This window comes from Indicator indicator, chromosome 16, assembly GCF_027791375.1.
Source record: "Indicator indicator isolate 239-I01 chromosome 16, UM_Iind_1.1, whole genome shotgun sequence".
In the NCBI taxonomy this organism is placed as follows: domain Eukaryota; kingdom Metazoa; phylum Chordata; class Aves; order Piciformes; family Indicatoridae; genus Indicator; species Indicator indicator.
Window position 1 is genome coordinate 8,576,076 of NC_072025.1, and position 285,811 is coordinate 8,861,886.

Here is a 285,811-nt window from a genome sequence, read left to right on the forward strand (position 1 = left end):
TTCTATTTTAAATACTAAATTTACTGTGGTGTATATTTGCTTTCAGAGGAGGATGTGGGTTATTTGATGAAATTTAATAATGCTACCCTCAGTATTATGACATTGTACTAGCATTATAGAGCTCCACACAGATACATATTGAGATCAACCAATGCTTTACAACTGAAGTAGACAAAGACGTAATCGTACACACATACACACACACACAAAACCCCCCAAATAAAACCAAACCCAACCAAAACAAAAAACCCATATAAAAAAAAACCCCAATCCAGAATGTGCTATTATGAAACCTAAAATATATATCATGGCAAGATAATGCAGAAACTTAAGATTGGTTATCCAAAGATTACATCCTGGAGACAAAATATATTCTGTCTCAGAAACATGTATTTTAAAATTTGGTTTACTTTTATTTAAGTAGCTTTTTTTACAACATGTATCAAAGCTTATCTTGGTTTAGGGTGTGCAGGTAATTTAACACGTCTAGCATACCAAGCAAGACAGCACATAAGAAGGAAATTAATATTTTTGTATTTTAAAATTTACTGTTAACTAGAAATACAGAAGGACAAAGTTTTGGTGTGTTGGCCAGTGTATTTTCACGTGTAGTTGTGCAATAGCACCATCTGGTGTCTACAGTCATTTTAACCGTTCTGCAAACATCTGAGTAGCTTGGGGAAAGAAAAGATAAAGACCAAGAAAAGGGATTATCTTTAACATTTTTAAGATTATTTTTATCTCTACCCATTTTTCTTAATCAGGTGAGGGTAGTAGAATTTAAATAGTTTTGTGAAACAATATTTCAGGAAAGTATAAATGTTTCAATAATGTCCCATGTAAGAAACTGTAAGGATCAGCTTACAATGATACTGATGCTTCTGTTTTAAAGGTGAATTACTCCTGATTCACCTTAAGTATCTTGACTATTTCATTACAAACAAATTAACTCAGGAAAACTAGTTCATCCTGGCCTTTACCATGGTTTATTCCTTGGTTTCTTTTGAAAATAACAAATGCTGTCCTGTATGGACTTCTATTTCAGATCCCACAACCATCCATTGTCTGAAGAGAAGTTGTTTACAGCCTAATTATGAGTCAGCCCAGAGTACTTTATATCCTCAAATACGGAGGCTTCAGCGATGAACTAGGTTCTTCTATCTTCAGCACTCATTTAAAGTCTTCTCATCTTTACTGGGGCTTAAAGTACTCACAGAGGTATGTTCGTATATATTTGACACTATACAGATGAACTAAACTTCAGTTTTCAGTTAGTACTATTTTCTTTAGGTAGAAGAGATTTTCCTGGTTAGATAGCATTTTGTGACTGTAGAGGGTGCTCTTAAAATACTGGTGATGGTAATAAAATTTGGCCATCAGTTTCTCTTTCTGTAAAGCCTATCAATGTTAAGATGTTTATATTTAGCAAAGAAACTTGTTGTACAGCTAGTGTGTTTTATTTTAGATATGGGCAAGAGTCATTATCCACATTTGTATCTAAATACATCCCTGGAAATTTCTGGATTCAGTTTATTTTTGCAAGTATGTTTCTCTCAAACAGTGATAGTGTCTTCTGAGAAATATAGTGATGATGTGTAAAAAAGGTTGAAAGAAATACTAGATAGAGTGTATTTCTAGTTTCAAGGCCATTCAGAGTTGGAAAAGAACTTACTGTTTCAAAGAAGCAATTTAAATATTCACAAATATTCTTTAGTTATATGAAGTTAACGCTTCCACATTGTGCTATCTGAAATTCTGTTGCGAAGGATTTAACTTTATTATAACTTTGGTTCATTTGTAGTTTGGTTAATTGCTCCACCATACCCCCAAGCTATCTGTTTTCTATACTTCCCTAACTGAATTAGCAAGGGTAAAAAAATCCTAGATACAACAGACTAAATAAAACTTTGTCTTGCTATATTTTCCCCTCAACCATACAATCTTCGTTTTTTTCAGTATAAAATTATGCGTTCCCCTCAATACAGCCAAGAAATGATTGAGTTAATTCTACATGCCTGAGAAACTGTACCTCTTTCCAGAGAGGGTAGATTCTATAAATCTCACCTCAGAAAGATAAGAATTTTATTTTAGTAATCAGAGCTGCAATAAACCCACGAGGAGAGTTCACATCTCTGAGGTCAGGACCTTTCTTGTGAAATTACAGCTAGGCTATGGGCTTCTGCAAGCACTGCTCTGTTAGTTCTGGATGTGATGAGGTGTGATTTTTGATACAACTGTGTCAAAAAAAGCCTATATTGTAACACACACTTTGTAAAACTACACATACGCTGCAGAAGCAGAGTTTTCTGGTTCTAAACTTTTCCTAATGGTAAATACTCTGTTTCTTATACTGAATTTATGTGCTTATCCGGAGAAGATACTCTTGGACACGAACTCAGATGGTAGGACTTTCATCAGTGGTCACTCATTTGAGATTCAGACATCACATAAGACTAATTCTATTTTAGACCAGGTGTGCAGAGGATATTTATTATATATTAGAGTGTCACAAAGACTGTGACTCTTTGCTTCGCTTTTGTAACAGCTCTGGTGTAGGCTCAGTTTTGAGCATAGAAGTCAGTATGGCCTGTTTTGTCTGGGGAAGCCCTCTGAGCTTTTGTTGGCAAACTTCAGCATCATCTATTCTAGGGAGACTTTGCCAAGAACACTGCATTAGGAAATGTTTCAAGCACAGACCAAGCTTAACAGATGTTTGCTGGCTTCTGATGAGATGAACTTGGCCTCTTCCAATCTCCAGTTTCCACTGCAAATTCACTACCCTATCAACTTGCAGGTTAGGACATGTTGCTTAACGTGACTTTACACTATGTCGTGCAAAGGGGACTTTACCTAGGACTGTGACTGCAGGCTTGCCGCATGAACAGCCAAAAGAAATGCTATCTTTGTGAGAGCTGGCAAAATTATCCCCATGAATTAGGCAAGTCTTCTCAATAGAAGAAATGATAAATGTCTGATTTCCAATGGTGGTAAATAATTCTGATGTGAGTCATGTAACAGGGGAACACAATGACAGGCTGAAGATACGGAGTTTGTGTCATAGGCTTTCCTTCCTCAGGATTTAGTAATTTGAACAAACAGAAATCTAGGCTTCCCCAAACCTTCATGAGTACACTAACTATTAAGATAAAGTCATGATTAATTCTCTTTCTACCACAGTATTTCTGATAGGCAGTGTTTTCAGTTCCACAGGAAAAAGTAGAAGTATCTCACCTAAACATCACCCTTTCTTCAGTCTTTGACAATGGTCAATCTGGGTGTAACCTATCAACTCTGATCATTTCTGTGGTGGACCATCTTTCTCTCAGGTGTGGAAAGAGGCACTGCACTGAGTCTGTGTTGGAGATTCCACTGCACATCAAAGCACCACAGTACCAAAGCCTCTGTGCTGTAGCCACTTAGAAAAATTGCCCAACACATTCCAAATTGAATCCGCCTTTACTGGTTCACTATTTAAGACATACTCTACAAATGCATTGTACACTACTTGCATATTTCAAGGAGTGAAAGCTCTAAATGATGCACATGTTGGAATGACAATAAGACAAATGGAAGCTTTCATTGGGAAAATGCAAACCAGAAGATAGATAGCTTGTTTGGCTTTAGGCAAAGCATGAATGCAAACATTTAAACTGGAGAAACTCCCCTTTCCTTCTGTGGTTCCCCTGAGCCATTCTATTAATTACTTGGAACTATTTACCTACTTCCCTTCATTTAGGCCCCAGGTGCAGACACTCTGGAAATCACAAATTTTAATTCTTTTCACTGGAGTGAAAAAACAATATATGGAAACACTCATATTTTCCATTCTGAAATCCAGGAATGTGAGGAGACGTGGCATCCTAATATACATTTTGTGCTTGCCTGTTTTTTGATATCCCATACCAAAATGTGAGAGTCAGTGATGTTTCTTTTTCAGAGTACAATGAAAATATTTATTTGAAAATATTCTGTTACAATAGCAGGGGCAGCTGACAGTGTTTGCACTTCTGTGTCTTCTAACACCTCACTGAAGAGATACCCCTAATGTTTGAAGACAAATATCTCATTTTGCAAATGTGCAGACCTGTGCTTATGCAGTAGCTCTGACAGCCTTCTTTTGTGGTGAAACATGTCCTTAAAGTATGACCAGCCGGATCCAAACCCATTTTTTATCTTATGTGCAGCTAGAGAACTAATGGAGGCATTAAATTACTAGAAAATAAACAATCACATTAGAAAAGTTTTTAAAAACCAACAAACAAACCCAAATCACAGCAGAGGTACAAAACTCAGTTTTAAAATAACAACAAAGAGGATCAGTCTCAATCTTTTTGGCAAGATAGCCATTTCTCAAAGCTCTCTTAGAGTTTAATTTCAAACTTCCCTCTAGGGGAAAAATGAATTAAAACTTTTCTTGTGCTCTTATTGAGAGATTCTTCTGCTCTTGATTACTTTGGAATACAACAACAGACTGTAGGACACTTGTGGTATAGATAACTTTAAATAATGATTAACAAATCTATGGCTGCTTGCACAAAGTGTATTCAACTTCTCACTTCCTAATAAAGAATGTCAGTTCCAGGGTAACCCAGGTCATCAAGGGATGGCTACTGAGTCTGCCTGCCTCTGTCACAGATGCCTGGCAGCAGGCCTACCCTCAGGAACAGCCAGCTGGCTCTACTGTGCGTTTCAGCTTCCTCCAAGTTTGTATGTGGACCTGTGAAGCAGCTGAGTTTATTTTGCCCAATCAGTTTATTTGTTGTTAATCCATAGAGTTTTCCCATTGCCATGACTGATGATGATACAGTCAGTTTGCACTTGGAGTTTTCAGCATAGCCTCTCTGCTCTGTCATTTCTGCTGGTCTGCTCTGGCCTTTCAAGAGATCTGATCTGTTTCACAGATTTTGTTCATTTTCAATCAGTTCAGCACTTCTCTGTTCTGATCCTGTTGCTTGTCCAGATGCACAGGTTTCTTTCTCAACCTGCTAGCTCTGGCTCCTATCAAACTCAGACTATGAGAAAGACAAATTCTTTCTCTACTTTCTCTGTATTCCAACTGCATACCTATTAAACTATACAAGCTATGGGGGTGATGCATTTAGGTCTTGTTAGAGCATAGACATCTATGCTCATCATTAATGAGAGGTATCAAATTTTAGTCAGAAATATAACTCCCTTGCAGAACTGTGACCAGTAACAATGCCAACAAAATGAACCCATTCATCTTCAGATGTCAAAAGAAGGGTACAAGTAGTGTCTGCCATAGAAAAAACCCTTTGAATTCTAGGGTGTAAATCCATGCATTCAAGGATTTTGAAGGGCAATCTTAGGTGTAATTTGTTGTTAAAAGGAGGAGAGTATGCTCAGAATAAAAATATTTTTCCCACATGTCTTTCTTTCAATTAAAAAATGTGATATATGTCCAAAGCATGAAGAAACTTTCTTTCTAATCTAACCAAGTATTTTTTCTGGAGAAGACAGTTATTTGGCCTAGTGAATTTAATAAGAAGATACTGTAATTCATTTAACTATTTGGTCATATTTTTAATCTCATTAAGTTAATTACTTTCCTGTTGCATTTAGTTATCTAGATGAGGGAGATAATTTTGTAAACCCCTATTTTATTATTTGATCTTTTTTATTGTATGCTGTCTTCTTATTCAGTAGCACAGCATTAAATAAATTTACAGCGATACTCATCGCTTTACCTAACCTCATTATCTTAGTTACTTACCGTCTCAGCTCAGTAGCACAAGTTTTCACAAATCTGCCACATGGAATTCTCTCCAAATTCTTTTTATTCACTCTCAACTTCTGGACTTTTTCCTTTAATTGCAGTAGACTTATTGACATGTGAATTTGAATGAGAAAAATAGCCCATTCCCCTATTTCCATATCCAGGGGAGATGAATTTAAGAGCTTGTTGGAGTCAGTGGGTTACTGATAAGTGCAAGAGAAATCATTACGCCAGTTTCAACTGTGCCCCTCAGATTTAAACAATGATATACACAGGCATAGGGAGAGACATTCAACTGTTTAAATAGCTGTTTCTGTTCAGAGTGTCAAATCAGGTGCAGTTATACCTGCTGGGTACATGGTATGGGAACCCCTTAGTCTAAGGGCACTAACAAATTTCATTTCAATGCTCTTCCAAACCACTCTAATTAATACTCTTATTCCATAGGAATTACTTTGTATTCAGCTGGACTCAAATTCGTCTGCTCTCATAAGGTTCCTCATAACCTTCCCAAATTCTGTTGCAGCTTGTCAGGAATTTTGCCATGTCAGCGGTTAGTACACTGAAATCATCTGGCAAGTAAATTTATTATGACTGAAACCTAGTTAGGATGGCATCTTAGCTCATGTCCAACTTAGGTGGGCAGTATTACTCAGACAGTTGAAACTACTGATTCTATTCCTGCATAAGTACCTTCCTCAAATGGGGCCTCTCTCGCCTGTAAAGATGAACAGCTGCTGAGTTGAAAACAATTTAAATCCTCAGGCATAGAAAGCTGTTTTACATTCTCTACTCAATGCCTAATACTCACCTAATTCTAATTCTACTGCATTCACACATTCTGATTCTAATTCCTGTTAAATAAGGTATTTAAATACTTGTTCAGAATGACTATGGAAGTGTATAAAGTAAATATATCTGAGAAAGAATTAATTTTAAATTGCAAGGTTGTACTTGAGAGTTAGCAATTATACTAAGCATGAAATCTGTGCAATTCATGATTATTCGTGCTATTTTGATTTTTGTGTAGATGGAATTGCGCTGATTGTGAATAATGTAACTGAATTCCTCTGTTTGTTTAACAAGGAAGTTGGAATTTTTGTGTGATGGAGTGTTATCACTGTCATAGTATTTGCAAGTGGGGAGCTAAAGAGACTAAGAGATGCTTTCCCATAAATATAGTGTTCTTCAGGCACAAAGACTTGAGAAGGAAACAATTCCTTCTAATTAGGAAAGTAATTTTAAGCAGAAAAAGATGTAAAAGCTTAAGGATTGTTCTTGTCAAAGGGAGATGTTTCTGAGAAGAATTAGGGCAATAGAGGATTATTGTTTTTTAAGCCTTTGATTGAGATCTCAGACTTTCATCAGTTCCATAGCAATGCAAACAAGAAAACTAAGGCTCAAATACATCTCCAGAAAAGAGGTCTTTGGGAAATAAAATAAAATAAACCATCCAAGACTAGGATTTAGCTTTTGGGTATTTATAACTCCCAGTTGAGAGCCAATGGGAAGTTTTTCTGTCATCACCCTGTCACTTTTGAAAACAGAGGGGAAAATTTTTAGCTTTTGATTTCTCAAAAAATAATATTAGTTATTTGAAAAAATTCTGGACCAGAGCATGAAAGATCCTTTAGAGAAATACTCCAGAGTTGTTTAGAGGCTGCCCTGAGTATAATCAAGATTAAAGCCTTTAATGAAGGCAAAGCTTACTTATCTGATCAAATCCTAGCATAATGGCCTAGCATGTGATATTATTCCGTATAAGTTACATAACTTTTTAAGAGCATGCTTTACCTTCTGCAGCACAAACTCTTCTTAACTTGTTCAGATCCTTGAGAAATGTAAACAGGTCTGAAAAAAAAAAGTGTATTTTGTCAACAAAAGAAAATCAGACCTTTTTGTGAGTTGGTTAAGACGAAAGCAAGACAGGAAATTAATAAAGAGGATCAAAGAATCTGGAAATAAATGTTGACAGGCTTCTGCACTGGCAGTTTAAAATCACGTACTATTAAGCATTAGCTTTCTGCTTAAGTGTTTACCCACAAGATTGCCTTTCCCTAATAAAGGCTAGAGATTACCCACAACTCATTTGTGTTTGCGGGTCAACTGTGCATATGTGTGGGTACATCCTACCATTTATCAGCCACAATGCACTGAGGTCACAAGTCCCCAGCCTCATTAAAAGACAGTGAGCCAATTGTAAAACAACTCCCTTCTCCCTTGGCACATCTGAACATATGGTGTAGGAGTAGTATGCTTAATTTTGAAACAGTTAGATCTGGGAAGGAGCTAAGCAGTTAGGCAAAAAGTAAGTAATGTAACTTTGGATATACAGAGTCGTATAGTTTTCCTGTTTTGACAATAGGATCGATGGACTACAGCTTCAAGCTTTATTTTTTTTTTTCACACAATGAGAAATAAAGACTAAAAGTTACAGTATTGCAAGCTGTAGTTCAACAATAAAACAAAAGCATGATGCTACTCCAGTGTCATAATGTCTCAGAGCTTCACAAAATCATTGACTGAAAATAAAGTACTGTTGTACTCAGCATACTATGATGTAGGAGCATTGTATCATCAGGGTGTTTGTTACTGTCAGAAAACATAGTGACAGAACAGAAGGTGGTTGGTTGACTCCTTATCTGTTTAATATAATGTGTCTAATACATCACATTAAAGAATTGTTTAGAAGTCGGACAATACAGGCTTGTAACAATTGTCATTACACAACTTACATCTGTAGTCCAAGTATGGGTGGCAATGGTTGGTGTTATGCCCTCAGTCTCATCTTTTGCATTGGCAGGAAAATATGGTGCAAATCCTGCAGTTCAGACTTCTTTTTGCTAAGATAGATTTACTGATTTTTTAACTGTTTATCTGTAAGCATTAAATTTCTCATTAACCTGTTTATCCTTTTGCACAAGGATATCTTGAGAAAACAGCCTTTGCCAGGTTAAGGAACTGCTATACATTCATTCATTTAAAAAGAAAATACTCACTAAAAATTATATACTTAAATGCAGATCTTAGGAGTCGTGTTCAAAGTGGTCCTCCAGAGAACACAGTGAAAACACCATCTCTTGAGAAGCAATGCAGAAGCTTTCATTGTCATTGAGAACAGAAATATTCATTGCTTCTTCAGTCAAGTAAATGCTCACTATTTTGTGGTTCCATATATTCAATCAAAATAAAATTACTTTTGTTTTTCTGTATTATTCCCTCTCCTAAGATGCCACATTCCCTGATGAATGTTAGATATATTCTGGTTATGATACTGTACTAATTTAGGAACATGCAGTCCTCACAGAACGTATCTATTGTGTAAATTAAGAATCATTAACTGTGTAAATAATAAGAAATTGCAACTGTGGACTTGAGAAAGAAGAAATGAAGAAGACCAAACTGGTTTAGATTGTCTCTGCAGTCAGTCTGTCTCATCAAATGTGTCAGACAGCCTAGAGAGCATGTGCAAAAAAGTTCAGCTAAAGGCCATAAGGAGGAATAGGATGGACACCCCAAACGACCCCGACAGTATATAATGAGCATGCATGCATGAGATTTACATATGTAATGAATTCCATGAGCTAACATTAATATGATAATCACTTCTTAGAAAAATGATGGTTATGTATGAGATGTAAGCAGATAGTTTCTGAATTTGACTGGCTTTGGTACACTTAGGTGGAGCAATCCCCCGTGTATCCATCACCGGAATAAAGAAATGCCTGCTTCTGAACACCTCCTTGGTCTTAGGGAGTTTTCTTGCCATATTCGGCAACAGTTAACTGGAAAACAGCGAAGTTAGCTAGCTTGGAACCCAACTTCATTGCCGAATAAAAGGGCTCTTTTCTACTGCATCATGACGTTGTTTCATACAATGTAAATAACATAGTAGAACAGGTAGCATTTTTCTGTCTGTTTAATGCTACAGGATCAAACTTTTGCATGAGGAAAAGACCAAAAGAGAATGTTTAAGCAGCAGTCCTTAAAACTAACTTTTGTTTTTATGTTAGATATGTAAACTAATTACCTTTTTGTTATATCCTTAACTAACAAGCTAGAATGAGGCTTTGGAGAGCTCTTTACTGAATTTACACAATGAAAGCGTAATACATAACAAGGAAGTGTTTCTGCAGCTGGAAAAAAAGGGGTGAAGGGATGGAAAGGAGAAAAAAGAGATAACAGTGGGGTAAAATAAATGGAAGAGACCTTTTCCACCCCTTTCACCAGCTGTATGGAGTGCCAGGTTGGAAAAAGGATGCCACATTCATTTACTTCCTTCCATAACACAGTAAGCAGCAGAACTGCCAATTTTGTTGTCTGGCTCCATAAACAGATGTTGTTTGAATTCAGACATGGGCATGAGTACATACACAGATATAGATATATACCTGCTTATTTCCACATGCTCATACTCGATTGAGAAGGCCTACTTGCAACTTTTTCAATTACCCAGAGTCTGTAAGCAGTTCAAACACAGGTCTGTCACCAGGAGAAGGGCTGTGATAATGCACAATTAGTCCAAATCCCTGAGAAAAAGCAAGACAGCTGTGACTACTAAGCCTGGCATCACTGGATTGTAGTGATCAAGTCCTGCAATGGAGTAGGGAGACACCTGGAAGCCATTTCCTGCTTGTGGAGTGATCTCCCTCCCCCTTCTCTCAAAGATAAGTATATGCAATGTGGCTTTTGTCCACAGTGAGGGTTTGTTTTTTGTTTGGTTTTTTTTTTTTTTTTGTTTTGTTTTGTTTTTTTTTTAATTATTATTTGTAATGTCAGGAAGGTTTGCTTGAAAGGCACAAATCCAGGTCTTTCCTTACATATAAAACTTCAAAAGACCAATTTTTTTCCCTCTGATGCTTTTTTTTCCCCCTCCAGTCTCTGACTTCAGATTTTTACAGCTCTGAAAACATCTTCACAATTTCATTTTGAAACTTGCAAATAATACTTTAACAGACTAGAGATTGCTTAGGTACTGGCCTGAGCTTTCACACTGCCAATGCCAAAACCACTGATTGTTGCTTTCTAGCTATACTTCACTAACATACAACAGGTTAAGATTTCCACACCCTCCCATTCTTAAATACTTAAAAGGTTCCTTGGCTGTGCAAAGTAAGTACATACTTTGTCCACGAGAATGCCTTTGAGCAGTATCTCTTTTGTCAGTTAGGTTTCTCTTATGTATTGTAATTCTTGCCAGGAGACATCACCTGACTGGTTGGGGTTTTTTGTCTCTGGAAAAATTTCATTTGGCAGAATAGTCTCTCTGTTTCAGCTGTTTGGTAAGGTGTTTTGCCCCTTGAAATCAACAGAATCCCCCAAATTCTAAGATGCCAGAATTTTTCATTTCCTGTTTTTACAACAACTTAGAGCTAGAAGCATGCAATGCTTTGTCAATCTAAATATGCTCCAGCCTTCTGTTGATGTGTTCTATATAACTGTTAGTCTTAGAAAAACTAATAGCAGAGATGGAACACTCCTCTGTTTCTGACCCAAGCTTATAAACAACCTCCAAATAATTAATTTTCTTTTCACTAGAAGAAATCTCAGTTGAAGTCTAGACATTTTTGAAAACAAATTTACAAAAAGAGATAGGTAAATGTTAGGATGCCAATAAAAATGGGTTTGTGAAGTCTTAGAGCAAATATCACTCACAAAATGTTCTCCAAGGTTTTGAGAAGGTTACTTTTTACCTAAAGACATCTGTTTGCATGTATAATTCATTAGTATTATGTTATCATTCTGTTGCAGTAGTTACGAAATTTTTATAATTTATTTCCTCTCTTAACCAGTGATTTATAACCACAAACTCTGAATGGAGGCTTAGACTTGCTGAGGAAGGTATGACTTTATAGGAAAGTCAAATTCTTTAGAAATACAAATGGTGACAGAAAAGTGTAAGTGGTCAGAGTGCATCAAGGACTGTCTCCTGCTGAAGGAGCCAAACACAATACTACACAGCCAGCAAGGCAGAAGCCTCACCAGGCAGTGTCCTATCCCATAGCACCAGAGCAAGAGAGCAGGGAAGGTTTAGGGGAGACAGTAGAGGTTAAGAAAATGTCCAAATACCAGGAAGCTTGCAGTGGCAAGGCAGAGCCAACATCAAGGCAGGCAGTCAGTTTGCAGGTGACGGACAGTCCATGAATCATCAGAACCATAGCAACAGGCAGAGCCCAGATGAAGCTGTGAAGTCAGATCAGCAGATTCCATAACCAAGCACAGGCACACCTGAACCGTAGCTTGGACAGGGACTGAAGCCCCAGGACCCATGTTCAGAGGCCCCAGGTGAGGCTGGTCAGGGCCATGAAATCCTATTGGTGCACGGGGGCACACAAAATAAGTTAGTTGAACATCTGATCTCTTATTTTCATGCATAGGTGAGAAATGGAGAGAATTATGATTGTGTCTTGACTCGTGCTGTTTTCTGACCCGAGTGCCTGATTTCTCAATAATAACAGCAATAATGCTGTGTCTACTCGTAGTTTATATAAACATGAAGTATGTTAAACAACTGAATTATGATGTGATACTTTTGCTTCCACTGAATCCTGGACCATCTGTGTACTGATAAATTTCTGGAGTTAGAAAGAAGATCTTTCACTATGTAATTCAGATACTCCTGGAATATTATTCTGTATGTACTTCGACATTTATAATTCTTTTTCTTTTTTTTTTTTTCATTGCAATTAAGTTTCTGTTGGATCCCAAGTTTTGGTTGATATTTCTGTACTTTTGAAAAGTCTTCTTTGCTCATCTTAAACATGTAAAATTCTCAACTTCTGTGCTGTTCAAATTATGAAAATTGATGCAAGCTTTGTTTCCAAAGGCTTAGAGTGTCTATAGCAGAGTTTCAGGTCATCTGATTTCTGAGAAACAGTTTGGTTCATGTGTATTGATAAGCAATGTTTTCTTTTTTCATCTTTCCTAGATGAGGTAATACCTACTGCTGTCTCGCATTCCGAGACACAGAGCAGGATGTCAGCAGCTTTGCAAGATACAATTGTAACAAGCACTTCGTACTTCTGGACTAACACCTGATCAGCGTGTAAAGTGTCCAGTTGGCTAACTCTGTCCTCTGCTTTATAATTAACAAAATGCATGATTCTCCTGTGGCAGAGAGAAAATTCAAAACCTATCAAGTTCTAACTGGGAGAATTTGGGCAGAAAGGATCCATTTCAGTGCCTCACATAAAGAGGCACAAATAATTGTTTCAGTAGTTGCTGCAGCACTATCATTTGCTTCCCCAAGTTCTGTCTGGCCAGGACTAGATGTAGAAGAAAACCAATAGATTTTGTTGAGATAAGACTCAATATGTAAGAACCTAAGAGCACCTGTGCTGGGTCAGACCAAAACCCATATAGCTCAATATCCTACTGAATTGAGGTAGATGCCTTGCAAGAATGAAATTCTTTTTAACTTGCAAAAATTTCCTCCACACCTTTTCTTCAGAGAATCATAGTGGGCAGGAAAACTCAAAAAGTAGCTATTCATGTTTCATATAAGATAAAAGGGATCCATATCTTGCTGCTATAAAAGGCATTGTTGGCTTCAGTTATCTCTGCTGAGGATACCACCTAAAAAATGTACACATAAAGAATAGTCTAAATTTAGATGTTACTCCAGTAGCCATATCAGACTTCATCATCTTTCTATTTTTGATGTCTTGTAGCAGATCATAGCTCTATGAAATAGAGCAGTGCTCTATTTCTAGTCTGACATTTTGATTTTAATAACCTAATACGAAATAAAATAGCAGGTGCATAGCAACACCGGTTTAGAATGAGTGTTTGATGCTAATAAGCAATTTTAGACAAGATTCTACTCACCCAAGGCTTTCATCTCAGCCCATACAATACATATATAATCGTAACAATTAACCTCTTAGCTTCTGGCTAAAGGATTGTGGAAATAATCTATAAGATATAAACAAAAGAATTGTAAGTCAGTGGCATTATGTGAGATCATTAGGAAAGATCCAATGTAGTCACTTGAATAATATCACTGCACTCTGTATTTTTAATAATTATGCTATCAACATTGCAAAAGCTGGTCATGGTCTGATAAAAGACTGATGCATCAAAAACTGACCAAACACTACAGAGAAGGATTCCTGTCCAACGTAAACATGAAAGGGAAATGTGGGCATGGCCATAAGCAAACTAGGGTTTGCGTCTGGTGGAAAACTGAGAGCTCATTGAATGAAAGGGTTAATTAAGGGATTACAAAAATGAACTCCAGGCAGACAGTGAAAATTCAATTCCCCTAGATTGTTAGGACAAAGAAAAAGATGAGTATCTTTGTCTCTTGTGTTGTTCATCACCCTCCTAAATCCCCCAAACAAATAACAAACAAGCCAAGCCCTTCTGTCACACAGACATGGTCTTGCTATTACAAAGGTTCCGCTTGTAAAAAACACTCTTGTCTATTTCTCTGCTTTTCAACATTTTATCCTCTTACCAGGTTGAAGGTCAACAGAACTCACAAAGAAAATACAGTTATTTGTTCCACCAGCAATCTAATACTTGACTGGAGATACACATTGTATCAGACTGTGAAAGTGCAGGCTTCGTAGTTAACCTGAGTCCAGTTTAGAAGGCTGAAAAGGTATCTCAGTTGCACTCAATGATCTTAAGAGTCTTTTCCAATCTAAATGATCCCACAATTCTGTTACAGGTTTCTGCTACAATAGATTCAATGTATCATTTAGTTTCTCTTCCAGCTTCTGGGGCAAATCCATTTGTGTACTCCAAATTTCTGTCACATAGCACAGTTATCAAATGGCACAGATCTTTTGAATTCCTCTTCTGCTTCCTCCAGGCCTGCTGTGTAATTTTTTTCCCTACTCCAAAGCCAGTCATTTACCAGTCTCCATCCTCATCAAACTGTGGCTTCAGCTGAGGGCAAGTCAATAGGTTGGGTATCACCTAAGGCCTGATAAGCTGCCTCTCCCCACATCTTTTCCTCATTCTGTTCATTGCTTGAAATACAGCCACCTACCAGCACCAGCTACTGGGCATTTCAGAAAGTCAAGTTCCTAATTCGTTCTTCAGTTTGTTCTGTTCTGCAGCCCTAAGGATTCTCTGTCAGAACCTTTACAGCTAGCCAAGTAAAAGAGACTGATGATCAGGACATGAAGTGGAGAACAAAAGAAAAACTTTGTGTGGGTATTGGTCACAGGGACCTTATTTCTGGAGTCCAGCGTGAGAATTTGTGCTGTGTAGATTTGGTCCAGCAGTGCTGACACCTTGCATATAGTGACAAAACGGCAAACAGCAAATTATTGAACTACTGCCTCAGAAGTTTCCCAGGTTCTTAATGATGGAGAATTTTTCTGGAGATTAGTCAGATGACTGTTAATTTTCATCTCTCTCAGAATACCATCTCAATAAAGGAAGGAATTATTTAATGTCTAGGAATGGAGCAGGAAAGAGTGTTAATTATACTTGATAAAGTGCAGTCCTACCACAAGAAGAAGATGTAGAAGTAGTTTTATTACTATTTTAAATAAAACGACCTGCAACATAATTTCTTTGCATCACTGAAGTTTCTAATCTCTTCATAGTTTCAGTACTTGATCATTTCATGTCTCTATTTTGAATCATCAGACTGCACTTTCTGATAGGAAACACCAGCAAAATGGCAGAACTTAAAGAGACATCCAACGCACATGACAAAATGACAGGGATTTCTAGAAGCTGCATATTGAATTCTATTTTTTTTAAATATTGTTGGTCTCACATATGACTTAGTGCTAGAGGTATAATTGCATTCATTCTCAGCAAGGAAAAATAGTTGCTTAAGAGAACACTTTCCCCAGAGTTTTCTTCTTTGGCAGTAAGATGTCCTCATTTAGTTTCAGTTTGAAGCTGTTAATAGGCTGCATTCTGCAGAAATGTCTATTAATCTAGTAAATGCAAATGCACTGAATGCATATTTTGCAGGGGTAAACCTATGTATTTGAAGTCAATGAGCTTAAACTGTGCAGTATAATTAGAGGAATGACCCTCAGTTTGCTTTGACAAAACATTCTATAATTGCTGGATTTTAGGATTATTGGATTAGATGGAATGCCTGGAAGTCTTAAATTGGAGCATCTAGAAAAGTCAAGCTTCTCATGAACCAAAGTTACAATCTATAAACCTCACAGTTTGTGTAAGTTGATGTAGTAATTTATCAAATATACTTTCATGCTAGAAGAACAGCCTCTTTGTCTGACCTTCCTTCTTTTCTAACTTTTGTTTTAATGTTAAGAAACTTTTCTCAATGAGAGAGGACAACATTTGTAGTGCTGTAGTAATTCTTAGCATGGTCTGTGAATGATTAAGCTTCCTTACCCGTATGTTACTAAAAGAATCCGAATACTGACTGGACATTGCATAGCATTCATCTTGCAGAGTTTATTACTTAACTACATCATGGTCCATAAGCACAGCTACATATTTTATGGCATTCTTACAAGATATACTCTGTTGTCAAAGCACTCTGCTTTGATTACATAGTGTTTCTGAGTTCCAAAGAACATGGTAGATTACAGGCTTTTATCTTTTTTTTTTTTTTTTCTCAGTGCAATAGCAGATTCACTAGCAAGTACAGAGTTTTCACAAGTGGTACACAGAAAGTAACTGTCATTTTGGCTTATCTCTCTTCCAGGGGAGACTTAGTATTTCATTCCTAAAAGTTTTTATGACAAAGATTTCTCCAGCTGCTGGTGCTCTCCCTGCTTGGTCCAATGTATAGCATACCACACATATAGCTGTGAAAACCATAAGAGAGACTGGCTATATGCTGTGTATCTGTGTGTATAGAGAAGTAACACCACAATGATAAATAGATTAACAAATAGTAGGGAAACTCTGGGCTCTGGTTCAAATCTCTCACAAGAAAAATGCTATGAAGTTGGTCATGTCAATAATGAGGAGAAATGTCCAGTGTATTCTAGTGGTGTTCTGAGCCTACAGGTTTACAGTATCACAGTACATTAGAGGTTGGAAGGGACCTCCAGAGATCTTCGGGTCCAACCCCCCTGCCAAAGCAGGATCACCTGACCTGCTGGACACACTTTTCTTGATGCACCCCGGGATATTACTGGCTCTTTTGGCCACAAGAGCACATTGTTGTTCCATGGAGAACTTGCTGTCCACCAGCACTCCAAGGTCTTTCTCTGTGGAGCTGCTTTCCAGCAGGGCAGCCCCTGCTGATATTCCTCCCCAGATGCAGGACCCTGCACTTGTCCTTATTGAACTTCATGAGATTTGCCTGCACCCAGTTCTCCAGCCTGTCCAGGTCACGTTGGATGGCTGCACAGCCTAACAGGGTGTCAGCCAACCCCCCCAGTTTTGTATCTTCAGTGAACTTGCTGAGGGTACTCTCAATCCCCTCATCCAGGTCGTTGTTAAAGATATTGAACAAAACTGGACCCAGTACTGATCCCTGAGGAACCCCACTGACTACAGGCCTCCAAGTTGACTCTGTGCCACTGATGACAACCCTCTGAACTCTGTTGTTCAGCCAGTTTTCAATCCACCTCACTGACCAGCCATCTGTGCTGCATTTCTTGAGCTTTTCTATGGGGATATTATATGAGACAGTATCAAAAGCCTTACTGAAGTCAAGGTATATAACATCCACTGCTCATCCTCATCTACCCATTTGGTCATGGTTTCATAGAAGGCTACCAAATTAGTCAGGCAGGATCTCCCCTTAATAAATCCAAGTTGGCTACTCCTGATAACCTTCTTGTCTTCTATGTCATTAGAGATGACCTCCAGGATGAGCTGCTCCATCGTCTTTCCGGGGATGGAGGTGAGGCTAACTGGTCTGTAGTTGCCTGGGTCCTCCTTCTTGCCTTTTGCCTGCTCTTCCTTTTTGTATTTTATGTATTTGAAAAAACTCTTCTTGTTCTCTTTCACCCCCCTGGCAAGTCTCAGTTCCAAGAGGGCCTTGGCCTTCCTTGTTGCATCTCTACAACAGGTTTACAATCCAAGTGTTTCAAATGGAACAGTTAATCTAAGCATACTATGTTGCTCTTTTCTGTGATGGTTTCTTAAGTATTAGGAAGATTACTTTCAATTAGTGTACTGAAGAGTTTTGAAAGTTATTACTAATATGCTGTCAGCAAGTTTTGTGAAACAAACAGAAGAGGAATTGTGTTTACAAGCAATATGGAGACAGCTGTGCTAGTCATATTCCCAAGCCATTAACAGACTAGTCGTCAGCACTTCAAAGCACCATATTCCCATGTCACTTAGTATTTGCACTATTAAAATGACAGCAGCCAGAATAAAAACCAAAACTTTGAAGTGTCCCAGTATGATGAAGATTATGACTTTCTGAACAGAAGGATCAATATGGAAAAGTGTAAATCATATTCTTATTTTCTGGGGTTAAAAAAAAAAAAGACAAAAAAAATCAATTTTGGCATCTATTAAAATCAACTGATATTTTAGCCACTGATTTCCACAAGGCCAGAACTGTGCTTTTTAGGTTGGCAGTCTTGTCTGGATTTAACATACCTGAATTAGCAGAATTACATGTAGTGATAACTTATGTATTTTCTAATTTAAACTATACAAATAAAAAAGACAACAGTTTATCACTTCCTTCTTTGGTGATAGAGCTCTATCAAAAATAAATGTTTTCACTAAATTCACAGTATTTCAAAAATTTCTGTCTGAGATAGCACGTAACTCTCCAACTTCCTTTCAAATAGTGATCTGTGTTTCTGTTTAAGCCAGGGACTGATACAAATTTGCTATACTATTGGGTACAATAAAATAAGGAAATAAATATATTAACAGATGTTCAGTGGGACACATTTTTTCCTGTTTTACTACTGTTGAACAGAAAATGAAGTACCTGCAAAAGCCCCTTGCATACCTAAACTGAAAAGGCAGTCTGACTAAGTGTCTAAGAGTCAGGAGCCAGGGAGTCCCTGTCAGTGACAAGAAAGGGAGCTGTAATGTACAGCAGGCTTTTTCCCAGCATGGGCTCTCAATCTGCAATCTTCAGGTTCTACTTTCCCACATTTTACATCAATGTAACTATACTGTCCTCAAAGGATATTCCTCACATCCACCAATTTAAGTCTGATCGGAGTGAAGCCTTTCTTTAACCACAGGTTCTCCTGCAGCACTGATTTCTGCCAGACATTGAAGCAAAAATCATACAAAAGGCTAGAATATACACCCTGTAAATAGAGAAAAAATGGATATTAATTACTTCTTACTCCCATGCCTAATCCATGCCCTTAAGTATAACTATAAACTGGAGGCCTTGAAATCAGAAGAAATTGCTGGCCTGTTCAGATTTGCTGTCACAGGTAATATTATCCCCAAAGAGCATGATACCAACCACGCATGATTTGGGGCTCAGTAAAAACACTGCTAAATTTATATCAGTTAATAATTTTTGTGCACCACTGGCCTCTTTGGCTTCTTTTCCTCTTAAAAGATACAAGACATAGTTCTAAAGGGTTTTCTATTCTCAGAGATTTACAGAAAGAGAGAACAGATTAGAAGATTACAGTAAGTATGAGAATCCTTCCATTTAGATTCAAGAAATATTTTTGTAATAAAAAATATCCTTGCCAGAAACAGTTTCAGGTTTCTTTGGTATTTAGAAATCCTTTGCTAAACAAAGTAAAAATTAATGATAAACAAAATCAAGTTTCCTTTGAGCCTGATGTTCTTGCAGCTGCACTCCACTTTTAAGAGTAACCCATGAGCAATTAATTTAGAATGACACTGGCAAGCAGTCCCCACACTTTAATGAATATCTTTTTGACAAGCTCTTAATCTTTCTAGTTGATAAAGTCTCTCTAAAATTAGTTTAACTCTGATTTCACCATTACAAGCAATTGGTATCAAATCTAAGGTACTTTGCAGTATTTTCTCATTTAAATGGTTCTAAAAAGAGAATTTACAGTTACATTTTATAAAGTAGAAATGGCATTTGATGAAGGTCACCCTCAATCCAGTGGCAGAGCTGGAAAGAAAATCTTGGTTCCTGAATGCCCTTCTATTGTTCAATTGATTCAGCAATGGTGTGGTCTCCCATCTTAGCATCTTGCAAGGAAAGGATTAAATTCTGATTCCAAGTTATCTAATTTATTCTTTTCCTTTAGGCCAATATCAAGATCTTAGAAAGCTGAAGTATTGTATTACAGCTATAATGTAATGAATTATTGTAAAAGTTACTTAAATATTAAGTATCAGTATAAGACCATGTAGTGGTCAGCTTTTCATTTAAATTTGTGCTTTCAATGTATGTCTGCTTTTGAAAATGTTGCCCTTCAGATTCTGTGCCAGTTTTACCTATAGGTCTCAAATACAGAAACTATCTACATGAGGGTGTTATGCCACATCATTGTGTCCTGTGAAACAGGAGATAAAACTGTGAATGGGAAATGATGCTGAGATAAAATCTCATTTGAACTCTTGGGAAGTCAATAACTAAATGTTCTGAAATGTGCTAAACGTGTGCCTGTTGCGTATGCGTATTATGAGGAAAAAAAAATTCTGTATTTGCTTGAACCCATTTTCCTATGTAGGTGTTTTAATGAGGTAATTTTTGATCTGTAAGATCACCTCAACCTTTTTAATTTGCCTACAAAATAAACTAAGAGGTGCACTAGTTACTGTCAGGCTTTGAGTCTGGTAGTAATTTTCAGAATTTAGAAAACTCCAATTATCAGAGTGTAAAGCCTTAAATAAAGGAGAATTTTTTGTTTTAAATCTAATTAAGCATTGGATAATGCTAGTGGAGGCTGAGGCAGGATCATTTTGTAAGGTAATTTTTTCAAAGTAAGGATATAATAGTTTTAATTTAGTGATTCACAGGGATGGCTTGTTTTAACTCCTACTTTTCATGTAAGATGAAGAATGAGGTGAAAATGGAGTAAGAAAAAAAAATATATTTGCTTACTAGCCCACTCCATCTTAAAAAAACATGAAAGCTTATTTAAAAAAAAAAATTGTTGTATTAATAAGAACTAAGATAATCAAGATGGCTGAGAAAGGTCAGTGATGCTAAACAATGTAATTAGAGTCCTGCGACCAGAAGACATCTCACTATCTCTAGAAGTCATGAGCAGTCTGACTGTGCACTCCAAAAGTATTTCTGTAGAACATGTAAAACTGAAAATAACATATCCCAGGCACCCTGTAGAACAGTTTTAGTAGCAACAGGCGTCAGTTTGTACCATGACCTTAGAATACTAACCTTTCACAAAGGATTTGTTTTAGGTTGCTTCTTTGTTCTTTGTTTTTTCCTCTTCTTAAGTCAACACTGGAAAAAAAAAAGACAAAGGACAAGTCAGATATTAGCCAGTGTGGAAAACTGCAAAAAATGTTTTCAGTCAGTAGGATATTCCTCAGCTGAATTTGTGCAATTTTTCTTTAAGAGCTTGATTCGTATGTCAGTATCAGCTGAACTGGAAGCCTTATTGCTATGACAATTCCTATGTTTCTGTGGCAATGATAATTCCATTCCAGAAGCCACAAATTAGCAAATGGTTTCTTAGAATGAAACACCAAATGGAACACAACATGATCTTCCTCCTTTCTCATGCGTGTTAACTGTAAAAAGTTTCTTTGTCCGGAATGTGGCTCTGATTACATTTCTCTATCCAAAAATAAACATAGTGTAAAAGAAAAGGATATGGGGAGGGGGAAAGCCTGTCACTGGGCCACCCTCAGGAAAACCTCACAAGATCTACTGTGCAAGCCATTGAAGAGCTAAAGAAGTGATCCCAGCCCGGTGGTCTTATTTTTAATTAAAACAAATGAGGTTCTTTCAGCTGCTGCAGATAAATATTTGATGAAAAGAGACAAGGACAGATGTTTTAAAAAAGTGTAGTAAATAAAGAATAAGACCAGAGTTCTGTACTCAACAGAATTTTATATTTAAATATTTTTTTTTAATTTAAAGAAGTCTTTATGAATTTCTGTCAAATGTCTAATTTTACTAACATCATATATGCAAAATATAATATATATGCATAATATAATATATATGCAACATCCTTATTGCACTTAATCTGTCATAGCATTTGTAATTCATGTCCTTTTTGAATGTTTAATTTTAAAAGGTGAATGTTGTACCATTCAGTCTTTTCCTGTAGTCACAGTTGTGTTTACCAGTATGCTTGGATCTAACTTCAAACTTCACCTTTCTCTCAGTGAGGATTTACACCTCCTGACCTCCAAAGGTCCCTTCCCACTTCAGTTACCCTATGACTTGATAGCCATTGGGTCTTGATTTAATTTACTTCTTAGGAAATTAATTTGTAACATTCTATGAAAAAAAATGGTCTAATAGAATTAATTTTTAAATGGGCCATAAAAGAAACCAGAGTCATGAAACAGAGGAAAAAATCTCAGTAGCTGGCACTTTAATGTCTTCAGTGTTAGCATTATATTAGCAATGCCTGCTGGCTCAAGGTCTGATCTTGCTGTTCCTGGGTAAAAATGGATATTTTCACGGGAGTTTCAGTGGTATTATTTAATGTGACACCAACATTTGAAAATAGCATGGTAATTCAGGTCACCGGAAGGTGGATAAATATGAAGACTAGAGTTATGAATGAATGGAGTTCTGAAATATATACCTGACTCTGAAGATGGTTGAGAAGAAAAAGTAAAAAGTTGATTGACTACAAGGGGATACTAAAGAGCTATAGATCCCCACGGTAGGCGTAGGTGAAAGCAGAGCAACATCTGGTAAGATAAAGCAAAAGTTAAACAAGTTCAGATGGGAGATGAGGAACAAATTTTAACCACTGAGGAAAAGTAACCTTAGATTGCAATGAACTTCTCATAACTGGAGGTAATAAAATCAACCTAGAATTGCTTATACTATGTATTGGTTAAATTGAGAATATGGACCTCTATAAAAACTAAAAAAGGTACTTCATAGCTTGCAGAAGGTCAACATAAATTATCATAATTGCCTCTTCTGATCACAGCACCTATGAATTTGTGGTGTCCAGAGTAACAATGTACCCCAAGCCTCTTGAGGTTTTCTGAAGCTGACACAAAACTCTTAATCTATGGTCCATGGAAAATACCTGCCCTTTCCACTGTTGCAGATTTCAGGCAAGAAGAGTGATAGTCTCAAGTGCAAAACAATCAGGCAAATTTTAATTCAAAGATCAGACATAAAGAACTCAATGGCAACCTTGCTTGGCACGAATTTACTTGTGATCTGAGCCCAACAAGCTCCCAGAGATAACAGTTAGTCAATTTCTCATTTCAAAGGCAGCATGATAATTAAAAGCTTCCAGGTATACCATATGGAAATCAACCTGCAGCAAGCAGTAAACTTTCTGATAAAGGCCTAAGCCTAATTCCACTGAAGTCAATGACAACCCGTAGGAGCTTTCAGTAGAAGTTGAGTGTGGCTCAAGGTGAAAAACAGCTCTCAGAACAATCAATTGAATCCCCAGTTAGGACAGTAAAAATGTGAGAGGATTCTTTCTGAGTGGAGCCTGGTTTGAGAACTTGTGAAGCGTGAGTTGCAAGGATCTCTGACAGTGAGCACTTAAAGGGACCCTTGCAGAAGCTGATAGCATTTGGCAAGGTCAGCATGTCACCAGTTAGCACGGCATTACCTTCCCCAGCTGAGAACTTACATGGAAACTGACAGTAGTTACTCTCTTTATTTAACCTCAAGCTATCTATGGGCTGTCAACACGAGCTGTAGCCAAAGTGTTGTACTGGAGTATAAACACACAGGGTGTGGCTGATGAAGCAATAAATTAAATGAGTAGGCCTCTGTTTTCTAAACTACTGTAATGATGGGGCAAATCTATGGCATGTCCAGTGCAAGGGAGAGAAATAAGGAACTGATGTATATGCTGCCTCTGTTGTGTCTTGGAAGCTGGCTACAGCTGGAATGGGATTCAGCCTCAGAGCAACATAGTTACAGGTAAACAAACTGCAGGTACACCAGTTCCATGCTACTGAAGCTATGTCCAAGCATCATTGTCATCGTTTACATAGGTAGAAACTGAGCAGCTTTTCTAAGGAACTTGCCTTCCATTTTTTCAGAGTGCAAAGGAAATGGGAGACATGTTCAATGTCCCTAATCATCAGTGATGTGTTTTATAGAGATCCACTTCTGTAAAGACTTCTATGCTGGCTGAAATACAAGCAAAGAAGGGGAAAAAAAATAGGCCCCAGAATAATAATTACTCCTTTCTCTCCTTTACAGACAAGGTTAAGGCAGACAGAAATGAGAGGACTTACCAAGGTTACACCGTACAGTCAGGATTTAAACTCAGGACTTCTGAATCTAACACCAGTGCCTGAACCACACATTCATTTTCTACTCTGTATCCACCCCCCAGTCTTGGGCCATGTGGCCACTATTGGTGAAATGAAAAACAGGTGCAGATCCATGAACAGATGGGAGACCAGCCCTGGCTGATCTCTGGAGGATAATACAGGGCTGTTTTCCACAAAGAGGATTCCAAAGAAGCGCTATTCCTGCCCTAAAACTGAAGCTGCTCTGCCTCACACTAAATGTTATCTCCACTAGCCCAGCAAGTTTTGAGGCATGGTCTGTTGTCTGTCAGCAAAGTACATTGCCTTATTGACCTCTCAGACTTGCAATATTGGCATCTCTTGTTTTTCAGGCATGCCTATAAAGATCACAGAAGGTGAACTGTAATTCCGTTCTTTGCAGTAACTGCAGCCAATGTTTCGTGGTTGCTGAAACATGAAATTTCTTCCCTTGAGTAGACAATTTGTGAATGTCTAACCCTTAAAAAATGCCATTAGTCATATGCAGATTCTTTCTCTGGGAAAATCACTAGTGGTATGGGACAAATCAGCCAGGTAAGACAAATAATACATTTGTTCCGGATCCATAAGAACAGAGCTACTTTTGATTTCCAGCTCATGGGGAGCTGATGGCTTACTCCACACAATATGTGGTTAAACAAAGAACTTGGACTTCTCGGTGAGAGAGTCATATTTGATTACTAACAGGCTGATTGCCTGGTTCTGAGCACAGAACGGAGTGCTAGGATGCGGAGTATTTCCCTGCCTTGTGCGACCCACAGTTACAGTCCCTGCATGGTACAAGACACATTTTACCTCCACGTGTCACTCACCTGACACCTCAGTATTAGAGAAGGCATGGTAATTCTTCTTTTCCACAGTTCACACATCAAACCCAAGAGGACAGCATCTGTAAGAGGACAGAGTATGTTTCACAGAATCATATAATCATATGCAATGAGTGGAGACATCTTCACCCCATCCAGCCCATCCAGCTAGTGTTTCCAGGAGTGGACCATCTACCAGTTTTCTGAGCAACCTTGTCCTGTGTTTTACCACCTCATTGTAAAAAATTTCTTCCTTTAGTTTAAAAGCATTGCCCCTTGTACCATCACAACAGGCCCTAATAATAGTTCTTCTTAGATACTACTAGCTTCTCAGGGGTTTCTTCTGCTTCTTGCAAAAGCACTCGTGTCGTGTCAGAGAGAGATTTGTTGTACCTGCTAAAGCTTCCTTTACAGCAAAAAATGCATGTCCACTTGTGCCAACAAAGTCAAATAAATCCCAACTGTTACCTTAGATTGTATTTAAATTGAGGGCACAAACCTGATTTGCAACAGCAGGCCAAAACCACACTGCTAAGACACATGTATTCTGCTCATTGTAAACTGTAAATCAAATTGGTTAGAAAAATCTGTCTTATCCCACTTTTAGTCAGCTTTTGAAGGAAAACATTCTCCACAGATGACACTAATAGAATTTACCAGCAAAGACCACCCAGGACACTGGGAATCTGAAACTGCTTGGCCTCAGTTACTCAGATTTGTTCTCAGCTTCATGTGTCTCTTTGAGAGACAAAAAAACCAAAAAAACCAAACAACAAAAACCCAGAGCATTTCCTTCATTTTGAACTTGGATTTCTCTTCCAACTGAACATTCATGAAAGCAGCTGGTCCCAGAAGTGGAACGTTCCAAAACTCTATTTGGAGCCAAGTATGTATGTTATGGAGTCAGCCATGATACCACTTTATAGAGAACAGACAATGGATTTTGGATCTCATAAGTACCTTTCTTCCCTGCAAATAAGTTTCCTTCCCCTATTCTTTTGGAAACGTCTCGGTCTGTATTGGAAACAGAGGATGTAATTTATTTTTATCGCCTTCCCTGTAAAACTGGCCAGCTGCCACAGGGTTCTGCTTTCAGATACAGCAAGAGGCAGGAGAATCATAATGAAGAACCATTCGTTTTAGTGGCTCCTGCTCTGTTTTCTTATCTTATTTGGAGGCTACCTACTGTGCTATCTTATCACTCTTTCTAATCCTGCAAAACTTCTCTGTAACTTGAACCCCTCCAGAGAAAAAGCTGACCTTCCTAGACCTCCCTGCTCCTCCAATTCCTGCTCCCTTCCTCGCAGAGCAAGTCACTCCTTCCTTTGTTTCTTTCAGGACTCCTTTCTCACTGCCTGTCTTAGTGCCTCACTCTTCCTTTTCCCAGCTCATTACATCGCATTTCCTAGCTGAATGTACATAATACAGCTGTGTGGCCTCCTTGGGGTATGCTTACTTTCTCACTGTCCAGCCTGCCCTTTGATGTCTGATGAAGAAGGATACATCTTTTCCATTTCTTCACGTGTGCTATTAATTGCTCACTTCAGAGATACTGTTTACTGACTATGACTATGTTTACAGTTGAACACAGCTGAACATTTGGTCTTCACAGTTCACCCTCTTCTACACCAGCCACCCAGTTTCTTTTCAATTGTTGCAAAATAGATGTCTCCAAATAATTTCACAAAGTCACAGATGCAATGTACTTATGTTCCCACATCCAGACTCCTGCTCTCAAACGCTGGTTTTGCTTCATTTATAGAGAAGTAAAGAAAGACTTTATATTGGTATTTTTGTCTCCAGTTTTCTAATAAAAAAAGCAGTGAGGCTTAACAATTTGACCTTTCTGTTGCACATATTCCTACTATAGAAAACCCAGACAAATAGGTGAGCATCATACTTCTGACCTATAAAGAAAAGATAGGAACTCATGAGGAAGCATGGAAGTATGGCCAGTGAAATGAGAAGGGCTCTCTTACATATAAACTGTGCACGTCTTCATGGGATCAAGGGCCCTTGGGCAGAGGGAATTTTAGTAGGCTGAGTTGGGGGATAAAAATTACTTTAGCAAATGTACAGAAGAGAAGAATTATGCAGTTATAATGCAGCAATTCAGATCTAAGATGAAAATTCCTTCAGATGTCCTTCTCGTTCCATATGGATCTTAAAATATTACAAAATAATATGAAATAAATGTAAAACAAATGTGGGATATTTTTTTGTTCTTTTTTAGTGAACAGAATATTGTAATTATTTTGCCTTAAGATAGTATTTTGGATAAAAAGAAGGAAGCAGCTAGGTCAAAGAGTTTAAGAGCTGATTTATGACAAGGTGTATGAAATCACTGAGTGTAAGCATTAGTAGGAAAGAGAGGAAGGCACTTGCACAATTCAACAGCAGAATAACCCAAATACCCCAAACCATTTAATTTGTGTTTTGTCAAGGCATCCTTGTCTGTGCAGTTAGAGATGCTTACGTTTCCTGTGGGTCAAGTTGCCTGCTACTTTACAGTTTCAGTTCCTATTTTATCACTTATTACTTTACAGATTTTTAACCATGGGAATAAGTTTTCCATCCTGAGAATTTGGGCTGAAATATTTAAAGACTTTTAGCAAAAATAATCCAGCCTTTCCAACAATTTGATTAAGAAGGACTGCTGTTTTGTGCATATTTTTTTAAATTGCTATTATTGAGGAATTTTACTGCCCATAAATGTAGTGCTCACAAATTAGAATGATAAGAGAGTCTGATATATGTTTGTAGGTCCTTGTATCAGGAATGCTCCTTGTTATTGAAAACTGCCTTAAATAGCTACTGGCTAAATAAGCATATGTTCAGTATGGGCTTATTAGATTTGCACTGAATGAGGCTTCCCATGTAATTACTCCTTCCAGCCCTCAAGGTGACTGTAATGCTGCATGCTAGAACTGAGAACTCACTCTCAATTCTCTTGTTCCCACTGCTGTCTTCTCCATGCTGAGGAGGAACAGTCAGCTGCTGCATTACATTAATGAAGCAGTCCCAACACGGCCTGGAAGGAATGGAAGCCAGCATGCATCAGGACGGAAGGGAAGAGAGGACCTAAGGAGCCTAAAGGGACAGAACCTCAAAAACGGGCAAGGGGCCAGGCAAGAAGTGGCATAGGTAAGGGAGGTACTATTCTGTGGATGTTGGAAGGGACTGACTGTTGTTGAATCTCACCATTGCTCTTCAGAGTAGTAAACCTGCACCACATGAATCATTCTATCAGTTAATTAGCAGAGGCACATACCTAGAAAAGAAAAGTTTTAAGCCAGTTTATCATGGATACAATCTGGAGACCATATCCCATGGCAACAGAAAGTGGGGGTGAGGTGGGGCCAGGGAGGGACACAGGAGAAGGAAAGTTCAGGAAGACCTGCAAAAGCAGATATGGACGGCTCAGTTCATATGTAGCCTTCCAGTTGAAAAGGCAACAGTTCTAGGAGCAGCAAAGTAAACCAGTGTGTGGTTCTGGTTATTTTTCATCAGTTATCCTGGATATGGAAAATAGCCACAACAGAAAGATGGTGAGGCTCAACAGACACATGTCATTTTTGGTTTCACTCACACGCTTCCCAGATACCCCTGATACTCCTGTAAATGCAGAATCTGTATTTATATCCAAAAAACTTCATAATGAGAGCTTTATTGACACATTTGTTATACTTCTAACAGGATAATGATGACCAGCTGGCTACAGATAATGACAGGCACTAATTTATATTGAGTTGCTACCTTCCTATTCTATAGGCTTTTAGCACTTTTTAGTATTCTTGCCCTCTTATGATGCTCACATTTAGTATTCTTGCATGCTAGGAAAGGGATGAGCATCTAAAGAGCTTTATGTTTAATTACAGTTTCAGCTATTAATTAGTCATGTAAACAAATTAAATGGACATTTAATTAAATGTTACCCTTTTAAAAGGGCCCCTCAACTTACAAGCAACATTGTGTGCATTTAGCTTAATTAGTCAGGTAGTGCTAGGAATTAATGTACTTCTGCTGATATATTCATAATCAGATACATTAGCATTTATGCCTTTGTAGCATACAGCTCTCTTCTGCTGGGTACTGTACAAACAGAACTGGAAGCGTATCTGCAAGACTTCCTTTTCTTTGTCACCTTTAAAAGAAAATACTGATACCCTCTTCAGCTTTTGTAGGGGTCAGCTGACCGCTCTGCTGTCAATTCAAAACATGATCCAAAAATTTCCCCAATCTTATCATTTTATATTTATATATAGGTTTATCTCTTACAGAGCAAGTTTTCTGTATTCAGAGATGGGGATTTTTTGTTCCAGAGCATCAGGTTGTAGTTTGAGTGAATGAGGCTGATGCAGTAAATATCAAGCCCATAAATGTCCACAAGAACTCATCTGATTTTGAAAGGTTGTTTCAGCAGTTGGAGAAAATAATTTGGGAGCAGTCTGGAGCACCTAATCTGGCTGTGCAGTAAACAACTGGCTATTTGGTGTCTTTCCAACAAACACACAAACTAGGGCTAGCGATTAATTCTGCTTCTGTAATAAGCTAATGCTTCTGATACTGTTCATCTCTGTTCATTTGTGGGTGCTGGGAAATAAAGTAATACCCCACTTCTCAGACAGCTCATTCTACAGATGAGTTGAGAGTCTCATGTTTTGAAAATGTGGCCAGCAGGTCAAGGGATGTTATCCTCTCCTTATACTCTGCCCTGGTGAGGCTACACCTGGAGTATTGTTGTCCAGTTCTGGGCTCCCCCATTCAAGAGGGACAGGGAACTATGCCCTGGACACTGCACACTTCCATTTTCTTTTGTCTGCACTCAAGAAGGAAAAACTGTAGAAAATGTGGAAGTATTAATTTCAAGCTCTTAAGCTACAGGGTGGGTTTTTTTTTTCTCTTTTTCGTAAAACCTACATAGATGCATCAAATCAATTCAGAAGTAACTCAGGACTGAACTTCAGTGCACAGAATGGACCTATCTTAAGGACAAAGTAAGGGAACAAAGATGTAACAGATGGCTTATGCCTATGGCATCAGCTTCTGCTTCAAGGTTTGCCATTTGCCTGTTCAATCCACCTTCCTGTGCAGCAGCAAGCTAGGTACCTCAGCTCGCTGGGAATTTCTGTATTGGCTTCACAGGGAGTAGCAAGGACACTTCTTGTGCCTGAGACTTATGGTGTGTACCTTGAGAAGGAGTTTAGGCTTTATTCAGACAGAGGTGAAAGCTGTTTTTGCTGGTGTTATTCAAGGGACACGTTACCTATGGGGAGAGAAATTTTAAAAACTCACTAATTTACCATGTTAAAAAAAGATGGCACATTTATTGCTACATAAATGTTATATACATAGTGTTTTCTGTTACATTGACAGAAATTTCTTTGAACTTCTTGCTGCTGGTTGGAAAGGTTTATCAGCAATACCTTGAAATTTGACACAGGGTACAAATCTGCAATAAACCAACAATGGAAACTGGAGAACAAGATGAGAAGCAATTCATCTCGGACAATTAGCTCTTACAATACTCCATAGGTACTACACGGTATGCTAGAACCCTACTATGGTCTTACAATGCTATTGTAAATTTCTGATATTAATGAACAGGTTATGGTAAATAACCCTACATTTTTACTACCTAATATAGTAAAATAAAGTAAGAAACTTTTTACTGAAAACTTTTTCGATTTCAAAAATCTAGAAAGAGTAATATTTAGAATTCAAGAAATTTTCTTACAAGATTATTGTATAAAAGACTAGCTACAGTGAAAAATAAGCCAAATGTTTTTTTCTTTCTATTTTATGAAGGAAAGCTTCTGGGCATACTGCAAAGTCTAATATAGCCAAAAAGACAACAAGCTTAGAAGGAAATAGGCCAGGCAGTGGCACGTGATCACTTTCACACGTCATAAGCAACAAATTCGTTTAGCTGATAAACACTGAAATGAAGAACAAGGCCACAGATATAATCAGGTGTTATTTGATGATATATGCAAATTAAAGTAATAGAAATGAGTCCACTAATTCCACAAACTGTTTTGTTAGGAACCATCCAAAACATCAGCTTAAATTCATTAGTTTATTTTAACAATCCATTCTTTGTTCTTTCAAATCAAATGACTTCATAGAAACTATTGTTTTGTCCTGTTTTCTGTGTGAACCAATTGCCAGTGATGAAAGATGCACTACATAAACAATAGCTCAGACAACCTTGGCTTAGAAAATGTTCTCCCATGGTCATTGCAGTGGAAGACAGTTTCCATGGAAGTTCAAAGGGATTTAACCATTTCAACACATCTGTGACAAAAGGAATACTTATGGACACTGTTCTGATGGAGAAACATTTAAAGGTTTAATGCTAATATGGCTTGGGATGGGGTAATTTGTTTCCATTTGATTCACACTATTTTATTTTCTCCACTGACAAGCCACACAAAAGTGACAAGATAGATAATGTATACAGTAAGGAAAAATTGGCGACCATTGCTCTTATATTCCATTAAGTAAGCCCACCTTCCTGGTGGCTTTATCACCACACTACCTGCCATGGTGAATTTGGGATTTTGCTATTCACCAAAATTACAGCCTGGAAAAAAAAAAAATCTCCTTTGTATTATAATGCATTTTGTGCTTACGTACAGCTAACACTTTACATGTACTATATGTAGTACTTACTGCTCGGAAAACAAAGCAACTCTAACAAAGTAGATTCTCCCCACCCAATTTACACTTCACGTTACAAGCTTTACTATGAAGCCTAGAAGCCTAAAAAGGTTTTGTTTATAATTAGAAAAAAAAAAAAAGAAGAAAAAAAATAGAGGAAAGTCTGAGGGAAAATAAAAATCACTTTTTAAATCCAAGAAATGTTACGGTCACAGTATTGCTCCTGCCTGTGACCTTCATGAGGCCTCTTACTGGCTTGATGCATGGAGCTCAGTATGGAAGGGTAACTATGACCATAACCACAGATTACCAGAGACCAAAAATAACATAAAAAAGCTATACCAAGGAATAGTTCCCTATTGCATGGAAAACACTAGTCATATGGCAAAAGGAGAGGAAAGGACAACAAAAGACTTTTCCCTTCCTTTTTTAAGACACTAATAGGTATGCTGGGAATGCTACGGGTCTATGGTTGTCACTGCTTTGTTCTCTGAATGTGAACAGCTTTACTAAATGCTGGCATTCAGCTGAAATTTTATCAGCTTTTAACATGTTAACTTTTCCCTTTATATGCAGACCTTTACAGTTCCATAACAATAAATAAAATTTGTAGTTACAATGCATTTGTCAATTCAGTTTAGGCACAAGGCAACTTCCACAACGAGTGGAGAGATCACAACAGTCTCTGATTGTGCAGAAGCGACACACTGCTTGCAACAGAATGATATGTTCAGAGTACTTCAAGGGCTGAAATTCTATCTGAAGATCTTGTATTTTCACTCCTGATGCAGGTGTTGACCAGTAGCTTTGATCATGAGATTGCATTTGGGTTTCTTGCTTCAAGTGTTTTCTCCTGTCAGGTTTGTGTCTTCATATAATGTTAGTTGTCTGTGTCCTTGTGAAGAAAGGTCACCTTCTGTGTATCCTACCAATAATTCTGGAATTCTAGAAAGAAATTTGGGAGAAGAAAGTAGTATTAGGAAAAGAATCAGTAAGTACTATAATATCAACACTAGAGAACTATTTTGAACTGTATCTAACAGTATTTTCAGTCAAAATTAGTTAAGTGCAAAAGAAAATCACATTGAGAGGCCTTGAAATACTCCTTCCCAAAAATATTGAGTATGATACATGAGAAACAGTTTACCCTCAGGAACATTCTGTTTGGACTCTTTGGATATAGGAGAAAGAATTTGACTTTGTTTGCTGAAGTAAGAAGGAGACAGCCCCTAATTTAATCACAACTGTTGCAGGTACACATTGCCATAAACCACATGAAACTGCACTGCCTTTTCAGATCATCTTACAAAGGTGCTGCTAGTAAAAAAGCAAAGGCATACTAAGCTTCAGAAAGCATTGTATTAATAGAACAAGAACAGCCTACAAAGTCTGCTCTAAATCAAAAACGATCTGGCAGTTCAGAATTAGCCTACTGCTCTGACAGGAAACAAACTAAAGAAACGCAAACAAACAAAACCCCCAGCATTTCATTAACAGAGGCAGAAGGTGCCTATAAGGTATGAGGAACATTACTGACTCAAGTAAGACTTGGTTTAAGTGCTGTTTTGCTGCTTTCTAAGGAACACCAGAGAATAATAAACTTCCACAGGCCTTTACTGTAAGCTAAAACAGAAGCAAAACTGTTTCGGTGCACAACTACTAAAACCCTCTCAAACCAGAAAATTTACTAAAGCTACATAATAAAATAAGGGCATTGAACCTAATTCCTTAAGTCTTCTGAAAGTGGTAATAGTTCTACCATTTTAAAAGACACAGAATACTCAGAATTTTTTCTTCTCCAAATCAAGTTTTCCCCAATTATTTAAAAAACCCGACCCAACGAAAACCATGCAATAAACTCAAAAGAACAATACTTCTGTAAGGCCTCACCATCAGCACGTTCTAAATGAAATACTGTATTTTGGACTGCATGGAGCTCTTGGAAATTCTGATTTATTTTGCAAAGCTGAAAACATGATTTCTAAAATCTTAACTATCTTCACTAATACAGATTGTGACTTAAGATAGTTCGCAATCTTTGTTGGCAAGTGACTCAAGTTAGAATGCCTGGCCTTAAGCCAGACAGCGAAACTCCAAAGAGATAAGAAGTCTCTTCAAGTGTTTGTATCAGCATCGGGAAACAATACATGGATTTTCAAACAAACCAGTGTGATATTTAGATCATTTAAAGAGGTATAATTAATCTCTATTATGCTTGGCTTATCTAGCAAGCTGCTGTCTATTCCTCTGATGCCATGCCAAGAAGGCCACCTGAGCCAAGAGATATAGCCACAGGCAACAACACACAGAAATGAAGAGACTTTAATGACAATTTCTTAATTTATTTTTTTTAATTGTCAAACTACACAATTCTGCATGCTTCTGCTTATGCTCAAAGATAGGAAAGTACTTAGCAGCAGAAAGAAGTATAGTGCTCGTGGCAGCTCAGTAGCTAAGAAAAAATGTATCTAGATCTCCCAAATTTGAGCCAGTAAGAAGAAACAAGAGACATACCTGGCTGGTGTTCACATATGACCCATAGGGTTGGTAGTTTCACTCAGGCCAGGGTGGCTTCCTGGGTGTGGTGTTGGCGGCTCTGCCGATACGGCAGAAACTTTTTCTTCTTCCCTTCTCTTAAGGCAGGCTGCTTTAGGGTTTAGGTTTCGTTCTGTAAGAGAAAAATGTTTCTTTAGACCCCATATGCTGATACTGATATATAAAGCTGATATTGATATATAAAGCATCATAGTAAAAACCAGCTAGGCAGCCTTCCTCTTCTAGCTGCTTCTGTTCCTGTGTTAAAATGCAGGTGCCTACATCTGCAGAGAAGCACTACTGTAAATCCTGCCAAGCATCTCCTGGTCATTTTAAACAATGCCCAGAAACATTACTAACTGCCTACATACACCTTCAAAAAAACTTCTAGAAAGTGCCTTCCTTGTCAGCAGAAGTTGCTAAAGTGTGAAATGAGAACTGCCTGTAGTTTACAATGTAATAGGAGAGATTTCTTTGGTGTGTTGGCATCTTGAAGTCATATCAGCCTTACAGACATCACACTATTATCAGTAACATTACTGCTGCTTTCTTCTTCTGAAGTTATTAGCCTGCTATTAGAACAGAGGAGGTGGAATGTTCTATGTCTCTTCATACCCCCAAGTCTGTGAAATCATCTTGTGCCCACCACACTTAAATTGAAGGAAGCCACACAGAGCAGAAGGATTTTTCAAAACATATTTCCTCTCACACTGAAGTCAGTACTTCATAACAGGCAGTTGTGGACTAGCTATCACGGTATTTCCATCAGTATTTTTCCATTTCCCCAGTTAGCTTCAATAGATGTAGATTCTGATCGAGTTTTCAAATGACAACAGCTTTTAAAGTCAGCTTTTCTGATCTTCAAAATGGCTTTTCATGAATCAAGATATAAAAGATGTAAATTGCAACAGCCAAAAAGACACACGAAAAGCGTGTAATATATTGTACCAGCACGTTGAACTTAATCAACATTTCAAGATACTTTCCTAACTGTCAGAGAATTCTGCTTTGCAGTTTGAGATCAGAAATACAACTTTAGCTGTTGTTAGAGACTGCCAAAACTGAACAGACAGCACAAGCCCTTCTCTTGGACTGCACAGGCACCCCTGTAGAAATTCCAGTTTGCTGACCCCTGTGCATTTTACAAGAAGTAGAATCAAGCTCATCTGATAGGCAATTTTGGACAGACTTACTAATTCTGCTTTCTCTCAAGTCATTATCAACAGCCTCCTACTCCATTTCCTAAGGATAAGCACTCCCAGAGAGACTACTGGGGAAAAAAAACTGCTAACTTTTCTTAATCACAGTTTTCTTTGTTTAAATGTGGCTTGCCTTGAAGTTTTAAAGAAGATTTAATTATGTGGAAACTTTGAAAGGAAGTTAATTTACAGTGATTTAGGAAACGGAGATAAAAATGCTAGCCTACAGTTAGAGCTTAAAATCTGAAATGTTCCCTTTTGAATAGCACCAATCACAAAATTAGAAGCTTCATTACCAGCAAAGAGGAAATTGTTTATGCAATTATATAATGCAGCGGGTGCCACACAAGGCTCCAGTCAGTCACTTTCAGGAACAGGTGCAAAGAAAGGCAGGTGAGAGAAAAAGGGGAACACAGCCTCTCACAGGAGGCAGTGGTGTCCTTGTGATAGGCTTCCTCAACTGCACAGAGCATAAAGGTGAGATGTAAATGTGAGGAATAAAAAGCTCTCAATTTACACTGCCCATAGAATAGGTCCAGTTTAAGTACAGATTTCTACCTGAGATATAAGGTCTGGAAGCAACAAAAAAAAAGTCATTTTATTAATTTTCACAAACTGATTTCAGTGGATTACACAGAACCTGTGAGAGCAAGTAGGTGGATTTAACAGCTTTTAAACTTAAAAAAAAAAAAGTTTGATTAATGTTGTTCTCACTTCTTCATAGTATTCACTCCTCCACACTATGGCAAACATTTTCAGACCAAACCAACTTTCAAGATCCAAGTCTCAGACATGGTAAAGTAAGATTTACCATGGCAGCGGCTGGTGCCTGATTTGCAGAGGAGCTAGTTGCTCTATACGCCTTGGAAGACTTCTGACTAGGACAGCGTGGTTTTTGTTAAGAACTGGGTCAGGAAAACTCTGCCTGAGAACCCAGCACCTCATCCTTACTACAGAGTACGTGAGCTTGTGTTAAGTTATCCACTTTGCCACTTTCAATGTCACAAACATATTCAAACCTAGTCCTGATTCAGTTGAAGCAGAAGTATGGCTTCTCTCTTCACCTCAGCACAAACAAAAGTAAATCCAGTTAAATTCACTGTGGGGTTCACCTTCATAGAATTATCCTCTTTTTGCTAAAGCTTCTGTACTACTAAATAAGTGCTTTTTACAAATGTAATCAAGATGTATCAATATTTGGACTACAAATTTATCTTGAAAATACAAGAGAAGAGATGACTAATTAACATAAGGGAAAAAGAAAAAAGAAATAAAGGCAGATCAAAGGCACCTACTCCCACCCCCTTGTTTAAGAAAAGTTATTTCTTTGCTTTTCCTAAGAACTTCGACATGATTACAGAACAGCAAACATTATTCTAGTAACTTGTGTTTCTAGTTGTGCAGATGTCAAGAGGAGCCTGACACGACTCTCTGAACAAAGCTACCATGCAGACTGCCACAGCACGGCGATGAGCTACTGACCTCTCACTTGCTGCTCTAGACTGAGGATGACGGCTACAGCCTGGTGAAGAATAAGCAGTTTCGTCTGTGGTTTTTCGCTCTTCAGATGAAGCTGACACATACGGCCAAGTTCTTTAAATGCCTCATTAATATCTCGTACACGCAAACGTTCTCTAGCATTATTTGCCATTCTCCTCTCCTTTTCTCTTTCTATTTTCTGCTCTGGGTTTAAATCCTCATCTTCATTAGTACTGCTGCAAGAAAGTATATAAAAAAAAAATAGTGTACTGAAATATCACTGGTGTTTCAAACAAGTGATCCTGCTGCTGGTTGAAAACTGAGCTGATGAAATTAAAACTTCCCACTTCATCTACTTCATATTCAAGTACAATTAGTTAAATAAGAAAGTGTTAATACCATTGCTTACTTATTCAAGGTAATTCTTGCTATTTTTGCCTTTTCTAAAAATAAATCTTAAATTGTTTCTGCCTGAAGAATATTCACAGAATTTTATTTGCAGATATCTACAGGTAAAGGTATAGATAATTTCCTCTAGGTAAAAGGATGGTATCTTGCAGCTCCTTAAAGTAGAAGATGTACCCAAACCACCACCTCAGTCAAGTACTGACAGCTGTTCAAATAGCCAACAGATAATTCTGCCATCTTGTTAGGTGAACAGCAAATAATTTGCAAAAGTAACTTTATATATTTTTCAATGTATCACCTTATATAAAAAGTGTTCAATAAATTTCCAATTTAATGTGCTTATTAAAAAAGTTTTGTTTTTGTTAAAAACCTTGCTGCACAATTTTAGAACTATTTTTCTCTAATACCCAGGGTAGAGCTAAACAGTTCCATTTAGAATTCTTGTATCACTTCTAATTATGACATTAAATTGCACAGCCTTTTGTTCAATATGGGACTGTCCAATTCAGTCTAAATCTGTGTGAGCCCTCTGCTTTATTGCACACACTAAAATGCTCCTAGACACCTGTGAAGGTATTGCCTCCCCTGCCTGTGCTTGCAAAGTTCTAGCTGTTTTCTGTTATCTCAGATTTCAGCACTTGGGTCATGCCTGTCATGCAGCTCCAGAAGCATTATATCCAGTGCTGCCTCCAGTTTTTCTGTCTGTGGATTGAGAGGGGAGGGCATGTTTAAAAAGAATGTTTTTCTGCCGTATTCACCCCAGCCTGTGAGTTACCAGGCTGCTGCTCTGTATCACTACTGGCGCACACTGAGCAGCTCAACCTCGGCTCAGGCACAAAGCACTGCAAATTTATAATATTGTTCCATCCTCTATGCTGGGGGGCAAGGCCCTCTCCATCTTTCAGTACTTCATATGTACCAGCAGACACTAGGCAAAGAACTGACTTAAGGGAGTGAAGACTTTTCAGGTGGTTTTCCCATAAAAATTTATCTTCTATTTGAAATGAAACAAAAATGTAAACTATTCATCTATCTTGGCTGCCTACAAATATAGGCACTGAGGTAATGCAGAAGCCTAGAAATAAAGTTACCAAACTTCAGGACAACCTGCTACAGAGCAGGAATGAAGCACAAATTCCCTAGGCCACATCAGCAACCCACCTGGTTCGACCTCTAGATGAGACCTTGATATCCTTCTGGGAGGACTCATCATCTGATTTCATGTCATCTGATGAGGGGGGTTCATGTATATTTTCATCCTTCTCCTTATGTTCAGACTTGATTTCTGTTGGACCTATAGCCACAGACTGGCCCTGTAAGCCACCTGACAATGCTGTAAGCAACCAAAGATCAGTATGAGTATCACAGGAGCAAAACATTTAAGAGAATCTCAAGCGAATATTGTTGATAGGAGGCCAGGGCCACGCAGAAGCCTGGGAACACAACATAAAGAACTACACTCTGGCAACAGAAACAAGAGAAATCCTGGTAACTGTGCTCTACTTGGACACATGTCATGTGTTTTAAAGGGATGGTAACTCATTGAGCAGCTTGATCAGTAACAGCTTAATCTAAGAAAAACACTGTTCAAGACAAAAGGACATTTAGTGAAGGAAGAAAATTTGCACTTCATGTCTGGGCTACAAATTTTAAGTGCAGAACTGCACTGACATCAAGGTTCGGGTTTAGGCCAAATGTGCAATGTATGCCTCCCTAAATGCTGCAGGTATGCTAACGAATAAACCAACTTCTGTTTTCTATAGCTTACTCTTTTAGGCTAAATACTGAGGGAACTGCAAACACCTGTGTGGAACGACTTTATTAGCTAAATTGAAATCTGGCCTCAGCCCTCCTGGCTGATACAGAAACAGCTGCAGCACTGCAAACAGTGTTATGGCTCCTTAAAGTAGAAGACTGCGGCAGCAATGCAGAGTCTGCTGCTGAAGATAGACTGGAACAAGTCTGACACAGAGATGCCCTCAAAACTGTTGCAGGAATCCCCAACAGTGGTGGTTTATAGGATTTATAATTAATTTTTATTTCTCAGCATTATCTATGTCTCTATGCCCCATGCTGATGTGAGTTTACCAAGATCTACAGCCTCACTGACTTCAGATTATTGTAGACCCTGTTCAGTATTTAGCATTGCAGTATTACCTCGGTAGCTTTCTTGTGTTTTGTGGTTTAAGTCTGTGGTCTGAGCAGAAACTGTACTGGGAAGAACTGAATGGTTGTTGTTGAGGCTGACACTTTCTTCCCGGTGAGTCCCAACCTAAAGCAAAGCAAAGACTTCCATTAAAGATGCTATTCAAAGAAATAGTCCCAAAGTAGAAATTTAAAAGACAAAGTATTTGCTGGATTAGAGACATGAGTTACAAGTTCTGGCTCAGTAATGGAAAGATTTTGCTAAAAGATGCTGTTACACTGACCTCTTGGTTACACACTATATAAAACAGTGACCAACACCTGTTTGCAATAACACAGCAACCACTAGATAATGTCTTTCGACGGTAGGGTCCACAGTTATACGTGAGTGTCGGCTTGTGGTGGTCAGGAGGGGTAGTTGATTGGTGTTTACAGTGTATGATGGTATCGTGGTTTGACTTGCGAGTTTGCGTGGTGGTGCTTATGGGGCGATCCTGTTTTTGGGTTTTTGCATGCGTTCATAAGTTTGGTTGGACTATAGGGGAAGTACTAGAAATCCACCACTCTACACAAACGCGTGTGTGTTTTGTGTGATGTGAGATAGGCGTGGGAGGTTTGTCGTCGTTGTTAGGGGTGGGGGGGTGATTTTGTGAGGGGGGGGGAGTTTTTATTGGCGAGCGACTCGGGCAAGAAGGGACTTGGAGTGTATGGAGTGGACCATGGTCCCGTTGATGGCTAGTACTTTTTCTGATGTTGACAGGCTGATGGGTTTTCGTGGAGGAATCCCGTGACTAGTGGGGCTATCCTGCAGCCGTTGGTTGTACTCTCTTGATTTGATTTTTGCACAGCATAGTTTGGTGATGTTGTGAAGTGATTATAATACCTATGGGACAATTATCAGGGTGTAGTTGTATTATGTTTAGATTGTGGTTTGTGGGCTTTCAGTGCTTGTAGTAGTTGGTTATTTAGCGGCGGATCTGTACTGTACAATCTGGGGCGCTCGGCATATACCTCTGGTCAGTTTGGTCGTTGGTGGGTTAGAGGTTGTGGGGTAGTCTGGGCGTGCGTTGGTATATTGCCACATTGGCTCTCATTGGTTTGGTTGGGAGGCAGTTTGGGTACTAATTTGGCAATGGTTAGTGGGTGTTGTATTACCTTCTTTTGATCTTCCTGTTTCTGGGTATTTTTCGGTATTAAATAGTATCGTGGGATTCTACTATCTTTTGTTTGGTTATCTAATTTTGGCTACCAGTTGATATGTTTCTTTTTGGATTCAAGTAGCAATCTTGTTCTTCTAGTGTTGTTATGGCCGTGTATTGGGTTAGAGGGGTTAGTGCATTGTGGGACACATCGGAGTACCTCTGTGTGTTCCTTTATATTCATTCTTTGACGTGTTTAACGGATGTGCGTGGTTTCCGCGTGTGGTTGCCTTATGCTGCACTTGCGTCTTGCTGGGCGGAGCGTGGGGGTTGTTCCATGTGTGAGTGATTTGTTCCACTGTTGCTTGTTGTTTCCGTGGGGTTATTTTTCACGATTTCAGGTAAGCTTGCTCATGGATTGGGTTTGGGGGGCTTACAGAACGGTATTTAAATATTCGTTTATGATGGGATGGGGGCCGGAGTGCGATGTGGGAAGGATATGTTTTGAGAAGAGGGGATACTGTGGACTATCTGTTGCTATTTAAAGTATATTTTTATTTCCTTTGTGTACCATTGACTTTGTGAGAAGTCCTGCTATGGATACAGTTGCCTTGGCTTTTGAAACGGCTTGTGAATTCACTGTAAGTTAAGGAGCAGAGCCTGAGTTTTTTAAAAGCCCACAAGACAAAAAACTCTCTACAACAGTGACATGAAACTGAACTTCCAAAAATGAGTCTTTATCTAATTCTGCCCTGCAGGTTGTGTGTTTTGTTTTATTCTTCTGGTCATGCTTAGTCTGAACGCAGGAGGGTGCTTTTATTCAGGCTACAGACTATTAATCACATCAGGGCCAGGTTTGTTCCAAAATCTACTTCAAAAGGGCAAAAATTTCTTAAAGCTGTGTACAAACATAGCAGCTGCCAGAACCCTGGCAACTTTCAAATCTAGAGCTAATCTTAACTCGATAGATTAGAAACTCAGTTCTGAGAAAGGCAGAAAATAGATTAGAAATAAAAACTGAATTCAAGTCCATGTTCTAGTCCTTTGAAATAGGCTTACATATCCAAAGCCTACAATTTAGATTAACAGGATTTATACTGAAATCTTAACAACAGAAGTGTTACAAAACTGACTGCAAGATCTCTCATATACTTGACAATCCAAGCAGGCAAATGCCCAAACCAAAAGATTACTGTATCCTATATTAAGGCCAAGAGCTTCATTTCCTATAAGCACAACTTATCAGTGACTACTTCAAGGTACCAAATTGGACCTTTAGTACCTTAAACACCAAGTTAAAAAACGTTTGCTTTTCTTTCCCTCGACTCCCACTTTTCTGAAAAGGAGGCTCTCACCAGCTGCATCTCAGTGGGGCACAACCTTGTGCTTCCTTTAAGGCTTCTGAAAGGCACTTTTGTACCCCAGCTCCAGTGCCTCCGGAGCAAACAAGCCTGCGACATGTTTTGTTACTGTCATTCGTAAGCGATTCTCAGTCAAATCACTTCCTAGAACGAAGGGTGGCTGGGGGGGTGCGTGTTTAGCTCCAGGGCCTGGGACCTGCCTGTGTCTCCACAGCTCCTGGAGCTCTCTTAAGGCTCCAGGCCACCTCCAAGCAACGGGGCCTGGGCCACAGCAAGCTGGTAGATGCAATACGGCAAGAGCCAGGGGCTGGCAGCCGCGGCCTGGCCTGTTTCAGCGTAACTACGTTCGCACAAGTTCCTTTGTAATTCGGTTCCTCCCCCAGGCAAACGCTCCTCGGGCGCTGCCGGCGAGCCGGGCCCGGATATTAGCATACAGCTGGGCCCGCCCCGCCGCATCCCTCGGGCGGCCCCGCAGCGCCTCTAACAACCGGGCCCGCTCCGACTGACTGGCAGCATTTCATTTTGTAAGCAAACAAACGTGCGGTTAATTCATTCTTTCATGAGCTAATTTCGCCTTATTTTCATCATCCCTCTCAAGTAAACCCTAACCACTCCTCGGGCACACGAAATGGAAGACAAATGGAAAGGCTGGATGCACATCACACAGCAAAACCCCCAGCTTCTCAGTTGCACAGGCCAAGTATTTTAGAGAAGTCTGAGAAGCAAATCAGCACCGACACTCTATCTGTTAAATTAAAACATTTAAATTGCTCACCTTTGTGTATTTTCTTTATACAATAACAATCTAATCCAGATTCAGGATTCTCAGCAAATGAAATACCTTACAGCTCAGTCAAGTCACAACTTGAGAAAAACAGTAGTATGGTATATAAGGCAAAGTTGCTGTCATTTCCCAGGTGAACTGTATTTATTTTTACTCATTTAAAGAACGACTTGCACATAGGGACAACTGCCTGCAGACACCCTAAGTTTTGAAGGAAAAAGTAGGTGCAGAACATACTTAATTGCAGCTGATAACGTTTGGGATCTGAAATCAGAAGACTAGAGGTTTTTTCCAACTGAGTAAAAAATAGAAAGATCATGGCAACTAATGACACATGGCTGCATGTAGGGGGAACAGTGAACGTGGGGGAAGGACAACCTTTGTCTTGTTAGCTTGGTTCTGCATCTCATGATTCACTTTGATTATTGATTCTGAACTCAGCTATAAAAGCTTGTGAGAACTGGGGGAAAAAAAAGTCTGTCTTTTCTTGTATTTGCTACAGGACTTACCTAAGCATATTTTAAAATATATGCAATTTTCAAGTATACCAGCTGGTCAGTTTGGCTATGGTCATTAATATAATTTTAACTAAGATGAGCATAATTAAGACACAGAAAAGGGCTTTGAAACCAAGTTTTTTACACTTCAGACAGCTCAAAACTGTACTTTGGGAGCATAATCTCAGTGTAGAAATTCTGACAAAGTGCTTTGAGCAAGGGCAGAGGTTGGTGTTGGCAAAGCAGCTTAAACTGCCCTTTTGTGCTTTTGTAACTAAAGCAGACACAGGGTAGAAAGAACAAGATCACTCATTTTCTTAAATTCCTGTTGTACCTGGAAAAAAAAAAAGCTCTGTGACTTAAAGATTCAGTTTCATCCTCAAATGAGCTTCCAGGCCTTTTATTTATTTATTTTTAATCAGTTCCGGCTGTTCTTTCTCCATCATATTACAACGACAAATAAAAAGCAGCTTGAATAAGAACAAAAAGAGTATTACTTCTTCACTTTTCAATAATACATGAAATAAAGTACAAATCAACTTCAAAGGGTGCTTAGCAAATATTTGATGAGTTTGAGATATTAAAAATCTATTTGAGTAAGTCTAATGGTCAGCCCAGCTAAAAAGAAAAACAAAACCATTCAGAGCAAGCAGGAAATGAAGTCAACTAGAGTTTTAAAATAAATCTGGCTCAAAAATTAAGCAAATGTTAAAATAAAACCATGTCTGGTTACACTAATTACATAACAAGGAGTTAAATTACTCATTTCCTAGCTCCTTCTGCCAAGATCATCATCTTCAAGGGAAATTACATTTTTTTTCCTAAAGAAATAAAAAAGTTTTCTATAAAGATCTACATCCCCCTCCCTTGACAAGGAAGTTTCATTTAGTGCTGAATCCCCATGGAGAAACTTAACCAAATAACTCTATAAGCACATGAAACAAAAATAAGTAAACACCTTTATCAATGCTGACACTTCTCACTATCTCAGCCAATACACACGACTTTTTTGAAGTCCACTAAAGCAGTATGCAATTTCTGAACAAAGTCTAGACCTTATAGTTTGGGTTGTCTGTCAAATTCTTCACTCTCCAACATTTACTATTTCAAGAAAAAAAATAGTAAGGAAGTCTAGTTTGAAATTAATTGGTTATTGAATACCATAATAACGCTACCTCACACATAGGGGCACTACCAAAATGGGCGTCATCACTAATAAACCCTTCAGTTTTGACTTGCCAAGTGCTGCCCTGTACCTATTTCAAGACTCCATCCTATATCATGCTGAGTAACTGCAAATGATGTCAAGGGCACTCCTTGGGGACTGGGCAAGGCCACTGATTTACACACATGTTTGAATAGAAGGATGCCTTCTGTTGGAGCCAGCTACTCTGATGTATAAAAAGTAAGGTTAATCCAAGAAATTCTTCAGCTGACTCTTCAAGCCAAAACTGACCTACTACAAGCTTGTTTCACCCAGTGAGGATTAAATATAAAAGAAAGTGTTTTCTTAATTTTCCTAATCAATGTTGACTTCTAATGAGCAGCAGGCATCCTTCAATCAAAACTGCAGATCAATCATTAGATGATAAATCTGTACTACATAAGTTGCACAACTACATTAAACTACAGTAGAGCAAGGAATCTTTATTTATTTTGGGGAGTAATTTTCCACTATCACCTGTATTAATCAAAACCAAGTTGATAAAATATACTTATCATAACTTAGGTTGAAGGAGAAGGAGAGATTTTTATATACACTTTGACACTAACTGCACTTGACTGTATCTTAGCAGTATCAGAAGGTTCCATCATTTCAGTCACTCACTTAAGCTCATATATTTAGACCAGGGGAAAAAATGTTTTCTTTTGCATGACTCAATTTCAGTCTAACCCAGAAAACTGTACAATTTTCCCTGTAATAGCATTCTTTGAAATACTGAACACGAGGCAGTATTAAGAAAAAAAAAAGGTACTTATGCTCCACTTCATTACTAGAAGTAACTGTGAACGTGTACAGAAACCTGAAGTTGGATGTGTGTTTGGAAAGTACCCCTCCCCAAAAGCCTCCAACACAGACATCTTATAGCAAGTTACCATTCTTTTTGATGTTTACTGCAGTGGTTCTGAAATTAATATAAATGGATGTGTGACGTGCAAGCAGGAGAGCCTGGAACTAATTCTGTTTTATAGAATACAAACCCTTCAGCAATTGGGGTACCTAATTATTTTGATGATAGGTGAAATTCTGCCTTGATCACACAGTATCCAGCTGTGAATCTGTTTTATAACAGAGAAATTCACAGCATGTAACTGGTCTCTAAAATTATGCTGTAAACATGCAAACACATGGCACCACTAAACTAAGCATGTTTTAAAAAGCTCTTTTTCCTTTAAGCATTTCTGAGAAGGGAGGAATGAAAAGGAAGAAAAAGGTAAGTGAGCAATGCCACAAATTGATTTTGTTTACTGTGTAATGCTTTTAACATATTTTTGACCTATGAAAAGTCTGACCCCATTTTTTTCAGAACAGTTCAGATTTTTAAAGAAACTAGAAGAGATGGATTTAATTATTTTACTCTTCTTAGGGATTAATCTAAAAGTATTTTCCTCTTCACTGTTAGTTATTCTACAGCTGTGCTCAAACTCCCTTTAATTTAGAAAAAAACAGTTTAAATTTTGAGCCTGCACACACTATGGTTCCACATTCCAACAGCTTCCTCCCAGTCCTCTGCCAGCATCTGCTATTGAAGACTAGTTCCAATTTACAATAAACAGCTTTTCCAGACCAGAACACTTGAAATTCAGTCCTTCTTGACTGCTTTTCCCATTCAATCTCTCTATTCACCGTTTCAAGGAGAAAACTGTTCTGCCAATTATTACACATCTGGAAAAAATGCATGTATAAGCTGAAATGCTCTCAGCAGAAAGTTTCAGCTTTCTGCATATGGTCACAGCAGGATTTTATGGGCCACTGACCAGGCCAAAGTCTAAATTTTCCCATCTTTCTCCTCCCCCTCATTTCTGCCCACCCCTGCCCCAGCCCTCTAATTGGAAACCCATAACAGGTGCAAGTTGTCTGCCATATTTTCCCCCACAGGAATCTCCAGTAGTTTCTTCCTGATAAACACTAGCCTTACAGTGCATTTTTAACTCACTAGACTCTATGATCATTTCAACGCATCAGCTGTAATTGCTTTGCATAAAGAGATACACATTTAAAAACAGCGTTACCATTGACGCTTGTCTGCTGGTTGTTACAAGGCTAGATGCTCCGTAAGTCGAGTTCAGGCTTCCAATTGGCCCATTGTGGGATGGTCCCAATAAACTGTGTATATCTCCATGGCCACCTGATAGGCTTGTCGAAGGCCCCACAGCATGATTCCGTAGTACATGAATGGCATCGTCAAGTCTGTCCAAGCGATCCTCCATTCGAGACTGCTGTTGGGATGTAAGAGGGCCATTAGCAGCCATTACTGAGTAAATCTGCAGACCCAAACCTTAACAGTCCCTACCTCAAAGATACTAAAGGTTGAAGATGGAATGCAGTATCAAAAGACTTTGAAAGCACCTACCAGCACTAGAAACAAACAGGAAAAAGAACAGATATCTACAGATTTTGCTTGAGATAGCATTCATTCCACAAATAGGTGACAGCTTTTAAAGTGAAGCTTATTACAAGGTTAATGTTACTCATCTTCTATTTCATGGCATGAACGAGAAAAAACGGAATTGCTACAAAATAAACTAATACAGGATGGGAGGGTCATAAAATCAGCCCCACCACATTAGTAACAATTAAAGAGAGGCAGAGGCTTTTTGAGAACCCAAATTAAAAATAAAGGACAAAACTTTAAGTTAGAATTTTCTAAAATGGATCTTTAAGCAGATTACATATTTCAGAAATAAAAGCAAATTCAGTATGTTACTGCACAAAAGTCTGTCTTAAAATAATTTTCCTTTAAAAAAAGACAAAAAGAACCAAAACAAACAAAAAAGCCCAAAGCAGAACCAGTTCTGACGTTGCAGCTCTCTAGAAAATGAAATAGCAGAATTTTGGTGTCAAAAGACTATTCATAGCTACACTAATTTTTTAATGGAGAATCCAAAGGAAGCATTAATTGAAACACGAAAGGCACCATCTAAAGTGAAATAGTACCTCACAGACATCCTTTAAGAAGGACATTGCATCTTGCAAATGCTCGTGAAGTTGCTGTTCAACTCGATTTTTCTGGCAAAGTCAAGACAGAACAGGAAGCAAAGCACAGGTTAAGATTAATTCAAAAAAGAGGTGAGGAAACAGCTGATGTGCATGTCAGCAATAAATTGTTAGTCAAGTTAATGCAACAGAGATTTGATTATATCAAGGTAAGAAAAGGCTAATATTTAACACTGCAGTTATGTTAGGACTTTAAGATATTCACATCGATTACATTTAATTGCAAAAATACTGAAGAAAAGAAAACCGGTTTAGCTTAAATTTATTCTTGTTAGACAGAGAAAAAGAAATTACATCCGTGGAAACTAGAAATATTAACTGGTAACCAAAACCTTCATTCAGAATTGTCCCCTTTCTTTCCTGATGCTGCATCAGAAATTTAAGAAGTCAGTAACTTAAATGCTCTGATGAATCTTCAAAATAAGAAAATTTACAATGATGTAGAGATTAGTTCACATGTGTTTTTTCTCTGTAAAACGTTTCATTAATTAGTAAGTGAACATTCCCCAATAATAAATAATAATTACAAATGTAATGCCAAAGTAATGAAAACAAGCCCAAGAGACTACCATTTAAGGGAGAGAGGGGAAAAGGACAAGTAAATGCAAAAGCATGAAATCTTTATCTTTTCTCCAGACTGAACTTTAGATAAGAATTAGCTATGGATTTGTGAAAAGGTACCAAAATCTCATAACAGCGCTTTAGCACCAGCTGTCCTCAAGCACAGAAGCCTGATGCCCAAGGAACAGATGGTGAAAGACACACCCTGCACGTCTTATATTGTTCAACTGAACAGGCCATTTGTTAGCAAAGAATTCATTTGTAATGCTATCCTACTGTTGCCTTTAATGATATGCAGGATTCAGACAAAACCAAGCCTTCAGCTCTTACGTAAAAAGTACTATGTTGCTTTCAACAATTCTTACCAAGGAGTGTAGAGAGTTTTCATAGTTTGGAGACGAGGGGGCTTGTCCTCCAGTCCTAGACCACTGACTGGCACCTGTCAAAATCGTCTGGGTTAACATACTGATTTACGCAGCGTGTGGGAAGCAGAGACACAGTGTTTCTCAACATAATTAAAATCAACATATTCTACATTAAGGTAAGGTAACACATGGGTATACAAAAGAGGACAAATTCCTTCTTCTCCCATTTTGAGGGCTTTTAAATTTTTTTTTTTTAATATCCTGGCACCTGTAAGGTTAGACATGTTGTTGATGACAAAGCAGTGAAATCTTCCAAGTGCTTCAATACTTAAAAATGTGGACTACATGCACGCATTTCCACTGTATCTGAAATACCTGCCTTCTGCCAACGCCACCATAAAATGACTGCCAAATAGTTTCTTCAGATTATGTTCAGTACACACAGGCATATCTTTAACAATGTTAAAATACACAGCAAAAATATAAAAAAAACCCCATGAACACTCAATTAAGGATAACTGGAGAATTATTTTTAAGACATCTCGCTACAAAATCAGAAAACTTAAAACCAGATCTAAAAGCCTTGTTTAGTTCTACACTCTACCATTTTAGATAATAATGCATTCCAAGTTTAGAAGAGTCAAAATACACCTAAACTACTGCCATTTGTTATTTCAAATGTATTTAAGGTAAAGTGGCAGCTAAAGAATCAATGACTGAGCAACAAATTGGCAATTGTATCCGTATTACTTATATACTGCACATTCAAACATATATCCATTCTAGTCTAACAAATATACCTAATTAGCATGTAAAATGTAAAAATAATTAGATGTGAAATGCAGTAACTAAGAAAGCAGTACTTTTAAAACAAAGCCTGAAGTAGTATAACATGTATTTTTCTCACCAACTAATAATGCATCTTTTATAAAGATGCTACAAGAAATTCTGTGGCCATTAGAGACAGCTTCCTTTCAGCCATACAAATGTAATAATAAAGCAATTACATTAATAAATTATGGACATACAATCCAAAGCAGCTCATTAAAGGAAGAGCCTGTGGGCTTGTTCTCTCAATAACAGCCAGAGCTGTACGTCTGGAAAACTGGGAAAAGGTTTAATGACATTACAGTTCCTTTGCTCAGAGAGCTGCAAGTAGTTACCTTTTCCAGAAAAAGGTTTATTTAACAAAAACAATACAGCTTGCACAGCTATACCTAAATATAAATACCTAAATATTTCCCTTCTAATTAAAAAACAACAACCAACCAAACAAAAACAAACCCACCAAACCAACCAACCAACCAAAAAAACCCCAAACAACAACCATCTCCAATTTCATAAAAGCCCAGAGCTGCCATAACTGTGCTGGAATTCTTTTAAAATATAACAGTATCATTGAGTAAGTCTATTATTAACAATTTTCACCTCACACAGCTACTCTAGGTCTGGATCTGTAGTCTCCCTTCACCTCGCTGTCACTCTTGGCCCTTAGGAATACTGCTTTGAGTCCCACTTATTTTTGCAATGCATTAATGAAACAGCTTTAGAATATTTTGGCTCAGTGCAACATTCAAATTTTTATCTGGTCATTTTTAGAGACGAGACTACAGTCAAGGCTTTAATGAAAGCTCACTACTAAGAGAACTGAGCCTTCTATCTCCCATACTAAAGCACCAGTGGGATATTAAGCAGAAAGACAACTGGTTAAGAAAAGAAAGCAAACAGACTCAAGGCCTGGGTGTTGATGAGTTAGGATTCTTTTTTCTTAATGGAAACTGGTACTATTTCCTTAACGTAAGATCAGAACAAAAGTCTGAGTGGGACTTCTCACAAAGAAAACAAAAAAAGAAAAGAGAGGAGGGAATACTCAACTCCTTCTCCCCAACAACCCAACTGCAAGCTGCAGTTTTTAACCACCCCTCTAGTAACGCCAGTGCTCTTTCTGAGCAGTGCCACGCTCTATCCCCATGTCTGTGCAGGCTGCCAGATGGCACTGATTTCCTGCCTTCCCCATTCCGCTCCCCCTCTTAAGAGTTTGCGCATGAAACTCACCAATTATGTTAAAAAGCATCCTGGCACCACAAGCCCTGCAATTAACAACTGCAGCTTTTAGTGCAGCACCAACATAGCAGCATGAAAAAAACAAATAAGCCAGGCAAGTGCTGGGATTTACAGGGGTCATTGATGGTAATCACTGTTCCTACTCTCAGAGTCTCCCCAACACTAATCCTCTGGCTCCCCTTTCAAGCATACAGTGGAGTCAGCAGAGGGCTAGCTTTGCATCCTCAGAACTGACTGAACCCTCCTGAATACCTCAGATCCTGAGAGGATTTCAAAATACCAAGGATCCAAACATTCAGATCCATATATACATGTCCCATACATATACATCATCATTAAAGCTATGCAAGAAGCTAAGCTCTGGGCATGTTTACAAAAACCAGAACCTAAATAAAAGATCACACACAGACTATTGTCTCGTAATACTTGGGAGTTTTCATCATCTTGTTTTCAAAGCTTTTACTTAAATTATGAAACATGCTCAAACATGAGCTTGTATACTTGAAGTATCTCCTGAAGTTATTATCTCTCAATGCTTTAACTGGAAAACAGTGCTCCTACTGTAATTCACAATTAAAGGATGGGTAAATCATGACTTAGTTAAATCTGGAATAGTAAGAATGCTAAATAAACAAAGAACTCACTGCAAAAGATGAAAATCATGAGGAAGACGAAAATGCTCCAAAATATATTATTTTAGTATACATAAAACATTTGTTTTATCTGCAATAACTTCTTGGGTCAGGACAGAAAATGGCTACCATGTGTATAAATAGCAATAAATATAGTAGTAATTACTTTACATTGTGCTTCACTGTGTTTGTAGTGACTCATCTGGGAATAAAGATAAAAGTCCAGATTCATAAATGAAGGTAATTAACTACTGGAGCAATTTAGCAAAGGCTTGATAAATTCTCTATCACTGGAATTAAAGGGGTGGGCTAGGAGGGTACAATTGTAAAGCAGATGCTAAATTTGTGCCTGAGAAGAATATTATAGTTGCTTATATGGACTACTGTCTTAGCCATTTGAATCCAGAGTAACAAACACAAATCAAAGTGCAAATGTTGGAAAGGTTTCTGAGTTGATAGAGGTTCAAACAGACAAAAACATGACAGCAAAGGGAAACTCCAAACTTTCAGGACCTCAAATTTGAATTCTAACCCCTGAAATTAGCTAGCTCTTTTGTGCTTACACAGTTAGGTGTAGTATCTAACCACGGAAGTCCAATTGGGAATCTTAAAAATTTTAAATACTTTGAAATGTCAGAACATCTTTCTTCCAGCCACAAAGTAATTTCACTATTTGCTTTGATGTTAAAAAGGAAATAGCAATAATTTTCTGGTCTGATCTGCCTTTTTCAGTACAATGAGGAAACAAAACATTTTTTTGTCAGCTATAATCACTAAATCAAAAAAATCCCATTAATCCCATCATTACTCAATTCAGCATGGATTTTTCAGTTACAGAAAAATAATGCCCAAAGCAGCTGCTCAGGTATTCCATTTCAGATATTCATTAATCCATTAAGTCCACAGAAAATTAGAGCAGTGTCCACTAAACATGAGTGAAGTATGAATAATGAAAGTTTTCTGAGTGACAGTGCATATACAGATATGCATATTCACATACATGTGTATATGCTTGCATTTTGCTTGCAATAACTTCAGTAATTTATTCATCTAGATTAGTAAAGTGTCCAGCCTAACTGAGAGTGATGGGTGTAGAGAATGAGTTAATTATTTTATATATGGGGGTCTTTTTGGTTTTGTTTTTTTAAATAGCAAAATACTCTTGCAAAAAAAAAAAGTTATCAATGAATGGCCAGGAGCCTGAAGAAATATATTAACCAACAGAGAATGGGAAAGTAGACTTGTATAAATGTTAAATAATTTAACAAATTGCACTGCAGGAAAGAACAGGGTTAAAGTTACATCATCTTGCCTGTAATTCTAGTTCTTTGTTAAACAACAAATTTAAGTCAATGGAGCTTTCACAGTCCTCTGTATGGAGAACAGCTGTTCAACTTTTACTAGACAGCTGAGGCCACAGTGTCTGTGAAAGCTGCACTACCCACTAATAGCTGTAGGCAGCTGCCCACAGTTCATCTCCACACTGGAATGCTTCTTCCCACATTGACACTACAAACACACAAAGCACAGGTGACAGAGATGGCTGCAATATAGAGCATTTATTTTGAAAAACGCCAGAAATCCTTCTCCCGTAGAATGAAAGCATTCATGAAAGATACAAATGAAAAGCTATCCTATGTAAAAACTGGAGAGACTCATAGCCTACTGTATTTCCATGAGAGGGAACACATCTGCTGTGTTTGTCACTGAAAGCTGCCAGAGTTTTTTAACATGCAACTTCAAAAAGAAACCCAACCAAATCACTCTTATTCCTCTCTGATGGCATGGTTCAGCACACAAATCTTTACAGCTGTAACAGTTATGGTCATTCAATGCTTTCCAATATTATTTTAATAAGCTAGTTTTCAAAGCCAGTCACCAGGATTTAAGTAAATACTCACACCAAAATACTTAGGAATCTGGATTTATGTATCTGGGGTTAGTAAAATGGAAAAATAAACAAAATACATAAGTAATTAAACAAGCAAGCTACTGCTGATTTCACTAATGTTTGCAAAACAACAAACAAGTTACCAACAAATGGCTAGTCTCTACCTGTAAGAGGCGATGGTGATCCAACTGGTGTTGATGGATTTGATGGAAAACTACTGCTGGTATGATCAGGAGAATAAATCTAACAACAGACAAAAGAGATCATATATCAATACATGTCAAAACCCAGCTATTATAGTTCCATTTCACACTTTTAATTGTCACTCAGTGTTGGATTGATTACAAAACCAACTTGATCCTTCAATCACAGCTCTGCTTTCTTACAGTCAAGGCTCTAAAAATGTCCAGAGAAGTTTCATTTTCAAGGTGCTGTCAAAATGAGCACAACCTGTATTTGATAACTGATCTTCCTTCTACTTGAACAACAGCAGAAAATATAGCCTTTTTATCACCAAAGGGGAATGATATACATAGAGTTAAGAGTACAGAGATACTGAAAACAAACAAAACTTCAGGAAAATGCAGAGGAGTAATCATTTCCCAAACTTTACAGAGAGAAAACATTTTAGCAGTCAACACACGTGATCTTCCAAAAAGTAACCCAAGAGAAACCACCAAAAAAGCATTCAGCTCTAGCTATTGTTAGTACCTACCAAATGAAACATATCTGAAATTTTGTTGCTCTTGCTATGTATTGTAGCACAAACATTCTTTCTCTCTTATCACTGACTCCCTTGAGATACTACACCTCAACTTGCTACAATTGGTTCCCTGCTATTAACATAATTAAAAGGTCTTAAAAAACCCAGAACACATAATGCTTAAAGCTTTAATTAAAATTTCAAGATTCTTGGAAAACTCATTTTTGTGAAGGGAATTCAATAGGTTTAAACGCTGACTATGGCCTTTAGAATGTATTTTTATCGGTCTTCAGTCAAACCTGTTTTACTTGAGCAGAGACCAGGACTTGTTAGTTATCAGATGGCAGGTAAAAATCTTCACTGGCGGGGTGGTTGATGTCTCTTCACACAGACAATATGACATTTCAGCATTTAGCTGACAATAAACTGGGACTTGGTTAAGTTGCATGTTGTATTTTTTTAACTGGCAAAACCAGGACCTGATAGACCACATGGTCATTCTTCATCTAGTGTATTTTCATTAGAGAAGACCATCCCTAATGGAAATATCTCCTTTTTTTCATACATGCTACAAAGAAGATACACTTAATAAAACAAACTGCCTCCAAACATTGTATGAAATTCTTGCATTGTACATTTGTATAAAAAAAAAATATTGAGCATCAATGTGGGAACTGCAGAGACTTCCAGACAGATAACACACGGAAAATTAAAATTATGTCAGAACCAAGGCCATCAAGTGTCTTTTGAAAGCAGTCATTTTCCACTGCTCCACCTGCAGATTTAATTTTGCTATCTTTTATTAGAGGAAAAAAAAAATCTACATTGTGCTGAAGACAGAACCAAAACACAGGGTCTGAATTTATTCTGCATGCAGTCCCTGGTCACTGTGCTGTTAAATGACCAATGATGAACAACCCTGACACCTTCTGCCAGGCTTAAACGGTAACATGACTCATTTTACTGCAACAAATGAGACTCCTCCTCCTATCAGTCATGGTTCATTCCAATCAGCAGGGTGCCAATATGCCAAGGTCTAATGAAAAGGCTCTTAGACAAAAGCTGCACAATTGAGAGCCTGCAGAGCCAAACCTTGGAGCTGTTAGTCCAATTTTTTAAACACTACAGTGTACATTTCAGTTAGGCTTTGTTATGTTAATGTTATAGAGTCTAAAGCAACAAAGAAACTTAATTCATGAATTACTTTTAGAAGTCAACTTCCCTACATTTTCTTTCCTTTTGTACGGAGACCAGTGGCTATTTAACTACGGAGACCATACAGAGACCATACAAAGGCCTTTACACTAGTTCGGAGGTAGGAATCAAAACATAAGTTATCACAAAGAGGTCTGATATAATCAACAAAGTTAAACAGTCGTCCTGTTTGATCTCCTCTAAATTAAAGACCAAGTGTTTTGATTTGGCATTAGGCAATGAAATAAACCAGATGTTTCTCCTGCCATATAACCCTCCATGGGCACAGTCTTAAAGGGTTATTGTTTGGCAAATGTTCAGGGAAACACATTAGAAATGGCACGAATACCCAGATTTTCTTTTCTTTCTATCTATACTAGTTCATTATCCAAACTAATGCATAATCCACAGGGCTTTGGGAACTTTGTGTAAATACTTTCATGTACAATTCTCTTTCTTGCCTACCCTGAGATTAAGACCACAATTATCCAGGCTTAAACCTAAAATAAAAGAACCTTTGCAAATGTATTATCTGGCCTTACATGTTTAATCACATACTATTCTGTACAGTCTTTAATACCTAAACTGAAGCACAAATGTCGTATCCTCTGATGTTTCACACATGAAAGGCCTATTGTGAGATGTACATCAACAGAATTTTACAACTAGAAATTCCTCTCAATAGTTGCAGCATTTAAAACCTAACGGAAAGGCACATTGCACTGTCTTAGAGGAAAAAAAAAGTCAATACAATTGCAGTATTTAAATACAACTTTCCTCAAAACAGAAGAACATTCTGGGTTTACTAGCCATCAAAATTCATGTGTGCTAGCTTCACCTGCAGGAGAGACCACCTCCCCCCCACTCTGCACAGCCGAGAACAGCGCTCCCCACCAAACCAGCGCAGGAAATGTGCTGGGTGCGCACGGAGTGCGGGGGAAGCAGATGGATGAGGCAAGGGATTTGAAGTGTGCAGACTATGGCATGCACTGATAGAGCAGATGGAATGCATCACCATCAGCTATGACAGAAATGATTTATGGAATGACCTGGGTGCTCCTGCCAAGCAACAACATGGGATGACAGAAACAAGTTTCTATGACAACCAGAGCCCACCCACCAGTTAGATTAAACATTCCTGCCCTGACTTCCACTTGCAATATATTTAGAGTTTTTCCTCAAAACATCAGTCTGGTTTTCACAGCTAGTGGCTTGGGCAAAACTACCTGAAAGGACAAGAAAATAATTTACAAAAGGAGAGCAGTAGAAAACATCATAAAGGGCCACAGGTCTAACTGGCCAGTGTGTCAGACTTGCAACAGAAATTTTGGTCAGGCTGCAGAACAGCAGAAATCCTAATGCATCCGCAGAGCAATGGGCAGCCTGGAGTAGGTATGTAAGCATTGCCATTTCTGGGAGTTGTAACGACCCCAGTTCTTTCTTCATGGGTCTCACACAAAAAGAGAGTGTTAACTGTCCTCTGGACTCAGGAATTGTTATTTACTTGTGGAAATGCCAAAAGCAAATGGGACAAAGTTTCTCCTCAAAACCAGTAGGTCAACGTTCTATCCAATATGGACATCACAGGCATTATCAGATCTGGTGATCTTTTAACATATGACCCTCTGAGGGAGGCAAGGCTAACAGGTTCTGCAGGAACACGTCCATCTACATTCACCAGTGTGAGGTGAAGGATTCAGAATCCTACCCAGGAGTGGTCTTTTGGGGCTTCTAAATAAGACTCAGCCTCCCTGCAACATACAAGAAACGCAAAGCGCTCCCCCAGTCATCATTCCCAGCTCTGAAATTTCTGCTATTGCTATACTGCATCAGTTACTGTTTCATATAGAGTACTTCCAATTGTACTAACGCAAAAATCATGCATACACAGAAATGATCCTTGCAGTGTTTTACATTACCAGCATTATCCCAACAAGTGTTATGTTTAAGCTTTATGCAAGCGCAGAATTTTAAAGGTTGTTCCATAAATTGCAGCTACAGAACACAGCATTCAAAACCTCTCAGTTTTGAAAGGCCACTGAACAAACATTTCAAACCTTGAGGCAGGATCTGCTGTAATGTTAAAGGTATTTGCCTAACTACAACATTACAGAAAAGTCAGAATGAGTCTTCTACAAATAAAAGCATTCTCCCCTTGCCTCTTTTTATAGACATTTGTCTAGTATATGACATTCTATCACAGTATGTTACTGCAACATGAAAACTCCTGATTTGGTATTATAAAATGAATGAACACATGGAATAATGGATGCAATATCAAAATACATCTTTTGCATCTGAATATTCTGTTACTTACAGATGCCAATGCCTTCCCAAGGGCATCACCTGTCTGTGAGCTTCCAGCACCATTTCCTCTGTTTCCTGTAATGGGGAAAGCAAACCCAATACTTATTTTTTAAAGCTGAAATTTTATTTGCTTTTATTCATCACGTACAGTTGAGCAACCACTTTTGAAACGGATATTCTGAGGAAGTCAGTGTCAACAGAATCAGTTCTCATTATACTTAAAAATTTAATTAAAACAATTAGATTTAAATTTAGATGCTCTCCTCTTTAAAGTCAAATACAGTAATCACTGTGATAACTTAAGGATGAACAAGTGAAAGCAGTTATAAAAAAGACTGAAACTATTTTCCAGGATCACAGGCTAATTTTAATAAAACATAGTAACAAAATAAAAATCAGAAAACTAGTGCAGCTTATTTCTAAACTGTTATCACCTACATGCTGAACGTTCCATCAATTTTTAAAGATAAAGTCACTCAACAGTCTCTTGTTTGTCTCCCTGCTCCCCCTGCTCTAATTCCCTGTGTTACACTCTCATCTTTATTTTAGCAAATCCCTGAAAAGCTCTTATCCACCAAGCTTTCTGTCACCCCTGGTCTTAGATGCATGTCAGCAGCTTTGTGTGCCCTCTTGCTCCACACAACATCGAGCCAAAAGGAGCTCTGAAGCCCTGCCAATTGGAAGCACAGAAAGGATCTGAAATCTCTGAAATACCTGCTTTCTTTAAAAGAGACCCTTCCTCCATCAACCTCTAATGCTAAACCCCCCATATTTAACATGAATGTAAGCCATTCACATCAGAAATCCAAATCATGCAACACTTGCTGTTTCAAGTTTATCATAAATTTGCATTTTCCAGCCTGACTTTCCCATGCAGATTCATTAACTGGGCTCTGTTTAAAGATCCAAGTGTTAAACACGTTTCCTAATCCAAGCGAAGATAGTCAGAAATTCTAACTAAATTCTGCTTACTTAAAACGAAGCTAAACATAGATCGTGTCAAAAGGAGAAGGGATGTCTACAAGCCTTTAATTTCTATGATCTATCTTAAATACGTACAAAGAACAGACGAGCATCTTATTTCATGCTTTCTATTTAAGCACAGAAGAGACTACACCAGCCACCATACCAACTACTCAAACGACCTCTAAATCAGTTAAGACAGGAATTTACGATGCAGTTTATCATCCTCCCCAAAGAAACAGCCTTCCTGCCTTTCTCCAGTATAGCATCTTGGTGACAGAGCAGCTCTGAAAACTGCAATGCCTGAGCAACCTATAGGAACATGTACATATATGTGTGTGCATAAGCTATGTACAAACTATGTAAGGATAATTGCTGTTAAGTTAGACAGATGCTATCTCCTAAGCATAGACTTGGCTGTGAAAGCAAACAAACCAGTAAATCCTAAACTGACTGCAAAACAATTTGCCTCATCTCAGCCCTACTGAGAAAAGAAACATCATAGTGGTGTGGTATCCCTCACCTACATAAGCATCCCACAAATTAAATCTTGCTAATTTTGTAGGCCATGCAGTCCAAAATGTAATTTTCTTGGTTTTCATTAAAAAAGAAAAAAAAAGGTAGAAAGAACTTTTTACCAAGAATATTATCCGATCCATTGACAGGTGGAGTGTGTGAGGCAGCTACATACGGTGAACTGCTGGTACTGCCACGATGGAAGCTGGACATTGGAGGGAGACTGGCATTTATATCTGTAGGCGAGACTGAATGAGGGGGATAGCTCTAGAGAGGAGAAAGACATAAGACATTAAGTAGTCTTTAAATAAATGTTATTATTTTAAATACCAAATATGCAACACCCAGCTCTTTTATTAAAGGGACTCATCCATCCTCTGAACAGATCACTACACAGCCACAGATTTTTATTTATACAACAGACATAGAAGAACATCAATCTAATACAGTAAGTTTCTGATTTCCGACAACCGAGTTTTCGAACGATACACGAGTAACAAACAAGACATGGATTCTTGCGAGCCAGATCTCCACACAGAAGCACCAACGCATTCGTCTGGGCTGCGCATCTTACCAAACGGTCATGTGCATGCAGGCCGCCGTAACTGCCGGACTGGGACATGTGGGAAGAGGAGCTTCCCAGCATCCCACCATAGCCAGGCTGGCTCATGCCATTGGATGAACTCCAGAGGTCAGAAGAATTGTGGGTCCCATCTGTTTTTATTAATAAATAAAAGGAAGCAAGAAAAATACATTCATTGAAGTACTGAAATTGACTTTTCTTTACAAAATTATTTTAAAAGAATACATAATTCAGCACATTATGGTGACCAGTTTATATTCCGTCTTCTATTTTCATGCCACTGCATTGCTGTATTTCTAAAAACAAAACAAAACCAAACAAACCCCCAAAAACCAACACAGGCTTTATAGTTGAAATACAATCCAACCACAGCTGAGAAAATACCAAGTACTTCTGCTAGCTACACAGACCTTCAGTATGACTGGATTTATATCAAGAGTTGATAAAAATTCCAGACTGAAAGAAATAATAAAGGAGTGGTGGGGAAAGAAGGCTGGCAGAGCAGAGCTCATCATAAACATGCAGTGCAAAACATCCATTAAGTTAAAATCAGCTATTTATAGTCTGAAATACCTTAGCACCGTAAAAAAACCAAACCAAAACAAAACTTTTCGCAGCAGATTCAAGTAACTGAAATTACATTATATAAGCCTTAACCCATGTGTAAATGCTGTATTCCTTCTGCAGCACAACCTAAAGAGCTCTGTGAACTCCTGCACTACGAGACTATGCTTTCAACATGCTCCAAAACCTCCTTAGACTACAATACTAGCTAATTGTATGACATGAGGCTGAGGACATTAACTCTGCTCTCGTTTTGTTTAATGCAACCTTTTTTTTTTTGGCATGCTGGACACACAAGCATTTGAGAACTTAAGACTGTTAGCTGATATTGTACAGTCAAATTCCAGAACAGTCAAGAAGCCTTCACCTCATTTTTCTCTATCACTCCAGCGTGCTGCTCTGAAGCCCCTACAAATCAAAGGACAGGGGATTCTGCCCATCTGGTCTGGTGTATAATCCCCTTAAATTTCAGTCAGCAATTAACGTCACAAGAAAAACTTTAAATCAGCAGACAGCTCCCTTCATCTAACTGTTTCAGAAGTACATAAAACTTAATCATAGGCTCTAGCACAGTATGTTACCTTACGCTTCCTCACCCACTCACTACAACAATGGCTGACTCCAGATTTCTAGAGCTAAAGGACAAGTGACATATATATGCTTATATTTGAAGTCATTTTACCCACCTTGCATAAAGAAAGTGCTAGCAAACATACTGCTTGGTGGCTTAGGAGACGGGTAGCTTGGAGATTCTCGGTTGAAATCATCAGAACTTGGGGATGGTGCATACACCTAAATATTGGAGAGCGATAAAAGCAGGTTAGTAATGTTTGGGTATCGTGCACTAAAAACACCCATAACAGCACACAGGCAGGGATAGAAAGCACAAATAAAAAAAGAACAGTGTAGCAAGCTGCAGCATTTGTTGCCCTTGTTTTATTTGCTTTTTAGCAAGTTGCCACAGTACAGAGGAACTACAGTAGAATGATCCTAACAACACACTTTCTGGTGTGCCAACTCAGCCAGGTGGCCTGATAAAAGCTTGAATGCTGATTTTGCTTTCTAAGTGCACGACTCGCACAGACTTGTTGCTTAAGATAAAAAAAGCAAGATAAAACAACTGGGCCCCAAACAAATTTTATTTTAAAACAACTGTATGCCTTTTTGAATATTTAATTAGCTGGCATTTCAACAATCAGAAAGAAAAAGAACATCCAGTGACAAATGGAAAGACTTTATTGCAACCGTTGTATCACCCATTCAGAACTTTGCCCACCTTTGTATAGTCACCAAAAATCTATGTGATGCAAGTCCTGAGGAATAACTGTACAAAACTGCAATATCAAGTCAATTATTTTCATGCTGGTCCAACATTAAAACAAAATGATCAACCTGAACTTCCAAATAACAAATTTTCTTAAGAAGTTAAAAACTGCTACATGACAGATAAGCACAATGATTACGTGTCTTTCACTGCAGTAACTCTAAGAAGAAACATCAAGCATATCCACAAGTATGTCAGACCAAAGAGGCCAGTATTGACAAGACTCAAGGACACTGCCCATAATGTGAGCTGTTCAAAGCGATGCTATTTCTTCATAACCAATGTTTTGGACAACATACTGGATATTTTAATATGGTCAGTGTATTACTGTTGAAATAAAAATCTTAAAACAGAAAAGCAAATTGGCAAGTAAGTCAGTAATAAATATAATAAAGTAATACTGAAACAAAAGCATCTCTTTGCTATGAAGCAAAAAAAAAAAATGCACTTTTATTTCTATTCACCTCACTTGTGAATATGTAAGGCTTCCAAAACTATGCATATATTAAGAATGATTTAAAAACTTCAGAGTTTACATAATGTGACGTACAAAGTGTCCTAAAATTCCAAAAGTGAGAATTTTTATCTCCTCCTATGCAAACACAGACACACGCATGTTTGTTTCTACACCATCCACATCTCTACCTTCTCTTTCTGGGAGGTTGTTTACCAAGCAAGAGAAAGGCCAGGAAAACTAAGCCGGCCAAGAAAAAACCTGTCAGCTCCCTAAAAGAGACCCATTGTTCTCTCGGAGGGGGAACGCTCCGATACAGATACTTAGAGAGTGAAGTGGGCAAATCCCGCTGCTATTTGCATACCAATACCCGCACCCCCACCCCTCCCCCCCGACTCCCAAATGCTTTTCTAGCCTGCTGTTGTCAGACCAAATGGCTGGGCATGTGCCTGCAGACAGCACTTTTCTAGCAGAGGGACTGAATTACCACTCTCTTCGACTCGCTTTACATCCGCAGAATTTCAACACAATCTATCAAAGTACAGCGCGATGGAATCAGGGCACAAGGAATTAGGCCGGGGCATAGCTGTCGATAAGAGGCCGTGTAAGGAAAACGGCAGCAGGTACAAAGACACCTGGGTAAAAAGGAGTCAAGTGGAAAAATTATAACTTTTGGATGGATGCTTGTTTTAACGCTTCATTTTTATCAAACGAAACACTTATAGGAAAGAAGGCCTTTCAGGAAGCCTTTGTTCAATCTTTTACGTGCACACTGTCAGTCTAGGGAATACCATAAAAGAGATGCTCACCAAACCTGAGTGACAGAGTGACAATATGTTGTAAGCAGTATTAACAGTACATATGTATTTCCCACGTATGATGAATGCACGTATATTCCATGCCTCAGACATATTTTAACAAAAATGTCACTCTGTCAAATTGTAAATACTTGCACTCATAAGACTGCAAACGTATTAGGCAAAACTGGGCTTAATTTGCAAGTTCTCTGTTGTGCAGAATAACGCAGCATATGCTATAGCTGATGGATAATCTATCACTGTCACAGGACAGCAGTGGAAACAAAGCTTTATGACATTTAGCACTGCCATGGAGATGTACACTGATTAATGCAAAATCACCTACAATGATGAATTATTCTTAAACAGTAATGTTTTCAGTGAAATTTGTAAATACAAGTTTCAGACTGAAATTTTAACATTTTACATAACTGGGTGATTTATAAAAAATGATTCAACACCTCTGAAGGAAAATCAAACTGAAAAACTCCCCACAAGTGTATCATTTATAGGTATGTATGTACAAGCCCTTAACATAATAAAAATGTTATGAATTATATTAATGTAAAAGAGGCCCTTCCAAACAGCTACATGAAAGTCCTAGCACAGACATATAACTTTATATAGTTTCTGCCTGTTTTGGTATCTTAACTGTAGCTTGCAAAAATATAGCTGCAACATTATGAAGCTGCACTTGTGCCAGCCTAGCTTTTTCAGATCAAAGGGTTCTTGCGGCAAAACACAACTGATGTGGTCTCAAAGACTTCATTAACTCCAGATGTGGGGAAACAGCCAGCCAGTTCCACAAAAGGAGCAAGTCTCTTTTAGTTACAATCAGAACTACCCACAAATTAAACCCAGGCCTCTGATGTCATCTGATCACCTGCAGATGAGCACCAGGTTTTTTTCTGGTTAATGACCTAATCATAATTTTTATGTTGTGTTGCTACAAACAAAATCTAAAAGGAAAGGAGAAAATTTACAAAAATTAACCTGAAGTCCATGAGATGCAAAATATAAAGACTTTAAATAAGTAAGTTGATTAAAAAAAGGATGACATTTTACTTTTAACTTGGGAGCCCATGTACCAGGGTGACTGTTCACTCTGAAAGCCTCACATGCACTAGGACCTTCTCTAGCAAAACACTGCCTCTGCGTCTGCTGGCCCACAGGAGGCTTATGCGGCTGTATGGCAGCTCCCTGGTCTATGTCCTAGTTGAAAGGCTTTTTCTTCTGCAACAGCTGAAAGCAAGGGAGTTATAAATATGATGTGGCTGCTGAAGACGACCTCTTTTTAGCTATTAAGCTGATAACAGTGACATCCAGGAGACATTAAACCAGTTTTTCCTGGCTGACATTCCCACTATGAGAAGGAATACTGTTAAAAGGTCAGTCTGTCTGCAGAGCCTCCTTGAAGAGGGTTGTCTCCAGCAGGTAGAAGTGGAGCCCATCTTCTAATCCTCTTAAGTGCAGTAAGCCCAGGATGCATCTCCATATTGACAAGCCAAAAGCACTTCAATTACAAATGGGAAATTCCCTTCCAATAAATATAGGCCAAAACCAGTTTCTGTACACCAAGTGTACATGCAAGTTACCAAGTGGAGTTCTTGACTTTTTTGGAGCCGCACCAGACTATACATCAATCCTAACACTGCAGTGCTTCTGAAAGTTAGACAGCATCCTTGGAAGGAAGTAGGACAAATGAGCTACTAAGGACATCGAGTCAAGAAAGATCCATGTTGGTCTCTTCCGCTCCCTGAGCTGGTCTAGGTTTCTCCAGTGCAAAACGCAAGATAACAAGTAAGGTGGGTTTTTTTGAGGGTAGTGGTGAGAGCTGACTTCAGAACAGAGCTGGAAAGACATATTCTGTACAGCACCAGCTTTAAGCAAAACAAACACACCATCCAGTTCTGAAATCTGCCCTGGTGATTAACATATGTAATCAGCACTACCATGAAAGTTACACCAATGTCTAGAACACATTCAAGGATTACACAGTGTGCCTGTTTAAAAGTGCCAGTAACGCGAACATGAATTTTACCAAATTTTATGCTAAGCAAAACTTCCAAGTCTCATTCTATAAATGCATTTAATAAACGTAACACTTAAGAGTCCTCCTGTTGGCGTACTTCCTCTCAGGCAATTTTCCCGTAATCTGTTTAAAATTCTTAAATATTTATCAATGTTTAATATTAGTGTTAAAAGCAGATTAAAAAAATAGCAACCAAACCTTCCTTCCGATGAGCTCATGCTATCTCAAGACCAAGTCTCCCATCACACAGACTGTTTATGGAATTACGAATTATGTTAATTACTTAAGCCTAGCTATTAACAACTCTTGGAAGTTCAGGAAAATATTTATCAAGCTGCTGGAGACAGAATTTTTGGAAAACAGTGGAGATGGATAACCTATTCTGTACCTTGTAAACTCTGCTAAATAGACCTATCTACGTTCCATCAGCCTCAGTCACTCACTGAACAAGTGTGCACTGATGCATGATTTGTACATGTGGCAAAATTTTACAGTGTATTTTCTGCAGGTTTTGTAGCAAAAGCGACTTCTGCTGTAACGCAGCTCTGGGAAGAGGAAACTTGTATTCATGTTCATTGTATTTCTGACAAAATCACACACTAAAACTTCAGGAATGTAGAATAGTAACTATAGTTACTACAGAAGCTGCCAAAAAAACACTCCCACCCAAATACTTGTTTAGTTGACATTTAAATAAGACATTAAATGAAGAGCCTTAATATTCAAGATCAGGGTACCATACCCTCAAATCATATTTGTTTCCAATACCAGGTGTCAAGCTTCACACATTTAAAAAAACACTCCTTTCACCATCCAGTGTGAAAAGACCACACTCATTTAAGAGCACACAGCATGAGTCTTGTCTGCAAAATAATTTTTAAGAACAGTACAAAATTCAAACTCCTTTAAGTAGCTAAAGTGAATTCTGTCTTAAATAAACGTTTATGCAGTTTAGGCATGCTATACATGCCTGCATGGGTATTTTTGAAATGTAGAATCCCCCCGTAGCGGTGCATAGTACAAATATTTCCTAGCTTCTTCCCCAGTAAACAGCAATTTTAAAGGCATATTAAAAAGCGATAGGCAAACTTACCAAATATCCAAATTCATTGTAAGGAAACTTTTTGGTCTGTTTGTTTTATTTTACTTTTTAAATTTTAGCACGAGGCAGGGAGAGGAGGAAAAAAAGAGAAGGCAGCAGGAACACCACCAGAAATAAATATCCACATATATACTGCCTGAAGATTTTTTTCATATTAAGAAAAACCCTTCTCCACAGTCAAACTGTGATGTTACTGAATGATTCATACATCTAAGTCCTCAAAATTTCCTTATTAAATTCAGATTTTAAGGGAACAAAAAATGGAAACATTGAAACTAATCGGTCTGATTCTTAACCTGTTCCCTGTATTTCAAAAGGCAGGAATCCCCATCACCAGTACTGACCACAGGAGGATGCAGTAGTAGATACTAGCTATCTTTTGCATTTGCTTGCCTCTCCTCTGAGCTCATCAGTACTGTTTCTGTACCTCTGACACACACTATTAGATTTCTACACACGGACTTCGACATGCAGATGACTATGAAAGCACACACGCTGAGCAAACAGGGCGTGTTACTCTTTGCTGCTCGCATTTTGAGAAATATAGATCTGTCCAATACAGCACCTGATCCCATCCCTAGCTGCTTTCATTTGCCCAAGAAAATGGACATAACCTTCACTTTAAAGCATCAATAAAGCTTGTTGCAGAGAAGACACCCTTCTGGCAGAGGACCACTGCTCTGCAGATTGGCAGTTCAACCCAATGGAGTGGAGCAGGGAAAACTCTTGGGCTGATGCATTGTAATTCTGTTTTTTAGTGGGACAGGGAGGGGAAAGAGAGAGACAAGCTAAAAAAAAAAAACACCCACAAAGCACCCAGCCAACCAATGTTTACTACCTCTCTTTTACTCAGTGTCCACAGCTGTGCACCCCTAGAGATTTTCCAGCTGATCTTCTATTTGTCCTGACTTAGAAATGTTAGCTTTGACCTTGTCTAAGTTGCTGTGGGCAGCATATGGTACCGGATAACACTAATTGTACTTTTCTCCCTTTATACTAACTGGCCCAATACTAATAAAATCCAAACGGAATCATTCTTCTTTTGCACCTGGTTGCTCCAAAATTTACAAACTGATAACACCTCATTTTGATGTTAAAAGACTCAGTACATTATTTATTGCATAACAGCTACAGAAAGACATGCTGTTGTGTTATTTAAGCATCAGGCACTGTTATTAACATGTTTCTCTCTGCTATAACTCCAAGAGCAATGGCTGCAAGGCAGGCAATTTCTCAACTGAAAAAAATACCCAAATATACAACATGTATACTCACATCTGTGAGTACTTATTCATCTGTACACATGTGCCCATATGTATGCATATATGCATGCACGCACAGGGACACATTTATAAATAGCCTTTTACACTGTCAAAATTCTCTAAAAAATCCCAATACAAGCTAGTTAAAAAAACCACAGAGATCTACATATATGCAAAATATGTATATATGTGCTCATTTCCACCCCTCCATTTTTAAGTAAGGATTGTAGAAACATATTGTGAAGGATGCAGTAACTCCACTTTCGAAAGAAGATCAATAAAATCTCAGCCTATACTGAGGAAAACAAATATTTACTCAATAATAAACCCCACCTATACATAGACTGGTATGTCAAATTAACACGTATAATCTTCATAACACTATAGTAATGTGTAACTCATTCACGTATTTATTGTCATATGAAATAGTAGTGAGAGATGATATAAAATATAACCAATATTGCTCCCAAAATTGACTTAATTGTGGTGATGACACTAGTCCGTTACAATTGGTATAAAAATAACTCTACAACACACTTGGAAAATAATCAATATTTTGGTAAACATATAGGAGAAATTTAAAAAGTGTAAATCTTTCAAGTCTATATTTTATTCTTCATGCACAAAGAAGATAAAAAAAACTCTCATTACTTTTAAATATTTTTGGTGCCACTGCATTTTATAAAATTTAACTGAAAAGGCTCCAGTGAAAGGAGAAGTTTGCTTAGTTATTTCTTAGTTTAAAAAAAAAACCAACACAAAAAAAAAAAACCCAAACAAAGCAGAATATTTTAAAAGTGTAATTTAAATCTGTGCTATTATTTCTATTCATAGATTTCTGAATCTTCTCTTTTTAATGAGGGTTTAAGTGTCTGGATTTTTTTTTTTTGGTTCTGTAGCACAGCTCTTGAATGAAAAAGACAAAACTTTAAAAATATATATAATTTTAACTATTTTCCCCAGAAAGCTCTGTGTTAAATTTTTGTAAGCTTTCCATAAACTCAGAGTATTTTCTATATATCACCAGAAAATGATGAGGAAAAAAACAAAACAAACCAACCAACCCCCCCCCCAACACAAAAAACCCAACCACCACAGAACACCACCATAACAGGAGGAATCTTCTAGTTCAGTGCGAGTGTTTTATTTTCTTTACAATACTAAGCTCTTCATTCTTTTTTAATTTGGTAAGGATTCTTCAACTTTTTTTTTTGATAACTATTGCACATAATGGTAAAAGGTTACTCCTCAGAACAGGATTTGCATTAAAACATTACTTTTCATGGGTCCCTCCTAACATACACAGGAAACAAACAAAAATCAAACCTTTCCTACTAGTAGAACTCCCAGCTTAATTTTTAAACTTATGTGCCTGTGCATACATAACCAACTACTGGATTGCTCATATACTTTTTTAGCTTAATATTAAGTTTTCTTTTGACTTACAAATTTAGTAAGTTGAAAAGAACAAAACATACTGAAAAGTCCGAATCGCACATTTCTACATGTCATTTCCCACTCGTTTTATGTGTAAATAAATCAGATTTGATTACATCATCAGGTATCAAGGAATGACAATATAAAGAAAATATAATACAATAATCGAAATAAAAACCTCAAACTCAACAAGATACATACTAGCAACTTCCAACTGAGCAAACAACACGAATAAAAGCAGTAAAACATCACGATTAGGGTGTGTTCTGTTCTCTCATTATAGAAAGGTTCTTACAAAGGTTTGGCAAACATGCCAAAAACTGCAACACAAAAACTAACCTCCCCAACTTGATAAATCATACCTAAATTAGTAATTTAGTCAAATTTGCAAATACTCCTAGGAGAGAAAACGCTAAAAGCTAGTGAGACCTTTTTTTTTTTTTTTTTTTAAATTAAATAAAACCCCGGGCAACATGATATAGGATCGTCATATGATTTGTCATCTATTTACTAACTCTTCAAGCTCATAAAGGTCACCTCTGACCCATAACAGGCACATGCTATCAATTTTCAAGCCATGCTCTCCTACAATACAGCACTTCCATTTACTATATGCCTGGAAATACTTAATAAGATCAAAGCCTATTTTCCTGCTACAAGAACAAAGAGAAATGTTGTAATAGAGTGATCTGTGCTCTACAAAGAATAAAATCAAAACTCCATGCAAGTTACATTCCCTTTGCTTCAGGGGTATTGTATAGTTAATTTTACTTAAGTCTTATATATATCTTCATATAAAACTTCAAACAGATTGTTCTAGCTTAGGAGCAGACATGAAAGAAAAATAATTTCATATTTGAAAGACAGCTGGCATTTATACCAAAGGAAATGAAATAGAGACCAAGTGGTTTTACTTGTTCCTCTAACCACTCCTCCAGTATCTTTTCTGTTACTCAAGCAGCTCAGACACAATGTCTTTAATGAACGCTTTAATTATCATTGAACAAAATTCTTGGCAGAAAAGTTTACTAATGAAGGCAAAGCTGACACAGGCCCATGAGAGGAGAAATAGCAGTAAAAATACAAAAATTACAAAAACCACAGAAAAGATCAGTATCAGCATCTGCGTTTTTCCTGCGTTTTTATCACAGAATAAAGCCACAACCACGGACAACATAGAGTAGAAAATTTTTAATTTACCACTCTATGTCAGTTCTTACGCACACACAACTCCCCTCTTCCCCCCCAAACAAACAAAAAACCCCTAGAGGTTTCACTTTTTTCGGGATCTGCAGGTTTTTTACGGCTTTCCCCCCCGCCGCCCCCAGCTTCCAGTGGCTGTAGTGGTCTCGCAAGTGAGACGACCAGCCTGACAAGCCAGCGCTAATGGCTGGCTGCAGTGCTCCCTGTGGCCGGCAGCACGGCCCTTACCGGCGCGGTTCTCCCGGTGCCCGGCAGCAGGGTGGTGCGGGCTTGGGACCCGGCCATTAGTCAGCCGTTACTGGAGTGCGCTGGGGAACGCTGTTCCGCGGAAAGGTAAAACCAAAACCAACTCAAACACCAAGGAAAGTCGCAGGCGCGCAGGAACCCGAACTTCACCACGCTCCGCTGCACCCCGGTGAGCGGGCCCGGGGACGGGCAGGGCGAGAGCGGCCCCGTCCGGGAGCGCCGCCTGGCTGCGGTCCCTCGAGCCCCTGCGGAGCTGGACCTGGCGTTTTCGTACAGAAGCGAACAGACTTTCCGCCACGCAACCCCGCCGTAGTTTCTCTCAGAGGCCGCTCGTCCCCCGTTCGCTCCAGCAAGACCCCCACACCAGCCCTCTGACGCTCAGCGCCGCGGCACCCCCGGCGCTCTGAACTCGCAATTGTCCGAGAGCGGCCGCGGCTGGCCGGCGCTCCGCAGCTCCCGAACAAAGGCTGCCGCCCTTACCGTCTTCCCGTTGTAGTAGTACATGAGGGAGTTGCTGCCCACGCCGGGGACGGGGTACGCACAGTACATGGCGAGGCTGGCGGCGGGCCGGGCTGCAGCGCGCCGCCTCCCTCCACCACATCCACCCGCCCGGCCGCCCGCGCCGCTCCGCGCCGCCCGCGCACATGGAGCGCCTCAGAGGCGACTTATGCAAAGCAGGACTGAACCATCTCCGGCCGGGCGCGGGGGTAGGGCGGGTAGGGGCCCCACCGGCCCGGGCTGGGCCAAGCGGCGGAGGGAGGGGGCACTGCGGCGCACCAGCCGGCACCCCCGGGTCCGCACCTGCCCGGAGACCAGCGTACGCGTCCCAGTGAACTGCCAGCCACTAGGTACCTGCTAATGGGACACGTCCTGAGCGGGTTAATCCTCTGCTTTTTGTTTTAATTAAATTAGAGCACTTGGGGCAGTGGAGACGCTGCTTGACGCAGCCACACGGCCATCTGGCTCTGCCTGAAGTTGCTTCCAACTTTGGCAAAGCCTTCCAGAGCTGTAGTGAGCTGCAGGGAGCGGGTCCCATGGGAGAGCTAGAGCACCCAGGCAGCGCTTCCAGGCGCCCTGCCCTCGCCCCCCAGCCGCCCCCAGCGCAGTCACTGTGCCACAGGCTAACAAACAGGGAAGTCTGTGCAGAGTTTGACAGATACTTCCCTTTAAAATAACTTAAAAATCACATAAATATTTGTGTTTTACAGGTTCATTCCCAATGCATCTTTAAGATGAGGTGTATGGTTCTTTGGAAGCATGAGTCCAGACTCCCTCTATATTGTGTAACATGTTTTTGTAGGAAAAAAAAGCAATTCTGTGCCCCTGTAAGAAAGGAAAGAAAAGCGAGGGACCTAGACAACTTTGGCAGATCACAAAAATGTTAATTATACAATACAGCAAACAGACTGCAACTCCAGCATGAAAATCCCTCAACAGTCGCACTCTGTTAAATCTTTTTGCCTTCTTCACTGAACAGTGGCATTAACTAACGTTAACTCTTAACGAGGCATACATTTCTTTATTTTCCGCACATGAATGCACTCGGTTATTAACTGAGCTCCTGGCAAGTCAGATACAGATTTCAATCCAGGAAAAAAAAAAAAAAAAAGGTTAAAGCAAAACCACATTTCCCCACCTCTAACTGTGTCAACTGCCAATGCTGTGAATTCTCCCTGCCTCCCTCCTGACAAAAGCAGGAAAATACTTCAGGATATGGGGGGGAGGGGGGAGGGATAGGCAAAGTTCAATTTAGCAATTTGCAGGGAAAGAAAGCAAGCTGCAGAAATTTTTTTTCATTCTGTCAAGCACCTTGTGGGTCTGAAACGTTCTGCAAGGGTGACAAATTCACTACAGTAGAATGCTATGGTGAGATAAAAATCTTAGTGGGTTTTCTGTATAATGTCCATGATCTCAGGATATAACTATTGCTGTGTCTGGAAATACAGAGAATATACAGCAGACACTGATGAAAAATATTCACAACTCCAGCTTCCAAACCTTTTTCAGAGAACTCTATCAGTTAGGAGACTTGTGTTCAGAGCACATTGGCAAACACATCCTGCAGTTTACATCAGCTGAAGAATGCTTTCATTTTTACTGTAAGACAAAACTACACAACCAGAACACTTTAACCCTGGAGTAACCCTAATGATAACTGAACTCTTCTTCAATACAAAAGGCATACCAGCAGCTGCTGCAAAAAAGAACATCACTACACTTCAGACTATTAAATAGTCAGGCCCGCAGAGTGACTTGTGGTTTCCTCCTTCCCCTAAAGACCCATTCCAGGTCCCAGAGAGTTCTTAAGGAGCTTTGATTTGCACCTAACTGCCATTTCTTAAAGCTTCTCACTAACTTCAGGACTCTACAGATAAGATATGCTAAAAGATCTTCATGTAGCATGTGCTACTTCTGATAGTGTGCTACATCAGAATTATTAATTTAGACTAACATACAACTTCAAAAAAACCCCTAAACACTAGAGAAGGCACTTTCAGCTTGCAAGAACTGAAGAAGAGAAGTCTATTTTTCTGAAATAATTCAAGTGCACAAAGTTGTAAATCACTAAAAATACTACCAGACTAACTGAAGACAGTTCTTGCCATCGCTATTGCACCTCCATGCACACATGCTCGATTTTCAGAATAGTTGTATTTGAGATGAAGAGCACAATCAAGCCCCCCTCTCAAGTAATGAGCATTATCCATCCATACTACAAGGACTTGGAAAAACATTAAAAGATAAATCAGAAAAAACTAACTGTACTGCACAGCATCAGGAGGGAGGCTTCACGTTACAATTGACCTATGTTTGTGCAGAGCAATTGTAACCAAAAATATAGGCAGTATTAACTGGTAAAATTTACTAACACAACATTTATCAGTACATCAAAATCACTGATATTGTTCACCATCACATGGGTTAAGACAACAGCAACAGTATAATCAATAAAACTGAGTAACACCACTGCAAACGTTGTTTGTAGACAAACTCATTTCAAGACTGGTACCTCCACAGAGTCAATAAAAGAATTTGCTCCTGAATTATTTCCCCATATATCAGAAGAGTAACAGTTTTATTTCACCAAAAAGGGAATTAGCTGTCCTACTCTCAGTTACATTGGTGGGAATAAAACTTTGTGAACAATACTTGAAATTTAACATTGTATCTGCTCTACATCTACTGTATGAAAACATTGTTTCCCACAGGACATTTGCTACATGAATTCAACTTACAGGATCAGACCATAATTCCAAATACAGCAAACTTCAACTCACAGAAGTTTACCTTCACCAGAAGAGATGAAAAATAAACCCAAAATGAAGAATTTGAAAAATTGCTCAAAAAATGGCAATGTTGTTACAAATAATTCTATTTGCAGGAACTACTACCAGATAACTATTCCAGAAGCTCCTGAAATCCAAAGTTAAGTTTTTGTTTTGTGGTTGCATTTTTTATAATCCCCATTTAAGCCAAGCAACAGCTGCTCTGAAATTTGTTTTCTTAAGAGAATCATGTTACAGTGAAATGAATCATAGCTGGATTAGCAATACTGTACTGGGTACAGTTGTTTACTCCATTTTTCCTTGGTGACAAGTCAAGGGTTAATCTTATGACTCAGTCTGACAAAACAAGTCAGCTGGAGACAGGGCCAATTTTTTAAACTTGATTTCAGACAGACATGCCGTCAGCAGAGGAGCACTGAACTGACATGCACTTTGTAGCCTGAATTGTTTCCACTCATGACTCTTTACTGTGTGTCAAAAACAATAAACTGCTTGTTTTCTAAAGTATGTAAAGAGATTATGAAATCTGATGCAGAGCAAAATACTGGCCTAATAATAAAACAAGCTACCTGCAGGAAAATATTTTCAAAGACTTTTGATACTAAGAAATTTTGTGAATGAACTGCGTGTTCTTCCTGAAAACAAACTGTTCTGTGAAATGCATTTTTGTTTCACTTGTCAGAGCCACAAAGCAAACACATAATAAGCACATGTAACCCATCATTTGAATTTATGAAAAATAAACATCATTTCCCCAGATCTCTGGAAGTCATACCATATGAAAGATAATTATGTAACTGTCTCAACAGATGAGAGCCATGCCCTGGTCAAACATGTTCCATAACAAAACGGAAATATCAGGATACTTTTAAAAGATTACTGCTTTTTATCGCAGTGTTATTATTTTAAATGGCTCTACTCAAACAGAACAAGCAGCAAAACCTTTTACAAGAATTATGTGCAACTAGAAATTCAAGTTCCTTTTTCACCAACAAAAGCAATCGTGAACTGTAAACCAAAGCATCCTTGAGTTTCCTCACAGAGACTTGGCTTCAATCCTGCTGAAAACATGGTACCCCGTTAAGAGCCCAAGCATGCTTTTGAAGGGAATGCCAGTTCTATTGTTCTCAGAAATTTCCATTTAATTTCTTAGGGTTGAGGTTGTTAACCTGATATCTTTGGAAATACAGCAATGGAACTGCTCTAGAAGTCTCTTGTTTTAACGCCATTCCACCATAAGGCTGGAACTTATCAGTTTCAACCACATTTGACAGAGGAACAGAAGTTTCACAAGTGATAAATTCTTACCGGTTCTAAGAAAACTGGAAAACAGGAGAGACATACCCCAATGGATGGCCCACTGAAGTAATGGCAAGGAATGGAGAATAAAAAATAAATTCATAGAAAATTGGTCTGATACAAAACAACCTCTTGGCTAATTAAAATCTACATTGCAACTTTGAACTGCTTCTCTTGCACAATACAGAAAATCAATTTCTATGCATCTTAGGACTCCCAACATTTATTTTAAAATCAAGCATTTATGATGATTAACTATGGCAAGGCCAGATCCAGTTAGGATCATTGCTAAAGGATGTGTTCAATATCATGCATAACGTATCTGTTAGAACAGACAAGATTTTACGTCTTAAGAAGCAAACCTGGCCGTTTTAAGGGGAAAGCATATTGCTCATTATCCTGTCCTCTATTTCATTAATCAGTTAAGTAAATGTTAATTTATTTTAAAAGCCTTCTGTTGTTAACCAACCACAAAGTATGCTGTTCAGCAGGGACAGAGCAGATTAATTGTAAGGAAGACAATTTAACCCAGTGGACTGCATTTGATAGGCGACTCCCCCTCACCTCTCAATATCTAAAGGAAGATGTTTTAAGCAAATTAATTCACTCATTTATGCAAGACCTTAAAAAAAACCTTTATGGTTTGTTTTCCTTTTCAAAAAGTTTGTCTTTAACTGTGGTAGCTCTTTAATTGTGGTTGTTGGTTAGCATTTTTTTTCTTGTTTGTTTTTGTAAAGAAATTGGGTTACCTAAGACAGTATATGGGTAAAAATATGGGTTGACTTTTTCTTTTTTCCTTAAACACATTTGAAACTACAGATAGGAAATTTCTCTTTCAGTACTTTTCCAAGTACTATTGAGTTACAGATGTTTTTTACCCAGATATTTTTACTAGAATGGAAAGAATGAGGGGGGAAAAGTGCTCTATGTCACATTCTTTGGTATCTAACATAAAACAATTTATCTCAGGTGGTTTTAAAACTTTTTTCAAAATCTTTCAAATGTAATTTTGATATTGCTTAAACGCAGCAAATTTTATTATTTTGCTGAAAATATTAAGTACCTAAGGGTTAAAAGCCTCTATATGAACATTTTCACTTAAACCTACATTAAAAAGTAAATAACGATGTTCATTATCCTGAGGCAATAAATGACTATATGATGGCTTCTGATGGAATAATCATCCCCAAATGTGCTAAAAACTACCAAATCTAAGAATGTGTATAGACATTAAAAGAATTTTAAAACCTAAAATGAAGGAGCAGGAGTGTGACTGAAACTTGCCAGAAGACTACTTGAATTACAAATTTTTTCACATCAACTCAAAAAGTACAACAAAATTTATTTGAAGAATTAAGAAGTGATTAAAGGGTCCCTCTGCTGGTCCAAACTTAGCATCATTCCACTCTTAGATTACTGAATTAGTCTCTCCCCCCCACAAAACCCTGCACCACACCTGCATTTGTGTGAGCTCCCTGTAGGTGGCTCCAAAGTCAAAACCTGAGCCCAGCCCAATACATAAAAACATACACTTTTGGAATTTATATTAAATAATTCCGTGTCAGAGAAGCTTTAGAAGATTGCTTGTTAAAATGCAGAAGGCTAGTTGTGCCTCACCATGTATTTCCCTGCATCTCTTCCCTTCTTCTGTACTCCAGCTTGCTGCTTAGAAAAAAATTAGTTTACAAATTAAGCCAGGCAAGCTATCAAAAGCCAAACCATGAATCCTTCTGTCATGCAGTTAGGAATCTGCCTACGACTTCCCTACAGGCAGAAAATAATGCTAACAACTAATCCTAGCTATCGGTGCAAACGGTATGAAATCCCATAACTTTATCTCTGAGCCTGGTCAACTTCCTTTCTTTAAATGCCTTGACATCACAAGAAACTCTGTGGGACTAAACCAAGAGGAAATTCAATTCAGTTTCTTTGCTTCCATGTGTGAACACACATCTTTGTCTGAAATTTCATTTAAAGATTAGGCATGGCTTTCAGTTCAGTACCATTCTTTTGAAAAAGAAATCATTTTTCTATCACCCACTTCCGACGAACGGCCCAGTCACAGGCAAAACAACCTGCACAACATTTGGGCTGAGCAAGCAATTGAAAAGAAACATCTCAGTTCAACAGCACATGAAAAGTCTAACAACACAGTGTTGCTCACCACTTTTCCAGATGACTTCAGGGATTAGAGAAGTCTTCCCAACAAAACCACAAGTACTGTCAAAGGACATTTAAGAAATAGTCCTCAAAAAAGCTTTTATCCTTATCTATTATTATAAACCACCACACTAATTTATGGCATTGGAGACATTAATCTTCTAGGTAAAGCAGAGTGGTAGCCATTCCAGGAAACTTCTGCCTAAATTACACAAGCTGCAATTCAGTCATGTTATGTTTTGCAGATAACAGTTTTAGAACTATGCACAGATTTAAAATGCTTTTATGCAGATCTACACTTTGAGAGTACCTAATATGCTGATTCTAATATGTTGTGAAAACTTCAGAACTAAAGCATCTCTAGTAAATCCAAACATTGAAAAATTATTTAGCATCATTATACATCCTTCACATAGGTAAATGCAGGATTTCCACAGGGAAGGTATCTCAATTTAACACCCTCACAACAGTTCATCACAGAGAACAGGATAGTTAGTTGGAAAAAATGAACCATTTGCAATTAAAAACCCAAAACTACCAACAACAAAAAAAGCAAACCACCAAACAAGCAAAAACCTAAACCAAACAAACCCCAAAAAACTATTAGGAGAGGGTTAGTTAAGTCACCCTAATTGAGTAGGAACCCAATCTGAACCCTCACAACAGGACTTCGCAATGGACTGCTTAATGACAGCTAAATGTCCTCATGTAGCAGAGAGTGAGCGAAATGATACAATCTGAGGCACTGTTGTTTTCATATACATTTCAAATAAAGGCCATGTTGGAAACTATTACAATAATCTAATCAGAAAAGCAGGTCTTTTACTTATAAAATCTCAAAGAAACACTTCTACTTGGGTTGGCAGCAATTTAAGGGTTGGAGGTTTTATACATTCCCTTTTTGTTCAAGCCCACAGATGCACATGGTGACACTTGATTCAAGTGACCAAAGAACAAGCAAAACGCATAAGGGAAGACCGAAGACTCAGTCAAGAGGAAATTACAAGTTCTGTGTTGCATTATCCATAAGGATTTATTTGCCCAGTGTTGTTACTTAAAATTACCTACTAAAACACACAGCATCAGAGGCAAGGGTCAGGCAATTTACTGCTGCCTTTGAAAGTGTTGGATAGTAAAGACAAGTGACAGCTGAATGTATCATTTGGTTGTGCAAGGCAATTCAGAACAGCTCTGAACAAGCTAAATGCTGCCTTTTTTTTTTTTTTTCTCCATTTTTGTTTTGACACCGTTTCTGGCCAGTGGGAACAATCCTTACCAATGAAAAAAAAAAGTCCCACTAGAAGGCCAGTTAAACAACATTACAGACACTTAAACATCACAGAAAGTAGCTACCCAGGACACTCCAAAGTTGTTATTCAGAGCCACAGACCTCATTAAAGGCTGTTGCTTTACACCAGGCTACTTCAATACACATTGAGGATAATTCTCTAAAGAAAGTCCACTCAGATGTTATTATTTTAATACAATCTAAACATTAAAGGCTCAAAACTCTGGTTTCAGATAAATAATCAGAAGACTGAATCATTTTCCACTCCACCATTTCCACTCACCTGCAGGAAGGATGGAGGAAGGAGGGAGCACAGAAGAGAGTAGGATCTATTATTTTTCTTCCGGTACCACTGGTATCTTTATGAGACCTCTCGAAATGTATTTCTCAAGCTCAGTCTTTTAAGACTAGCATGACACCAAAAAGAGAAGTTTCTTAAATGTAAATCAAGTTTTCTCTAGCTTTGCTTCATAAAGAATTCTTGTGATAACTTAGCACCCATGGACTATATGCATACTATATAGGGTGAACCCCTAAAAATCTAGATATCAATTGCCTTAAAACAAGAGTTTGAATTTACAAGACCTCTGGTGTTAGAAAAATACATAGTAACAACTTGCCAAATGAGTAAATGGGAGCCTAAAGTTTAATATTAACTGATAATCTCAGGTACTGTGTAAAGTCTAAAATACCAAAAATCACTAGAAATGACACTACACAGAAAATAATCAGACGTTTGTGCCTGTGTGTCACAGCTGATTTACTGTAACAAAAAAAATCAAAACACTAATGTATTTCAGGCTATTTCTCTGGCATGAGACGAACTAAATGGCAAAAGTATGATGATCCGTATTCACACTTTTCCTTAGAATTATGGCCTCACAGTAGCTACCAATTATGGTATTAATCAGGAATACCAGTTTGAAATATTTTCTGGCCACATACGTAAATAGTATGTTTCTGCTCATAGCCCGTCCAAAATTAGATGGCAATCTCCCAGGGCGTTTCCAAGTAAGCCTGACTTTTCTTTCTTCTCCCTCTGCAGACTGAGCAGCTCTTTGAAAACCTTGACACTCTGCTCTTCCTATCTTAGCCCAGTCAATTAGTGACATGTTATTAGTTTCTTGGCTGAGTTACAGTTAACTCGTACAATCAGGAGCATTCTCAGAATTACAGCAGTTTTGAATCTCTGAGGATAACATAACATAACAGTATTTCCCCCCCTCCCTGCTACAATACAAACAGCACATCATAATCTTTGTCTTCACTCAAGCCTGGCTTGAGCTAACTGTGAGAAAAAATAAACTACTGATTTTTCAGTCTCTATCCTCCCAATAAGGCTTTAAATTTAGTAGTTGTAGTTTAACATAAATGCTTGCATTCAAAACGTTTTGGGCAATGACTCACCACCTAGCAACTTATAAGAAGAAAACTTAAAAATGGATTTGCCTGGTGCATTTCATTTTCACAGTAAAAGGACAAGTTCAGATTGAGTTCCATTTCAGAAAGTAACTAAACAACCAATTAGCACTTTTCTCTGGATCTATATTTACTTTCAGTCCAAATAAGAACATATGAAATAGCATAAAACTTAAAGCTAGTAACTTAAAAAAAATACCTTACAAATTCAAGAAATAAAGATAAAAAAATACTGTTATTAAATTACGGTTAACTAGGAAATTAAATTACTGTTGAGCATCTGCGGACATGGTAGCCCTACACTAACAAAAAAACATTGCAGAAAATATTTTAGAAACACAATTTAAAAACCAAACAAGTCTTCCCCCCAAACATATGTAACATCAAGTATCCTTGTCACTTTCTGTATTATAATTAAACTTCTCTTTACTACCTATTAGCTAAATCAATTTTTATCTTTCCCACAATACATTCTGACTTCTTTAAGGCAACTTACATCATTATCTACTCAAATTTCTTATGATGCTTAGTGAAATTTACTTTTGTGTCATCTCCCACATCATATCTCATGTCACTTTTTTTTCCCCCCTTTAAAATGTGTCAGTTTACTTTAAGGCTCTATTCAGCACTGAAATACAGAGAAACAGCACTAGAAACCTGCAGCATCACAATCACTGATTATTCACAGTAATTGCACTTTATTGTGCAGATCAGTACAATGTTGATATGAATAAAATTTATCATCATTTTTTTGTTGTCTCCACCTTTCTCTCAAAACAAGAATAAAATAAAAACCATTTGAAAAATACTGCTGCTTAAAATCAAAGCCCGGTAAGAGAAGTGAGAGAAATTTTTCGTTTGCAAAAATGATCTCTACCTGGCTGACTCTTCTAAATACTAAGCATGTAATGTAAGGTTTCTTACTCGCCTTGAATTACAGTAATAAATTACAGGAAAATTGCACTGCTATGTGTTTTAGCTTCTCTGACATTTTAAATATATTTTTGTTAATCTAGCAGAAATCATCTGCTAGACTGTAAAGCCACCCTACATAACAAGCAACTGTTAAAATGTAAATTGCCAAACTATTTTTAGCTGCTGCTGCAGGGAGGGGAGGGGAAGGAAAGAAAAAAAAAAAACAAAAAACAAAAAACAAACCAACAAAAAACTGGGGGGGGGGAGGGAAGGAAGAAGAATATTCCTGGCCTCGGGAATAATGATTTGAGGCATTGTGTTCATTTTGTTTATCAAGCAGCTATTCAGCCTCTAGTGGGGCCCAAATGCTTATGCAAGCAAAAGCTCGTAAGAGTGCCTGCAGCTGCAATCCTGGCTTCCAGGTAGGCTGCAGGTTCAGAGCACAGCTGCCCCAGGCTGTCTATACTATCGCGGCTCCATCTGGAAGTATGGTTAAAATAAGATTTCAGATCCCAGTTTCTGTATGTATCACCGCAAGCAGGGGGAGGGAGAAAGGAAAGAGAGGGAGGAGAGAACGGGAGAAGCAAGGACTAGAAGACACCATCCGTCCTTCAGACTCAATACAAAATAGAAAGCTCAGACCCATTTTGCTCCCACTGTACCGCTGCTGCCTGTGCAGCATGTTCCATTCAGCCCATCCGGCTCTGAGTTATGACTCAGCCAAGTGCACCTGCGCCCATGTGTTAAGCACTGCCAAATAAAAGCCCAACAGCCATTTCCACAACAAAGAGATGTACCCGGCAAGGCAGCAGGGCTTCCCCCTCCCCTCCTGCCTGTTCTGAAACGAAAAAAAAAAAAATTCTGTCCTTCACTTCATTGGGGATTTTTCACTTCACGTGGATTTTTAAATGCAGATTCATTTATAAACAATTTTCTTCCTTTTAAGAATAAAGCATATTTAATACCACCAAACACCCCTATAGCAGTAGATTATCACAGCCATTAATGATTTTTCCACCAAAACCCTTCCAACCTTTTTCATCAAAGCCCTTTATTCTCGAAGGATAAATTTTCAAGCAAAGCGGGATCAACAAACTAGTTGCTTGAAAGCATTCCTGATGCTAGGCTGAAGTTAGGAAAGGCTTAATGAAGGCTTTAAAATCCACCAGGGTTTCACAATGAACATCTGACTCAGTGATTTATGCATATTAATAACCTCAGTCCTACTGAGGCAAGCTGAGCTGTACATGTCCTCCGAATCTTAATGTCTTCAGCTCCACTGGGATTATTACAAATGTAAATTTCTAAGATTCTCAGCTATTAATCTCTGTCTGTCCTCCTGTTCAGCAACATAATGACTAATTAAACATCAAAAGACCTGTACAGGAGATCTTCTTTGACAGCTCCTGGCCCAGCTCTCTTCCCAAGAGAGGAATTCAAATGACAGGGACAAGTGGGTAGGAGCATATGAGCAAGCTACGAATCACTGCTATGAAATCTAAAAATTCCACATAAAATATGTACTTAGTCCTCCAGAACCACTCCCAATTACCTAGCCTAGCTGTTCATGTCCAGCAGATAAGCCTTCCTGGTGCTAAAGTTAGGTCATTTGTATGTATGTCAGGTAAACAGAGTGCAATTTAACCCAATTTGTTTACTACAAATAAAAAAATGTAGTACTTACAGAAGAAGGCAAACCAGGGGGCACCTTTCTTACTTTCTTTGTCTGTAGAGGATCTGTACATAGAAAAACAGTATTTCATCAAATATCTACAGGAATAAAGGAAGAAACAGCTGGGCTATACGGCTTTTTTCTTTCCACAATGGATTTATTATTTCTCCATGTCATGCATTTTTTCTCATGTGCCAATGAAACTCGTCTTTAACATCAATACAAGAATATAACATACTGATGTTGTTCTCTAAAATAAAGCTTTGCTAAATGATTACTTCCAGTTCTTTCCATGAGGAAAACAGTTATTCCTAGGAACACTAACACTGACAGGGTGCACTGATGCCCTTACACACTAAGAAACAGATTTTGAGACGTCTAAAGGAAGAAAACAGGACTGATTAGTGGGAGAAAAGGTTTTCCTTCCTGCACTTCAGAGTAAAGATAGAACTATAAAAAGAAGAATTTATGACATGTTAAAGTATGATTTATACTCTAAAAATACTCATGTGATCTAAATTTCTACAGCAATTACTCTTAAGCAATATAGGCAATACAGCTCAAATTTACATGTAATAGTAAAGTTGGAAGTAGGATACCTGTCACCTCCATCCGCTAACTGTCACATCACAAAAGTACCCAGCAATTTTACTAACTAAATCAAGAATCTGAAGCAGTTTAGTCAGCCACTAATACAATTAATATGAATAGTATAAATGAAAACTAGAAGTTAAGTGATGTTACAAAGACAAGTATCTGGCTGGATTTCCAGTTCTACAGCTGACCAACTGAGTCTCCGATTAAAATACAAAATTCCTGTGTTTTTTTTTTCATTTAGAACATTTAACCACTGTTTTACTATAGGACAAGAAAAAGGTGAGATATGGTGAGAATATCTGCTGAATATCTTTACTATGATCATTCCCATTGGGCATGTTCAAAAGAAAATAAAAGTACTTCCGGAAAAGATATTTAACACTGCACTTAAAAGTGTCACCTGTAAGGAAACACTGCTTGGTTTCAATGCACTTTAATATCCAATTTTTTAAGTTTGTTAAAGACCTGGTCAGGCTACTCCTTCTTGGAGATTAAATGTCCATAATTTGACTTGGCTTTAACTTCTCAGGCAGCAGCTTTGCAACATTTAATTAGTCCATGAAAACAACAACAAACAAAACAAACAAAAAACCACCAAGAAACACCACCACCAAAATTTCACATACTTTTTTCTTGTCATTGGAAACAAGACTTGATACAAGAGTGCACTCCCTTATCCTGGTTTCTGAAAAAATATTTCCATAAATTTGTAACTACCACCCACTAACATGTCCCAGGTTATGGTCCCCCAGATTTGGCAATGACAGAAAGAGGAATATCACGTTGTTACCAATTTGAATGGGTTTATGTCAACTGAGCTTTACTTGAAAGGAAAAAGAAATAGGAGTCCTACTCTGGAAACATCATACTTCACTTAACTTTGTTTAATTTAACAATATGTGGAACTTATCAAATTATGCAGTTTTCAAAAGAAATTAACTTCATGATATATTCATGTACATAGCAAAAATCAGTCTTGCTTAGGGTTCTCCCTCAATGATTGCTTCATACCTTTCTGCCCACGTCAGTGTCACTCTCTGTCCAGCAACCAATTTCGCTCTCTAACAGCCCCCCTGTTACTCAAACCCAGAGCAGGTTACTGTTACTAGTATTAATGCTTTCTCACTATAACCAATTCAATGGGACTAAAACTTAAAATAATAAACCCCAACTCTTTTCTATCAAATTTCAAACATGCTTCTAAGTGGCAGACAATTCCACTGAACTTTCATGAGACTGTTCCTTTTCTGAAACAGATCTGAGGAACCGTTGGTTGATTCTCATTCTGAGGAACATGAATACTTACAAATCTATTTTTAAATAAAGACAACTCCAGATTAAATGGTGGTTGTCTTGACAACAGGTTGAAAAATTATACAAAACCCGTGTTTTAAAACACCTACAAACATAAAAACACACATCTAAAGGCACAGTTCCAAAGTCACGTTTTTATAATTAAAGATGTGAAAAAACAATTTTGAGCATGTTCAGGACTATTTTAATTCCTGTTTGCAGTTCTAGTTCATACTCAAGTTACTTCAAGAAACAATTTGCATTTGCTGAAATGTTATTTTGGGTAAAATACTGTTTCAGTTATATGGTTTCAACAACTAAGATTTTATTATGGAATGGAAGTACTATAGACAATGAGAGGCATTAAAAACCCAAGCATATAACTAGAGTAATGCTAATGACATAACATGCTAACATTGAAATATGGTAGCTTTTAAACCAGAGTATCAGATTATAGACTCTTTTCAAACCAAAAAGAATTTTTTTATACTTGCACACCCAATTATTTGTGATCGTCTTGTAGCAAAAATGACAGAAGAGCTGGCTCACTTAAGACTCCTTAATTCAACAAAAAAATCTTTAGAGCTATGAAATATTACCAATATGACCAAATACAGAATTTCCATTTAGCTCTAAGTGTATGCAGAAGAAAATATTAGTACTGTCATACAATTGTAACAATTTTAAAGCAAGTTTCTGCCTGCATATTGTGCAAGATAGTTGGATTTTAGAACAAACTACTACCTCCAATTACTACAAACTTTAAAGGCATGTTGAACCATTTACAATGAACTATATATTGCCCTGAATAAAGTTACTTTTAGCATATAAAAGGATAATTGTTTCCCTTTTGTGTCTTTCCCCTGCTAAATAATAGTAATGACCTCAAGGTCAGGCATTTCCAGGAGTTAATGACAGCATGGGTTAGGGGCACTCAGCTGGTCATCAGCTCCTACCCATCTGTCATTATTGCTTTTCCAATTATGGGTTTTATTGGAGTGAGTTTGTTTTGTAAGTGTTTGACCAGTGTTCAAACTAGCATCTCAAAGAAAACCTACATAATTCCAGTTTATCTCTTGTATAGCAGTTTGCTGTAGCTTGAATTGCTCACAGAGCAAACTCCAGCATATATAAAACGAGCTGTCAAAGAAAAGGTCAGCAGAAATGCATCATGAACAAAAGTTTTAAAAACTGCCCGTATTACTCACCAAGAGCTGGTGAGTCATGAAGTGGTCTTCTGCGTTGATTTGTACCAGAAAATGGATAGTAGGATGTTCCAGGTTTTCCAGAGGATGACAGCTGACCTGGACTTCCAAGCCCCATATCAGACCGAAGCAGACTAGACTGCAAAACAGAGAAAAGTAAAATTAACCGCTGTAATAACTTGGCTATTAATATACCAGGCTAAGAAACTATTAACCAAACATACTGCTCTCGGCATTTTTAAGAATTTACTGGGCTTTTATTGAAAGTCTTCAAGGTAAAATAGAAAAGCTGACTTAAAAAAATAGTATTCAGAAAATATATATCAACATAATTCAGAAACAGAACAAGTTTGGCTGTGAGCCTCTAAACAAACATGACCATTTCAGTTTAAAACATCTGAAAGAATCATTCATGCTTAAACTTTAAATAAAGTCATAATACTTTGTTTAGTTTGCAACATCACACCTCTTCTATTACACAACATAAACAAAATTGATAAAAAACTATGAGTTTATAACATGATGTAGGTTTTAGCACATACTTAGAAATCCAGACTTATTACATTCATAAAGACATGGAATAACTGTCAAAAATCAAACACAAAGGAGATAACATGAAATTAATGCACAGAACATAAGAGATCATGACATCTAAAAAACTTCCAACCAACAATGAAGTTGAGCCCTATCTTTTTTGTTCCCTTTCCATGTAGTAAGTATGAGAACATTCTAAACACTTAACAAGTAAATTATACATTGTATGGCCTCACACTACACGGATTTCTTCTGTGAAACTGAAACAAACGTCGGTGATTTATGAGAACGTAATTTTCCATGGTCGATGCTACACTGAGCCTTCTTTTAGTCTGAAAATCCCCCGACTTTCAGTGAAGCCCACAGAAGTCTGTACAGAAAACATGATACTACCAGGCAGTAAAACTGCAAACACTGCTGCTTCACTCCTGGCATTTGCATACATCTATCCTCATACAGCAGCATCCATTCTGCGTTACACACCATGCTTTGCTTTTAGTATCTGCAAAACTCAGAGAGTGTTTTAAGGTCACCATGGTATCAGCAGCCTTCAGAAAACAGTGATTTGATTTCTTCATACTTGGTCATTGTATACTGCAGTCTTCTCAGGGGGTAAAGGAGGTGAGGCACAGCTGTTGGATGGCAGGGCAAGAGTTATGTTTTGCCTACATTCAAATGGCACTAACATTTCAGTTGTCTGATGATGCCAAGACAGAATCTGCTGGTTGAATTAACTTTTATACCAAAACAAACTTGAAGTTCACCTAGTTAAAGTTTTTCCTTTAGTCCCCCTGCTCCCAAGCCAGCTTTCCTCCTCACCTCAAACTGCTCTCAATGACAAAGTCCCACATGCACATGTGGATTCCAAAGGCTGTTAAACAAGCAGGCCTGCAGACTGCATCATGGTAGAACCTGCTCTAGTGCTGTTGCCTTCTAGGCCTACAGCAGCCCACCGGAACTCAGAGCGCAACGTTTCTGGCCCTCCACACATTTCCTTCTGAGGCCTGAACACCCTCATTCATAAGTAAATATGGGGTTTGGATTACATGATATCATTTAAGCTGGTTCTTTTGGTGTGATGCCTTGTGAAAGGTGAAGTTAACTCACAGGGCTCTCAGTAAGATACCAAATCCCTCCTAACTTGCGATGCACTGGAATTAGCAGAAAATCCAGAATTCATATAAAATTATAGACCATATAAAAAATAAATAACCTTGAATGTATTTTTCTAGATAAATGGGCTTGTATCAAATCTCTACTGAAATCATAGAATCAGTCAGGGTTGGAATGTCTGTCTTTTACTTGTCTGATGACTAATTTCAGCATGAAAATATTCTATTTTAATTGAAGAGTGGGATGTGAAAAAATCATCCTGTTACAAACTACAAGATGGTCCAGAAGTGTTAACTATTTCCTACAAGTCTATCATAGTCTGAAGAACGAACTCGATGATTTAAAATGTTAAAGCATTAAAAAAAAGTTTTCCTGTAGCTTCATTTCTTCATTCTTGTTCTTACAATAAACTCAGCTTTAAATCAGAATTGTTAACATAAAACTCAAAATGAGATCCCTTATAAGGAGCAAGGAGATCTTTAAAGGATACAGAAGAAATGCAGAGGGGGGATTCTGCATGTAGACTGTTGCAGTTTCTGGCTTTGACAAACAAGAGTTTGTTTTGCAGAAAAGATGATTATCAGAATAGCTGGCTTACATAGTGCAAGTCTGAATTTAGTAGAGATTCTCATCTAAACATTTATTAGACTTTGTGGTGAACACGGTGCAGGAAACCCGGACAACATTTTGTGAAAAGCAGTTCCTCCAAACACCACCCAAACGAAGAAATGAGACCAGTTCTGCACTTCGCTGAAGACTTGACCCTCACCCCAACAGCAGCCAGGACTGAAGGAAAACTTCTTTACACAGTCCGTGGGGAAGGGGAGGAAATACTGTGATAGCTGTCATTTCAAGTAGCCAAAGCAAGGTCCCAGTCACAAAATCCCAGAACCACTGGGGCTAGCAGAGGGCTCTGGAGGTCGTCTAGTCCATCCCCCACCTGCTCAAAGCAGCTATGAAACACAATTAGGAACTACGTTCCATTCACATTGAAGACAACCCTCCTTACTCCCTGCCAGCATCTCCTTCTGATCTCTGGCACTGATTTTGTAAATGCAAGGGGATCCGTAAAGACACCCCAAAACAAAGGGGTGGGAGGATTCTTAGTCTGTTTTTCTATTCATTAAGGGAGAGGGAAAGGGAGACAACAAAAAAATAACCAAAAAAACAGAAAACACTCCAATTAATTTCTGCCAAGTCATTCCAAAAGGCATGTGTCTATGTCTTTTCCAGACTTAACCTTCAACCTTCACCTCATGACATTTGCTACTCTTGCTTTTTTGTCCTAAGTACTGCAGTTCTTGTAATTTTCACCGGACTCTGAATTTCAAAGCAGCATGGCTACTGCAACAACATAAAGTGTACAGGTTATAGTATACATATTCAGTAAATCTCAAGCTATACAACACACTCAAAAGAAGTTTCCTGATGTATATTGTGCGTTTTGGGTTTTTTTGTTTCGTTGGTTTGGTGGATTTGTTCCTTCTTTTTTTTTTTGTTTTGGTTTTTAAAGGGGGGAAAACCCATAACCCTATTTTACCATACCCACAACCAAATGAAGCACCTGCTTCATTTTTATAATTGTTCCTCAGTCTTGCAAAATAAAATAAAAATAGATGTCGTCAGTTCAGCTTATTGATTTTTCTGCCTTCTGAACCAATTGAGAAGCAATATTGATTAGGACTGATCCTTTCCTAAGGGCATCTGATAAAGAAAGGAATACAAAAATACCACTGAGGATAGCAAAACAGCTTTGTATTATTAGCACCAAGCTTCTCCTGACTAAGTGCCCAAGGTCCCTGCACAGAGGCAGATCGCTTACATCATAGTGTGCGGCATTCTCCAGAGAGAATGTTCACGCTCCCGCCGAACCTCATCTGCCAAGCACGGATCCAATTACTAAAGAATAATCAATGACTGGTTATTCTCCTGAACACTGCCAAGTCCTGTCTGCATTACTTTTATAAATAAACAGGCATCACCCTTAAAAATTTGCCTTGTTGGATTTTATAAGGCATATTCAAGCCCCAAGACAAACAAGCATGTATTTAAAGCAATATATTCCCTAAGGAACATGTGTTCCACAATCAACCTCAAAAAAAGAATATAAAAAAGAATTAAGAAAAAAAAAAGGAAAAGGGTTTTTATCATGATCAACTAAGAACACAGCAAGCCTAATTTCAAAGAGAACAGGGAAAAAGAGGTAAACATGACTGCTTTTCGAATTTAGCCTTTTTAGGACAAAACAAGAAACAGTTTTGACAGCCTCAGGGCACATGGCACGGTCTGACCCAAAAACCCAAGGCTTTTAGAAGGGCCACTATGCAGACAAATGCTTTAAAGGGGTTCTTTTTAAAAAAAATTATTCTTATAAAAATTAAATGCAAGGGAGCCATCTATTCAAACACTGCAAGCATGAGGTGGGAGGAAAAGAATCTTATCTACATACGGTGGGATGAGGGGGTGCATTTATGCACCCTTGTCACAGAAAACAAGTAACTCTGTATTGCAGCTGCATTTATATGCACAAAAGTTAGCCTCCATTCAAACTAACAAAATAATATGCTTATATCAAAATGGTATGCCTGAGATTTAAAAAAAACCCTCCTTACTCAACATATTTTTAAATGTTTTTTCAATTGATTCTTTGAAAGAACTCGAGCATAAAAGGAAGAAAGAGTTTGACTACTTCAGAAATTTTCTTTTTTCCACTCCAACTCTATAAATCTGTAGAACCCCAAAGATACAATTTGATGCCAAAATACTGCTCTGCCTTCAGTGAACTTCTAGGACATTGGCCAGCAGAATGCTAATATGTTGGTTAACAGTTATTTGATTTTCTTACTTTGATATAAAATGTGGACAGTAAAGGCCTTACAGATGTCCTTACACAATACAGATAGATAGGAAAGCCAAGCTATCCTGCAGAACACACAAACACTTTTAATAAACACACTCCATACAATACACTATCACATAAGGCTTTAACTTTTAAAAAATTTGTTGTAGACTGTTTCTGGGTCTAAACCTTGTTCATACTTTTTAAAAATGAACATGTATTAGCACACACTTTCAAGAACTCAGATTTTTCTAGTGCAGCCATAGCCAAACTATGCAGTATTTTCATCCAAATAAAACTGTGTGCCTTTACATTATTCATTATTTCCTATCAAAAGAATAATATGGTTGCGAATAAAAGCATTAGCCCATTATATGCAACTGATTATGACAGGGCCATTGTGGTGGCATAATAAAGCAGGCTGCTTTGGCAGTGAAATGAGAGCTGCAACTTACCAACTGCAAACTATAGATTTTGAAACCACAACAGCTCCCCTACCCCTCCCCCCCAGTAAACTTATCAACTAGATTTTCTTTTTTCTGCATTAGCTTACTTTTAAAGTTTATGCTTGGAATTCCAGCAGTCAGCTGTCCCTATTTAAGGCAGGAAAATAAAAGTGTTAAAAACGCCGTGTTAAAAGCACTTCCTTTGCCTTGCTGTAAACCTGAAATGCTGCACTGGGTAGACAGAAGTTTTGCATGCATGTGCTTTTATTCAATGAGCCATTTGGAGGACTTAAAAGCATGTATAGAATGTCTCAATATTTCACATCTTGCCTTATAGATAAACCTGACAATTTGCATGAGCTATTTAAAAGAATGTAACAAAATGGAGAAAGCAAAACTCTGCTAAACTTGCAAAATCCCCCAGCTAAGTTGTGTATGTTGCTACTGTGATTCCAAAAGAAAGCAGAGCACAACATTAAAAAAATAATTGTTCTGTGAGATACTAGTTCAGTAAAGATGTTTGGGCTGCAAAAAGATCATTCACCTGGGTTTCACATTATGCCATTTAAGCAAAAACATAAAATGACCAAGTTATAGAGTGTTGAATTTTACTTTACTGAAGTCTCTACTCTTTGGAAATTGTAATGAATATGCACCCCAAAATAGGAACTGAAATTTGAAAAAAAAACATTGACATATGACGTAAATTCATTTTAAATTTAAATTCCAGAGATATGTTTGCAATTATCAGCATGTTGTTAAAGAATCTCATCCTGAGAATGTCATCAAATAGTAATGTGAAATACAGTGTTACCATTTTCAGAACAAAGGAGTCCTGAATGAGTAATCAATAGCAACTGGCGGAAAATGAGGCATTAATTATGATCCTCTCTAGTGTTTTGTCTCAAACAAGGTTTCATTAAATATATTGTGCTAACCTGTACATCTTCAAGCCATTACCAATAGATTTGATCAGATACATTTTTGGTTTGTTTCAGGAGAAGGAAAATATCAAGAATTAAAAACAAAAACAACATCTAAAGTGTTATATGGTAACTTGAACGTTTTTTTCTTGATCAGTTTAAAAGAAATCAGGGCTTGCTAATAGAACATCTCGGGAGAGGATCCTCTAACAACATGCTGATAATTGCAAGCATATTCCTCATTTTAAAAAAATACTCAGATCTTATAATCTCAGTGTAGTCTCTTGAAAATTTAATTATCATCTCCTATACCTAAAGTATCACGCAGGTTTGAGAAGATAATGACAGTCATCCATCAACTGCATCCTGCCAGTATAATCAGGCTAATCTAGCTCACTGGAGTAAAAACCAGCTACCTAGGGTACTAAATACTGAAGTGATGCAGCATCGTAAACAAAATAACAGACATTTCATTTTACTGGCTTCCCAATTAATGTTAACATTGAAGAATATCAAAGTATAAATATATTCTCTTTTTCACCAAAGCTTTACCAGATCACCATGAGCTGCTTATTCAACATGTGTACTGAAGCAGAATCTTCTACCATGGATAATTCTGTTTATGTATAAATATATTTGAGACTGAGCGTAGGGAGAGAGGTGGGAGAAAGAAGAAGTTCAGTCAGAATTCCATACTTTTTTTTTTTCCCAGTAATGGGAGGATTAAAGATTAAATGAGAATGGAAGGAAATGGTTTTAAAGTAACTTGATTAGTGCAAGTATTTTGAGTGAGTCCCTTCCTTCTCTCTTGCAATAATGGCTTCCATACACTAATACTGCATACTGGCAAGACTACAAATCCTGTCTGCTTCTAAAAGCAGCACCCTGCTGATATTGGTGTCCAGTCCCCAAGGTTATGCTGGCTCAGCTTGTCTTTGCTCATCCCCCCAGGCAAGGTATTCTAGGAAGGCATTACTAAGCATTGTGATTACAGTTCAGGCTCCCCTCCCTTTGCCTTTGAATGTTTTTGCTACATCATGAAAACAGTAATTTGAACAGCTTCCTTACTACGATTATAACAAAAGCATAAGGTTTGTGGAGAACTACAAAATGTCGGAAGAGAAGCAGCTGAGGAATTATTCATCTACTTCTTAATTTTCTTGGTACAAGAAACCAGTGTGAGAAGTTAACATTATAATAAAAGATTTTATGCTGAATCTTATTTACAGAAGTTAGACTATGAAGGATATTATAAAGCTCAAACTATCCTTGCATCTGTTTCTCTCTCTGCATCTTCAGCAAAATTATTTTAAAAGATTTCAGACCATTAGGAGAATGTTTCATGTACACAGCATGGGGAAGCTGTGCAATTCCTCTCCCATATAACCAAAGGAAAAAAATCTCTTGCTGTAAGAGCAATTACTTGCTGTAAGCATCAAGTCAGAAAATGTGTAACATAATGAAGGTATCAAAACTATCACTAATAGAGCAACCAGATACTGGCTAAACTTAACATGGAGGACCCATATGACTGAATGCTAAGTCCAATACAAAGGTACTAATAAATGGATAGACAAGCCTAGTAAATATCTTAAGATACAATCCCCTTCCCATAATAAACATCATACTTCTCTCTGCTCTTTTACAGATTGGTTCCATCAGGAGCACAGACTGAAAAGCCACACAACACAACTGAAACTAATGCAAGTTGGATGGCTTAGCTCCATGTAAGAGGAATCTAAATGGTAAATTTGTCTTGTGCTTCTTCCAGTCCACACACTATCTGCTCGAGCTGCAGTCTCTCCTAGCCCATCTAAGGCAGCAAATGCTAAGTAACAGGCTGCTTACACCACTTCTATCTCCCTCTTCCCAAATCTATTCAAGGTCTGTATTCATCTTGAGATCAGTAACATGTGCAGATGCAAAATCAGGAAAAGGCCTTCATCTCCCTGAAGTCAGAAAGGAAGGTAACTGGGGCTCAACATACTATAGTAGTTATAGGCAAAAGGAATAAACACTTCAAGAAAATCCAAAGGACAATCTGACTCATTCAAACAGACAGGTATGGCTAGGAGAATTAAACTCATCTTTCCCCCCCATCCTTCACTATTACAATGAATTTGCAATTGAGAAGCATCCAGTTCTGAGGCAGTAAGATTAGTTAGAGACAAACAGTAACTGGTGAAGAAATTCTGTCTGCACTTCATGATGTAACATGCTTTTTACTTCCTTATGCATAAGATCTTTTACATATATATATTCATTCATTTACAGGATATTAATTACCTTAAGTATAATCAAACAATCAAGAACTGAAAGGAGAGGCAAAAAAACTTGCCAGTCCTAAACAGTGTGAGAAAAGTGCAAAGACAAGTAACAGTTTGTTTACTTAAGATACTCAAACTGATTTCTTGTGGAACTGTTTCCCTTGCAGAAATAACATCCCTCCCTGAACTCTTAATTCCTAGCAACTACTACCTTCTTCATTTCAGGGGATATCTTCTCCACTTAACTTCAGGTGGTCACCTCCACTCTGGAAAAAGCCATCTAGCCTATGCCCCGTATGTATACCTTCTAAAAAAGGTCTGCAGGCTCCTTGCCTGCTGAGAGACAGGAGACGTTTTCCCTAATAACACAGTAAGCAATTCACTTGTAACAAATCATAACCAAGAGAAAGTTAGTATTGCTTGATTTCACCTGAAAAGTAAAATGAAGCAAAATACAAAGTTGAACATGCCATGTGCCCTTAAACGAGACATCTCTCTTCCCACCACAGCCTTTTAAGACAGTATCAGCTGGCAGAATCCGTCATTGCTGCTTCAGTTAACATTGTGTCAGCCTTTCCTTCAGAAGTCATGTTTCTTAGAGATAGATAGCTCAGCTGTAAAAATCTGCTTTTTATCAAAGGTGTCAGAAGAGATTAAAAAGAAAAAGAAAATTTACAAAATAAAACCAGTTTGTCAGCTTTAAACTTACATTGGTATTAGAAGCCCCACACTTGTACAAGCTTTTTTTTTTTTTTTTTTTTAATATTTCCACAACTCAGTATTACTTAAGATTTAAATAGACATTATGTTCTCTATGCTATTTCTAAACCTATGTGAGGAAGCAAGGTGCCACTGTTTGTAGTTTTTATTCTAAGGCCTCACAGATAAGAAGTGTCCAGAATATCATGTGTTTTTCTGCTTCACTGTGAAGATGTCTAAAGCATCACTGATTCAAGTGTGCATTGGGTTGGAAGGGACCCTCAAAGGTCATCTTGTCCAACGGCCTTGCAGTGGCAGGGACACCTCCAACTATATCAGGATGCCTGGGGGCACAAATACAAAGCCAGCAACAAGCAGGAAGAGTTTCCTTTTTGCTTTTTAACTGATACTTTTTTTTTTTTTTAAAAGGGAAAAAGAAATAAAATGCCCAACCTTGTGGGCCCCTAACTGATGCAATCTGACATCCTTCATTAGTATTTAAATAAAGTCTAGCATTTATTTTAAAACTACAAAATGGTAGCCCTTTGGTAGCAGCTATGCTTTTCTATAATTAGCACATTTAAAGTGAATCTTTTGCTTTCTTGTACACAATTACACTGAAATGTAAATTTTATATATATGGATTATTATAAAGATCTAATTTCAAAGCATTTTATTTTTTTGTTTTTTTTAAAGCCTGAAGGGATGCAAGATACATTAGCTGCAAGGCTTAATCTAACATTCTCCAGCATCCAATTCACCACAATACTACTACTTCTACTGTCCCCATAGGTGTGGTCTAAATAAGTTTATTTCAAGTCATTCCTCAGGTAAATTAATTATATTTTTCTATTAGAACCATAGAAGCAGTCAGGGTTGGAAGGGACCACAAGGATCATGTAGTTCTAACCCCCCTGCCATGGGCAGGAACACCTCACACTAGATCAGGCTGGGCAGAGTCTCATCCAGCCTGGCCTTAAACACCTCCAGGGATGGGGCCTCAACCACTTCCCTGGACAACCCATTCCAGGCTCTCACCACCCTCATGGTGAAGAACTTCTTCCTCACATCCAGTGTGACTCTTCCCACTTCCAGCTTTATTCCATTCCCCCTAGTCCTATCACTACCTGATAATCTAAAAAGTCCCTCCCCAGCTTTCTTGTAGCCCCCTTAAGATACTGAAAGGCCACGATAAGGTCACCTCAGAGCCTTCTCTTCTCCAGACTGAATAGCCCCAACTCTTTCAGTCTCTCCTCATAGGAGAGGTGCTCCAGCCCTCTGATCATCTTCATGGCCCTTCTCTGGAGATGTTCCAGCATGTCCATATCCCTCGTGTAATAGGGGCTCCAGAACTGGATGCAGTACTCCAGGTGGGGTCTCACCAGAGCAGAATAGAGGGGGAGAATCACCTTCCTCAGCCTACCTGCCACACTTTTCCTGATGCAGCCCAGGATCTGGTTGGCTTCCGGGCTGCAAGTGCATGCTGAATGATAGCAAAAGAAGATGATGAATGAGTTTGTTCCACTTACTTAATCGGTAAGAAGTCAGCTTATTTTTTTCTCCAAGATAGTACCCAAGGAACAGCATACGTTTAAAGTAACTGAAGAAACACAAATCATGCTCTAAAGATGCACAAAGGCCACTGTATCTGTCTTAATATTCCAGTGAAGCTTGTGGGTTGTTTTTCTGATAAAGAAGAAATCAGTAAATCCTGAAAAGTTGCCTGAAATTATGTCTTAATATGTTTACTTGAAGTTTATTCCCATATGGAGCACTAAGTATGGTGCTAATGTACATTAAATGTTACTGTCGTACTGCAAAATTCAGGCTAATTTAATAATAATGCCTGATGTGCCTTACATCATGTAGCAATGATGCAGTAATATGCTGCTAAATGAGTCACCTCACATTAGCTTCACAGGAATAGCAGAGCTGATGGCTACTGAAGGGAAAAAGCTGTAGCAGTATTACTGGAAATGTTGACAGACTAGCTTTCTAATTTTTTTTCGGTTTTGTTTGTTGATTTTTTTCTTCATCTTAAAAATAACGAAACAGCCTTATGTATTGCCAATATGCATAAAAGTTATATAATAGCAACAGAAATGAGTTAAAAATTCATCTGCCACTACTAAATATAACACACAGCACAGTATGATAGAAATTCTTCATATGATATATAGCACTATACATTTCATACATACAACATGTAGTAGCATATATATATACACCCTGTACTATATAGAGCTGTATGTATTTTCTGCACTTGTATGTATTTTATATAACTTTACATAGACTAAGTGAAACGTATTTAGTAAATACAATCAAAGAATCATAGAATGGTCTCGGTTGGAAGGGACCTCCAAAGGTCATCTAGTCCAACCCTCTCTCAACAGTAAATAGGGGCACCCAAACAGGGGTACCCTCAACTAGAACAGGCTGACCAGAGCCCCTTCCTTAGTTCCTTCTTTCGTTCATGTAGTTAACAGATTTATCATCATACAGGACATACATATACTAGAGAGTTAGAAAAATTATGATATGTCTCTTTATAGAAAGTTTACACTTCAAACAAAACCTGGTGAATGCCTCTTTAGTCTTTGCCTAACATCCATTACACTTATTACTCAATTTTATCTCCTTTCTGGAAGATGGAAAACATGCACACTTCAAATTGTTATGAGGGGAGGGTAAACATGTTATCTCTATATGTTAAAAAAAATCTATAATATTTATTTTTTCATGCATAATTGTTTAAAATTAATACAGAACATTAAGGGGATAGTCACAAATAACTTACTATCTTCAGCTTAGTGATGGATGCCCGTGTGGGAGACACATGAGAACAGGCACTGTTAGGCCAAAGCAAGATTCTCCTCTTTGCCAATTATCCAGGACACTTAGAGACTCATGGGGATAAAGCTACCTTCTGTGAAGACCCACAGAAACAATTAGTCTAACCGCTACACATGCATTGCACATTTATCTCAATTTCACCTTGAAAATAGCACAGATTCCTGGCTTTCCTAGAGCTCAAACCTGTCAAAGCAATGTGCAGTGACAGCTGGGGACCTTTTCAATGATACTGGAAATGGGAGTCACATTCAATATCAGAAGTCTAATCTTGTTTCTTTTACTTAAGCTACAGTCTCAGTATTACATTACAGAAATGTAAAGAAAACCCTCTTTATTACAAAAAGCTTTCTGAAGACTTAATCTATACCAAATTTATCATTTGTGAAAAACATGCCCCTCCCAAACCTGCAATTACACAGACAAGAGGAATGGTGGGATTCCCCAAAAATCACAAACACTCCCCCTCACCTCCAATTTGAAGACACAGAGACATTGTATCTATCCACTCAGCACTGCATTTCATTGAAAGCAAAACAGTTTTTAAATTTCTTCTAAAAGCTGTCAATTCCTTGTCCAAGTAACTTTTGTTTTTTTAAATTCATCTAAACCATAAGCCTTGATATCTCATCTTACCCACCCACTTGGAGTCTATACATTCTATGAATCATCAGAGAAAAGAAAAAGTCAGTTGGAAAGGTGACGACCTGTCAGAAAGAGAAAGATCGTGCAGTAAAAATAAAGCCAAAAAAAGGAAGGCAATTCAGAATTTGATGGCAAAACACTAGACAAACACAAGTTTTAAGGTAACACACAAAAATACACTGTTGACCTAACTGTTCACCTCATGAACACTAAACCACACAAAACCCCACAGATCAAGAAAAATGTAACTGCCTTATCAAGGTTGTTACTTGCATGAACAGGCCCAGTGCAAGTGCTATACGCTAGGATGTTCCTTTTTGGCTTTCTTAAAACACCTGATGGAAATAAAACCTGAAAGTACTCACTTGCTGTTTGATAAAATATTCCTGAATTAGCCATATGTACACTCCTGTGACTAAATGCCATAGCCAAATCACATTTCTTTATTTAAGTCTCTTAGGTTTTCAAGCTACAATGAGAAATCAATCACACAAACTCCAGCACTCTAACTGTAAAGTCAACAGTAGCTAACAGTCCATACAAACCACTGTTTATTTTCAGTGAAGGGTGAGAAGCAAAAGTCTTAAACCTCAGTTTACAACAGCCTTGCAAATTTTCATTCCAGTCCTCTGTAAACTTAACAGGAGGTAAAAATTAAAACTCATCACAAATCCACACTAGGTTATTAATATCATTTATACCAATGAGATATGGAAAGAGCTTTGGTAAGAGACGAGCAGTATTAGGAACAGTTAGAAGACTCAGAAGACTTACTTTTGAAACCATAGTCACTGCCTTGGAACACTCATGGTTTAGAGGGAACGTAGAGATTGAGAAATAATGGGGTTGGTTTGTTTCAGGGAGCAACAAAAGCAGTGACTTGTAATTCCTCAGCAATTTACATTTCATTTTTTGGAATATTGGAAGAAATAGATTGCAAATGTCTGGAAGCTGGAATCAACTATGCAAAACTAATCTTACTTTCTTCTTAGACAGTTTAAGAGATGTTTTAATAAAGCTTTTATTACTTTCACATCTCACAGGTGAACGAAGGAACCAAGGACAACTGAAAGTACTGCTGAATATAGAGTGCAGATGTTTTAAGAAATGGTAGCTAGGAGTTCATGATCAATATGGGATGAACGTATTAACTGAGCCTTTGCAGGCATCTGTTTTGGACATCATTCCACTTCTTAACTAGTGATTTGGATGAAAAACAACAGCATTTACTAAATTTACAAAGCAAATAACCCAGAAGGATTTAGAAATGCAGTGCAAATCTGGAATTCAAAATTGTACTCACAAATTTAGAAAAGGTAAAATCAGCGTGTTAAAAAATAAATAATTTGTGCATATGAAACCTGCAAACTAAAAAATACAGGCTAAGAGATGATAAGCTGGCCAGCATTGCCATAAGAAGGTACTGGGACATTACAGAGCATCATCAAACAATTATCAAAGATTGGATACATGTTATGAAAAGTTAAACAGCACACAGAAAAAAAACAACAGTACCCTCACAAAGATCCAGGAGATGTCTTTTTGCCATAATAGTAAGGCCTTTGATGAGGTAATTTACCTGTTAAAGCACTAGAATTCTCCAGGGTTATGAACCTACTGGATAACATCTAAGGCAGAATATAAGCCTCTCTACCAATATTTCAGTCAGAAATAACACCTGTTACATATTCTGCATTATATTCTGCACACCAAATGCAAAAATTAACTCCATTTATGTTTTGTCTTTTCTAAGGACTCTTTATCATCTTAATAATTTACTGTATTTCCAGCCTCTACAGACTTAAAAAGAGTATAGATTTTTCTCCAAATCCACTGTCTCTAAGAGGAGACACTGTCTCCAAGAGTTGGATGCTTTAATTGCAAGGGTATTTAGATACGGCATCAAGAAAACTTTTTAAGAGTAAGAATGTTCAAGTATTGGAAAACAAAGTCCAGTGTGGTCATGCAGTCTCCTCCATCTCTGGAGGTTTATAAAGACTGACTATATGAGCATCTGTCAGGGACAATGAAGCTGATTCTTCATTTGGATTCTCAAAATGATCTCTCAGGATCAGTTCTGACCTTTTCTTTGATAGCTTTTAAATTCTAAGGCCAAATTAAAGTACAAACTCTTAACTATCCATATTAATTTAAACTGAATTAAAACTTAATTGAAAGTTGACTCTTATGATAATTTTCTTAACAGAACAATTTAGGTAAACCAGGATTACCTAAAATACCATTTTTCCTGTATACTAAGAATGTATGTCTAAGAAGGAAGAAACGATGTGAGAGCAATCAAATCTAAGGAGTAAATACGTATTTAATACAGCTACATGTAAAAAATATTAAATAGTACTAGATATAAAAAATGAGGAAATGTAAAAGCATTTTCCTCAACGAGAAGTAAAACAACAGAAATTACACTTATTACCACAAACAAAACAGAATCTTATGCAAAGTTAACATAAACCCATTTTCCAATGCACAATATTAACTGAAAGAGAAACATGGAAATTAATTTGCTAACAAACTAATGTAAAATTATATTTAAATACAACACATACGGAGTTATTTGAACAACAGTAATAACATTAATATAGTATTTTACTGTCTCGACTGGCAATAACACAAAGCCCATAACCTCAACTTACAGAGGTACCTTGCTTTTTGTGAGAATGTTACTGAAAGCTCACCCATACAGTTACAAATAGGTCTTTGTCCTTCACATCTGTGTTGCAGAGTAGTAAAGGCTGTAAGAATGAGCCTTTCTTAATAGGGGAAGCAATGTTAGAACTGCATTGCCACATGGTGCTGCCTGTTCACGTTTCCCAAACTAATAGTTAAAAGACGCAAAGCCAAGATGTCAAACTGCTATGCTATGTTTTATCCTCCAGAAGAAAAATGCTCCTGAAAACATCAGTTAAAGGCAAAAAGTCTACTTGCAGTGAAATTTGAATTTATTTGTCTGAGGAAACAACACAGCAAATACATTTCTTGGAATTAAAACCATAGTATATTAGTTATTAAATCTGTCAACAAATACTGAGCATAATAAAATGAAAATTACACTTTTAAACATTCAAACTTCCTGAACATTCAAAATAGACTTTTAAACTATAAATCAATAGAGTATTCTTCATGTGGCTTATTAGCAAAAAAAACCAAACCAAAACAAAAAAGAAATCTTCATTCTGAAACAAAGATTTAGAGATAAAGTTTTCTTTAATTAAAGAACACAACATCAAAACCCTAAAATAATACATCATTAAACTGGATAACCTAATTGTTAAAAACTGAAAGCCTAGTAACTGTTTTCCTTTAAAAGTGTACAAAATCTTCACTTGCAGTAACAGTTGACTAATGAACTGTATGCAGCAATTACTGGTTGTTTTGGTTTGTTTTGGTTTGGTTTGTTTTTACAAATTATGTGAAAAAATCTTATTATCACAGACTAATCATGATGTGCAGTAAGTATTAGTCTGCAATTCTGTCTGCAGCCTTGGAGAGAGGAACAAGCAACTGCAAAGGATAAGAAAATTCATCTCATGATTATCTGTAGAAAGATGCAATAGACACATCTAAAGCACATCATTCAATGTTCAGACTAGTAACAATTGCCCTTTTACTGAAAAGAGGAATTCATACTCGTGGAATACTCTTGCAGAAGTATCTCCTGTAAGTGGATGCAACGCAATTTGACCACATATAATCCAGAAAATATATTCTACAAATTGTAGAACCCATTTTTCTTTTTACTATGCTTGGTAGCCTAACACATTCAAGTAACTTAAACTAAATTTTAGTTCGAATTATTCCATTTGCTTTCCATCGCTGCTATACTTACTTGACAGCCTGGCAAGCCCGTATCTCTACCATACAATGGAAATGGACCTCTATCTGATGTTTTTCCTATAAAAGAAAGACATTTGAAATTAGGTTCTTTTAGAAACCTGCAACATATTTACATCAGTTGTCCTTATATATGCAATTCAGAAAATCAGTTCGGACCACAGTAAATTAACAAAAATTAAGTTGCATCATAAAATTAGGCTTTTATACATCTGCATTTAATGCACTCACACAGCACTACTGTATTAGATGACACACTTACCTAACTCCATTTTTTACATAACCCATCACAATTTTTTATTGTTACAAAAGAGCCTCATCAGTACATTTAATTAAGAAGAGCAAAGGTCCAGCTTCACTTGCATTATCAATGAGCAAAGATAGAGACATTCTTAGACATTTTTCATTCCTACATCAAAATAACACATAGCTGGTATTACGTGAGGTGATGAATACATTAAACAGTAAAATAAAACAAATAAAGCCAGCTGAAAAGTTAGTAAAAACTTCAATTCAGAACAACAAGAAAGCCCACACCAGACTCTAATCATGGCTGAATTCTTCAGCTCTTGACACTCATAGAGCCTTAAAACCCTTTCATTTCATGTACATTCCAGTCGGGTGCAGAAGTCAAGCGATACAACTGGTCAAGACAGCAAACAAGACTCTTCCGCCACACACACAGTATCTCCATGTAGGTAGCACATACCAAACATGGGCCTTGTGTAGAGCGGCTGCCCTTGGACACTGCTATCTGAGGGCAGAAGGCAGGAACAATATGGTTGACAATTCCAGGAGAACTACTTATTGCTGCATTTGTTGGTTATGCCACCAAACCGGTACGTTTATATATTAAAACTTGGTGTAAAAGATACCCACCAGGGTACAGAAGTTTATCAATCAACATTTTTTTAAAAAATCTGGAACAGAACTCTTTGCTGAACAATGCCAAGAATCAGACAGTCATCAAGTATGTGCATAGCAGGAAACAACAAGTGCATATACCTGCCCTAATTATGACAGAGAACTAAGAAACACTCTATACCACTATTCAGTCTTATCCAAAGGCAAGCATCCACAAATACCTATTTGAAAATCAATGCCATCTAAACCAGATAGGCATTTCCTTTTCTAAACAATGTATGTCACCCAGGCCTCATACGAAGAAAAAGCAGCCTGTCTTACACATTCCCATTTAAGTGACAAATAGTTCCATGGTATTGCAATTGTGCTTCTAGAACTGGACTTGGGCTACTTTTTCTGATTTTTCTCTCTTAACAACAATAAAAAAAATCCCTAAATATCATTGCATAAAACTATAATGTTAATTTTTAAAAGTGCATCTTGTGTAAGCCAAGTGCGTAAGACAAAGTTTGAATCTCTTGGCACAAGATCTCTGCAAGATTATCATCTTAACTACAGGGAGTCTGGTCAATAGTTTGCTTGAAAAATGGCAGCTCTGCTCTAACAAAGGGAGGGAAAAAAGTTAACATTTTTCTGCTGAAGCAATTTGCTTCTAACACCTACCAAGCAAATGAAATACCTAGCATGCAGAATAAGATGAAGTAGGATGAATCATGCTGTTCATGTTAAACCAGAGTCAGCATTTTCTTTCCAGAAAATGAGAATCTTATACCACATGATAAACAACTCCAACTGTAGTATGCAATATTCTAGGCAGGCTTTAAAAACAAATATTTGTACAAGTCAATTACAGAAGCTAGAAAAATTATGATTTAAAATTGCAGTTTGCGTAGTAAGCAGGAAATTGTTAGATAAGAATGCATAAAATCATGTTATTTAAATGTTATCACTTCAAAAGCCTAGGAGGTTCATACTAAAGGAAAAAAGCTGATGTGAATAGCCCTGTCTATACTAAATTTGCTTCTAAGAAATTATCAAGAAAAGTCAAGGCTGCCTGATGCTGCACTGCCTAAACATTTGTGAAGAACTAGAGCTGGAGCAAATTAAAATTTAACCTGTGGTCCAGTGGCTAAGCTCTTCAAGCAAGTACAAGACAGTGCCTTTTACACAGAGTCTCCCAAACACATTTGTGTCAGAAGTACTTAGATACAACTCTAAAACCTGCAATGGTGTCACCATGTTAAAGGTGTGACTTTTTAAACAATCACACAATACAGAAACACATGTTGAGGCCACACTCAAGGCCTGTCCCTGGTTCTCTTGTACTGTACAACTGCATCCTGTTGTCCCTTTTGCTGGACTGGAGCACTGTGCTAGCAGCATGATCTTCACACTTGCATAGCAGAAGGATGGGAGAGAGAAGGTGACATGAGCACCACCAGAGCACATCTGCTTCATTGTTCATAAGAGAATAGGACAGACTCCATTAACAGTCTGTGAAGCTTCACTGATACTACACAGGAAAGGTTTCCCAGCATTGTGCTGTCCGCCAGTATCACAGGATGGTTCCACTATCAACACAATGTGAGTGTATTGACTGCAAATTGTCTGTTGTCACTTCAGCTGCTCCTTTCCAGGCACAATACTATTATCACCATTTAAAGCATTGCAAGTAAATGTTACAGGTAATGTTTACTTATCAACAGAAAGAGAAAACACTTAGCAACTACTCCATGTAGTAAGTCAAGTATTTGAAAGGTATGTAATGCCAACTTTGAGAAAATGGCACTTCCTCACTCCTTTAACAAACTGGTAGGTCTCATACATACTGTCTGATCAATGCATGGGCAGTCTTGGGCATCTAATAAAGCTCAAACACAAAGCCAAATATATCAAAGCTGAATCCCTTGGGTGTTTTTTTTTAGCTTATCAGATAGCTTCCTACATTATCCAGATTCTCTACATATGACAGAAGAGCATAAAAATGTAGTGCTTACTGTAACAAATCAGATTTACTGGAGTACCAGTGTTTATGAGCACACAAACTTTAAAAACATAGCCAAAGCAGACCCCGAAATGTTTGGCAGGTCTACCCCACAAGATTTGCTGCTGAATATCTTATACCCTCTGTCTGATCATACCTCTCTACATTCTCTCATGAGGGTCTTGTCACAGTCAGTGCTCACTACACAGATGCCAATAGTATCTTTTTTTACGATAGCTGGAAATACAGAAACATTAATGCTTGACATTAAGGGGACATGAGGAAACATCAGTTGGAAGAAGAAGGGTATGCAAAAACACTCTTGGATGACAAAATCCTCACTGAATGTTTTCATTTGCACAGGTTTGTGTAAGCACAGCTGTAAAGACATGAGTAGACATACCAGCTTCAAAGGTAAAGCAATGCTCAAATGAATTTTATTCCTTCTTCAGCTCCCACTTTATTTTCACAAAATATTAATGAGAACTACAGCAGCTTTGGCCAATTTTCTGAGCTCCAATACATCCCATCAGATCTTCTTTAGTACCTTTCAGTACTTCCCATCAGTAGGGCTTTTTGCACACAGCTATTGTGAATCATCAGCTCTTTGATCACCATCATGTACCTTCTATCTCAATATTTCAAAAATTATCTGCTGTCATTTTAGAAGTACATTCTACACATTGCTTCCAAAGAACCATCATGGTAAACTTATCTTCAGGTTACATACCACAGTGACTCTATATCCTACTATTTTGTCTTCCAACCAGATCTGAATTAAAGCAACAGACATTTAGAAATAATTGAGTTGATTATACAAAGAAAGATGAAATCTGCACAAATCTACTCACAGGTTTGGTGGGTTGGTTTGTTCGTGGTTTTGTGGGTTTTCAGAAGGTTTTTTTGTGTGTCTGTGTTTTGGTTTGGGGTGTTGGTTGTTTGGTTTTGGGGATTTTGTTTGTTTGTTTGGATTGCTTTGGGTTTTTTTTAGTAAGTTTCATGTGTTTTCATCAATAAAAAAACTCAATGACCTAATCACTACTTAAGAGGCCCAAGGACTATGTAGTTAAAAGAAACTGAGCCAAGAAAATCCCACTCAGCATTTTGAACAAGTACCTCCTAACTTCATAAACTTAAAACCTTGACACATTCTGTACCAATTCAAACATTAATAGGCATTTAGTAAACTATTCTTTTTCTCTTGCAATCACTTGTCTAAGTGTGATATTCTCACAACTTAATATAGCTTTTGAATACTGCACAAGGAATTGTATTCCATAATAAATCTATCAGCTGTATAACAGCTGTGCAGCCTTCTTAACACAGAATGAACTGAAACAGCAAGATGCAAAGTGATAGTGAGCTGAAAACAGCACTGCATTAACTCAGCTGAGGACTACTTCAGTGAATGCACTATAAACGCCTGTCAGTAGTAAAACAGCCTTTACCCACTGCTTCTAGATAATGCCTACTTTATGAGAGGACGACAGGATGTGTAACTCCGCAAAAAATTACTTCAGTTCCCACAGAAGTAACCCTTTACAGACTAAAGATTTTTCTATGCATTGCTACGAATTTATATTTGGGTGACAATATGGAAAGCACCAACAGTTTTAAATGAATCGATGTTTATCATCCAGTATGAATAGCACAGTGACCACAGCTGGCAGCTGCTCTCTTTGTCAGACATGAAATACATTTACCCTACTTGTACAGAGAATCATCCTTCAGTGAATCTTGAAACATGTTTCAGAGTTTCTAATCATAATTTCACCCCTGATAACACTGTTAACCAGTCATAATAGAGAGCTTACCTAAAAGTCAGTTTATAACAAAACATAGTTGACTTAAGAGGATTTTCTTTTTGAAGTTATTAAACTCGTGTTGGTACATTTGGCCAGAAAATTTTTATATTGCTTTCTCCTCCTTCACATCCAGTAACAAAATACCCACCAACAAACTATGTGTCTCTGTAACCAGAGAACAAATGCATTCAACTAGGTTTTCAATATAATGAGGAACAAACCGCAAAAGCTATACTAACTGGTGCATACAGATGACACCAGAAAAATATTCAAAGTAAAGAGTTTTCTAATGCCATTTTCTAACTTATCACAAAGCAGAAAGGAAGTATGCAAAGTTTATAGAATAATATCCTTGCTACTTCCAGTATAGGTCCATTCTTCTTAGTTATTTTTTATTTTCAACATTTTCTGGTGTTAAAAATTTGTATTCAACAATCACTGTGTTGTGGGGGGGAAAAAAAATTACATTAGACTAAAACACAAAAAATGAGCCCTGCTCCTGCAGTCTGGTGTGCTGCCTTCTTAGAGACAAGACTGACCGAACACATGCAGCCATAAAATCTTTCCTACATGTCTTGACATTTCCCATGGCACCAGAGAAAACACTCTTACCCCTCTACTGCCATATATGGCTACTCATTAATAGAGCCTTTCACAGTTTTAATCTGTCTTATACCCACAATCTTATCTCTAATATTTTAACAGTAGATAATACACATATGTATGTATATTGGGAATACATATAAAAATATCACACACATTTTTCCTTATATTTTTGATCAAAACTTATGGAAATGAAATTGATCTGAAGCAACAGAGTTTGAAGAAAGTGCTTAAAATCCAGGACCTCCTTGTCTCTTCACAATTTAAGCATTATTGGCTAATGTGTGCCAAGCTGGCTACACTGAGGATGTTTAAGAAGTCAGTGCCAACAAGTGCAGCTGCTGGACTTGCAGCACCCTCCTCCCGTTCATGCCAAGCCAAATTACTCACTCAGCTATGAACAATAAAGCAGCAACTCAAGAAAATAGAGTGCAAGCAAGACTAGTAGTAAACTACAGGATCCCTACAGAGGTCAGTTATGAGCAAGTCCCTAGTTGTAATCACTTTTCTAACCTAGCCTTTATCTCACCACATGCTCCATCTTGGCTCAGTCCTCTTCTGACTGCAAGTAGCTTCCCAATCAATGACCCCTGAAGTCCTGCAAATACATCCACATTCCCTTACCTAAAAAAAGAAGTGTCTGCAAACTCCCAATTCAAATTTTTAAAGTTAAGGTTAGCAAATAATTCATACATAAGATCATGTTACTCAAACACATTGTAATAAAGTAACAGAAGAGAAGGAAAGAAAAAATAACCCTATTTAACCAGGAATGCTGTGCCAAAGAGATGATCAGCAATAGTCCATATAGGTAATCTTAAGAATGATGACCCATGTGTTCTTGAAGATAAAGAAATGGTAGGTACAGAATATGACTAGCGGGGGGAATTATTTCTATGCCCCTCTCCATGACATGTCCAAAATGCAATTTTCCCAGATCGAAGAGGATAAGGCTAAGTAAAGCTTGGTTCTTATACTACAAATTTGCTCCCTACTCATTTCTTCAGTTAAAATTTTGAAAGACCACAATCCTACAGAACAATCTGCAAGATGTAAAAGCTCATGATTTTGAATGAGATTTATGGGACTTAGCTGTCCAATCTCAGATCAGTCTCCAGTCTCCTAGGATTCTCCATGCCATAAATTCTCATTTGTAAGATAGCATTATACTTCTGCTATTTAGTCCTATTACTTGTCTTTTCTGGAGCAAGAACTGTCTTTCATATCTAAATGGTCCAAAATATGGAAATTTCAAAACCAGAATTACCTGGAATTAGCTTCCCACTGTAACTGTTGCAATTTTAAGAACAATGTTTTAGACAGCAAATACTAATTTACTGCTTTTGTTGACATTTCGACAGGATCATCTGGAGGAGCTGGGGAGGAGTCCCCCTTTTTTCACTGTGCTTTACAAAAATTAGTGAAGTTGCAAATTTCTTTTATACTTTTGAGTTCTGTGGGTATTTGCGTAAGTCTTCCACTAAAAATGCTACTGATTGAACTGACCTGGCAATGATCTCAAGCTACATTTATTAAAACATTAAACACAGCAGTCAAGGGATTTCTTACAACTTCTTTAACACAACATTTTAAAAAGAAACTGTTTCCCACACTTTTACCCCATTGATTTGTAAGTACTTCTAAGAAAAGTATTCTGTCAGTTTGTAGAGTACTGCACAGACCCTATGCTACGAAAACAATTTATTAATACTCTTATACACTTCAAGTACAAAGGACGTAAGGTTGGACTAAATTCCACATTATATTTGGACTGACCCTATGAACCTGTAATTTATATGCTCATGTCAAACTGAGAACATTTCTGTTCCATCAGTGGCTGATTCACAAAGGTTCCTTCCTCAGTACTATTCCTGTCTCTGTAAGTTACCAGGCTTATACTGTGCTAAATATGTGGAAGGCTGCAAGGAACTGAAGCTTCTAGCAGAAAACGCACATGAATAACTTAAGGCAAGGGGAAAAGAGGGACTACAAACCTCTCAAACAAAGAGCGAGCTTTATTCTCCTCCCCAAGCATATGTGGGCAAGCATCTGCAAACTAAATAATTCTTGAATAGCTGTTTAGTATATTTAGTTTAATTTTCCCACTATGTCTACCCTAGGCTAGCCTTACCATAAATAATGTTACTACTTTATTAACCCATTAATATGTGCTATGCATAGACAGAATATCCAGTGGTAGAAATACACTAAAAATCACTACACTAAAACCATACTAAAAAATAAGGGAAATCAGGGATACAATAACAGTAACACAATAACCAAATTAAGTATGCCTGTGAATACGCATACATTCCACACTGGTGGCAAGAAGGCATTTTATCACACAATTTTATCCACCTCTTCATCCCATGTATTTCTAGAGTATTCCAAGTCTTTACTTTGTCTGTTAAAACGTCTCCTTTTGCTATCTTTCTTATCTCATCCCCAAGGGATTTACTTGCAATTTTCAAGCCACTAACAAAGCTGCTACTTAAAACTAACTTGAAAAACATTCTTTGCTCTCCTGGTGTGGAATTTGTCCCAGATCTAAGGACAACCATTACTCAGCGTCTACCAGCGACTTTAACATCAAGCACATTCTTAAGTCTAAAGTCAAGAGGATTTTATAATTGGAAATGAAAAGAGAACCCACACTTTACAACAAAATACTACACCTGTTTCTGATTAAAAGATTATTTTGCTGATACTACTTACTAAAAATTACTAAATTACTTATACATATAAATATAAAAAATTCAAAGAACAGTTTCTTATATAGGCATCCCACAGCTGTTCTCACCATCTAAGGTCTATTAATTCTCATTAAACTTGAAAAGCCAGCTTTGTCAACAACAAAGGATTCTCCCCCCACCCATTCTCTATACAAGCAGTGGTTCAAACAGGGCAAGTATTTATAACCACCTTCCATAAGGCAACTGGCAAACACACACAATAGTACTCTGTCAAAAACTTTTTGACAGCTCTTATTTGGATGATTTGCATAACATAATCAAGCTTCACCCTTCACACTCCACAGAGCCATCCCAAATGCACAGCGACAGAAGTCTGTAAATAGAGTATTCCCAAACTGTGGTCTTCAAACTAGCAGTAGCTCCTAGAGTGCAAAACAGCCCATGAACACACACACACATACCACCCTAAAAAAAAAAAAAAAAAAAAAAAAAAAGCACAGCACCACCACAAAAAAAAATTGAAAATAAACCTCAAACATTAGAAGCTAAAACAAAATTCAGAAGAAAAACAAGACAACATGTTAAGTGTTGTCCCAGTATTACTGCTTCAAGAGAAGAATTTCTGCAGGCACTGCAGAGTAACCAAGTTATCTGTCAGAATTAGGACGGGAAAGCCTCACAAGGCAGTGCGTGAAAGCAGCCATCTCATGTTTGAGGGCTGAAAACTCCTAGCTATTCACATGCAGTATATGCAAGCACATTGAGCCAAGAGAGATGAAGCAAAACCCCCATAAAGAATAGTTAATTTAAATTAATACAAAGCACTTGAAGTGCTAAGAGCTTCAAATAGGTGGTCTTATTTCAGTACAAAGCCAGTATTTACAGGAAGGGACTTTAGACTGTGCAGAAATTTAAAGCAATCCTACCAAGCCCTGAAATACTCAAGCTAACTGCACAAGAGAACATCACTGTGTTGCAAAAACGCAAACTGACATTGGAGAGAACTTTATCCAGGAGAGGGGGAGGAGGGACCACAAACAAACCAAAAAAACCCCAACCCACTCTCTAAACCATCATCTCATCTGTAGACATATCATGTCTCCATACATGTATGAAAACACTGAACACTGATACTGTACTGCCAAAGCACTCTCAAGATGAATACTGTTTTAAGTCATATCCAAAAAAAACTCCAAAAAAACTAAGAGTTGCAAAACAAAACACACTTGCTGTTTATTTTGGGAGTTGAGACAAGTGGCATTTTTCAAAGAAAAAAAAAAAAAGTCTTTATAAGAGATCATAACAGTCATGGGAATGTGACTGAAGAAATGTTAACAAGAATATGCCAAGTCCAGACACACAGTGAAGGTGAACTTAAATCTTAAATTTAAACCCCCAAGGAACATGGTGTGTTGTTCAGTGAACTAAAGAATAGAACTTCATATATCAATAAACACCCTCCTCTGCTTGGCTAAGCTGGGCTTTCCAGAGATATCACCATGCTGCTTTAAATGACAAAGCAGATCACAAAGACACCTTTCCTAAGCATGTTAAGAACAAAAGGAAAACTTACGTCAATATGAGTAATTATTTTATAGAAACCATAACATGAATAAGAATGATGAAATATTTTTTATTTCAACAGGAAGGCAGGCATAAAAGTAATTGTTAACATTCTGCATTTTTCTATTAGCAGGTCTAGATAGTCTGACTCAGAAAAGAATTTTTAAAGAAACATTTAATGTGTATCAACAAAGGAGTTCTCTTAAATATTAACACCGGTTTTACTTTGGTCTTTACTCAGGAAGTACAAGATGTCTGGAAAAAAGTTCATTTTGTTCAACACTTAAAATAACAAATAGGATTACCTAAATAATTTTTCCTCTGATAGCAAGTTAGAAATAATGAAATTGCAAAAATGGAATTTTATTAATAAAAGGTAGGTTAATGATAACCTGAATTTGTGGGAAATCTGTCTTTTTTACACTGTAAGCTTGGCAGAGTACAATATCAATGTAGCTGGTTTTTGTAAGGTACATGCCTTGATGCAATAATATATTGGGAATAGGGGGGTGGTGAAGAAAAAAGTTAACCCTTAAAAGAGTAAGAATGCATTAAGGGAGTACAAGCCAGGCATCACACATGGTTTTAAAATGCAACTGCAAACAAAGAATCATCAACATGACTCAAATCTTGTCCCTAGATTTAGTGATTTTTTCCTTTTTACGAATCAATTTGACAATCTGAACGTGTTACTGGAAATGCAGAGCTTCCTGACAGACTGAAACAACTGAAGACAGGTCACGGATATGGAGTGCTCTGAACTGCATGTAAGGAAGCAAGCTGCCTTTTTTTATTCAGTCAAGTGCAAAAGATGCCTGCAGGACTGAGACAAGGCCCTACAGCCTCCTCCTCTTTAACAAAAGGCGGGTGGCAGCTATGAAAACTTTCTGTGATCCACCATTATCTTCATCTTTCTTACCAGCCAGCCTCAGCAGCTGCGCAAGAGGCACACCGGCCTTTGTGAATCCCACAGGTATTCTCCCCAGGCACTGAACAGGAAAGCTGAAATGCCTACCTTGGGGTTAGGTTATGGTACCTGAAAGTGTTACAAAGTGAAAATCTTCCTTCTAAGCCTAAATAGTATTAAAGAGTGAAAGTAAAAATCATGCAGGCGTTGTAACTTTTTATCTATTTTACCTGCTTGTACTTCAATTCCCTGCACTACACAATGGGAACTAAGGAGATTGCATATCATTACAGAAGGCTTTTATACACAAACTAGGATTAATTTCAAAGACACTTCCTTATTCCGTATCTATTCTTCATCTCTGCTGTAAGCTCTCAACTACACATCACTCCTTGATATTAAACAGTCATAAACACTGATAGAAAATACTTGTCTTGATCCTGCTCTCTCTCGAGTACTCATCTAAGTCTCAGCATCTCAAGCACCTATTTTACTTCTCAATGGAGTGGCTTTTCAACCTAAATCTGTATTTTTATCAATCTCCATGCACCTATAATTTTGCCATTATCAACTATACACCATATATGGAACCATATATGGAACCTGTCATACTTAATGTCTTTATCAGTAGCCTGGAGGAGACAGCAATGTGCATGCTAAGAAAAGTTTGCAAAACAATCCCAATTTAGAAGACACCATTAGTACATGTGAAGGCAGGACCACCATTGAGAGTAATGTAGTCCATTTAGAGAACAGGGCAAACAGGAAGCTCATAAGATGCAACCATTACATTGCTAAAACCTACGCCTCAGACAGACTAAGCATATCTGAAATACATATTCAATTTTTGATCCCTCAAAAACAAGAAAAAAAAATAAACAAAACAAACCCAGCACACCCCAAATATCACAAACAGAACCAACCAAGCAAAACCAGGGCTACAGAGCAATACAGTCAACAAGTTCTTATTGGACATTGAAGAAGGCCTCACAACAGCGCAGCTCTTCATTTAATTAGTTTCACATATATTCCAGAATCCTGGATTCTGAAATCCTGCAATTGGCAATCTTCCCTTTAACTTCCTATCACTCAGGTCAAATCTCTTCTGCTCCTCCAATTTCTTTTCTCAGTTTCCTGTTTCTTTTTCCACAGCAGGGCAATGACCTTAGGTATCTATTTCTGTATTGGTTTCTCTTTACAACTTACACTCATATCTTATACTTATTTTCCCCTCCAACTTCAAAATTTAAGTGAAACAAATTTAGGCTTTCCAATTCAACTTAATTAACTCCCTTAGTTAAATATTCTTCATGCACTGGCTCTGCAAAAATGTTCATGTGTTTAAAAATTCCACACACTATGTATCCTTATCATCTTTCCTTCTCTGCCTGAGAACATTCTTGGTTAGCTGGTTTCTGCAGTGAGCTTTAAACTGCTACAATGTTGTATGAAACAGTAAATGATACTTAATGATAGCCAAAATTATTCTGAGCAAACCATTTGAAGAAAGGTAATAAAAAGTACTATGACTGCTACTGAAATGTCCAAACTTCTCCATTTTAGATCAAAAATTGTACAGTCAAGTAGAACATTGAATTATTGTAGGAGTTCCATGCTATAGCTGTTATCTTGAAACTCTCACTATGCCTATGTTAATTTAATTCACATCTTCTAATAGAAAAACAAAGTAGTATTGATGTGATTTAAATTGTTGCACTCTTACTTTTACTGTTATATTCACAAAAATCTATTTTAAGAACTGCTTTGGAAGCAACTGATGTTTTATGCAGTGGACTGCTATTTTCCCAGATGAATAGAATATCCATTCTTTGGCTCACAGTTTCCATGACACTAAAAACAAAACATTCATCGGCACCAAATCAGTGTTTGACGGTAAATGCAGCTGCAGCTCACAGCATACCTCAGCCTGCCTCAGCTGAACAGAGGCACCGTATTTTCCCAACGCAATTTCATTGTTTTACAGAGCAGCTCTTTTTTGCCAAACTCAAATATTTCAAGTTCTGCTTGAAATGAAGTTATTAATTTCTGCAAGTAATGATACTAATCTGAAGTCATGCAAATTATCAAGCACAGTACATAACCAGAAGCAAGACTTCAGTAACAGCAGCATTTGCACCCACAGTTAAAAGGAAATTTTTGGCCAAAGAATTTTAAGCTTTGCTCCCTGTTACAATTCCAGTGAACTTCCTTCAAGCAAGTTGAACAAAAATATTATGGGGACCATTTAAGAACTATTAAATGGAGAAAGTCACGTGGCATTCCAGCAACAAGGAGCAGTACTCAGCTTTCAGTACTATTTCTCTCCCCTAAAGAGGCACTTCAGCAAACTTAAGACATCATGAGAGACGGTCTTCTGCTTTAGGGGAAGATCCAAGACTCCTATTAGCCTGCCCTGAATTAGCTAGCCTTTCATCTGTTTGATATTCACTTTAGGTGTGTAGTCACTCCCATTTTCACACTGGTCTGCACACTGCTGTTGCACACACCTTGACTTAAATCAACTGGTCTGATTCTAAAAACCACTCTTGCTGTAGTTTAAGAAATAGTCAAAATTTCTGAAAATATTGAAAAACTAACACATCAGTAATAACCAATTCACAATTTAATGGAAGTACTGTTGTAATCTAGAAATTTTAAATTATACAGACTGAAATCCTACAATAATAATAATACACTCTACAAATAGAGAAACAAAGTCCTGGCTCACAGCAAACAAGCGTTAATGACAAAAAAGAGATAAACATCCACATTTAGCTAGTGAAATATTCTGAAAATAACTTTCCAAGAAGAGTTTGAAATGGAGGGCAGTTGCTTGCACATTTTCAGTTCTCCTAGGGCGCTCCTCTTAGTTATCGCAACCCCTCCCACCTCTGCTGTGACCAAAGACTATGCTTCTCCCCACTCCGCCCAGCTGCTGCTGTGCTGAGAGCTCCCCCTCCTGTTTTAACGTACTCTAACCATGCTGAAGAATCAAGCTGCCCACGCATAGAGAAATCAAACGTATCTACGGCATTGTAAGAAACACCTACATCATTACAAAAATAATCAGATGGGAGATATAACCTAACAGCATTTCCTCGTACCAAAATGGAACAAGACTCCCCTTCCAATAAAGTTCTTTTACAACACAGCTCAAAGAAGAACATTAATCCAAAGACTGCAGCAATATTTATTAATAAATCATTAGAAAATTAAAAAATAAAAAAAAAAATCATTGCTCTTTATACCTAACCGACTGACTTCAACTTGAGATTCAGCAGACCCATCAGGATCAAAGAAGTGTTACAGCAGCTTACTGTCAGAGGCCAGTGGAATTTGCTTTCAAGCATTACTCTTAATAAATTTCTATTGATGGCCTTTCTACTGACAACGGGTGGACCTTTCTAACATCCTTACACTAAGCTATTAACCAGACTGGAGCAGCAGTGCGCTCCCCACAGGCCACTACAGATTACAAGATCAGAAAAAAGTGAAATCTCCTTTTGTAAGTTTTTCCAGGAGCTAAACAAATTCCTACACAGACACACAGAAAAAGCAGCTTTCTTATTGCCAACACAGCACTCATACATTCACAGAATACTATTAACTGGAGTGTAATCTATGTTGCAGGTAGTCATCACCATAACCTAGCAAGAACATTTGAGTTAATTTGCAAATACAGTCTTGCAGAAGTTCCTTGGCAAGTCATTAAACACTGCTACAGGATAAAAAATGCTGTCTTCAAAATTTCAATTTTATTAAGTGTTTGCTGAGGATTTGACCCTTATTTTCCTTCTGAAGCCAAAAAGGAGACAAGAAGTCCAGAAGCTGGTAGAAATATAGTCAACTCCCCTTACAGTTCCTGGAAAGAATTTTCTTATCTACAGATTTAAATTCTTCTTATCCTAGTGTTTCCCAAACAGTGGATAATGAATTAGAGAGATTCACCAGCATACTGATAGACTAGATATAAAGTTGTTCTTGAAATACAACGCAATATTAAAAATGTTAAAGATATACCATGTGTTGTCCTGAGTCTTTTTGCAGCTGCAGAGGCAGTAGTGAGTAAGAGACTTTACAGTGAGAACACAAGCAACAATATCCTTAAGCCTAGAGTAAATTCCCACCTGTCTGTGATTATCTCACATACAGCCTAGTATGCACGGGTTAAGATGAATTAGCCCAAAGAAAAAAAATTTAAATTATAGTTTGCAGCATGAAAACCTTAAGCTAACAGAGATTCTTCATAGTTAGTGCCCCTTTTATTGCTCCCTTCTTAAAAGCAGATTCTTTCTAGCTGTTTACTTTCTGAAACTTTGGATAATGATTAGAGATTCTAAATTGGGACATCAACCTATGAAGACAGCAATGAGGGAGGGCAACTGGACAAACAGTAATATTACAACCACAATCAGTATCTCTCTTCCTGAACCATGAACCATGTCTTCTCCATCTGCTCAGATACTTAAGCTCAAGAGCACAAAAAACACCAAACAAAACCCCCCAAAACAACAAGAACAACAAACCCCCCCCCAAAACCCCTCCCCACACAAAAAACCCAAACAAAAAAACCCCCAAACAAATCCAAAAAAAGCCCCACAACCAAACCAGCCAACCAAAAAAATACATAGCCATGTGATAGTGGTTCAAAGAAAGAAAAAGGAAAATTTTAAAATAATTATGGCAGCTGGTTTAGATAAGGAAAGTCAAGATTTGCAGGGTCAAAAAACCCCAGTGTTTTAAAAGAATCTCCAAAACCGGTATCTAAAGATGTCTGCTTTTCAGACAGCAAAGCACCCATTTTATTTGGAGTATAACTGAATCACAAATGCACAGGAATGCTGAAGCCATCTCATGTAGGTCTACTTGAAATCCTAAATATGGATTTATGGCCCTGATCCTTCAAACAGCTACACACATGCTTAACAGGATTATGCATGCTTAAAGTCTCTTAGATGTAGAAGTATTTGTAAAATTAGGACTTACCGTGGGCACACAGATCATTCAGTAGCATGCATTACATTTATACTGATTTTTGCTACTCTAAGACATTTGGATGCTTCCCACTATACCAGGCAACTGACAAACTAATTTAAAATATTTCAGTCAGGAGTATTTTACTTTCTTGTGTTGCAAAAAGCTTATAAGGATTTTTTTTTTCCTCCCCCACAAGAAAACAGGGTACCATCAGAGGACTATCAAAAGCATCAGAATGCTAATTAAGTGGTCATTTTGCTTATGATTTTTAAAAGTCATTATAATTAAATAAAAATCAGGCATTTGTTTGAATTAGGTTTATTGATGTTATCTTAGAGCTCTATGTATTTCTAGAGCTAGAGCTATATTGGAATACTTTTTGAAAAGCAAAACCACTTGAGACATTTGATAAGTCTTGTATGTGTCTGTGCATATGAGTTACACCACTCACCTATGCTTCAGTGTATCCAAAACAGTTCAGACACATATATACACAATTTCACTGAGATTTTTCTTCCCTGAATAAGATCTCTTCTTTGCTTACTACTTTTTAATTCTCTTTTTTAAAGTCTTTTTTTTTTTTTCCAATTACAGGCAGGAAATAAAAAGAAATGCAACTCTTTTATGTAAAGTAAATCCATCTGGATGTTTGCTGCATCCTATAATATAAACTTGTGATCCCCAACCAGAATGAGTTATAGTGAAGCTGCAGGCAAAATTGTCTCCATATACCACAATCCATTATCCCTGTCAAGTTAATGTTCCATGTTGAGCCATATGGCATGGGTACACACTCAACAAAGGAAATTCCTTAAACTTGTTATAATCAGCACTTACAGTCATCCAAAAAACCTGACATAAACAGCTTTATTGTGTTTTGTGCATTTCAGTTGATATCCATGACAAAAAGAGGAAACTTCAGAAAAGAGAAGAAAAAAAAAGAAATAAAAAAGGAAAAAAAAGAAGGAAGGAAAGAAAGAAAAAAAAAAGAATGAAAGAAAGAAAAAGAAAGAAAAAAGGGAGGGGAGAATAAAGTTGCAATAATAAAAAGGGAGGAGGGGAAGACAGAGATTGTACATATCATAATTACACATTTTCCTAACAATAGAGATCAAGTCTTCTGACACTGATATACTGCCACTTTAACAAGAAACAAACAAACAAAAAACCCCCACAAAACCCTACATCAATACCTCATTTTCAATGCAAATAAGAAATCCTATGGTTTCAAAGTGCCTGACTCACATAAAAGATTCTCAGTTAAAAGAACTGAATCATTTTTGGCTTTGGAGAGAAGGTGTGCCTTCAGTTGTTTAATTACCAAGAATTTAACAGTCTTCCGTTAACGATACGGTAATTTAAGTAAAATATCTTTCTATGCATTCAGTGTAGGTCACAGATGAATTAAGGACTCCCAGAAGCCTCTGCTACCTGGCACAACCCATCACATCAAGCCTAAGTCAAGGTACAAGTAGAGCAGAACTTCATTCCAGCCCCCGCAGTGACAACAATAAAACGCTGAGAAAACACACTATCAAATACTGAACTCAGCATCAATTTCTGTTAATTACAGCCTTGTCAGCAACGTGATTATTCAAACAGCTCATGCAAATGTTAATGAGTCCTTATTTGCATATTTATTTTTTCCTTTGTTGAAATGTCATTGATTATTACATTCTACAATGATGAATGCTGCTGATGATGTGCTCTGATATGTAATTAGTCATTAAGTGGAATGAATAGATCAATTATGAAAAAGGAGTGAGATTAAGAAATATCAAACAAGACCGCCCAATGTAACTATAGAATTTTTTTAAAGGAACTAAAATAATTTCTTGGCATTTAAAGTGCAACATCAGTAGTTTTCAATAAATAAACTACTACTTTTCTGAGGTTAAATAAGATCTTCCACATGCACTGCTACTTGGGTAATCTAATTATAATAGCAGAGTGCTTTTGGAAAACCAGGAAGAAATCTGCACAGTAACAGGCAGGTTTGGTCGTCATGTCCCATCCTTCCCTCAGATTTTAAAAAACACTATGTATGTCCCAAAGCTGATTATGAGTGCAGGCTATCTGATCTTTCAGCAGATATGAAAACAGCATTTGCTGCACTTGCAGCAGCCCCACTTTGTTCTCAAGGAAAAGACTCGCACTGGCATTTGCAACTGCCTGCTCTAACTACCCAGTCAGCGCTCACTGTTTGCGGATGAAGGGGAAATGGGAGAGAAGAGGAAGGAAGAAAAAAAAAAAAAAACAGCAACAAAAAAAACCCCACATTACTGCAGACCAGATGGGAACATTCCACATGACCAAACCAATCAATCACCTCGGTGGGGCGCAGGTGCAACACAGCCGTGTAGCAACACACCATTTCACAGTCTATCGGGCACAAACACATGGTCACCAATCAATGGCACCCCCAGGACCTGGGGGGGAGGCTCTCTCGAGCCTTACTGGTCCATGCCTGATGACTTCATAATCACACATCATTTCATTCACTGGAGGATACAAACCAGCATTCTAATAACCTTCCCCCGAAACCGGTCATGTTGTGCATATTAATAGAGCACCGAGTAAAGCTGAACCACCGGCTTCATGCTGCAATCTGAGCAGAGACTGCAAGAGCGAAACAACCTGAAGCTATGAACTTCTGCCCAAGGAAGGACAGTCATCTTAGACCCAGATCAATGGCATCATTATTCATTTTGCCAAAATAAACTGTGCAAGACGCTTGCACCTTTCAAAAAGCAGCCTTTGAACAACAGCAAACAAGCTGAGATAAAGGAGAAAGCGGAATGAAAAAAATCAGTGGAGAAATGTGCTTCTATACTTGGTAATCTGTTAGAATTCTGAAACAAACAACCCCTGGTATAAAAAAAAATTAAAGCTATTTAAAAAATTTATATTTATATTTTTGCCAGTACTCTCAGTGAATTGAAAATTATTTTAAAGCAAAAAAAAAAAAAAAAAGCAGGGGAGATTATTTTTAACAGATTAATTTTAAAATAAGAAGACAAAAAAATTACACACCATATGATTGTGCCCCAGCAAGACCTGAGAGAGAGCACTAACTGCTTTTAATCACAGTTTCATAGAATCATAGAATTGTTAGGGTTGGAAGGACCTCAAGGATCATCTAGTTCCAACCCCCCTGCCATGGACAGGGACACCTCACACTAGATCAGGTTGCTCAGAGCCACATCCAGCCTGGCCTTAAAAACCTCCAGGGATGGGGCTTCTACTACCTACCTGGGCAACCTGTTCCAGTGTCTCACCACCCTCATGGTGTAAAACTTCTTCCTAACATCCAATCTGAATCTACCCACTTCTAGTTTTCCTCCATTCCCCCTAGTCTTGTCACTACCTGACACCCTAAAAAGTCCCTCCCCAGCTTTCTTTTAGGCCACTTTAAGATACTGGAAGACCACAATAAGGTCTCCTCAGAGCCTTCTCTTCTCCAGACTGAAAAGACTGCAAAAAAGGCCAGTTACAAATGTTAATTTATGGGTTTTTTATTGATGACTGAGGAATATAATGAACATTACAGAAATAAGAATATGGAGGCATTTTGGTCAGGATGCATCACACTACGCTGTTAAGTATTTGCACTGTTAAAAAGATACTCATGAAATAAATGTAGCAAGGAGTGTGTCTTCTCTGGAAATTAAATTACGCCTTGGGGCTAAAAGTCAAATTGCTACCAAAATGTAAAACACTAAACAAACTATTTACATGCACTTTTCACACTTAGAATGCTCTTAAGTGCCCAGGAAGGCAGGACTCCACCATTTGGTATCAAAGCAAAAAAGCTTTTGTTTTTCTTAATTTGATCACATGAAGAGCAGACACCTCTGAATTATACAGTTAAATCAGGCAAGTCTAGTATCTAATAAACCACCTCAGCTTTGCTTTCAGGCATAAATCACGGAGAACTACTGGGAGAAGTAAGTATAGTAGGTGTGACAGAAGTATATTGTTAGGTTGCACTCCATAGGGCTACATGTTGCTTTAGGTCAATGGCAATTCCTCCTTTCCCATCTGGGAGGCTACACAAAGGCATTACAATATACTTTAATTCATTAATACAAGGCAGGAGGGATGGGGGGGGCTGGAAATAATGTCAGAAACAGAAAACACTTTTTTTTTGTTAGAAACCAGATCGTTTGGTGATTTGTACTGCTGCAAGCCCTTTTATCTTCCCTCCTTTGCTCCCTCCCTTCCCTAGCTCAGAGATCTCAGAAAAACACACAAAAGCATTTGCATTTTGCTTTCAGTTCAGATTCTTGGTATGATTCACCTTTTCACAGAGCCAAATCCAAGTTCTGCAATCCAAAACCTCTACATGATAAAAAAGTGGCAGACTTGGCGCTATTAGAGCCAGAAGGGTTAAAGAAAAAAGGTGAGTAATATCAAAGGAACATTCACATCCTTTTGCAGAATTATGTTCACCAGCAGCGGATGAGGAAGCATTCTTTCTCACTAGAATACAAAAACCATTAATCAATAAATCATTAAATTAAGGGCCTGACAACCAGTTCTATTCAGGGCACTTACAGAATGGTAATTACTCTAGTATCTGGGGATCATACAGTGTTAAAAGTCAGAATATCTTCTTTAATAAGATAACATTTTTAGATAAAATTCTGCCTCTTTTACTTTGAAAGCTCTTGAAAAAGAAATTTAAATTTCGTATTATGAATTAAGTACTAATATTAGTCATACTTCACAAGCAACACAGGACAGGCTGATGGCTGTGCTACAGACCTGATGTCTCTTAAAAGGCAAAAAAACCTAACAGCTGGCAACATTCACAATGGAAAAGGCTGGAAGGAGTTTGACAAAGAACCTCATCCAAAATGAAAAAGCCTTACTAAAGCTCACCCTTGACTGGAAACATTAAACAAGAGAGAGAATAAGAGAGCAGTTCACACAAGTGCCCAGGCCAGTCTGAAACCTCACTGCATTTCCCGTCTTAAAACGTTACATGAATGAAGCCAAGAGCACATATCTGTGGTAAGCGACATGCCCCAAACATAAACCTCTTCTGGTGCTCAGACAAAACTTAACAAGGGGGGAAAGGAATGAGGGCTTTTTTTGCTGTTGTTTCTGACATCATCATACCTAAAATAAGCTCACCACAAGAAAACCAGCACACAAAAGGATAGATTTTTCAGAGCAGCTTCTAAAGACAGGGCATTCCAAGATGGCAGAAGTAAGTACTGCTTGTGAGCAAGGGAATTTCAGTAAGGACAGTACAAAGCACCGCAGAGAGACTTCAGTGAACTTCTGAAAACAGTGTTTTTAAAATGCACGGCACAGGTAGCAGGGATTCAGTTGTTACATCAGTTATATAGCTGTAAGGACATCAATGCAAGAGTAACAGATTTCAATCAGTTTAACTCAGTAATGGAACCATGACAACAGTATCAAATTTTAGCACAGAAACAAACCAATACATAACTCCTGAGACATTTCCTACAGCAAAGGACTCCAGTAAAGATTTGCTTAAAATATGATTCTTACTCCTCTAAAATATATAAAAGCAAAGTCAACAATAAAGCATTACATATAATTGACAAGTATATACTCTATGCAGTAGTAAAATTTACCTTTTAGGAAGTAACTTGAATTTGTTAGTTCACTGAAAATTAACAAGTGTCACTGCTTAGAAAGAAGGAGCTAGAAATCAGTGAACAGAAGAGTTATAAAAATCCCAATCACCTCATCAGCACAATGTGGTAATTGCTTATGAGGTTAACCTGAAATGGACTTCTGCAAGAACTACTCACAGTATCACAAATAGAGCAAAATTAGTGTTTACCATAAACAAAGGTAAAAACGTCAAATCTTAGAACACTTTAAGCTAAGACTTGAAAGGGTTTTGTGATTTCTTGAATATAAATGGTGAAATGAGATCATCAACACAAATGTTACTCTAACTGGCCCCTTTTATCTAATCATCTATACTGATGCACACAGATTTATCCAGTGTCAACAAAAAGCTACTCATTTTACTGGATTCTTTTGATCAGCTGTTAGCATCAAGCTGACTGCTTTCCATTCAGGCTTCACAGCTGGATTCATTATAAAAAAGGTATATTAAACCTTGAGCAGGCATAACTGGCTTTAACTTCAAAATAAGCGTTTTTATAACTAATGATGCTGTATTTTCAGGTATAAAATAAAATTTTAATTCCAATACAAATTTTTCTATGTGACACTGACTGCATATATTTAAGAACTTCCAGTAACTGTCAAAGTTACAAATGTGTAAAAAAAAGAAGTTAACAAACCCAGATTTTTAAGTGAGAAAATAAATTAGAAAAAAAAATCAGGAAAAGGAACAAAAATTTATCTTCTCTCAGCAGAAGTCACCTTGCAAAGAAGTATTGGCATCACATTGAGGATGAGGGTTGGAGCTTTTATATTTTAAAAAAGGTAGGAGGAATATTTGGGGGTTTGTTTTTACAACAGTTACTGATGAAGTTCTTATGGAGTTGATATCTTTTACATTCTCAATAAAAAGAAGGATTTTCTAAGCTATGGCTGAATGTCTACACTACTTAGCTGCTTGCTACAATGACACAAGATGGATAGTTATCCTTAAAAAGTAAAATAAGATCAGTATCCTCAGGGAAAACACGGAATTTTATGGAGAAAAATTTGGAGCTGTCTTCCAAAAAACAAAATAGATAAAGGAGCAATCCCAACAATGCTTATTTAAGCAAATATTTGAAAGGTGTTAACAGGACAAAAAGGAGAAAGGCAGCATAAGGTAGAAAATTGTGGTTCTGTACATGAATGTAAAATATTAAATATGGCCATCTAGTAATTCAGTTACATTTCCAACTCCTTTTGAAATCATTGCAAAAGTCTGGTCAAGAAGAAAAAGTAGATTTTCTCAGAGGAAGGGAAGAGAAGGCAAAGGGCCACCTCCTCCTCATTATAACTGATCTTGAACAGGCTACAAAGGGAGTTAGGGACTCCAGTTATCACACCAGAAGGGGAAAATGTAGGAATACATATTGTCAAAAAGACAGTTAAAAGCAGAAAAGGCATGTACCCAAAGAGACACAATCAGGAAAGATGACTGTACATATCTCATGACACACATTGGTTGATTAGCAGTAAAAAACAAACAAACAAATAACCAAACAAACCACCACCCTCCCCCCTGCCACCAAAATAACAGGAAAAAACACTTTGGACAGTTACAGTTGTAACCACTTGATATGCTTCTTGTAAAAATTTAAAATAAAAAAATCCCCTTCAAAGATAAGCATTTTAAAGTGATACTGTCTTTTTAAAGCCCAACTAGTTCTTCTCGTGCCCTTATTTCTGATTATGGTGAGCAGTGTCCTCTGTATCTGTATTTATACAATGACCCTTTTCATTATTTACAAGCAGAAACAAAATGTTACAAGTTTGAATTTAGTACTTTCGAAACTGGTCACAGCAGAGTAAGCTCAGATGGCTAGTCGAACAGAACATCCTTATGGGGACAGAGCCACCCCAAAGGCTTTGTGGGCAGGAAATCTTTAGGCAAAGTGCTTCATCATGTATGGCAAGATGACTGTGACATCTAAAGATTCTTGCCTAGAGCAGCATGGTACATGCTACAAGGGATCAAGCATTCTGAAAAGCATCCATGCACATCTCAAACTTCAGTGAAAAAGGGCATGTTTTAAATAACAGAATATTGAACACTAAAAATATGTATGTGAATTTGTTTTGTGGTAGAAAACCAAGTTGTTCCCCTTCAGCGTGTCTGAGCCCAAGGTGCTGACATAACATCAAAAAAAAAAATTTGTACTCATTTTGCATTCACACTCACTCTTTCAGAGTCTAACTGAAGTATGTTTTGGTATCTGGTGCATATTCCTTCCTTCAATATAACTAGGCCATAAATGATTATTTATCCACTTGAAAACTTTTTATTGTTTGCTTAACAATTTGCTACGACTTCTAGATCTTCTAACAGGTGATCAGAGAGCATTACCACACCACCACTGCAGGATGAGGCAGTTTTGATCTTCCAAGTCCAGTGTGCAGTCATCTCTCCTGTGAGGAGAATATTTGCTGTACTAAATAGCATCCCTGTTCAGAATCTGCACATAAAAATCACTTAAAAGATACCAAATTTGAATGTATAAATGTCTCACAAGCAACCCACACGGGAACAGAAGATTCCTCTACCATGTTATGTTACTTACGGCACTAGCCAGGAACAAATTCACAGAGAAAGAATAAGAAAACAAGAGCAAATCTGAAGAAGGAGACGCTCCAAATTTCAACAGTCAGGTGTTAGAACCAAGTAATTACTCTTTTGTAAGCAGCAACAGAACTTAAAATTTTATTTTCTTTATAGTTAAGATTAAGGAAACAGAAAATACATCTACAAAATGCAGTACATCTGCACCAACTCACAAAAAATTGTCCTTTCTTAAGACAGTCAAAAAGTCAACAGACCAAGGAAGACAGACAAGCCAGGTAAAGACAGGAAAAATCCTGAAGTGTAGCTGAGAAAAAGCCTCACAGAAGTACTCAGGTGGAACAGTGTATTGATCTTGATAGGTGCAATCAAGGGACAAAAAATACAAACTTAACCACACAGTAAACCTGAGGACAGATTATTCTGTTGATAATTTCAGTAAAAATTAAAATTTCACATTATATTATATCTCCGACAATTTGGCATTTTGTTTAACAAATAAATCGGATTAATAACACAATTGTGCTGCATTAACAAACAAGAAAGCAACATTAAAAATATCATCAAGGGCAGTGGCAACTTGAAAAACATACCTTTCATTTCAACAGTAGCGCTGAAATTCATTATCAAGGGAATAATGATGTTTTAGAGCACAAGTTAAAAGAAAAAAGAGAAAAAAAAAGCTACTGGGGCCTGAATAAGGTTTTCTCCCAATGAATCACTGCCTTTCAATGTGTTGTTTTCTTTCACATTGGTTTACTGGCATTTGCACTACGCCTCTATCATAAGACCAAGCTGTATCTGTGCTGGGGGAAGAGGGGAAGGCACACAAAACAAACCCGGAGGAGTACAAGCAGCAGGGAAGCTTGCCTCCTTCATACTGCAGAATGTCAACCAAGCACTAAAGAGACAGATAAAGTCAGTATCTTCAGCTCAAGACATTTGTGCTCTGCATTTTCTTCTATCTAGATAAAATGAAATAAATCAATATAGAAAATACACTGTATTTTTTAAATCTATGTTTACCTTTCTAAATATACTGCTGCAAGTCCACTGTTTATTATGTATAATAGGCATGCTATCCTACATAAAATGACTACCAACTGGAGAAACACATGGGCCGTTTCCCTCCTGCCAACAAACCATATTCCTTTCCATAGTTTGCAACCGCGCCACTGAACCAACGAAGACGAGCAGTATTTCTCATCTCACCCCTCTCCCTCCGTCCCCACTCCAAAATACTGAAGGACCAGGCTTCTACTCAATGCATTGACAGTTTTATGAATTTGCTGGGTTTTATTACCATGTATCTTTTGAATCATATTTCTAGAAAGATAGATTTCTAATGTAATAGCAAAAATATAAATGAAATAAAGAATAGACACGTACACTGGACAAAAATATTCATTACAATTGTGCACAGGGCTTACTGCCAGATAGCTGTCTAACAAAGGAACAAAATCATACAGTTGTTTGGCACTCAAGGCTAAAATCATCGTGAAACATGCACTGTTTATAAATTGTCAGTGATGACTAAAAAGCAGTGAATAAAAAATTTCAAAGGAAATGCAGCCAATCACCAGAAAGACAAACCAATCATCATTCCTCCTCCCACCATGCAGTAGTCAAACAAAACAAAGTAACTCCCAAGCCCCCAGTATGCTGGGCAAGAGCAATATCTTAGCAGCTTAAGCATTGCATGAACAAGTGACTTCAGATTGTGCTCTCAAAGTACCCAGAAAAGTGATAGATTCAGATACCTGAGAAAAAAAATGGCATGTGGATTTCTCTGCTTTGTTATTTATAAAGTAGTATTTTAAACACTAGTCATGCTAGTGACATTTATCTTAAGCTTAAAAATACCAATACCAGAAGATGTGAAGAAAAACTGTTTCAACAATGGTCGTTTGCCACAGAACACAGCACTGCTGGAAAAATAAGTCACCTCACCTATCAATGAGAAGAAAGATTTAATTTACATCAGGTGAAATGATGACATTTCTCCAAGCACAAAGTAAACCAGAATTGTATCCTGGGAAGTGAGCAAGATCTCAGTTTCTGATCTTGAATACCTGTAGCAATTACAGTATCTTTCAAACCTGAAACTGTATAAAGCAACCCTAAAATTTAAGAAAAAAAAAATCTCCTCCCCAAGAAGTCATTTTTCAGCTGATAGGTAGAATATCAAGGCATGCTAAATGCTTTCTACACTATAACACGAGCTTCTGCAAATTCCTCTGAAGTTACGGTGCCGTAAGAAGATTCTCTACTACCTTTCAGTAAGGTAATGCAACTACTAAGCCAGGCAAAACTTACAATCTTACAGAAGCTTATTTCTTAATTTTTTTGTAAATTTCCATTCAAGCAGGTCAATCAGCCTGTAATTTAGGGTGGAAAGTCCCTTAATAATTTAAATAAATACATAAATAAATTCCATCAGAGGTGACAGCTTGTAACTGACTAGCAATATGTGAAACAAACGATAGCACAGGAAAGAAATTTATCCAATCAAAAATGAAAATGTTACTATTTCTCACAGCAAAATAGTAAACTTCACTTTTGTCACAGGAAAAGGTAAACTTCACCTGACTCCTCTGATGAAGAGCATGTACTTACAACTGCAATATTCTGATAAGGAGCGCACAAGTACACTCCTTCCTATCTCTGCAGAACTTCTTTTAAACACAATATAAATTTACTTAAGATACAGTCATGCACTGAGGTATTCAATTGAGACCCCAGGGATCAGCCCTGAAGCTTATGAGACTGCTAACAAGTCACATTACTCTCAAGAGTTCTAGGTCCAATTGTATAAGAGAAAGAAAATGCAATATGCCTTATTTGTGTTGCATTTGTGCCTGAAGCGTGGATTTACTTAAGTGTTCCCTATTACCCTGGGAAGTAAATAACATTTCATTACAGTTGTTGTGATGATAGTACTGGGTTTGCACATGGTCTGTACAATTCCAATTTGAATTTACACATTTTACATTTACACATCATATATTTTAGTATGCTTGATTCCCAACTACCTTTTTAAAGCTCATGACCAGACTTCAGCAGTTTTAGGTAAAAAAACCTGTAGAAATCGATCTCAACTTCTTTCAGTAGTCACTGCTGTGAGTTTTCCCTATTCCCATTTCAGCGAACCTTTCTTATTTCATCACTGAACTTAAGGGTAATGCTTGCTTTAAAGGAATCACTAGTAGCAATCTCAGACATTGTCAGGTTTTTTAATCCTGTATACAACACCACATCACATAAAATGATGTATCAACTCTCTTTCCTATTTCATCTTCAGACAGAGGACCCTGTGAGCATCTTCCAAAAAAAATCCCAAACAGCACCTTCCCTCCACCAAATGCCATCCTGGTGAAGCTTCCACACATAAGGATAACGAGGTTTCTACTTCTCAAAGTGACCCTCCATCTGGATGCTTAAGAGAACTCTGCAGAATTTTCAGCTAACTTCCCAATACATATATATATATATATATACATACAGGCGTTAGAGTGACAGAAGTCGAACACCCATCTGAAAGCCGCAGTGCTGTTAGCCTTCAGAAAAGTGTAAAAAGCAACTAAGAAAAAACCCTTGTAAATAAAGCAAGATATTACCATCACTTAACAAAATGAGTTGCAGTTTCTCTGGTCTTCTGCATATTTCTGCTACATGAAAACTTTCACCCACTTCTCAGAAACAAAACTTCAGTGTAATACTGGACTGAACTGGAAGTGTCCAGATACCATTTACAATTTTTTAAGTGTTTCCTTTTGATTATACTTGTTGCATCAATCCACTACACAGCTGAAGCACTGCGTATCTACAGCAGCTCTAGGGAAACTCTATGGAAAATGCAGTGGCCCCTCAGGCAACTCAGAAAACCAACAGTATTAGAGATCCAACACCTTCATGAAGCAAAAACCCCAAAGTACATCTTTCATACGCTCACTTGTTTGATTTCACCTTTTTGCTTTCCCTTCCAAAGTGTCTGCGTACCTGAACGGGGCCAGGTTTCCAGCAATAACGTTTGACTCACTACAATCCTGATCCTAAAGAAAACTATCAGGAACTTGAAATCATATTAATGTAAATACTATAATGGTCCAAATAAGAAAAGCCACTTGTTATGGCACAGTTGGTCTAGTTACAACATTTTGGTTGATCAGTTCAGAATTTAATCACTGGGTACAGGTTACTGAGTTCATTAAAAACAGGACTGCTAGCAATTTACAGGCTACAGCTACATGCATGAAAGACATTAAAAGAAAAAAAAAACAATGTAAAATAATGGAACAAAATAGAGACTAAGTAAATTATTTTTATGCACCTGGTGATAAGCAAATGTCTTTGTTACAAAACAAAGACAAGCCATGAAAAACTAAAAAATTATCTTTTAATCACCAGTGAGCTTTCTACAGTCTCCTATTTGAACATGGTAATAGTTATTATGTAGATCCCTGAGCAACTGCCTCATGGGGAAGTTACATCATCAGTATGGAAAAGAATCACCCCCTCCCTCTTCCTTCTCCCTGGAAAGGAGCTTGGCACCTTCAGACACACGGAAATTTAAAATCCTGCATCTTCACCCAGCTGATCCCATTCACTGGAACACAGCTACAAGTGCCCAGGGATGGCATGAACCACAGGAGAGAAATATGCCCTTTCAGCATTTCATGCACTGATGAGCCTTGTAACAGATAAACATACCCTACAGCAGCTAAACTGACATGCTATAACAAAGAGGAAATGCAAGACTTAAAATTTCATCAGATGACTATTTATTCCCCTTTGCAGAGGCAGAGCACACTGTGAATAAATCAACACTCAACTATGTAAGACTCCATTAACTAAAACCCAAGCTTTGCAGAACAGATTTTAACAGAAATAAATATTAAAATAATTAAAGGCCACAGACACGCGTGTTTAAATTCCCAGAGTGGCAATTTGGAATTACTTAGTATGACAAAGAATACCTGGATTTAAAGTGTGAGGCTATTTTGAAGAAGGCAACATCGTTTCATCTTCCTCCAACATGATTAACACCAGATCTCACTTTTTCTCCCATTAGAGCACAGAGCAAACAAGACACCTGCTTTTGGGCCACCAGAACGGGGGGTTCTACTTGTATGCCTGCTGTGGATTTGCAGACACTCCCGGGAGCCTTCTGAGGGTACCTATGGCACTGATAGTATACAGTGAAGAGGTATCAGCAGCTCTTCCTAGTACAAAGGTAAATCCTATTGCTTAATGGATTTTCAAGGGCAGACTTCAGTTTCTTACTTGACAGAAAGAAAACCTTCCTGTTTTGTTGGGTTTTTTGTTTGGTTGGGGCTTTGTTTTTTGGTTGGTTTGTTGGGTTTTTTTTCCTTGAACTACAGACCTGATTTGGAGATTATAAGAATCTTTCAAACTTACAGACTGCTCCTGCACTTGTTAGCGATAATCGGCCTCGGCACTCCAGCATCCTCCCTTGTGAGCAGATGAGCAATGGGGAGGGGGGAGGTGGCAATGCACCTGCTCACCCCTCTTCACCTTCCTGAAGGCAGGCAGGGAGCAGGGCACCAGGACTCCTGCCAGCAGTGGCAGCAAGGGTAGCAGAGGGCAGCTGTGACCCCGCTCCTACCTGGCAGACCCACACCTGAGCACCACCTGAGGAGGGCTCTCAGGGCCCCTCTGCCACAGCTGCTAAGTAGGATGGAGATGAAAGTCTCAAGGGGGAAGAGAGCACAAGCAGGCACCTGCTACAGCATAACATTACATAGGAGGTGAGCCCCCCCACCGCATTTGTAGCAAGCCTTGAGGTATGACTGTACTTAAAGAAATGTTAGGAAAGCTATTTGATTGAAATATTACTGTAAACATAAAGGAACACTAAGCTTAACACACACTCTTGTGAGCAAAAACCCAAGGGTAAAAATGCCCTGCACTTAGCACTGTCACTAAATGACTGTGTAATTTAATTTCCCAGAAACCCATTAGCTTTCACGAAAGGAAAACGAAGAGCAGATGAGAGCAATTCTTTGGTGCGAGCAGAATTTATTTAATGTAATACCTGGGGAAAAAGAAGGAAAAAAAAATCTGAAACTGTACCAATAGATACAAAATATCACAACTCTAGAAGGCTTCAGCCTGCAGATCAGTGGCTGTGTGCCAGCAGTAACCAGCAGCTCAGGTCCAAGATTTTACAGGTACAAGTAATGAGAGCCTGACACTGCCCAACACATCACACCAGAGACAGGACATAGCCAGATGCAGAAACACCCCAGAAAAAGAGGATAGCTAGCATTAAAAAAAAAAAAAAAAAAAAAATCAATTTATGGTGATGTTATATTTTCACATATATGACATGTGTAATTATCTGGAAGAGATCATTGAAATTTAACTTCAAATACTACTCCGGGGTTGAAATTGTCATTACAAACCCCAAAATACTACAAAATTCACATTAGGCTTTTAGCCAACTTCTAATATAATATGAAAACAGTGTCAATCAGACAATTAAGCAGAGAGACACACCCCAAAAGGAAAACAAACATTCTTAGAAGGGAATTTAAATGTAATCTTCTATTTGTCAGATTCATTATATGCAATCATTTGGAAAAGACTAATGTTTAAAAATATACCACCTTATCTAAAGCAACAAAATATGAAGTTTTATTGGGGTGAAGCAACGGCAACACTAACTCTGGGAAATAGCCATGATTTACTAGAGATGATTTGTTATCTTGGTATTTTTCACTTCAATAATCAAAACAATTAGTGGTTTGATAAAATGCAAAAGTAATGCTGTGAAACTATATGGTATCGGTTACTGTAAACTGAATTTCAAGGAACTTTCCCAGTATGGGAAGTTTACTATGTATGGTTTGTGGCAGATCTGCTTCTTTGAGCAGAACAGTACTCCCAAGTGTTATAAATTGTGAATGTTCTTATACTTGTAATTTTTTTACTAAGGAGAAAGTTTTCTGAACTCTCAGCCTACAATAATATTTGACAGATAATTATGCACTATGTAAAGCTTATTAGCTATCCTCGTACAATCTTCTTTTGACTTAATGCCCCGCTCCAGTAAAGTGAGAAGAACTGAAGCACTTGTCAATCTTTGTGTCCCTATTTTGTCGTTTTCTTCTTTTAACATTTTCCTCTTTCTTCCTAATGAATGCTCTGAAGGATACAAAATACTCTTTCCCCACCATTCTCCAAGATGGTACTGATGTAACTGCATACAAGTTATTTGCGATCAGTCTTGCCATTACTCATGTCTCTGGAGATCATTTCCATTGTAATGCTTATTTTATTCCATGTGTTAAGTTGGTAATGACTACAAGAAGGCAGTTCAAGCAAATCTAACTATTATTTTGGACAATGTCTACCATCTCTCCCTTACAAAAAAGTAATTAAAACAAGATTTTCAGCAAAAACTCTAATGGTATAATTTTTTAACACTTTCTATTTACCCTTGCTTGCTTCCTAGTATAGCCCTCACCATCATAAAGTCATTTGATAATAGGTTCTCTCTCCTCTATTCCAAAATTCCTTTGCTGAAGGGCTACTGTGGAAGAAAGCTAGCATTTTCCCTGAAGATTAGAGTCTTAACTGAGAAATAATTCAGATACATGCCTTCTTTTTGATGTTCAAAAATCTTTTACTCAGAAGCTTTCCCAAATAAAGGTTTAAAAGGTTTTATATCACCTGTTCAAGAATAATATGAACACTGGAAAGCTTAGAGAGGCTTCAGTGCTATGCTGCTTCAAAAAAACGCCCCTAAATGTTCTTATCGCTCTGTCCAAGCGAACATACATGTCAAAGCTTAACTTACAAGTCAAATAATAAATTCCACAATAAAAACTAGACATAATTTTGCTAGTTCGAAAGAGGCACTGGCACAGGCAGTGTCCTTCTTAAGAAATTTACACAATCAAGCAATCAGTTAAATGAACAGAAACTTTGAAATCAGAAGGCATCCCAATCCAGATACTGATGGTTCATTTGTATGATTAATCTACAAAACGAGTCTTTATCTTCACAGTAACTCCAAAGACTTTCTTTAAAAATTAATGGAATTTGGCTCCAACCCATCAAGCACTTCTCCACTCCTACCGCTCTTTGCTCTGCAGAGAAGCTTCTACTCAGCACACACCTATTAACCACATGCTACACTGGTACGAGACAGTTAAACACTAATAGAGGGTAAAACAAATGGTGTGTATAAATGCAATTTACCTGCAAACCCCAGTTTGTGAAGCCTGATGACAAACCACCTGAATGACTCAAGCACATTAAGTACAAGCAACATTAAAGGAATCCACACTGCAAAAAACCCAAAATGTACTACTCTGCTTCTATTAGAGAGGCCTACGTTTGGTTCTCTCACCTATTTATGTCAGTCAGAACAAGAATTCACAGTATAAATGGTTAAACTATATTGCCATAAGGAACTAACATGGCCATACACAGCCCAAGTTTGTTAGGAAGAGGAGTACAGTCACCATCTTTATACGATACTAACAAAGGTAAGGGTTATCAACAGATGATAGGAAGTAAAACACTGACTCCAGCTCTGCAGTCAGGGAGGAAGATCCCAGTGATCTAAAATCCTCCATTTCCACACTGCTTCCCATTACAACACTTTCCAGTTGATAGTTCTTCAAAACCCGTAGCTAGTTCAGGAACGCCCAGAGCTCTAAAACTGAGCCAATTAAAAGTAACTTGTTAAAAAAAAATGACAAAACAAGGAAGTGTAGTTGAAAGAAAACTTGAAAGAACAATCCCTCTACTTCAAGAAACTGATTTCAACAAGGCAGGCTTATATTAAACCACTGTCTTTTCACTCACTACGGATTCAATTCTTTAATGACTTCTTTGACATGGACAAGTTTGTGGAACTGTGTAGTGCACAGACAATGAACACAGAACATGAAACTTTCACGTTTATCCTGTCCACCTTTTGTGAAGAAACTGATGTAAAGTAAGAAACAATGTCACCCACTTCAGATTTTCAAGACGGACCAAGAAAAACCCCTTTAAGCTCTATGAGAGAATGATCTGCTTGATTTCCTCCTAGTAAGTAGAAAAGCTCAGTAAAATCAAGTCCAGAAGTACAGAAGATACATCACACGCTTCAAAGACCCTAGCAAAAACTGACCTCTACTTGCAAGCACAGAGTACTAAAGGCAGCGTAATTACAGAGAAAAGAATCTCACATCCTTGTGAATAGTTTTCTAGAATGTAATTAAACCAAAAGTGTTGAATAAGCAAAGATTATCAAGTGTAAATGGAACTACAATACCACCAATATATCTTAGCCTGATTTTCTACAAATCTCTATGGATACCAACAGACTATGCTGGTGTCAAGAGGATTCAGTGGTTTTACTTAAAAAACAAGAAATGGCCCTTTTTTTTTTATATTAACAAATCAACAGGATAATTCTGGAATTCATTAGTGAAGAACACTAACCAATCCCACATAATAGCTTTACTTCCTCTGAAAAACACTTCAAAAATATCTAAATGAATATGGAAATGCATCTTTCTGTGGCAAATTGTTCATTATTGAATCATTATCAACTCTTGTTAGACAAAATTTCTCTCTTTTGCAATGTACAAGATCATTAAAATGTTTGAGAGCTCCATCATGAAAGACAGTGGCACTTTATAATCCACTATCTCTTCAGGCAAATATGCTTACGGCTGAACATAATACACAAAATAACAACATCCCCTTGACACACAATTCTTTCTTTTAATGATGCTCTTAAGTGTTGACAGTAATGGTGAAATATGTTGTTGCTCTTTCTTTCCTTTTTTTTTTTTTTTTAATAGTTTTTAACTATTGCAGAGAAGTATTTCAGTCATTATATAGCATTGTGAAGGGATGTTTTCTTAAATGCCCAGCATGGAACCACAGACACTCCATCACTCCTATTAGCCTAGTGAGGTATTTCCTGAGGTCATTACATTTGTGTTCTTAGTCTCCACCTCCCTTTAACCTCTGAAGATCACAGAATAATACAAAAATACTTTAACTATAATACGCAGGAAGTAACACAATGGATGTTTTCATTCTGTTTCTTAGAACAGGTCCCCAGTTTGCTACTAGCACACTGTGTGATATAGTCTAAAAAACTTAAGAGGAAATCTTGTATTTCTTTCAATAGACAAAAGCACACAACATAAATACAAATAGTGTTGCTACAGAGAAAACTACTACTCTATGGGTTTATGTAGCTTTTATCATTCCTTTCTTCAAACATGAAGCATCAACTTAAGACATCCTGCAAAAATTCATGATGTGAAAATATACCAATCCGCATCCTGTACTGCAATACAAGTCAAATGAATATATTTTTTGCTGTAAGCCAAAACTCACAGCATACTTTCAAAGTTCTGAGGTGTACATTTTTTAGAGATATTTACTGAAAGGGTTCTATAATTCTTTGCCACATACAGAAGGAAATTAAGTGGTACTGCTCCAGAAAAATAAAACCCCTAAGAATTTTTAGCCATACAGGATTACAAGACTATTTCAGTTCACAGCTGCTTTGGGTGACTGATGCATACACATCTTGCAATTCGTTAATGCACTCTATAAAACAATCTCAATGAGGCTTATTCTCAAAACTGTTTTAATGATGTAATTCTACTATATGTAATGGAATCACCTAGCCATCTCTTCAGTAATACTGAAAAAGAAAAAGATACAGTTGCACCAATTACTTTCTTTGTATATTTAAAGGTGTATATTGTTTAGAAATCCGATGGCATGAACTAAAAGCATCAGCAAATGGTTTGCTTTTACAGATTTAAAAAATAGTAAAAACCTTGCTATCTATTTGAAAAACGACAATCAGTATCAGTCATAAAGCTTAGAGCCATTCCATATGTGCTATAGATCCAAATACTAGAGAAGCAATAGAAGTACCTTGTCTCCTGTGTTTAAAAAAAGTCAGCCTATTTGAAACAGTATTGGGAAGCTCCACACTGCTTTCAAAGTAACTAAGGGAAAGTACAATTCAGCTTTACTGTTTTCAGATATAGGAATCATTGGCCAACTGATACTCACTCTTCTTAAACAGTCTACAAATGGATATTGTCAAATTACATATTTTCAGGTTTATGTATGAAGGTTTAAACAAAACTGTTTTGACTGGCTCTATTTCAGGGAAAATTGAAGTAAACAAAGACTGAGCAAAGTAGAAAGATTTCCAAAAGAAATTGCAGACCACCAGGATTTGGATTTAGGTAATCCACTTAGATTACCATGGCTATGTCTTAAAAGGACAATACTGAGATCACAAAATAGGTCATGTCTACAGGACACAGAATTTATGTGAAACAATGTCAAGTGTACAGATTCACAATTCAGCCACGGAGTCGTCCCTAAGTTTAAGACTTGTCCCAAGACTTGTCCCATGTATTGGCAAACAAGAAGTATTTTGGTACCAACATTTTTATGCACTAAATTGGAATAGAGATGAAGAGTTTCAAACAATGCCATCTAAACATTAACATGTTTCCAGTAACATAAACATGCAGGCAATGAAGAAAAAGCTTTCATTACCTAATCCCACATTACAATACACATTTTGCTTACTTATTTTTCCAATTTCAAAACCAGAAATCGTTCAACACCCACAGTCCTAGAAACAGTACCACCATGTGCCTAGCAAAATAGGAGTTCACATCTATTTCTTAGATCTGACAATGTTTCTAACACAAGTGTCAAAGAAATGAGAAAATTAAAAATGAGAGGTAAACTCTTGAAATATTTAACTCCAGAAAAGCCTAAAGTAAATTGGGAGGTTGTTCAAAATCAATAGTGTTAGAAAAGTTAATTATTTTTATTAAAATACACAAATTAAAAATTGCTATGGATGCCTTCTCAACTAAAGTTAGGCAAAACGGAGCCTTAAAGGAGTTTACAATTTACAAGTAAAATGTAAAAATCAAATCAAAATATATCATCTTTCTAGATTAAGTTAAGAAAATCTAGGTGTTTCCCTTCTAAAAGTCATGGACAAAGGCCTTTACAAGGAATTTGCCTAACATAAAAAGATTTCAATACAAAAGTCAGTGTTGCTAAAAGAAACAGAAGAACTTCCAGATGCTTGACACGTCAGGCCTAGACAAGGGAAAGAAAAATGTCTTTCTGACCGAAGAGGCTTGGAGGGGATACTTGTAAAGAATTACCTACTTACCCATCAGATTTGAGTTCATGAAAGGTGTTGGGGACAATCCTTCATGGGGTCCTAATCGACTGTCATTCAAGTGATCACTGTAATGAGGACTGTCTGCAAAACCCTAGAGAAAAAAAGACCAGAGTATTAAACAGATTATTTGGCAGCCCAGCTAATTGAGTGCAATGACACTTTCCTAATTAAATGTGCAGAGTCACAATTGGTCATTAATTACAGAAGTTGGCTTTCAGGTCTATCTCATAGAAATTACTCCTTGCCTACATTTTACTTTCTCCCCCATCAAAAAGAAAGCCCAAAATTTCTTAATAAGATGTGTCCTCCTGAACAACATTACAAAAAACTGAACACAGAGATATTTTGATATTTGAATCCTCTTAGTCTTAAGTCACTAACCACTGAGAGGATAAAATTAGTCTGAAGAACTCCCAACTGATTTTCCCCCCCAGCCCAGATTTCTGTTTGTATTTAAAAAAAAGGTCAGAAAGAGTCACTGACATTAGGAAAAAATGTTACTGAAAATGAGAAAAAGAAATTCCATTTCCCCTTGCAGCCTGCTATTAATGGTACACATTAATAGTCGTTTTGACACTATCATATTACTGAACAGCATAGCTCACTGACAAAAGGTTTCCTTCCACATAGAAATTAAACAAACAACTTTGTCACATGATTTGCAAATAAGCACTAAAACTGAAATACTGGTTTGCACTTTTCTAGCATAGCATAGCGAGCTCAGCAGGCTTGGAGTGACTCTTAAGCAGTCAGGAGACACTAGCTTACTGAAAGCTTGTGCCAAAGGTATAGAGACAGAAAACAAAGAAGCTCTAGGATGTACATATTATTTAATTAACACAATTACTTAAAATTATCTTTTGGAGATTTCAAAGTGCCTTCAGCTTTTCTATATAAAGGCATGAATAAGATCTCTGCATTTCCAACTGATGAGGTGCACTGAATTACTTATTCTGTACCAAAATACAACAGACTTGCCACTCAAAATTGTACCTCCTTTTGTAGCCAAAGCTTTGAAAAACATTTTGTAAACCTAATCTTACAAGTTCCACTTACTCACTTCTTTAAGTCTAGCAGAGAGTAACTTAAAGCTTAGGCCTAATTAGAGGGTGGGGAGTGGAACTGTTCACAACTACCAGAAACAATCCCAAGTGCCCTGGGACTGTAAGATCATCAATCACTGAACATTTATCATTTTTCCAGACTGCAGGCTCACATCCAAGACAACATTAATAGGGCTGGAACAGGCCTCACTATCTTTGCAGGCATGCTGACAGTTCTACCAAAAGGCTAGTAACTGAGGGCTAAATAACTGTCGAATCTTACTGCTGCTTATGGATGCATGTCACAACTCTAGCTGCTATTTGACTTCAAAAGTAATCTTCTGGGAGCCCTAACTCCCAAATAAGTATTTGGCTGACTTTATCAACTTTAGAATCAGTGATACACATGTGATAGGCATTCAGAAACAATCTTAGTGACATTTACAACTCGGTTATGACCACAAGGATGTCCTCTGGTAACCATGACCTAGCCGCGTCTGTCAGACAAGCAGCATGTAGCAGCAGCTGCTGAGGAAATGGAGTGGCTCCTAGCTAAGGTCACCACATGTGGTTTATTTTTATGCTGAAATGAAACAAAACAAAACAAAACAAAAATCAAACCTGAATAAAGAAACAAAAATTTGCAAATAGAAGATTAAAAAAAAAAATAAAGCTCCAAAGTAGGTAGCCTTCTGTTTGGCACTCTGCTTGTACTTGTTACTGCGTTATTTTAAAACCTTGTTCCTTAGACCATACTTAAATTATATTTTTCTTTTTAAAAGAAAGAAACTAGAAAGGACACTCTTAGTGATAAAAGATAATCCATATCTCAGACATTCAGAATGTGGCATGTAGACAAGCCCTAGAAACTGAAATCTTCAGGAGATTTTTATTTACCAAGTAAATAATAAAACTACTGAAAACATAACAGGGTAAGACTTAATTCACACATGGTTACACATCATGCAAGACAATCCACTTCATGCCCAGGATTACCAATGCTCCTCCCCAAATTAACATTGCATATTCCTCCCCAAAACCAGAGTAATTGGAGAAGTAAACAGTTTACACAGAAAGGAATTTTCTCTCATTTAACTTCATAAATCCTTCAAACTAATGCCCTACATCATCTTTTTCTCATATACTGTTTCAAAAAATGCACTTGTATCAAATTACCACAGCATCAATGTTATAGTCCTTTACCCTACACAAACTGACTACTTTACCTAGCTGAGAAAAACTCCAAGTAGTTCTTTACAATTATACAGCCATAGAAAACATAGCATTTACTGTAATGGAGGAAAATGTACTAAGATATATGCAAGCACTTTAAATAGAATTTTTTCTTCTTTACTTGAACTCAATTTCTAACTACACTTGTCAGGAATCTCATTCTTTGTCATGCATATCAAAATTTACATGTGTGCAAAGCATAACCACTCTCAGCCTTCATGTACAATGGCGCTATGTAAAAAAGATCTTAACTTGACCAGCATCCTTGACACAAGTTATTCTGAGTTTTAGTAATGAGTTATGGATTATCAGCTCAAGCAGCGGACTCTTGTTTGGGATTAGAAACCCTGAGCTGCTTTCCACATACAACTCACCCACACTAAATGAACACAAAATAATCACAAACTTGAAATAAAATTGCATTCCTGATACCATTCCTTGCTTTCACATCTGTATTGTTAACTTGCATAACAAACAGCATGAAGTTCTACTGCAAAGAACTGTAATCAGTCATAGATGAAAACTTCAGAAGCTTCCACTAGTTTTTCTTAAGTTACTAGAAGATTCTAGTTGCACAATCAAGGTTTTAAAAAAAAAAAAAAAGCCTACTGAATAAATATGACACTTCAAACTCACAATGTGTTTACTGCTTAAAGATTAATGCAATTGAGAGCCTTAAATAGCCTGTCTGCAACACCAGCAAAGGACAGTGGCTTATAACAAGGTACATCCCATCTCCAAGACCAAATAACAACGAGAAAAACCCATCATCTAGCATCTGAACTCATTCCTCATGGCAAAAGCAACAGAAGGGGGGGGGGGGAAGATGATGCGTGGCTATAAATTATAAATTCCTAACAAGGCCCCTTTTCAAATCTGTTTTAAAGAAGACTCAAAAATACATCCTACCAAACTTCATTCCCTCTTTCAGACGATGGAAAGAAATTTCAGTTCATAAAAATGTTTAAGACTACTCTCTGGAAATGGACGTGATCCTAGCTAGATTGCCAAGCAAAAACAGGAGCTAATTAGTTATGTGCAAATCTATTTCCCCTCTTGGGAAGAACAATTGATAATATTTTCCTTTGACGTGACTCTACTGGAATGGGCTGGTGTTGTTATTCTTTGGACCACAGGTGGGCTTCCAAGGCCTTTTGGAGGACTGCTACCTACTGTTCCCCGTGAGACAAATTTGACATAGAAAGGCTGAAAGGAGACACTCTGTGCTGAGTACACATCCCCATTTCCGCCACCTTTGTTTCCCAGAAAACATACTTAAGGATTAGTGTGCATCAGAGTGCATGTGAGTATTTAGCAAACAACTGGCAAAAAGTCTGCAAAACTGGATAAATTTATTTCCTGTTCTCAGCACCCTATTCTGAAGAGGCTGCTCAGGGCATTTTTCTGTTTACAGAAAGAAAACTGGTTGTGAACATGATTAGATGCCATAACTGTAAACACAAAACCATACATAGTAACTACAAAAGCAAGCTTTAACCTTCCCAAAGGAAGACAAACTTTTTCTTTCTGCAGTCTTATAGCCCAAATAAAGTCTAATGGGAGCTAAGTGATCCCTTAGAGCATTTTGTATTGTTGACACTGTTTATTCTGCAGAAGGCCTCTCCCTGGATTTCAGTCTCACTGCATGTTTGTGATCAGAAAGATTAAGTCAGATACTCCTACAAATATTGCTTACTAATAACACCAGTCATGAAATGTATCTGAAAGATTACTGCTATTAGCACTGCAATTTAATTGAGTAGCCAAGGCACTCTCAACACTGAATGGTCTAACATTTAATTAATTTCTCAGGTATCTGTACTGGATTAGAGTGACATCCTCTAATAATTCCAAGAAATTACACGTATCAAGAACAAAAAAATTAAAAAGTAGGGAAAAAAAAAATCTACAGTTACAGTATTTTCATTCCCATTTCTTATGGGGAAAATGCCCCAAGTGTCCAAGCAATTTAGGTTTTATCTGGATCACGAGGATTTTCCAGGCACAAGTAAGCCAACACAGCAAAGCCAATTACATTTCTGAGACTATTAACAAAATCATAAATAGCCGTATACAGGACATTTGAAAATTACCTTAGAGAATTCTAGAAGGCCCAAAAGAAGAAACTGAAGAACACGAGAAAACAATCGCCTTACTAGGCATGTTTATCCTAGCAAACATTAACAAAAGGCCTGACACAGTGACTCTATGCCCCCTCTTAACAAAAGAAAATGGTAATTAACCTCCTAAAACTCAATGTCTTTTGATGACCATTAAAGTTGTATCATTTTGGTTTAACTTAATCACAGAAGTCACCTAAGAACTAGCCAAAAAGCTTGCTCAGTTCACTGTTCCTACCACTTCTCATTGCACTGGTTGCAGGCCTACTGAAGGCTTCGTCCTCTCCCTTTTGCCTTTACAACAAAAACGTAAAACTATTGTCCCTTAGCAATTATTTTCTCAAGTCACACCAGGATTTGTCCACACATATACAAAACTGTATTTCTGACTCTAACTCAAGCTGCGAGGTTTTCAGGTTTGTTTCAGTACAACATCCTATTTCCTCTTCAGGGTACTAGTGAAAAAAAATAAGGAGACACTAACTACATGGCACATGATTTCCCAATGGATTTATTGACTTCATGGAATAACTTCTTCCTGTACAGTTAACTGCTTCACAGCATTATTTGCTGAAGAATAAGAGTTCTTCTCTTTGTTTCTTCTGCCTTGTCCCCAAGCCATCTCCTACATCAATCTCTGGGACTAGACCAAAAAAAACACTCAGTTGTGGCTTATAACCAAGCTGCCAAATCAATAAATGGGTATCTGCATTTTAGCAATTTATAATATAGCTTAGTTATCACCTCTAGTTTTATGAGATTAAAATCCCACTAAAATTAATGGTTGACTTGACAGTTTGACTTGGCTACAGACCAAAAGATCGAAATTTAACAAATGCTGCTTCCAGTTCACTCAGAATCCCACAGAATTATCAGTTTTGGAAGGGACCTCAAAGATCATCCAGTTCCTTGAGTTCCATAGTTTGGCTGACCTTAACTAACAAATATTGTTTAAAATTCAGAAATACTGAGGTTTCTTCCAAGCTAAATTTGGATATGATCATATGAATGAGGCAACGGTTATCTAATGACTAATGTATAAATCAATGACAGTGAATCTGCTACTGAAATCCATTTTATTTTGGATTATTTACCCCTCCAAACTAATCTAAGAATGCTAATGACAAATGAAGCAGGGGAAAAACACAAGGCAAGGAAGCGGAAAGAGAAGGTGAGATGCAGAAACAGTGACAGACAGCCCAGAGAGACTCACTACACCTGGGAACACTGTGGTGAGTCACTGACAGAGGATTACACAGGACGCTCTGGGCAATAGCCATACCAAGGTGTCCTAGCTAGTTTAAAAGATTATGTATTATGTGATCATGTATGTTTCCAGAAATAAACAACTATTGTGTTTCAGAAACAGTATTTCCAGTCAGTATTCTTCTATGACTTCTAGACCCAAAACCAAGCTGCGTTGAACGCATAGATCAGGAAGAACCTTGCAAAAATGAAAGCAAGCTATAAGAAAAGAAAAAACAAACAAACAAACATGCAAAGAAGTGTACTATTTCTTTTGGCCTTGAAGATCACCTGCATTGTATTCAGTTACTTCAACCAAGCACCAAGAAACATCACATAGTCACAAGCCATGGTACAACTCCATTTAAACCACTACCAGTCTTGCAGCAAACTATTAATTGGGAACAGTGTTGTTTCCAGATAGTCAGCAAAATGTATTCACCACGAAGTATTCACCAGAGAAGAACAGAGAAAGACAGAGCAAGACTGAAAAATTTATACATTCCCAAGTATAATTCTGTGGCTGAACATCATTAATCAGCAATGTATAAACCTCTAATGAAAAAAAAAAAAATCCAACCAACTGGCACCTAAAACTAAAATGAAAAGCAGCTTCTTCAACAACCATATCTTTTCTAACTCAATCAGTAATAAATGCTTCCAGCAACCTACTTTTCTCTGGTGTAACCAGCATCTTCTATAAGGGCAACACACACAAGTCTGTCACAGATCAAACAGAAAATCACCTTAACTTTCTAAACAGGGAAAAATGCCAAGTGTGGAACAAAGCAGACTGATGATGATGGAAAGCTCTCCATCACAGACTCCATTTGTGCCATATCCCAGCCCTCTGCAAACAGGCAGTATAACAACCACATCTTTATTTATTGTCTAAGAAACTTGTATGATACTTACTTAACAAAGGAATTACTGTAATTAGCTGATAGATATCACCCAACTGCACTAGAAATAAGGAGCTGTAGATTGTCTATTTTTAATTCTGATTCCCCTTCAATATTAGCAAGTTTTAACCAGTATTCTAAAGACAGAAACATAACATTATACATTACTTGGTTATCCGCTACACAGGGGGTGGGGGGGAAGCACATCACTATCCCAGATTCCCTGGGAAAACTCAAAACAACTAACTAAACCATTCAGAACTTAAACGTAAGAACTTGCTATGAAGAGTGCTGCCCATAAATCAAATTATAAAGTAAGCTTCATTTGCAAATGTGTCCTATGCACCGAATATGGAATATTTAATTTTGGCTTTGATTTCACACTAAATCACCTACTTACTTAAAGAATCTATATCTGAGTTAAGAGGTATAAAATACTATTTCAAAATTTGCTCTCTCATTACTATTATTTGACTTCTTTGCAAACTGAAACTACTACTACCGGTGGGGTAGAAACTGTCTGAGCACACAGCATTCTGGGTTCCAATTCATATGTGAGTTTTACATAAAACAGAAGACATAACCTGTTGACAACTTGTTGACTGATGCTACAAAACCATCTGAATCTAGCAGTGTTATCTTGATTAGTTCAGCTCTGGCTTCAAGGAGACATATAGCAGAATTACATAAATGAAAAGGAGAAACTGCATACTCAGTACTGAAGCTAGGTTCTATGTTAAATCAGGTCAAAAACACTCACAGCTTCTAGTGCAATGTACATGCTAGAAAATACTGAAGACATCCACAGTTCAGATTTTGGAAGAAAAATACCTTTTAAATGTGAAAAGTATTTTTCACATTTAAAATTTTGTGTGTATCTATAAGGAGACTATCCAGCAAGGATATGTCTTATGAAAAATACTTTTAGATTTGCTTGATTTGGATACAGCAATCTGAACAGATGAAAAACTAGCTCGCTTCTTTTATTGCAAAGGCATGTTACTACAAAACTGAAGCAATAATGAAAACCTCACACGGCATCATTCTTCATGAAATAAAAGCAATCATTGGCCACGCTGCAGTAAAAACTACAGCAGAAAAGTATTTAATTTAAATATTTATACCCAAAAAAGTGATCTGTTGCGAGATTTGACTATAAATTGCAACTCCCAAATAAAGCGGGAAAGCTAAAAAGTTTGGACACGTTTCACAACAGGAATACAAAACTATCAAGTGCTATAGGGCAATATATTGTGATGCAGCAAATGTGACTTGGTTCAAGTACCTCAGAATTTGCTTCAAAGAGCTCAGTAGAGCAAGGCTTTAAAAAAAGCCACATTACAGTCTTCTGCAACATAGACTAAGAGCCAACTACCCTCCTAATACAAAGGATTATCAACACGCAAAAATATCTCTAGCTCTGTTTCACTCAGATAAAGGAGGGCCTTGCATACATTGATGAGAAGATATTCACAGAAAAGCCACCACTGCTGCACATGAAGCAAAGGTAAGATTGGACAGGTAGAAGAAAAACATGCACCATAAGAAAAATTTTGACACAGTACTGTTATATGAACTTCAGTAGCATAAAGAGTAAGGAAGACCATCAGCACTTCGTAGAATTCCACTGACTCAGTAATAACCATTCCTGAATTATTCCTCTAACAAATAAAGCTTTCCTACTGTTTTCTTCTCCCCCCTCTCCAGTATATTTTCAAATGATTCATTTGTTTCAACAAAACCTGTTTTGCACACAAGTCACTAATGTCTCAGTGTGTACCTTATCACAAATTTAAGATCATCACAACCAATTCTAATATAAATACCCACTGCTCTTTCAGTGTTAAAATAGTATTTAACAGTTCTAGGTGATCCTGCTCTAGCAGGTGAGTTGGACTGGACATCTTCAGAGATGCCTTCTACCCCCTACCATTCTGTGATTCTGCAAAAAAAACCCAAGATTCTTATCTAAAGTTTTTTTCAAGCTTGCAGCGATCCACAGCCTTTAATGTTAGACCAAACACTACTGGAATATGCCTTTTTTTAAAAGTATCACCAAAAACACTTAAGTAAATTAAACTGCTACAGAAGACAAGAGAAGGATATTCCATGAGTTAATTATTGATCATAAGATTAAAATAAGACATCAAACACCCTGCCCCAAGCACAGGAATCAACGTTGTATTCACGGTGAAGTTACTGCTATGTTTTCCACACTTCATAAAAAAACCTACACTTGGGCTGACATTCTTCAACAATTCCATGAACACATGTGCTGGGGCACACCCATCCTGGATGGGGCTGAGAAGAACCCAGCCCCAGGTGGACAAAAGAAATTTAATCTGGGGAGGGCTTGGCCCCTCCCCTGCTGGGAGAAGGTGGTCCCCTGACTCAGAGGTGGTCTATTCCACTTCCCCTTCCTGTCCAGCAAGCCTGTAAAAGGGGCGGATATCTTGCTGCTCTTCCCTTTTTCCTGCCTCGTCTGCTCGAGTGGATTTCTTGCTGCTGTTGTTGTTACTGTCTCCTGCACCGGACCACGTGGCTGGGGCCCTTTCTCTCTCTCAACTGAATCCACCGACATCCAGGGGAACACAAGGCCATCCAGGCTTGGTTTTGTATATTTTTTCCTCACTTACCCTCATCCCTCACCTCTGTAAACCCCCCCCTGTTACTGATATATATATATGTAAAAAATTATTTTTTCCTTTTCCCTTTTGTGAAAAAAGAAAAAAAATTACTCCTCCTACTTCCAAACCGACTTCAGAATATTTCTTTCACGAATTTATTTCTTTCTTTTCCTTTCCCCTACCCCTTTTTTTTTTTTCCTTTCTTCTCTCTCTCCACCCTGCCGAGAAAAAAAAGGGAGAGGGGCAGGGGGAGGAATTTATATCTATTATCATTTGAGCTCCTAGACTCAGAGCTCAAACTACCACAACACATCAAAAAGAGTGAGTTAACAAAGACATAGTAAGGTTTGCTGATAACAAACAAGAAAATCAACCAACAAAAACAAAGCAAAACAAGAAAAATGACCACCAAAAAAACCCCCCGCAACTTTAAAATAATCTAACTCCACATTAGTGCAGTTAGTAAAATTGTCCATGAAATTGTCAACAAAACCTCAGATAAACTTTGCTTTAAAAAAAAAATGAAAGCATGTTAAAAAAATAACTCAATGTTCCAACAACACAGTAACTACTGTACCATGTAAGAAAAATCTTACTAATTTTTCTACGTTTTGAGATAGCGTTGCTTCAGAGCCCAGTGACAGTCAAAAAATGCGAAACTTAGTGATGAGTAAGAAAGGAACAGATAACCAAGGCAGAAATTGTTGGCTTCCTCTCATCATGAATAGTATATACAGTAATAACCACCCTAACTCTTAAGTTACACAGAAGCAGAAAGATTCAGAGAATGGCACCAAGAACTAACCATAAGTTAGATGTTATTACACACAAATAGAAACCAATAGATTATGATTCTTCAGTTCACAACAGACATACAAGAGGAATGTAAATAAAGAAGTTTGTGGAAAATAAAAAATAATAATATTAAGTACATCAACAACAATCAGTCATTATTATTTAGAACAGAGGAACATGGTGGAAATCTGTTAAAAGACAAAATCTTCACTATTTTTGGCACAAAACACTTATAATCATTGTTAAAACTGTAATCAAAGTAAGAAAAATTCACAGCTTGCAGAGAATGAGTCCACCAACAGATATAAGAACAATCTGTCCAAAAAATCTCCTAAGCCCCTAAGTGTGGGCTTTGCCAGGAGACCACAACACTAAACACTACAGGCTGTCAAAATATTTGCCCTAATCTTGCACTCCTTCTTTAAGCATGAGTGCTGGACATTATCAGGCCATTAATACGGACCTGAACAGACCTTCAGTAGGAGTGGGGAATGACTGCCTTTAGTCTGCCTTCCACCATGTTACTTAATGAGCCTTTGACAGGTGTGTATTTAACTACCTCTGAATTCCAATCATCTTTAATTGAAAATTGTTTTATGAGCCTTTTGGAAATATGAGCCAATAATGAGCCAATAATTTAAATTCTTATGTAATATGGTCATTTTATTGTGACCTTTAAAGGAAAACTGCATTAGTAGGCTACAAGTAAATTTAAATTTATCTCTGGTTAGGCCACACCTTGTGTACTGTGTCCAGTTCCGGGCTCCTCAATTTAAGGATGATATTGAGACACTTGAACGTGTCCAGAGAAGGGCAACGAGGCTGGTGAGAGGCCTTGAGCACAAGCCCTATGAGGAGAGGCTGAGGGAGCTGGGGTTGTTTAGCCTGGAGAAGAGAAGGCTCAGGGGTGACCTCATTGCTGTCTACAACTACCTGAAGGGAGGTTGTAGCCAGGTGGGGGTTGGTCTCTTCTCCCAGGCAACCAGCACCAGCACAAAAGGACACAGTCTCAAGCTGCACTAGGGTAGTTTAGGCTCGAAGTGACAAGAAAGTTCTTCACAGAAAGAGTGATCTGCCATTGGAATGTGCTGCCCAGGGAGGTGGTGGAATCACCATCCCTGGAGGTGTTCAAAAAAGGATTGGACGTGACACTTGAAGCCATGGTTTGGTTAGTCATGAGGTGCTGGCTGATAGGTTGGACTTGATGATCTCTGAGGTCTTTTCCAACCTTGTTGATTCTATGATTCTATTCTATGAATAAATACATAAGTAAAAATCACACACAAGATAATAAGAAGTGCTACCTCTTGAGGTTTCAACTTCTCCATGTCTGTGGAGAGGTCTGAGCTTTTTCCATGAAGACTGCCATTTTCCTGTAAACAGATAATTAGTAAGAACAATAAGGCAAAAATAAATTATTGAAATTACTAGAAAAAGCACTGGGTTTTTCAGCTCAGGTTGAACATGTATGACAAACGTAACAAACTCTGTGTTAATCCTTACAAGGAATAACCTAGAAATGTAAAAAGCTACGTGCATCATTTGCCCTGCCTCCTGAGAAACTCCAATCTATATTCTGAGACCCACAGGCTCACTGTAGCTCTTCCCTAGAATCATCTGATTTGGAAGCATATGAAGTAGAATCAGAACTTTATTCAAAATTCTGAACCACTTGTGTAATGTATCTCATTAGTTAGTAGAAAACAAAAAGAAGACCATACATCTTATCCAAAATTTATGTATACAAAGATCATTTAGACCGGTAAATGAACTCAGGTGCTTTTTCAAGTCATTTCAACATAGGAGAGAGATTCCTTTGTTCTATTTTTTTGTACAACACAGCCATGGGAGAACTAATTTGTCACTCTTAACCATTACCAATTCTGTATACAGACAGTATATATTTCCAATGTTTATTACTTCTTTTTTCTTGGTGGAAAACACGGCAACAGAGTTATCCCGTAACAGAAACTCAGTTTTCTTTCAAAAGCAAAATATTGTCATTTAAGTGACATGTCAGACAACCATTTAATGCTTCCTTAGAACCTCGACATGAATGTTGTTTTCTTCCCTAACCACTATCAGAATTTTTAAGTGAATTGAAGACCTGGGCAAAAATCTACATTCATCAGCAAACCCTCTGAATTTGTAAAAATACTCAGTTTATGATAACCTTTACTAGCCTTTAGGATTATGAGGGGATAGCTCCCCCCAAGACTTCTGCTCCCAACACAGCAAAACTATAGGAAAAAAACAATTTTTCAAAAAGAGAAGGCAAAACATACAAAACATTGCTTTATCTCTCAAAACAGATTCTTTAATTTTTACTTTATAAATGAAGAAAATGTGTATGTCAGTATTTGGTCTTCTCTTCTTTTAAACTTTAGTGATGCACACAAAGCCACACCATAAAATCATTAAATTCAGCCACAAATACAAGTAGAGAAATAAATCTACAGGTCAGAATTTTCAAAGTCTCAAACTTCAGAAAAAAATTTGGACAGCATTAACTGCAATCCTCCAAAACTAAATATACTTGATAACGTATTTAGCTTGATTAAGACCTATTAAAAGAGTATGATCTGGTTTAAACAAAAATTAATATATTTTCTTTCAAAATAATAATTGGTTCTTCAGAATGAACTCTCAGTACCATCTCTAATCACTAATGCAAGAGAAAAAAAAATCATCTGCACTTAGCTAGCAGCAGAAGAAATACTTCAGTAATATTCTGGGGATAGATTCTATCAACTCTTCCCAATATATTCAGTTTGGCTACAGACCAACTGGCTTTAGCTGAAACTGGCCTAACAGATTACAATTCTGCAAGAATTGTTTGCTGGGAAGATTTTTTTTTAGTCTTGCTCTCTTTTTTTTTTTCCTTGGTTTTGGTTTTGTTTTTTAATATAAATTATTTTAACTCCAAGCTACAATTGCTGATGGGACAGGGACACCTAACACACAAGAATTTAACATCACCCTTTTCCTACCATCTTCCACAGGGCTCAATACAAATCCACATTTATATTTGTTTTTCTTACTGATAGACCCAACTAGCACTAATGTCTTCCCAATGATTTTAATTTCTTTCGTACCTCTATTCGCACAATAACATCTGCCTTTATTACCATCTTCAGAGTTTTATGGTATAATCTGTACAGGACTTGATGAAAAAACCAAACACCATCCAAACACACAAAAAACCCAAACAACAAACCAAGAAAGAATTTTTTTTTTTAATTAAAAATTGACCAAGCACAGGAGGCATCCTCATTCTGGAACATTAACTTGCTGATCCTCTAACAAAAAAAAATACGCAATTAATATAGCCACACAGTCACTGAATCACAAGCTCAAATTCCTAACTCACAACTGATTGAAATTTATCAGCAACATTATAAATGAGTGCCAAAACACCAAACACTTACAAAAAGAACAGGAGTTAAAATTATGTAGTAAGATTCCATTTCGAATGTAGGAAAAAAACTTCCTGTAGAACTGTAGAAAAAAAACTGAGCTTTGTGTCTAAAACTACAGAGGATTTTTAAAAAGAATGTCTAATTTCTATGTTGCACAAATTCTTCTGAAACCCATAAAGATGTTCTGTTGTTTTACATTAATTTATTTACAAAAGATCAATAGAAAAATTAGGACTTCAGGGGGTGGCAGGGAAAAATCTAATGCTCTTTTCCAAAGTCAGACTAAAAATGTCCAGTGTACTGGACAAGACCTTGCAGGTTACTCATTTCAATCCACAGCAAGAGGAAGCATGCAAAGATGCAAAAGCACTAGCACAGCTCTGCCTCAAGGGTAGTGAAGTCATAACAGATTAGACTAGGCCCAGCAGTTATGCTATGTATTTCTAGTAATTAATTCATTAGGTACTTAGCTCAGTGGCTTTTTAGGGAGTAGATATTCATAAAAAAAGAAAATTGAACAGATAAAAGGGAATGAAATTTACTAAGAGGTAACATTATTTTAAGATGTTAGATACTATCAAAAAACTTTAGTTCAACAAGCAGGATGGATTAAACCGCAATGGAACAGGAGAAAGTTGTTTAAAAAGAGAAGACTCTCTCCAACATCATGACGCAGCACATAGTATAGCTGGCCAACATTTGCCATGGCACAGCACATAGTACAGCTGGCTAACACTCATGTAGAGGCAAGCATACCCCACCCTACACTTTGCCAATAATTTTGCTCCTAAGTAAGTAATCAAGTTAAAGGAAACATGCTCATCAATCAAGTCTAAAGTTATGTATGGTTTACTTTCATAAATTCTTAACCTACATAATTCTGAGCCTTAGAAATCTGAACCTCTATTGCAGCATATCAAAGTCATTGAAGTCTCTAAAAGATACTAATCTGTGTATTTAAAAGGATCTTACCCTTCAAAAACATTGCCAAATCATCTGCTGATTTTCATTGTACATTCCCATAAACTTTCACTATGAATTATTACATGGGAACCTTACCCTTGAAGGTTCATATGAAGGACTTGGCTGACCACTTGTTCCCCAGGATGTGGCACCTGTTCGCTCATCCATACCTAGTAAAAAAAAGAAAAATATCGACCTAAGAAAATATAGCAAAAGCATAATGTTCTCTGATGCAGCCTGAAAGCAAATTCATCCACTTCCATACACTTAAATCAAATTCATCTGCTTCCGTATACTTAAAGCAGTATTTCTAAAAACTTAAGAAGAACAGTTTCCTTGTTAATGAAGCTGGCTACAGAACAACCTACTCATTTGGACACCTGCAGCTGTAGAAAACAGAAGCATAAAAAGTCAAGAAGATTTGCCAATCTGCAGCGTCTGTCCTACCCGATCCGTAAGAAATTAGCATGAGTAACAAAACAAGCACAAGGATGTTAGCCTGGCTTTTTGCACAGTCTGATTTATCCTGCATCTTAAGCACTGAATATTGTAGCACATACTGTGAAACATACACTTGTTATCTACTCTTTGCTCTCATGTCTTGTGTAAGTATTGTAAAATGTGCAAAATGATTTCCCTCACTTGGTCCTTAAACAACATGCAAGATTTCAGCATAAGGGGAGAAAAAGGCAAGACAGACTGGTTGTATTTCAACAGCCAAAAAACCCCAGAGACTCATGGAGTCTGCTCTATTAAAATAGGAATCTTTTAAAACTGTGTAACGGTTCTTTCAGAATCAGTTCCCTTTATGCAAATCCAGGTTACAGCTCAAAAAGGGGAAGGAAAAAATAGGGAGATCTTTGAACTCAGATTATATCTCCTCTGTATTATCTAGCCAACAATTATAAATACTGTTGCCAGTACTTTCTCCAGTTACTTTCTATGTGAATTTAATTGGTCAAACCATCTTTAAACTACATTCCAAACAAAGTAATTGCAGTAGTACTTGAACTCCAATAGCAAATTCAGCCATATAGGATAAGGTTCCTATTCCAGCAATTAGGTTGTCAAGTATCTGTATCTTTTTTTTTTTTCCAATGGGTGGAACACTTCCATCCCAAATTGCAGATTTCCATGCACTCTGGCCTATAAAACATAATCCATTAGTTTCCTGCCACCCAAAACTTCTCTCAGTTTTGATAGAGTATAAAATTTTTATGTGATATATAGTATACACTATTTATGAAGCTTTAAAATGTCATCATTTATAAATAAGAACTAAGTGTGACAATTTATAAATGAGCTGAGTGCACATTACTCCATAAAATCATCCCTAAACCTTAACTTTATACTGCAACTACGAAATTTTCATGCACATCTCTCAGACCAGTCACACTACAAAATAAGATGCAAGGAAATACTGTAAATAACTACCTATGGAATAGTATTCTAATTATTATTTCCTTATGAAACATGGTTTATGAAGGTAGGAAATACTGTGTGGACACGCGCTGTGTGGACAAACGCTGCAGAAGGCATGTTAAACTGAAAGCACAGTACAATCACCCAGATAAAAACTAGACACCTTTTGTGTACTGCAGGAAAGATCCTCAAGGCTGGAAAAAGTTGTTTTAAAAATGCAAAACCACCACTATATTAAGTCACCCATTTGGGGAAGTTTGCTGTGTTTTGCAGCTGACAGTATTGTTGTTGTTTCATTGTAAGTGATCCAGGAGCTGAGCAAAAAGTCGTGGCTGGCACTGACAAAGGCAAAAGTAATCTTTTGGCACAAATGACTCTTTTCTGCCAGAAACAACAGTGCCAGTAATCCTCTGATTATTGTAACAAGTATTCCATTGCTTCAGTGTCAAAATGGGAGGCGGGGTATATGACGGCAAAAATATCTTTCTGTAAATTTTCTGCAAGACAATGTCTTTGGGAAAGCCTGAGAGACAGCACCTTACAAAAACCTGTTTAGGAAGTATGTCAGTAAAAAATGGTTATGCATAGCATGTTTAGATCCATGACTCCTAATCAGTAAAACATATTTGTTCAACAATTGGAGTCAGTAGGGCAGATGGATTTATGTTAAGACTCTGAGAAATCAGCACATGTATAGCTGATTTTTTTTCCTATTTTAATTCTATGCAAAAAAATTGCTTGAAGACCACTCTAAAACAAAAATGTAACAGCATAAGAGGGGGAAGAAAACTAATTTCTGAATAGTTCCCAGAATTATTTTTCTTCTAAAAAAGCTAGAGTGGCTATAGCTATGAGTAGTATGCAGTACCAACACACTTCCTTTTTTTCTGTTAGCTTTTTCCTCCTCTTCACATAGCAGTTTTTCTTTCTTACAAGCCAAAATGGGTTTGCAACAAGACCTACCGTTTATTCAGAGATTGCACAAGGCACACACATTCACACTTCAGAAGCTCCATGAAGGCGACAAGGAAGAATTTCATACGTTGCCTACAGAATGCTGGCACACTATCTCATAGCCATTTGACATCTGGATTTGACCTGGAACACCACCCCTGATGCCCTCAGCCCCCATCAGACAACACACACCAAATGAGCCAAGAACTGGCCGGCCAACAATGCTCAACAAGGAAATCAGATACGTGCCTACCACAGCGCTCAAGGAATCCATTCTGGTTTGCACAACAGCTTTTTTCATCAGTGACAGATGAAAAACAAGCAAGTGCTTCAAGAAACAGAGACCCAGACAAACTCTAGCAGGCTGGGAACAAACAAACACCCAACACGTACAGCCAAAAAGTTAGCTCTCCGTGAATGAGCCAGGAGCATAAGATACACCTTCCAGAAAGGAGAAGAGCCTGAAGTGGGCAACAACCAGTAAAAAAGAACATGAGTCCTCTATGATAATAAACTCAAAAGTCTCAAAGCAAGTGTGTCATCAAGAGGGTTTAAATGTTTTCCTGGGAAACACAAAACAGAATGGAGGAACTATGGGGATCATCACCTTCATACAAGCCCTTCCACAAGGAAACATAGTGTCCAATTCCAGATACCAATAACTCATCACAGACGTCGAAGGGAAAATTGTGAGAGTTAACAAAGCACTTAAAAGCATACTGCACAGGGAAGGGCTGAGGTATCTCACTGTTTAGGTGATGGAAGAGAGAGGGCAATTAGAAAAACTAAATATTATAAAGGTCTAATAACCCAGACACATGCAGCCAGGCCGACGGCAGTATACCAAGGTTCTATACCCACTTCCTTTTTTCAGCAGGCATGGAGGATGGAAAGTTATAGAAATGACTTGTGAGTTGATTTCATGGTTCTCAATGAAAACTGGCTACTTCTAGCAGATATACTGCAGTTTAACTAGGGAGTAATTCAGTAAGTTTGATCTTTGTCCAGGATGATTCAGCTGGCAGTCTGTGGCTGGTCTGGATCACATGGCAGCTCAACTGCACTCATCACCACTGTCCCAGGGAGGACCAGCAGGACATTGGCCCTGCCCTTGGGCAGCCACACCGACAATGCACAACAAAAATCCAGGAGCACAGCCAGGCTGCAGGAAAGGCTGAGTGCTCCCTGCTCACCTCATGAAGATTCGGCCAAGCAGTCACAAGGACGCTTTCTGGCTCTGTGCACTGAATTATAAAAAGGCTTTACTTAATGTCACTTTTAATATGGTGCCATGAGCATTTCAAGCTCTTCTAGAAGAAAAGCTGAAGAAATTTGTTGCCTCATTATTTCAACATACGTATTCATTCTGAAGAGAAAATGGTTCAAACATTCATATAATAAAAAAATTGGATCTTACAATCAAACTTAAAAGTTGTTGTTCTTGCCGATATAAAATAAAGGTACCATATTTAAAACTTATTTCAAGAGACATGGACTCTAATGTTAGTGTGAAGATAATATACTTTATAGGGTTACCATCTGCTATGATGTTGATCAAATAAATGATTTGACCAAAAAAAAAAAAAAAAAATCACATTGTAGATTGTTATACTAGGTACTGAAGGTATGAGTTTCTATCTTTTATAGCTTCTTCATCCAATTTTGCTTCAGAGTAATGATATTCCTTCAGATACGAATCGGCAACTGAAATCAATTGCAAAGAGCTAGAGCACAAATCATACCAGTCTTCATTGTATTTTGCATCTTAGACACCCAAACAAATCAATCTACCATTAGACCCCATATTGCAAAAGTCTGTTGTGAAGTATGACACAAATGACTGCCTAAAGTTATATTTTAGTTCTAGACTTTCTACTAAGAGAATGAACTTGATGAAGAAATACTACCTCAATCAAAAACTTAACATTTCAATAGGTTAAGACTAGTTCTCAGCCTTTTCTGGTTGATTCCCAACAGAAAATATTTCTCATTTTATAGTAGATCTAATATTTTTAATAAGGTAATAATTTACATTCTAACAAACTACCTCAAATGTGCAAGTCAAATAAACAAGATATAGCTACAGAAATTTATTACTGGATTACCAGGGTGGGGTGGACACAAACTACTCAAAACCAAAAGCAGCTTTGAGATTTTACAAAAGATGTCACATGGTGGACTTAAAATATATGAAGCTAGGGGCATTAATCAAACTGAGAAGAAAAATGAAACCCAGGCGACCTATCCACAGTCTAACCACTTAAGTGCCATGTGGATAAATTTAGATACAACATTTTAGTTCTATCTGCCCTCCCATCCTCCCCCTCTTCTCCAAAGGAAAAGCAAGGGGAAATACTTTCTTCTAGTCAGGGAAGGGGAATGTGGGGTGGGGAAGAAGATAAAAGCTTCAAATCTCAATCCATACTGTTTCTTGGAGAACATATTGATTGCCTTAGAGCAAAGTTCTACCCATGCTTCTGGATCAAAAACGAAAGTTCACCCCCAGTAACAGAATTGGTTATTAGAGGCACCTGTGGGAATAGCAGAGCAATAGCCTCTTTTGTACCTTTTGCTCCAGAAAAAAAAAAAAGAAAGTACTGTGGACACGTTACAGAAACACTATGTTGAAGCAAGGTTTTCTGATACAAACACTGAACTCGGCAATTCCTTCAGAAAGCTTCCCGAGATAATGTTACTCGATTGCATGATGCTGCTCACTCTCCTCCATGTACAGAACCACGGCTGCAGACTGTACACTTAATCCATCATGTAGTCTGAAGTGAATTTTCCAGGTCTTAACCATTAGTTTGAACATACTTCCCCATATACCCAAGTCAGGTTTGCTACCGTAAGAGTTGAGGCCGTTAAATACCAGCCTCTAATGGCAGACATTTAAAAGCACAAGGATGCGCTGCAGGGATTGAAGCCACTCTGAGGCAGTGATTACCTCCATTACTAGCCATAAAACACTAGCTTCCATTTGAATATTTCCTTTGTAGAGATCAGTTTGTAAGCTCCATTTGAAATATCAACAGTGATTTATAATAGTAGCAAATAAAGTAATCTACCTTTCGGAAACATTTCTTAATACTAGAGAGCCCCAGAGCATATTTGACATTGCAAAGAATAAACATCCTCTATGGCAGTTATTGTTGTTAAAAACCTACATTTTTATACAGAAAATTATTTGCAAGAATAGTATTTTCTCAGGTCAGAATACAACTTCAAGGCGTACACTTAAACATGCTGATTTGGGAAAAACAAATTAAAGCTTTTCATCAGTTTAACAGCGTCTATTAACATAAGAAGTCAGTACCGGTAATACAGTTCCTATATAACCATCACATATGTTTTAGATTTGTTTTGACTCATTACCTAAATATAATTTAGTATTACCCAAAAAAGAAAAAAAGGCAATTACTACTTCTAACTTAATTTTAGAAACAATCCTATTCATTTCTTGTAATAGGACCCATGTATTTCCTACAAAGAACATTAGGTTATTGATTCCTGTAATAGCAGCACTCTTACAGAAACGTCAGTCGTTACCTGCTTCTCTTTCCATGTACTTTCTGCTTCCTACACTCTTAATCACAAACACACCAAGTAACCTGGCATGACCTGGACACCTTACAATACAATCTTGCTCAAAATTTTTAAAATAAAAATAATTCAAAACAACAAAAAAGTGTATGTGTGTGTATGTAAATATCCTTATAAATCCATTGTAAAGCCATTATTTAGCCTGGGAAAAAAACATTACATTCAACTTAAGGTTACAATTCTGAATGAAAAATGTAAATACTAATCTTCATGGTTTATATTCTGCATAGAAGTAATATTTACAGATGTGCACACAGTATATTTTGAAGCCTTCCCAGTTACAAATGTGAATAAAGCAAGCCAGCTTAGTGACCAAGCCTTTATCAGGGATACAACTCAGAGCTTTTATTCACATGCAAACATGAACACAGCTAAACTGCTAACTGAACTGCATCACGCTGCTTATTTTCTTCTTCACATTCAGCCATGAAGTATGAGATTCAATAGCTCTAACAAGCAAGTCTGAGCCCTATGAAGTATCATAATAATCCATTCTACTGTCAAATTTTCCTGTGGTTACTTCAGTTATGAGTCAACAGCTTTAATATAACTGCACACTTCAAAACATTTTTGGGGGGTTTTTATATACACATATATATATACACACCCCCCAAATCAAGGCCAGGATCACAAGACTGCACACAGCAGGCCAAAAATATTCAAATACAATCTCACAGTCAACAGCTACTGTTACCAACTGCGTTATGACAGTACAGAAAACTGCCAATTCAGGCAACAGGACACAATATAAATCCGAGTTAGAGCATGAGGCACTAACTCTCATAAAAAACAAAACCACTGCAAGCACAACAGCTTTTCTAACAATGTGTCTTAAAATGTTTAGAAAATTTATTGTCAGTCATTTAACATTCCACAAGGTGTCCAGAAAACTCTGACCCTCTTGAAAACAAACTCAAATATCAACCTGAGGGCAGTATCCTTTCATGCTGTTGAGGATTGTCATTCATCTTTACACATATACATTTAAAATTATCCAATTGCAACAAATTAAAAGTTCTTTGCTGACATTTAGATAATCATTAATGCGTTAATTAACATTCAAATCTATTAAAGAGCCTCCTGTGCACCATGTGCATAAAAAAGGTTTAAAGCAAACTACTAAAAACTTCCAAGAAGCATCTCTACCTGCATTTATACAGTTAAGAATTTGAGTTGATGGAAGTCCACATTAGCCTACAATATGAAGGACCATATTGTTTTTCCCAGTATGCATTTTGTACTAACTAGTGCTTCCCCTTCCATAAGCTAGATGGAATGTAGTAAAGTTCTTGCCAGATGTTCTCGTTTTGCAGAGGTCCAAAACCAACAGTTCTCAATAATTCCATTACTTCCAAAACTTATAGCCAGAGTCCTGTCTGAACAAATGATGGAGATCTGGCACAGAGCATACTGCCAGCAACACTCTCGGTTTCCTTAAAAAAAAAACCTAAGCAAGCCCAAAGTAACAAAAAACCCCAGACAAAACAACCAAAACCTAACAAACAAACAAAAACCACCACAGCCCACACCAAAAACCTCTTCCTCAACACTGAGACATATAATTTTGATATTTTGAACCTCATTCTTAAAGTAAGGAAAATATTAAATTCTCTACCAAAGGACAGAAATCTGTCTTTCAGTTTCCCAGATGTCATTGTATCTGCCCAAGTATTTGCTGAATCAAGCTCCTTGCTGCCTGGGCTTTTAGCTGCCTGCTGAGACAGGCAGGCAGGCTTTGTGTTGACAGCTCCCTTAGCGTGAATGGCAGTAAATGATGCTGTGCCCACAACACTGGAAAACTGATACGATACAGTTCGGTCTCCTACATCTAACAGCATGACGGAAGAAAGGCTGCTGCCTGATATTAACAGACCTTGCACTAACACGTAGCAATGTCTGAGGGAGCCCAGTTTATCTTCAACTCCCAAAACGTTTGTTTTGGTTTGTTAGGTGCTTTCACTCTTTCCCTTTATTTAAAAAAGAAAGGCTATTCCTCCCCCCTTTGAACCAAGATGGCTCACCAGAGCTCTTGGAAATAAGTTGTCTGACATATGTATGTACTAGTTTCTTCCTTGATAACCAAAAGGTATTACCTGACCTACTGATTTCTGCTGCACTTCAGGATCAGTTGAATACTGCTAATATCCACCTACTCTAAGAACTTAAAGTAGTATTACAGTAACAACACCACCACACACGTATTTTTCTATTCCAGAAAATATCTACTACTATATCTGAGCCTGATGTAAAGAGTCAAAAAATATCAGTATTTGCTAGATAAAATTTCTCTGACTACTTTTTTTAGAAGAAAGACCTTTTTACTCCCCCTCTTTTAAAGACTTCATTGCTCTTCCTTCTATTTCTCCTGCTAGTTTTTCATTTAATACTCCATAGTCTGGTTGGACTGCCTAACATTTCTCCTTGGCTTACATCCTAAATATCACACTTTTTATAGAAATGTGAGTTTTGAATGTTTTTCTTGTAACAAGTGTTGCATGAGCTAAAACACTCTTAATAAAATGCACTTAGAAATCATACACACTCCAGAAAGAGAGCTTAGATGGAAAAAATTAGAACTAGAATTTATATTCAAATAAGCCCATTTTAAATTACCTTCCTTCTCTAGTGTTACAGCTGGAACTGACATACCTGTTGCTGTTCGAAGTGCATTCATGCCTGTTTTTCCTTTTCAAATGAGGAAGAGTTACTCTTTGACTAAACAAAAAAAAAAATGCTGCTGCTTCTCAAAGTATGCTGTTACAGCAATTCTGCAGGTTATAGCTAGAAAACGTTGAAAACCAATGTGGTAGACAGTCTGTGGCAAAAAGCATCCTTACCTGGTCATTATCCTTCTTACAGTAGCACAGTACTGAACACCTCTAACATTAACTTGAATAGCCTGCAGTCAAAAAGCAAATAGGAATCGATAACCAATTACTTAATTCCTCCTCCTATGATGCTTAAAAAGCCTCCTTTCTACAAAAGAAGATTTCGAGGAATATTTAATGAGAACACAGAAGCCAGGAATTTTACATTAAAATCAGGACAAATACTGTAAATTTAGTATGACAGGTGAGTACGAATAAGAAGTGGAAGGATACTAAACCCCTTCAATCCCCTAGCATTACAGAGAACCAGTCAGTGACAGCCCAGCCAGCACAGCATCCAGCAGGCACCTTAGCCAACATGCAGGCTATAGCAATAAAAAATTTCCTCCTGCTAAGTATGCCTTCAAACAGGCAAGCAACATTTACCACTCCTCATAGGGGATTTTGATGCAGGAGCCATTACCACACAATAGCTTAGGTCAAGCTTTATGTATGCAAACACAAGCCTATCTTCCTAAGGGCTGGCTGCCACCCAAAGGAGGTCATCCTGCTTCTGTTAACATTTCCATGTCCCCACTGCCCCTTGCCCAGATTTTATGTCTTCTTCTCTCATATTAGCATCAGTGTTTTGTAGGGTCCTACAGTAAATCAGTTCAGAACAAAGCAGTAGGAAACAGAACCATATAAAAAACCCTTGTGGGTTACTGGCCATATTAGCTCACAGAAGTATTTCGCTACCAGGCCAAAGAACACCAGTGCTGGCAGAAAGGAAGGGGAGAGCACCAGGTGCAGACAAAGCCAAACCCAGGGTTGCGTGCAGCAGCAGGGAAGCCAGTCCATCACTTCTCCAGCATTCTCTAGCTCCAAGATGAGCTATACAAACCCTGCAGTCTACCTTGGGAATAGTGGCTTTACTGAACCGTTGATATAATCATAGAATTGTTAGGGTTGGAAGGGACCTTAAGGATCATCTAGTTCCAACCCCCCTGCCATAGGCAGGGACACCTCACACTAGATCAGGTTGGCCAGAGCCACATCCAGCCTGGCCTTAAAAACCTCCAGGAATGAGGCTTCTATGACCACCCTGGGCAACCTGTTCCAGCCTCTTTCCACCCTCATGGTGAAGAATTTCTTCCTAACATCCAATCTGAATCTACCCATTTCTATTTTTTTTCCATTCTCCCCAGTCCCATCCCTACCTGACACCCTAAAAAGTCTCTCCCCAGCTTTCTTGTAGGCCCCCTTAAGACAGTGGAAGGCCACAATAAGGTCTCCTCAGAGCCTTCTCTTCTCCAGACTGAATAGCCCCAACTCTTTCAGTTTGTCCTCATAGGAGAGGTGCTCCAACCCTCTGATCATCCTTGTGGCCATTCTCTGGACACCTTCCAGCACACCCATATCCTTCTTGTAATAGGGGCTCCAGAACTGGATGCAGTACTCCAGGTGTGGTCTCACCAGAATGGAGTAGAGGGGGAGAATCACCTCCCTCGACCTGCTGGCTGTGCTTTTCTTGATGCGGCCCAGGATGTGATTGGCTTTCTGGGCTGCAAGTGCACACTGGTGGCTCATGTTGAGCTTCTCATCCACCAGCACCCCCAAGTCCTTTTCTTCAGGGCTGCTCTCACGCCAGTCACTGCCCAGCCTGTATCAGTGCTTGGGATTGCCCCAACACAGATGCAGGACCCTGCATTTGGTCTTGTTGAACCTCCTGAGGTTGGCTTGTGCCCACCTCTCCAGCCTGTCAAGGTCCCTCTGGATGGATCCCTTCCCTCCAGCATGTCTGCTGCACCACACAGCTTGGTGTCATCAGCAAACTTGATGAGGGTGCACTCAATGCCACTGTCCATGTTGCCAATAAAGATGTTAAACAAGACTGGGCCCAGTACTGACCCCTGAGGGACTCCACTTGTCACTATGCCAGTGTGTAAGAAAAATAACTGAATAAATACATTTGAAGTACATCAAACACCAATAAGGTTCATGAAATATTAAAAATATTGAATCTGCTCAGTGTCAGGGTAGAAACATGCTACTGTCAGAACACTCACATGCAATACTTCATCATTCACTTGCTAGAATTTTCACCAAAATTTAAAGTAAATTATTTTGAAGTAAACGGCAACAAGCCCAAAGATTTTTTCCTTTTTTCTGTAACTGAAAAGACAAAAAGGAAGATTTTTTTTTGTTTGTTTAAAGATTAAGCACTTTTTGAATTTTAGCCAGAACAAGTCTTGGGTTCCATGTGCCAAATAACTTGTTTCAAAAAATTACTATAGCCTACTCTCTCATTTATATTTTAGAGTCTTACGCATTGCCAAAATAAGCCAATTTAAACACACTGCCTCTCTGGATGACAACTTAAAGTTTAAATTTTGTTGGCCTTAAATCCTGTATTCAGTTCTCTTTATGATACTGCTTTAACCTCTGGCAACAGCATTCAGACTTCACTTGAATTTGCATTTTACTTTTTTATACTTCAGTATTCCAAAAAAATGGTATTAAGTGTCCAGCTTTGCTCAGCCACTAAAAATAACTTCCTTGCATGTATCTTAAGATGTGAAGCTTATATGGAAAAGGCCATACCAAGTAATTAACTACAGGTATATATCTGCAATTTGGACTTGAAAAAAATACCTCATAGATTACAATATTGACTTTAAATTAGAGAATACAGATTGTCATTAGGATTTTCTTTCTTGCTTGGCTCTTCTTGTAAAAAAGCAAGTAATAAATTTGAAGCCACTTCCTTCTCACATTTTCAGTCTCACTGTTGAATTTTTAAACATCAGGGGCATAGCTTGCCTTCAGTAAGATATAAATTCTTAACCCATTATCAAGAAACCAGAACATTGTATACTCTTCAGTCCCTAGATTTCTTTAGCCTAGCTTTCATCTTCCTAAAGGACTCCAAGTCTATGATTATCTTAACTTTGAATCTATTGTGAGAGAAACAAGAGAAAACTAAAAAGAAAGAAAAAAAAACAACTATGAATGCAGCAAAGAGAAAACAGGATAATTGGGGGGGGGGGGAAGGCATGGACAAACAGTATCTCCTTTTATTAAACAAAAGGTTCTAAGTGAACAAGAACTTCACACATGGTGGGACCTCTTAAGATACGTGAAGCCTCTAAGTTACCTGAGGAATAATGATGAAGTTTTTCGGAAGTCTTAAAAATCAAATTGACCTTATTCTATGGATTTTCAGTTGAATGTAGGTTCTTAACTCTTTCATTGTAAAGCCAGAGTTTAGTAAGTTAGATCAGATTCTAAAACAAAACAGATGGAAGCTAAGCCACTCCATCTGATTTTTGATTAAGAATAAAGCCCCATTTTAAGCCAAAATTCTATCTTGCCACACTCAATTACAAGTAACAGAGGAATCTGATGTGGTGCCTGTATTGATCTAGTTTTGTATTTATGTATTTTTCTATTGACAGTCAATTGCATCTCCTTCATACCCACAACTCTCATTATAACACAATGTTTACAAGATTTTTGTTAAATCATAGTAATGTATTTGCCACCAAACAGAAAATACAAAATTATGAGAAAGAACATCTGTATTTCAAACAGATCTATCAAAGTCAACATTTGGCCTAAGAAAAATAGACTGCAATTACAACATCAATATTGATGTGCATATCATCTTTTACAGAAGGAAATCCATATAAACCCATTTTTAAAATGGTTTCAAAATTAGAAGTCTGGAACTGCAGCTACCTTGAGGCTGTTAAGCTTCCAGACCAAAGCCAGTTCATAGCAGGGCTGATAAGCTCAATCACAGCACCTTGCCAACAGCAGCTAAGAGCTCCAAACTGAATCTAATTCACATCAAGCAATTCAAAGCACAGGAAAAAGCACTTTATCCTCAAAGAATCAACAACACTAAAATTAAAAAGGATGGGTAACTTGTCAAAGTTTCTGGGTTAACTAAACTGCTATGATACACAATGTTTCCATAGACAGCACATTTCAACAACAAAAAGCATTTAGAACAAGTCTAGAAATCCACATCATGAATGCTCTTAACTTATGGAATACTTTGAAATCTAATGTTCTGTCTCAACTTGGTGACTGCAAATATGACAAAGATGATTGCAATAATGGAGTGGGAGGTAATGTGCTATTAGTGAGAGATAGGGGGAAACAAGAAAACTGATCTAGACATGCTTTTACCAGCTTTTTCTTTGTCCCTTGAGGTTTTCAGTCTCACTGGAAAGAGAAAGTATCTCTGTAGGATTTATTTTGTTTACTTTTCAAATGCAATACAAGTAATTCAAGGTCACCAGCAGTCTAAAGAGTGGCCCTGAGCAGCCTGATCTAGTTGGAGGTGCCCCAGCTCATGGCACAGGGGTTGGACAAGATGACATTTGAGAGTCATTTCCAACCCAACGCAATCTGTAAAACCGTGTATCTAGTTTGGGATGTCCCTGTTTCCTGCAGGGGAATTTGACTACATGACCTCTAGAAGTCCCTTGCAACCCAGGGCATTCTTTGCTTCTATGAAAGTGGAAGAATTAACCACTTGTAGAGGTTCATTCCTTCTGATAGACTTCTAAAATTCTATCAGTAAAAACGAAGCAAAACATAAGAAATATGTCAAATGCCCTCTTAAGAAGGAACATCAGACTATGTGTGTGAACAGTAACAATCTAATGCAACTACACACATGCACTGGAATAATTTTACTCTGATTAATACAATGTGGAAGCAGATGAAAAACAAAATTCCTGAACTAGTTCATCACAGGTGTAATACTTGAACACAACCACTTTCCTACAGCAGAAACGAGGCATCACTGAAAAAGACTCAGAAACACATGCTTAGTTAAAAATTATAAAATACATATTGTGTAACAATTACATTATCTTTTACTACATCATGAAAATTAGTTAGATATAAAAGAACACATGTATTAAGAATAGATTAACAGGTGAAAAGGATCATGAGAATTCTGATGACTGCACCTCTTCTCTGAAAGTGTGCAAGACACACCAGGCAAGGTAACACATTTAATCAAAATTTTCTATTGATTTCAGCAGGAAACTAGCCCGGAAAACATCTGCTACATAAAGTATCTGATTTGTTTCTTTTGGTTACAATTAATTCTCTTACATTGACCGAGGTATTTCAGATGCAGTTGTTCCTTGCATGAAGAACAGAAGCAACTTGATTTTAAGTTATAAAACTGAAAGGCTCACAAAATCTAACAAGTCTCCAACAATAACATTAATGCCTAATTCATCCACAAAACTTCAGTTTGCAATTCAAAAGTGTTTTCAAAAAATGGTCAGGCATCGAAACTATGAGGCAAGAGAAAGCTGTCATACCTAACTGGCAAGTAGAAACTACATTTCCGCTCTGAAATGATCAATTCAGGCAGAAAAGATGTAGACAAAATTGTATTTCACACTGGATGGCTAACTCCCTGTTTTTTAAATATTTAAACTTTATTCTCTTATGTTTATCATTGTATTTAGTCATTAGGACATGTTACAGATGATTATTTATCAATTACCAATTCTTTGCTTTGGGAAACAAGATTTTCTCCAAGGTTCTCCAAGTTGCCAACCCCTTCAATACACATCCAGTTTCTGTATTTGGATCTGGCTGTCACTTATTGCTTAAGTGATTGTCTAGAGACTGAACGTGACACAAGCAACAGTCAACAGGTTGATCTGACAAAGCATTTGTTTGGGAATCTACTTCTGCCAAGTCACAGTCTTAGGTATTTGAAAAATTTTGTATTAAAAACAAGGAATCCATCTACTAATCCTAAATACTCATGTGACAACTATGCAGACTAAGCAAGCAAAATGTTCTTTGTATAACATGACCTTTGAGAAATCCTGTAAGCAGAACTCCCTGCATCAAGGAGCTCTGCACTCTTCAGCCTAGTTAAGCACCCATAGTGTGAAGGAATTAATATTGTGACCGTGCACTCAAGTAAGTATCTTGCACTGTCCAGATTCACATTGAAGCTATCAAATAGCACTAACTACTTAAGAGCAAAACTTTTTTTGCTGACTACTACCATGAGTATTGTCAACAGCAGCATTCTCAGTTTTGTGCCAGGCCACACACTACTTAGAACTGTCCACCACAGTTTAGAAAAAGCATTTATAGCTGGCAATCACAATCTTTCACTGCCAGAACCACTGTATGTGGTGACCAGAGACTGTCTCCCTACAACTTCAGTGTCACCTAATTTTAGGAAGCACTGAAGTACTGGGCCACTTCTGAGACCCTTAAATGGATTGCCATCTATTAAAAAACTTACTTGAAATCCCATCTCATAAAGGATGTCTTCTGTGAGTCTTCAAACAGGAAAGCACTTGCAGTCACTGTGTTAAAATCACCACAAACCTCAGAAGAAAGGTGTAATTTTCTCATCAATAGATTTATACTGCATACCTACATCTGTGTGTGTGCATATCATCCAAATAAATTGCTGCTTCCTTCAGTCATTAGCCTCTAAGAATCCAAGTTAAAATTAGAAAGGGGAAAAAAAATCTTGACATTCACAAGTCATTTTAAAATAAAGCTGTTTTTCTGTTTCAATTACACAGCAAAAATATTTAGAAGTATGAGACACAGTGAGTTTCAACAAATTTGTGTCCCTGGTGACAAACTTGCAGAGTTAACCATGGAGATTAATCTTCAAATCAGTAATTTCCTCAGGAATACTGTGAACTCCGAGTGCCAACAGAAAATTTGCAGAGCTATGTGCCTTAGTACTCCCAAAGAGCAAACCTGATCAAGTAGCTCCTTTACAAAAGTTAAGTAGCTATATACTGACAGAAAAAGGTAAACTTTGCAGAAACCTCATCAAATTGGTCATGTATCCTTTTCTAGAAAAGGCTCCAGAAAGTCTACTCTCTTCTCAATAAAGTGAAAATTTTTATTAGGCTGTTTTCTCTCAAGTTCCCAAATGCACATGAAGAATTCAGCGAAAGCTTTTCTGACTCCATTGTAAACAAAAGCAATCTGAAAGGCAATGAGAGCAAAACCAGTTTGATCTAGAGCTGGAGAAAGTTGACTAATCATAAAGAACACCCAGAATTTCTGAAATAGTTTAAAATGGTTGGGCTACAATACAGAATTATCCTTCCTCTTTCTTCTAAGACTGTAAAGCAAAGTTTTTCAAGATGCAGGACAAAATTGAACCTTAAAAAAAAAAAAAAACACAGGGAGGGGAGAGGAGGAGAAAACACACAGAAAAACAACCAACCAAAAACCACCACCAAAACAAATAAAACCCCACACAAAATATCTGTAGAAGTTTTTAAACAGACGTTATCTGCCACACTGCCACTGAAAAAAATTGATACCTGCAACACTGCAAATATCATTTCTTCTGACTTCCTAGTGAAGAGGCAGTTTCAGGGGAACTTTTTTTTTTTTTGCACAATAGAGCCTTTAAAAGGTAAAAAGAAGAAAAGAACCCTGCAATAGGACTACTCTTGTCTAACGGGCGATTTGAGGATGCAAGAGGCAGATACTATTCCAGAAAAGAGCAGCATTTCTTTAAAATTATTCTCTGCATGTATTGACATAGGGGGAACAGAATCAGTGAAAAAAGTATTTAAAAGATGTTTGTCCAGACAAGTAAAGCTAACAGTAATTTAGGAATATAAAACCCATTTGTATGTTTTCATTATCTGCTACACCAGCATATTAGCATTTAATTAAGTGCAATACTAAAAGCATTCTACTGAATTATTTCTTGCAATAAATACACAATAAATACCATGGTAGAATGCTGAAGAGGTGCAAGAATAAGGAAGATAGAACACAGGTATTCATCCAACATTAGAAGGCAGACACCAACATACAATCTTTTTTAAAAGTCTCAGGGAAAGTACAATTCTGTTTTTACTTCAAGTTTGACCTATCTGTGTCTGATGTGTCAGAGAGAACTTTGAAATTTATTCCAGAAATTGCTTAATTTTAAACAATGGTACTACTTAGGATTCAGCTGAAGATGCAAACTTCATTAATTCTCCATGCTGCACACTACACTCACTTTGTTGTAACAGGTAAGTGCCTTCAGTTACAGTTGTTCCACAAGCTTAAACATTTTCTCAAGCACTGTGTCTAATATTCTCCACTGTCTGCATCAAAATTGAAAATAATTTTTTTTTTAAGTTATCATGAAGGTCATTATTATTATGAGGTCAGCCACTTGGTCTGGAAACACTCTGCCATCATTCACTGCCATGATACATGGAAGGTATTCACTGCCATCATACATGATGGGATTTTGGGTTTGGTCGTTTTGGTTTTGTTGGATTTTTTTTCTCCCCACACTATAGTGATGAACCCAGCACTGGGTTGGGTCAGTCCAGTGTTTCCCTGGCACTAATCTCTCCTGATAAGCAGTATTATCTACTACATGTCTCTCAATCACAGTGCAAACTGAAGTTTAGCCAGGTAGGTATCTATCATGAGTTCAGTTTAGGTATTTGAAATGTATATACTTAAGGCCAGAATTCCAGTAAAGATTTAAGAAAGAATCACTAGATGGTAGAGAGTTTTTACATTTATTTTAATTAAACATATGAGGTTCAGTGGCTTTCATATGCTAGAGCATGATAGCACGTGATCTGATTTCATTTTCTCATATCTGATAAACTTACTATATGAACTGCATGTGCACTAAGCTATCACTACTCCATCTATTCAGAAGGAAAGAAAACATGATGAAGATTCCTACCCTCATTTAAAAGTTAGTAAGTATAAAACCAGGACTGTTTTTAGTAACATGTAGACTTCCATTTTATTTAATTAGCTCTTCCACTTTAATTCAGGACCAATTAGATTCCATCTTCTCTCGTGCCTTTTTTTTTTTTTTTTAAAAGTCTCTGCCCACTTCACTCGGACTTTCAACAGCACTAGCCCATACACAACCAGTTGCCAAAATGGTAACGCTACAGCTAGGAGCTTGGCTTTTACTCTATACTTTTCCTATGTGACAAAACTCAGAGTTTCAATATTGGACTTTTTATTCTTCAAGTTCAGCTCAGTATGAATTCTTCTAGTAATTGTAGTAAAATTCTTACTTTTAACACGTCAAAGTAGCCTTCAGGGAAATAAATAAATTAGCAAAATATGGTCCGTTCCAGAACAGAAATTGACAGCCTTCACTACATGCCAAGATGACTAGGTAGTTCTCAATGCCCCAAACTACTACACATCATGCACTCCAAAAGATAAAGAAGTCATAACCTGCCCCAGAAGGTTACATTCAAGTCACAAGGCACATAGTTTGCTGCTTAGAGGGAATGATTTCACTCAACTAACTGAAAAATCCAAACCACAAGCACCAATTAGTAGCAAACAAGAATTGTAATCTTCTACAAAAAGCCTGTAATAGTGAACAGAAACAGATCCTACGGTTCCTTTATGAAGGCGAGTAGCTCTACACTGGCCAATGACAGCTAGGTATGTCAGACAGGAACTCCTGCTAACCAGTTACAGAATTTTTTACATGGACTTGTTATTGTGAAAAGATGTGCACACCGATATCTGTAATTTTGGTGCCACAATTGCTTTTTATATTATAAATTACTGTAGCATGCATTGGAAAACTTATGCTTGATAAAACCACAGTCAGTAAAGCTCAATCTTGACTATACCAATGGATATGTTTATCTGCAAACTAGGAACTAGCTAAAATAAAAGCGAGAATAAAAGGAGACAGGGGAAAAGAAGAAAAAAAAAAGAAAATAAATTACTTCAAAACAAACAAGGAGTTCCAGGAACTCAGGGAGTGAGACAGGTTGAGAGGAAGAGTAAACAAGTAAAGGATAAGAAAAATAGAACACAGATATAAACAAAGTGAAAACATTTGAAAAGTACCAAAGAAAATATTTTCTAGTAATTAGCACACATGCACACACTGCTCCCTGCCCTCTCCTGATCATTTCAATAAGCACTCCATGGTAACCTTTCACATGAACACCTCTACCTTTGAGTGTGCAGGCATGTGGCTCACAAACAACTTCCAGCAGACAAGGCTCCCTGCCTGCTCTGAGCCTTCATCCATGCCACCAGGTGAGAGTTGCTGCAGCAACACTGGCCCTCCTCCTACCTGGCATATGCAAAAGTCAGCCTCTTTCTGTTCTTAGCTAAGAAAGACTACTTTTTTGGATAGCAAACAGTGCAGGTGGTCTACATTAGTACCTTGAGAAGATTTGGCTTTAAAAAAAAGAAAGAAAGAAAAAAGATATTACGTGGATAGATTCAGAAAGGACAATTCTTTTCAATACCAGGCTCCATTTTATCATGCAGGTGCCACAATAATATCCATTTTCCAATGTAAAAGGATCTAATCATGTTACAAAAGATCAGATAACAGTTAAGAGGCAGCATCAGACTATTAATACCACAAGCTCACAGAATGGAGAGAAGTATTTAAGCACAGTATTGACTTTTCAAGACATGAACATATTGATACTAAACTGTTGGATTATGAAGGAGTAATATCACAAATAAATTTTGATACATCTCAGGAAAGCGACTGAAAAAGAAAAAAAAAGGGGGGAGAAGGAGATCAGCATTCTTAAAGTATCCCCAGGGGAATGCAGCAGCCGATCACGGCACATGTTACCTCTGCCCCTTGTTCATCCATCTGCTGCACCCCGAGGAGTGCCACAGGGGAAGCAAACATGTGGAGCACAGCTAATAACAGCAATTCCGTCCATATTAGAAACTAATTATCACCCTTTCCTATCAGGATCAGTACTTCCAGAATTATAAGCCATTTACCCTACTAAATGCAGTCTAGAATTTAGCACTCAATGGCTTATTCTTAAAAATTGCTAATTTGGACCTGTATATAATACAAACTATATTTCCATCCCTTTCTATACAACCCACTCATGCATCTGAAGATTTAAATTTGTATTTTATGGGGTTTTTAGTGAAAGGATGAAGAGAAAAGAAATCTGCTTAAACACAGTCTTGTGCATTTTAACTGTTGGCTCAAAACTGCACAATAGCTGTGATTAAGTCTCTGTAAATCTAACAAAAAAAAGACAAACATTGGTTTTGTATTGTATTAGTGATCTTCAGGAAATAACAGCACAAAATCTCATTGTTCTCTACCAAATATATTACTTTTCATTAGATACACTGACCATAAAACTACAAAATGAGATTAAAAGCTGTGAATAGCATTTTATATAGCTGACCTTGCAAACAGAAATGAGTTTTCCCTTGGTCTATTCTCCTTCAACCAAACTGAAAACGAAGATTTTAGAGAACTGCTGAGACCTCTGCATTAGGCTTCTCCATTAGAAACTAATTATTTACTTCAAATAATCAAGTAAACACTGTTTAGTTTTAATTAACATCACCTATCTTAGGCACTACTTCTGCACACAAGTGGTCCAAATGTTTTGCAGCACAACCCAAAGAAACAAGCAGGGAACATTAAGGAAATTCATACTGTGAGTGCGAGGAGGTAAGAACGGACTATCAACTATGGATCAGCACTGCTACTCTCCCAAAGACATGAATTTCTATTTCCTTTCTCTCCATCCACTGCTTGAGCCGAGTACTTCTTTAGCCCTCACAGCACAAGTTTCGTATCACAACATACCAAGACCAAAGTACCCTCTCCTAATTCCCTCAAAGCCCTTCCTGGTTAGCCAACAGGTACCTTTTTTTTTTTTTTTTTTTTTTTTTTTTTTTTTTTTTTGAGAAAGACAAGGTCAACATTTCCCTAAGGATCTGAGCAAAATGCCTCCTCGAGCAAGCAGTCTGGGATTCAAACTTGAGTCTGCTTGCTTGAGACTGCACATGCTGGCTCAATGCCTTGAGGCAGCAATGTCAAGAACTGTTAAAGACAGATCTACAGAAAAGTCTCAAAGATGTAAGTGAAAAGCATTCTAATGAAAATCGCCAAACTACTTTGTACCTTTGAAGAACAGACATTGATACCACATTATACATTCCCCAAATTATTTAATTCAAAAGTAGAACTTCAGAATCAGAAGAATCAGAAATACACAACAGTACACTACTTTTCATACACAGACAGATATGATACCAGTGTACATTCAAAGTACTTATGAAGTTATCTTCTTAAAAAGGTAATAAATACCAAATCATCAAGACTATATTTAAGATTACCTGTATCCTTCACCATCAAAGGATACAAAGAACAAACTTCACATGAAACACCAGCAACTTGGCTTAATAAGATTACAGTACATTAAAAGGTGCTCATAAGCATATTCTATAAATGAAGTGTAAAGCCTGATGACTACATATGGAACAGCAACCTAAGCTCATAATGAAGGTATTGTGACCAAGCTTACTACCACAAAGCTTAGTACCAACAGAACGGTGTGGTTTTGATGTAGTAGAAAATTTTACACTAATTATAGAACAGCCATGTTCAAGTGACTAGTTGTAGGATAGTAGTGCTCTAGTTTCTACGATCCCTGTAATGGTTATAGAGTAGGTAATTCTGAGTTTAACAAACAGTATTACTCCTCCCTGTAAATTTCACTTTTCAAAATGACAGCATATTTACAGTGTAATAGCACATGGCTGGAAAATTTAAGCCACTTGTCAAATATCATTAAAGAAACCAGTAATCATGTATCTTTAACTTGGTACAAAACAGTTTATTTTTCCCTAACACAATGAAACAGGGATAGTATGATCTTCTGGGAGAATAGCAAATTGGCAGACTAAATAAACATAAATAACTGTATCAATTAAGTAACGGCAGCACAAAAAGGGGGGGAATCAAAACCCATCACCCCTGCACACAGCCTCCCTCTAGCAGTACACAGCAGCAAGTACTACAGTGAATCAGTAAGCATGTTGCAGATTTGGTTTCATTTCCTCATCATGACAATTTTGAGCATGTTTAACCCCATGCCCACCATATACATACATATATGCTTGTATCATCTGCACCCCTGCAGAAAATAATCTTACAGAAGATATTGTAGTCATGGCATCAGCTTTCCAAAAGAGATTTATCAGTTTTGTTCCACCAAAATTCTACTTATTACTCTATGCTAGATTCAATAACTAAAGCTTACAATAAAGTAATTGTACAACTGTACTTCAGGATACAATAAACACTGTTTATCGAGTATATCTGCATGAATCATCCCCCACCTCGAAGAAAGGGGAAAAAATAAGACATAGAAGCCAGCATCATTTGACTGCACACCTGGTTGTCTAACCAATCAAAGCATCAGTTGCATCAACAGCAGCCCAGGTCTTCATTTCTCTAAACGATAATTGTACTCTAACACAAAGTAAGTGAGCAGTTTACAAGCTATGAAAGCACACTTCTCTTGGACCTCTATTTACCTACAAATATTCCTACTACACAGTAAATGAAAAAATACAAAGTTCAGAAGCAACAATTTCAGTACAACCAGCATTGCCCCAGGTGCCTAGAACAGAGCTATGGGCAGGCAGATGACAAAGTTTCCAAACCTAAATTTCCACACCCCAACAAATTGGAGCATTCTAGGTGAGCTCTTTTCCTTCCACATAGCCAAATGCCTGTCTCTGCTATCAAAAGCAGGCTGGCAGCAAGAGACGAATGAATCTGTTCACTGCAGAAACTAAAGCATAAGCAAGCTCCACCACAGGCAGCCAGCTTGACTCTGATCAGTTGCAGGCAGGAAGAAAACCAGACAGGCCACTTAAGCAAAGGCTTGTTCACTGTGACACAGGAACAGAAGATTTGTTTGCACAATCGAAGCCATTACGGCAATAACTTCTGTTCACTGACACCCTTCACAGAAATCCACAGGGTCACCTTTCCTCAAAGAAAAAAGTTACAGCACTGCAATACCTAGAATACACAGCAATAATTCCCAAATGGCTGAGACCACATGAATTTAGATAAAAACTGCCAGCATGCAAGTGGCTTCAATACAGACATAGTATGGGATTCTTAATCCAGCCTCTAAAACAAAGCCCAAGAGCAACATCGTGTTCTATAAAGGTAATGCTGCTACTTTGTCAACTATATTTGGTAAAAAATTACTGGTCTTGTAGGAACTTTACAGTATCTATACTTATTTTGCAGTCTATACACAATTCAAATGAAACCTCCCAACTAGACCATGTATACAAAGTGCTTGAATTTAACCATACAGAAAATATCACTGGCACGTTCACACTTGTCTGATCTTTTACTGAACCGAGATAAATGTGGACTAATCTAAACTAAACGAAATACTAACTGGACATACATTAATTTGACATGAGAAGAAAAAAAAAAAGATTTAAAAAAAAAAATAATCAAGAACAAAGAATTCAAAAAGCATTTAAAAAAATAATAAAATAAGACTACCAAAGTAAAAAAGTGACCATTGAGAAAAAGCAAGCTTCTAAGGTGAAAAGGATAAGGTATTCTAAGAAGTTTTGACAAACTGGAATAAATTTACGTAGAAACAAAATACTAACACTAAATCACCTGTCAGAACTTAAAAGAAGATAAAAGCCTCAAAAATCATAAGTGGATAAGTGGAAAGTGACAGAAGTTGACCAAAATTAACAAATTTCACAATACTATCAAATGTTCTCTGAAATTCCACATGTGTTTAGGGATAACAATCAGAACACAAAGACTAGATGTTTCAGATAAAGGAAAAAGAGAGATCCTTTTCCAGGAGAACTGCAATTATACCAAAGTTACAGATTTCAGCAAACTGCAACACAACCTTACCCCATTTACATTCCATGATAGAGTAGGTCAGGGAGGAAATGCAAGGAGTAAAGTGCTGACAAAACCAGGATACCCCCAGTGCTTTTTTACTTCAAGTTTCCTCATTACACTACTGTTACCAAGATCAACATAGTGTTTCCCAAGTATAAGCATGCTTTCAATTTTAAGCTTTTGGGTGGGTTTTTTGGGGAGTTTGTTTTGTTTATTTTGCTGTGGTTTTGCTTTGTGGTTTTTGTTTGTTTGTTTACAAAAAGAAAAATAATAAAGGCAGTTCTCATGCAGCAGATACCAAATTTGCTTTTTATCATAAAAATGCCCAGGATTTTCAAAAAGGTGTCAGATTCCTGAGAAATGAATTTCCTATCTTGTCAAATTAGTTCAACATATCTCCTAACAAGAAATAATAGTATCATTCTTCATAGTATAATTCTGGATGCGTGCCAATAAGTTCTGTGTATTGTATGCTTTTTTCAAATATCATTTCCAAAAGGGCTGGAAACAATTTTTTTTTTTTTTAATCTCTCTGCATTTGTAGTCAGTCAGTCATGAGGCATCAGAGGAAAAAGCAGGCTAAAACCATATTTAAAAGCCTATTCCTAGCCCCATGAGAATGCAAAGTCTCAAAACACTAAATCTATCACGGTTCAGGGGTGATTCCAGACACTGCTGTGCCTCCTGATTAAATTCTCAATCATACATTTCCCGAAATACACACATGACAATAAACTTTAATGCATGTGACTTTTAAAAAGAAAAAATATTTCTGACTGCTTAAAGGTGATTATGACCACCTTCATTTAAGGCATTCTGGAAGAATACACATACAATAAAGAATCAAAATACATTTCAACCACAGTCACTATTCTTAATATTTATGTTCACACCACTCCATGTATCATGAACTCTTTCTGGTACATGCAAACAAAACTCCATCACTTCTGCAGGACACCACTGTATCAAAAATTATCACAACACTAGGAACAACATGAAAGGGAAAGTTGTTGAATTGTCCCTGGGCATTTGTCCATCAAGACAAGTTAGAAAGATTAACTGAAAGTGAAAAATACATAACAGAATACAGCATGCAGGTCTGGCATTCATTTGGTTCGTATAGTACAAATGCCTGGAGGAATCACATGCACACAGAGGCAGTTAACCATTAATGGCATGGAGGAAAGGCAACGCAAATGAACAATTAAAACTTTAAAATTATCCATCAGCTGAACATTCAGACAAATTTAAATCCACCCTGTGTGAAAGATGTTAACTATACTGTTTTCCCTGCTATCCAATGAAAAACTGTGTTAATATAATTTAACTATGGCATTAATACTTACTATTAGAAGCACCACCGCTAACAAACCCTAACAAAACCAAATCATTCTTTAACATCTCATCTCTATTTTTCCTTAGAATTGAACATGAAGTTCATGTTAGAAGGACTTAATTCAGAAATTGAAATGGACTCAACATCAAGGCCAGAACAAAGGTATTCCCAACTACTAAAAGCAGTAACAGAAACTTGGTAGCAGACGTTAATAAGTACGTGGGAATGGACACGGACATGCACACAAAGACTGCAAAAGGCACAGTAGTATAGTTCTTTATTTCCCATCTTCAAAAGTTGAACAGTACTCTCTATAAATGTTGGTGCTCTTCGAGTGTTGTTCTGAGAGTTGCTTTGACAATCCATTTCATTGCCACTTAAATATCCTCCAAGAAAAAGTTGGAGAAGACATCTATGTATAACTACAAAACTGTGAGGGATCTAATAAATACTTTGCACATGAACAGCAAATAAATTCCTACAGTTGTTTGCACATCAGACATGCGGAAAAGCCTCCCCACACCGAGTTTCAACCAGATCAATCTTCTGGTCTCTCCCAGAAGATACTTCTCCCTCCTAATTTCCATGACTTTCTATGTCTCCCCAAAGACTAGCTTCAGTGCAAACATCCTGCTTAAATCACCCAAACCACAAAAAGTTGAGAAAGCAAACATGATTACGGAAAAAAAAAAAAAAGAAAAAAAAAAAGACACATCATGAGTACCAGAATGTAATCTATGCAAATTGGGGTGAACAATTAATTCATTTTCCTAAAGGAATGTTTAATTCCTTAAATTGGTTCACACTCTCTTTCCCCTCAATGTTTTCTGAAACATTGTTTCTGCTAACTCTATCAGAAATTCCTTTTAAAGAGAAAACAAAGTTACAATTTTTGGAACAGTTGTTTTTCTCCCAACCTGTTGGATTTTATTGAGGTTTCTAGAACGTAAAGCAGCTTTGTTTCCCCAAAACCTAGAAGGAAACGTAAAGCAACACTCAAAGTGCCAGTCTGGCAAAATACACTACTTTAACATTACAAAGGATTGTTCAAAGGCCAAGGCATTATTTTTCCCTTAAATGGTATTTGCATACAATGTAGGCTTTACTAGTCTATGATAATTCCATACTAACAGTGTGCTTTGGTCTCAAAATACTTGTTTTCAAAATATCTGTAGTGCTTAAAGTCTTTCCTTTTGACATGTATTTACTCAACAGTGCTTCTGAAATTTCCCCTTGCATACCAGCATTGTAAGAAAGGTATATCTCACAAAAGGCTCTATTTAATTGTAAACAACTAATTTTTATCACAGAAGAAACGAAGTCTAAAAGCACTTCAGGGGAAGAAGAAATGAATGTTTTGAAACTAAGTTCTTTATGATATTTTGATTTGTTTCATAACTTTGAAACACACTGTTGTAGCTCAATTAGCTTTTCCACCCCTGTCAAAGCATAAATTCTGTCTATGCCATCCCAAAGGGTATTTATTAAGTATTCAAAATACAGGCACAGTAGTAAATGCGGTCACATTTAACTGCCTCATTTCTTGTTTCAGTCAGAGCAGGTTTTGTCAAAAAACCCACTTGATTACTGAATCTTTTTAGACGACTTGCTACCATATCCTGATTATTAGATCATGGCCATAGGCTAGACACTGGTACACATATTCAGCTGTCAAAGTGAATTCAATCCATTAAATACAAAGGATAGCTATGGACAGGGCTCTTTTCTGTTTATGTATCAGGAAATCTTTTTAGACTAGTAATTTTCTTTCTTGAAGAAATTTAGGCAACTGTATTTATCTGTGCCATATTTGGATTAGATTGAAATTAAATTTGCAGAAGTGAGAAGCATATGTAATCTGGGAAGGTGTTCTGAAACAGCTTCTAGAACATTGCTATGAGTCCTAGACTGAAATTTGCATTTCTGCATTTTTAAATAACAGAATTTACATTTTAAAAGCTGTAGATAGAGTAAAAATTGAATTGAAAAAGAAAAAAAATCCAAAAACTTTTATGAACAAAAGACTGAATTAAGCAAGCTGAAACATAAAAGTTATATACAAAAGGAGGGAGTGGATATCAACACTGGAAATACATGCAAGTTAATTTAACCCTACTCAGGTCATATGAACTTATTCTTACTAACCCATTCCAAAGTCCACAATGTCTTTGAACTGAGGAAGTTAAACACATTGTCTCTTCTACAGAGTCAACACTAGTCCTCATTTTACAGCTGAGGAAACCAGAAAACAGAAAAGGAAATTTAAAAATAAATAACTAATTAGATAAATAAATAAATAAATAAAAAGGCAGTTCCTCAAAGAGACATAGCCACTATGCAGCAAGCTATAAACAGAAATTTTGCCTCCTCTCTACGTCCTTTAAAACTCAAGATTACCCTCTCTTCATCACACAATAATAGAATCTTGGTAGAAGTTTCGGTGGAGATACTAATGCCTACTTAAATTACTGAAGTAACAGCACTAAGTATCAAGTGAGTAATAATATTTCCTAGGAATTTTCTATTCCTAGTGAATTTTTTAGACACAAATTTTCATTTACAAGTACATTAATATAAAAAAAAATTTTCCCCTTTTGAGAATTCCGTATTTTGTTCATAACTCAGTAATCCACATCTCTATACTTTAAAAGATATGACAAAACAACAGCATAGATGGAAACAAAACCAGATTATTTAATATCTCAAGATGGAAGCTTGTTACATGAATTGCATTAGCTGCTCATTTAATTTTAGAATCCATCATCCACATATAAAATTCTTCCAGAATTAGAATTTCAGAAGATAAATACCTAACTTTTCACACTAGACTCATTTTAAAAGCTATCTTTGCTAAGCCTGATGAAATCAGTCCAGTATTAATACATACTTTACATATTCAGAACACAATGAACTTATCTCAATGCATCTCAGTGAGCCTACTGCCACAAACCCAAAACTAGTACCTACTCAATCAGTATTAACTGACTCACAGGTTGAAAAGATACATAGACCAGAATTTCTGTGGGAGCCATGAAAGACCTTTTTCCCCCCCAAGAAGTGACTTAAGGCCAACTAGCAAAACAGTTAAAAGAAACTTCAGTTATTATGTTATGTTCATTCCCAACGGTATCTAGAGAGCTTCAACACACATCTGTTGATGCAGCATTAAATTTGCTTAAAAGGGGAAAACAAGAAGCAGACACATTGCAGAGTCTAATTCCCTTGGTTCACACTCTAAGTGTAATCAGTGCCATCCTCTCCTTGATACAGGATGTGGTCACCATGCCAAGGTCACTTAAATCACTTGCCTATCCAGGTTAGACCAACACATGTAGAAACGCTAACACATTCTGTCTAAACTGCTTAGAGCAGCAGCTCAGTAACTTCCCAAGGCCAAGCCAACTTAAAGCTATGCTACTTTTCTACTCTGAGAAAAGGGCAAGAGTAGGCAGGGACTGAAAAACAAAACTTGAGCTATAAAGATCACTAGTATGGCACAGACATACATCTGCTACAGCAGAAAGTTCTTTTCAAGTACAAATAGTATTAATGATTTCATTCTTTCTTAATTTCACTTGAGAAACAAGAAGGAAGTGCTTCTCTAATTCTCATCTACATCTACTTTTTAGATGAAGTGATAAAGCTATAAAGGTTATGCTACATAAAAAGTTGTGAAGGATGGAGCAAGCATACAGCTTCAAAATTCTTCTCGAGTAATAAAGGAACACAAAAATGGAAATCCCAGTCCACATGAAAGAATATCATGTACAGCATTAATCACATTGTCTCAATTTAGAAATGTGTTCACTTTCTGTTTGATCTTTTTAAATAAGGGGGAAATAAACAAATAATCAATCCATCCCATCTCCATAGCACATGCAGAAATGGATGTAACTGCTGTCTAGAGTATCTGCACTATATAAATTGTCTCTGAACTCCTATACTTCATCTTGGGAAAGAAAGCCTCACTTGAAAAAATATGTATCTGATGGGGCGCAAGAAATTCACAGCCTTTTCTCAATTTTGTAACAAAACCACACTGTGAAGAAGTAGTAATTATACACAAAGATCTAGCCATACCTGCTGAAAATGGGATCCTATGTAAGGTGTATTTACCAAATAAACAGAGAACTATACCTCTCCACAATTTTTTCTCCTCCATTAGTGTTATATTTAGGATGCTGTAACATAAATAGTATAACAACGCAACCATTTTACGTTGAAAAAAGAGGAAACATCAAGTCAAAAAAAGCATTATGAATAAAGCAGTGGACTTTTTGTTTGTTTGTTTTACAGTAACCAAAAATCATGGAGGAAACTCTGTAGCAATGTATTTTCCAGGTACTAAAAATGAAAGTCATACAGTGATAGATTTTCAATAAACATCAGTTGGCTGTTACAAGAGCTCAATCTATACATGCACTCAAGCTAAGTATGTTAAATATAAAAATTGTTTGCAGCATAACATTTTTAAAAGCTGCAGTGTTATTAACAGGGGGTTCCACCACCAATTAGCTGTGAAGAAAAGAAAATCATGTATTTTAAGGAAATCTGTACTTTCCTCTCTTTTCACTATAGCTATGTGCTAATACTGACAAGGTACTTTCAGGTCAACGCACCAAGCACTTTAGGAGATGCAACAGCTCTGCCAAGAAACCTGCCTTCAAAAGGACTTTCATTGCTATGGCAACAGCATGTTCTCCAGTACCCAATTCAAAGACAACCTATGACACATACATGAGAGATGGCCAAACTCCGACTGATTACTCACTGCAGTACAAGTCGCATTGTCACATATGCACCAGTTTTTACTTGCAGAAATAAATGGTACAGACCATTTTTTAAAATTATAGTTCACAGGGTACTTTTGTTTCTTACCAATCAATAGCTGTATCCAGAACAAAAAAATGTTATTCACATTATAAACAAATACAGAGTGTTCAAAGGCCAAAGGGAATATAACCAGTAGTATCTCTCAAATGCAGGCATTTACCTCTCCCCTAACAGGAACTACAGTAACAACTACATAGGGAGCAGCCAGTACTTCAAGCCATTACAAAGGTTAAGAAGGAAATTTAATTTACATATCCATTTCTGCACTTTTATTACACCACACCTTCCAAAAAGTAGTCAAAAAACAGCATGCTGTTGGTCATCTAAGTTCATTCACCCCAGAAGGTCTGATATATCTTTCCTGTAACACAACGAGAAGCATAGGAACGTGGTTGCATTCTTTACGGTCCTGACAACCCTAAAGTAGTTTAGCTGACTACTTCCCACTTTAAAGGAGCTGACTTACAAAGAGAGGGAATGGGTGCAAGCTGGAGCATAGAAGGTTCCACATAAATGAGGAAAATCTTTTTCTCTGTGAGAGTGACAGAACACCGGACCAGGCTGCCCCAAGAGGTTGCAGAGTCTCCTCTGCAGACATTCAAAACCTGCCTGGATGCCTTCCTCTGTGACCTACTCTATGGAATCCGGCTCTGGCAGGGCGGTTAGACTCAATGATCTTTTGAGCTCCCTTCCAGCCCCTAACATTCTGTGATTCTGTGAAAATGTCTTTTTGCCAATTCATGAAGAATCATAGAATTGTTAGGTTTGGAAGGTACCTCAAGGATCATCTAGTTCCAACCCCCCTTTCATGGGCAGAGACACCTCACACTCGATCAGGTTGCTCAGAGCTACATCCAGCCTGGCCTTAAAAACCTCCAGGGAAGATTGTTGGGAGACTATGTTCTGGAGAGGAACCTGTGTCCTATCCTTTAAACCCTCTCTCTGCTTCCTTTTGAATTATCAGGCATTATCTACCTTGCTTTGCAAGTAACAATATTAAAGATCATTTTAAAAATATTCCAAATAAACTAATGAAATTAAGGAATGCAAGGGAAGAAAAAAAAAGATGAGGTTTTGGTTTCTTTGGTGTTTTATTCATGATTGAGCTTTTGGGAGGCTTTTGGGGGACCTGTATGAGTTATTTTGGTTCTGGGGTTTGTTTAGGGTTTGTTTGGTCTTTTGTTTGCTTTTCAGTTGAAGAACTTCTTAAATTCAGCATCTTACAAGTACTTGCAAAAAAAAATCCAATTCAGATGTTCCTGTCATAAGTAATATTGACATAGTTCATACTGTGTTTTTCTGTATGCTTATTACTGTCCTCTAGCAAGGGAATACGATATCTGAGATATTTTCAAGGTTACCAAAATAAAAGCATTACACAGAGCAGAGAACACGTCAGACATTACATGCATCTATACACACAAAGTGACAGAGAGATGCATTTCTTTTATAAAACCAAACTACAGGAAATTTTTTTTACCATACTACTCAATCACCATACATCCAAGCATCACAACCACTAATCTTGCAAAGATATGCCACAAAACACAGCCATTTGAACTCTGCAGTGGTAAGTACCACACATCATTTTTAGAAATATACAAAAGCTTTTCATTACTCCAAAACTCGGTCATCTTCATTAAATCACCATCTCTTCATAAAAGCCTCAGCTTCATTTAGCATTCAGGAAGATGAAAGAGCAGCTACCCTCCTTATGGATTACTTCTCTATTACAAGAGAACGTCAAAAGCAAACATTAAAGGATTAAATGATATTGTCATCTCTGCTCTTGTTTACTTGCAGTGGGCAGTGAATGGAATTGCGAAGAAACAATCAGTGATTATTTTAAGCTGTGTTCTTTTGCAAGGATTATGACTCATGAAGTTGCTGCATAAAGAAACTGGAACGGGATAGGTGTCACATTGAAAATCATCGAAACCACAATTTAAAAAAAAATGTTTGTCCTACAAGCAAAGCTGTCTAGTTCAATCACTTCACAGAGTAGCCACAATTGCTCTTGGGGTAACACCAAGACAATAGTATCTTGTATTCAAATAAACAACAACAACAAAAAATATAAACAGCTAATTCCAATCTCCTACGAAAGACTAAAAATACTTTAGGATTTTCTGAAGTACATTTATCTCCACAGCATCCTTACACTAATGCAACACAGTAGAAAACTCAAGAGCTATGTGGCTCCAATACATCCCTGCATCATGCAAAATGCTAAATTGAATTAATTTAGCATGGATTTATCTACATCTTTTAGGCTTTAAACATGCTTTCCAAAAGAACAAGAAAAACTAAACTGGCAAAGCAGTATTAGTTTTAAATTAAAATCTTTACCTTTTTCTCACGCATTATATGCTAACACTAAATCTGTCTGGTTCCCTTCTTATTGCCTCATTCAAGAAAAAAAAAAAGGAACCAACAGGGTTTTTTTTTTTAGATAGAGTTTGAAAATGTAAATAGTGTACATGAAACCCACCAGCGTGCATTCAATTTTAATTTTAGGTAAGACTTGGAATCACTCGATACACTAAAGATTTTGTCTGTAAAGTCTGAACACAAATGAAGACAGGAGGACTATAAATCACTTCACTCTCCAAAGACAATGATATACACAGTAAAATTAGCAATATATTTTGGTCATACCCTAAACAATAAATACAGACACCATGTAATGCTACAGACCAAGTTCTTGTTCATACTGAATTAAGGATGAGTTGTGGTTTAAATTCTTGGTTTGATATTCATTGATATTTCATCTAAAAATGCACACAACTAGAAATTACTAAATTTGGATCTCATTTTACTAGTATTTCTAATCTGTTATGCCTCTTCATCTTTAGATTTTAAAAGGGAAAAAAATACACCATCTGAAATTTAATTTTCACAAATGAAAGCTCAGAACACTTCTATACAAAGCTCCAATCCAGCCTAACTTAAGTTTCTCCATGTTACCACTGCTTCATCTGTGGCAGTAGCGAAGAACTGTTTCAGAGGCAACGCACGAACAAATTGTTTCCTGCAGTTCCGATCATGCAAAGAAAGTAGAAGAGTGGAAGCAAGTGGTTTAATTTACTACTAGAATTCCATGTAACTAACAACCTGATAAAGACAGAGATACCACTGTTTCTATAGCTACAAATTGTACAGAAAAGAAATAATGCAAAAAAGCAGACTTGAAAAGCACACATAAGTTTCTCAAAGGTTGACAAAAAAACAGCATAGGCAATCTCTGTAGAAGATTAGGAGCAAGAAATCAGGACCACTGCAACAAATGAGCTTTACTTTTCCACTTACCAGTTAAGAGTAATTGCATGTAATACCAGTAATGTACACTTTTGGCCATCTTTTTAGATGCAATTCTATAGCTTGAGCAATTTTTGAAGTCTTCCATAGCACTAACATGGATGTATACAATGTCCTTGTCCAAGTCAAACCTTACTTTTATGCTAAGGTCTTACCAGCATTCCTAGAGAGCATTACCCACATTACCCTACAACCAGGGCTGTAAACCCTCTCTATCAAGTCTCTTCCTCTTACATTCCCCATTCAAAGAACTTAAAAATACCAGCAACAATTTCTTTGATGTGATCAAGCCAGATGTTTTTGCATTATATCAATAAGAACATGAAGTTTAACCTAAGGAAATTCCAGCTCCTTCTTAAAAAAAACCCAAAACAAACAAAAAACCAACCCACCCAAACAAATCACATCCCTAGCACACAAGAAGAATCTACCAGAGTCCTAAAGATTGATTTGGTACATTTTAGCTTGATTATCCTCTGAAGACAGAGATATTGTTAAATGTAACAAAAGCGCCTCTTTCTGATCATTCTTGGCATTCAGTTAACATCTTCACCAAAAAAAGTATGCCCTTTATGTTTTTCAATGTTGTGTTTACAAACATAGCTTTGTTTCACACATTAAAAAAAACAAGGCATTCATTCAAGACATTAAAAAAAAAAAACATTGCCTCATTTTAGACTCATAATAGAAAAACAAAACAAAACAAAAAAACTTGCCCCTACAACCACTAGTAAATAACTAATTGTACTATTTTCAAAGTCCACAAGTACTTCCAATTCAGTGTAAAATGGAATTCGGGACATACAGACTCTCAAATAAATAAAACGCTCCACAAACTGAAGGAGCAGTCATCACCAAACACAGAAGAAAAAACAGAGATTAAAAATAACATTTTCTGTCTTCAGACTTATAACTATGCATTGAAATAATACTTTTTCCCCTTTTCTTACAATGTCTAATAACAAAAAGTGGTTAAGATGTATACACAATTTAAAACCAGTTTTAAGTATTCGGCAACAATCTCCATCAAATAATTCACATGCAGAAGAAAACTGTGTCTTCACTTCTGTGTTTACTTACTATTTAAATTTAGTGATTTCCTCACAGGAAGACATACAAAACTAATCAAGTTTTACTGTATACTTCTGTCATTTACTGAAGCTGAGTTTCCAAATACAATATAATACTTATTTAGGAGGAAATTTAAGATAGAAGGCTTTATTATATCACATAGATTACTTATAGATCCAGATGTGATCTAAGAAATTTTACAAAGCTTCTAAAAATGCTCAGTGCTGTTCTCCAAAAACAATCCTTCAAGGCAAGAGTACACAAACCAACAACTGTATCCCCATGGTCAAGAGACATCAGCTCAAAGGGTCTACTAAACTAGATGAAGTCAATTTTAAAACTAGTAGATCAACAAAAATTCATATAATAGTATCTATAAGCTCAACTATGGATAAAGTAGAATTATCCGAGACAAACAGCTGTCATACCAACTCGACAGCAAAATGACTAAGGGGTTAAGTACTCTGTGTGACAGCTGGAGAGAAGTGGGGGGAAGGGGAACTTTGGCCTCTATATATGATAAACATGCTTTTAATGTGAAATTCCCTTGCCAAAGACCACAAATTTTTAAAAAGTTAAAAAAAAAAAAACCAAGCCTTAGCAAAGGCTACAGACATAAAAGTTCTAGATTAATTAAGGGACTGAGTATGTTACAGTTGCCATTAAAGGACACAAACACACAAAAAGCTCATTTATACTTCTTTCTAGAACAGAAATTCCCCAGATAATATGCAGTGTCTATTCAGTCTCTCCTCTGGATTCTTCCTTCACTTCTAAAACTTCAGTCCTTGTGTTTACATTTACATCAACACTGTTCTCTGGATGAATTAAAAAATACACTAACAGGCAATTTCAAAGCATATTCTTTCCCACATTCCTCTAGGACCACTCTACAAAGCATATGGATACTCTCCATCACTTACAGTAGATCAGAAAAATCTGACAGACAAAAGAGCTACTGTCTGGAGCGTGCAGTTATGGTGAGAGGTGCCCCATCCTGGGTACATCCACATCAAGAAAGCACAAAGCACTACTGTGACCCTAGACCTTCTGAAGCTACCCAGAGATAACACTGCAAAGATCCTCCAAGCACTCCAAGGTAGTAACATTTATTGCTACTGTGCTTGCAAACACAGCCATCACATCACTCCTCTCACTCAGGGTGAAATAATTGCCAAAATAATGGCATTAGCTTTTTGAAAGAACGCTTTCTACATGCCAATATAACAAAAGTTAGTTTCCTTTATTAACAGTGTCAAGTGTACCTCTATACAGAACACAGGATGAACACTACTGAATGAATGTTTTGGAAGACAGCAAGGAATTTCTGACACAAGGTTCATACCATTACCTTAAGTGATAACAGCCATTTCAAATAGATAGCCAATGGCAATAATGGTTTATTCAAGCTAGATTCAGAACATCTAATTGTTCCAGTTACACTTCCTTTTCTCCTCCTTTAAAAAAAAAAACAAAAAACACAAACAAACAAACAAAACACAAACAAAACTACAAATACTTCAACATCCACATGACCACAAACACCATGTGGGAGACTGCCTGCTTTAAAGCTGGCTTGTCAGCTCTCTCTGACCATATTTTCCCCTCCTCTTTCTTAAACAGGAATATGAAAGCAGTTACTTAGCCCTTTTATATGCTGTACTTCTCAAGATTGTTCATGGAGTGTCTGGTAATTTATCTTTCCAAAGGCGAGGGAAGGGAAGGAGTACAAGACAGCAATAGCGAAGCAGAGGCTGCCAACAGGTAAGTTTCAGCGTCAGTTACTAGCACTGTACCACCCTTCTAGGTTTCTAAAGCAATAGGTGAGGAGGGATCTGGATGAAAATGTTCAGCACACTTGTGATCAGTCCATTTGAATGGTAATCCATGCGTCTCCACTACAAACATCTAGAGGGGAGAGAAACTACAAATAGGTTTCTGCTCTCAAGCACAAGTCTTCTACAACTCTTATCAGGCTCTTCAGAAGAGGACAAAATTTAGGACCCCTCATACCCAAGATGAAATATCAAGCTATGAGATATGCTTGTGTACTTTCAACAGTGCTAGAAGACAAACTAAATAGAAATAATAATAATTAAAAAAAACCCAACACATAGCTACATGACCTTACATTTATTTTAGCAGGCCACTTGAGATTTTTGACATTTAACACACAACAAGCTTATCTTCTTCTAAACAACAAAAACACACAGGACCATAATGTATTTTGGATGACAAAACCAGAAATACAGATTACATTTCTGAAAAATATGCCTTCCAATTTTTCCCCACCCACCTAGGTTAAAAGCATCTATTATGACCTAACACATCATAAAATCAGACTCTGGGACTACATGAGACTTCTCATCAATTCCTTAATCATTGAATTAGGAGCAGGCATAAGGTATTTTCTACACTTCAACTGGAGACTGCAACAGACACACATGTTGAATGATATCAGACAACAAATTCTTCTTAGAAATCACAGTTCTGATAAAAAAAAAAAAGAATTTTTTTTTGAAAGTTAGGAGCTTTTACTTGAATACATAAAAAGTCTCACCTTTCTGTAATTTTCTCCATGTCTGTGATTTGGCTATGGGTATTGAAGAATGCAGTTCTTAAAACATTGCCTATCCAAGTAACTCAGCCAAATGTTTTTGCTGAGGTTTTGTTTGTTGGATAAGGAACTGCTGATGCAAAACTAAAAATTAAACAAGAGTTTACAGGACTGAGAAACAGGAATCAAGGCAGGTTTTGCTAATTTTGGCCACACTGATAACTTAATAGACTTGCTAAAGAATTGCCTTTGTGTCCATTCTCAATACACACAGCCCTAATTTAGGGACACTCGGGTTAATAGCAGGCTATCAACTTAAATGGTCTTTGCATCAAGCCACTAATTAGTGACCTATCCCAATCCATTCCTTAAAGCCAATACATTAAGGGACAGTAAAAAGGGCAGCCTCTTCAATATGCATAAAAGGGGACCAAACTGACAGGAATAGGTACCTAGAGATGCATTCAAAAGGGTTTTTTTACATGTAGGTCTATCACAAGGGATGTCTGGGTACACAAAGCATTTGTGCCCAAAGCTTTCCACACACAAATGTGTGCTGATTTTTCAAAGAACTTCAGAAGAATCTTACAAGTGCAAGAAGAATCATATTTTGACAGCTTAGCTCTTGAACTCTTACCAAATTTGGGGTTTAATCAACATTATCTTACCCTAGGTTTTTGACTATATGCACAGCCACATACATAAAATAATGCTATTGGTACAGTAAGGAGGCTATCAAAATTGAACACAGCAGACAAGATAGTAAAATGTCATTTCTGACCTATTCTTCTTTAACATCTAAAGTTCTTTGCAAATTAAAAAAAAAAAAAAAGAGTTTAGTTTTAGGGTATCACACATGAGATTAAAAAAATTCAACCACAGGTAAAATTGAAATTGAGATTGAACATACTGGGAACCACAGGAAAATTGCACTGTTATTGCCTATGCCAGGTTTGTACTGGCATACGTTTTGTGGTTTTGACAGAGAGCAAAACAAAATCTCACAGTAAATCACAAATAATGTTATTAACCATTGTAGTAACACAGAAAAAGAATTCTAAATAAAATCTATTAAAAAAACCTAATTAAATAACCAAATAGAACACATCTCTGACCTTTGATTACTCCTACAATTTCTAAGACAGAAATGGCTTTACCTTCACAGGTTGGCTTGGGAGGAAAAAAGAATGGGAAGTTATATTTTAAACATGAGATAATTACAACAGGTATGACAAAGAATATTTTGTGGCTTACCTCACTGACTAACATATCAAATTACTTTTCAAATATGTTTATTTTCACCAGGAATCTGAACAAGTTACTTGACTTCAGCAGCAGCTTACATGACTCACTGCCTTAAGATAGCATGATCTATCAGATTAGTTCATCTGCAGCTTTCATTCATAACTGACTGATCTGTAGAAAGCAAGCCTGCCCCAACCTCACATTTTAGCTATCTTTTAATAAAAACACAATGTTTGTATGTTAATTCATGACAGCATTTTCTTACAAATTATAGGTATCAGTCATATTAGCCGTTTCATTTATGCAACCTAATTACACATTTTTACAGTAGAATCAACAGAAACATCAGAATTATACCATATCAAGTTTGTTACATCACTATTAATAACATACAGCCTAATATTTCCAACACTTCACAAAGCCACACCTGAAAAACAAAACATAACCATCCTTGAATAGCAACTACTTAGTATTTTTAAACTGGGGGCTTGGGAGATAGCAAAGAAAATGCATCATGACCATTCCTTCCTTCTAAATCCATTTTACCAGAAATATACACTCTCAAGAATGACTCAGACAAGCTGCTGATTTTCACCTATTTAATGGGGGCCATCAGGCTGCATCTCAAGTCACTGGTTAAGTTCAAGGAGGGCAGAGAATGTGCTTTCACATTTGTTTAAGTGAGACAAAGAGGGCTCTACAATAACAAACAATAAACACATTCTTATCTAAGAAAAGGAAAACACGTTCCTTGAGTATACTTTTAAAGACATCAGAAAAACACCTGAGTTTAGTGGGAAAGATAGTGAAGCAAGCTTCACTTCTATATACTTTGTCAATGATTTTAACATAGTCTTTCTACAACACTCAACACTGACTCAGAACACAACTAATATAGAAGTTTGTCACCTCTCACTCCTGCAGAGGAATCCCCCTAGGTCAAGGCTTACGTCATAACATTACAATAAGTAGAGCATATACTACCAATAAATAGTGAATCTCTACAAGTAGAAATGTTGATTTAACACCCACAACTAAATACCTTTAGCATTTCCAAGACAATTCAGTTGAGGCTGTAGCTTGTTGGACAGCTGCACTCTAATTGCTCATAATTGCTATCTATGTGATGATATTAGTAAAGAAATTCAAGGAGTCAATAACACTGTTTTTCCCAAAAAGCTAAGTATTCTGACTTTCTCTTTCTCCAGCCATCCACGGAAAGAAGAGGACACATCACCTACAAATAGGGCAAGCTGCATTACTTACAAATGATCTAATAGCTAAACTAAAAATATAAAAGCTTCATTATTCAACAGCAAGTTGTTCTACTTGTTCAGAAAAAGCAATAGAAAAGAGGGATAAGATGCTGAGTTTGTGCTCCCCAGAATAAGTTATAGCTGCCTGAATGTCTTTAAAACAAGCTTTTGAGAAGCAACTGTCTTGAATACTTAAATTAAAAAAAAAAAACCCACCCAAAAAAACCCTACTACATCATATATTGATTTGCTGGTTTACCACTGACAGTAATTTAAAAATCAATGTACCTTCAAAGACCAGGACAAATCCACTTATGTATTTCAAGAGAGAAAAAGTAAAATTATTTTTTTGAGTACGGTACACTTAAATCATTGCCTATATACTCTGTTTATATATGGAAGATAATCTCAGAAGAGTTGGCAAAAGTATGCAAATTCTAAGTTTTAAGATGCTTTTACAACAAAAAATTCTTAAGCATCACCAAAATGCAGGGCGTGATTTGGACTCTCAAAGGAATAGCTCTGACAACATAAAAGGCAAACAGGCCATGTTACTACACAACTTCAAGCAACTACTTTACTGGAATTCTAAAAATTCGCTTTCATTAACCTTAACTAAAGACACAAGCATCATTTATATTCATAAAAACAAAATTATCACTTCAATGAATTCACAGAAAATAAGCATAGGTAAGAACAAATGTTATCCAAAGTCACTTTAGTTTCCCTTTTTAAGTATTAAGAAACATACCCTTTACAAGAATGATACAAAATATCTGTTAAAAAAACCCTGCACTTCTTTCCTATTTCAGGCTCAGGTGAAAAATATCTCAAAAAAAGCCATTAGGTAGACCTCAATGAAAAGTCATTGATGCTACAAAAAACAGGCAACATGTAAATACCGTTACTTGTTTTCCAGAAGCACTGGCAAAGGTTCAACATGAGAGAATTCTATTTGCCAAAACTTTGAGAACTACACAGTACTAAAAAATTGTCTAAGCCTTACATCTTCTTTAAAAACTGCATTTTTTAACTATATCCTTGAGTCAGGAGTGTCTCATTATTTGGCATTTTACTTCAGTGATTACCCCTTTCATACAAAGGCTAAAAAATACTTCAATTGAACAGGTAAGTTTGATTTTATCAAAGAAACCATTCATTTTTAACACCACAAGACAGAGAACTTGCATGTTGATATGAGCAGAGATACTAACACTCCGCTGTACTGGGACAAGTAGTTTAAGGAAAACAGACTAAACCTGTGGTTGAAGTCAAGGAAATGTGCTCTTAAGTCAGATCAAAACCACTTATCTTTAATCTCAATGTCTTATGAGAATACATACAAATGAAAGACTACCATACATGAAGACTAAACTAAAGCATCAACAGCTAGTTACGTGAATGTTACGTATCTTGGGTGCATCCTACCTGATCCAGTGAATTGGCTGCTTCCCAACGTAGTTGGTCTGGTTTTCCCACTATTAACAGGGGGGGAAAACATCTGCAAAACAAACAAACAAAAAAAATGCATTTAAACTGGCTTTGAAACTGTGCCAAATTGCTAATGTAAACTTTTTTTTTAAGTTAATAGGAAACAATTATTTGATTCACTTTTCTGCTAGCAAACAAACAGAATGTAAGACCAATAAAGTCAATAAACTAAAGTATTCCTTGCAATTTATAAATATTACTAAAATCTCTTTTCTACATGAACACACAAAACTTGAAAAAACAAAATTAAAAAGGAAACTGACTACTGTCGCAACTTCAAATAGCTCTGTATCTTAAATTTTGCTACTCAAAACATATTTCTTGCTGATCTGTGAGTTCAGACACTGGATAAAGGCAGCTTTTGAGAGGCAGTAGCATTCTACTGTGTTTACAAATAACACACCTATTTGAAATGTTAGTATCACACAATAAATAACTGTACTTGTTAAGCTAAAACTATACACCAACAAGCTTGATTATTTATGGACATTACATTTTCTTTTCTGTTTGTCTGAAGGAAAGAAAAAAAAAGAAAAAAAAAAGTTAAAGTACCAGTGCCACATGCCAGCTTAATTATTAGATTATGCCATCACTGGGTCACCCTCATTTTAACTAGTTAAACCAATTGACCCAGCTGGTATTACAGTATTAAATCTGGAAGTCTAGACATTACATCAAAGTTCAGGTGTCCAACTTGGCTGAGACGGACCCAGCCGAGCCCTGTACGCTGCCGCCCCTACTCCTCAGCTCGTTTTACCACGCAGAAACCATGAGAAGCCCTCGGAGAATATCCTACCGCACTGAAGTCCAGCAAGTCGCTCAGCTCCTTGTCAGTCCCTATAGCAGCCATCCTCTGCTGCTGGGAGTTCATCTTCCGCCGCTCCTCCGATTACCTTCTAGAGCACAAGGAAAGAGGCACAAGCAGTACTTCACCACGGGGATGGGGCCGACCCCCGACACTGGAACCCGGCCCAGAGTGAAGAAGGGCCCCGGATATCTGTACCCCTGGCGCAGGGGAATCCCAGGGGGTCCCCGCTTTACCGGGCGGGCTGACGGAACCGGCAGCGGAAGCAGCTTCCCCAAACTAATCAACTCTCCTCTTAAGTTTCCTCAAGCTCTTTCCTCCCTCATTCCACTTCTCCCCCACCTCGATGCGCCGCCGCGGGGCCACCGCCAGGAATGAGGCTCCCCCCGAGGCAAGCGAAAGCAAACAAACAGCCGCGACCCAGCGAAGTCCGAAGAATTAGCGGGAGATTAAGTGACTCACTGTCTCTGCAACAATGGGGCTGACGAGCGGGACTGGATGCGCCTCAGCAAAACCATCTCTGCCCCAGCATTGTCGCCCGCCAGCAGTGGCAGCTCTCCACACCCGTTCGCGGACCACGACCGCTGCTCCGCGCTCGGGACCGCGGCGGACCGGGAGCCGCCCCCGCGCACCGCACGCGCACACGCGGCGCGGGGCCGGGCGGACGCGCGCGCCGCCACCGGGCGGGCGGACGCGCGCGGCGGACGAGAGGGAGAGGGAGGGAGTGTTGGGGGGGTGCGGGGCAGGGGAAAGGAGGGGCGTCGGGCTCTGCACCTTCTTTTCTGCCCTACGGACGCCGCGGGGAGCGACTGGGGCGCTGCTGCAGACCCCCACTCCCCCTTCCGGCTCCCTCCAAGTTTCAGAGCTGCCCGGCGTGCCGGGGCCGGGTTGCAGCCGCCACGATCCTTTATGAGCACTGGGAGCCGGGCGGCAGGGAACGCGCGCCCCGAACACCGCCCGCTGGAAGTCGCTCCCCGCCAGGACTCGGTCCCGCCCGAGGCTGGGCGCCAGAGCGCGGCAGGGGTTTCGCGGTCCGACCCGACGTCGCCGGAGACCCCGGCACGCCGCACGCACGCCCCGCCACCCAAGCGGCCAGCCCCAGAAGCTGCTTCTCAGGCTCCCTAGCGGCGTCTTCTCCGTCTCCGCGGCCTCTCCGCCGTCTTCACGGCGGCCCTCCACCCGACTGGTCGCGGCCCCGGTGTCCTTAACCACCGCCTCTGCCCCTGCTCCCGATCGGCCGCCGCTTCCCTCCCCCCACCATTCTCTCCCAACTTCTCCCGGTCCCTCGCCGCTCGCACTTACCTGCTGCCCACCGTACGCTCCGGTGACCAGGGATGAGCCGGCGGCGGCAGGCGGGCCGCGGGCTGGGTGGGAGGCGACGAGTCGAACGCTTCCCCCCCCCCCCCCACTGGAAGGAACTTGTGGGTTTCCCTCAGGCAGACATTTTTTTGCTAACAGAGCCTTAGCACCACGTTCACGGCTTCGGCTCCGTATCCCTCCGCGCCGAACGCCGCCACGGCCTTAACCCTTAACGCTCCATGCTGCTACCGGCCGGGGGCGGGTAGGAGACGACGTCGCGCTGGCAGCAGCCCCGCGGCCACCCTTTGGAGCCGCTCCGGTACCTCTCTCACCGCCGAGGCGCAGCGCAGAGACGCCCCAGCAACGGGGCCTGGCCCGGTCCTGAGCGCTTCCCATACCGCCGCGCGGAAGCCCAGCGGGCGTGTCGGCGGCACCGGGAGAAGTAGGACCCATCGGCCCTGGCCCGCTTAGCGAATACCGCAACGGGCAGACTCAAAAACACGCACCGCACAGATCAGACACACACACACACATCATCCAAACCGCCAGCACAAACCTCGGCATGTTGCACTCGCAGCAATGCATGTGCCCCAAAATACCCCAAACACATTATCGCACTCGCCCTGGATCCACGCACCTAACATTTGCCTAAATACTTTCGATATGTCAACATACAGTCTTACTTTCCAAAACAGAATTGCATATGAATTACATCAAGACTTAGACGTTCATTAGCAGCTTCCACCTGAATGCACACAATTAAAACCATAACAGGTGAAAGCATAAAAATACGTATGTCAATGTAGGAACACACATTGAAATAAACTCTGCAGTCGTCTGAAATGGGTGATGCTAAAGGTGAATCTGTCAAACAGCTTTCGTGCAGGAATCAGAACCAGTGTCTGAAGAACCTGCACCCTTAATTGGGTCCTACCTTTGCTACAGACAAATCACTCTTTTGTGCTCCATTTCCTTCTTCATAACAGCACTGCTAGTCTGCCCTGCTAGGAAGTTTATTTCGTGTTTGAAAGCTGCTCCGGATACACTAGCTAACGGCCTAATGGAAGAGCACAGCTTCTCCCAGCGCCAAGGACTGTGATCCTACTGCAAGCCTACGCTCAGCTGCATACAGGTCTCTCAAGCCTGCAGAGCCCCCAGGTGGCACCTACTTGCCACCACCTGGGGCTGGGCCTGCTCTTCTCTGACATGAGCTACAAGGGCTTCCTACCCTTTTCTCTAAAGTCAAAACTGAAAAACAATCCTGCAACTGCTGATATATTACTCTTTCAGAGCACGGGAACTCGCAAAACACAAGGATGATCAAAATAGGTAATGGAAATCCTGGAGAACTTAAAATGCTCCAGGGTGATAATAATAAGGAAGCATTTACCCGCCACAGTCTACTGCTTGGCTGTCCCCCAGGTTTGGAAAGTAGCAGGCAGTACAGAGGGCTCAAGTCCCATGATCTCCCTTCCAACACAATTCTTTTCATAGCCAGATCCTGTCTGTGACATCTTCTGGAGGAAGAGGGTGGTAACAAACTTAGCATCCCCAGGCAAAAACAAACTGGAGATTCTGCAGTCTTAAAACATTCCCCTTCATTTTTCTCCCATATATACTGTGTTCTGGATGATTATTTGGCCTTGTGAGTCTCTGACTATTCATATATTTTCCACTTAGAAATGCAGGAAGCAATTTGTATTAAAATACCATCACAATGTTTCCATTTCTCTCTACTGAGGAACGCAAAATTATACTTTTTTTCCCTTTGATATATAAATAATACTTCATTTCATGAAGGAAAGCACTCAGTGACAGAAATTATACATTTCATGAAAAACATCCTTTTACATATTGTGAAAATCTTGCTGTTTCTCTTGCAGTGTTACTTTTTCACCAGAACTAGTACTGGGCAGCAGTTAGAACAACTGCAGCACTGATAAACATTGACTAAATGTAAAGGTGAAAGCAGTAAATGCTAACAATTATTTGTAGTGATGAATAATTCTATTAAAATGAAAGCTTAACTTCAAGCACAGTATTTTTCATTTGTCCTGTGACCTAAGGTTAACATTTGTAGGCTTTTATTTGCAGTGAGCAATGTTGAGTACAAGATGATATATCCACATAATCCATGACATTGTAGGATTTAAAGATACACAAAATACCATCAGCTATTCCATTTGGTGCACAATGACATGTCACTTTCTAATGTAGATACTGGCAGTAAACACAGCCATTCACTCAAGTTCCATCATAGCAGCCATTCTTCTGCATTATATCTCCACAGGCTCTTTGAACAACTTCATATCCAGGTCCCTGTAGAAAAATGACCAGAACATAAACATTTTCAGAAATTATGCTGTACAACTTAGTAAGTACCTAAGGCTTCAGGAAATGTGTGTTTTGGCCCAAAATATGCTGTGAGTCTGACATTAAAGAGATGGTTCACTCTAGGGAGCCAAAATGGTAATGTGTTGGCCAATTCAGAAATTTCAAAAGGAACTCATGCAAGTAGGTAGGTAGCATGACTAAAACTGTTGTGAAAGATCAGGAACTATCACATCCCATATTACAATAAAAATCTAAAATGAGATTTAATCTGAACATCATCTCCTACATTAGTGAGAACTGAAATCTTAAACGTGTTTGGGTTTTAACCTCTCCATGTTACATGGATCAGAACTAACATGTACATTTGAAATATCAACAGACAGTATTCTGTACATGCAATACTGTCTGTCACCTATTCTCAGAATATCCAACCCTTTTTCAAGCTGACACTTAGTATACTTTCATCTTTGCTATTCCCTATATTCTTCCGGTTCACTGCAAATATAGGCATTTAAAAAAAAAATGCATTGCATGTCCTTATCCTGTCATAGTCATACACAGAAAATTAACCAGAAAACATAGTCAACATTCAACAATCCCACCAACATAAACCACCAAAAACTAAAACAAACTCTCTACTTCTATTTATTTAGAGATCTTCATGATAAAAGATGACTGTAAGACTATGAACATTTTAAAACATTTGCTGAAACAGGTATCTGAAACCTGGTTCAGACAGTTAAAAAACTATTTTTCCCTTTGCTACAAAGAAAATATTTCCAGTCTCATCCCTGTTTCAACTTGTAGTTATGGTTCTTTCCTACACAGCAAACATACTACACACCATAGAAAAATAACTTCCTGCTTTGCTGTGACACAGCAATGCCTTCCGCAGACATTACATAGTCTGAAATGCTACTATCTTCCGGAACTGTTACACCCTTTTTTGTTTCACTTCTTTAAAAACAGAAGACCTTCGCCACCTAAAGAGCAGTGGATCAGCTGGATAGCACTGTATTACAAGAGCAAACATAAACACCAATCATTTTGCTAGTGGTTTTGTGAGCAAGGACTCTATCAATCAGGACTGAATTCCTGAAGATGCCTTCCCAATCACGTTATCAGCAGCGAATTTTCTATCATGATAAATTAATTAATCTTGTGGCTAAATATCCTTTCCTTAGAGAAGTCTTAGGACTGTTGTCCTAAGTAGTGCAAGTAATAGGCAGGCAAAAAGCCATGAACACAAAGTCATCAGAGAACTCCAGACTGAGAGAGCATACAATAGACCAGTAAATCTTTATGGTAACAGCCCTGACAGCTGATCTACCAACATCAATATGGTCAGCTACCAACCAGAGCAATCAGGGAATTGTTAGTTGCCAGATGGCAATGACAACATTCTTCTGCATGCTTCAACATGACCATAAAAATGAAGAACTACATATAGGACATAAAAAAATTAAGAGGCATATAAAAACCAAATCACTTGAGCATAACCCCTGAAAATAATTACTCTCATATACTGTTTCCACAGCCTTCATGAATTGCTTTCCACCCACTCCTTAAAGAAAAAATACCTGATATAGCAGACAGCTGTTGTGCATTCAGGGATGTGAGAAAATGTATTCTGTATTACTGTTTAATGTATCATGCCTGTGTGAATAACATCATTAGGCTTGTATGTCTCCTTTTTTATTTATTCTTAAATTTACATGCACTGCAATTTATCAGCATCACCTGAACTGTACAATCTCCTAGGGTATTCCCTGACAGATCCATGACCCAGGATAGAGTTTTCACTGGCATGAACCTTTAAATGAACATAGCCAGCAATTTATCCATGATAAATGCTATTGCTCAGCACATCCACAACCCTCCAGAGGTCAACAAACCTTCTTTTCCTGCCTTCTCCCCACCTCCCTGCCCCCCAACAAATTCCCAGCCTTACCTAAACCACTGAGTCCTTTCTACTGCTTCCAGCAGACATCCCAGTACAGACACATATGCCCATTTGGAGTCAGGAATAAGGAGAAAACAACCTTGTTTCCTGCAACTAGCGTGAACAAAGCAAATCCATTTTCCCACTGACTTGTTTGAGAATTCACCTGGAATCTGACTCAAGCCAGTAAAACTGAAAATATTTTTAATGTCATGCATGAAACTTTTGGATGAAGCTCTTGGACAGTCACCATGTTCTTCCTACAGCCCAAAACAGGCTTTGGAAAAGTATCCTACAAATGAGCTCACAGCTATATTCCTAGGACCAAGCCTCACGGTTACGCAGTGCTTACTGTTATCAGTACAGCCCATCTTACAGATAACTGAATTTGCTGCCTCACTTACTGTCTGCTATATTTACCTCGCAGTAATTAAAATTATATAACATACAGATTATGCAACATATCCTACAAAAGGAAAGATTCAGAGCATGTGCAGGAAGATACAATGGGGAAACCTCTCACCAAACATTACTTAGGAGGGAACCAGAGAGAACGTGGAGATTGACTGCTGGAAAGTCAAACCCTGTTTCTGTGAGGGCACTGATACCTACACTTCATTTGTTATTACTGCTGCAGAAATGCTCGCCGACAAGCACTTCTGCCTAAGCAGGAAACGAGTAACAGCTTTAGCTCGCCCTAAGTGTCGATCTTCACAGGAAAAATTCTTTCAAAGCAGAAAGCTGACCGGAGACGGGGCGCATAGCGCCCCACGGCAGGTAGCCTCTGCTGTCCCCGCTCACCGCAGCAGGACCGGGCCCTGTACACTGAGGCCGGGCCTTTAGCCGGCTGTCACCACGACCAGCCCCTCAGCATCGGTATCGTCGCTCGGCTCGCTGGTGGGGCCGGAGATGCCGAGTGCTTAGTGCGGGCCGGGGCGCAAGGGCCGCCGAAAGGTTCGGAACGAACGTCGCGCCCTCGCCCCGCCGGCAGGTCCGCGAAGTCTGCACCGTTACAGCGCAGCACCACACACCCACGAGCAACGCGGCGGCTCCGCGCGGCTGGCCTCGAGCACCGCCCCGGACGCGCTAAGCCTCGCCAAGCCTCGCCGAGCCTCACTTCCCCAGGACCTCCACGGAGAGGGCGGGGTAGGGGAACCGAAGTTGGTTGGGCTCGCCTGGCCTCCGCCTCGCTCAACCCGGCTCCGCTGTCCCTCAGTGAGGCCGGCGGCAGGGCAGCACCCCTTTGCAGAGGATGGCTCCACTCCCCGCCGCTGCAACGAAAAGTTGTGCAGGTCTGGAAAATACAAGAAGGACTATTTATTCTTCCGCCGGCCCGCTGTAACGGGAGGGGGAGGGGAGCGGCAGGGGCCCCTCCTTGCCTCAGGCTACCGGGGCGGAGCGGCTGACCCCTCCCCGGGGCCGGTTATGAAAGCCGAGGGAGCCAAACCCTCTCCCGCTGAGGCCCAGGGTGGGGTGGCCCGGAGTCGTTCTGGTACGCTGTTTGATCCCGTTTAGGGCCGCGCCGAAGGGCCCTTGCGAGAACTGCCTTTGGGCGTGAGGTACTACCGCCCCGCGTCCCGGCTACTTCGCGGGGCTGGTAGGGCGGCAGCAGGCGGGATGGCTCGGTTTCCCGTGTTGCCGGATGGCGTCCTACCGTCACAACTGGGAAAAGCAAGCGCTGCTACCTCCCCGGAGCCCTCGGGCTTCCCGCTCTCTGCCGGCTGTTAAAACACGAGCATGAGGACTCGGTACCAGCACGGCGCAGCTCCCGGGCCGTGTGCGCCCTTCAAAACTTCCGATCTTCCTGCTGGTGGTTCAGGAACTGAATCTCACCATCACCAGTGGCGAAACAAACAGCTTAAACCCAAAATTGACTTGAAATTCACACAGGACGTGGTATGGGTACTTACTGTGTTCAAGCCAACCTTTTTTACGTTAGCCGAAAACTAATTTGAAAAGAAGTAGTCACAAATTAATCTGTCTTCAAGAGTGGATAAAACAACCAGTACGATATAAGGAGTTTAAATAACAAAACATATTCCCAAGTCAAGTATTCCTCAAATCAAAACCAGATCGACACCCGTAGAGACAAAAGTATTTTCCCAATGTATCTTAACGTTTCTGTTCAGGAGCCCTCAGCATGGCCACACCAGAGCTCCTTGGGAGGTGAGTAAGCCCAGGCAGATGCAGTGGTACTGGAGACAGCAGGCTGCTACAGGGACAGGGACTGCTGCCAAAACCAGTGTGCTGCCGTGCCACATAGAAGTACTTAATTTAAAAAACTCACCTATAAACTCAAAAGACACAGATTACAACAAATAATCACATAACAGATTCTAAAAATAGTTACTTCCAGTGAGAAAATGAATAGAAAGTTGTACTTTTCCCCATGTGTAGGATACACTCTTCATTGTGTGTCCTTATGATCGACTCCATCACATGGGTCAATATGAGTAGTTCTGAAACATCCTTAAGACAACAACAATTACTGCTGGAAGCAACTAGAGCAGAGCATCTTTCACCAAATAGGAGCCTCACTCTGAGGGCCACTGGCTAGATAGTCAGAATGGAGTTCATGTGCAGAGGAGAAAGAGTGAATATCGTCACTTTTAGGTTGGTGTCCCAGGGAAATCACTTTCAGCCAGCCAGTGTGTTCATGTGGATGGATGAGTTCTCCTAATGAATCATAAACTTATTAATTTCAACCAAGGGGAATGAAGCAATCACATTCGCACACATGTAACAAAAACAGGGATTAAAGCAGAAGAAAACAAGACTGTTGGTGCACCTACTGAAGGAAAGACTACTTGAAGTCAGTCCTTGTCACTGACCAAAACATGCAAATATAGGGGAAGGTAACTGTAGGTAGTTTCCCTTCTGGCAGAGCAATTTCTGGTATTCTGCCTGCCACCAGGAGCTGGAACCAGTAACTTGTTTTACACAGACCGTTGTGAACATTTCCTCATCTCCAAAGTTTCACAAGAGACATGCAATAATTGCTTTAATGTAATCAAAAGCCATATTAACCTACAGATAATGTTTTCCATTCCAAAATTGCTTGGAAGACTAACTGAAGCCTGACTACAGCCGTTCATCAGCCAGACCCAGATGGGCCTCTCATGCATTAGATTCCCATTGAACACTAATTCTCTTCTTGGCACTGAAGGGAATAGGTTCTGTCCCTCACACAGCTAATGGACTGTCAGATGATGCATTCTGGGGAACTAGGCAATGACAGGGAAGACCAAATTTACAGATTAAAAAAATCACAGCTTTGAAGAATAGTGGAAACTCTTTATAGTGAGCACATCACAGTATCACAGTATCGGTATCACAGAGGTTGGAAGGGACCTCAAGAGATCATCAGGTCCAACCCCCCTGCCAGAGCAGGATCATTTAGGGTAGTCCACACAGGAATGCATCTGGGTAGGTTTTGAAAGTCTCCAGAAAAGGGGACTCCACAACCCCCTGGGGAACCTGTTCCAGTGCTCTGTTACCCTCACTGTAAAGAAGTTTCTCCTCACGTTGAGGTGACATCTTCAAGTTTGAACCCCTTGTTCCTTGTCTTATCACTGTGAACCACCAAATAGAGCCTGGCCCCCTCCACTTGACACGCACCCCTCAGATATTTATAGACATTGATCAGATCCCCTCTCAGTCTTCTCAAGACTAAATAGCCCCAGGGATCTCAGTCTCTCTTCATAGGGGAGATGCTCAAGTCCCCTAATCATCCTCGTGGCTCTCTGTTTGATTCTCTCCAGCAGGTCTCTGTCTCTCTTGAACTGGGGAGCTCATAACTGGACACAGTATTCCAGCTGTGGTCTCAGCAAGGCAGAGTAGAGAGGTAGAAGAACTTCCCTAGACCTGCTGGATACACCTTTCTTGATACATCCCAGGATCCCATTGGTTCTCTTGACCACAAGAGCACATTGTTGTTCCATGTAGAACTTGCTGTCCACCAGCACTCCAAGGTCTTTCTCTGTGGAGCTGCTTTCCAGCAGAGCAGCCCCTAACCTGTACTGGTGCGTGTTGTTATTTCTCCCCAGATGTAGGACCCTGCACTTGTCCTTATTAAAGTTCATGAGGTTTGCCTGCACCCAGCTCTCCAGCCTGTCCAGGTCACGTTGGATGGCTGCACAGCCTAACAGGGTGTCAGCCAACCCGCCCAGTTTTGTATCTTCAGTGAACTTGCTGAGGGTACTCTCAATCCCCTCATCCAGGTCGTTGTTAAAGATATTGAACAAAACTGGACCCAGTACTGATCCCTGAGGACACCGCTTGCCACAGGCCTCCAAGTTGATTCTGTGCCACTGATGACAACCCTCTGAACTCTGTCGTCGAGCCAGTTTTCAATCCACCTCACTGACCAGCCATCTATGCCGCATCTCCTGAGCTTTTCTATGAGGATGTTATGGGAGACAGTATCAAACACTTTACTGAAGTCAAGATATATGACATCCACTGCTCTTCCCTCATCAACCCACTTGGTCATGGCTTCATAGAAGGCTATCAGATTAGTTAGGATCTCCCCTTGGTAAATCCAAGTTGGCTACTCCTGATAACCTTCTTGTCTTCTATGTCATTAGAGATGACCTCCAGGATGAGCTGCTCCATCGTCTTTCTGGGGATGGAGGTGAGGCTAACTGGTCTGTAGTTGCCTGGGTCCTCCTTCTTGCCTTTTTTAAGACTGGAGTGACATTTGCTTTCTTCCAATTGTCAGGCACCTCTCCTGTTCTCCAGGACTTTTCAAAGATGATAGAGAGAAGTTCAGCAACAGTATCAGCCAGCTCTCTTAGCACTCGTGGATGCATCCCATCAGGGCCTATGGCTTTGTGTGTCTTGAGATGGTGTAAGAGATCTCTAACCCTGTCCTGACTGACCAGCGGAATGTCCACATCTCTTCAGTTCTGCTTCCTTGCTTCTAGAGACTGAGGTTCCTGAGGGCTGGTCTTGGGAGTGAAGACTGAGGCAAAGAAGGCATTTAGCAACTCTGCCATCTCTGCATCATCAGTTACTGTATCTCCCATCTCATTCAGCAGTAGGCCGACCTTTTGCCTGCTCTTCCTTTTATCATTGATATACTTGAAACATATACAGCTACACTTTATATTTACACTGAAAAAAGTTTCATTTCTTAAATGAGTAGAGTGATGAGTAGAGTGATAATACATAGAGCTTAGTATTATTTTCTGCCATTTTGTGGTGTTGGTTTTTTGGGGTTTCTTTAAGGTTTTAGGAAGCAAAAAAGAACTTTAAGTTATATTTTGAAGACTGCTGCAGCCTCATTTTAGCTGGACTCTCCTTTGAAGAAAATTGTCAATATGCAAGTATTTCCTTCCTCATATATTATCATGATTATTTTATACAGCAATATCTCCAGAGTACATCAGATTGATTTTTATTAGGGAATTCATTTGTGGGCAGTTTCCTTGTCATATGTATTTATAGTTTCATCCTAATTAATATAAATATTTTTGTTAATGAACAGTCTTGTAAGTGCTCTGTTCATAGAACTACTTACTGACTACATTTAATGCTCTTGTGCATGAATCATTTAGGATTGAGCTCCACAAAATACATCTTAACCCCCATAATTTACCTTTATGTGGCTCTTAAGATAACATCTGGGGAGCTGACTCAGTTATTGAAGATACTTGATCACCCAGGACCCAGAAAATCCTGGCTATCTGTCTCAGAGTGGGGAGGGAAAAAAAAAAAAAAGCTCAGAAATAAGAATGTGGCAGGATTACTGTGTATAGCATATTGCTCTTTTGATCATAAAGTGTTTCCATGACAGACATGCAAATATTCAAGGCCAGATATCTTCAACTGTGGTACTCATGCCTTAGATGAACTAGTTTGCACCATATCGTCTGATCTGCTCTTTTAGCATATGTAGAGGAGACATTTTATGCATTCACAGTGTTTTGATGTTGTCACATGCAGGTACTTATTGTAACTACATAGTTTCCAGATGCTTCAGAATAGCACAGAATGCTGATCAAGAGTGTGTCCAAAAGGAATTTCATGAGTTTGTACTCAAACTAGAAACTAACATAGAAAATTATGCATACTATACTATGTAGTAGGCAGTTCCATACAGGTTTCCAGTGTAGAGATAAAGTATACTTCAAAGAAAGTGAATTATTTAGGTTTTAGTTTTACTTTTGGTTTTGGGAGAGGAACTTACTTTTTAAACAGCATATTTATGCTTCCGGTTCTTCTCTGCTTATAACAGCACTAGTTTTTACTTCCAGAGCCATCATAAATCACAAGTAATCTCACTCTAGCAGCAGGTCCTGGAGATCTGGCATGTGTCAAACAGAAGCTTCTGAATCAACTATGACCTTTAATCAAGTTTCAACAGCTTACAAGAACAGAGGACATAAGAAAGGCCATGATGCTCAGACCAAAGATCCACTTAGTTCAGTAGCCTGTCTGCAAAATAGCACCCCAGTGGTATCTGTTCTTCCCAGTTTAATTTTTTAAATGTTCTCAATGTAGTGATGACAATTTAGTGTGATTCTGAACAGCAGAAATGGGTTTGCCCCTGTGCCTGTTCCTGTTATTTTATTGTTTCCAGATTAATGAAAAAGAACAATCACTAGCCAGTACAGGATGCTCAGGGAAGTATGCAAGAACCAGGTGTGACCAGAGTCATCTCGTATCTGCCATATTCCCCCTTCTGGCAGCAGGAAAATTAAGAATTTCTTAAGCAAGAAGTTGCATTTGATTATTGTTCTTAATGGCTATTGAGGGCTTATTCTTTATGATTTCCTTTGGTTCATACCAACTGCTCAGAAACTGTACATGCAGAGATCATGAAAAAAGAATTCAGCAAGTACTGAAAACTTTTTAATCCTGTCAATTGGGGCAAACCTATTCCATGAGGGCAATTCTTTGGAAGTCTGTAAAGGAGATCCAAATCTTGAGGGGAAAGATGTGTATTTGTTCTCCATTGACTGCAGGATAAATGGATAAATATATTGCTATTGAAAATCCTAAGGGCCAAGCTTGATTTCTGGTAAAATCTGCTGGGCAGACCAAGAAGAATGGTTGAAGGTGAGCCTCTCTGCATTTGCCTTAGTAGGACTCAGTCTTGTGTTTCACTTACTTTAGTCCAAAAGGCTCTGTGAGGCTGTGTGTATCATTAAGATCCTATTGTATAATTCAAACTTTTATCTCAAGAATAGCCTAAATAAGCAGTATTCGAATGTAAGATCCCTCTAATTCATGTATGTAGGAAGCATTCCTTTAGTTTTGACCTTCATGCTCTGAAGTATGTAGGGTTTGTAAAATTGGTGATACAATCATTGCTTTTCAAGGTTAATTTGAAATTCCACACTACCAGATCACACTGGAAGATCATGAGAGTTTGTATATGAACCTTACTGACAACTGAAAACCAACTACAATCACCCTTCTGCAGCCTTCCCCAATTCATAAGTACCAATATAGTTGTGCTTTATAGAAAAAAGAACTTGAATACTTGATTCTAAATGTGCTGTGTTTTTGTCTAAGTCATAAAAACACTACAGAAAGAGAGGCCCAGGGTTATAATAGCAGGTGTTTTCCAAGCTAGAACTGAAATCACTTGGCAGCACTACATAGGGGAAGCTTGCATTTTATCTTCCTGTATTCAGTTCAATTTAACCAAGTGTTGCCAAACCTTATTTTCATTAAGTTAAGATTATATCTTATTTTTTTTCCCAATAAATTGCAAAAGATACTACTTCTAACCAGGCCTTTTCATGTTAAAAGAAATTACAATGCTGGCTTCCTGGCATTCAGAAAAATCTGACAATGTCTTAGATAAGAGCAAGAGTTAATATAAAATTACAGCTATTTTTAAAGTATTTTAAGCAGTGGCTTTATGATTATGAAGTCTGTCATTTTTTCTTAATGGCTCACATTTCAATATCAGAACTATTGGTGGCATTAGATGTCTAAGTTGTGCACCATTTAAAGCTGGCAACTGTTCAATTTACCACTGTTGCATAATATCTTCTTAGAATAAAAATGGAAATTTTCAGTAAGCCTAGTCAGAGCAAGATAGCTAGATGTCACTTTAGCTGCACTACACAGTTTTTCATAGTGTTTCACTGAGTATAGGTAACAAATTCAAAATCACAGATTCTCTAGGTTTCTGAATTCTTTGTGCTACTCAGTCAGAAAGGAGGGACTAGAGGGCTGGCAGCAAGCTTAAAATAAGTGAAACATGATGCAACAGTTCACCACCTTTAACTGCTAATATTAATAGAGGAAGTGACTACAGCACCTTCGGGTAGGGTGGCAAGGGTGACCCTAGTCCTCTGGGTCACTGCTAAACAGGAAAGATTAGACCATTCCCCAGACTGCTGACATCTGTTACAGCCAAAGCATAACTACAACATCAGATAATTCATAAGCACTCTTCCAGTTCTTCTTGCCTCCTTACCTAGTAAAAATCAACAAGATTTCTTGTAGCTCTTGCAGTAAGGAACGCCTTTTCGTGGCCACTAGGAAGGTTACTGTCTGGGCTGACTGCTGTCTTTTATGCTACATTTCATCAATTGTTGATTTACTATAGGGGCTGCTAAGCAGTGCTCAGGATGGTCAGCATGAAGATTCTTCCTCTAATTGTGCCTGAAGATTTACCCCACCATTTCTTATCATAGAATCATAGACTTGTTTTCATTGGAAAAGACCTCTATGATCATCAAGTCTAACCATCGACCCAACACCACCATTGCCATTAAACCACATACCAAAGTGACATGTCCACATGTCTTGAACATCTCCAGGGACAGTGACTCCACCACCTCCCTGGGCAACTTATTCCAACACCTGATCACTCTTTCCATATTTTTTTCCTTGTTTTTAATGTCATTTTGGAGGTAGATCGTATTTACAAATGCTATTTGGAAATCAACAAATACATTTCAGAAGGCCCGCAAATGTATCTTTCTTTTTTTTCTTTTTCCCCAAGCAGAGCATGGCCAGACTTTTCTCAGTAGTGATAAGCAGGCAATAAGCATAAACTGAAACACGTTAAATTCCATCTAAATATAAGGAAACACTCTACTGTGAGGCAACTGAATGCTGGAATAGGTTGTTGCGGGTGATCCTTAAGTCTCCACTCTTGGAGATGTGGCCCTGAGCAACCTGCTCTATCTGACCCTGCTTGAGCAGGGGCATAGGACTATGAACAATTTTGGTATCTTACAACATCAGCTATCCTGTAATTAGACCACCTTCTTCAATGCAGTCATCATATGATTTATGTCTTGTACTGTGAGGCTGGATAACTGTAATTGATCCAGCAAGGCAAGACCTCTTACTACTGAGAGTATGAAGCAGTTAAGAGATTCATAGGCAACAGGTGAAAATTAGATACCTAAAATCAAACAAATCACCTTAATATTTCATGTCTATACTGACTTGGGTGTATTTGAGGAGGGATCTGAAAGAATTAGGCTGACTAAATTACTATCCTGGAATTCTAAATGAGAGACCACATCTCTCCCTCTCTGCTCTGCACAGTGAGCAGCAGAGTTCACTGAGTCAGATGCCTTGGCATTGGCAGAACTGTTGGTCAGCAGTTCTCCACATTGGCACATCTTTCCCTCTGGTATTGAATAGGCAGGTGTAGCTAACTCAGGCTAGTCTCTAAAGCTATAGGAATTTCACACAAAAGAGGTGCTGCTGAGAAGATTTTCCTCAGCAGGGTGGTTTTACTCTTTCACATGTTCTGAGGACAAGTACTATCTGCTGGTAGCTACACAGCATTTGTAGACATTAATTGGTTTACAAAAGGTTTACTGAGAAAGATCACAAGTAATCTGGTTGAAAACATTCTTTGTCTTTGTACGTTCCAAATAAACAGTTTAAAATTCAGCTTCGACTCTGCTTTCTCCCTCTAAATGTTAGCAATTGTGTCATTCAGATGTGTTGGAATACTCCCCACTTTTCAAAAGCTGCCTATAACAAAACTTTTACCTTCCTTTCAAATGGAGAAGCATAAAAAGAACGAAGTACTGAGCACAGGAGTGTCATGGGTTGAGATGAATGTGCTGCTGTTATTCATACCATGCTGCAGTCATGCCATCTTCAAAAATGAAAAGTGCTAACTGGAGCAAAGTATTATGGGGCTTGAAGTTCAGACTGTAATACAAAAGGCTTCCTGTTCCGGTTGCTGCTTTTGGGTTCTGGCTTTTGGGTGTTGGCTCCTTTCTGCAGGCATGGCAGTCAGATGTGTGGGAGTTGGATAGCACTGGTTTTGGTTTTCTGGTTTATGCTAGATTTTCTTCCTGTATTTCACTGTGCTGCTTCTGCAAATAGGCTAAGCTAGGGTAATCATGCATCATATTATTAAATTAATTAGATTAGCTAAGGTAATTATGGATTGTGATTACAATATATTAAACTCTTATCTCTTTATCTCAACCCTGAGTTTTGTGTGTTACTTTTCCCCTCACTTTTGTGTTTGGGGAGCAGGTAGGTTAGCCCTTACTTTAACCCATTACAAAGGGTAAATAACAAATGATTGATGCTTTAAAATTACTAGGGGACTGAGTTCATACTTGTGAAAATGAAACAACAGGTACAGCGGAGAGGCCATGAAAATCTGTTTTACACTATGTTTGGACTCATGAAATGTGATGAGATTATTAGCAATAAAACTTGCCCAGATCATGGAATTAAGCATATTTGTACAGAGAGGCCCCAGCTGTACTGGCTTGGAGAAGTGCCCTTGTTTAACAAAGGATCTGCAAATGAAATAGCTCATTTAAAAAGGTAGACGCAGAAAACTAGAGGTTTTGATGTTATGCTTTGAGGTTTGATGTTATGAACACAATGTGATTTACTTTTAAAAAAACAACCTAATTATGCTTTTCAAACTGCTCTCAATGAATAGCAGTTCTGAAACAAACAAAACACACACAAAACCAAACCAAAATAAAACAAATCCCAAAACAACAACATAAACCCCCAAACCAACCAACCAAAAAAAGCTCAAACAACTTTTAAGCAAACAATTGATCAGTAATTTTAAGTGTTATTGCTATGACTTTGAAACGTCATTGCTATGAGGTTGGTATCACCTACTTAAATGTAAGAGCCTTTATAAAAGCCAAGCATACATTTAGCTAGCATTATCAGTTACATGAGGCATTATTACACTGAGACCTCTCCCCTATTACCAGAAAAATTACCCTCTTATTTTTTTTTCAGTATAGCAAGCTCTTTATCTATTTCTTCTCCAAGCTGCTGTTGCTGGTATTACCCTTCGTGAGTCCTGACAGCTGACTAGTTGATGGCCACACTTCCACTGACTGCTGCATTATAACTGCCAAATATGTTTCATACTGTTAAGACTGATGGTACAAGTGACTTGTAGTTTCTGAATTTGCTCCTAATATTTGTATCACTTCATTATGTGTATGGTAATATGGAAATACGTGTAAAGAGTGGAGAGTGAACAAAAAAACAAAAAACAAAAACTGTTTTGTGCTCTTTTGCTGAAATAGTCAAATCTTTAGGAATGAATCCATGGCAGAACTTGTGCATAGCATGGCTAAAGCAGGTGAAAAGGACTATATTTTAAAAGTAAAGTTTTCTGCTACAAAAAATAAAAAAGGTAGTAAAAAATAGTTGAGGATGCATCAAACAGTAGAAAAAGTCCTTAAGGAAGTATAATAGTATTGAATATGAGACATAGGCCTGTTTTTGACTGAGGATAGAACAGCCATGTTAAAGCACACAAGGTGTGGGCCCAGAAGCAGAGATTATTTGCAATAGTGATGTAGTTTTGCAGACAATAGGAAGCAGGGTTTTGACTGGCCATCTGGTCTGCACTTACAGCTACAGCTGTGTTAGCTAGCTTAGAGGAGGAGCTGCAGCTGTGTAATGAATATATACAGTGTAAGAGGAGGGTGTGATATCTATGGCAAAGATAACGATGAAAAAAGTAGGACTGGACATGCTTGAGGTTTAAGATGTCATTTTGTCATTTCAAATGCTGTTGTCTATGATTCAATGCTGGAAATTTCCTTAAAATATTCAGAGACCTGAAATAAGACTTTTGATAACTTCGCTGCTGTGTGCATAAATACAAATGCTAGGAATAGGCATGCACAGTCCAATTGTTCTAAACACAGTGACAGAAGCACAAAATCTTTCCACCAAGAAGAATGAATTGAAGTCTTTGGTTTGATAGCTTAGTATCTCAGAATTAGGAATTTCTTTTAGATAGCTTGGAACTGTGAACACCTTGAGCATAATTCATTTTACATTGTTCATGTCAATGAATTAGACTCAGAGATTGTCTGGGTAGAATAACATAGTGTCATTTGTTGTAGAACAACAAAAGTAATCACAAAACATTTATACTTTAGTAAAAGTATATATATATATTAGTACTTTAGTAAAAAAAAAAAAAGATTTTTAAAATGGGACTTTTTCAGATTTACATACATGTACATATAGAGCAGATGTTAAACACATTCTACCTATTGCACCTTCTACAGAGATAGTGAATAAATAATTTGAATGCAATTGTCTAAAGGTATACCTTTTCCTAGAGAATATTTATTATTTAGCTGCCACAGATAAAGCTATTTGATGGCCCATGTAAAGCTATTTGTGTTGGCCCACATACTGGTAGAGAAGTACTAATCCACCCACTAGTTACTAGCAGACAGGTGCTAACATGTAGTTGCCACAGCACACAGTACCAGCAAAGAGTTTGCCTGTAACTGGAAAAAGATTTCCTTACTTTTACCTTGTAAAAGAAGTGTACGTTGGATGATATGGACTGCCTTGGAAAAAATACTCTGCTAGAAACCCTTGTATAGGGTATTGGTCACATTTCTGGTTGCTTTTTCTGTGTCCAGAAGAGTTTGTGACAAACACAGACAAGTTTGAAAAGCTTTGATAGTAAATCTAGAGATAACATTCATCTGAAGAGTTGGTGTCCCTGGAGCATGGAGGGAAAGCATTATTCTCTAGTATTCCTTAAAACACTCAAAGCAAATGGGTATTATTTGGCCTGTGAAGACATTCCCAGAAATCTAATTCTATGAAATGCTACTGTCTTAAGAAGTACTATAAGAACACTAACACCTTATACCTTCAAGAAACATTTGTTCTCAGTGGAGAAAAAAAAAAAAAGGCCACAATAAATCCATAGATATAAGGATGAAGGTAAGTAGCTGGCATTTGTTTTTAATTTGCAGCTATCTTATTTCATTGCAAATTTAAATTCATCTCTTCCAAAAGAATATGGAACATTTCATTTGCTGGTCTTCTGCATTAATGTGGTCAGTATAATTGGATCTGAAGTGAACTGTTTGCCAGACTTTCTAACTGCTGCCAAGAAAAACTTGGGTGTCATTTTAGAAAAATCCATGGGTGGAGGAGGAGGAGATCATGACCATCTGTCTATGCATCAAAGGCTAAATCATTATGGGGGAAAAATAACTTCTCTGTTGTGTTTGCCAGCCATGTGCCTCTTTAAAGAAAGTTCAGTTACTAACTTTTGAAGATAAACATTTTCAAAATTGTCCTGTGGACTTAAACATTTCTAGGAAGGAAATTTGAGGAAAAAAATTAAAGGACAAAACTGCACAGTTTGTACATGAATAAGATAGCAGGAGGTTAATATTAGAGGAAAAGTATACAGTCTCCTTGGAATCTTCACAAACATTCCCTTTCAGTTCCAGGATCTAACAAGTATATAGGAAAGGAAGCACATCGTCTCATACTTGTCCTACAAACAAATTACACCCATTCCATGCCTCATAGTATTTACAGAAGGAAGTTCCATGTAAATGTGAGTAAAAATTTTTTCACTGTGAGGGTGATGGAACACTGGAACAGGCTGCCCTGGAGGGCTGTGGAGTCTCCTTCTCTGGAGATATTCAAAACACGTCGGGATGCGTTCCTGTGTGATCTGCTCTAGGTGATCCTGCTCTGGCAGGAGGGTTGGACTAGATGATCTTTTGAGGTCCCTTCCAGCCCCTAACATTCTGTGATTCTATGATTCTGTGATTCTGAAAAGTAAACATTCTGAAAAAAGTGTTTAGAGATGAAGAATATTATCTGTAGTATAACTAATACTTTTCTTATTTGGTTATTTTTTCACTTTAATGCACGGCAAACTTAAAATCTTGGCATCATGCCAAAATCCATCATAAGGAGCTAAACTATGAATGTCTCTGAAAAGCCACCAATCCTTCAAACCAGGATTTACTATTGCAGAAGTACTGTGGGCTTCTTTATCAGTACTCACTGTGACATAAAGGTCTCTACGATGAGAGCGAAATGACAACAAATTTAAAATGCCAGTAACCATGGGAGTTCTGTTTAGACTGCCACTTCCAGCATTGCTGCTGTTCTAGTTGAGTCTGCTATAGTAACTGCTTTAGTTCATGTAAGTTCCACCTTGCAGCATGCTCCCTCATCAAAATATTTGCATTTTGTAGGGTATGACAACCAAGTTCCGACATTGTTACTTAAAAATATTGCTCTGGCTTCTCTGAGCAGGAATCCGTCATAGTGTCAGTCTTCAAAGGAAAGATTTACAGTTCTTATCAGGAGTATGGGGTTTTTCTTTGTATTGAGATTCTGCATTCTCTCCTTCTTTGAAGATAAGAAACCCCTGCTATCACAGACTTTATCTGAATACGAATGGGTCTCTGGATTTGATAAACTGTTTAGGGCTATTAGACTCAAATCCTAAATATGTGAGCACTGAGAGTTCAAAAGGTGAATTAATTTCACCTTTCCTTGCTATTTTTGATTCCTATCTTTCCTGATAACAAGCAATGCAATTTTAAAATGTAACTTTAAGAAATATGGCTTTTTGTTGTTATACTTTGTGTTTGGCTGTAACATTTTAAAACAAACCCCAATATTTTACAGGCAGATCAGAGTGTGACTTCTGGGAAAAAATAATCTATTGCTCATTTTTAAAATGCAAAACTAAACACAAGTGATTTTTTTTTATATGCAGGCAAATATTAATAGCATGTTTCACCTACTTGAAACAGAAAAAACACCATTTTAATTTGCAGTATATTCTGAATAGAGAGCTACAGCATTTCACCACATCTGGAATATTGGAAGACATATTAGAAGTTTATTTCTAGCAGTAGCTGTAAAATATTACCTCAGCCAATAAAATGTCAGCATGAATGGAAATGGAAAAATATCACTGCCTAAGTAAGATTTTAAAAGCCATTGGCACTTCAGAAAAATTATCTTTTTACACCATTGAAGTTGAATGGTATCTTGAAAAAAGCCCTCAAATTCTGCAAGTTCTCTATAAAACCAAAATTAGTTCACTGCAATGATATAGCTGAGTTTGCTAAAATGTTTGTATTGAGCTTCTTGCTTGAATTTTGTTACCATCTTTTTAAGCCTCTAGCCTTCTTAACAGTCATATTAACAGTGCAATAGAATTTGTGTATTAAAAAAATAAAAAAGGAAAATTAAGAGAGTAAAACCTAATAAGCACTCATGTAACACTTGTAGAAACCTGGTGGTAGAAAATTAATTTCTTTCATTATAATGAAAAGTATATATATACTGTTTCAGAACATTCTCCTAAAGTTTTAAAAATCAAGAGTAGTTACCTTTCTGCTCTGCCACTGCATCACAGTCCACATGCTCAACGAACAGTTGACCATGAATAGTAAAATTTACTGTTTAAGCTGAAAAATAAAGCAGGAGTGTTAGAAATCTGCATGGTGGATTGAACTGGAAAATTGCCAGAAGTTCAAGGGCCACATCTACTTTGCATAAAATGGAGCAGATGGTAGCTAACTTAATCTTTGATACCATGGCACAGTCCACAGAGATTATAAATCCCAGCATGAAACACTCCATTTTTTTCCTGCATTAAGCAGGTGATAAAGGAAGATACAGCCTATCTTGCAGATATTTTGAAACACCTACTTTGGAAAAAAGCTCAATGCTGCATTATTGTTTCTCATTTAGATTTTTCTAGTAAGAATCCTGGTGGTAGCACCTACAGCTATTAATACACAATTAATTAATAATTACAAATAATTGACAATTTCTTGAACGTATTATTGGATCTTTGCCTATGCTGGCCCAGAGATTTACCCTGTTTCTTAGGAAGTCTTTTTGCTACCTTACAGAAGCATTTGTAAATCTTCCATCTAACACCATTCACAGGCATGACCAGATCAACCAACAGATGAAATGCTGAGAGTCAATATTTGAAATTCTTACATTACTCAAAAAGCTTGTGGGATATTAACATATTGCTAAGGAGAGGATGTCTTAGACTGCCCCAGAGGACCATCATCTAATAACTATTTAACATGCCATAAGTGTTTAAGACTATCAGCTTTTTCATTTGAGAGTGTAAGAGATTTAGAGTCTAATGAAGGAAATCTTAAATTTAAAAATAGTTCCTCTCATTAAGTAAAGCAAGTAAACATGCAAAAACCCCCACTCTAAATAGAAATCTTAATGTGTACATCAGAATTCCAGGAAATCCACACCTTCTACATATGCAGACTAAGGAAGCATATGATAGAAACACGTGTTATGGATACTATTGAATCAGTCTGAAAAAATACTTAGAAACTATTGCAGCTATATCTTTTCTCTCCCTCTGAGGATTTTGTTTCCAAGCCATAGTTTCTTTCACAGCTTTTAATACGTAATTAGTAATTTTCATCAGCATGGAGTTGTTCTAGTATGTTAGTCCTATGTTCCGATTATGAAATATGACAGAATTCTAGATATTTAATGGGAATGGGATTATTAGCAATGTGCCCATGTGGCATGCTGCATTGTTATCCTCCTTACTATCACAAAATATACAATGTACCTGTAGCAAACAAACCTTAGTAGAGCATACTGATGGAACTGAATTCCTAAGGCAGTCATAGGTCTGCAAGTGTTCTCAAGATCTCAGCAGAATCTTTTTAGATACATTCATGCTATTGAAAAAAAATCTTTCTCCATCTTCTTTTTAATACAGTAAGTCCACATATTATTCAAAGATATATTGGTACAAAATGTTCGGTTTGATTGCACCTTAAAACTGAAAAGACCATTTGTGTTTTGGTTGGTGTTTGTGAACAGAAAGATTATGATTTAGTATTTTACTCTGTGGGATATCTTTCTTGCAGATTATAATGTCCCTCAGAGAATTCCAGGTTCGTTGCTCACTATTTTAAACATTTTTTTTCTAATGTACTTAGAGAAAGGTCAGACTTTGCCAAAGATGTATAAATATTCTAATTTGAAATGGAATAGTACAATAGGATTTGAGACTTTGAGAATCATGTGGTGGTATCTTTTGTTTGTGTATTAAGCCCCTGCATGAAGATTATTATAGTATCTGATAGTGCAAGAACATGGGGGTGGAAAGCCCCCTGCATTATTCATTTTGCAGTCATGGTTTTGAAAACAGTAATCCATGGCATAAGCAAAATACATGTGTTGGGTTGGGGGGTTTTTTGCAAGGTGATGGAAAGGAAAAGGACAAATATTTTATGGCTCCTAAGGTAAGCTTTACCCACTCAATGGGCTAATTCTAAGTTGGTGATATATTTGCAGTGGTTGAAATAAAAATGTTATTAGCCATTTTTTCCTAGGTCTGGATACACATACATTGCACTTTCATAGCTCTTACCCACTTCATTTCCTAAACATTCTCAACTACTTCTGAGATGCACAAAATTAAGAAGCTCTTGATTATGGCAGAGATATTAATGGCTACTAACACTCTTACTGCTTCTGTAAATATGATGTATTCCATTAATATTCAGCTTTATAAGTAAAGACTATTGATTAGTGCAAAAGAATACCTATAGCTGATCTGGTCATCATCAGGGCTTTCAAAGAATTGTTCTGCAAGCTCTAAGAATGCCCAAGAGAAATTATTCTATCCCAAGATGCTGCTAAAGGTCTTAATCCTGGCAGTGAATCCACATGGAAGCAATTCTTCTCCAACACTGTGCAATTTAATTTATTTACAGAAAATACATTTCTGACATCTAAGGTGTCAAGTTTCTGTTGATGGTTTGTTCGTGTGTTTGGATTTTTTTGTTATTGTTGGGTTTGGGGTTTTTTTTCTATAATATTGTTCAGTAAGTTTTTACTTTTAAAGTAAAATGCAACCAAAACAGTAAATAACTGGGGAAATATATTGCAGAAACTTTTCTAACTTAAATGCATTCTATTTTAATATGCCACAGTAGAAACTGGTAGAATTAAATGTTTTTAAATGTAATTATCACAACATTGGATTTGTATGTGGTGAGGAAGCTAAATTCAGTTTATAGACACGAGAATATCTGGTTTGGACTCTGGAAGTATATTATCTTAAATATTTCTGATGCTTAAAAGGATAAGTTTATCAAATGGATACAGTTTTATTCCTCTTCAAATAACATCATATTGAAAATATTCTAAATTAATTAGATAACTATACAATTCCATGGGAGCAGGATCTCTTCCCCTATTATAGATCATTAAGTGGTTAACACTGAATGAACGTGGCTGCTTCTGCAAATTGTTTTCAATTAGCTGTTGAAATAAACTCATCTGAGAAACTGCTCTAAAATTATAGCACAAGTTTCCCAAGTGAGTACTTTGCTACTGAACTAAAAGACCAGTCCTGTAGTTTAAGCCCCTGGAGACTGTTTATAATTAATTCCTAATTTTTCACAGGTGCATTTTTTACCTGTTTTGTATTGGCATTTTATAGCTAACTCAGATTTTTTTTTCCAAACTGAAACTCACAGTTTTAGTCTACACAACATATATTGGTAGAAGTAAGGTGTGTTGTTACATTTAAGTCAATTTCACTTATTTAATTTGCAGAATATTATTAAAAAATTAACTTTTTGTCAGTGCTGGTAACCTAAGTTGCAGCAGAAAGAAAAAGTCTCTCTAGAAGAATTACTCTGAACAAAAGGCTGCCTTTAAGTATTGCTGCTTTGTATATACAATTGCTTCCTGATATTTCACCCCTATCTTTCCTGATTAGCCCATCTCAAACCTTCAAAGGGATGAGCTCTTTTACTGACTTGTACAAGGCCCTTTAAAAAACTAATTTGGCGGATTGGCAGATCCAGTAAATAACCCTGACGTGTAGTAAAGGATATGCACACTGTTCATATTAGTTTAGAAGACACGGAAAAATGGTTTTGTTTTTTTTTTATTCTGTCAAATTCAGATAGGCACCTGTTTATTGCAGAAATTTAGTATCTGTATTTCACCTTTCTAAATAAAAGCAGAGCTGTTGACTCATCCATTGTTAATGCTTCCCAGTGAAACCATATAGTAGAAGTGGGACACAAGAGAAAACTACTGCTCTGACTTACTTTGTTTATGACAATGAAATTAACTACAAACAACAAACTGTTTATGTCTTCAGTATTTTGCTAGATATTTAAGGCCTAGAAAAAATATTTTTTTACTCCCCAAAGATTCGTACTAATATATCAACACAATTAAGGAAATCACCCTGCAAATGTCTGCTGCAGGGACATAAAATAACTTGTTAGAAATCTGTGGCCTGCAGAATGTGGTGATCAAGATCTCTTAAAGAATTATGTGCAGATTCTGCTCTGTATTGTTTGCTAGGATGGATTTCATTGCCATAGCATTGTTGTTTGTGATTTAATGCTGCTTGTTGATATAACTAAAAGTTATTTTTTTAGCTGCTATATCATCAGAATGGCCTTTCTGTTGTCCTAGGCCACAAGAATTTTCAGATAGTACCAATGCAATGTCAAATGAAAATTCTACTTTCTTTCTGTGAATCACTCAAACACCTAAAAAATATCTGTCAAACTTCACTCTTCTGTAACTGTTGTTCAAAATTTACCTCTAGAATCCTTCATTGCTACAGACTTTGGTGCTACATTGGTCTCCACTGCAACTAGCCCATCCTGTGTGTAACACAGAATTTATCATCTGTACTGTAGGTGGCATGAAAACACACTGATCACACAGAGAATTTGAAGAGAGAAGTTAAAGCATATTTTCACTAATTTTATGCATTTATGCAACACTGGAAGGTGAGATAATAGGGCACGCTGAGAGAAACTGAAGCACTATGGGGTTTTGAGAAAAAAAGAACAAAGATAATCAAATTGAAGTGAGGTTAGCACAGACATGATGTCTTCCCTCCCTCTTCCATATGCTATGTAATACAAAAAAAGCTGTAAGTTCTAGTTTGAGAATTAAGTAAGACTATTATTTTTTTAAGAATACTCATAAGATGCAGAAAAGCAACACACAGGTCGGCAGAATAATTCTCATTGTGACAAACAGCTAATAAAGGTTATAAGTGACAGAATGAGAGAGACTGTCACTTGTATTCTAGTTGTGCTTTGGGAGCCAACTCAGACTGCAGTTGCTTATGTGCCATCCTTGCCCTCAGATTTCAGGAGTTACTGGGATAATAACAGTGCTTTCCTTTTCTTAACTCAGGTCTGTGGGAATCACAGCAAATAAAACCTGGCTCTTGCTTGCAAACTGATGGAAGACGCAGCTGTGGAATTTCTCACATCTCCTGGATAGACTGAGCATCTCCTTGTTCTAATTCTCAGTATGAGTACTCTCTACCTAGCAGTCATTTTAACAAAAATTTGAAGCTCTTAACTACTTTAAAGGTATATCTTCCCTTTTATCGAATTTGTCTCAAATCAGCCTATGTGCTCAAAACCTATTAACCAGGCACATATGTGCTATGATTGCACAAATCTCCTTTCCTCGGTAAACTAGGCTAAATACCTCTAAGAAGCCAAATGAAAGTTTAATCTTTAAGAAATTACATTTAAAAAAAAATCTATTTCTAAGAGACTATCCTACCAAATTTAGTGTCATATTAATGCTACTATTTAAATACACAGGAATAAATACATTAAGTTCTTTCTACGGATTTTTGATCCCTCCTTCATATTTCTACATGAAAAACACGATTTTTCAGTCAAGGTGTTCAGAACACCTGAGATGTTGCACAGCAAATGACTGCTTCAGAGCTAAGTCGATATTAGAAGCAATGAAGTATGCATCATTATGGTATTCAAATAGACTTCGTGTTTTGATCAAAGTACAAACATATCCAGGCTTCCAGAAACATGTAGGTAGGACACATGCATTTTGTTTTGTAATTTCACAAGTGAACTGCAAACTGTCTAAATTTTAGTCAACCAAATATCCAAGAATCTGGAGATGATGGAGATCCTTGACAGTATTAACTCTGGTTTAGAGTTGTGGCTTGCAACTTTCATTTCTTAATTATTCTTCAAGGAATACAATGATGCCTGCTAAGAACACTACATGCCCAGTGTCAGGGACCCTGGAGGAAAGATAAAGAAGTCAGCTGCTGAATATTGAGGCAAAAAAGGAAATAACTGTGTAGATATGAGGGCTGTTGGACAGTTTCAGACTTGGTAAATCGCAGTCAGTGGATCAGAAAACTTAGGACACAAAAACCCAGCACATTTTTTTTAAAACATGTTTTTAAAAAAATATATAATTCTACCATTTTAGACTTAGTATTCATATGCTGCAGAGGAGATTTCTAAAACTGAAGAGAAAATGTTAATCTTCTAGAGACTGATTTCAGTAGCAACTGGCAAAAAATGCAGTTTAAGGAAACTAAATTATACAGTATTCACATGAAACAAATAGAAAGTTTTAGGGGCCAACACTTTTTTTTTAATGGTTCCCAGACATCATGCAAAACTCTTAAGACATGACTGCCTAAATTCATAAGCAAGAAAAGGAAGGTGGAAGTAATGCTGCCTTTCATCCAAAAGTCCAGGCACTAGTGCATTCATCTGGGAGAAAGCACTAGGCAGAGAAGGCCTCTGCCTAGTTCCCTCTGGTGTTTAGAGGAGATAGTCTGCTCCCTCAGATTAGTAGGAATTTTGGAATAAAACTCCTCATTTTGTTTGATGTAAATGTTCACTGAGTCAGAATGACTCAAACCTGATGTGTAAACCAGGAACTGGAGAGGTGGGGTACCTCTGGTGTTTATTCCCAGTTCAGTTTTTTTATTTCTGTGTTATTAGTCCAGTTCTTTTGTATGATGAGAAAATACGTACTGCTTAGGAGTTGACACATTTTTTATGTTTATTCTTCAGGTATTTTAAAAAATCTTCCTAACAGCAACTAACTGTAACACAGTTAAGTTATTTTATAATTTCAAAGCAGATGCATCATTTGTCACTTCCAGTACTATCTGAAAGTTTAAAAGTCACATTGGAGCATTCTACTTCTGCAAGGTTTAACTTGCTTTTTTTGCCTCTTCCTTTTTGGAAGGGATTATCCCAATATATACCTAAGTCCAACACAATGTGGTTTGCTGGTGGGATCCTAGATGAAGAGTAGCTAATATTGTGCATAACGAGTTGATCAATTTTTTACAAATCACAACAAAAGGAAGCATTATAAAGGAAAATCTCACTTCATGTTAACAAGGGCACATGCTGGTGAATATCTGTTCACAATATTCTCACGAACTAGAATATCTTGGCAAAGTAATGTGCAACACCCTTTTTTTCTCTGACAAGGCTTGTGTGAGAGAAAAAACAATCTAGCAGTAGTGTTCTTGCAGTACAGCAGTACAGCATGACCTGGCAATTGCTGTCAGTAAGACACGTTCTCCAATAAGTGTACCTTTTCCCTTTTTTTTTAAGCAGAAAATGTGACTGTAAACTTTACCCAGCAGTGTAACTTGTCAACAACAGTCTCTGGGGCATATACTGAGTTGGTATTATGTCACTTCTCATGCTATTTAAGGTTTCTGCCAAGTATTATAACAATATCTGGCATCAACCCAGTGGAACAATGCTCTTGACTACTGAATTACTTAATTGAGGAGAAGTAGACACAAAGGCTAAACCAACTAGTTATTTGCTTGTATTTTCTTTACTATGTAGGGTACACACAGTTTTATACATCTAGGATTAAATTTATTCTAAGGGATAAAAATGAATCCAATAGACAAGGTGCATTGCCCGTATTTCTGGAATGATCAGTCACCAACAGATAAATGGATGCACATAGTCTATGTTATAAACAGGCTATATCATCCCTTAGTGTTTATATTTGTGCCAAACTCCTGACGGTATGGTACTGTAACAACAAACCACAGCAGACTAAATGCAATCAATTTTACAAGCATACCTTACGGAATTCTTGAATACTTGAGTAAACCATACATGAACAGTGTTTGTTTTGCAGATGTTCATTTAGTATCTGTTTGTGCATTCATAGTTACAGGCTTCCCATCTGAACATATCCATGGTAATAAAATTTTGGCAGCATCTCCAACTGCAGTATCATGCGGGTTGGTATTTGCTGTACATGTGTAGTGCCTCTAAGAATAACAACTAACATTAAACAAATCCATAACTTCAGTGCTAATGAGCAGGAGTTCCTCACTGTTGTAGTTTTTTTTTCTGACATGCAAAATCAGAACTAGACAATTGCACTCTGATTCCCAGATTACATTCAAATGGTGGTAAGACATAACATGGAGTCCTCATACAGCAGGGTTTGAAAAAAAATCATTAGGTATATTTGACAGAGTAGTTCGGTAGCACTTCCCCCAAGAGCTCAATAGCGCCAAACATACCAAGTCTGTTTCTTACATGGTTTCACTTACACTAGAAATCTCCAGTGATGGGGCCTTCACAGCCTCCCTAGGTAACTTTGAAGAAGTTAACTTGGATATCAATAAAATGGCAGCATTATCTAAATTCAAGCTACATCTAAAATTTGTTTTTCTAGTATGTTTCAGAACATACTAGAAACTTCTTTACTCTTCAACCAATAAACCAAATACTAATCTTGCTTACTAAATCAATAGTGAAGAAAATACTCAAAGTTCTTTTTGAAATATCAACCTCAACATGAAAATTACTGAAGAAATATTTTAGTATCAGCAGAGCAGAAAGGGATGCCTGATGAAACTATTTTCATAGCACTTTGTTTGCATTTCTGTGTAGGTAAGCTCACAATCCCTATTTAAATCCCCTATGACTTTCTTGGTATATGGTACTTTCCTTCAGTCAGAACACTGATAGACAAGTTCTATGAAAGAAGTGTCTCCATGCTGGGGGGTAGCTTAATTGATCCCCATGTTTATATAATCTATAAACTTGTAAGAGGCTTGCACATTTGTTTAAGATGACATCTGTCATTACATCAGTCAAGAAAGGTGATTTTTTTTTTTTTTTTTAGTATATTATCATCCATTCACATCCCTTGTTTGTGGAGAGAGTTGGGAAAGTGAAAATATAGCAAAATTGGTTGGGTCATCATAGCAGCAAAATGGATTTCCCATGAATAATGATAATAGCAACAATTATAAGAATTTATTTATAAATTCTTAATCCACAGACACCGTAATTGGTAATATATATCTGATTTTGTGAGTTTTTAATGGCATGATTAAAGGTTTTCTGAATTAGCCTGTAGCTACAGATGAATAAACCACTAGCTTGTCTTACAATTTCATGGTAAGAGGTAAAGTGGTTAATGCTTTAAGCACATATTGCTGATGTTGCATAGCAAAGTTTCTAAAGAACCAACTAAATTTCCTGGCTTCCCACTACCCAGCTGTTTGGTCTTGATCTGAAAATATCCACTAATAATAAAGTATTTCAAGCAAACTATGTGTGTTGCTAAAAACTCTTTGATTTTTTTTCATCTAGCTACATAAAGATTGGATGGCTGTGCCTAAAAATCAAAAGTATCATCAAGTTTAAAAGTATGATGCCAGGGTGAAAAGTAATCATCCAAATTTTGCAGACATTGGTGCCTTGTTTAAAGGTCTGCTAAATGACAGTGTATGAGGATTCTTTCCCCAGCCCCAAACATTTTTCCATCAGAAAAATGAATGAGCATCTTGAGAATTACTGTACCAGGCCTTTTGGTTACAGAAATCAGTGACAGATCGACATTTGCTTGCCTAATTCTTTTCCAGTCTGTATGAATCAATATGGATTTCTGTTTTGTTAACATTTGAGCTGAAGCAATTGTGAGCAACTGCTGTTTTGCAACTTGCTCGCCTCTAGTTATTAATTACTACTTGAGAAGACATGCTTTGGTTTGCAATTCACTCCCCATTTTCCCTGTCTCACCTGCAAAATCCTCATGCTTTGTTGACTGACACTCTTGCCTCAGAATGTCTGAACATGATAAGCAAAACAACAATATGAACAACTGCTGATTGATATGCAGAGTAGAGATGATAGCTGTATTCATAATTTCTCACTGTACTCATCCCTCTGTCAGCATAAAGACAGAGGAGGCAAGACAGGAAGCAAGTTATAACCCCCTTGGTGTGAGCAATACAGGTACCAGTTTCTTAAACTTCTGCATGCCTTGTCAAAATGAGACTTTTGTTTGCTAATCCATTAGACTGATACAGTGTGATGTGGGGGAACAGATGCCTGGGACAGAACAAATAATACTTTAGTGGGCAATTTACACATAAGAAACAAAAGTAAATAGCCTTCAGAGCAAAAGGCACAGATCACATAACATGTGATCACAGTAACATAAAGAATCTACACTTAAAATTAATCTATCATTGCATTTTTTCCCTGGGGAAAGAAAAAGCAGCAGTGTAGAAGCAGCTAAACAGACTTTGTTTTTTGATTGGACTGGCAGGTCTAACAAACACCAGAGTTGATAGTATCGATCTGTCTAGTTTCCTACATCCGTGCATCCATGTTGATCTCTACTATCAAGTGTCTTTATTTTACAAATGCAAGTCAATTTTATTTGTGGGGATTTTTAACCTGCAGCAAGCAACAGAAACAAATTGGCACACTGAGAAATATTGTAATCAATTGATTTCTTTGGTAGAGACAATTCTTTTGAGATAAAAACAAGGATGTGATGAGAGATTACTGTCAGTAACTCTCAGAATGGAATGTCTCTTTAGTAATTAAGTCACAGGCAGTAGATCTAAGGTGAAATAATTTGGACTAGGTAGCTTTCAACCTCAACTTTACTATAGCGAAGAGTATTTATGTGCTGCTTAAGTGCATGAAATACAATTCTATGTAATCAGCTTCTGCTTAGTTTCTCTTTTAGGGTTTATGTTTACAGTTTTCTCCCAAAGTTTTCAGGTATGGTCTTACGAAAACCTTGTTACCTTATCAGTATCTCCTCTTAAATATAATGCGGCCTTCCCTCATAGTGTTTAATTCTGGCTGGCATCTCCAGTACTTGAAGTTACTCAGACTGCATTTGGAAGTACTGCATCTTAGTGGCCTCTTCCACAAGAGATATAAATCTTCCTGTGTGGTGCATCTGCCTATGACTTTCTTATTGCAAGGACACCATGGAGGAGTACATTCTTTAATTGCCTGGATCTACTGACTCACTGCAATGACAATTCCCAAGGACTGTTGCTAAACATGGAGGGTAAAAATCCCTGGGTTTATTTTCCCTCTCCCCAGCACCTCCTATGTCATTTCCACAGCTGACAAGGAACATTGGAAGGACAGCTTCATTCTTGATAAAGTCTCACATCTTAATGTCAAGGAGACACAGGTTACCTATATCACAGTACACTGAATATTCAATTTTTCTTTACAATGAGTTTTTTTCAGATCTCATTAGATGTTTTATTTTCTTTAGGTAGTCACCAGTTATTTGCTGCAACACAAAGTTTTAGGCCTTTCTCATTAACCGTCTACTAAGCTTAGCCAAGATGTTCAACCAAGGGAGCCTGGGAAAGAACTACTCTTTTTTTTGTAGTTAGGATATTTACTATCCTTCATTAGTGAGTTTCTAAGTTGTGAACGCTTATTAATTTTCACTTGTAAACTTGTTTTACACCTACGACTTTGTAGAATGATGCAAAAACATATTCAAACAGATCTGTCCAATGATATAGGGAGAGGTCTTGCAGAACAGACTATGCAATAATGCATCTTCAGGATGCATAAATGGAATAAATTAAATGTGCTGTTGATCTTAATTCTGTATTTTTACACTTTTTTGTTGTTTTACTTTGTAATCTCAATACTTAATTTGCTTTAGAAATAATATAAACACTTTCAATGATTTCTCAGTGAGTAGTTGAAAATAACGTATTTCAAATAAACTGGACTATTATTTCTCTCCAGTTACCTCTGTCTAAGATAAATTCCCCTCTCTAGTTTTTTCTTTCTTTTTTCTCCTACTTTGGCAAAATGGTGTTTGGTTTAAAAACCAAATCACTTAATGGCATAACCGCTAACCAGCAATTATTTAATTACTAATGTTAACTTTGTTATTCTCTTTTCTGAAGTTCAAAAGTGATTTGGAAGAATCTCAAGGCTAATAGTGAAAATGAATTGTTTTGCAGGCTAAACATCATAGTCAAATCTTAAGGACTTAAGTTCAGAAGGAGAACACTTATTCTTCTGAAAAATACCTATACATGAGAGACTTTTTATGCTAGATAAATTGAGTCTGTCTGAAGGCAGCTATAGCAGATGCCACCAACAGTAAATTGTGAGAAGTATTGGCTGAAAAAGTTGAGGGATTTAAGTACTTTCCCCTTTTTTATCTTCAAAATTCACATTTTGGTGTGTTTTGTTTGTTTGTTTTTTTAGTTAAGGTAGAATGAACAGCAAAACTGAGGGAAAAAAATAATCTAAACTTGAGAGCATTCTTAAGGCAGACTTTCGCCAGGATGAGAAAGTGGTTTAGACAAAAAGGCATGAGAAGATCTGAATTTCTTATTCACCTTTTGATTCAAACAAAGATTATCATATGCAAATGGAGAATGAAAATAACGGGTTTTGCAGTACTGCGTTATGGGACTGTGTTGAGACCGTGGCATCAGCACCCAGTTAAGGCCCTAACTGTTTTACTATGTCCTACTGGAAGTAATGGGCATGTTTGATTCAGTAAAGATTTTGAAGAGTTGATTTTGTATTGGATTATGTTATTTAACCTAGTGAGTAAACAGCTATGAAAAAAACACAAGGAAAACATAGGTGCACAAGGAGCCTCCAGTCTGAACAGCATTTAGTGTTCTATGCTCCAGTGATTCAGAAACATTTTATTCTCAGTTGTTTGCATCTAATGTGAACTCTGGGTACAGCTTTCCCTAGCTTTTCGTTGGCTTTGAGACTGTGCTTCCCTTGTGTACTACAAGGGAAAGGCCTGACAGCCTTTCCACGGCCTACCGAGGCCGCCCCCGCTGTCCGTGCACACAGAGCTGTCAAGCTCGGCAAGCGAAGCCTACTTACGGGGCATTGCTGAGGTTAATGTTGCTCGCGCGTCTTCTCCCCGCCCGTAGGCCCTACTGTGGATCTGGCTGCCTCTGACCTACCAACCCTTGCCAAAGCGGTGGAAGTCACGCAGGGCTAGGCAGGCTGGCTACTTGAAACGGACGGCGAGGCGGCCGGGCCCGGGGTGTGAGGCCCGGCACATGGCGAACGCCCCGCCCCCGCACGGCCCCGCCCCTCGGCTGCCGGAAAGCGGGCGCCGCTGTGGGGCTGACCCGCACTCTACCCGTCAGGCAGCGCGCCGGGCGGCCACCCCCGCCTCCCTCCCAACCCCGGCGGCGACTGAGGTGGGGCGCCGCGGTTCGGCGATGTGAGGCGCCTCCGGCGGCGCGCCTGCTTCCCATCCCCCCGCCAGTCCCGGAGGAAGGGAGCGGGGCGGTCAGCCGCGGCCTCTCTGGACGCACAGCACGGTAAGTCAGTCCGCTTCTTCCCTTCAGTTCTCCTTGCTGGGGCGGCCGACCCGGGCAGAGGGAGCTACAGCTCGGCGATGGGCAGGCCGCGGGGGGATTGTTGCCTGCGAGACCGACGCCATCTTAGGTCGGAACGCGGCCTTACCACCCCCTTCGCCTCTGTGGAGCTTAGACCCTGGGCCGTGTGGATTTTCTCGGGTTACCCGTTAGGCCTCGCTTGGAGCCGAGTGTCTCCTAAGAGGGGAGTACTGGGCAGGGCTCGCTTCGCCCTGCCTCTACCGTCCTGGGGCAGGCTAAGGCCAGGGCCCCTGGCCATTGGCAGCGGATGCAGAGCTTGCCGAAAGGCCTCTTCCTTCCCGTCGCGGCTATGGTGTACGGGCCTCATCCAAACCCGAACCTGCAGCCTCAGTCGAGTCCTTGCGGTCACCCGGCACTGGGGAGGCGGAACGCGGAGCGATCAGGCGGCGCGGGAGTCGGCGGCGCCAGGGGCGCTGTGGTCGGAGCGGCAGCTGCTCGGCTGCCCTCGGGGATTTGGCTTCCTCCCGCGGCCTCGCACCCACCACGGCTCGGGGGTGTGAACTTCTGACTCGTTTGCGAAGGCAGTATTGCCCTTCTCTAGGCGGAGCTTATACCGTCTTGTTGTAGAGAGGGTAGTGTTGGCTGCTTAGGTTTAGTTTTGAGGAAAATTGGTTTCTATTTTGAGTTTTCAAAACTTTCAGATTCAGTTTCAGCTTGGTCATCATTTCTTCGCTTCTGAAACAAACGCAGTTCTCAAAATGCGATTGCTCACAGTCCTGATGAAGCTGTGAATTGCACACTCTTCCACAACTTATGTGATGCTAAGTTATGTGCCTGTATGAGAAGTCAAATGCCTCGCAGAAATGCAACCTGGGTGCTCACCATATGATCTGTATTGTAAAAAAGAAGATTTCCCTGTACATTTGAAGTGCAGCTATTAAGCTGGAGGATAAGAATGTCAGAATAGTTACTGACAGTACTATTACGGAAAGATGACAAAAGCTAGTCTGAGAACTTTTTTGCTGATGTAGTTGTACTCTTTAAGCTCACTACCAATTTCATACTAGTAATTTGGTTTCAGTTGTTTAATCCAAAGACAGTGTTGGAAAGCTCACTCGACCTTAAAGAGTGCAAAAGGTGAATTAAATCTGAAGTAATAAATGAGTTTTCAGTAACTATCTTATTATAGAAAACCTTGTCAGAAGTAGTTATGATAATTGCTGTGCATCTTTAAGATGTACTTCTACAAATAATTTTCTACTGTTTTCGCTACAAGTGTTATGCTCTTGTTACATTTACTAGTGTTTATATCACTTTTGTTGTTTTATGTGAATGTTTTAAAATCCTAACAGTAAAAAAATGGGTTATCAGTACAACTGGCTTTTAATAAAGTTAGATATCTTTAAACATAACTGCTATGATAAATAAAAATGTCCAAACTAGTATTTTGGAAACACTTATTTCATCAGAAATTTATTGCTCTCTTGTGCAGTGACTACAATTTTTGTTCTGTCTTGTTTGAGGTTTTTAGTTCATTGCTTATGTAGTAACTATGGAATTGTTTCATAGTGTTGTTCTTGCAAGTTGTTGATTACATGTGTCTGCCTAATAAACTTTCATGACTGGCCTTAGATTTTGCTAGGCAGTTGCCTTTTAAAGTAATATTTTGTTATACTCTTAAACTGTTTTAAGAACTTGTTCACAATTTTGACACTTTCTAGGCTAGAACAGTGATTTAAGTGCTTTGATTATACAGATACAGCATTTCATTGGAGTTTTGAGCTTATCAGATCCATGAACTACTTTTAAGGATGCATCTATAAGTGTATATACATGTTTATACATATTTAAAAATGAAGAAAATAAAGTCTATTGGCAATAAGTTTATCTTTCTTATACTAGCATCTGCACATCCATTGGGAAATAGTTGGGGAGAGTGCGGGAAGGATTTGCTGTTGTGTTTGGCTTTGGCTTTGAGAGCAACCACTAGCAGGATTCCTGGAATGCATGTTCTACGTTAACATATGTAGTTAAAGACTCTGAAAAGTTGGATGCTAGTCCTACTCAAAAAATTTATATAGATACTTCCTTTAGCAATGGAGAACATTTAAGCCATTCCTGTACACCTCTTGTAGTCAAATCCCCCCATACTGCGACTTTGGTTGCTCTGGCTGCAGATTTTTTTTTTTTTTGACCCATCAGTCATGCCAGTACAACTGTTAGTGTGATGGGTTATTTTTAATCTGCACCAGTTAGTGTTATAGTGCTATGAAAAGTTACACTACCAGGAGTGAGGGAGCAGTGCAGGAGCAGAGTGCGAACACGTTAGGCTGGATTTGTTTCTGGGAATAATGTCAGTGAAAGCTTGGCTTCAAATCATAGCACTGAATAATTAGAGTAAAATATCTTTATACTTAACTATGATTGTGTCAGAGCAGCCATATGTTTTGATTCACCTTTTGAGAGTGCTTTAATATGTACATCCCTATTCATAAACATCTGTAAGAGGTGCCACCGGTTGATGTTACTTTCTAGAATTCCATGGCTGTGTTATCAAATTACTTTTAACTGTATTAAAAACAAACAAACCAAAAAACCCTAAAAAATCAACTGGATTATAATGTAGCTGGGGTTGCTGTATGCATCTTGTTAGAATTCTGCTAGCATAGATTGCTTGTGCCTATTTTGTTTTTAATATCAGTTACACATGCTGTCATTTTCATTCTTATGGTTGGACTTGATGATCTTAAAGGTATTTTCCAACTTTAATGATTCTATGATTTTTTTGAGCACATTTTATAATTGATTACATTTTACCCTGAGGCCAAATGAAACTGATTCTCTTTAGTAACCCAGAACCCATGTTGTCAGTTCCATGAACCAATTTTCTGAAAATGGTATTTTGATATGCGTTGAAATCTGATAAACTTTACCTATATGTTAGAAAAGAAAAGTTGTTCTAAAGAACAGCCTTCTACAGAGACTTAGGCTTGATTCTGAGGCCTGGCACATGACCTCTGCTGTCTTTGTCAAGTGTAAACTGGCTTCATGCTCTTCCGCTTTTTCCCATGACTAGAATCTAGTTTAGTGCCTTACTCCTTTCTTGCCTAGTGTCTAACTTCAGCACCTTAAGCCCATGAAGGAAGGAAGGAGTATGGCTTTGCTACTTCATATTATCCTCGAGACAGCATGTAACACCAGCAATCTCATTCTCATGTACTTCAGTGCAAGTAGGGCATGATTCTCTCTGCTGCCCTGTGCTATTACAGGTTGGTTATTATTACAGCACATCACCACATCTAGCAGCTCATTACTCCTGTCCTGAAATCATCTTCTCTTATTGGATATTAGACAGTTTCTCACTGTCTCTGTCCTTGTTGATAAATAGTGAAGAATATTCATGATTTTGCTTAATTAAACTTTCAAAAAAGAAACTTGTCCAGTGTTTAATCATAGAATCAAGAAGGTTGGAAGAGACCTCAAAGATCATCGAGTCCAACCTGTCACCCTAAACCTCATGACTATCTAAACCATGGCACCAAGTGCCACGTCCAATCCCCTCTTGAACACCTCCAGGGATGGTGACTCCACCCCCTCCCTGGGCAGCACATTCCAATGGCCAACCACTCTCTCTGTGAAGAACTTTCTCCTCACCTCCAGCCTATACCTCCCCTGGCGCAGCTTGAGACTGTGTCCTCTTGTTCTGCTGCTGGTTGCCTGGGAGAAGAGACCAAACCTCTCCTGGCTACAACCTCCCTTCAGGTAGTTTTAGACAGCAATGAGGTCACCCCTGAGCCTCCTCTTCTCCAGGCTAAACAGTCCCAGCTCCCTCAGCCTCTCCTCATAGGGCTTGTGCTCAAGGCCTCTCACCAGCCTTGTTGCCCTTCTCTGGACATGCTCCAGTAATTCAACATCTTTCCTAAACTGAGGGGCCCAGAACTGGACACAGTACTCAAGGTGTGGCCTGACCAGTGCTGTGTACAGGGGTACAATGACCTCCCTGCTCCTGCTGGCCACACTATGCCTGATGCAGGCCAGGATGCCATTGGCTCTCTTGGCCACCTGGGCACACTGCTGGCTCATGTTCAGGCAGCTGTCAACCAGTACCCCCAGGTCCCTTTCCACCTGGCTGCTCTCCAGCCACTCTGACCCCAGCCTGTAGCTCTGCATGGGGTTGTTGTGGCCGAAGTGCAGCACCCGGCACTTGGACTTGTTGAATGCCATCCTGTTGGACTCTGCCCATTTGTCCGGCCTGTCAAGGTCCCTCTGCAGAGCCCTTCTGCCTTCTAACAGATCAACACCTGCTCCCAGCTTGGTGTCATCTGCAAATTTACTGATGATGGACTCAGTCCCCTCATCCAGATCATCAGTAAAGATATTGAACAGGATGGGGCCCAGCACTGATCCCTGGGGGACACCACTAGTGACAGGCTGCCAGCTGGATGTGGCACCATTCACCACCACTCTCTGGGCACGGCCCTCCAGCCAGTTCCTAACCCAGCGCACAGTGGAAAGGGGAAAATCTTGGGAAATCATATGGAAAAGTGTTCAATAAACACTTCATGTTAGAAGATAATGAAGAAATTTTTTTTGTCACCTTGTGTATAAGGTTTGATAGCCTTTAATGACATTATTATGTATACTAGTGCTGGTCTGATACCCACGCTGTTTAAGGAGATAAACTGACGACTCTCACTGAAAAGTCAGGCTTCCTTAAGGCTTCCTTAGTTTGCTTTGTCAGAGAAGCATTGCATCAACACAAGAACGAGAGAAGTACAGATAATATTTTTTTGTTGGCAGTAGTTTGGTAATTAGACTAGAAATATAATAATTATGGTATTCATGAAGAGAACTGTTGCTTGGCTATTCTTCACTTTTTCTGATAGCAGTCCAATGATGAATTGAACTTTATGTACTCACTCGTTTCAAGGAATTCCTATATTGACTGAAGTTACTTTTGGGTTCTACATTCTAAGCAGTATTTTTTCCTCTCCACTTCACCAAAACATTGGATTTTGGGAAGGTCCATGTGTTAGGCAAAGTATTATTGCTGAAACAGCCCTGTGGTTTTGTGCAATTACTGGTGTTACTATGGATTAGGTTATTGGTAATGTGTGTAAACAAATACGTTTCTTATTTCCTGTATTGTTAAACGCTTTCAAGATGATGTTAGGGAATGTGAAAAAAGAACTTAATTGATTATCACAATTTATTTAAAGAACAAATAAAACCATTTGTGGTTAGAGATGCTGATGTTTATTTAGATAATTTCAAAAGGTATATATTTTCATTACTATTTTCATATGTTACTTTTATCTTTTTTCCTTGCTGCAAGAGCAAGTCTTGTAGCATGAGGGACCCGAAGTTATGTGACTGAAGCCAAATTTTTATCAAGTCTTAATTGATAATTAAAACACTGTGCTTTGTGTTGTGGGTATGGCTATGGAGGTTTTTGCATTTTTTTTTTTGGTGGGGGCTGTGGGTTTTGAGGAATTCTATTTTTGCTGAGTTTTGAAGAAAATGTGACTTATTGGGAAGTCTTGTCTGTCTTACAAAATTTGTGGGGCTCTGGTAGGTTTTGGGTTTGAGCCACGTGGTTTCATGCATTTGGGTTTTGTTTTTTTTTTTTTAATAAACATACAAAGAGAATAAAGCTCTAACTAGTGTTTCAGTAACTCAGTTGTGCCAGGTATATTACATGCTTCACAGTAGGATGTTCACATTTTGTGAGTCACTTAAGTGGGAGTATTTTTTAAAAGTTACCTTTCACTGTAGTGTCAGAGGCTTCCTCTCATAGTAACTGGTGGATTGTACAAGAATAGTTTAAGTTATGTGAAGGATATCTTTCATCTGTTCTCATCATAATAAAGATGAGAATTTGGGTAATTACCAGAACACGGATCTTTGAAGGCCTTCCGTATGGAGTCTAGCTCAACCTGTGTGGAAGGGAGAGAGACCATTTAATGGTAATTACTGTCAGGTACAGTAATCTTTCATGAAAGAAATGTTTCAGTGTACTGAATGTTTTAGTATGTGTCTTTCGATTTTTAGTGTCTAGTGTCAAGATGGCAGAACTATTTATGGAATGTGAAGAAGAGGAGCTAGAACCATGGCAAAAGAGAGTGAAAGAAGTGGAGGAGGATGATGATGATGATGAGCCAATCTTTGTTGGGGAAATCTCAAGCTCGAAGCCAACTAGTACATGTAAGATAACATTTTCCATAATTTAAAAAAACTTGTTTCAAGATGTAAAACTTTAAACTTACTTTGAAAACATAGAATTTTTAACAGTAAGGCTCAAGAAATTAAATCTTACAGCCTTTCTGTATGTTGCTGTCATTATGAAATTTTGTCCTAAAACTTAGGTTTTACACATCTCTCTCTACCTCTAACCTTAAATCTCTGAAGTTAAAACAAAGACAGTTAAAAGGTTTAGCATTAATATGGTTAAAAGTCCACTCTACACAGTGCGGAAACCATGCATGCAGTTGGTCTCAATATAGTTGATATTTCATTAAACACTTGGAAATGCTTTCCTACAAAAGGAGTGTGCATGAATATTAAGAATTCAGATTACGATCCCTCCTTTTCTCCATCCTGTGTTTCATGTGTTGGTGGACAGTCTGAATGGGTAGACATCATTCTGGCAAAACCAAGTTAACTGCCTTAAGTGTCTATAATAAAAGCACAATGGGGATGTGTTTTATGTGAAGAAAACTATAGAAGCATCTCTATTAAGTAAGAGATTTTTTACTGATAAATTCATTCATCCTCTGTAAAGTAAGAGTTTTTTCATCAAGTTGAATAGTTTTTTCCTAATGCAGGCAGTGCAGGGGGTGAGGTTAGGTGATTGTGCCAACAGCAGATGTGTCAGGATTCCATGTTTGTCCTGTGCTTGGGCTTTGACAGGTAAGTAAAGAAGAACATTATTTTTGTGACTTAAGTAATTTTTACTAATGAAATTTTTTCATTTCTCTTTATGGCTTTCCATGTTGTAGTCAATCATTAAAGGGTTTGACTTGAGGTTTCTCTAGCTATCGAACACGCAGGATTTTGCCTGGTGAGGTTTACTGCTTTCGGTTTGTGCCTTATCTCAGATATGCTTGTATCCAAGATTTCCATGGTAATTTTCTGAAGGTGTGTGGTTTACAGTGAAGAATCTCAAGATAAAAAGCTAACCTAAGCTCTGTCACACTGCTGTGTGGTCTCTTGAGCTATTATTAGCTGTTCAGTCATTTTAGTTCAAAGTTCTTTCATCTTTGTATTTTGTTACTTGGATGGTAGGTCTTCAAAAAGTGGAAAATTAAATTTCAAATATTAGAGATACTGAAACTGGTGTTGAGAGTTCTGTAACCTGAAAATAGTTCTTGAAGTATATTAAAAAGTATTAAGTCTTAATATTTTAAGAATGTTCTAGATGCTCTTAAAATTTGATGACTATTTTATAACTAAGAAGTTTTCGGCTGTTAAAATTTCTAGAAGGACTGAAAAACACCCTTACCGTTTTCTGATAGGTTCTCAGCTATTAGTCATTGGCAAGTAGGTAATGGCATGGAGCATCTGTTAAGGCACTAGGCATATACTGAAACAACAAATAAGTCAAGTTTCATTGCAGTCGTTGTAACCTTAAGGTGTTTTAGTAGTCATGAAGGATTGAAATAGTTCAGGGGAAAACAGCAATTTCAATCTGATTGAACAACTTCAAGAACTGCAGTGAAAGACTGTGACTTATAATATATGCATCGTGTTCTAGTGCTGTCCGTACTCAGTCCTGACACAAGTAAAATCACTTATGGTGTAACTTTGTACTTTATCTCTTTTCCTTCCTTTTCCTCAACTTTTCTCTTTGTAATCTTCTACTTCATTATCAAAAACAGCTATGGAAGAATGACATCAGTTCTTCTCTGGCTTGTAAGTAGTATTACCTGGCAGTAGTCAGGCTTCAGTTTATTCTTGGTGATAGGTAAGGCACAGTGAACTCAACTTTGTTCATCACTGTTTAATTTTTACCTGAGAAAATTCCTGTCGGATCAGATGAAAATTGAGATGACGAATGAAGACCCTTATGTAGTACTTGAATTTTTCTGAAAGGTACATTTTCTCCAATACATAGCAGTTTTGGTAACATTTTCCTGACGATACAGTTAACAGTTTTTATAGACTGGTGTGGAAAACTTGAAGGACATGGTGAAAACTCCAAATTTGATGTGCTGGCACTATGTCATGTACAGTAAAGTACTTCTGATGCACTTCAGTAATTCACATTTTGCTCCCCTTACCCTTTCCTGCAACTGGTCATTTTCCTTGCTTCCTTTTTCATAATGATACAAACATATAATTTGTGGCTACTTAAAAATGCTGTTCTGCATGTTAGCTTTCTAATACTTAGGTGCTGTTTTACCTAAGAGGAGGAATAACACTTCTATGAGGGAGGAGAAGGGGCACATCAAGTCTGTGATGAATCAGTTGAGTTGTGTATATTGAGTTGATCATTTGAAATCATTGGCTTCCTAAAATGTTTTTAAAAATGGTGTAGTCTACCTTTGCATTTTAGGATGTGAATACACGTTATGGGATGTAACTTTTAGGGCAGCATTGTGTTTTTTTGTAGGTAGATGAAAGCTTTAGTTTATTTTTACTGTAGAATTCAAATGAGATGCAGATTTATTAACACAAAGTATGTGCTCAACTAAATCTGGAATGAAGTTATTCTTTGCTCATTGTTAGTGTTGTTGAAGTAAAAGGTGAAATTTTGTCATATCTTAAAAATGCAAACCTATTTGGATCTGTTGGTTGCAGCTGCTGTTCTATTACTATGATCTATTGCAGGTGAGAGGTTGAACACTGATCTTCAGAGATCTGATGCTATTAGATATATCAACCTGAGTAGTGTATACTCATGAGCCATTGCTGGTGGAATCATCCTTAAAATTGTTAAACAATATGTAGACACTCTGAAGTCTGTTGTTTGAGATCCTGAGGTAATTTGACCCTGGTTTGAGAAGGTGTTGTAAACCTTGTTGATTAGATATTGGAGGATCAATCTAATTTCACATGCATATTTTCACATGTCAGAGAAAGAAACTTGACAGCAACACTAACAGAATTGATAATCTGGCTGTAGAACAACATTTTGATTTGAAGAATATTTCTGTAAAATTCTGGAATGATCAGAAACCTCAGCACTAAGACATATAAAAAGTCTGGGAACATTGGTGGCATTAGTTACTGATTAACATAAAATCTAAGAAATTGTTTCTAATGAGCTAGAACTGTAGATTCTGCTTTAGAGAAAATGCTTCCTTTAGAGCGCTTTTTGTATTTGGGAAACTTACATATATGAGAAACAAGTGAATATAAATGCATTTTAATCAGCAAAGCTAAATATTTATGAAATATTTATTTTATTTTTTGGTTTGCACACTCATTTGTGTGTTAATCCATCTCCACAAAAAAAAACCCAAAACTGAGATTCTCAGGTGAACTAGCCTAAGGGGAATAGAAGAACATATCTTAACTTGTATAGATGACACTTTTCTTTGTCAGGTATTTATTTTAGAAATAGTATTCTGATTTATAAGTCAAATCCTCATTGACTTAATTAGTGGATATGAATGCTACTTTGAATTTGAAAAGCAAATAAGCTATTAATGTAACTGTAATTAAGATAAATATAACTTTTGACAGATATATTGAACAGAGTCAACCTCAGCTCATCACGAAGGGGGATACAGAATGGTGCACCCAGTAGAGGTACTTTATTGTCCTAATATGGTAATTAAAAATAAAATAATCCACAACACTTATGAAACATCTGACTGCAAAGTTATATGAAGATAACTTTGGAATCCTTTGCAACAGGTACAGTTACTGCATTCAAGCCTGACAGTTATGCAACACCTGCCTCCAGCCCTGGTGCCATGCCTCTTCCGTCAGTCTTTCAGACCGTACCCAGAACTACAACTATCTCTGTAGCACTCCAGCCATTGTCTATACCAGTGAATATTTCAGGAACTACACAAACACTGCAGATACCAGTTGCTGGATGTTTATCAACAGAGCAGATGCCTGGGTCAAGCTCTGGAATATCACAGCCTGCTAGCAGACCTGCAGCCATTGCGGTGACAACGCAGTCAGTATCAAGAAATATCACGGTTCCTATAGTGGCTCAGCCCATATCCAGCACTGTAACAACAGAGCCTGTAATACTCAACCAGGTAAACTTTTATTCCCTTAAACTGTAAAATAGTCAGATGCAACTACTTTTGGAGAATTTAAGAAGGGACATATATATTGACAGTCTCGTAATTTGAAGACCTGGGCTGGATTATAGACTAGTATGTAAAGATTGTAGGACTATATTCTTGCACTGGTGACATAAAATACTTGCTTGAAAATACTGATTTTCAGGATTCAAAGATGACAGCCTCAGTAACTGGAATTCAGTTACATAGGAATCTTATCCATAAGAGAAATTAGTTCTGTCTAGGTGAATTTTTTTATGATGTGTGGAGAAACAGCAGAAGTTCTCATTCTCAAAATTTTAGGATTTCTTTATTCAGTTATGGATCCTCCGTATTGATAATTTAATTTTTAAGTAGCTTGCATTTGGTGTTCAAAGTAACTTTGTAGTTTTTCCACCTGAATTTTATAGTACTTTTCTTGGTATTTTCACTTAAGGGAATGCTGTGGTAGTGGTTTCTTAGGTGCTTTGCTTTCCAGTTCATGTGGCAGTTGTAGTGAAATAGTAGTATGCTAAGGAGGACTCAAGCATCCAAAAGTTTTAGGGTCAATAGATGAAACAATTTAGCAATGTACTTGTTTTGCTTAAAAAACCCAAGGGTATAATGCACATCAATCATGTTATAGAGCTTCCTGGATTGTCAAAGAACCTCAAAATGATAATTTTAGAGTCAAATCAGATGCTGTTTTGCTCATAAGAGAGAGAGCATGATGTAGTGCCTTTATTTAAAATAGTTTAAGATAAAACTGGTTGGACAGTGTGCCTATAATATTAACTATTACTGTCAGGTTAAAATGAAGTCTGAGAGTAGACACCATCTTCATTGTCCATGCAGATATACACACCTGTGGTTGTCGCAGCTGTCAGTCGTTGAGTATAAATAAAAATCATGCAGCCTAATGTATTTTGCATTTGCAATCCATCTGAATGATCGTAGTTAATAAGGCCATTAAAATGAGAATTAAATGTTTTTGAGACTTGTGTCTAAGTAATAGCCAAGGGGAGGTTGTATTTTAAGAAAAATAATGCAATGTAATCATTGCTTGTCAACTGGGTAGCTGAATCTCTGGCAGATTCATGGGGAAAGAACTCGTACTTTCCAATTTTGAGTCTTCAGCAGTTGATTGATAGTTTGCAGCGAGAAATTTTGCATGTCTAGTGAAACCAGTTAGCTAAATCAGTGTCAGTGCATCTAAGATGGCCTAGAATATGATATAATCAACAGTGCAGATACCAGTAGGATATCTGAGCTGCCTCTGGAGTCCTCTTAAATCTAACTTTATAAATCAGGAGAGATAATACAGAAAGGTCTGCTACTTCACATGATGTATGCACATATTTCAAGTTCATGAATTTTATTTTTATAAATGTTAACTTATGACAAAAAATGCTTTATTAAATCCTTCAAAGGAGTGCTTGTGTGTCCTGCAGAATTGTTATTGCAAAAGAAAGCCTTCTCCTTTACTTCATGCATACATGCTCATGTTTTTGTTCTAATACATAAAGTTGCTAGCAGCCTCTACATTGATTTTATTAGAAAACCTTCCAGTAAATGGACATAGGAAGGATGAACTTCTACAAAAGCTAAAGCTGGATGCTACTCAAGACAATGTTTTCCTTTAAAGAAACTATTCACAGTACCCTTCTTCTGTGAGAGTTCTTTCTCGTTCATCAAGTTTACTTTTAACAGGAATGTCACAGATCAGACTTCGGTTAAGATTTATAGCCTTTCTTTGCCAAAACCTGCAGGTTGCGGTTCTTCCCTGGTAGTGTAGAGAAACACCTATTGAAAGTTACAGCCTGAAATGAAACTTTGCATGTACACTGCATGGAGAAGGATCTCTAACAATGTAGTAGTCTATTCCAAGTTAAACTGACTTTATTTAGAAAGTGATGCATCATTTTCTGGGATATCCAGTGCATACATACATGTTGGCTCTTAAAACTTCCACTGTTGAGATTACATATATTGTATGGTTTCTTTGTTGATATTTTGATCATGGCTTTCATGAGCTCTTAATTTTTAAGTTATCCAAAATGTAACATCCTAATCCTTAGAGAAGTGGAGAAATTGAGTACCTTTAGGAAAACTTTTTTTGTGGTGGTGGTATTTGGTGTTGGTGTTTTTTTTTTTCCTTGCTTAAGATGTGCTGAAAGTTAATCTTTAATAAGCCTTGTCTAAAATGTTTTGCTTTCTTGGTTTTGTGTTGTTCTTTTATGGGGCAAGAGGCTTATTACAGTACATTAGCGGTTGGAAGGGACCTCAAGAGATCATCGGGTCCAACCCCCCTGCCAAAGCAGGATCACTTAGGGTAGTCTACACAGGAATGGATCCAGGTTGTCATCAGTGCACTGCAGGAACCTTTTGGACTCTTTGTGCTTGGGTGTGTGATCTTTCCAACTAATATCAGAATGGTTGAAGTTGCCCATGAGCACCAGGGCACTTGATCTTGAGACTACCTCAAGCTGCCTTTAGAAGGCTTCATCAGTAGCTTCTTCTTGGTTCTGTGGTCTGTAGTAAACACCCACAGCTGTATCATCCATGTTTGTATGTCCCTTCACACTTGCCCGTAAGCTTTCAATGCTTTTATCATCTCCCCCTGGTTAAACTCAACACATTCTAGTTGCTTATTCACATAGAGAGCAATTCCACCAGCTCACCTTGTCAGTCTGGCCTTCCTGAGAAGTCCATAGTTGTCCATAACCACATTCTGGTCATGGGAGCTGTCCCACCATGTCTCTGTGATTGCAACAAGATCATAGCCTTGCAACTGGACCCAGATTTCTAGTTCATCCAGCTTATTTCCCGTGCTTCTTGCGTTGGCATATGGACACTTCAGAGACTTAGCAGAGGAGTATCTGTTACCTTTGTGGGTGTCACATAATCCACCATCCCTTATAGCCCCTGGGATAGCAGTGGAGCTGGTATCCTGACTCAAAATTGTCCCAGGAATGTCCTCAGTGAGCCTGGTTTTTCCCTCTTCCCCCTTCGAAATTAGTTTAAACACCTATAAACCAGTCCTGCCAGTTCTTGTCCCAGGATTCTTTTTCCTCTTAGACGCAAGCATTTCCTATCTATAGTCAGCAAGCCTGGGGTCTTGTAGAATAGCCCATGTTTTGGGTTTCGTTTGTTTTTTCTTTTTGTACGAATGTTCAGCTTTTTGGACAAAGTACTGTGTTGTTGTTTTGGATTTTTTTTAAATACCACTATTGCAACATTTTTATTTTACTGTTCTTTGTGGCATGTATGCTATCTGTGTTTTGGTCTATGTTCTTGTTTTGAATTTTCTTTATTCAAGAGCTTCTTAGTGGTTTTGTCTTAATTCCCTCCCCCAGTCTTTATTTCACATTGGGTCACTGTTTTATATTTATAATTTTCTGTCTTGGGCTTTCAGTGACACTTCTATTCATACATTTCCGATTCTTCCCAACTTGATTCATCCTAAGTGGCAAGGACTTAAAATATTTTTTTCCTTTTTTTTACCTGGGAATTGCTTGATGTTTGGATCTTCAAATTGTAAATGTTCAATCATAAATTTGAAATTGAAATATATGAGATGACTGTATGATGTGGTTGGATGCTATGGCAGGATGCCTTTTTAGCTGAACATCCTTTCTAGTGCTTTTGTGTTTTTATTTTGATGCAGCACATGTCAATCTCAGGATGTAAAAGCTTATTCTGTGGTCATGGATTGCTTTTGATCACCAACAGGGTCGAATTCCCTCAGTTTCCTAATGTGTAGGTCTGTAATGTACTTTTTGTCCATGTTTGATATTCCCATTTTGCCACCGAAATACCCCTTTCCAACCACAGATTTGATTTACTGACTTTCCCTAGAAGTCTAGTTCTTCGTATTCTTGTTACTGCACTATGTTGATGCAGTTCCAGAAATTGAGTCATACTGTTCACAGCGATTATAACTCCGAGCTAATGCTGTTGTGTATGATAGCATTATATTATTGTGTATGACAGCAGGGTTATTCTCTTCAAAAGCACTTGTTCTGAATGTCCTCCAATAAACCCCAGCCAATTTGGTCAGTGTTGTTCCCCTGCTTAGCAGGCACTTTCTTCAGTCTGGGTGTGGTTGAGGTAGGGAGAGCAGAGGTCCACTACCATACATTGTAATTTGTCTATGTGGATTTGGTTGCTACTTACTTTTGGTTTCTACAGCTAAGAAATCCAGGATACAGAGTTACAAAAGGTAGATTATTTTTCTTCACTTGAATCATAGGTACTTAGTTTATTATAAAGGTGTTGGGTTTTGGCTTTATACACACGACAGTGTCTGTATGTTTACTTTTAATTTTTTTCCCCATTCATGTGATAAAGCTGTTTGGGTTGTTTCTTTGAAATGTTTTTGTTTTCTAAAGCATGGGGAGATACTGTTGTGAGGGGGTTTTACATATGTAAAATGATTGCATGAAAAAGGCAATTGTAAACAGAAAAGAAAATTTTGAAAATTCTGAGACTTTGAATTTCCACGACGTCTGGTATTACTTTTTATTTGCCAGATATATTTAGCATTATTTTGGAGAAAGTTAAAATGCTAGCAGTATGTAGAACATACAAACAACAGAATAGTATGAGAAGCAGATTTTGTGTGTACTATTCTATTGGTCATGTTTCAAATCTAGATGGTGTGCTTAGTCCTCCACACTAAACCCTCCACAGGCTTGCCACCAGAGCATTAGTTGTGCTTCAGAAGCAGTCTAAACTTTTTCGCTTGTAATTACATTGACTAGTCTGAAACCACTTGTGGCTACAGTAACAACTGCTCTGTTGTGACCACGGCTCATGTAGCTGTAAATATAACAAATAGAGCAGGGAAATGTAACTAGTTCCACACCTACTTTTGAACATTTAATTTATTTAGATTGGATTAGGGTCACTCACCAGAAGAAGGAATCTCTCTTCAGAAGAAACTGCAGGGTCTTCCACAAAGATGTGTTTTCAGATAAGCAGCACATCTGTGAGTGGGAAAAATTTTGTGAGATTGATCTTTACACTGATGTCAGTCTGTATATGTGTACTGGGTGATTTTTGTCAAAAGATAGCAAAATAGAGCTACTTTTGTCATGCTTTTTTTGTTTCATAGTACAGGTTGATGAAATGTAATTAAAGGAATTATTTTAGACTAGAAAGATCAAGTTAACAGGGAATTTAAACAGATGTTGTCATCTTTCATAAGGACTTTCTGAGGTCTTATGGTTGTTTTTACTGTTTTGATATGCAGCTATGAATAAATTAACCACTGATGAGACTTGCAAACTTACTAAAATATCAAAAGAAACTCTTTTGGAAAGATTGTAATGAACTTCATTTACAGATAAGTACTTAGGAGTGCTTTTAAGCAATGATATGTTTTTCAAATAAACCCTTTGAAGCCTGCAAAAAAGCCTAAAAAAATGTTAAATCTCACATGTCTTTTCCTTTTTGAAAATGTCTTATTAGGATTTTATTATGGATTTGCCACCAGATGCACCAGATAACGCATCTGGTATGCTGTTTGGTGTGAGACACAGCTCAGGAGTTCCACAGTACCAGACTGAGCCAGCAGTGAATGTAACAGGTGGGTATAACTGTAGTAGTCAATAAGAGAAACAGACAACTTAATGTAGTTAAACTGTAGTGCAGATCTTTGGTTTATAACTTCAAAGGGGATTCCTAGAACGTAGTATAGCTACCTTTTTCTTCCTCCTGTGCATAACAGTGTAATGTTTAATGAAACGAAATTTGGAGCCTTGTGTTGTCAGACTTTACTTTTCAGCACATTAGGCTGACTGTAGTATCAACTGATGTCTTACAATGCTCATTTAGATGGAAAAAGCGTTGCCCCTGTAGACTGATGAAGACTTGTTTTCAGTATATCCAGCGTTCTGACTTGCATGGATAAGAATGATTGTTAGCAAGAGAGGTGCTGCAAACAGTACTGGAATAACTTTCCAAGTCTGCTGAGTTGATTCCTTGTGACAATAATCTTGATTTCTTGACTGTTATATATAGGAGTTGGAACAGATGGGGGATCAAAAGGATCCTGTCTGAAAAGGGAGGGGAAGGATAAGAGTAGGTTATTTTTTTCCCCCGACTAGCTAAGTTGTGTTTCAGCACAAACATTTTAACCTACTTAAAAAGAGCCAAACAAATAAGTGCCTTTTTTGTCTGTGTTGCATCAGATGAAGTACATATTAAGAAGATCTGAAGTATGCAGTGTATTCAGTCTTAAACAGGCTATAACTTGGGACTTCTTTTTTGAAGGATTTTACTTCTGTAATAACTGAATAGAATCCTGTCATTCAGTCTGTAAGTTAAAGTTGACAATCAGTTCTGATTGTTCTGTGAGGGAACATATCTCAATGAGTGGCCTAATAGGTCATGCTACAAAGTTATGTAGAAAGAGTGATAATTTATTCTGCTTGGTGTTAATGATTTTATATCTGCAGTTTAGGCATTCTGTTCAGATACACTAACAGATTTTCACTGCTAAGTATTTCTTTGCATGTGTACAACTATTCCAAGGTCTTATTCTTGTTCTAGTGATTTAAATTGATTTTTGTTAAGTAAGCAAATGTTTCACTTCCTATAAATTGTTCAGTGTTCCAGCCCTTGCTTGCTGAAGAACAGGTATTAAAGTTTGTGGGTTTGTTTTCTTTTGCTTTTTATTTAGGAGGCTTGCTTGCATACTTAAGAATTACTTCTATTAATCTTACCAAGAAAAATTAAATACTTAAAAGCATGAAGGGTTGTTATTCAAAATGTCTTAAATATACCATACTCAGTCTACATTTACTTCAGTAAGTTGGCATTAGAATTTAGAAACTGAAAGGTTTATACTTGTGGGTGCAAACACAAATATCTTTGTGAAATAGAAAACAAATACAAGATAGATTCTCACTGTCATGGCGGACTGAGAGTGGCATGTACACATAGTCACAAAACTCAGTAGAGTATCAAGCATAGATTGCCTTTATTATTATTGACAACACACATTTGTATGTTTTCTATTCTACTGTGGCCACTTCTGATTGGTTAACACGTTGTTTTTAATACTCTTACTGGTTGTTGCTACATCACTATGGTAATAGCTGTTCTTGTTAACTTTCACATGAGATGATTCAAACCTTTTATCTCACAGTTTCCCAGGCACTCTTCGTCCTTGCAAACCACCTGCACCTCTGGAGCCTCCCATATCTTTACTGATACACAGTAATCTGCCTAAGGCCAAGTTCTTCTTTCCTAGGCAAGGAATCTGCGGACCCGCCGCAGTCCCCCACAGTAGGTGTCACTTCACAACATGGAAGCATCTGTATTTGTGGTTTTGGCTTGGTGAGATCACATAACACACGTTCTTGCTTGTGCGTTCCAGTGCCTACTTGCCCATGTTGGTGCTGTGCTTTAATTTGCATGCAGCACTGGGCACAAGACTTTCTGAAATACAGTATTTAAAAGCAGTTCCCAAAAGGATTCTACCCTGTGATATTTTGCAGGGCCAATTCTAGCTTCTGTACTTGGATCATGAAAGGTGTTTTGTAGATCAATATAATGTAAATACGTATTTCTGAAGTCTAATCAGGAAAACAACAAGCTGCTAACACAGAATGTTAGCGTTTGGAAGGGACCTTGAAAGATGATCTAGTCCAACCCAGAGCAGGATCACCTACAGCAGATTACATAGGAATGCACCCAGATGCATTTTGAATATCTCCAAGGAAAGAGACTCCACACCCGCCCTGGGCACCCTCTTCCAGTGTTCCATCACCCTCACAGTGAAAAACTTTTTCGTCATATTTACATGGAACTTCCTATGCCTCAACTATCACCCATTGCCCATTGTCCTGTCATTGGGCATCACCAAGAAGAGCCTGACTCCATCCTCCTGGCACTCACCTTTTACATATTTATAAACATGAATGAGGTCACCCCTCAGTCTCTTCTCCAAACTAAAGAGCCCCAGCTCCCTCAGTTTCTCCTCGTAAGGAAGATGTTCCACTTCCTTAATCATCTTTGTGGCTCTGCGCTGGACTCTCTCAAGCAGTTCCCTGTCCTTCTTGAACTGAGGGGCCCAGAAGTGGCCACAATATTCAAGATGTGGCCTCACCAGGGCAGAGTAGAGGGGGAGGAGAACCTCTGTCTGCCTATTAACTACACCCCTTCTAATACACTCCAGAAGGTTATTGGCCTTCTTGGCCACAAGGGCACATTGCTGGCTCATGGTCAACCTTCCATCCACCAGGACCCCTAGGTCTATAGCTGCTTACCAAAGATGGTGGAATGTTGTCTGGCAATGACCTGTGCCAGCTCCCTCAGCACCCATGGGTGCATCCCATCTGGACCCATGGATTCAGGGATGTCCACATTGCTTAACTGTTCCCTAACCTAGTCTTCATCAACCAAGGAAAAGTCCTTCTTTGTCATGTCTTCCTCTGGGGCTCCTGAGGACAGTGTCCAGCAGTATAGACGGAGACCAAGAAGGTATTTAGTAACTTTGCCTTCTTTGTATCTGTCACCAGGGCACCCACCTCATTCAGCAGTGGGCCTACATTGCACGTAGTGTTAGTTTTTCCTGCAATGTTTTGGAAGAAGCCCTTTCTGTTGTCCTTGACCTCCTTTGCAAGGCTGAATTCCAAGGAGGCCTTAGCCTTTGTAGTTGCCTCCCTATATCCTCTGACAACAGTCTTACTCTTCTCCCAAGTGACCAGCCCTTCTTTCCATGACCTGTAGACTCTCTTCTTCCACTTGAGCTTGCTCAGCAGTTCCCTACTTAACCATGCAGGTCTCCTGGTTCCCTTTCTCAATTTCCTACTTGTTGGAATGCTCTGATCTTGAGCTTGGAAGAAGTGGTCCTTGAATGTTAACCAACTCCTTGGGCCCCTTTGCTTTCTAGTACCCCATCCCATGAGATTTCCCCTAGCAATTGCTTGAAAAGGCCAAAGTTGGCCTAGCTGAAATCCAGGGTTGTGATCCTGCTTAGTATTTTGTTCCTACCACAGAAGATCCTGAAATCCACCATCTCATGATTGCTACAGCCGAGGCTGCCCTCAACCTTCACTGCTTCAACCAGACCTTCTTTGTTAGTGAGGATAAGATCCAGCAGTGCTTTTCTTCTAGTTGGTTCATCCACCATTTGCATCAAGAAGTTATCAATGCACTGGAGGAACCTCCTGGACTCTGGATGGCTGGCTGCATAGGCCTTCTAGCAAATATCTGGGTATTTTAAATCCCCCATGAGAACCAGGGCCTGTGATTGCAAGGCTGCTGTCAGCTTCTTGTAGAAGGCCTCATCAGCTTCCTTGTCCTGATGAGGTGGCCCACAACAGCTAGCATGCCCCTTAGATCACACCTACAAACCCTCAACTTGCCCCCCATCCACTTCTGGACACAACACATTCTAGTTGCTCCCTCATGTAAAGACCAACTCCACCACCTCGGTTTATCGACCTGTTTTCCAAAAAGGATATAACCATTCATGACCATTTTGTTATGTTGCTAAATAGGTGGTGGCATTAAGTGAAACAACATTGATAGCTCTTACCTGCAAGTGGTATGGGGATGTATGTAAAACCGTAGCTTGCTTTCTGATGTTTTGAGATAGGGGTTGTTTTGGTTCTTCTCAGAAGTTGTTTGAGTAATTTGCAATGCAAATTACCTCTGCTTTTTGAGAAGACTTTTACAGATATTAGTTCAGTTTTTCACTACACCCAAAGCAGTCTGGTGCAGCTAGACCCCTAGAAGAGTAGTGTTACGAAACATCTTTAGTTCAGGTCATTGTGTCTTGACTCTTAAGTCTGGTTACTAGTAGTTCATGATAGTCTTAAGGCTATTTCCAGTTTGTGCTGCCAATTCAGACATCTTGGTGTTCATAGATTCATAGAATGGTTTTGGTTAAAAGTGATCTTAAAGATTATGTAGTTTGAACTGCCCTGCCGTGGGCAGGTCACCTCCCACTAGACCGGGTTGCTCAAGGCCTCATACAACCTGGCCTTGAACATCTTCAGGGACGGGGAATCCATGACCTCCCTGGGCAACCTGTTCTAGTGTCTCACCATCCTTACCATAAAGAATTTCTCTCTAATCTCCAGTCTAAATCTATCCTCATCAAGCTTAAAGCTGTTCTTTTGCCTTCTCTCCCAACAACCACTTGGAAAAAGTACCTTCTTGGCTTTCTTGTACTTCAGGTACTGGAGGGTCGCTATAAGGTCTCCCCAGAGCTGCCTTTTCTCCAGGCTGGACAGCCTTAACTCTCTCAGCCTGTCCCTGTAGGGAACTCAAATTAATGTGAGTCAAGATGTGATAAGTAGGCTGAATAAATTTAGGTGGTCATAGTATGATTTACTGGTTTTCAAGGATGGGTTTGTAGCTGTTTGTATTTACCCTTTTCTTCTCCACTGGCCTTAGAATGTGCAAACTTAAGTTGGATATTGTTTATTTAAATTCTATATGGCTTATTTTTTTTAGTGAACTCTTAACTGCTTTATGTAGACTTTTCCAACCTTTGAAATATCAGCATCACTAATGTGTTCATCATATACTATGGAAAAAAACGGAGGTTCTTAAGTTTTAAGCCACTTTAGGTTTGAAGAAAAGTGGGTTTGTATCTAAGCATTCTGGTGCTTCTGAATGCAACATTGTAACTCCAAAAAAAAGCCAAGCCTTATGAGATTGTTGCTGGAAGCAATTCAGATGTTTCACCTACAGTTAACTGTCCAACAGTAACAGCATCACAAAAGTACACTTCACAAGGTAGGGTAGATGAAGTGGTGTAGCTGTCAATCCATGCATTTGTTTCATGGAGAGAGCTAGTACTCTTGTAATGTTTATGTTGACTGGTGTTACTAGTGCTGTGAAGGCAATGCAAATAAGTAACTTTGTTCTTATGCCTTGTGATAAGAAAAACCTTTTCTATGCAAAAGTTTTTACATACCTTTATAAATTAATGTACCCTTAGTTATTACCTATTCGAATTCTTCATTGTTGGTAAGTATGTTTGAATTCTGTGAAGCCATGGTAAGTTGTGTAGTGGCTCTGAAGACGGGTGATGAAAATAAATGCCAGATTTTCTATGTCAAAGAACTGAATAGAGGCTTGAAACTTTAAAAAAGAAAAAAAAAAACAAAACCCACCCAAACAACCAAATAGAAGATCAGGATTGAATTTATTCTGTGACTGCTGAATTTATCAGCTAATTCTGGTTGGATGAAAGGCATCTTCATCCTTGGAGATAATTCAGAAGGTGACTGGACATGGCTCTTAGCATCCTGATAAGGTTAGACTTGCTTTGAGTGGGAAGTTGGGCAAAAGCACCTGCACAGGTCCAACCAAAATTATTCTGTGGTTTTGTATTTCAACTAACTATAGCGAAGTGTGTTTTGCAGTTCCCTTTATTTTGCAGCAGGTTTTTGATGTAGTTTCTAATAGTACTGGGAAAAGGGATGAGGCGAATTTAAGTTTCAAAGATGGGATATTCTTTGAAAGACCTTTCCCTCCCTACAAGAAGAAAGGTAGTGTAGCTGCTTCAGTGTATTAATAATTAAGTGTGTTTTCTTTCTGGGCCAAAAGATACTTTCCAGCTGATTGAAATGAGATGTATTCTTGACTTTTTCATCCATGTGCTCTCTCTTATGCCTTAAAATGAGGAGCTATCTCTATGTGATTTTGTTGTTTGAATAACTTTGGTTTTGTTGCATTTCTTGTTGGCAGCTGGTTTGCTCTCACTCTTCCCCATCAACCATCAAGAAGTAGCCATAATGTGAAATGTTGCAGCAAAAGTTTTCATCCAATCTGTGCCGGGTAAAACGGATACTGTGCTGTAGCCTGGGGTGTTCATAACAGCAGGATCTTATTAAGTGCAGTAACAAAAGTAGATCGTATTCCCCCCAGTATTTTTTGTCTCTAAGCCATCACTTGATAGCATAGCAGTTTCTCATCTGCCACAGAATCCATCACTGAAGCACCCCAGAACACAAAACCTTGCCACAGAACCTGTTTCTTTCCAATTTGTCTTGCACTTAGCTGTGAAGTATCAAAGTATTTTCCAAACCATAATAATGGAGACCTGTGCACAGTTTTGCAGTATCTTTCTTGCATGGCCATCCACTCTTTTGAAGGGCTTTCTGCTTAATTATGATTCTTAGCAATGGTGTTATCTTCAAGGAAAAATACTATTTGACTTGTGTCTACCTTGTGGTCTATGCAGGACTATATTGAAATGAATGTATAACGCCGTTGCAAGATCATCTCTGAACTCATACATTTACTCATTCTCTTGTTATAAGGTAGATGTATTTCTGTGTTTCATGTTACTACTTTTTTTCATAGCCCTGGTGGGGCACAGTTGACTACAGCTGAGATGTTACTTAAAACTCTTCCTGTGTTTAACTACTTCTGAACTACTTAGTCTGTGTGGAGTTCTCCAGATCTGTGAATGACTTGAGAATGCAAGAGAACTCATCCGGAAAAGCAGCTCTTGTTCTGGCGGTTTGGTGAAAAATGGAAGCCTGGGCTTATTAATGAAAGTTTAAGCTAATGCAAATTTGTTTGATTTTGGTTTTGCTCAAGAGGTATTAATCATATTATGTTGATAAGAGAAATACAATTTTCTTTCATTACTGTGAGTAATTATTTAGAGGATTTATTCTTTAGGTTCTCCAAAGACACCTTTGCTGAACAGGAAGGATGCATCTGAATAGGCCTAGGTACCAGTAAATGTCCAGGCAGAAATTCTCATTGAGAACCAGATGGCGAAATTCATTCACAAAATGAGTTATCTGGACCTTATTGTGATGATGATGAGGTCCTGGCATGAAAGAAGTTTTATGTGGTCATTTGAGGATGGAAGTTCTTAAATCAAAACCATCAAAAATCTGTCCTATCCAGGGGGTGGTGGTTGGTAGTGAACAGAATTCATGTTTTATCTCTGTCTCTTCACACCCTCCTATTTTTTTTCCTTATTCTGTACTGAGGTTTTATGTAAGTTGTTTATAGGTTTATATCAGAACAAACTCAAACTCACTTTAGAATCTAAAGACTGGTTAAAAGATGGTGTAAAACCTTGCTTATTAGATGGTTATTATAGCTATAGCAATTGTAATAGTTTTAATATGAAATCGCATATTTTGCTAGAATAAATCAAGTATCCTGTTTGTGAGTTCTGCATATTAACATATTTGAAATTTTACAGATGCAAATGCTGTATCAAATACGATTAAAAATGGAGGACCTTTTCCACGAGCTTGTCCGAAGTGCAATATTCATTTCAATCTTATGGATCCTCTAAAAAATCATATGAAGGTAAAATATTTGTGGGCTGGTAAACATTATAACAAACTTACATAGGCTTCTGCTTGGTTATGGTAGAGTGCCATGTTTTGATAGCTAGAAGCCAGACGCTTTGCATGTGATCAACTAGGGCCCAAACACTCGAGGTTTTGCAGTTGTGGAGGTGAAGAATAGAGTAGGGGGGGTTTAAATCATGCCACTTTTGGCCTTATTTTCCAATGAATTGAAGCATATTTGCAGTCTCAGTATGATGTCTTTTTGCCACAGCTGTGATTTCTTGACGCATTGGCAAGACTCAGGTGAATTTTGTGAGGGTAAGTGCATATGATAGATGTGGGTCTACAGACTGCCTATTTGATTTTTACTGAGACAAAGATGACAGTGTAAAACATAACCTTATTGTCTTGGTCTATCACTTGGGAGCTAAAAAGGTTGTTAGCCGACTTAATTTGTCATTCATACTTGAACATTGCAGAAGACAAAGCATTCAGAAACTAAACATCATTCAGTCTGTTGATGAAACTACCTGATGTTGTTTCCTGGAAAATACTTCTTAATATTTGGTAAATATTTAGGTAGTTCTCTGGCTGATGTATACCATTTCAGAGAAATGACTGCACTCTAGATACGTTTTGAATAACCCAGAGAAAAAAAAAGTATGAACTAGTGCATAATAGAAATGCTTGAGGCTGTAAGTTGCAGGTCGTGTGGATTTACTGGGCTAGTCCTCTTCGGCTTCAAAACAAAATCAAGAAACATATAGAACGGTGGGGAAAAGTCAAGGGTTTTACCTTTCCCTAATTATTTGTAGAGAATAGCTTTTGCACTGAGTACATCAACAATGAAAAAAACATCGAAGAATTGGGTTTACTTAGTATTATTTAATTAAATTTTTTAGTTAAACTATAAGCATTAACCTTCCATAGTAGGAAATTAACTCCTTAATAGAAGGCTCATTGAAAGTGGTCCTGCACCATAAGAACATTATTCAAGCAGGAGAAAGATCTCTGCTCTGAAACATTCTGGTCTTGTTCACTGTTAGGAACTTTATAGCATCTTCTGTCTGAGGTACTTCAACTTCAAAAGTAGCAAATTTCATAATAGAGATGTTGGGCTTAGCGTTCATTACATACACTTGAACATAAAAAAGCTTGAACAGTGTGTGGTTTGTGACTTAAAATTTCAGAATTTTTGAGTATTTCTGGAAAGAACTTTTGCAGATATCATAGAATCATAGAATACCTTGAGTTGGAGGAACCCTTGAGAGTTGTCTTGTCCAAGGGTCCCTTCCCTTTCAACATATGTCCTCCCTAAAGAAGCTGAAGATAAAACTTTCCATTAAGCTCTCAGTAAACTTATGACTGTCAGCAAAATTCTTGCATAAAAGCTGCTTTCCTCTTTCTCATTACTGTATTCAAATGAATAAAACATTTTTCTGAGTAAGGCAACACTGGTATACCAGTTTCTAGCTTAAATCCATCTCACATGAACCTGTGATAAGAATCCCTTTCCAGATTTCATAATATTTAGTGTTTTGATACCTAAACATTGTCTGAAGGTCAGTTGCAGTTCACAATCTGTACATGAATATGAATGAAATTGGTATATCAGCGAATTGAGGTTTGCCTTTAACTCTAGTCAGTGAGTGGGTTCAGTTTTTAAAACGCTGTTGTCATTGATGCAGTTTGGTAAGAGACACTGATACCTTTGTTTCTGGTTGTTTCTTGTCCTCCCCTTTTCCACCCAGTATTGTTGTCCAGAAATGGTAGATAACTTTTTCCTGGAAGTGGCCAAAACAGAATGTTCGAGGACAACAAACCAGGTGGCTGATTTTGAGAAAGGAAAATTGATTATGTTAGTTAACGACTTCTATTATGGGAAACATGAAGGTGACACTCAGCAGGTTCAACAGGAGCAGAAGACTCATACGACATTTAAGTGCTTCAGTTGTCAGAAAGTTCTTAAAAATAACATAAGGTATTTGAAATAATTTCCTTAATTGTTAATCACTTAAAGCCCATAGTACTGTTTCATGTATTAAAAATGTGTCTCTCTAGAATAGGATTTTTTTTCATGTTGAAAACTGATAATATTGGGTGACTGAACAGAAATTGAATTAATTTGTGCTATGCATGTATGTCCATAACTTAAACTTTTTACAAATTAGAGTACGCATTTTAATGGCATCTAACATAAGTAGAGTTTTAATGAGAGCAGTTGTGGAACTTTGGGGTTGGAAAGGGCAACACAGAGTATTTTACAGTTTGCCATCTGGATGGATGGTGGTATCAGTACATGCAAGTGTTAATTAGGGATGCACAGTGACTCATAGTTGGTGGTTTACTTATGTAACATCTGTTATTTTAATGGAATAATTTTACTTCCAAATGCTGCAGAAAAACTTTAGTAAGCGGTTTTACTAGGTAGATGAGTCTGTGTCATTGTTCCTTTGGAGGCTGAGGTCATTGAGCTTTTTTACATGGATTCTTCAAGGGAAGCTGAAATGATGGAATGTAAAGCTGAAAAATGGACAATTCCTTCCAAGAGTACAGTCTGCAAATTAAAATGAGCAGGTTTATGCTAACACCAGACTCATATTATTGAACAAGAAAAATTTTCATGTAACTACAAACATTAAATTTGCTGTGTGTGATTAAGTATGTGTAAATCCTAAGTACCACTAATTTGTCTTAAGCAGCTTGAGAATTTTGTATGTTGTTAGACTTCGAAAGAGCTTAGTCACAATTTCATAGTTCCTGTTAATTATGGCATTTTTTCCTTTGCATTTTAAGAGCAGTAAACAATGTTTGGTAGAGGCTGAGAGGTTTTTCTTCTGCTTTTGTATAAATAATACTGGGCTCATTTAGAAAATCATTTTTAGGTACTCTTTTCTACTTAGCATTACATTGTAAGCTATTAGTGCTGTGGTACCTATGTGTTCCACAGCATGTCATTCAAAATGAGCACTTAGAGTCAACTTTGAGCTATATTAATTTTTGCCATAACTTTGAAGCTATATTCCAGAGTTAACTGTTGTATTTTTATTCCAAGATATATATTACACCTTCAAGCATCTATAGTGGACAAAATAAATACATAATACCTTTCTATATCTAGTGGAAGTTTTCTGGATGTTAATTTAGCAAAAAAAAAAAATCAAGTGATTCATTGGGGTAATCCTTTGCTTCCTTGACATGTGTTTAGCCAGTTGAATCTGCAAATGAGTGTTCAGTACCATGATGTGAGGTGAACACACCATTGACATTATGTTCTGTTAAGGTACTGGTTTCAATTCCTTTCTTCTGCTTAGGTACCTGGATACCTTCAGTTAGTTTGGGGTTTTTTTGGTTGCTTTGTTTTATTCTGTTTGGTTATTTTTAAGCAATGGCAAGATAGTGGAAGCTGGAGCTCAAGAGGCTATTTATGTTCATTTATTTTCTTCAAATTTTAAGGTTACCATTTTGAGAACTACATTCCTTTTGTGACTGTGACCTACATTTAATAGTTCATCTGGCTGCAATGAAATGAAGCACGTTCAAAATAGAACAGTTTTTGAAATTTAATAGTAGTGGGTTATGCAACTAACCTGTCCTTGTGCTGCTCCCCCAGTAACTGTCCTGCCAACATCATGGGTGCCCAGATTTCTACATTCTTACTGCAGATAGGTGGACATTCTGAATGTGAAAAAGTCATAACTTCAAGTACTAACATACCACCACGTTTCACATACTCTGATTGTCAACTGCATAGTGGCAGTTTTGATAGCAGTCCTTAGTCAACCTCAGTCCTAAATGCTTTATACAAAGAAAGGCTCTGCTAGTTTTGGAATGGAGGTGTTTTCAGATAAAGCTGCAATTTCCTAGTTGCAAATAATGTTCTTGCTATGTAGTAATTTTCAGCAGAGCTAAAGTTACATTGGATTCAGAATGTAGCTTTGAGACTCTGGTAGTGTTTAAGTATGAACAGCAGACATTTTGTTGTTGTTGCCTTGGCTAATTTCCTTTTATTTCAAGGCAATGTTTTTTGTTTAAGCAAACGTGAAAAATGCAATAGATTGCTTAGTCTTAGAACATGTTTCAGATACGCTGCATGTTCCTTCTAATAGTTAAGATTTTTTTTTAAGCCTGGAAAGATGATTTTTGGCATAGTCAGCTTGCTTTTAACTTTGATTTTTTTTTTTGTTATGATTTTTTTAATGAACATTATTCCGTGTATTTTTAATTTTTTTTTCTAATTGAGAAGTTCTTATAAAGTTTCTAAAGAATACTGTACATAGTGAATGTAATACGTATAGCAGAGGTAAAAATGTAGCGCTTTTGCATCTGTTCACTATTTATTTCAAGGTTTATGAATCACATGAAACATCACTTGGAGCTTGAGAAGCAGAGCAGTGAAAGTTGGGAAAGCCACACCACCTGCCAGCACTGTTACCGTCAGTTTCCCACCCCGTTCCAGCTGCAGTGCCACATTGAAAGCACACACACGCTTTATGAGTCATCTAGTAAGTTGAATTCTATTACATGGAGTCTTTTTATGACCTAGAGATATTTTCTGACATTGCAGGTTTGTAACTTCACAGTAAACCATAGTACTTCAAGAGCAATAATCTTGAGAGACTTCTTCAGTCTGTAAGAGATGTGTTGTGAAAACACATTTTAAAAAGTGCTTTTTTGGTTTGTTTGTTTATTTGCTTGTTTCTGGCTTTGGCTTTTTTGGTTTTTAATTGAAAGTTTTAACTGCAGGAATTAATGTTGTTTAAGGGTCTTGCACTCCTGTCTTCCTGAGGAGTAGAATTACCATTGGCTTTATCTTTGTAAACATATATAGTTCAGATGTTGTAATTTAGCCACTTAAGATTCCAAATCAATTTTTACTTTTTTCTTTTTTTTTTCTCCCACTCTTTCCAGCAATTTGTAAGATCTGTGAATTATCCTTTGAATCAGAGCAAGTTCTTTTGCAACATATGAAGGACAATCATAAGCCAGGTGAAATGCCGTATGTTTGCCAGGTATCTCAAAGGCTGTTTTTATTTAGACAACACCCATCAACCCACTCTCCCACCTACTCTTACCACCTTTACCATAAATAAACTTGTATAAGAAAATCAAATGTTTTGTTACAGGTATGCAACTACAGGTCCTCAGCTTTTTCAGATGTAGAAACACATTTTAGAACAGTTCATGAAAACACAAAACATTTGTTGTGCCCATTTTGCCTCAAAGTAATTAAAATTGGAGCACCATATATGCATCATTATATGAAGCATCAGGTAAGCAGGTATTTTTCATCTGTAATGTTAGAAAAACGCTAAGTATATCTAATGAATTTCCCTGGGGAAAAAAGCATAACTAATTCGAATGGTTGTTATTGGATAAGAATAGTTAATAAAATATGGTGGAAGAGTTATATCTGCTTGTTTTGAAATGTCTCTTAAGGGAATTGTTAGATTTAGTCATGTGTTTGTGTAACAGCAGCTGCTATTTACAAACGTTTTCAAATATCTTTGAAAGAATATCTCTGCTATTTGTTTTCCTCATTAAGTTGTAGTAATGTGTTCTGCTTTTCTGGAAGTTGCTAACAAACATTTCGCTACTTTACATAGGGAAAAAAGTTAGAAAGTACTGTGTATTCTTGTAACTGGCAAATTAATTCTTCTACCTCTTTGTAATGATAGTGCCTTGCATTTTCAAGTGTTTAAATATTCTCCTGAATTCCTGTGCAGTATGTTGCCTTTGTACAACATTAGGATTTTTATCTGGGTGATGTTTTAGAAACTGGATGACCATTGCTTGAGACAAGCTAGGGCTGGAGTTTTGTTTATCATGGCATACATGCTTACTATAGGTTGTCTTCCATTTTTAAAAGAAAAAAGGAATATACCGTTGCACCAAATGCAGACTGCAATTTTTGACCTGTAAAGAAAAAATGGATCACAAGACTCAGCATCACCGAACATTTAGGAAACCCAAACAGTTAGAAGGACTGCCGCCTGGAACAAAGGTGAGTGTTCATACAAGAAAATTAGGAGACAAAAGAAATATACAATATATGGGCAGAGAAAGAGATAAAGTAGAGAGAAGTGCTATTCTCTTCTGATTTTATTTTCTTTTGCCACCTCTAAAATGAAAATCTTGAGAATAATGTTGTTGCGAGAATTGCCAGGCAGAGTTCATGGTTTCTTCCTGGTGATTTTTGATGTTGCGCTCTGTCCTATTTTTTCATACATGGGTCCAGGCAGTGGTGCTGCTTTCTTGAGCTGCTGGTTAATTTCCCTGCTCCAATTTATCCTTTGTGCTAGGGTGAAAGGTCGTAGTCTGGTTGTGGGCCTGAGGAGCCTACATCATTTCTTGTGAAACACTTTTCAACCTGTGGAAGATGGCAAAAAATTGCATAGCATGCAAGATCTACTTCACCACAGACAATATGTGCTTAAAACTGAGTTCACCAGGTCTTTTTTTGGCTGACATGTACCGATACCTATCTTTTCAGTTAAGGAGTAAGAAAATTAACATTTTGATCAGCTCTTCACAGGACAGTTTGCTGTAGAATCAGAAAGGGAAAATGACTGAAGTTGTTGCTGATTGTGTTGCTTGTCAGAATGTGAAGCATTGCTTCCCTGTTCTGTGACAACACCTCAATTTTCTAAGGATTTCTTAATGTAACAAAATTTTAGATTATGTATAAATATTGTTATTAAGTCTTGACAGGTTTGAGTCTGAAGAGCTTAGAACCAGGTTTAGAAGATGAGGTGCTTCTAAACTATGACTGTGGGCAAGAAGTGTAATTTGGAATCATGCTGCAATTGAAAACAGGATAAGCAAATTTAAGGGTAAGACAAGGGAGTGTGTTATACTGCCAGATGGAAGGTCAAAAACCAGAATTAGTCCTCGAGGGTCTAGGATAAAGAGCAAGAATATCTGAAGGAAACAGGCTGGCTAATCATCAGACAAGAAGACAGGACTTTTGCTAAATTCAGGAACTAGTGGGGTTGATCTTGTTAGGAGGGCTAATTGGCCTGACTCTTCTGTTTCTTTTCCACGACTGCTTTTGCTGTTGTTTAGGAAAGCAGGATGTTGCCAGTTGCAAATCTGAAGAGAGCAGTATCTTTAGTCATGGGTGTTTTCACCAAAAGAAGAGCTTTTAAAGCATCTGGTGTACTACTGAGCTTTGGTTTACTCTGATGAACAGTATTTCATATTTTTCAAAGTAGTCTTCACTGAGTGGGGTTTTTTTTGTGCTATGACTTTTGTCATAAAGTGGCTTAAACTCAGACAAATGGAAATGAGAAGTACTGAATGGATTTTTTTTTTCATACTTGTAGGTGACAATTCGAGCATCTCTTGGATCTCTTCAGTCAGGATCATCAGCTATATCTTCTGTTAGTACAAGCAGTTCCACGTTTCAGTTATCACCTAAAGCTAAAAATACAACCACTAAAAATCATAACAGATCTAATACAAATAAGTCAAAAGCAAAATCAAAAACAGCTACATCAAAGAAGCAAAATACATGGACCAACAGCAAAAAAAAAAAAGTTACAAATACAGCATTGTACAATTTAAGGTAAAATATTATCACTAAAAATACCTTAAGTGTACCTGAAAGATAATTAAATGATCAATTATTTATATCCAGATAATTTTTAACACTGCAGCATGGAAGATTTGGCACTTCAGTTTTGCAGAAAAAGTAGGCATACAGTACCGGTACTGTGACTTATAATTCATCAGTTCTGGTGGAGGTGGACTAGTTTATGGTGGAAGAACAGATATTCTAAACTTAGAGCTTTTCTCTGCACAGAGCCAGACACTTGAAATCCTGACTTGTTAGGCAGACTTGTGTTTAAAAGTGACCTGTGGAGGAGAGTACATCTGCCTGAGCATTCTTTGCACATTTGCTTGTGAAGGAAAAAGTATTTCCCTCTTTCAGTGGTTTTTAAGGGGTTTATTTGAATTTGTTACTTAAAAGGTTAAGTCTTGTCTGTCCTAAGAGATACCTTAATTTTGGGATCTACCAAAAAAACCCTCTAAGAATGTAAAAGCAAGCTGTTGGGAGAATGCTGTCCATAAGGACAAGAGGTTTACAATTTACTGGCTTTTGCAACCCTGCATTAAGAACTTCATGGGTGTTTTCTGGACTAGAATATAGTTTCATGGTTGAGTTGGCAGTTTTCCTTGTCAGAGATCTTAGATGTCTCCCTCCCAATAGCTAACACTCAGGCTGTAGCTCTCTGAAACATTCCAAAATGGCCAGCAGAATTTGGAACAGTGGAGTTATGTTCTTGTGTTGTAGGTATTTCAAAGCTTATTGGCAATACTAGGGGTGGCAGGAAAGCCAAAGGCTCTTTTTCTGCATTGTGGTGAATGAAGCATTTCATTGAAATCCTTTTCCAGCACATAGTGACTACAGCAGCAGCTGAAAATTGGAGTATCATATTCCCAGGAGTTGTCAATAACAGATGCTTAAACAAACTCAATTTTTATTAATGGTGACAGTATAATTCAAGGAAATAATAGTTTTCTTCATGTATGCTAACATAACGTATAATAACAGCTATTTAACTGATAGATTTTGAATTTCCTGTTTTCCATAAGGTAGGCATGCTTGTTACTGACTTCAAGCAAAAAGTTTGAAATAGTTACCTGGTCCTGAAGTATTGATATTAAGTAACTTTTTCATATTACTCTTAGGTACCATTTGGGAGCTCACAAATGCATTGAGTGTTACTCAGAAATAAAAGATTTTGCAAGCCATTTTCCTGCTTATGTCCATTGTAGCTTGTGCAGGTATAACACTAGCTGTAGCAAAGCCTATGTGAATCACATGATGAGGTAAGAAGTCTTCAAAGATTTTAATGGGTTATCAAATGCTATCATATAATGTGTTAGGTGTTTCTGTTAGCTGAATTTTAAACTGAGTCATAGGACTGGCAGGGAAATGTGTAAGATTGGCTTTTTACTTTGTAATGAGTACCTAAGATCCCATGTTCTTGTTTTGCCTTAAAAATCCACAGGGTCAGATAATGTTCTGTGTGCTTCAGGGTTTCTCTATGATCTTTCATGACCACTTCAGCCAGACTTAGCAAATAATGACCAACTGCGGTGTATTCTTTGGTTTTCAGATTGAATACCTCATCTGATTTTAAAAGTGCCAAATATGCGCAGTCACAGCTATTGCTATTGAAATCTGTGCTCAAATACCATATAAAGGATGTTTCAAATAACATAAGCAGATACTTTTTTCTTATGCTACTTCTGGTCATCTGTAAGCCGTTTTGCAGGAGATTTGTCACTGATTATGAGGCAGTTTCATTTGAGGGTAGAGTGTTGGCACATAATCTACCTGCGTGTCAGATAACTTACAATTTGATTCATCTCATTTAAAGTACAAGTTTAGCAAAGCCTTGGTTCTGTGGAGCACTGTATAGCTACAGTCATGGTGCTTCAACAGCTAAACTGCTGATGGAGACAATGTAACTGTGTTCTTGAAGAACTAGGCTGACAAAGTTAAGCCTTCTATGTCCCAAACTTATTTAAAGGAGAGTAAATGTTTTGAAGTAGAGCTGAGATTCACAAGCCTGTAAGCTTTCAGCAATATATAGTGCTTTAGAATAATGCAGGTCAGGAATGGAGCCTTCTATTTTCATGTACTATGTTCATCATAGGGAGTAATGTAAGTCTAAGTTTGAAGTGGTAATATTTTCTTATATTTAGTTTTCACAGTGCTCGTCCAAGTAAAAGATTTTGGATCTATAAGAAGCATTCAGAAGAGCTACGGTAATTTTACTTTTTTCAGTTGCAGATCATAGTGTTTTCACTTTGTTAATGAACTGATTAGTTAGATTAGAGCATCTTAAATTTCTAAGCTTCCACAATTTAGAAAGAGCAGGGAAATAACATTGATTCTTCCACTAGCGTTCTGTTCAGTGACAAATGTTATTTGTCCACATTTATTATCTTTCTTAACTGTGAGCATTTAAAAAAAATATTTCTATTTCTTTATTTTCCAATTATTCATAATGTGCAAAATGGAGAAGGGGTGAGAAAAACAAAAGCCAAAGGAAAAAAACACCAAACCTAGGAAACTTGTCCTTTACAGGTAAATTTCTTTCTAAAGTGGTGTTCTTTGTGCTACATCCAGCATGGATATACCCTGGTCATTGATAGGGAATTCCAGGTGCTAGTTGCAGTGTGAAAAGTAAGAATACATTTCGTGAACCATCTAAAGTTGTAACGAATTTTATTTATTCTTTATATAATTTGTCCAATTGTTGTAACTTAACTCTGTTAACTCTGGTCCTGTTTTGATTATACTTCCTTTTTACTTTCTCTCCTTTAGAGGTTTGACTGTAGTGTGTCTTAACTGTGACTTCCTTACTGATGTTTCTGGCTTAGATAGCATGGCCACACATTTGAGTGAAAGCTACTCTCATACTTGTCAAGTTATTCTAGAGAAAGGTGAGTGCATATATTGGTTTTTTCGTATAGTATACAAATACGTATATATGTTTCTGTCTTATTGCAGTCCCTTTCAGTTGCATTGTCATTATTTGTGTGTACTTAGATTTGAAAGTGAGTGCTTCTGTATTTCTGTATTTTAAAATATTTTTAATGAAACCCTTTATTTTTATTTTCAGTTTCTGTAGATACCCCAACTGCTGAACAAGTATCTGAGTAAGTTTTGTTTTACTGCTTAATGTTTATTGATTTAGTGACAGATGGCCAAAATTTGTACTTCGAACTTGAGTTTTTGAATTTCATAGAATTTGAAATGTATGCTTCAACATAGACCTTTACCTAGTGCTTTTTCCTCTTACTGTGTCCACAATTTGAAGAATGAGAAGAAATTACTACCTAATGGAGCCAAAATCAAAACCAAGTTTTTCTTCACTTTTACCAAAGAGACATAAAAAATTTTTGCAGTATTAGAACTTGCCAATCCTGATTTTTAAATGTAGACATAGTGACACTGTGACTTCAACTTTCTTTTAGTGCTGGCTTTATTAAATGAGTGGTTTATGTTTTAAAAAAGTGATCTTTATTGAAGTAGGACAAACTCAATCTTAGTATTTTATATATTTAGAAACTATTTTTTAAATTGTTATTCGTATGACAAAGGTATACTGTCTTCCAAAGAAAAATTACTGTAATTTGGTTTTCAGTGTCGAAGAATTTGAAAAAGAACCTGCAGATTTTTGAGTTTGTGTTGCAGGGTTTGCTTAGAGGTTTATTAGCCTTAGAAAAATCAGACTTGTCAAACCACCCCTGATTTATCATGAAATGGTGCTTGAGGCTTTACAATGTAGTTTGTGAGCATATTTATGCCTTAACTGAAGTTTCAGAGATGTGTCAGTTGAATTTTCTAAACCAGTTCAGAGCGCAGGAATGGAAGTGTCAACTGAACTGCACAGAAAGGTATTTTAAAAGACCGGAAGAAAATGGGTTAGCTTTGATTTAACAACAAGCTGTCAGTGAGTCCATCTAGCCTGTAGCAGGATTCTAAAAGTTATTAGATATTTCTCATGCATGATGAGAACTCTTCCAACAGAGTGAGAAGTTCTTGGGCCTCTACGTATAAATCAGCTTTCACTGAGTGCTGGAAATACTCCCAATATCATAACTACTAAGCATTTTCTTTCTTAGTTTCCATAAACTGGCCAGTTTGGAGGTGTACTGGAATAATCTGTTATCTGACCGAAATGTACAATTAGTTTCTTTAGCTATGAGTAGTAGTAGAGCAAAATACTTCCTGTAAACTTCAGACATCTACTAATAGCTGTTTAGTATGTGATACAGCTATATAAAACTGGTGGTGGTCTGATAGGATGACTAATAGACATTATTAAAAAGAATTTAATATTTACTGACAAGTGAACTGGGGAAGGAAGTTTATTTGGGAAAGCGTTACAAAACACCATTTAACAAAGGAAATTTTGGATTTTTGAGCACAGAATATCGAAATTGGACAAAACACTGAAAAAAGTAGTTTTGGAGAGTGAGCTATGTTCTTTTCATCAATCCAGAATGGCTTGTGTCCTTTAACAGTTTTCACTTCACCGAATTTCAAACAATGGAAAAAACAGCGTTGGGCTGTGATAGCTGTGAAAAATGCAGCTTTTCTACTTGGAAGCCCGTGTTGGGAATTACTGCTTGCTGAACTATGTGGAAGGAAAGGTTACAGGTGTATGGAATGGTGGGGAGAGAGGTACAGTTGTGGCAAACCGTTGTCAGCACTGCACAAGGATCTTACTGTCAACACATCACAGTTGTGTCCTATGAAAATGAGTAGGAACATTGGATTTATAAAGTATGTTAGAAATAGATGAGTGAGCACTGAAAAGACCTGAAATGGAGTCAAGAATATGTGCAAATTTGTATCAGTGCTAAGCCTAAGACAATGAGTGTACGTGTGCAGCAGCTTTCTAAATTAATTAGTTGCAGTACAGAATGCACACAGAAATGTTCATCTTTTTGTGGGCATAGTTCTTCATGGTATTCTGTGGCTTGCTTTGGAAGAGGAACTTGCAGTCAGTATTCTTAACTCTTACTTTGTAGTTTCTCAATGATCTATGAATGTTTCTTTCCATTCTTTGTCCTGTAATTTAAAGATGTATTGACTTGTGTATGGGGCTCTTCAGAATCACTTCACCATTGGCAACAATGACTCGCAGTTACATTCTTGAACACTTTTGGATCTTCTTGCATTTCTGAGATGCTATCTTTCAATGTCTTCTATTATATGTCAGACTCTGTGTGTTGTAAAACTCATCTTTATTGCTAATGACCAGACATATTCCATGACCTCTGTGTAATGTTGATGAGAATGGGGTTTTTTTGATCAAACTGCTGCTAGTTTGATACAGATAACCTAGCTGGAGATGTTCCAGAAGGAGTTGCTTTTTATATTGTAACTCTACATAAAGTCACCTTGTTTGTTAGTGATTCAGCTTGTGCTGAGGGAATAAGGTTTAATAACTATGCTGGTACTCTTCTAATGCTCAACTCTCTGCTTTGCGCAAAAATTAACATACTTGAAAATGAACTGACAGTAGACATTTTTGTTGCAGGGAAGTTCAAAGTGAGCAGGTATCCTATACTGCCTTGGCTCACTGATACAACATTGTGGACCAGAAAATTGAACCCAGTCCAGCTTGGGATTATTTTGGTATGTAAGTGAACAAGGATCTGACCAGACCTTTTCCTGTTTCTTCATGCATTGAAGCTGTGGTATTCTCTTCTTGCATCTTTTAGGCAGCAGGTCTGGTCTTTTCTTCCATTATTGTAATCTGGCAAAGGCCCTTCTGTGATGATGTTCTCTGCTTTGCAGCATTGACTTGCAGCTTTTTGGGGGCTATGTTCATTTGAAGAGAGGCTCGGCAGGAGTTTGACTTACATAATGCAGTGGTTCCTTACTGCTCATTTGCAGTGTTTCTTTGCTGCTCAAGTCTGTTGCCATCATCCCAAGCTAGAGTAGTGTGTAAATGATGACTGGTATGTTAATATCAAAGCCCCTTTTGTTCTGAACTTGGGATCCAAGCTTCTGAAAGTAAAAGGCTTTGTCATTCTCTTTTGGGTGTTCACGAGAACATAGTTTCTTATCTATTTAATATTCAAGTAAGTTGCATTTTTGTCTGCCAATGACTTTACAGTATACACTGGCAAAATATATTTCAAATGACTTCTATCTCATAACTATATAATCTGAATCTTAGCCAAAGGAATTTCTTAGGTGCTTTGCTCTGGTAGCTAATCTTCTTTTTGCTCCTAAATACTGTAGGAGGAAGGAATATGGAGAAAGCAGATATATTTATTGAGCCTTGGTTCTGAGGGTGAAGCAGATAGAGTTCATTCACAGCATGTTCTTTTCGGTATCATCTCTCATCTTCAAGGATTCTCTACTGCTGAGACATCTGCTGCTTTTGATTTCACTGCTTCTGACTTCATCTTTAGTTCTAGGTTATCTGTGGCAAGTTCATCCATCAACAGGTTGTCTGGATATATAATGAACTTTCCTTTTGTCATGATGAACATTCTAGTGTTCCTCCAAACTCGACCTCCTGCTTACAGCGGATATGTCTTGGCTGAATCTCTCATCACTAGCTTACAAGAAACTTAATAGATAGAGCTAATCTTACTCTGAAATCAGCCACTGTTGTGACCTCCTAGATACAAGAGATTACTTTTAATGAATGCAAGCTGGGTTTGATTTCCAGCACTTTCTTTTTCTCCATGATCAATCTCTTTGTGATTAATCTATTTTTACCAGTATTTTTGTCCTCTTCACTTTTAGTAGTCAGATGGTAACAGTTTTGGCAAAAGTGAGCTTCTGCAACCCCTGTGGTATTGCTAATAATGGCAAGGATCCTGTCATCCATTGTCTCTTATGCGTATTCTGTGATTGAGCATCTCCAAGCTTATTCAGTACTCTTAAAGTCTTTGTTCTTTTTGCTAACTTCTGTTCCATCTTGAGTGTTGCTGTTTATCTTCAACCATCAGTTACCTCCTACAGGTTTTTCTTGCAGGACTTACTTCTGTTTAGACACAGCAGCATTCAAAAAATCATAATGAGTTTGTGTTTTCATTGTGAATATGCTGTTGCATTTCAGAGGAAGTTGAATCTGTGATAGTTCATGTTCTTTCAGGTTTCCAGCAACAACAAACCTGAAATACGATTTCAGATTTTTGTGGTTTTCAGATATGTTCTCTTAAGAGTTTTCCAGAAATTGCACTAGATTAACACGTTGATATGAAGCTGTGTGAATTATACCTCTTCTGAATGCTGATTTGGAATATTATCATTTGGTTCTTTTACAGCTTTGCTACAGAATTTTTTTTAAGTTTCAGATTTACACTTGTAAGTTATATACACATTTGCCAGCTTTGTGTAACTTGTTCATGTAGAAAGAACTGTCATTGTGACTTCCTATTTCCATTTATGTGAGCATCTCAAACAAGTAACTTGTGGAGTACTCATAATATAAAACCAGTAGTAAATCATGCAAGTAAATCTGCATGATTCAATATTAAATACCTCTGGTCCCAACAACTAGGAAGTTACAAGAATAATGCTACGTGCTGGAGCACATCTGTAAGGACAGATCATGACTATGCATGATATAATCAGTTTAGGGTCAAGGAATTAAGATTTCAGTTGGGTACTGTAACCTGTCTCTTTTTTGTTATATTTAGGTCCTTTAAAGTCACTGTATTACAGGTTCATTAAAATATGCAACTGCCTAGCAACCTTGCTCAAGTAGCTAGTTCTATATTATGTTTTGAAAGTCTTTCTGACAACCAAGTAAATGTTTGTTTCTGTTAATGTTTGTAACTGTGCAGCTTTGGGCATAATACTCCTCTACTTGTGATAATAATAGTAAGTTATTATATAGCTGTCTTTATTGCTAACCCCATTTTACAGGTTAGAAACTGGAGATATGTCAAATAACATGAATGCTGCCATCTTCACTTTTCCATTCAGTCTTGAACAGTCTGAAGCACCACAACACTGAAGCAGGTTTTCCTCTCTTTAACTAGCATTCACACATATCTTCCCAGTAAACACTTATTGTCAGGTATTTGGGAGAGGATTGTGCTTTATGAATCATTGGCTCTACTTAGAGTGATATTGTTCAAAAAGGGGAATTTCTGCTAGAAGGTGAAGTTTTTAAATGAAAAAGCAACCAAAAAAAAATCCAAAACAAGAACAGAAAATTCACAAGCAAACACAAAAAGCCCCTGAACAATTCAAATCTCTCTCTTCTATTGGTTGTAATATAGATTTGTATTGATGCTGGGTATGGTTCAGTTGAGTGGCTGGAAGGTACCTTTGAGACACTTAAAGAAAACAACTTCATGTTATTTAAACTCTTGCAGATACATCCTAGAAAAGGTTAGGGGTGGCCAAGAAAAACGTTTGGCACAAGATTCAAGCTGAGTTCTGTATGGCTTACTCTAAGAAGCTGTCAGAGTAACCCTTCTGTTGTAAGAAAATATAGCAGACCACTGGGAAGACAGTTGCTCATGGTTTGAGTACTGCATGTGCAAGTAAACAATTTTATTACAATGAGATCAGGGTAAGCAGTAAGACTGAGCAATTTCAGAAATGAGAATACTTCCATCTGTGCTGAGACTCAGTATTATATTAGAGTCTACTTGTTTCATTGACTCCAGTGAGTCCTGGATGGCTCCTTGTGTAGGAAGCTGTGTTTCAGACCAACCTGAATTTAGACTAAATTAATGTTCATATTTAACTAGCTTGTATTTTGAATCTTTGGTGTTGTGGCAAATCCATTTTATGAAGTATTTCATTCAGGCTGAAATACTGTGCTTACACACTGCATTCTGGGACCATTTTATTAAAAGGGATTGACAGTTAAGGAGCTTTCTCAAGAAGTTTATTTTAATGTAGAATAAAACATCTTTGGAGAACTGTAGAGAGATTTAAAAAATTGATCAAAATTGTGGACCAGCAGGCTGTACTTAACCAGAGTTGATCACAGTCTTTTATTTTCATACTCTTTCCAGCATCATTGTAGCTCCACAGATGCAACAAAAAACATCACGTTTGTGGCTATTTGAGAATTATGGGATTTAAGATTTTTTACATCAGAAAAGTCTTGGAAATGTCCCAGGGTGATAGTTTTCTGTGGTTTAATGTCCACATGTAAAACTTTTGCTAATTACAAGCAAGAAGCTACTTTCTGAAGCCTGTTACTTAACAGAATTAAGGTTGAGAATTTATCTTGAATCCTAAGATAACCATATCTTTATTAATATACTTTAACACAAGATACTATAAACCCTGTTCACTTCCAAAACAACATAGACTAGCCAATTTTAATTTGTTTTAAAAGCTGTGAAATATGTCCTTAGAACTTCATCAGGTGAAATAACCTTTATAGTGCATTTCAAACAATCTGCTGCAATTGGATCCAATTCATACCCATTTATTTTGGTGGCAGAAGTTACTGTAGTTCCTGTCTGAATACATATTTTTTTTGTCCTTGAGTATACAATATCTCATTTATGTTTAAATAGTTCTTCTCTTTTGGGTGATTGTTTCAGACAAAAAGATTTCCAACTTACTTGTATTTTGCATAGAAATCATTAAAGCAGCAAACTTAGACTCGATGATCTTTGAGGTCTCTTCCAGCCTTCTTGATTCTAAAGCTAAATACTTGGTGTTGCATCATCTTTTGCTGATGTTGCTACCAACAATTAAATAGTTCTGAGGATTTCAAGTCCCTGGCTCAAAAAACATGTTGTCATTTGATTTGTCTTGATATTTTTTCTTACTATTAATTAAATGAGCATGGTTACAGTGCTACTATAGTGATATTATTGTAAAATAATCCCTTTTTTCCTTGTTATTTTGACATCTTTTATTGCAAATTAAGGTGTAGTAATTCAAATAATTACAAGTGGCTGTTTATACTACCATTCCAGTTGTTTGTTAGCTGCTAGGACATTGGTGGTAGTTGTTTATGGTGTGCTGAAAGTATGTGCTAAAATTCTTCAAAAGGTCTGGTTTAACACTGCTTTCCTGGATTAAATGAGGAAAATGCAAGTGGTAGATAGCAATCTAATAGTAGTGTACATTTTTCATAACATTTAAGTTAGAAAAGCTGCTTCTTCTGTCAAGTATTTTGTGCCTTGTAGACAACCAGTAAGACTTGCTGAGGTCATGAATTAATTTATGATAAATAACATTAAATATAACAGGGGCAGAACCATACTTCAGCAGATTCAATTTGCCTTTAATGCAGCATCAACAAAGAAGATACAGGCGTAAGCAATTTTGAGGGTTTTGTTCAGGGTTTTTTTTGGTTGGTTTTGTTTTTTTTAACAGGATACCTTTGAAAGGTTAAATTTTATATTAGAACTCATGACTTAACAAGGTTTTGTAAGACATACTTCTTGCTATCTCGCCAGTAGCATTTTCTTACATAAACAGAGAAAATCAATTTTAGTGATGTTGTGATAAGCTTTTTAATTAATGTGGGTTTAAAAGTCAATAAATTTAAATAATTTACAGCTCATCTAATAGGTGGACTGTACTTGTGAAGGCATTTTGAGGGCAGTATCTCTTCCAAATAGTAGATAGAGTTCAGCCGTAATGTTTTACAGTTGCCCTACAGTATTCTGGGTATTTGGTTATGGTAGACAATAGAAAGAAAACTGAGCTTGTTCTGTAGACTGTTTTTGTCAGGTCATTATGTTGCTTTATACACTTAACTTAGTATTTCAGGTCTTAAATACCTCAGTCATGGTTTAAAAGGTCTTTGTGATGAAGAGACAATTTCTAATGTAAACTTGCAGTAAGCACTGTAATAATTGTTAGTAACCATTTCAAGAATTGCTTCTTGATTTTTCTTAAGGTGAGGGAACATGAAACAAGTTTATCTTACAATGTCTGTATATCCAATAAAACTTTTTAAAATTCTGTGACGTTCTTCTAGAATTCTGAAGTACATTCAAGCTCAAAATAACTATCAACTTGAAAAAATAATTAAATGTATAGAGATATTTCTTTATATGCGAAGGGCAGATTTGACCTTTGGAGAGTTTCTTGGTGTGAATCTTGCATGTGTCTGTAAATACGTGTAATCCATTTGGGACTTCCAGTGTGGAAACACTACTCTGTGTGTGCATTAGTCATCCTTCTACTGAAAACCTTTTTTTATCTGTTTGAAACTTCCCACATAACAAACATCCTATTATGCTTTAATTCTACGACTACATCTCACTCTGAATCAGCTTGCTGAAAAGTAGTAGCTCAAGGTTATGTATATATACACTGATTCATAAAGAATTGACTGAATTTTTATGTGGAAACAATTCTGAATATTTACTAATACAGCTCTATAGCTTAAGTGCTTCTCTGGAATAGAGGAGGTAATTAGGATGAGTTAGGCAAGATGAGTTGTCAGCCACAGATAACTGATTTTGAGAGTTGACTGTTGTGATGGAACTTAATATTGGGTTTTCCCCTCAGATACTGCCCTGTCATCCCCTCATCTCTTTTTTTTTTTTTTTTTTGGTAGAATTTTAAGAGAGAATGGTGAAGAACTTGATAGAAAATTTGTTTGTATGTTCAAAAATGTAATTTACACTTATATTAGAGGGTCTAATAAATGAAAAAAGCCTGTTTGATACAAGTAGCAAATATAGGGTTTAATTAGGTGAAGAGGCTCACCTGTCTCTTGGGTTAATTCCTTATTATGAATTAAAAAGCAATATAAGAAGGTGAAAAGATTCTTATATGATCTCAGTGACTGGTAACATTTAACTGCTCAAAAAAATTGTTGCTAACAGTTTTAAAAGCTATTTGAAGAAATAAAGTACAAATCGTTTTGGTTAATGAGATGTTTGGTGGTGACACATTTCTCTCATGTTGTATGTCTGTATTATTCAGAGACTATTTTCAATTAAAGAGTCACATTTTAAAAGTTGGTTTTGAAGTCTTCTCCTAATTTCACTTTTTCTGTAGAATTAACACCTGAAATCAAACCAACTGTTGTTCTTCCATCTTACTCCTACTTTCTTTTGTTACCATTATCATTTTAGGTAATTTGAGCTACTTACAATTCTGGAAAAAAAAATCATATGAATTATAAATTTCATTCAACTTTTTCCTAAGATGACTTTTACCAAGCAAAAACTGCTATCCATCATGGAAAGGATGGGAGAAGCTGGTGTTCTGTAACAAATCAAGACAAATATTTGAAACTAGTGTTTAGGATTTTGTCTGTTGGAATATGAACGTAAGAGCAAATTGCATACCGCAGTATGATTAAACCATTTCATATGTCCTTGGGTACAGAGGGCACTTGAAGTACACAGTTCAGGTTTTCTTTGGAGCATTCAGGTTTATTTTATTTATCTTTTTTCCCTGGTCTGCATGCTTGTGGCTGTAGTGAAATAATACAAGGTTTCAACTATCAGTTTGTTTACAACTTGAATACATTGGTTTAGATTTTTATTGTATGTTAAGATTTTCATTTTTATTCCGTAATTCAGTACTGACTTATACTTTTTTCATAAACATACAGTTTTGCCCTGAAAAGTGATTGAAAATGTTACTGTACAGGTTCATATTTTTGATGAATGAAACTTAATTTTAGATCTAAGTTTAATCCAGATTTCTAAGTTTTTTTCTTGCTTTACTCTCATATTGTGGTCAGTTGGTCAGTTTTGGGTTTTGGGGTTCTTTTATTGCACATTAGCAACCAGATTTTCCTGGTAGTTGTATCTGCACCTGTGTCAGAAGCTGTGCAGGTAGAGGAACTTAAAATTGCATTTTGGAAAATTCCATGTATCACACAGAGGAGACAGCTTAACCTTCCTTCCTGGAGATTAAATGCAAGAATTTAAGAGTACTAACTGACTGCTAAATACAAAGCTGAGTTTGTAAACGGGTAAGGAGAATGCAGCTGTTAAAGTCAGCCCATCTTACTATGAAAATTTTTGAGAAAGACCAAATGGGAAATGTACAATACCACCTTCTGAGTGTCACTTTGCAGAGTACAGCCATGTGTTGTTTTATTTAATTTGTTACCAAAATGACTTGTTTTGGTTTCTTTTTTCAGCGAACAGGAGCAGAACTCTCCAGATGAAACAGAAGAATGCAATAGAAGTCAAACTACAAAATTTGCATCAGTTGAAAAGAATGAAGAAAACTCATCACTGTCAAATACAGAAAATGTTCCTAGTTTGGAACTTCCTGACAGCAGCTCAAAGAATTCTTTGCATGAGAAAGGAGCATGTTGTGATTCAGATAATAACAAACAATTAGTAGAGGAGAAAGAGAAATGTATTCGTGATGAAAGCGTGTTGAAAACTTGCCAAAGTTCAGATAACATTATCTTAAATGAGCAGACTAAAGTACATAGCTTGGATGAAACTTCACTTTCAGCCAAGAAAGCAAGGGACTTAAAACTTACATTGGGCGAAGATGTTAGTTTTGAGCAGTTCTTGAGAAAACGAGATGAGCCTGAATCCATTAGCTCAGACATGAGTGAACAAGGCAGTATTCATTTGGAGCCTTTGACTCCATCAGAGGTACTAGAACATGAAGCTACTGAAATTCTTCAAAAAGGTAATGTTGCACCTTCTTCGAAGAAAGCTGGACAGGTCTCTGAACAAACAGATGAGACTTCTGAGGAAAGCAGCCCTGACAGAATGGAAACAACTGTAAACAAGACAGATGAAAATGAAGCAAGCTGAAATTAATTTAATTTTGTTATTTGTTATAAACAATGGTAGCAGCAGCGTGGACCATTCCTGATGAGTGTGCTCATTGATGCTAATTATTAAAAATAGAGTGGAGAGGAAAGGGAGGAGGGCAAGACAGTAATAGGAAGTTTTGCATATCAAGATAGCTTGTATGTGTGTCTACAACTGATTAAATTTACAAGTGAACACTTAGAAGTATATCCTGCCTCTCAGATGTGATATATATCTTATCAGATTGACATTTGAAAGGAGGAATAAATTCTAATTTTTATAGCTAACTAGCTGGGGATAAGGTGATTTGTTTGCCAAGAAAATATTTTTTTAAATCCTTCAGTGTGAATATTATTCAACAGTGGAACTCAGTGTGAAATCACAGCTTTTGCTGAAAGGGAGCACACTTGTAATGATGGTTATTGGTCTGCTGATAATTTGAGTAAACAAACTTTTCGAGTTGGTGTCACATTCCTGTCTGTAAAAGCATGTAAACAGAATTATATGAATCTATGCACCTCTGTACAGGTGTAATCCTGCTGGACTGCAAGCTTACCTTAATAAACTTTCAGTGAAAGTGGAATTATTACAATAAAAATGTATATTTGTGGGGTTTTCAGTGTGCAGGCTGTGCAGAAATACCGAACATAATTGTATGAAGTAGAAGATACTGCTGAAAGTACTGTAACTGTTAGGCTTTTAACGTTGTTTTAATTATTCTTAGCTGTAGACCCATAGGAATGGTCTGTAAGTCACACCAAAGTACAGTTTAATGTAAAAACTGTTTTAAGCAAACCCCCAAACTGGAAACACCAACTGGCATCTGTTCTGCCATTTTGCAGCTGCTACTGGCTAACTTACAAGAAGGACTCAAGGGCATATAAAGTAGAATTGTACAGTTCAGTTTCAGGACTTTTTGTAGACTAAATTGTGTACAGAAAAGTGGCTGCTGGTTTTGGTTTGGGTTTTTGGGTTTTTTTCTTTGTTTCTTTTTTGTCTTCTAGTTAGCTAGATACAGGAATGCATAGGATTAACAGAAGCTTGCTCTTATAACTTCGTTGTTCCATCTGAAATGTTCAGAATGCTTTTGACTTACAGTTTTGTTTTTAACGAATGTTAAATATTTTGAACAGCTGTTCAAGCACTGCTGTAAATTATTACTTTTTGAGTAAATATTTGCAACAAAAGTTTGTCTTTGTGCATAATTTTATGCTCAGCTTGCAACTTTGAATGTAGTCTTCCTACATTTAAGAAAAAAATTTAGTGGCAGTGTCCAAAAACTATTCATTTTTAAATTGTGAATTTGAGACTTACACAGGGCTTGTTTGTTTATTTTGGTTTGGGGGTTTTGTGTGTTTGTGAGTTGGGATTTTTAATATTAAATGAGCAAGTGCCTATACGTAAATGCTTTTTTAGCTGTGTATTGTGTAAGATGTGCTCACTTTTATGTAAGGAATATTTTTCTGTGCCATGAGTGTGCAACTGAATTCTACTCTGTCCTCTTAGGTTAACTGGGCACAGCTGCTATAAATAGTTTAATCAGCAACAGTATTCAAATTTAGAGACCGTCCAGCTTATTGTTGGAACCTTTAAATAAACCTCATCAATTGCAACATCTCAAAAATTGCTTCACACTCTAAAGAGTTATGTGATTTAAACTTTGAAATGCTTCTGAATTTTTATCTATGCAGGGTTAGAAGACTTTTAAAAAAGAAAAGTGGGACAATTTACATAGTTACAGCTCTTCAAGATTTGCCACTTTAAGAACTTCAAATAACAGGAGACATGAAAGAGTTGAGAACAATAAGCTGCCATATTCCTTTGGTTTTTAAAGATTTCAGTGAAGCCATTAATTTCAGGTAGGATTAACCAGTTTGTCTTCATACACATACAAAAGGCAAATTATAAGATACAGCATCACAATAAGGACACTGTAAAGGATTTAATCAGTGATGGGACTGGATTCCTGTTACCTGAGAAGTTACTTGATGCATCTGCATTTGAACCCAGAGAAATCTCTTAGCGTTTTTCATCAGGTTCATGATCTTCCATTCAAAGTATATATTTTTAATAATGCTTTGACATGTGGTGTTGGCAAGGAGTAAGTTCAACTGGAATATTTTTATGGTACTTGCTTGTAACTTCCTCACATTTGTCTCTTACTTTAAAATTTTAATTGGGTAATACTACCATTTCAATGACAATTCGGCCACATACTGTTGAGAAGCTGGAAAATAAGACTCCATTTGGTACAAGGGTATATATATATGTGTGTGTGTGTGTGTATATATATATATATTCTCAGATGCATAATGTGTAAATTATTTGTTTCAAACTTATATAGAAGAGAGTGTTAGGTATAAAACACTTAAAAGATCTAGTAGCCCTACCAAAGTAAGATGTGAGGGAGAATTAGATTGTTCAAACAAGACCAAATATGATAGCTTTAAATAAGCAAGTAAGGTGTATCATGTAAACTGGCGTATTTTTTGTGAAGAAAACTAAAGCTCACTATGATTTTTTTCTATATGCAATAATTCATTTGCTAGCTAAAAACTAGGAAGCTGCATAATGATGAAGGTACATTTTTATGATGTTATTTGGGAGGTTTCAAAGAGATAAGCTAAATGGGTAATTTGACTCAAGTCACTCCAGAGGATCCAGTTACACTGAATGCATTTTGAGTTCTTTGAATATAACTGCACATAATTCAGTTTTATTTCTGAGTGAGTAAGGTTTTTTTATCCAGCCATTAGTAGTTCTTTTTTTACTTGGGAAGATGTTTTTTCATCCCCTTACCAAAACCCAATGTCTTAAAGTTAATTCTTGGTATCCATCCTAGAATCACCATTTCCCCTCATCTAAAGAGGGGAAGCCATATTTGCTTGAATAACCATTGCAACTTACTTGTTTAAAGTGTTTTAAGGAGATCCGATGCCACACGTGCTATCTTGATTACTTGCATTTAATGGGAAACTTACCATTATTAGCTTATGGCCAGTGAGTGTTCAGTCACTTGGAGCTTCCTCAAGTGAAGACAACAGCTGTTTGCCTCATGCAGTTTGGGAAAGAAACTTTTTTGTAACAGAATGGATGAGTACATGCTGGGGGGGGCGGGCAGGGATAAGATTAAATCATAGCACATACTGAGTTCAAAAGTATTGGGTGATGTTTTTTAAAGAAGAAAATTTTTTAGTAGCAAAACCATGTCAACATTTCTTTTCCTGGAAACGGGGTGAGAGAGAGGGCAACCCTGGGCAATAGGTGTTAAATTATGTGTTCTGTGGTGCTTTTCTGCCAGAAGACATTAGAAACTGGCTAGGGTAAAAATTTTTGAGTAACAGTATATGCTCTGCAAAACCTTAAATAAAAGATCTCAAAGCTCTTCTGCAGGCGTTAAGCATTGTTGTTTATATGCTGGCATGTAGAAAGCAGTTATTTTTTTTATGCTGTAGGATATACTAATATTCTACCAAAGACTCTGGCCACAGGCTGTCACAGAGTTTTAGAAGTTTCGTGTTGCACAGATTTTCTACCCAGTTGCCCTTTGTTTTCATTAGTGTTTGACTTTTTTGAGACTTGTGAGCTTCATTTGTCTAGTTGCATCCTGTATTTTTTTTTTATGTATGCTTAATATGCCTATAATAAAAAAAAATTGGTAAGTATGTGTTACGATTGTTTGAATGATTTTTGCTTTTAATTAAACCTGTACTGCAGTTTCAATGTAACTCAAAAGGACTGGTCTTAGATTAATCCTATTGGGTTATCCCCTTTGAACGTTATGTTTTCATGCATAATTTTGACTAATTTTTACCCATTAATGCTAAGAGAGAAAGTATGTTGACTGGTATCTAAATTAATTTATGGACACCATGCAGGAAGTTCTTCATTGTATTCCTTTGAATTTTGGATCACTGTTCTAGCTCTAAGACACCTAATTATAGTTTTGTATGCAGTCATTACATTGACTCCAAGTCACCATGTTAAGCTGATTTTTATTTCCTGTATTTCACAAGAATTAAGAAAAAAAAGTGAAAAATGTTTAGCCTGCAAGATGCTATAAAGCTACTGTGTTTATTAATGTAAAAATGTGCTGGGTTTGAGGGGGTTTTACTGATAAAACTATCGTTTCAAAGAGGCTGGAGTTTTTGTGACAATCACAGTGATAACTGATATATGTGTATCTACATTTAAATTTGAGCAAATATAGCTTCATATTAAGAAAATTAAATGTTCAATATGTGTATGGGAGACAGTTTGGAATAAGATTAATTTCATGATCAAGAAGTGTAAATGTCGTCAACCAACTCTCCATTCTTTAAGCATTTTTCAAGTAGTATTGCTAAATGAATCCCTTGCCTTAGGAATTGAAGTAAGCTTCATTTCATATTTTAGTTAATTTCTCAAACTTATATTTAATTCAGATGAGCTGTTTTCTTTGAAAGTTTCGGTGAATGGGGATAGCCAACAATGCGCTCTGTGGGGAAAAGAAAAAAAAATTGTCTGATAATGTGATAGCTTTGGAAAAAAAGGAGCCTTTATATGTTTTCCTCATAATTAATCCTTTTGACTAAAGGGGAAGTAACCTTTAGGTCTGTTTCTTACAGTCTCTTGTGACTTCCATTCTGTTGCTGTCATACTCTAGCAACAAATAAAAGGCCTTGCTTTCTCCTTTTTAAGGCTATAGAAGAAATGATCTATGAATACTTAATAGTTTTAGTAGTATTTGAATTACCTGAGTGTTTGCTGCCCAAAATGAAGATTTAATTTCTCAGGTTTTCAGCTGAATTCAGCAGACGTTTGTGTTTGTGCACTTAATTTTCTTGAAAAGGCTTCACTTCCTCTTTGACCTATAAATTTGGTGGAACGTGCTATAATTTTCTCAGGATATTCAGTGAAATGCAGTGTATTTGTTGTCTTTTTTCCTTGTCACAATCTTTTGTATCTTGGGATATCTCCTCTTGATGACTGGTGTATAATAAACTTTCACATAGTTATCTGTTGATAGAAGCAGAAGACATTTCTACAGAGAGAAAAAAAATAAAAGTAAGTTAAGATTTTATTCATGATTAGTGGTGTGCAACGTGCAGGATGGGTTGATTAACTTTCTGTCTGAAGTGAAGATTTTTTACTGATTCCTGAATCTGCAACTTAAGGAACCTGATCAGCTGGGCACATGCAACTTCAATGGCTCTTGAAGGTATCAGGGAACTTTGGGTATCTCTGTCAGATCAGAATTTCCAAAAGGAGCCTAAGGCAACATATTCATGCTTTGGAAGCTTTTCTTCTAACTGTGTCTTTCCACCATTTTCTTTCCCAGATAACATACTCTGGATGTCATTTTGAGACCATAGAAAGACCAGTTATCCTAGAGGAGACATGAGTGTTTATATGATTTTTTTCCTTGATGGAACCAAAAAGAAGCTGTTAACATGCATGTATGCTATTTTATATTAGTATAGCAAGATGTGCCTTAATGGTGGATAACAGTGTTTTATTAATCTTTGCTAAATAATGAAGTTCTGTCAATTCCTCTGAAGTCTCTTAGCAATATTGTGGAAAATGTTTAAACTATAGCTTGCTGCTTTTCAATGCCTTTTTAGATAGCAGGCTAAGTACCACAGCAGAAAAGTATCGAGGTAGGCTGTGTCATTCTCTGTCTGATAATAACTTAACCTTTCTTGAGGATAACTTAAGATTCTTCAAATTTGTTGTAAGAGGAACTTCAAAGCACAGAACTTCTATTGTTTTAGACCTCCTTGGAACTTAATACTGATTCAGTTTAAATTAGTAAGACAAACTTACTAAAGCAGAACATGCTTTTTAGTGCCTCATAGCTTACTTCTATTTAAGAAAAGAAATCTGTTGTCCTCTTGCTTCCTCAAAAGGTTGTGTTGATGATGGAAATTAAAGTACAGCCTGTATTTAGAATATAACAAAGATATCAAAGCTTTTCCTTGCGCAAGTAATGCAAGCTTCTTGTAAATGGGAAAGTATTATCCACTCTGTCCAACACTGCTCAGTTTTATTCAGTGGTGTGAAAGCTCAAGTTTCTTCCCTTTGTTTTGCAGGTGTTCCCCTTGGTATATTTAAAATACTCATGAGTATAGTGCCAATACCAAACCAGATGTTACATCTGTATAGCCTAAATATCAGAAGCAACACTATCATGAAAGATGTTTGAAAGATGATACTGGGAGCTAAAATTCAAACCTTTAATGGATAGTGACAATGGTTAACTGAGTACAGCACAGAACTGAAATATACTGCGGATAGAATTTGGTGTCATTCTTCTAGTTCACCCTTGGCCATTACATAGTTTCTTTGTCTGTCCTGCAGGGTTTTAAAATCCTCCTAGTTCCTCCACTAGTTAGCATCTTGTGCTCTTGTTTAATCTGCCTTTTCTCTCAAATTGGGGAATTAACGAAGGTGACAAGACTCCCAGTAATTTTTTTCAGCTTGTGCTTTGCTGCAGTTTTGTTGCAGTTTTGCAGCCCCAAGAAAGGCTGTGTACCTGAGTTGGTTACAGCCACAGATAGATGAAGATGATTTTTCTCTTCTGTTGTAAACCTGCATCACCCACACCCTTTGGGCTGTTACATTGCACCATCATAAATAAGAGTTCAGTGAATTTTGCTTTATCAATTACAATTGATAAGCTGCAGTTGAATTTTTAGATGAAGGTTGCTGGGATTTGTGAGAGGAATCCAAGTTTAATCCCATAAATTCGCTTGTAAAGCTGCTGTTCTGTTTCCAGTGATTGAACCAGCCCCTTCTCCATGTAGCTGCGAAGTCATATTTCAACCAATCTTACAGAATCATGCTGAGCTAAATCGTGGAGATTTTCAGGTTGAAAAAAATCCACTGGCAGCAACAGAGAACAGCATGGGCAGTTTAGGCCATTCATTTGTTGTTGAATGGGAAATCACAGCCTAAAAAATGCAGCTTCTGGAGTTAATCTGTAGGGAATTGTAGACAAATTCCTACTTTGTCAGGGGAAAAGCATTTCCGTAAGAGGAAAAAACACAGTGAGCTTTCAGCATACCAAACAGCTGCAAGTAATGAAGCTGTTGGATCAGTTCCTCTGGAAACTGTCTGCATATTATGGCTGGATCTCCAGAGATGTTGTTAGTTGTGTATATGTCAATTAACTGCTGCCAGTGAAGGCAGAAATCTTTTTGTAGTATGACCTATGCATCCTTCAGTGTAAAGGCTTAATGGTTATAATACAACTTTTATAATTGGCTTGCTTGTGATTATATGTTCTTAGATCTATGCAAATTCAACGTTTTTCATTCATCCAAGCAAGCACCTATCGCAGACAGAAGATTCATTTTCAATATAAGTTTTGAAAATTCAAATGTCGTTTTGTCGGATTTTTAGAAAGCAGAAAACCAGTGTACTACCCAGGAAGATGTTAATCACTCTGATTTTGAATTATTGATAAATGAAACAGTAATACTAAGTAAAGCTGGGACAAAATGGAGGGACTCAAAATAAATTCCAGTACTATGAGTAGTTAAGAATTCAGACTGGAAGAAACCTTTAAAAAAATGAACTTAATACAGGGCAAGTGGTGGCAGTACAGGATGTCAGGTGAATTCTTAACTGCATTGAACTGTTGCTGTATTCTCATTATTTTTCCTTGAACACGCATGCACTCTTGATTATGTGGAATATAACTTCATTTTATTTTCCCTGATGTAGATAAACAGAGTAATAACAAAAGGAGTCTTACTTTTATCATGTTAAACAGAGAGTAGAGTTCAGCAGCAATCCTTATGCTCTCTTGAGCACCAAGTTGTCTAAACAGATTGTTGTGAAATTGCCATTATACTTGAATTGGAGCATTTTGCTAATCTGAGCACGCTTCTTACTAGGTGAGCTACTCAGTGGAGGGAAATGAGATTTCATCTTTACCCTCCATAAAAGTAGGTAAAATGTGCTCTAAGGAAGCAGGACTCCCTGAGGGCTCTGGGAAGCATTGTTTCTGGCCAGGACAGCTGTGCTTCTCAATCTGTTGTTAGGTTTGTACACTTGCACCAGCCTAAAGCTGACCCTTCCTAGTACAGCTGATCCATAGACACTATTATAAGATGGGAAAGCTTATTCATTGTTGAAACGAAACAAATGAGAATTCTGTATGGAAGTGGACCTCTTCTGACTGTCAGTTTTTACAGTGGATTAATTGAACTAGAGAGTTGTTGTTTAGCAGTGGAAGCTTTTACCATGCTGTTACCTCTTAATTGCCATTTCTATCTTGGCAATAATAAAAATATATGTTGCCTTCTCACATCATGTGTGTTTTAGATTAATGTGTTCTTTATTGTGTTTGCACAGTCCTTAAAGGCATTGATTCTTTCCATCAAAGTAATGTCGAGAGCTTGCAATCCACTTGCACATGTATGAGAGTTTCTTGATCACATCTCTTTTATATCATGTTTACCCTGCATAAAATTGTGGAAAGCAGGGGGAGGGAACTTACAAAAAAAAATTTAAAGCTTAGTCTGTTGCTTACCTCTAATTAGAGTGAGTAAAATATATCCATCCTGAATTTCTGACTCCCTGCAGTAAGAGCCATATTCTTTCCTTTATAGGTAATGCTGACGCTGTTAGGAATTCTGCTGAACAGAATCTCCCAAAGCAGCAAGTGAAGAGCTTCATTGGATTGTCAAGATGCCTCATTGCAATGAAAGATCAATAAGAAGCAGTAGCAAATGGGAACTTTACTGTGAGTCAAATATGGAATGTGTACAGGCAAAATGCTTCTGCTTGTAATTACTGAGAGTAGAGTTTTCTATTGAACAGGATTCTGTGTAGCACCTGACCAAGCTGTCTATTATCAGTCATTTCATAGCTGCCTGTAAACTGATATTCTTGAGTATAATGTACACCAGTTAGGTACAGATCAATAATTGTCAAACTTTACTCAGTCTGCACTGAGTAATAATTCCTGTCTATTAGGCTAAATACTTTTGCCATATCTAGTCCTGGTGAAGTAAAAAGTGCTTTCTGCACCTCACCTGTATTATCTGCTAAGATCTCTTATCTTTGATTTAATCTGCTGGAAAGAACAGGCAGAGTAGTAGACCTTTGTGCTTGTCAGAGACCATGTTAAGTCAGTACTGGCAGTTTTGATTCGTGCAACACCTCACATTTTGGGGACGCAGTGAAAACAGTTTCAGATAACTATCCTCATGTTCATTCTCTTAGCACAGGAAATGGGTGTTCTTTCCTGCTTTCTTTTAGACAAATACCTTTACTGCTCTGCCATTAGTTTGGTAGTGCATGTTGTAGTCATGCATAAAGTTAGTAATGTTGAAATACAAGATCAAAATGTTTAGAAAGAAGAAATGTGTTGTGCCTCTCTAATAACCTAAACTTTCGAATACTGTGCCATATCACTTGTAAGATCAGACACATACTGAGCCTCACTGGAGAAAGAATTGGGTTTTTGGTGATAACTAGAAATCCAGAAAAAAACCAACAAAGATTAGATACATGTTTTTAAATTGTCTTCCCCATTGTGACAGCAGGTAGAACATTGATTGTAAGAGGTCAATGTCACAGAGCCACTGAGCAGGTTCTTCTGCATGGTGCCCAGTGGAAGCTCTAGAGGAAGTTACTGATGCTGAAAACAGCTTTAAATTCCAGTAGGTTCTGTGTCAGATGCCTGTGATTTTAACATTCCTGTGATCAGCAAGTTCTATGTTGCAGACTGCGCATGATTAGAAAAGTTGAAAGGTAAAATGTGACCGCAATGTACTGAAGAACTATTCTGTTCTGCACATCATTGTACAAATGAACTTAATTGACTAGGAACAGGCATATCTAAGGAAAGGTTCTTGATGCATGTGCTGAATTTGATCAGTGGAATTAGGAGCCCTTCTACTGATTGTGGAAAGGCTCTGCCTGCACATGCTGTTAAGGTGAAGCAGACAAGCCATTACCCTGTTTGTAGATAAATAGCTACAGTAGTTGCCTATGAAACCATAGCTCATTAATCTTTGTAATCTTTTATGGACTGTTAGTGTATGTGGTGGAGTAAATGAATTACATGGTTAACCAGCTGCAGTTGTGAAATGGAGACATGCTTAACTAGATGTGATTTGATATACTGGAAGTAGGCTTTACTTCCAGTAGAGCAATCCAGGCAATGATTCCTCTTATTCCCACAGAAGCAAGAGGGTACTTTTTTTTTTTTTTTAACACTACACTATGTTTTTCATAGTATGGATAAAAATGAAATGAGTGTCTGGATAAAACTCTGAGGTTTAATTAGTTCAGTAACAAGCTAAGACAGCTTGATATATAGTAGCTGTGTTGATGGTTGAGTCTGTTACCACTATAGGAAGATATTAGTGAAATTAGAAATAGGAGTAATTGGACCACCTTCAGACTTCAAAAGGCATTTTGTAAAGGAGCAGACAGCAACTGTGTATAATATTCTGGTCTTCCTAAAATTGAATTCAAGAGTCTTCTTGTGAATGAAAGATGTTAGGTTTATTAAATATGCTACAGAATGCTGTATGAGAAAGTTGGTTTTATTCATTATAGTTTTTCTCCTTAATTTCAGCTGTATGTATGCTGCTGCAGCTTCAAAACATCTGGGTACAGCAATTTTTTTCTTTTCTGCACCTGCAAGTGTAAGTACACACATAAACAAAAAAGAAATTAAATCTTTCACAGAGCCAAAGAGAGAGAAAAAGCCCAACCAGCCATGAAGCTCAGGGGAGCAGTATGACAAGTGCTGAGCTGTAAACAAGCTTGAGAGGGATTTAATTCTTATGACAAGTGCCAGTGGTAGCATCTCACATGGACTCAGCATATGCACACATTTCAGAGGCAGAATCACAGAGGACTCAATGCAAATATAAAAAAGCTCAGAGCACAGCAGCCTATATGGTTTGAAAAATAGCCTGGTAAATCAGGATGAGCTAGCATTGTAATTACCTTGAATTTTTCAGAATTTTGCCACTTTTAAGAGGGTTTCTAGTTTTTGCTTACACTATAATTAGACTTTATAACATACAAACTGCTAATTTTGGGGGGCAGGGATTGTGTCATATATTTGTAGGATAAGAGCTCATTGGGTGGTGGTTTCAGGTTGGCAGTACAGTACAAACGTTGAATAATAGCTGCTGTACTCAGCTTTAAAAAAAAACAAACTTATTTTAGGCCAGAAGGTTTTTTCTTGTTGTTTAAGGAAAGAGAACTGAGATGTAATTTGGTGTCCAAATTAAATTTTTAAAACCTCTGATGCATGCTTATTCCCTAATTACAGTCAGGTCCTTTCTCTTTCAAGCATGCTCATAACTGCCTCATTTCTTTATCAATGTTCTGAAACATACATGCTGCAAACCATACCCTGCAGTCAGTACTTAAGCAGATTTCCCCATGGCACTTTGAGTAGTGCTGCAAGATGTAGACAGTTTTAACATAACCTTCAGGAAGCTTTGAGTATCATGTGCCCTGTGCTCCAGCCACTACACAGCTTTGACTCATTTAAGAAACCAAAGCAGTGATCTGTTCACTTTAGAACTTCAAGCTATCTGCTTTCATTTCTGCTTTTCTCAATCTGCAGTAAATGAATTTAAAGGTTAAATTTACCAGCAAAGTGGTAATGATCCCTGGAGGTATGCTTTTGGGTTGTCTACAGGCTCAGCCAAATGCCAGTGTGCTGGATTGTAGTTAACTGAGAAAAAAAAGTTTTAACCATAGTTCAGATTTCATTGCAAAAAGAAACAGTCCCTAGGAAAAGAGTCGCTTGGACACAATCTTTCTTGCTCATTTAGATGACTGACAATTGAAAGGATTTTACCAGAGTTGTATTATGTTTTAAACATGCTGAATTTTAACCATAGTTTTACAATAATGGTATATTGTGATTTAAATCTGAAATTTTTCATGTGTACAAATTCCCGTTTTTGTGTGTCATGAATACTCACTTTCTTAACTTGTTTTTGGATGTGCGTTTTGGACATCCTGTATACTGCAAATGATTGAAAATGGCCTTGCATGTGCAGTCTCTATAAACAATCTTCAAAATAACTTGACTGTGGCTTGACTTTGACTGGAGTAGTTTCCCATGTTTGGCATGGAAAGATGAAGTGTTCTGTTTTAAATTATTTTTTCTCATTTTTATTTCTATAATTTTTCTTTCAGGGACAAGTAACCATAAAAGGAGCTAGTTTTGTTTTGAAGTAAGTATTCTAATGGTTTACAAAACTGTAAATAAGTATTATGTCTTCTAAAAACCTACAATTACTTAATTTACTGAATTAAAATTACCTGGATAGATCAGTGTATGGGAGAAGAGCAGTATATCAGAATCAGTTGTTTTACTGGGTGACTAGAAAGAATATTTTTAACTAATTCTTTGTAACCAGAGCAGATGAAAACTCCCAGTTTGACCTCTCCATTATTTGTAGAAGTTTTGGAAATTGTGTCTAAATACAAATTCAGATACTGAAGTTAAGTTAAACAACATTAAAATCCAAGTCACATCCCAATACAGTCTGGATCCTGTAATGTTTATTTTGCCTTTGAATGTTGAGCATGGTGCTGCTTATTGCAGGAATCCACACAGTAATTTGCCCAAAACATGAACACCAGCTATGACAACTCTGCTCGTAGGCCAATCAAAAGGCCAGTATACACTACACCGTACTGTTCTTGTCTTGTCATGTCCCTATAGTAGAGGGAAAGGCTGTGACAGATGATACATACATATGTGTGTATAGGGCTGGTTTTTTGTAAGCTTTTTATACAAAATGTTGTACTATTTTTGATCACTTGACTGAACTAAAGCTATTTGTCTATTTCCAAGGTAGAAGACTGTATTTAGAAGGCATCTTACTGAGGTAAGACAGTTAACCTTATTCTAGTCTTCCCTGTGCTTGAACACTTTGTAGTGGGAGCAAAGTGTGCCTGCTAGGCTCCTTCTCACGCTCCTCCATTTTCACGTCTCAAGTAGACTCACCAGCCAGCGGAAGAGCAACATTGAGCCCATCCTACTGCAGATGTCATAGTTTTGGTTCCAGTAATTGTAGCAAAAAGACTGATGCTTTCATAGTAATGAGGAGAATTTCTATAAACAAGGCAAGTACCCGTTTCTTAAGGAAGGTCTCCTTTTTTATTTCTTGGTGATTAACAGAAGTTGACTGAAGTTTGTTGAATACTGCATTATTGAACCGAGCTCACCCTTCTGGTGCTTTAATTAAAAGCAAGTGAAGAGCAAGCTGCCAGTTTGTATGGATTCTTCAGAAAGCTTACAACTGAAATACTGCTTGTGCGACTTCTAAGACTAAGATGGTGTTTTTATTCTTCTGCATATATTGATCTGAACATTCAGAAGATTAAAAATACTGTATGTACTAGATTTCTCTTAGTAGAAGTCAGGAATTCATTCTGTATCATGAAGACAACCTCAGCAGAACACAAAATTACCTTAAACAGATTGGCTAAGTTTAAACCTTGCTCCATTGAATTCAACCCTCTGTGGATGCATAGGCCAAAAAACAGTAACCTGCAAGATTTGTCAAAGGCTTTACTCTTCTATTTCCCGCTGGGGTATTGTAATGTTGACAGCTGTTAAAATTCTCAGACTGGAGCCTCACATTCATATTCTCTTCCTCACAGACACCTGTAATGGGATTCATCTGTTTTCTTTGTTATTCCCTCTGCTCATTTAAATGTAATGTGCATTTCTCATCACACCATTGGATTAAATTGGATAATTTACTGAAATGCACTGATATGTACACACACACGTACGTTTGTCCCAGAAGAACAGAGCATGGCATTTTGCTTTGGAATATAAAGCTGTCCAAAAATAAATACAGTTCTGTAATCTTCATGTCTGTCTTTAAAACAAAAGAAAATTTGTATGATGTGGCCAGCAAGGTGTAGCCATTTCAAGCTCTTCCTGAGATTTTCATCTGCCCTGTCTCTTCCTCATTGAGTGATGTTCCAGGAGTGGAGGAACTAATTCCTTTTATACTTCAGGTGTGTTACTGACAGTCACATGCTCCTCCCCTGTCCTTTCAGTCTATCTCTTCTGATTTAGCTCAGATGGAATCATCAATTTGCCAGCTATTTTCTTGGGAAGGGTTATCCAAGTATCAAACAAATACTGTATTGCTTCAGGGATTATCATTTCCAGGGCCTTTGTTCTGCAAACAATGGGATAATGGGTGTTTTAACCTAATGTCTCATTGAGATTCCTGTTGAACCAGTGCAGGCAATTCAGGATGCCAGCCTTGTATCTGTGCTTGAGTTAACCCAAAAATAGCTTGGGTACAATGTCTGGTAAAGCTGAGGGTGGGTGGCTTAACAGTCTGAGGCAGAGCTGTTATGCCATACCAAGTTTTCTGCTGCCACAACTATGTTCCTTGTGACACCTTACAC

At 37.7% G+C, this 285,811-nt stretch overlaps 2 protein-coding genes across 7 annotated transcripts; one reads left to right on the forward strand and one right to left on the reverse strand.

Moving 5' to 3' along the window:
• Positions 1-30,155: 30,155 nt before the first annotated feature.
• TCF12 (transcription factor 12) lies at positions 30,156-192,445 on the reverse strand. 6 transcript variants are annotated; one of them, XM_054387918.1, is made up of 21 exons: positions 192,365-192,445; positions 191,506-191,578; positions 151,047-151,120; positions 147,873-147,941; positions 136,592-136,694; positions 100,774-100,838; positions 84,614-84,749; positions 81,528-81,580; positions 60,305-60,410; positions 59,046-59,185; positions 58,594-58,738; positions 57,003-57,067; positions 52,953-53,031; positions 48,202-48,275; positions 47,216-47,287; positions 46,291-46,494; positions 39,288-39,402; positions 38,292-38,463; positions 36,726-36,958; positions 34,024-34,177; positions 30,156-32,454 (listed from the first exon to the last, which is right to left on the reverse strand). In XM_054387918.1, exons 1-20 carry the CDS (start codon positions 192,437-192,439, stop codon positions 34,035-34,037), a joined length of 2,196 nt encoding a protein of 731 aa, XP_054243893.1. In that variant the 5' UTR covers positions 192,440-192,445; the 3' UTR covers positions 30,156-32,454; positions 34,024-34,034. The 6 variants fall into 6 exon arrangements, with proteins under 6 accessions (XP_054243893.1, XP_054243892.1, XP_054243891.1 ...); XM_054387917.1 differs by having other exon boundaries at positions 36,726-36,955; positions 46,291-46,497; XM_054387916.1 differs by having other exon boundaries at positions 46,291-46,497.
• Positions 192,446-232,721: 40,276 nt separating this feature from the next.
• Positions 232,722-272,436, forward strand: ZNF280D (zinc finger protein 280D). The gene is made up of 16 exons (XM_054387860.1): positions 232,722-232,866; positions 236,350-236,415; positions 236,524-236,879; positions 242,358-242,475; positions 250,081-250,190; positions 251,926-252,155; positions 254,522-254,679; positions 255,086-255,186; positions 255,301-255,447; positions 256,044-256,178; positions 257,500-257,741; positions 258,869-259,009; positions 259,892-259,954; positions 260,517-260,635; positions 260,815-260,851; positions 270,766-272,436. Exons 1-16 carry the CDS (start codon positions 232,728-232,730, stop codon positions 271,400-271,402), a joined length of 2,799 nt encoding a protein of 932 aa, XP_054243835.1. The 5' UTR covers positions 232,722-232,727; the 3' UTR covers positions 271,403-272,436.
• Positions 272,437-285,811: the final 13,375 nt, after the last annotated feature.

Coding starts and splice junctions, on each gene's coding strand:
- TCF12 (XM_054387916.1), bottom strand. CDS start 192,439: ATGAACTCCCAGCAGCAGAGGATGGCTGCTATAGGGACTGACAAGGAG. Junction 58,739..59,045: donor TGCATGCACATGACCGTTTG/GTAAGATGCGCA, acceptor TCTCCTCTCTAG/AGCTATCCCCCTCATTCAGT. Junction 38,464..39,287: donor AACACAAGAAAGCTACCGAG/GTAATACTGCAA, acceptor GGTTGCTTACAG/CATTGTCAGGTGGCTTACAG.
- ZNF280D (XM_054387860.1), top strand. CDS start 232,728: ATGGCAGAACTATTTATGGAATGTGAAGAAGAGGAGCTAGAACCATGG. Junction 255,187..255,300: donor AAATGCCGTATGTTTGCCAG/GTATCTCAAAGG, acceptor GTTTTGTTACAG/GTATGCAACTACAGGTCCTC. Junction 255,448..256,043: donor ATCATTATATGAAGCATCAG/GTAAGCAGGTAT, acceptor CATTTTTAAAAG/AAAAAAGGAATATACCGTTG.